The sequence below is a fragment of the Chiloscyllium punctatum genome, chromosome 25 (assembly GCF_047496795.1).
Source record: "Chiloscyllium punctatum isolate Juve2018m chromosome 25, sChiPun1.3, whole genome shotgun sequence".
NCBI classification, from domain to species: Eukaryota; Metazoa; Chordata; class Chondrichthyes; order Orectolobiformes; family Hemiscylliidae; genus Chiloscyllium; species Chiloscyllium punctatum.
The window spans coordinates 35,708,919-35,997,276 of NC_092763.1; the positions used below are offsets into that span (position 1 = coordinate 35,708,919).

General features: G+C 41.5%; 1 protein-coding gene across 10 annotated transcripts; it reads left to right on the plus strand.

Annotated features, from left to right (window-relative positions):
- Positions 1 to 50,717: 50,717 nt before the first annotated feature.
- On the plus strand, positions 50,718 to 236,209 carry klf8 (Kruppel like factor 8). 10 transcript variants are annotated; one of them, XM_072595039.1, is made up of 10 exons: positions 50,720 to 51,024; positions 79,105 to 79,188; positions 81,595 to 81,666; positions 115,305 to 115,406; positions 148,820 to 149,392; positions 178,721 to 179,288; positions 195,258 to 195,396; positions 195,878 to 195,931; positions 220,148 to 220,296; positions 233,770 to 236,209. In XM_072595039.1, the coding sequence occupies exons 6-10, from the start codon at positions 178,748 to 178,750 to the stop codon at positions 233,949 to 233,951; spliced, it is 1,065 nt and encodes a 354-aa protein (XP_072451140.1). In that variant the 5' UTR covers positions 50,720 to 51,024; positions 79,105 to 79,188; positions 81,595 to 81,666; positions 115,305 to 115,406; positions 148,820 to 149,392; positions 178,721 to 178,747; the 3' UTR covers positions 233,952 to 236,209. The 10 variants fall into 10 exon arrangements, with proteins under 10 accessions (XP_072451133.1, XP_072451140.1, XP_072451134.1 ...); XM_072595034.1 differs by lacking the exon at positions 148,820 to 149,392 and having other exon boundaries at positions 50,725 to 51,024; XM_072595035.1 differs by lacking the exons at positions 50,720 to 51,024; positions 148,820 to 149,392 and adding an exon at positions 65,811 to 65,915.
- The last annotated feature ends 52,149 nt before the right edge of the window (positions 236,210 to 288,358 follow it).

Consider the following 288,358-nt stretch of genomic DNA (forward strand, 5'->3'; position numbering starts at 1 on the left):
TGGTGGCACAGTGGTTAGCACTGCTGCCTCACAGTGCCAGAGACCTGGGTTCAATTCCCACCTCAGGCAACTCTCTTTGTGGAGTTTGCACATTCTCCCCGTGTCTGCATGGATTTCCTCCAAGTGCTCTGGTTTCCTCCCACCAAAAATCCAAAAATATGCAGGTTAGGTGAATTGGCCATGCTAAATTGCCCAAGTGTTAGGTGTAGGGGAATGGGTCTGGCTGGGTTGTGCTTCAGTGGGTCAGTGTGGATGTGTTGGGCCGAAGGACCTGTTTCTGCACTATAAGTAATCTAATCTAATACTCACCATGTCTTCCTTTATCAAAACCATCACTCATCTCAAGTTGGCTCCCAGTTCCATCTCGATTAATTTACATTTTCCCCTGCACCATTTCATTTGAATGTTTCCGAATCTCACTCCTTTCACACAACTTTTCAACTCCTGGTCTCTTTGAGATTGAAGATAGAGAAAGATAAAGGAACCCACTCACAACACTTCCACACTACAACAGAGCACTTAATCTCTCATATTTGTAGGCACAGGACTCAAATCACGTTTTTACCATGCAATTACAAACAACAGTCAATCAAATTACTGAATTGGCTGATCTCACCTGCTCTGCAGCAGAGCCCTTGATTTGTTTGTTTAGCCCTGCCAGGAAATCTTTAAGATATTTTAAACTTAAAACAGTAACTTTAATTTGCAGATAAGCCCCTGAATTTATGCAAGTTTAACCTTTAAAATTTAAAATTCTTCCTTTCCTTTGCACCAGTTCAGTCTTTCCACTTTGTATCAGAATATTGCAGAGTCATCTTTGGCTCCATCCTCTATTGACCCTTGGTTAACAGTTAACAAGGGTATCACCCAAAGGAATACATTTAAATTACATACACTTTTACACTTGCTGGTAATGTCAAACTGTTTGGTTGCATCAATTGCTTTCACAAGTGAAATTTGTCTTATCAATAATTTTGATTTTAAAAATTCATAGTGATATGAAGAAGGATTTCCTGAATTCTGGTCATTCCCTCTTTTCACTTACCAACAAGAAGAATTCCACATCCAAAAGTAAGAAATGTTAGATTGATTTTAATAATAGCAATAACTTTTAATTATATGACACAATAAATATAGTAAAACATCTCAAGGTGTTTCATTATCAAATAAGACTTGATGCAGGACCACACAAGAAGATGTTAAGAGAGATGAACAAAACTTTATCAAATAGACAGATTTTAGGAGTGGTTTAAATGAAAAAAAAGTAAGAGAGTCAGAGAGGATGGGGAGAGGGTGATTCCAGGACCTAGGACTTAAGTAGTTGAATGCACAGTCAAAAGTGGTGGAGTGAATAAAATCAGGATGGGCACAAGGCCAGAATTGAAATGGCGTGGATATCTCAGCAAGTTGTGGGGCAGGAGAAGATTACAGAGATAAGGGAGGAAAATGCTACAGAGATATTTAAAAACAAGGAGAAAAATTTCAAAATCAAGATTAGTGTTAATGAACAAAAATATAAGTTATCCCAGTTATACTTGCTAACACACATTTTATATCTCAAAACCTTTTACAGAAAAAAGATAAATCATACTTATCTTCAAGTTCTAAAGAAAAAAGAGTTTTGATTGCATTGATAATTATTATGGAGAGTAACTAAGGAGGTAAAATTAGGTTGAAAATAATTTACGACTTTGTGCATTAGACTAAGGCAATATTTTCTTATTCAGTTTTGTGTAAAATATTATAATTGATTATTAGTTGTAAACTGAAAGATTAATTATTTTATAATAACTTAATGAATAGCAGTTAACAGAGAATCAGATGAGAAAGATTTTACCCAAACTGTCTCCTTTGTTTTTTTCAACCCGCGGTAAAAGGTACAAAATATTTCACGAATACTTTCAGGGATCATTTGTTAGAGACTTACACAAAAACTATGAAATAACTTCAGAACTTTGGGGATATATAGTGAGTCTTTGGTGTGAATCAAAAATTAGCTCTAAGGGGCAAGGCATTAATATTTGTTCAGATGTTTTGTCGGAATTGAAGGATGGTATTTGTGAAATTGCTATAGGGGTCTTCTGTATTTAATTTACATTAAGATGGAGACAGAAACTCAATCCACAGTGGTCAAATCTGTCAAGGGTGGGAGAACAGGAGAATGCAGAGTTAAGCAATATATACCAATGGATTCTATCAGAAGTTTGCAGTCCTGCCACATCCAGTCATGAATAGTGCTGGACAATGAACAACTAATCAGAGGAGGAGATTTCACAAACATCCCCATTCTTAATAATGGCAGGATCCAGCATTACAGAACAAAAGACAATGCCAATGTATTTGTATCCATTTCAGCAAGAGCTTCAAGTGATCATCCATTCTGGCCCCTTCTAGATGTCCCTAGCATCACAAATGATTGGCTTGAACCAATTTGATTCACTCCACGTGATGTCAAGTAATTAATCCATTGAGTATTGTAAAGTTTACAGGTACTGACAATATTTTGGTTGTGATCTTGAAAACTTGTAATCTAGAACTAGCCACAGTCAAGTTGTTACAATACAGCTACAAAAAGCATTTACCTGACAGCGGAGAGCATGGTTCATTTATGTCTGATGTTCAAAAGGGAAAAAGTGAGGACTGCAGATGTTGGAGAGTCAGATTCCTGATGAAGGGCTTACACCTGAAACATCGACTTTCCTGCTCCTCAGATGCTGCCTGATCTGCAATGCTTTTCCAGTGCCACACTTTTTGACTCTGTGTTCAAAAGGTAAAACAAATTTAATTTAGTCAATTACTTCCCCATTAATCTACTTTCAACCATTAACAATGCAGGAAGGATAGATACACCAAGCCTACTCCTCAGTGACAACCTGCTCATTAATGCTCTGTATGAATTCCACCAGGGTCACTCAGCTCCAGAACTCATTATAGCAATGGTTCAAGCATAGAATAAATACCTGAATTTCAGATCTGAGGTAAGAGTGACTGCCTTGTCATCAAAGTTGCATTTGACTGAGTGTGGCAGCAATAAACCTCAGCAAAATTGAAGTAAATAGAAGTTGAAGGCATGCCCTCCATAGTTGGAGTCATAGTTATCTTCTGTCCAACCAGCAGAAGATGGTTGTGATTGCTGTAGGCCATGGGCAAAGAGTCCATGAATTCTCTTTTGTTGGAAGTGAGAGTGGATGAGGCAGGTTAGCTGGGTTCAAGAAGAGAGTTTATAATTGAAAAAAGAAATCAAGGATTGTCTTTGTTTTTCAAAGTTAAAAAATCACACAACACTAGGTTACAGTCCAACAAGTTTATTTGGAAGCATAAGCTTTGTTTTTCAAGCTATTGATCATTGCTGCTAATTGTAATTTGAAATGTTATAGATTTGTCAAAATGCAGCTGCTATTATTCTGTCACTTACATGTTTTGCCTCATGACTTCCAAAATTTCTGTGATGTTTCATTTTTATTTTGTTTCATTCATGGGATGTGGGCATCCCAGGCATGTGTTGCAAATACTGATTATCCTTAAGAAGTAGTTGTGAGTGAACCTTTTTGTTCTTGTATTCCCTGTTGCAGAGCAGGAGCTCTCTAATCCTTATTGCCCAACACCCAGAAATTCCCTATGTTCCATCCGTGCCAACTTATGCCTCCTCATGCTGCCCACCCACACACGCACGCAATCCCACACGCCCTCCATGCCAACCTATGCCTCTCTTCCAATCCCCATAGCCCAAAGTAGCCTCTATCCTACCCCCATAGCCCAATGTAGCCTCTATCCTACCTGTGCTCTTCTACCTACTGTACATTCTTCTTATAATTATGCTATCCCATTCTTCCACTCATCACTAGTACCCCTCGTACCCTCTACAATAACTCATTTCTCCTTTCCATTCCATGATCCTCTATAACCTCTATGCCAACTTAATTTCTATTTATTCAAACCCATGTCTCTACTCACCATCTTTTGCCCCTACCCACCCCAGGCCAATTCACATATATTCACCATGAACAGCCTTCAGGAGGTTACGGCCAGCAGAGTTAAATCCCTTTTGAGCTTTGCCATCACCCACCTAGCACCTTAATCTCTCACAATTTGGCCCTTTACCCCTCAGTCACCTCAAACTCTATTCCCCTGCACACCTGTAACTACCCCTGAAATGGGGGGAGGGGCTTATCGTGGCCTCCAATGTTGATCCTGAATGGAGTGGATGCCCAGCTTGTTCCTTTGATAGACATATTCAGGGCAGACCAGACTTGGATATCTGGCTGTAAGAAAATTGCTGACAGATAACTGGGAAATCTTTCATAGGATCACTGCTGATCAAACCTATTCTGAAGGTAAGCAGAGCATACAGACTGTTGTTAAGCAGCTTTTTTTTGCTTCCACCTGCTACACCCCCATCACACACACCGTTACTGTTGAAAATTCAACCTGTGCAAGCAGTGCTAGGCATTATTTCTGTGGAGTCTTCACGGTGAAAGCTGATGGGTTGTTTGATCTTGTAGCAGCTGGTAATAGTTAGTGAATATATTCAGACCCTCACTCTCTTGGGACTTTAAGGGCAATTCAGTCATTGCCTGTTGCCTGGTTGTGATCAACACAGGTCAAAAATGAAGCAGAGACACCTCTGTTCTCTATGGCTCAGTTACGTTGTGAATCTTTTCAAACATTATTTGACCCTTTTACAGATTTAGGGATTCTACACGACTGAATTGCCACCATCGTATTCACCACAATCCTGCTACATCTTCACCCCCACCCCCACCCCCACCCAGACTTTAATGGAAATCAACTCCTCCGGAAATTCAAAGGTCAGAGCCACTCACTGCCTTTATCTTTTTGATTGTAAGACAAAAGACATCCTGCTGATGGGAGAGTAAAGAAAAGTCTTGTTGTTGGGCAGAGGTCATCTCCTAAACCAGTTCAGCAACATTCTTTCATGTGAGCATTTTGGGCTCATTCACATCTCTGAGGAACAATGGAACCTTCTCTGTCTCCCAGCTTCACAGTTGAGAGCTTTAGTTTCAACAGGACAAACAAACCCATTATTATATCTGAACCTGAATTTTCATTTTTCAAACTAAAATTACAAAATACTTTCAGCAAGCATAAACCTGACTTTTTCGCTTCTTGTCCAGACCCTGCTCTTACACACAACTGAATGTTGTTTTTCCCATCACCAAATCAATGGTGATCAATAATGGTATTTTCAAAAAATCTATTAACCATCACCAGTAAATCACCCTTGTTTTCCAAATGATTAATCCAAATGCAAAGCCCGTTAACAAGTCTGACTCTTACATCTAGTAAGCAAAGTAAAACAGCTGTACTTTATTTATAGCTGTCCAAGCATAAGTATTTTTTTGGATTGTGTTCAATCAGCAACATAAACTTTATACAGTGGTAGGCACTGGATGAAAAGTTTCAGTTGTGGGAGTGGGATTTAAATAGACTTTAAGTTGCACATGTGACGTCATATTGGGTAATCAACAGGGCATATAATTATGGTAGGTCAGGCAGCATTCGAAGAGCAGGAGAATTGACGTTTCGGGCATCAGCCCTTTTCCTCCTCTCTCCACAAGGATTCCTGATGAAGGGCTTATGCCCAAAATGTCGAGCCTCCTGCTCCTCAGATGCTACCTGACCTGCTGTGTTCTTCCAGCACTCTCGACTCTGATCTCCAGCATCTGCAGTCCTCACTTTCTCCGATATAATTATGGTATAAATATAAAGAGAAAGTGCTGAAGAAATTCAGCAGATTTGGTAAATCTGTGGAGAGATAACAAAGTTAACATTTCAAGCTCAATATAATACTGAACTCAAAACATTAACTCCACTTCTGTCTCCATGGATGCTGCTCGACCTGGTGAGTTTCTCCAACATTTTCTCATTCAATTTCAGATTTCCGACATCCATAACATTTTGCTTTCAATTATAGTTGGATTCAGATTTAAGACATCACCGTGGAAAACCAATACTATAAAAGTGTACATCATTCAAAATTAGAATGTGTCAATCAATGACCATGTTGTATTGAAAGGTGACAGCTAAGACAAAAATGACAACTGCTAGATTCAGTTTTAGAGAAGGAAATTCTACCACTTCTCCACTGGCGTCTTTGAAGGTGGGAGGGATATTAAATTAAATAGGTGACCAGACCACTTCCCTCCAATCAACACTGAACTGTGCTCAGTAATATGGTAGACAGGAGTGGGTAAGCTAAGGGCCATATTCCATTGCATGGCTAGGGAAGGTGGAAAAAGGGCAGACTGAGGGGTGTTCTTAAAGAGGTTTATAAAATTATGAGGGGTATGGATAGGGTAAAGAGGCAAGGTCTCTTCCCTGGGGTGGGGGAGTCCAGAACTAGACAGCATAGGTTTAGGATTAGTGGTGCTGGAAGAGCACAGCAGTTCAGGCAGCATCCAAGTAGCTTCGAAATCGACGTTTCGGGCAAAAGCCCTTCATCAGGAATGGGCTTTTGCCCGAAACGTCGATTTCGAAGCTACTTGGATGCTGCCTGAACTGCTGTGCTCTTCCAGCACCACTAATCCAGAATCTGGTTTCCAGCATCTGCAGTCATTGTTTTTACAGCATAGGTTTAGGATGAGAGATGAAAGATTTAAAGGGACCTAAGGGGCAAATTTTTCACGCAGAGCGTGGTACGTCTATGGAATGAGCTGTCAGAGGAAGTGGTGGAGGCTGGTACAATTACAACATTTAAAAGGCATCTGGATGGGTATATGAATAGGAAGGGTTTGGAGGGATATGGGTCAAGTGCTGACAAATAGGACTAGATTAACTTATGGACAAGTTGGACTGAAAGGTCCGCTTCCTGCTGTACATCTCTATGACTCTATGACTGTCAGGTGCAGAGTTTCCCTCCAAGGGCAAAAGTCAACAAGGAAGGCAGAACCACCTTTGCAAGTGATCCCGTATGCCTATTCATTCACTTTGTGTCTTCTCTCCTGGTATCTAAAATCTGACCATCCACAGCCGAGATCCCCCCATTACATCAACACTCCCTGACCAAAGTCCCAGACCTATCTAATTCCAGTTCCTGATTCATCCTTCTCAGGTCTCTGTTGTCATGCCAGCAGTGGCCTGGTGTTGTTGGGACAGGAACTGTTAACCAATTCTTTGGCCGGCAATTCTCAAATGTGGGATTTCCTGTGTTTGATGGGCAGAAAAGACTCTCTCACTTTGTTGCGGCCACCCCAGAGTATCATTACTGCAGAATAAAAACCAAAAGAACTGAGGCTACTGTAAATCAGAAACAAAAATAGAAAGTGCTGGAAAAGCTCAGCAGGTCTGGCTGCATCTGTGGAGGGAAATCAAAGTTAACATTTCAGGTCTGGTGACTCTTCCTCAGAACTCAGGAAGTCACTGTTCTGAGGAAAGGTCACTGAACCTGAAACGTTAATTCTGATTTCTCTTCACAGATACTGCCAGACCTGCTGAGCTTTTCCAGCAATTTCTGTTTTAGTTTATTATGATTGCAGAGCAGACTGTTTTAGACTCAGTAAGCTCAAGGTAGACTATTATGTTGGGGAGAGGGCCGATAACTACAACACTTCACCATTCCTATAAAGTTTACCCCTGACAGTTTCAAATAGTCAGGGAATGAAATAGGTGCTGTTGTTTTAGCTCCATACAAGGTAGAAGACAGGATTCCCTATAAGAAATGAGAAATGTCAAGATAAGATAAAAGGCATCCTGCAGTTTAAAATGTTAATGCTTGCAGTTCTCATTAGGATCAATTTAAATGACAGCCAGAGGACAGTGTGCATGTTGAATGGATGTGAAGTTGAGGGTAAGCATCTCAATTGACCATGACTGGTTACTGGCTTGAGGTTAGTGCATAGAAGGGTGTTCTGGCTGAGAGGCGATGGAACTCTGGGCAGAAAAGATCACAATGTCCTTGCTTAAATTGCAGAAATACTCCTACTTGTCCTGGTCATAGGAGAAGGCTTTATTTTATTTTCAATCTTCTTGACGGGTGTCTTCAGTCTGTAGCTGAAAAATGTGTTGCTGGAAAAGCGCAGCAGGTCAGGCAGCATCCGAGGAGCAAGAGAATCGACATTTCGGGCATAAGCCCTTCTTCAGGAATGAGGAAGGTGTGCCAAGCAGGCTAAATTCAAAGGTAGGGAGGAGGGACTTGGGGGATGGGTGTTGGGAATGCGATAGGTGGAAGGAGGTTAAGGTGAGGGTGATAGGCCGGAGTGGGGGTGGGTGCAGAGAGGTCGGGAAGAAGATTGCAGGTCTGAAGAGCTTCAGGGCAGAGGAGATGACCTGGGGGGTGCAGTGAGAGAGGGACTCACTGAAATCCTTGTAGAGGGAGGAGGAGAGCATCTTCAAGGAAGGCATCCTTGCAAGAGGATCTGCGATAGGTTAAAATCAGGTAGGAGAAAGTGAAGACTGCAGATGCTGGAGATCAGAGCTGAAAAATGTGTTGCTGGAAAAGCGCAGCAGGTCAGGCAGCATCCAAGGAGCAGGAGAATCGACGTTTTGGGCATAAGCCCTTCTTCAGGAATGAGGAAGATGTGCCAAGCAGGCTAAGAGAAAAGGTAGGGAGGACAGTTACAGGGATTTCTACACTCAGGCTAAGTTGTAGTCATAGTCAGGGCTCAGTGACAGTCATGGCATTCATAAATCAGTCAAACATTGATGCATTGGCCAAATGTAGAATGCTCTGTTCAATCACACCTCTGAGATCTGCGAGAATGAATAACATTTTTCCAGTGGTTGAAATACCCAAGTACAGGTCTCATTAATGGCAACCATGCAACAATAATCTGTTAATATCATCAGTGTTGAGTAGAAGAAGAAATGTTATTCTCTAATATAAAGGATGCAACTTAATTCTGCATATTTTGACTGTGTTAACACCAAGAAGCAGCCTGAAATCTTTTCCTCCCAGATAACATGGGATACCTGCACTGTTTAGTAAGATTATTATATTAGAATGTTAGTTGCTAGGAGACCAGGTGTACTAACTTCATCATAACCTTTCTATCATCTCAGGGCATAGAGCTAAAGTAGAGAGAATGGAGCTTACTGAAGTTTAGTTAAAAAGTTGAATAAATCAAAATTCGTAAATCCACTTTCTAACATCTGATTAGGTTGGGAATTCCTTTTACACTCTGGGAATTATAAATTCCTCTTTAATTTAGCCCTCACAAAGTGATTAGGCTTTCACTGAACAAAAGAAAGCAGCAAAAGGAAACCAGCTGAATGCGCTGATTTCCAATTCACACTAATGATTTATTGCTTATAATGTTTATGAAGATAACTTTAAGGCTCACTCCATTATTTTTTAGCTACTTTTTAATAAACATTTGATTAAAGATTCCAAGAAATCATTTTGGATTTGAAATGTTAACTTTGTTTCTTTCTCCAAATGCACTGCCATACCTAATGAGCTTCTCCAGAACTTTCAGATTTCCAGTACCTGCAGTAGTTTGCTTTTATTTTTATTGTATTAAAGCTTAATGGATGTGGGGGTAATGTTGCATGATTATCTATGCCAATATAATGGATGCAGGCAGCATCTGCCTCCTAGTTACAAAGACAGTGTGTAGCCCAGTATGAAATGTATTGCAAGATGCCTGTACACTCAGCAATGAGCTCAGGTTCATGTTAGGCTAGCACCAACGTAAGCCAGCCTGCACTTCTTAAAGTGGGAAGTATGAGAATGGGAGTCTTTCAGTTCATTCAACTGACAGGGAAAATAATTTATCTGGTGAAAATGAAACCCAGGTAATGGAGCTGAAAGCCTTAAGGGCCTAAAGTTCTCGGATACAGTGCTAGAAGCTTTAATGGAGGAAACTGAAACAAGGAGAGAGACAATATCTTGCCTAAGACCAGGAAGAATTCTAGAGCAATCTGACACAGTCGGGAAAAAAAAACAATTTAATGCAAAAAGTTCAACTGACACACAGGTGGCAAATCGTAATTAACGCACCTTCAAATGCCATATTTTACCATGCGCACTATCAACACTGCACATTGCTCAGAACACAACATCCCCTTTACCGAGTAATGGCAACCTTTAATAACCAGAACTCATGCCATTTGTATGCTCTCCCTCCCCATCCTCATAAGCGTAGCATTATTGCAGATTTCAACCTACATCTCACAGCTTAAATATGCTGTTAATATTTAACCATGGCAACCACATCACCAATCACTTTGCACTATACTCACAGACTCATCCACAGGACATAGTGGTGCCCACTCAGAGACTGAAACATGAAGGATGATGAAAGATTAATTCAGCTTTACCCCTATCAAGGAGATGGTGCATAATTGTAATAGTTCGGTGGGGAGGGTGAAGCAGATAGTTGGGAAGGAAGATGAAGTCAATTTGCACGTCCTTGATGGAATGGAAGGTGGAGCTGAAGTAGTCGGCTACAGGGCAGTATGGGGTTGTTGGGTGTGTGTGTCCCAGAGATGTTCCATGAAACACTGCACGTCCCTCCCTTTAACCACACGGCATCAATGTCGAGTTCAATGGTTTCCAAATCTCCCCTCCCCGCGTCTTAACCCAGATCCAACCCTTCAACTTGGCTCTGCCCTCTTGACCTGTCCATCTTCCTTCCCATCTATCTGTTCCACCCTCCCCACTGTCCTATCACAATTACCTCCCACCTGCATTCACCTATTGCTTTCCCAGTTTCCTCTCCCCCAGACCCACCCTAACCCTCCTGTCACCCCCTTACCCCTCCACATTCCTGAGGAAGGGCTTAAGCCCTAAATGTTGACTCTCCTGCTTTTTGGATGCTGCCTGACCTGCTGTGCTTTTCCAGTGCCACACATTTTGACTCTGACTCTCCAGCATTTGCAGTCCTCACGTTCTCTCAGTTGCTGTATTGCGAAATGGGGACAGGCTTCAGAAACCTGAAGCACAAAAGGATTTGGGAGTCTTAGTTCAGGATTCTCTTCAGGTTAATATGCAGGTTCAGTTGTCAGCTAGGAAGGCAAATCTAGTGTTAGCATTAATTTCAACAAGAGGGCTAGAATACAAGAGCAGAGATGTACTGTTGAGTATGTATAATACTCTGATCAGATCACAGTTAGAATATTAGGAGCAGTTTTGGGCCCCCTTAACTAAGGAAAGATGTGCTGCTACTGTAAGGGGTCCAGAGGAGGTTAACAAGAATGATTCAGGGAAGAAGGGCTTGTCAAATGAAGAGCAGTTGAGGACTCGGGGTCTGTTTTTAAAGGAGTTTCGAAAGATGAGGAGGGGATTTTACTGAAGTTTACAGAATATTGAGAGGTATGTGGAGAAGATGTTCCCACTACTAGGACCTGGGGGCCAGCCTCAGAGTAAAAGCACAATCCTTTAGAACTGAGATGAGGAAGAATTTCTTCAATCGGAGGGTGGTGACTTTGTGGAACACATTGCCACAGAAGGATGTATGGAGACCATGTCATTGAGCATATTTAAGGCAGAGATAGATATAGATTCCTGATTAGTAAGGGGATCAAGGGTCACAGGAAGAGAGAGGAGAATTGGGTTGAGAAACATATCAGCCATGATTGAATGGTGGAGCAGCCTCATTGGGCTGAATAACTTGATTCTGTTCCTATATCTTATGGTCATAAGGTCTTACAATCATCTTCAACTGCTGGCAAAATAACTTGCGACCCAATGATGGCACTGTGCGGTACAAGCCTTGATATGTGCTCTACTACAAACTGCAGGGTTCCTCTCAGGCTGTTCAAACAGCAGAAGCATTGTTTAACCATTCTGATGCTCTGCCTCATCTAATTTTGTGGTACCATGGCTTTTGTTTTAAGCATGATGCCTGTGTATGCATGAGTTGTGTACTGTCATGAATTATGTGATCAGTCAATAGTCTTTGTCACCCTGTTATTACCCTCTGCTTTGTCAGGGCAGTTAAAATACAAATGGTACAAAGGTTGCCAGTCTTTAGCCAATTTAATTCACTCCATGTGAGATCAAAAAATGATTGGAAGCTGTGGATACTGCATGGGCTATGGCTTTGACAACATTCTGGCAGTAGTGCTCAAGACTTGTGCTCTAGACCTGCTGAATTAGGCAAAAGTGAGGACAGCAGATGCTGGAAAACAGAGTTTAGACCAGAGTGGTGCTGGAAAAGCACAGCAGGTCAGGCAGCATCCGAGGAGCAAGAAAATTGATGTTTCAAGCGGGCTTCTGCCTGAAACGTCAATTTTCCTGCTCCTCGGATGTTGCCTGACCTGCTGTGCTTTTCCAGCACCACTCTGATCAAAACTCCAGCCACATTGAAGTCCAGACAAGCTGTTCCATACAGCTACAACATTGACATCTCCCGACATTGTAGAAAATTGCCCAGGTATGTCCTGTACACAAAAACTAGAACAAATCTAACCCAGTCAAATACTGCCTAATCAATTTACTCTTCATTATCAGTAAAGTGTTGGAAGGTGTCATCAATATCAAGCAGCATCTGGTCAGTGACACCCAGTTTGGGTTCCTGCAGGACCACTCAGCTCTTGACCTCATTCCAGCCTGGGTTGAAACATGGACAAAAGAGCTGAATTCCAGAGGTGAGGTGAGAGTGGCAGCCCGTGACATCAAGACCATATTTGACTGATTTTTTTTTATTCTTGTGGGATGTGGGTGTGATTGGCTGGGCCAGCATTTATTTCCCATCACTGGACGCCCTGAGAAGGTGGTGGTGAGCTGCCTTCTTGAACCATTGCAGTTCATATGCTGTGTGCTGACCCACAAATACCCTGAAGGAGGGAATTCCAGAATTTAGACTTAGCGATAGTGAAGGAACAGTGATATATTTCTACGTCAGGATGGTAAGTGGCTTGGAGGGGATTTGCAGGTGATTGTATTCCCATGAATCTGCTGCCCCTGCCCTTCTTGGTGGAAGTAGTTGTGAGTTCGGAAGCTGCTATCTAAGGATCTTTGTTGAATTTCAGCAATGCATCTTGTAGATCGTACACACTTAGCGAGGTTTGAGAAGACTTGTAGCTCAGGTTGAGGTTCTGGATGTAGGTTTGCTCGCTGACCTGGAAGGTTCATCTCAAGATGTTTTGTCAACCTATTATGTAACATCTTCAGTGGGCCTCAGGTGAAGCAATGCTGTTAAGTCCTGCTTTGTATTTATATTCTTGGGTTTCCCTGGTTTGATGATGTCATTTCCTGTGTTGAAGTCATGTCCTGTTCGTTTTCTCAGGGTGTGGTAGATGGGATCTAACTCGATGTGTTTGTTGAAAGAGTTCTGATTGGAATGCCATGCTTCTAGGAATTCTCATGTGTGTCTTTGTTTGGCTTGACCTAGGATGGATGTGTTGTCCCAGTTGAAAAGGAAGGACACCACTTCGACAGGGACAACACATCCATCCTAGGACAAGCCAAACAAAGATACGCACAAGAATTCCTAGAAGCATGGCATTCCAACCGGAACAAACACATCGAGTTAGACCCCATCTACCAACCCCTGAGAAAAAGAACAGGAAGTGACTTCACCACAGGAAATGACATCACCAACCCAAAGAAACCCAAACAAATAAATAGAAAGCAGGACTTATCAGCAGTGCTTCGCCTGAGGCCCACTGAAGATGTTACCTAGCAGGCTGATGAAACATCTGGAAATGAACCTTACAGCTCAGCGAGCTAACCTACATCCATAGTATACACTACTGCTTCTGAGTATCAGAGGTGATATGACTGAAGGTGGATGTGGTGCCAGTCAAGTGGGCTGCTTAATTCTGGATTGTATCAAGCTTCTCGAGTGCTGTTGGAGCTGTACTCATCTAGGCAAGCAGGGAGTATTCCATCCCACTCCTGATTTTTACCTTGAAAATGGTGGACAGGCTTTTGGGAGTCAAGAGATGAGTTACTCGCAATTGTATCCCTCGACTTTGACCTATTCTTGTAGCCATTGTTTTTGTATGACTAGTCCAGTTCAGTATCTGGTCAATGCTAACCCTCAGGATGTTGATAGTTGGGGATTCAGTGATGGCAACACCACTGAATGTCAAAGGTGGTGGTTATACCCTCTTTTGGTTTAAGCGGTCACTTCCTGGCATTTGTAGAAACAATCTCTCATAGTAGTGAGGCAATTGTAGTTTGGATAGTTAATTGGGGCCAACAGTTAATCTGATTTAAAGCAGTTCCTCAAACTGCTGAGGTAGACCATAGAAAAACAATAGGCTTCTGTGCAATCAGTACAGAGTGCAACCAGCAGTGAGTAGAATGTGGGAGTTTGATATGTGTGTGGTTAAATGAAGTGGAAAGGAAAGTTTTTTCTTTTTTCTCCTATATTATTTTCCTGAATACTTCCACAGATTGTTTGGACCAGGAGCAGACCAAGGCAGAAGAGCTGGGAGATTATCAGGGATTAACTGAGAGGCATGAAGGATAAATGCAAGTCAGAGAATAAAAGGAGATTAAAGTAAAAGGAATATCTTTAAAATTAAGTAATTAGAAAAGTTAGCAGGTAGGACAAAGTAGGTTCACATTTAAGTCATGGCAGGTGAAGCCAGCTGAGTGAATCTTCTATTTATTTATTTTGTGGGATGTTGGCGTAACTGGCTGGGCCAGCATTTATTCACCGTCCCTAGTTGCCCTTGAGAAAGTGGTGGTGAGCTGTCTTCTTGAACAGCTGCAGTCCATCTGCTGTGGTTTGACCCGCAATGCCACTAGGGAAGGAATTACAGGATTTTGACCCAGCAACAGTGAAGGAATGGCGATATATTTCCAAGTCAGGATGGTGAGTGGCTTGGAGGAGGCCCTGAAGGTGATGATATTCCCATATATCTGCTGCCCATGTCCTTCTAGTTGGAAATGGTTGTGGTCTTGGAAGATGTTGGCTGAGGATCTTTGGTGATTTTCTGCAGTGCATATTTGTAGATAGGACACAGCGCTGCTACTGAACATCAATGGTGTAGAGAGTGGATGCTTGCGGATCTTGTGCCAATCAAGCAGGTTTGTGTGATTTATTTATAAAACCAGTTAAGTCACCTTTGGAGATTGCATACACTTCTGACCACAGAATTACACGAATATGTGATCACACTGGAGACGGTCGAGGGAAGGCTTAGGAATTTCTGCCAGGATTGTAGATCTAACTCTGAGCTCAGAGACTATGACTGATTTTGTAGACACGTGGACAGTGAGTGAAGATTTCATTGTGATTTACAATATGATGAAGGGCTAGGTAGTGTATAATGGAAAACCCTATTTCTCTTAACCATGAGAGCAATAGCCAAGGACCATAGATTTAAAGCAATTGGTAGAAGTGTTGGAGAGGTGTCGAGGGGAAATATTCTTACGTACACTTTGGTAATGATCTGTAATTCACTGCTTGAACATTTAACAGAGACAAAAACAAACAATCCATTTAAAAACTATGATCCTGAAGCATGCAAACACATAGAACTACGGACAAGAGCTGAGGAAGTGGGGTTAGGCTGAATAGAGTTTTTCACTCGGTGCATACACAATGGGTTTAATGGTCAGCCTTCCTTTTGTTTGTACATTAGATTTCATAAGATTGAGCAATGGCCATTAATATCTGATCGTTTTTAAGACACTGATTATGCTACTCCATGAGTGAAGGAGCTTGCTAACAAGTCTGGGCAATATTTAGAACATTCTATTTCAATTGATTAATAGTCAAGGTCTTTACCAGCACTAATCATGTCCTATCTTGCAAATAAGTACAAGTCAACGCACAAAACTTGAATTATTTTTAAACATAAAATCAAAAGCTTTTCTTGTTGTGATTTTTCATTCCATTTTTTCTCAAAAGGGACTTTTGAAAATACATAAATTTACATTTTGGATTGATGTCACAAAATTAGGCTCCATAACACCACTGGTTTGTGGGAGATAACTGCGGAAAGAAAATGGGATGGGGGTTGTTCCCAATGACTGCCAATATAGCCTGCATTGATTGGTATGGAGTGCACAAAAAGACTGTAGAGTGAGCAGATCATGGTGTATTTTTACATGTAACACTGATTTGATCCTTGAACAGTCATTTTGGACTTTGCTTGGACACCCTGTCAGGCAGGCAATGCTCCAGAAGAGAACAGAAGCCAATATCAGGGAATGCGTGCAATATTGGAGGGATACTAAAGGGAGATCAACTCATCACTCATTATATTAGAAGTGTTCGACTTTACATCAGAAAGGTATCCACAATCAAAGTTTGCCACTTCAGGGTGATTGGCCATTAACTTAGAATGTATTTGAACTGCTGGAGCAATCTTTTTGCGAAGAGGACATTAAGGAGGGCATTGTACTGCCAGGTACACTAAGAGCCTGTACTCTGTTTGAAACATAGCTGGATGTATATGTGTATGTTTGTATGCATGCTCTGTGGTCTTTCTTTAAATCTCTTGTGAATGTTTGTTATAAGTGCTATATAAGGAAACATGCATGCAAAAGCACCTCCAGCTGAATGGCCTATTTAAAATTGTGATGAAAATATTATTTTAAAATACGATTATCTGTAAGAACCATTCATTAGATTTGGATAAAACTTCTGAAATTGTTGCCTTCAGGATCCTTAAAAAGAGCTTGGAGATCTAAATGAGTGATATTGTGCATTCTTCTGGCTTGGCACCATTCTGTGCTGCCCTCTGGGCACATATTGCACTTGAATATTTATAATTTTGTCCAAGTGTAATAGAACTATTCATAAGGCACGCAGTGAAGTAAATTGAGAGAGAAATGATGAGCAAAGTCATTTTTCCAGTGTTATCATCTGCTCGAATCGCTGCTTAGACTCATTTATATATCACCAAATGTAATGTCTAACATGAACCAACACAATTGAGCAGCATTTTACAACAATTTTTAAAATTGCAAATAAAAATTCTCCCTTGCCATATGTAGGAGTTGTAATTTGGTGCAGTTTGATTATATTTGTATAGCAGAAAATGTGATGCTGGAAAAGCGCAGCAGGTCAGGCAGCATCCAAGGAGCAGGGGAATCGACGTTTCAGGCATGAGCCCTTCTTCAGGAAGGGGGAAAGTGTGTCCAGCAGGCTAAGATAAAAGGTAGGGAGGAGGGACTTGGGGGAGGGGCATTGGAAATGCGATAGGTGGAAGGAGGTTAATGTGAGGGTGATAGGCCAGAGTGGGGTGGGGGCGGAGAGGTCAGGAAGAAGATTGCAGGTTAGGAAGGCGGTGCTGAGTTCGAGGGATTTGACTGAGACAAGATGGGGGGAGGGGAAATGAGGAAACTGGAGAAATCTGAGTTCATCCCTTGTGGTTCGAGGGTTCCTGGGAGGAAGATGAGGAGCTCTTCCTCCAGCCGTCGTGTTGCAATGTCTGGTGATGGAGGAGTCCAAGGACCTGCATGTCCTTGGTGGAGTGGGAGGGGGAGTTGAAGTGTTGAGCCACAGGGTGGTTGGGTTGGTTGGTCCGGGTGTCCCAGAGGTGTTCTCTGAAACGTTCCGCAAGTAGGCGGCCTGTCTCCCCAATATAGAGGAGGCCACATTGGGTGCAAAGGATGCAGTGAATGATATGTGTGGAGGTGCAGGTGAATTTGTGGCGGATATGGAAGGATCCCTTGGGGCCTTGGAGGGAAGTAAGGGGGGAAGGTGTAGGCGCAAGTTTTGCATTTCTGGCGGTTGCAGGGGAAGGTGCCGGGAGTGGAGGTTGGGTTGGTAGGGAGTGTGGACCTGACGAGGGAGTCACGGAGGGAGTGGTCTTTTCGGAACGCTGATAGGGAAGGGGAGGGAAATATATCCCTGGTGGTGGGGTCCGTTTGGAGGTGGCGGAAATGACGACGGATGATACGATGTATGTGGAGGTTGGTGGGGTGGTAGGTGAGGACCAATGGGGTTCTGTCCTGGTGGCGATTGGAGAGACTGGGCTCCAGGGCAGAGGAGCAGGAAGTGGAGGAGATGCGGTGGAGAGCATCGTCGATCATGTCTGGGGGGAAATTGCGGTCTTTGAAGAAGGAGGCCATCTGGGTTGTACGGTATTGGAACTGGTCCTCCTGGGAGCAGATGCGACGGAGATGAAGGAATTGGGAATATGGGATGGCGTTTTTACAGGGGGCAGGGTGGGAGGAGGTGTAGTCTAGGTAGCTGTGGGAGTCGGTCGGTTTATAGTAAATGTCCATGTTGATTCGGTCGCCTGAGATAGAAATGGAAAGGTCTAGGAAGGGGAGGGAGGAGTCTGAGACGGTCCAGGTAAATTTGAGGTCGGGGTGGAAGGTGTTGGTAAAGTGGATGAATTATTCAACCTCCTCGTGGGAGCACGAGGCAGCGCCGATACAGTCATCGATGTAGCATAAGAAAATGTGGGGGTGGTGCCAGTGTAGCTGTGGAAGATGGACTGTTCCACATATTGTATGAAGAGGCGGGCATAGCTGGGGCCCATGCGGGTGCCCATGAATAGCACCTTGAATGTAACAAGATATCTCATGACAGGAACTTTAGAAATCTAAGAATGATAGTAAGCCATAGAAGACGCAAGAAGCACAGCAGGTCAGGCAGCATCCGAGGAGCAGGAAAATCGACATTTTGGGCAAAAGTCCTTCATCAGGATTAGAGGCAGGGCACCTGCACGGTGGAAAGATAAATGAGAGGGAGGTGGGGGTGTAGAGAAAGTAGCATAGAGTACAATACGTGAATGGGGGTGGGGATGGAGGTGATAGATCAGAGAGGAGGGTGGAGTGGATAGATAGGAAGGAAGATAGGCAGGTAGGACAGGTCATGAGGGCGGTGCTGAGCTGGAAGACTGCAGCTGGGGTGAGGTGGGGGAAGAGGAAATGAGGAAACTGGTGAACTCCACATTGATGCCCTGGGGTTGAAGTGTTCCGAGGCGGAAGATGAGGCGTTCTTCCTCCAGGTGTAGGGTGGTGAGGGAGTGGCAGTGGAGGAGGCCCAGGACCTGCATGTCCTAAGCAGAGTGGGAGGGGGAGTTGAAATGTTGGGCCACAAAGCGATGGGGTTGATTGGTGCGGGTGTCCCGGAGATGTTCCCTAAAGCCTTCTGCTAGGAGGTGATGAGTTTCCCAAATGTAGAGGCGACCGCATCGGGAGCAACAGATACAATAAATCATATTGGTGGATGTGCAGGTGAAACTTTGATAGATGTGGAAGGCTCCTTTGGGGCCTTGGATGGAGGTGAGGGAGGAGGTGTGGGCGCAGGTTTTGCAATTTCTGCCATGGCAGAGGAGGGTGCCAGGAGGGGAGGGTGGGATGTTAGGGGGTGTGGGCCTGACCAGGTAGTCATGGAGGGAATGGTCTTTGCGGAAAGCGGAAATGAGTGGGGAGGGAAATATTTGCCACTGACATTCGAACCGACATATGATTTACCAAGAAACTCACCCACATTCACCATTTATGTCCTAATGAGTAGTTTCCAACTAACATACTTATCTCCTCACTTAAACAAAATATGGGAAATTCTGTCCATTGTTCTCAAAGTATGTATTTTCCCTGGAGAAATTCATTAATTTCTGCACTTTACCAAACATATTCCTATTTCAACTCTTGTAGCAGACAAACTAAGATGCCAGCATGGATTTGAGTGAAAAGGATGAGGGAGTGCTTGCAGTGGGCATTCATGTGTGAGTTAGGAGCAGAATTAGGCCACTCAGCTCATAGAGTCAAAGAGATGTACAGCCAAAGGAAACAGACCCTTCGGTCCAACCTGTCCATGCCAACCAGATATCCCAACCCAATCTAGTCCCACCTGCCAGCACCCGGCCCATATCCCTCCAAACCCTTCCTATTCATATACCCATCCAAATGCCTCTTAAATGTTGCAATTGTACCAGCCTCCACCACATCCTCTGGCAACTCATTCCATATACGTACCACCCTCTGCGTGAAAATATTGCCCCTTAGGTCTCTTTTACATCTTTCCCCTCTCACCCTAAACCTATGCCCTCTAGCTCTGGACACCCCCGTCCCAAGGAAAATACTTTGTCTATTTATCCTATCCATGCCCCTCATGATTTTATAAACTTCACTATGGTCACCCCTCAGCCTCAGATGCTCCGGAGAAAACAGCCCCAGCCTGTTCTGCCTCTCCATGTAGCTCAGATCCTCCAACCCTGGCAACATCTTTGTAAATTTTTCTGAACCCTTTCAAGTTTTACAACATCTTTCCGATAGGAAGGCGACCAGAATTGCACAGAATATTCCAAAGGTGGCCTAACCAATGTCCTGTACAGCCACAACATGACCTCCCAACTCTTGAATTCAATAGTCTGACCAATAAACAAAAGCATACCAAACACCTTCTTCACTCTTCTATCTAACTGCGACTCCACTTTCAAGGAGCTATGAACCTGCACTCCAAGGTCCCATCATTCAGCAACACTCCCTTGACTGAGATTTTTGAAGAAACAGTAAAGAGGATTGATGAGGGCAGAGTGGTACACATGATCTACATGGATTTCGGTGTACAAAGTTAAAAATCACACAAGAAGTCCAACACCAGCATCTCCAAATCATGACTACATGGACTTCATTAAGGTGTTTGACCAACTTTCACATGGTAGACGGGTTAGCAAGGTTAGCAAGAATACTGGGGGAACTAGCCATTTGTATACAAAATTAGCTAGAAGGTAAGAGACAGAGGGTGTTGGTGGAGGTTTGCTTTTTGGACCGGAGGCCTGTAACCAGCAGTGTGCCACAGGGTTCGGTGCTGGGTCCACTGTTTTTGGTAATTTATATAAATTATTTGGGTGTGACTAGAGGAGGTTTAGTTGGTAAGTTTGCATATGACACCAAAATTGGAGGTGTAGTGGACAGTGAAGAAGGTTACCTCAGATTACAACAGGATCTTGACCAGATGGCCAATGGGGCTGAGGAGTGACACATGACATTTAATCTAGATAAATGTGAGATGCTGCGTTTTTGTAAGGCAAATCAGGGCAGGACTTATACAGTTAATTGTAGGCCCCTGGGCAGTAGTGCCAAACAAAGGGACCTGAGAGTGCAGGTTCATAGTTCCTTGAAAGTGGAGTCGCAGATAGACAGGGTAATGAAGGAGGTAAAAACAATGAATGCAGATGCTGGAAACCAAATTCTGGATTAGTGGTGCTGGAAGAGCACAGCAGTTCAGGCAGCATCCAAGTAGCTTCGAAATCGACATTTCGGGCAAAAGCCCTTCATCAGGAATAAAGGCAGTGAGCCTGAAGCTTGGAGAGATAAGCTAGAGGAGGGTGGGGGTGGGGAGAAAGTAGCATAGAGTACAATGGGTGAGTGGGGGAGGGGATGAAGGTGATAGGTCAGGGAGGAGAGGGTGGAGTGGATAGGTGGAAAGGAGATAGGCAGGTAAGACAAGTCCGGACAAGTCATGGGGACAGTGCTGAGCTGGAAGTTTGGAACTAGGGTGAAATGGGGGAAGGGGAAATGAGGAAACTGTTGAAGTCCACATTGATGCCCTGGGGTTGAAGTGTTCCAAGGCGGAAGATGAGGCATTTTTCCTCCAGGCGTCTGGTGGTGAGGGAGCGGCGGTGAAGGAGGCCCAGGAACTCCAAGTCCTCGGCAGAGTGGGAGGGGGAGTTGAAATGTTGGTCCACGGGGCGGTGTGGTTGATTGGTGCGGGTGTCCCGGAGATGTTCCCTAAAATGCTCTGCTAGGAGGTGCCCAGTCTCCCCAATGTAGAGGAGACTGCATCAGGAGCAACGGATACAATAAATGATATTAGTGGATGTGCAGGTAAAACCTTGATGGATGTGGAACGCTCCTTTAGGGCCTTGGTAGAGGTGAGGGAGGAGGTGTGGGCACAGGTTTTACAGTTCCTGCGGTGGCAGGGGAAAGTGCCAGGATGGGAGGGTGGGTTGTAGGGGGGCGTGGACCTGACCAGGTAGTCACGGAGGAAACGTTCTTTGTGGAAGGTGGAAAGGGGTGGGGAGGGAAATATATTCTTGGTGGTGGGGTCTGTTTGGAGGTGGTGGAAACGTTGGCGGATGATTTGGTTTATGCGAAGGTTGGCAGGGTGGAAGGTGAGCACCAGGGGCGTTCTGTCCTTGTTACGGTTGGAGGGGTGGGGCCTGAGGGCGGAGGTGCGGGATGTGGACGAGATGCATTGGAGGGCATCTTTAACCACGTGGGAAGGGAAATTGCGGTCTATAATGATGGAGGCCATCTGGTGTGTTCTGTGGTGGAATTGGTCCTCCTGGGAGCAGATACGGCGGAGGCGGAGGAATCGGGAATACGGGATGGCATTTTTGCAAGAGGTAGGGTGGGAAGAGGTGTAATCCAGGCAGCTGTGGGAGTCAGTGGGTTTGTAAAAAATGTCAGCGTCAAGTCTGTCGTCATTAATGGAGATGGAGAGGTCCAGGAAGGGGAGGGAGGTGTCAGAGATGGTCCAGGCAAATTTAAGATCAGGGTGGAATGTGTTGGTGAAGTTGATGAATTGCTCAACCTCCTCGCGGGAGCACGAGGTGTCGCCAATGCAGTCATCAATTTAGCGGAGGAAGAGGTGGGGAGTGGTGCCGGTGTAATTACCGAAGATCAACTGCTCTAAGTAGACAACAAAGAGACAGGCATAGCTGGGGCCCATACGTGTGCCCATGGCTACCCCTTTGGTCAGGAGGAAGTGGGAGGATTCAAAGGAGAAATTGCTGAGGATGAGGACGAGTTCGGCCAAACGAATGAGAGTGTCCGTGGAAGGGTACTGTTGGGGACGTCTGGAGAGGAAAAAAATGGAGGACTTGGAGGCCCTGGTCATGGCGGATGGAGGTGTAGAGGGATTGGATATCTATGGTGAAGATGAGGCATTGGGGGCCAGGGAAACGGAAGTCTTGGAGGAGGTGGAGGGCGTGGGTGGTGTCTCGAACGTATGTGGGGAGTTCCTGGACTAGGGGGGAAAAGGACAGTGTCAAGGTAGGTGGAGATGAGTTCAGTGGGGCAGGAGCATGCTGAGACAATGGGTTGGCCAGGGTGGTCAGGCTTGTGGATCTTGGGAAGGAGGTAGAACCGGGCAGTGCAGGGTTCCCGGACTATGAGGTTGGAAGCTGTGGGTGGGAGATCTCCTGAGGTGATGAGGTTGTGTATGGTCTGGGAGATGATGGTTTGGTGATGGGGGGGTGGGGTCATGGTTGAGGGGGCAGTAGGAAGAGGTGTCCTCGAGTTGGCATTTGGCTTCAGCAATGTAGAGGTCAGTGCGCCAGACTACCACTGTGCCCCCTTTATCCGCTGGCTTGATGGTGAGGTTGGATTTGGAGCAGAGGGATTGGAGGCTGCATGTTGTGAGGGTGAGAGGTTGGAGTGGGGGAGGAGGGTAGACAGGTTGAGGCGGTTAATGTCCCGGCGGCAGTTGGAAATGAAGAGGTCGAGGGCAGGTAATAGGCCAGCGCGGGGTGTCCAGGTGGATGCAGTGTGTTGGAGGTGGGCGAAGGGGTCCTCGGAAGGTGGGCGGGAATCCTGACTGTGAAAGTAAGCTCAGAGGCGGAGGCGACGGAAGAATTGTTCGACGTCACGGCGTGTATTAAATTCATTGATGCGTGGACGGAGGGGGATGAAGGTGAGTCCTTTGCTGAGGACTGATGCGTGGACGGAGGGGGATGAAGGTGAGTCCTTTGCTGAGGTGTTTGGCATGCTTGCCTTTATTGGTCAGTACATTGAGTATATGAGGTAAAAACAATGACTGCAGATGCTGGAAACCAGATTCTGGATTAGTGATGGTGGAAGAGCACAGCAGACATTGAGTATATGAGTTAGGAGATCATGTTGTGGCTGCGCAGGACATTGGTTATGCTGCTTTTCGAATGCTGCATTCAATTCTAGTCTCCTCACTCTCGGAAAGATGTTGTTAAACTTGAAGGGGTTAACAAAAGGTTTACAAGGATGTTGCCAGGGTTGGAGAGTTTGAGCTATTGGGAAATACTGAATAGGCTGGGGCTGCTTTCCCTGGATTGTCAGAAGCTGAGGGGTGAACTTATAGAAGTTCATAAAATCATGAGGATAGGGTAAATAGACAAGGTATTTTCCCTAGGGAAGAGGAGTCCAAAACGAGAGGGCATAGGCTTAAGGTGAAAGAGGAAAGAATTTAAAAGGGACCGAGGGGGCAACATTTTCATGCATGAATGGAATGAGCTGCCAGAGGAGATGGTGGAGATGGGTACGATTACAACAGTTAAAAAGCATGAATTAGGAAGGGTTTAGAGGGATATGGACCAAATGCTGGCAAAAGAGACCATTTTAGTTTAGAATATCTGGTCAGCCTGGATGAGTTGGACTGAACTGTTTGTTTCTGTGCTGTTCTTTTCTTTGACTCTATGAATAACAGCTAATGGGACCATTAGTGGCTGACAATCAGTTAATTGTGATAGCAACTCATGTGAAGACAAGACCTAGTGTGTTGGGACTGGTATGACATTGGGGAAGGTGATGAAATCCTACAATTATGGAACTCGATATGGAATGCAGGTGGCTGTATAGTTTCCAAGGGGAAAATGAGGTACTGTTCTTTCAGATTGCACTGAACTTTGCTGGAGCAGTGTAGCAAGACCAAGACAGAGACATTGGCCAAGGAACAGGGTAATGCATTGAAATGGCAGGCAGTTGGAAGCTCAGGGTCATTTTTCAGACAAAGCATAGGTGTACTGCAAACCGGTTGCCCAGTCTGCACTTCAACTCCTCAGTGCAGAGGAGACCACATTATGAGCAGTGAATACGGTAGACTAGATTGAGTGAAATGCAGGTAAATTGTTGTTTCACCTGAACAGTGTGTTTAGCCTTTTGGATACTAAGGAAGGACGAAGTAAATAAGAAGGTGTGGAAAACCAGCTAAGAATGTGGTGGAATAACTGAGTTTAGGGGTAGCAAAGGCATTCACGAGGGTTTGCAGATGAGCTGAGACAAAGATGAAGTCAGGTGATGTTACAAAGGTGGAAGTGGTTGTCCTAAGTGGATGTGCACATGTGAGGCTGGAGATTAATTGTTAGATTGCATGTGACACTGAAGTTGTGAATAAACTAGCACAATCGCAAACAATTGCAAGAGAACTGGATTGAATCTGTTGCTAGAGAACAGAGCTTGGAGTAGGCACTGTGATAATGGCTTCAGTCTTTGAGATATTTAATTGGAAGAAATTTCAGCTCATTCACTACTCGATGTTGGGTGAGCAATCTGAGAATTTAGCAACAGTCAAGACGTGAGAAAGTAATGATGATGGAGCTCAGAGTCATCCACTGAGCTTTGAAGTGAGTTACCCAGTGGCAGCATGTAGTTAAGAAACAAAAAACGACCAAAGACAGATCTTTGGGGATGCAGTTGAAAGTGGGTTTGTCTAGTTTACCACCTGTGGGTAGCCTGATTTTCAATAACAAAGATGACTTTAAAAAATGAGAACCAACTATTCACTAATTATGTTGGTTCATAATAATTTTTTCAAAAGTTAATGATAAGATGCCTATTTGTTTCTGTGCAACAAAAAGTCTAATTTTAAAAGGTCCGGAAATAGTTGCAAAACCAAAACCCACCAATGCGATTAATGCAATCTGGAAGGCTGGCAGTCTGGTGAGTAAGTTTGGCTTCCAGCAAGACGGTTTATGAACAAGTGCAAAAGGCTACGGAACTCAATTTGCACTGGATAGAGCTTGTGCTTGAAATTCCATTATCCTTCACATTGTTTTCATTTTTGGACAACTGCACATGAAATTGCTGGCCATTTGTGCCAACTTCAGTATAGAAAATGCCCACTAAAATAAAAGCAAAATAAAGAGGGTGCTGGAGATCTGAAATAAAAATAGCAATTGCTGGAGAAACTCACTGATCTGGTAGCATCTATGGAGAGGGAAACAAAGTTAACACTTTGAGTCTGATATGGCTCTTTTTCAGAACACAGAAATAACCATCAAGTTCCAAATACATTTCTACAGAAATTAAGCTATTGGGAATCAATAGCATCTGTTTATCTATGGAAGGTGATGGACATGCAGTAAATGTAATCAGTTGGCAAAAGGCTCATGTCATATGGTCACTTTCACAGATAGCTGAAGAGACCAATCCCTTTGAGGCAGTTTCTGCCTCAGTGCCACGTGTTTTCTTGGCACCCAACGTTAAGGGGCTGCAGCCACTGGTCATCACAGTGGTGCATGTCAGCCCACAGGTGGTGTTGCCACTCAACTGGTATCTCCCAAGTGTCAGATGAATGGGCCTTCATATCTCGCGTATGAGTATCCTTGAAGCAGAGCTTTTGGCCTTCCTACTACTATTCTAATTGTGGTTACTTTGTCATACAGACATGTCTTAGTATGTGACATTGTTCTAGTCTGTGAACATACCCAAGCTAGCAAAGTTGCCTCTACTTGATGAGTAGTAACATATTGAGGAGCTTTGCTTTTGAGAGGAGTGCCACATTCATGACTTTTTTTCTTCCATGAGATCTCTAGAGTGTGCTGCTAACAACAAAGGTGAAAGTAGTTGAGGTTTCTGTTTTAATAGTATTAAGTTGTCCCCATTTCAGAGTATAAAATAAGGTGCCTTATGAAACAGCATCAGCTTGATGAACTTCAAAGCGTGAAAATGTGTTGCTGGAAAAGCGCAGCAGGTCAGGCAGCATCCAAGGAACAGGAGAATCGACGTTTCGGGCATAAGCCCTTCTTCAAGAATGAGGAAAGTGTGTCCAGCAAGCTAAGATAAAAGGTAGGGAGGAGGGACTTGGGGGAGGGGCATTGGAAATGCGATAGGTGGAAGGAGGTTAAGGTGAGGGTGATAGGCCGGAGTGGGGTGGGGGCGGAGAGGTCAGGAAGAAGATTGCAGGTTAGGAAGACGGTGCTGAGTTCGAGGGATTTGACTGAGACAAGGTGGGGGGGGAGGAAATGAGGAAACTGGAGAAATCTGAATTCATCCCTTGTGGTTGGAGGGTTCCTAGGTGGAAGATGAGGCGCTCTTCCTCCTCTTCCACCTAGGAACTCTCCAACCACAAGGGATGAACTCAGATTTCTCCAGTTTCCTCATTTCCCCTCCCCCCCCACCTTGTCTCAGTCTCAACCCTCGAACTCAGCACCGCCTTCCTAACCTGCAATCTTCTTCCTGACCTCTCCGCCCCACCCCACTCCGGCCTATCACCCTCACCTTAACCTCCTTCCACCTATCGCATTTCCAACGCCCCTCCCCCAAGTCCCTCCTCCCTACCTTTTATCTTAGCCTGCTGAACACACTTTCCTCATTCCTGAAGAAGGGTTCATGCCCGAAACATCAATTCTCCTGTGCCTTGGATGCTGCCTGACCTGCTGCGCTTTTCCAGCAACACATTTTCAGCTCTGATCTCCAGCATCTGCAGTCCTCACTTTCTCCTCGAACTTCAAAGCCTACCTGGTGAACCACACAAACACAGCAGCTTCAATTACTGCATGCTGTGAAGCTAAGACCTAGCCAAGTCGTTGCAAGGAAATATTGTGGAAATAAATGCCAATCACCCTATGTCAAGAAAACCACCTTCTTGTGACAACTGAAATAGTGTTTGATATGATGGATCAAGAGGCTACTTGGTCTTACCATCTCCAAAATTGGATTTCCCAAGTCCTTCCTCATCAATGATGGAGTATTTACTACCTGTCCTTCATTGCATTTGAGGAGGTAATGGTGAGCTGCCTTCTTGATTCACTGAAGGTGACAGAGCAACAGATGTTCCATTGGGTTGAATATAAATATGTGCTGTTCTTCTGTGAGATGGAGATCTCCTCGTCTGCATTGGATGTTTTCCCACATTTCATGTCATGGTTGCATTAGGTGAAGAACACACGTCACTTGAGCTCAAATAAGCTATTGATTGCTGATCAAGCAGTGAGACACTCAGCAATGATGGAATTCTAGCAGGACTACTCAAACACAGAAAGTAGCATCTACTACCACACCTCTGACAGCTTTCTTTTTGTGTTGAAAAGTAGAATCTGTTTTACAGGACAAATGTGATACAAAATCATCAGATTATAAAACAAACAAAGCAGATAGAGGACATTTACTACTCAGTAACTCCGGGAAGATCTTTGCAAAGGTCATGCTGAAAATAGCATCTATTTGCAGATCAGGTGTACCAGGAAGAGTAGTGTCATTTCCATGCTGACAAATCTTCAGTTGACCTAATTCTTTTCTGCAAATCATTTGTGAGAGAATTGTACACAACAGGACAAAACCTTTACAGACATTGCTGCTGTAAATCTAACTAAAGCCTTCAGCCTCCTGCCATCCCCCAGGCCCATGCTCTCAGGTCCCCTCCCCCTCTGCTCCACCCCTGCTGCCCCCTCCCCCAACCCTAATGCAGCCTCCCACAGGTTTTCCAACTCCATTCTCCACAGGGCTCATCAAAGGGGCAGGGCGATTTTCAAACCACGAAAAGGGATCATAGTGGGAAAACATTCGGGAAAAACTCCTTTCAAAATATGAGCAGAAGCTGCTGGAAGCTATTCAGAAATATTCTTCAGTGCAAGGAATGAATAATGTGAGTGTACCCAATGTACACACCGCACGTGCTCAGTCTGCATAATCCAAAGCTCGTTAGAGTTCCTGGCAAAATGTCAAGACCAAGCTTTTGGGAAAAGCAGAGTTCTTCAACTGAAAACATCAATTAAAGCATAAAACACACCAAAAAATATTCAATAACAAAGCTTTTTCATGTTTTGACATATGTAATTTGTTATCATTTCTTTAGGTTTTTAAATTGAATATTTAATACTTAAGCCATCACAGAAAAGAATGGAAGGTAGAAAAACATTCTGAGAATTGAGCAACCTAATGGCAATCACATTTTAGTAAATATTTTCCCATATAATGTGAGCCTACAAACTCAAACTGCAAAGATTTGATACAAAAATAGATTAAAAAGTATGATTCAGAATGTGACAGCAGGAAGTTAAGTTCTAGATCAGCTCTAGCCTGAAGGAACATTTTGCTGTAGTAAGATGCTGCCCTAATTCTTAAAGTAAAACAAAAGGGTCAGGCACATTATTAAGGTTATTCAGAACTGTAACACAAGTATCAACGTATTTAAATGTTTTTTTTAAAAAAAGCAGTGATCCCTTTGGTTGATTCCAGCCTGAACATGAGGACTGCAGATGCTGGAGATCAGAGCTGAAAATGTGTTGCTGGAAAAGCGCAGCAGGTCAGGCAGCATCCAAGGAGCAGAAGAATCGACGTTTCGGGCATAAGCCCTTCTTCATGAATGAGGAGGATGTGCCAAGCAGGATAAGATAAAGGGTAGGGAGGAGGGACTTGGGGGAGGGGAGTTGGGAATGCGATAGGTGGAAGGAGGTTAAGATTAGGGTGATAGGCCGGAGTGGGGGTGGGGGCGGAGAGGTCAGGAAGAAGATTGCAGGTTAGGTGGGGGGAGGGAAATGAGGAAACTGGAGAAATTCTTCAAAGACCGCAATTTCACCCAAGATGTGATCGACGATGCTCTCCACCGCATCTCCTCCACTTCCCGCTCCTCTGCCCTTGATCCCTGCCCCTTCAATCGCCACCAGGGCAGAACCCCACTAGTCCTCACCTACCACCCCACCAACCTCCATATACATTGTATCATCCGTTGTCATTTCCGCCACCTCCAAACGGACCCCACCACTAGGGATATATTTCCCTCCCCTCCCCTATCAGCGTTCTGAAACGACCACTCCCTCCGTGACTCTCTGATCAGGTCCACACCCCCCACCAACCCAACCTCCACTCCCAGCACCTTCCCCTGCAACTGCAAGAAATGCAAAACTTGCGCCCACACCTTCCCCCCTTACTTCCCTCCAAGGCTCCAAGGGATCCTTCCATATCCGCCACAAATTCACCTGCACCTCCACACACATCATTTACTGCATCTGCTGCATCCGATGTGGCCTCCTCTATATTGGGGAGACAGGCCGCCTGTTTGCAGAACGTTTCAGAGAACACCTCTGGGACATCCGGACCAACCAACCCAACCACCCTGTGGCTCAACACTTCAACTCCCCCTCCCACTTCACCAAGGACATGCAGGTCCTTGGACTCCTCCATCGCCAGACCATAGCAACACGACGGCTGGAGGAAGAGTGCCTTGGAACCCTCCAACCACAAGGGATGAACGCAGATCTCTCCAGTTTCCTCATTTCCCCTCCCCCACCTTGTCTCAGTCCCAACCCTCAAACTCAGCACCACCTTCCTAACCTGCAATCTTCTTCCTGACCTCTCTGCCCCCACCCCCACTCCGGCCTATCACCCTCTTCTTAACCTCTTTCCACCTATCGCATTTCCAACGCCTGTCCCCCAAGTCCCTCCTCCCTACCTTTTATCTTAGCCTGCTGGACACACTTTCCTCATTCCTGAAGAAGGGCTCATGCCCGAAATGCCGATTCTCCTGCTCCTTGGATGCTGCCTGACCTGCCGCGTTTTTCCAGCAACACATTTTCAGCTTCCTACCAACAATCAGGGTGAAGCCAAGAAGATAAATCGGGAGGCAGAAAAGTCATATAAGAAAAGTACTGTTTTAATGGGGGAGTTTTAATAAGTAGGTGGATTTGGGAAAATCAGATTAATAGCAGATATCAAGGAGAAGAATTTGTGGAAGGTCTATGAGATTTTTGTTTGGTGCAGCTTGTGGTAGAGCCCATGCAATTCTGGATTTGGTGATGTGTAATGAGGCAACATTGAATAGGAGGTTTAAGGTGAAGAAATCCCAAGGGAGCAGTGGCCATTATATGATAGAATTCACCCTGCAGTTTGAAGGGAGAAGCTGGAATCAAATGTAATGGTATTACTGTTGATAGCAGACTTGAGGAGGGAGCTGGCCAAAGGTAATTGGAAGGGGAGCTGTGCAAATGAGATGGCAACCTTTTGACTAGTGGAGTTCTACCACGGTCAGTATTGGGACCACAACTACTCACATTAACGATCTGGATGAAGACACTGAGGTCATTATTGCTAAGATTGCAGATAGTTGGAGGGACAGGTCGTGTTGGGGAAGTGGGGATGCTGCAGAAGAACTTGGGCAGGCTAGGAGAATGAGCAAAGAAATGGCAGATGGAATACAATATGGGAAAACGAGGTTGTGCACTTTGATGGGAAGGATGAAACCATTTTTACAAATGGGAAAAGACTTTGGAAATCTGAAGCACAAAGGAACTTAGGACTTCTAGTTTAGGATTAAGTTTAACATGCAGATTCAGTTGGCAGTTAGGAAGGCAAATGCAATGTTCTCGTTAATTTCAAAAGGGTGACAGTACAAGAGTAGGTCTGTACTGCTGAAGCTGTATAAGACACTGATCAGACTGCATTTGGAACTTTGTAAGCAGTTTTTGGTCCTGTATCTATGGAAGGATGTGCTGGCATTGGAGGGGTTCCAGAGGAAATTGACAAGAATGATCTCGATAATGAGGAGCTTGTCATATGAGGAGCAGTTGAGGACTCTGGGTGTACTTAATGGAGTTTATAAGAATGAGGAGGGGGATCTCGCTGAAACTTACAGATTACTGAAAGGGCTGGATAGAGTAAATGTGGAGAAAGTGATTCCACTAGTAGGAGAGACTAGGACTCAAGGGCACAGCCTCAGAGTGAAGAGATGACCCTTTAGAAAGGAGGTGAATTTCCTCAGCCAGAGGGTGGTGAGTCTGTGGAACTCATTGATATAGAGGGCTCATTGAGTATATTTAAGACAGAGATACATTGATTCTTGATTAGTAATGGAATCAAGGATTACAGGGAGAAGTATGGAGAATAGGGTTGAGAAACAGATCAGTCATGATTGAATGGCAGAGTAGACTCAATGGACCAAATGGCTAATTCTGCTGCTATATCTTGTGGTCTTATGCTGTGCAATGAGGTGGCCATCTTTTTTCTTCTGGATATACTGTTCCATTTGAATATCTTGGCCTATATTTCAGTGGATTTGCTAGTCTTAGCCAGTAACATGTAATACTGCACAAATCCTAAAGGATTTTTTAAAATACCATCCTTTAGCAGTTCATAGAATCAGAGAATCCCCACAATGTGGAAGCAGGCCATTCAGCTCATCGAGTCTGCACTGACTCTGAAAAACAATCCACCCAGACCCACTCCCCCCAGCCTATTCCTCTAACCTTGCATTTCCCATGCAGGGCATCTATCTAGTACATTCCTGCATGTAATGGGCAGTTTAGCATGGCCAATCCATCTAAATTTAGATCTGTGGAGTGTGGAATAAAACTGGAGCCCCTGCAGAAAACTCATGCAGACATGGGGAGAATGTGCAAACTCTATACAGACAGTCACCCAAAGTCGGAATTGAACCTGAGTCCCTGAGGCAGCAGGGCTAACAACCACGGCCTCCACATTATTCTGCCCAATACATTAAAGCTACTTTGCACTAAAAATAATTATTAAATAAAGCTCCCACAATGAAATAGTTATGCCATATGTCAAAAAGCCCCATAGCAACATATACTAATATGAACATCCTACTGTGCAGTTAACTTATCTGTGAGATATTGTGCAGCCAGGTATGGCCAGGGATAGGCACCTAGTCTTGGGGAAATAGAAGATTATTATCAGTTGGAACTAAGCACAGAACAGAAATCATTTTGACAACCAGAGCATTCTTGTTCTCAAATTCACTGAAAAACAACTGCTTCAAGTTATTTTCATTAAAATATGGCAAGGATTAAGGGCATCCTATTTTCCAGCCCTTTGCTTTATTACCTATCACAAGTCCAATACATCCGTGCAAACAATTACAACTGTCTAAGACAAACTATGGGAGTTTTGAAGAAGGGTCACTTGACCCAAACATTAACTCTGATTTCACTCCACTGAAGCTGCCAGACTTGCTGAGCTTTTACAGCAATTTCTGTTTTTGTTTCTGATTGACAGCACCCGCGGTTTCTTCAGTTTGTATAAAGGACGAGATTGGTTGTGTTGAGCTAGCTGAACTTATCCAAGTAAAAGCGGAGAGATACCATAATTCAAAAGGTTTCAAAGCTTCGTTAAGCAGAAAGAGTCCCTGAATTATGTCATACATGGGTTGAGATGCTCAGTTATAAACAAATGACTCCATAACCACAACATATCTCTCACTATTGGGAATACTGAAATGTTTCCTCTAAAGGATAAAAATAGCACATCACCAGTACATCAGACATGTTATGACACATATCCAGAGCAGGTGGCCCAGAGGTAGGAACACAACCACTGTACCACTACAGCCCTTTTATGTTGTTAGTCAATCTGTTTAGACATGTTACAGCACACTCTGGAGCATGTCAGACTTGAACCCAGACCTGCTGATTCAGAGGAAGGGGCACAACGAGTGCACCACAAGAACTCCTCAAGAAATAGCTGAATGGCTGTGACTCCAATTAAGTGCCTGTTAAGTTGTTTATGGAGCTAATTAAAAGGCCTCTCTGGGCTTGTTTCAGATTTTCAATCAGAAAGCCTTAGAAGGACGCAATAACAGTGCCATAGCATGGAAATGTAATTATATTAATTAATAAATCTGGAGTAAAATGTTAGCCTCAGTAATAATGATCAGGACTCAACTGTTGTAAGTATCTGTACAGTTAATTAATAACTTGCAGAAGGTTAAGTCCACTGTCTTTGTCTGATCTGAACTACATGTGACTCCAGACCAAAAACAATATGGTGGAATTTTAGCTGGCCTTTGAAATGACCTAGAAAGCCATTTAATTGTAGATAGCTAACTACACACAAGCATAGTTAATTGGGGATAGCCCAATTACTAATTGAGGTTAAACGGTGGCCTTGCCAGTGATGCTCATATCCCAAGAAAGAATTTTCAAAACCATACACAGCAGTAATGTTTGAAGTAACAGGCCCCTTGACCATCAACAGCGACAGAAGAGCCTTGGCTCTTAGATGCATTTCAGGAAATAGGGTTATTTGAAGTGACAACCACACCAGGCAAGGCTATGTCCACTGAAAGTCTGAAAGTTGCCTAGAGGAGGATGGCAATTAATGTAACCTGCTCCAACCCAAGTGCTTACACACATTGCAGGAGAGTTGATGTTCCCACAGGTAGTGTCAAGATATTCTTATACAGCCTTCAATCACCTCTGGTGTACAATGTGTCAGCTCACCTCACTGCTGATGAAAAAGGTTGCTGCCACCATTCCCTTTAAGGGTTGGAAATGACAGAGCTCGTGTTGTATAGGAAAATAATTTCTTTGTCTAACTGGAAGATTCACTTGTAGCTACAAGATACAGAACTTAATCTTGCTTCTTTACAAGTCTGAGCTGTGGCAGCTTTTCTGGAGGATTCATTGCCGTGTGGCCTAGTAGCTTTACTTGCCCATCCTTTCCAAACTTGTCTCATTAATTACCTACCCCATCCCTATTGTGCTTCTAAGATCCAATTTCTGCAACATTTTATGATGTATTGTTCCTAGAACAACTCACTTGGCAGTTGATATCCACCAAAACACCACCATCCCTTACACCCACACCATCATTAAAAGCCTATTGTGCAGCCTGGCAACCCAGTCAGTGAGTAGATGCTTTGCAATAATCTTGACTTTTACCCCCCGGCCTGGGAAATTGATCTTGTTTTGCAAACAGGGGCCTGGAGGTCCACCCCCCATCTTTTCCTCCGCTACATCGATGACTATATCAGCGCTGCCTCGTGCTCCCACGAGGAGGTTGAACAGTTCATCCACTTTACCAACACCTTCCGACCCGACCACAAATTTACCTGGACCGTCTCAGACTCTTCCCTCCTCTTCCTAGACCTCTCCATTTCTATCTCGGGCGACCGAATCAACACGGACATTTACTATAAACTGACCGACTTCCACAGCTACCTAGACTACACCTCCTCCCACCCTGCCCCCTGTGAAAGCGCCATCCCATATTCCCAATTCCTTCGTCTCCGCCGCATCTGCTCCCAGGAGGACCAATTCCAATACCGTACAACCCAGATGGCTTCCTTCTTCAAAGACCGCAACTTCCCCCCAGACGTGATCGGCGATGCTCTCCACCGCATCTCCTCCACTTCCCGCTCCTCCGCCCTGGAGCCCCGCCCCCCCAATCACCACCGCGACAGAACCCCACTGGTCCTCATCTACCACCCCACCAACCTCCATATACATTGTATCATCTGTCGCCATTTCCGCCACCTCCAAACGGACCCCACCACTAGGGATATATTTCCCTCCCCTCCCCTATCTGTGTTCCGAAAAGACCACTCCCTCCGTGACTCCCTTGTCAGGTCCACACCCCCCACCAACCCAACCTCCAATCCCGGTACCTTCCCCTGCAACCGCAAGAAATGCAAAACTTGCGCCCACACATGCCCCCTGACTTCCCTCCAAGGCCCCAAGGGATCCTTCCATATCCGTCACAAATTCACCTGCACCTCCACACACGTCATTTGCTGCATCCGCTGCAACCGATGTGGCCTCCTCTATATTGGGGAGACAGGCCGCCTATTTGCGAAACATTTCAGAGAACACCTCTGGGACACCCAGACCAACCAACCAAACCACCCCGTGGCTCAACACTTCAACTCCCCCTCCCCCTCCACCAAGGACATGCAGGTCCTTGGACTCCTCCATCGCCAGACCATAGCAACACGACGGTTGGAGGAAGAGCGCCTCATCTTCCGCCTAGAAACCCTCCAACCACATGGGATGAACTCAGACTTCTCCAGTTTCCTCATTTCCCCTCCCCCCACCTTGTCTCAGTCCCAACCCTTGAACTCAGGACCACCTTCCTAACCTGCAATCTTCTTCCTGACCTCTCCGCCCCCACCCTCACCTTAACCTCCTTCCACCTATTGCATTTCCAACGTCCCTCCCCCAAGTCTCTCCACCCTACCTTTTATCTTAGCCCACTTGGTACACTTTCCTCATTCCTGAAGTAGGGCTCATGCCCGAAACATCGATTCTCCTGCTCCTTGGATGCTGCCTGACCTGCTGCGCTTTTCCAGCAACACATTTTGAGCTCTGATCTCCATCATCAGCAGTCCCCTCTTTCTCCCTGAAGCTGGTGACTAATATGGCAAGCTTCCTTACTTTGTATAAAGGCTAAACTGTATGCAAGACAGCAGCAACAGAAGTCTGGTATTTCTGGCTGAGAGGCACAGTGCAAGAAGGCAATACCAGGCATTGATACTGTGATGGCACCTATGCAGGTGCAATGGGGAAGACCATTGAACTTCTTATTATAGGTATAGTGCTGGGCATTCATTCACACTGCTGAGACTGCACTGATCAGGGTAGCAATCTTGGACTGGGCTGGCAAAGACTGCAGTTTTCACCTTCTCTGCTAGTTCTGAGGGAGAATGAAGTTCCAAGTCAGCACCACTCTATCCAGCAGATCCTCCAGGCCCCTGCCCACAAAGCAAGTTCCCAATTTTCCAAGCTGACAAAAGTCAGCCTGGGTAAGCTCAAAGTGAATTGCAATGTGAACTAGCCAGAGATACAGCCAGGTAAAAACAATGACTGCAGATGCTGGAAACCAGATTCTGGATTAGTGGTGCTGGAAGAGCACAGCAGTTCAGGCAGCATCCAAGGAGCAGTAAAATCAACATTTCAGGCAAAAGCCCTTCATCAGGAATAAAGGCAGAGATCCTGAAGTGTGGAGAGATAAGCTAGAGGAGGGTGGGGGTGGGGAGAAAGTAGCATAGAGTACAATAGGTGAGTACAATATCCTTTCCACATGCTGTACATCCAATCTTTCATCCAAGTCATTTAAATAAATTGTAAACAGCTGAAATCGAACACGGATACTTGTGACATCCTGCCAACATGAAAAAGACCAATTTCTGCTGACTTTTTGCTTCCTCTTTACATCTATCTTCTATCCATACCAATATGCCACAACTATAACATGGGTTTTTATTTTCTCAAATAACCTTTGATGTGGTCTCTTATCAAATGTGTTAGTTCCATTTTATACACTGCACATGTTATTTCTTCAAAAAATGCCATGATAACCCTTTCATAAAACTTGTTGACTCTTCCTTCTACCTTGAACTTCAAAGCATGCTGTATAATAACCTTTAAAATAGATTCTAACATCTTTGCTATTACAGATATTAAGCTAACTGACCTATAGATCCCTATGTTTTTGATTCCCCACCCCCCCCCCCAACTTTTAGAATAAAAGAGTTAAATTCACTATTTTCCATTCTAATGGAACTAGGGAACTTTGGAAAATTAAAAGCAATTATCCACATAAGTTATCTCACTAGCCACTTCTTCTATGATTCTTGGATGATATCTGTCAGGAGCTGGCAACTTGTCAGTCAGCAGTTCCAATGATTTACTCAGTACTACTTCCCTGGTGATTGTAATTTTCTTGAGTTCCTCCTATTTCCTGATTTATAGCTATTCTGGAGGTACTCATTATGTTCTCTATAGTAAAGACTTTTGCAAAATATCGGTTTAATTTATCCATCTTCTCCTTATTTTCTATTATTTAATCCCCAAATTCACTTGTTGGAATGCTGTACAATTCAATGTTTTTGTGACAGGTCTGAAAAGGTCTGCGAAGTGTTAATACGGAGGAGTGTCATATGCTGTACTCCTTCTAATGATGTTATATGGACTACTGGGCAAAACAGCTCGAAGGAGGTTCTCATTAAAGTTCTGTCATAGCAATGTAACCTAGAACTAGTTAATAATGTGCAATAAACTATGGGTGCAATTTTATTTATGAGCAACATGGACTATAATAAGATTTGAGGCAGAATCGGGCGATAAGTGCAAAGAGTCCCATCTCAATGCCAAGATCATCTCACTCCATCTTTTAAGCACTTCAGAAGTGCCATGGTCAAATTCTTGCTAGGCAGCAGTGAGATGCTAATTGACGGGGATTAACATTTGTTAAATACTTTGTGAATGGTACAGTTTCCTAATTAATACTTAGCCTCTCATCTTAAAAATCTCACCAAGTTAGAAGTTAGGAAAACCCAACAAGAAAACCAAAGCTAGCTCCTGGTAAATTCAGCTCAACAATTGTTCCAAACAATGCCCAGCTTACAAACAAGGCACCAACATCTCAAGGCATAATCCATGGACACTAGCCTCTAATAAGTCTCATACTCACAGGGCAGCTCTGAACACCACTTCAATGCCACACTTTGGCTGTAACAACAATTGTCATTGTAATGCTGAAGCAAAGACATTGTGCACTCAGGGAAACACACACAGTTCAGCATCAATGTGGACTTCAACAGTTTCCTCATTTCCCCTTCCCCCACCTCACCCTAGTTCCAAACTTCCAGCTTAGCACTGTCCCCATGACTTGTCCTACCTGCCTAACTTCTTTTCCACCTATCCACTCCACCCTCCCTCCGCCCTGACCTATCACCTTCATCCCTTCCCCCAATTCCAAATTTGCTGATGACATAAAGATAGATCAGAAGATAAATTGCAAAGAGGATATAAGAAAGCTGCAAAGTGATAAAGATAGGTTAAGTGAGTGGGAAAAGATCTGGCAAATGGCGTGTAATGTGGAAAAATGGGAATTCATCCATTTCAGCAGGAGGGTAAAGAAGCAGACAACCTAAATGGCGAGATATTACAGAGCTTTGAAATACAGAGGGATTTAGACATCCCAGTGCTTGATTCACAAAAAGTAATAGAATGTTAATAATGTAATGGTAAAGTTAGTAGAATGTTACCGCTTTTGCAAGAAGGATCAAATGCAAAGATAGGGAAACTGTATCTGGAATATTATGTACAATGCAGATCTCCTTATTTATGCAAGGATGTAAATGTGTTGGAAGCAATTCTGACTGGGTTTACTTGACTAACAACTGGAATGGGCTAATTATCTTTAAGAGAAAAGGTTGCACTAGCTAGGCTTGTATCCACTGAAGCTTAAAAGGGTAAGAGGTGACTTCAGTGAACTATCTAAGATCCTGAGGTTGCCTGGAATGGTGCATGTGGAAAGGATATTTTCTTTTATGGGAGAAACTACACTAGAAGTCAGAGTTTAAAAATAAAAGGTTTGCCCATTTAAAACACAGGAGGAGTTTTTTTTTGCAGAGGACCGTGGGTCTTTGCAACTCACTTCCTTGAAAGATGGTGGAAGCAGGTCTTTGAATATGTTTAAGGCAAAGATAGAAAGATTCATAATAAGTGATGAGGTGAAAGGTTTTCAGGGGTAGGTGGAATTGTGGATCAGCTATGAACAAATGGAATGGCAGAGAAGCTCAATGAGGGTCTGTAGACTGTGAAAGAGCAAAAATGGCCTTTAGTAGAGTGATATGTACTTCTTGTCAGATGTGAGAGTTTAAAGAGAGTTTAAGAGTTACTGCGGATTATATCTGACATAAATGCTGTTGGATGCGAACCTTATTAGATCGAATGGATCACTTGGAGAGACAGTTAGAAGCGATGAGGAATTTGCAACAGCAACAGCATGTGATGGATGGCAGTTACAGGAAGGGGGGAAAGTCACAGGTACAGTCACATAGATGGGTTAACTCCAGGAAAGGTAAGAGCGGCAGGCATCTAGGGCAGGAGTCTTTTGTGGATCTACCCATTTCAAACAGGTATGCTGTTTTGGAAAATGTAGGGGGTGATGGATTCTCAGGGGAACGTAGCACAAACAGCCAAATTTCTGGTATTGAGACTGGCTCTAATGCAACGAGGGGTACGTCGGCTTCCAAGAGATCAATTGTGTTTGGGGATTCTGTAGTCCGAGGTACAGACAGACGTTTCTGTGGCCAGCAGAGAAAAAGCAGAATGGTGTGTTGTTTCCCTGGCGCCAGAATCAAGGATGTCTCAGAGAGGGTGCAGAATGTTCTCACGGGGAAGAGGGGCCAGCAAGAGGTCATTGTCTACACTGGAACCAACGATATAGGAAGGGAAAAGGTTGAAATTCTGAAAGGAGATTACAGAGTTAGGCAGAAATTTAAAAAGGAGGTCCTCAAGGGTAGTAATATCTGTATTACTCCCAGTGCTACGAGCTAGTGAGGGCAGGATTAGGAGGATAGAGCAGATGAATGCATGGCTGAGGAGCTGGTGTATGGGAGAAGGATTCACATTTTTGGATCATTGGAATCTCTTTTGGGGTAGAAGTGACCTGTACAAGGACAGATTGCACCTAATTGGAAGGGGGCTAATATACTGGCAGGGAAATTTGTTAGAGCTGCTCAGGACGATTTAAACAAGTAAAGTGGGGGGGGACCCAGGGAGATAGTGAGGAAAGAGATGAATCTTGGACTGGTACAGTTGAGAACAGAAGCGAGTCAAACAGTCAGGGCAGGCAGGAATAAGGTAGGACTAATAAATTAAACTGCATTTATTTCAATGCAAGGGGCCGAACAGGGAAGGCAGATGAACTCAGGGCATGGTTAGGAGCATGGGACTGGGATATCATAGCAATTAGAGAAACATGGCTCAGGGATGGGCAGGACTGGCAGCTTAATGTTCCAGGATACAAATGCTATAGGAAGGATAGAAAGGGAGGCAAGAGGGAGGAGGGGGTGTGGCGTTTTTGATAAGGGATAGCATTACAGCTGTGCTGAGGGAGGATATTCCCAGAAATACATCCAGGGAAGTTATTTGGGTGGAACATTGGGATTGTATTATAGACCCCCTAATAGTCAGAGGGAAATTGAGAAACAAACTTGTAATGAGAACTCAGCTATCTGTAAGAATAATAGGGTGGTTATGGTGGGGGATTTTAACTTTCCAAATATAGACTGGAACTGCCATAGTGTTAAAGGTTTAGATGGAGAGGAATTTGTTAAGTGCGTACAAGACAATTTTCTGATTCAGTATGTGGATGTACCTACTAGAGAAAAACTTGACCTACTCTTGGGAAATAAGGCAGGGCAGGTGACTGAGGTGTCAGTGGGAAAGCACTGTGGGGCCAGCGACCATAATTCTATTAGTTTTAAAATAGTGATGGAAAAGGATAGACCAGATCTGAAAGTTGGAGTTCTAAATTGGAGAAAGGCCAATTTTGATGGTATTAGGCAAGAACTTTCGAAAACTGATTGGGGACAGATGTTCGCAGGTAAAGGGACAGCTGGAAAATGGGAAGCCTTCAGAAATGAGATAACGAGAATCCAGAAAAAGTATCTTCCTGTCAGGGTGAAAGGGAAAGCTGGTAGGTATAGGGAATGCTGGATGGCTAAAGAAATTGAGGATTTGGTTAAGAAAAAGAAGGAAGCATATGTAAGGTATAGACAAGATAGATCGAGTGAATCCTTAGAAGAGTATAAAGGAAGTAGGAGTATACTTAAGAGGGAAATCAGGTGGGCAAAAAGGGGACATGAGATAGCTTTGGCAAATATAGTTAAGGAGATCCAAAGGGTTTTTACAAATACATTAAGGACAAAAGGGTAACTAGGGAGAGAGTAAGGCCCCTCAAAGATCAGCAAGGCGGCCTTTGTATGGAGCCACAGAAAATGGGGGAGATACTAAATGAGTATTTTGCATCAGCATTTACTGTGGAACAGGATATGGAAGATATAGACTGTAGCGAAATAGATGGTGACATCTTGCAAAATGTCCAGATTACAGAGGAGGAAGTGCTGGATGTCTTGAAACGGGTAAAGGTGGATAAATCCCCAGGACCTGATCAGGTGTACCCGAGAACTCTGTGGGAAGCTAGAGAAGTGATTGCTGGGCCTCTTGCTGAGATAGTCATAGGTGAGGTGCCGGAGGACTGGAGGTTGGAAAACATGTTTAAGAAGGGCGATAAGGCCAAGCCAGGGAACTATAGACCAGTGAGCCTGACCTCAGTGGTAGGCAAGTTGTTGGAGGGAATCCTGAGGGACAGGATGTAAAGGTATTTGGAAAGGCAAGGACTGATGTGGGATAGTCAACATGGCTTTGTGTGTGGGAAATCATGTCTCACAAACTTGACTGACTTTTTTGAGGAAGTAACAAAGAAGATTATGAGAGCAGAGCAGTAGATGTGATCTATATGGACATCAGTTAGACGTTCAACAAGATTCCCCATGGCAGACTGATTAGCAAAGTTAGATCTCATGGAATACAGGGAGAACTAGCCATTTGGATACAGAACTGGCTCAAAGGTAGAAGACAGAGGGTGGTGGTGGAGGGTTGTTTTTCAGACTGGAGGCCTGTGCCACTAGGATCTGTGCTGGGTCCTCTACTTTTTATTATTTGCATAAATGATTTGGATGCGAGTATAAGAAGTACAGTTAGTAAGTTTGCAGATGATACCAAAATTGGAGGCATAGTGGATAGCAAAGAACCTCAGATTACAACAGGATCTTGACCAGATGGGCCAATGGGCCGAGAAGTGGCAGATGGAGTTTAATTCAGATAAATGCGAGGTGCTGCATTTTGGGAAAGCAAAACTTAGCAGGACTTATGCACTTAATGGTAAGGTCCAAGGGAATGTTGCTGAACAAAGAGACCTTGGAGTGCACATTCATAGCTCCTTGAAAGTGGAGTTGCAGGTAGATTGGATAGTGAAGAAGGCGTTTAGTATGCTTTCCTTTATTGGTCAGAGTACTGAGTACAGGAGTTGGGAGGTCATGTTGCAGCTGTACAGGACATTGGTTAGGCCACTGTTGGAATATTGCATGCAATTCTGGTCTCCTTCCTATTGGAAAGATGTTGTGAAACTTGAAAGGGTTCAGAGAAGATTTACAAGAATGTTGCCAGGGTTGGAGGATTTGAGCTATAGGGAGAGGCTGAACAGGCTGGGGCAGGTTTCCCTGGAGCGTTGGAGGATGAGGGGTGACCTTATAGAGGTTTACAAAGTTATGAGGGGCATGGATAGGATAAATAGGCAAAGTCTTTTCCCTGGGGTCAGGGAGTCCAGAACTAGAGGGCATAGGTTTAGGGTGAGAGGGAAAAAGATATAAAAGAGACCTAAGGTACAACTTTTACATGCAGAGGGTGGTACGTGTATGGAAGGAGCTGCCAGAGGATGTGGTGGAGGCTGATACAATTGCAACATTTAAGAGGCATTTGGATGGGTATATGAATAGAAAGGGTTTAGAGCAATATGGGCCGGGCGCTGGCAGGTGGGACTAGATTGGGTTGGGATATCTGGTCGGCATGGACAGGTTGGACCGAAGGATCTGCTTCCATGCTGTACATCTCTATGACTCTGTGAGCTGAGTGGCCTAATTCTGCTCCTAACTCACACATGAATGCCCACTGTAAGCACTCCCTCATCCTTTTCACTCAAATCCATGCTGGTAACTTAGTTTGTCTGCTACAAGAGTTGAAATAGGAATATGTTTGGTAAAGTGCAGAAATTAATGTATTTCTCCAAGGAAAGTAAATACTTTGAGAACAATGGACAGAATTTCTCATATTTTGTTTACTTGAGGAGATAAGTATGTTAGTTGGAGACCACTCATTAGGACATAAAAGGTGAATGTGGGTGTGTTTCTTGGTGAATCATACAGTGGCATGGTGGCACAGTGGTCAGCACTGCTGCCTCACAGTGTCAGAGACCTGGGTTCAGTTCCCGCCTCAGGCAACTGTCTGTGTGGAGTTTGCACATTCTCTCTGGGTCTGTGTGGGTTTCCTCCGGGTGGTCTGGTGTCCTCCCACAGTCTGAAAATGTGCAGGTTAGGTGAATTGGCTATGCAAAATTGCCCGCAGTGTTAGGTGAGTGGGTAAATGTAGGGGAATGGGTCTGGGTGGGTTGCTGTTCAGAGGGTCGGTGTGGACTAGTTGGGCTGAAGGGCCTGTTTCCACACTGTAAGTAATCCAAACCTAATCTATTCTTATATCCAAGAAGCTTCCAGCCAATCACAAGCCTGCAGAACAAGGTCCTAAATTCCACTGATTGAAGAGATCCATCAACAAAAAGTTTAGCACTTTTATGCTCTTCTCATGGGGAGATGGTCACAGGGAGTGACATGGTCATTGTGTTAGGAGGTTGGGTAAGGAAATTGCTTTCTGTTTTGTCCTCCATTCATATCTCTAATAGAATCTCTCAACTTGACAGGTATCTCGCCTCAGTTAGGATACTAGCTACCTTTTCATCGACTAAGGAGTCACGTATTAGGAAGTTGGAATATTGAGGCTCTTGAGTGACCAAGAATTTACAACTTAATGGCCTAAGTTAGTGCTGAATTGAGAAGGTCATCTGTGGACCTTCTTATGCAGAGTTTATTTAGTGAGATGGTGAGAGGTAAGTCAATTTTTGTCCAGGCCAACTCACTAAATTTTATCCCCTTCTCACCTCCTCTGTCATCATCACCAGGTGGGGAAAGACATAGTCAGTCATACCAACTTTACCCAAATTGTTAGACTGCTTGTAAAACGTCAGTTAGTTCTAGGTATCTTTAAAAGTTTTTTTGTGTATTTTCTGCATTTATTTTACTTTTCTGCTCAACGATTCTTTCTGTCTCCAGCCATTATTCTGGAAGAGCTGAAAGCCCAAAATGGGACTTAGCTTCCCCCCTCCATCATCTGATGCCACAGCTGATCTACATTATTGAGACTCACTGGTGAATGTCAGCAGTGTCACTCAACCATGAGATAGTTGAAGCTAATCTTGTCCTCATTTGGGTGCTCCGCTTTCCTCCCACAGTCCAAACATGTACAGGTTAGGTGGACTGGCCATGGAAATATGACATTAAAGAGATGGTGTGGTCGGGGGGTTGGGGGGGTTGGGGGGGGGGGGGTGGGGAGGAGGAGGAGGTGTGTGCCTGCGACTGGGTGGGATGCTCTTTGAAGGATCGGTGCAGATTCAGTGGGCTGAGTGGCCCCTTTATGCACTGTAAGGATCTTAAGTACAAATAAACACAAAATAAGATATATGGCGGCTCCTGAAACATTAACAGGCATAACACTTGGTTGCCAAAGACTGGAATGGTTAATGGGGACCGGAGACAATAAGACTAAGAAAATACACCCAGAAATTCTAATTGTGAAAGTCTGTACCAGGTACACACTGAAACGATTGGAACCATGTATAGATTTCACAAAATATTAAGGGCTCATCCCATCAACAAATGTCTAATTGCATTGCTGAACTATTGTATACTGCAATGTGGATATGTAGGAACATTTGATCCAACATATAAATGCAGGCTACGAAGTATCCTCTTCCACCAAGGTATATAGACATGTGGTGTCATTTTTCATGTATTATCAGGTTTGAGTGGCAGCATAGTCACAATTTTTACCTCATGCTTATATTTTTACAAATGTTAAAGTTTCTGTATTTTTGCACAAACTAAGTAATGTTATATGTACAATTCAAAGAGAAACTTGGAAAAAAAACCTTGCCTCAAACCCAAAGTTCTCTGCATGCTGTGATGTAGTCCCACAGGGTGGGATCAGGAACAGCACTCTGTTTAGGATAGTTACGTAGCAGCTACAGCCATGTGTAGTGAAGGTCAAAGGGGGGGGAAGACCACTGTTAAAATGTAACGCATATATTTGCTGCTGTAAGTTTGTGTTGGAAAATGGTCACCTGAAAACATATCTTCACCAACTCATTAGGAATTGTCTGCTACCCCAGTACAGTATTTTAAAGAAGGTTTAAAATTGTTATTGTTAATTTCAAATGGATTGTGAACTTTGGTATTTTAAAAATATATTCAATGTATTTTAATTTTTTGAGTTACATGTTCTGTAAATATACTGTACGGGGAGTACAGCTTTTTGAAGAGTCTTGAAATGTTTACAGAAATAATGCACTCAGCAAATGTACTTGATGTCATATATGTTGTGCCTGAAGGTGGGTCCTTGGCTCATCATCTCTTACTGCTTAATCTGAGTTGTTTATTTAGCAATTTTTGTCAGTGGGGGTTTGTCATTGCCTTCCTATCTCAGGGGCAGGGTGAGGAAGCAGGTCCCAGATCTACCTCAGCCCAGAAAAACCATGCTGTTGGTGTTTTTCTGAACTACTCGCTAACCAACTAGCAACTGAGCTATGCCGCCCCCATTTACGAAACAACAATTAAGGTTAACGTTGCAACATTTTAAAAGAAACATATTGGTATATAGATTTCTCATTCTGACTATTACATCTCATTGCCATTGATATTAAAACAATCAGCAGGGAAGCAACTAAATGAAGGAGAATACAAGCTTGATGTGATTTTAATTTTTTTTAACTAGAGCAGTCCCTTCCCCCAGTCATTTGCTTTTCCCATGATGCTTCCTACCACTTGCTTTTCTCCAGTCTGATCAAAGAACAAGTGATGCTTTCTATTCAAGCTACAGTGCACCACAGTTGCCTAGCAATGAAAGACTTACCCTATTTGCAGACATAAGCTCAGTTGAATGCCTCCAAAAAATTGCATCACTAAATATATTCCACTATTTTCAGCCAATAACCCAATCTCAAATCTACATGATCTGTGACCCCACCTAATCCTTCTTATACCTGGCCAAAACTGAGGCAACAAGTGATTTAATGGATCTTGCTAGATTCCTTGCTCAGCTCTGTTAAATGCATGAATTGAAATTAAAGTTTCAGGTTATTTAGTAACGTAAACACGGCAGACTCACAATATATGTATAGCAAGTTAGAGTAGTGTACAAAAGTCTCTCAATTCATGGATAATGCCTCACCTAAATTGTTGCCAAAAAAATGGTGCAACTCGTGATGCTTGCCATCATTTACAGGTAAATGGTAAATTTATGTGTAACTTGAGGTAAGCAGCAGATGCACAATAAAATGTGAATTTCCAAAAATATAATTAGAATTGCTGTGCTTTAGCTTCATAAAAATGCATCTCACCATCAGACCTTTTTTAAGGAGGTCACTGTATTTTCTAATAGATTAAACATTAAAATTACCACTGAAATTTTACATCTTGTCATTATTTATACAAATATCCTTTTAACAATGTGATGGGTTAATATCTATCAACTATCCCCTCTGGTACTGAAAATTCATGATTAAACTGTAGAATTTAATTCCTTTTGGTTTTGAATTTTGAGATTTTTAAAATTATAAGTTTAAGACTTTTAAGTTTTGTATGTTTTTCTTAGATCAGTCTTCATTTCTCTCTTTTTATTTCTCTTTCTGTAACTTATTTAAATGGATTTTTCCATCTTCAATTCACTGTCCTCCTCGGTCTGTTCTATATTTACTTTTAACTGCATTTTTTGCCATCACAACTGCATGAAGTGCGCTCACAGCCATACAGTAACTGCACATGTATCATCACTGCCAGTAGCATCCTGGTGCTCAGAAATATATTACAAAACTGTAGAGCCAGAGCAGCATTTAGAAAGAGCCCTCAGTGTCTGACCTGCTCCCTGAATCTCTGAACAAAGTGGCAAGCCGCAGTGGAGGGTGCAACAATGGCTGCAGCCAATAGGATGGTAAGGGGAGCAGTCAGACAGGGAGTCAGTGGAATGGGGAGTGATGCAGTGAGGGTGTGCGGTCTGTGGGATGACAAGAGGAATAATGGAAGGAGTGCCCATCGGGATGGTGAGTGGAGCAGTGACGAGGGAATCCAGTGGTATAGCCAGTGGTGAAGAGAGGGGGCAATTGGTGGGACAGTGGGGGAACATGGTCAGTAGGATAATGAGGGAAGCAGTGATGGGCAGTGACAAACAGGATGATGTGGGAAGAAATCTAGAAGTAAGATTGCAATAATGGGTGCAATACTTCCAGTTTTGGTCCCAGCACAGTGTGGGTGCACAATGATGACATTAACATCACTGATTTCCTGCTCAGGTACATTGGCAGGAGATGGAGTGGTTAGTTTTGTCCACATGTTTAATTGTTCCCAGCTGCCCTTTTACACCACTGTATTGTTTTAGACTCATAACTGTGCATGGCTGGGAACTGAAACATGTTTTTGAGCTGAAGAACAAGCAATCTGATTACTGGTGGATTTTATTTGATGCTCTATTAGAGAAAATGCTGTTGTGTTCACTGTGAACAGGCATCTTAGTTTCTAGAAAACACAAATGCAGCTAAGTCCTGTGCAGTTTTCTGCTGAATGAATGCACTCTTTTTTACCATCTGCCTTGTCCTTTCAGCTTTAACTTTCAGTCCTGGGGAAGAAAATGGATGTTTTCCTCCCCTTCCCCACCCCACAGCAATATTACATTCTCTTCATCCTTGGCAATGGGCGATCTCTATCTTCAAAATTTGTTGGTGACATTGAGCCACTAAGCACAAGCGTCCCTGGAAAAGAAGCTGCAGCTGAACAATATCAGAGTCGTGAGAAGATGTTTGCCTCTATGACGTACATAGCAGTTGCATGACAGTGCTAAAAGGTGGTCTTTTATCCTAATTATTCTAAAGAGGATTGGAGTAAAGTATCTTTCAGTTCACAAAGAGAAATGGCCTTAGAACATTTTTAAAAATGTTTCCTAATCAGGTTGTTTGATAGTCCCACAACATGCCATGTTAGACATAGTTCTGGGTAACAACACAAATAAGACGCCTGAAGGTAGCAGAACACTTGGAAATGAAAGGTCATAACCTGGATGCATATTGAAAACAGATAAAGAAAGGAATTACTAGTACATTCTTCTCAAAACCATTGTGCATACAAGTAAATCCTAAACCTTGCTGTGTAAGCATTTCCAACAGGAAATACAATGTTAAATGACATTGAAATGACACTAACGTGTAATTATTAGCATTTTTGCCAAATGATCCAGGATTTTTCCAATTGTCATTACCATGTACTTTACCAACAAGCTCCTTATGTTTGGTTTGCTTGCGCCTTACTATTTGAAACACCTCTAAATTTTGCTAGATATGGCTTAACAGTATTATTGCTGGTCTATTTATCCAGGGACAAGAGTGTGGTGCTGGAAAAGCACAGCAGTCAGGCAACATCCGAGGAGCAGGAAAATCGGTGTTTCAGGCAAAAGTCCTTCATCAGGAATATTAATCCAGATACCCAGGCATTGTCCTGGGGACCCAGGTTCAAATCCCCACATTGCAGATGGTGAAATTTGAATTCAATAAAAGTTTGGAATGAAGAGTCTAATTATACCATGAATCCATTGTCAATTGTCAGGGGAAAATGGTCTGGTTCACTAAGGTCCTTTAGGGAAGGAAACTGTTATCCTTACCTGGTTGGCCTACATGTGACCCCATACCTATGGCAATGTGGTTGACTCTTAATTGCCTGCTGGGCAATTTAAGATGGGCAATAAATGCTGTCGTAGTGAGCAACGTCTTCATCCTGTGAATGAATTTTGTCGCCAAATTCAAATTATTTGTATAGAAAGCCATAAAGCAATGGACTTGGCAATGTTCCCTGTCACATCCTGTTCATGCTCACTTGTTTCATTCTCAAACACACTGGATTAATCTTGGGGCTTAACCAATTTGCAGTTCACTTCACAAATTTATTGCCCATTTCTTACAATTCTACCCTGAGAACTAATCACATGTGGTACAAATCAAAACTCTTGCTGATATTTAAGTATGACTTACTCATAAAATGTTCTTCCAACCCCCTATAAATCTAATTCTCTTCCAGTAGACCACACTTATAGATGTTTCATCTTCTCTACTTTCAAAATGCTACTTTTTAACCTTCTCATCATGATAACTACTACCTCTCTCTCAGAAACTTTTTGTTTCTAAGAGATTTATTATGTCAATGTCATGGTTATAATCAATTTCACTAGCCACTATTAATCACTTTTGTTTGAGTTCCAACTGACTTCTGGTCCTTAGCTAACTTTAAAGCCAGAAGTCACATGACGCCAGGATATAGTCTAACTATCTGGTGTCATGTGACTTCTGACATTGTCTACCTCAGTCCAACAATGGCATTTCTACATCATAGCTAGTTTTAATTTAATGCCATTTCTCTTTCATTCACTTTCCCACCTCAAGAATTCAAATTCAGTGATGTGAAAACAGTCCATCATTTCTTACTAACTTCCAATTTCGACTTTGTGAATTGAATTTAAAGCTGGATCTCTAGATAATTCATGCAGTAGCATTACCACCACTCCAATATCTCCACAAAATTGCATTTGGTGTAAAGCATTTCTAGATATGGTCCACTTTCCTTCAATGCATTTATCCTCTATCATGTACAAAACTGCCTCCTTGGGGCATGTATTAACATTTCAACCTGTTTTAAACCTATGCAACTTTCTGTTTCACACATTCTCCTTTCTTTGAGGAGTATAATTGTAAACTTCAATATATCATGGTCATTGCACTCTATTCTGCTCTTTCATTTTTAGTTTGTGATTCATTATTGGGCCTTATTCTCAGTACATTAAAATCCTCAACTTTATAAACTAATAGAAGAAAAAGTGGATTCTGTTAGAACGTAGGAGTAGAGCTGAAAGTATAATTTAAAGGGGAATTCATTATTAAAGGAAACAAGATGAATTTGAAGAAAAATAAATTAGCCGAATGTCTAGGGTAATAGGATTAGAGGGTTAAAAATCACAACACCAGGTTATAGTCCAGCAGGTTTAATTGGAAACGTTAGCTTTTGGAGCACCACTCTTTCATCAGGTGGTTGTGAAGGAGCAGTGCTCTGAAAGCTAGTGCTTCCAATTAAACCTGTTGGACTATAGCCTGGTGTTGTATGATTTTTAACTTTGTACACCCCAGTCCAACACCAGTTTCTCCAAATCAGGATTAGAGGGAATAGGTCCATCGTGGGTGTCAGGAATTGAATTGTTGTGACCCTACCAACATTTGTTTTTCAGGATGCATCCCATTTCATAACAGAAAATAACATTTTCTTGGGACCATCGCCCTGGTCTGTTTTTCAGTTCACGCCTAAATTGAAGGGCAAAGGCGGTTCCTGCCTGGTTAGGTTGGTCACTAGATTACACGTTACACTGTAGATTCCGAACGAAAGCAAAGTGATAAGAGCCGGGGATTTTGTTTTTGTTGGTGGTGGTGATGTTCCTCTCGAGGACGTAGTCTTATTTGAATACTGGCAATCAGTTGTGGAAGGGGAAGCTAATCCCTCGGCCTCCCTTATCTGTTTGAGGACTCTCTCCATCCCTAGCTACTGTGCTCAGGCGTTGCCGCACTGCGTGTTCCATGATACAGAACCGACGGGGCGTTGCCGCAAGGGTGGGGTTAGGGCCAGTCTGTTCGTTTCGACAGGCAGGATCGACATTTTTTTTATATATTTGAAGAAGGGAAAGATACACACCCAGTCCCTACGCCATGAGAACAAGCTGCTGTCAGCACCAGGAAGCAGTGTGAGAGAGAGGAGTGGCAGCAGCAGCAACATGCACTCGGAGGTGGAGAAAGTAAGTGGCGGACCCAGCCCGTTTTTTTTCTGTTTGTGTCTGTAATTCCTTCCCCTGCTCAACCTTCGCCGTTCCGGGGCAGGGTGAAGGTGGTACCCGGTGTGGGCCTCTCTTGCTCACATACACACTGAGGTTGGTGAGACTTGGGTTAACTGCTTGCCTTACGTTCAGCCGCCCTCGTCTCCTCCGCACTCACAAAGGAAGCAGGCAGACAGACAGACATGGTTAAAGCACAGCACCCGCCTCCCGAGAGCAGCCCTTCCCCGTAACTAGCATTACGGCTGCATTTAAATGCAGAGCTACAGCACCAGTGTTTTATACCGCTTGTGGGAATGTATTCAGTAACGTCGAGAGCGCTATTAATTGATGATTTTTTTTTGTATCCAGACACTCATTTCATATGATTACTACAATGCTTAGAATGCAATAATCCTTTAGTTTGTATTTGAATACAGGGTGAATGTTAGGATCGAACGAGTTTGTTGCTTTTTAAAAAAGTTTTTCGCACAATTCTTTCCTGTAAATTAAATATTCACATATTTAAATGTTTTCTGTATAATTGATGTACCATAATTTAGCTGGCATAGTTTTATACTTGAGTTTTTCCTTCCTTTTATGTTGACGGTTAGTTTTGCCACCACAATTTATAATTTCATGGCCAAATCTTGTTGTACTGAGTGCGTATACCAGAAAATGAGGTGCCAACTAGGTAAGGCGAGATGCGATCCCACAACAAACCAATTGGATCAAAGCTCTGTAGACATCTTAAATTAAATGCTGGGCAGTGAAACAACTAATGTAAACACCAAGCTTCACGAATATCTCAATCTTCAATGATAGCAGAGCCCAGTGAAAGAGTAGGCATTTGCAACTGCCTTCAGCCAAAAGATCCAGTGAATGATCCACCACTGCTCAGCCTTGAAACCATCACAATTAGAGAAGCAGCCTTCATACAGTTTAATTATCCTGTGTGTGGTGCTGTGTTCAGCTATTTTCTAATACAATATCAATCGAATCTTACCAGTTATCACTATCAGCCTCCTCAAACATCAGCAAAGTGATGGCATCTGTTTCAGCCTAGGCCAAACCCCCTCAATATGTTAAGATAGTTATAGAGATGTGCAGCATGGAAACAGACCCTTCAGTCCAACTCGGCTATGCTGACCAGATATCCTAACCTAATCTCATCCCATTTGCCAGCACTTGGCCCATAGCCCTCTAAACCTTTCTTATTCATATACCCATCCAGATGCCTTTTAAATGCTGCAATTGTACTAACCTTCACCACTTCCTCTGGTAGCTCATTCTATACATGTACCACCCTTTGTGTGAAAAAATTGCCTCTTAGGTCCCTTTTATATCTTTCCTCTCTCACCCTAAACCTATGCCCTCTAGTTCTGGACTCCCCCATCCCAGGGAAAAGACTTTGTCTATTTATCCTATCCATGCCCCTCATGATTTTATAAACCTCTATAAGGTCACCCCTCAGTCTTTGACACCGTGGGGAAAACAGCCCCAGCTGATACAGCGTCTCCCTATAGCTCAAATCCTCTAGCCCTGGCAACATCCTTGTAAACCTTTTCTGAATGCTTTCAAGTTTCACAACATCTTTCTGATAGGAAGGAGACCAGAATTGCATGCAATATTCCAGCAGTGGCCTAACTAATGTCTGTACAGCTGCACCATGACCTTCCAACTCCTCTACTCAATGCTCTGACCAATAAAGGAAAGCATACCAAATACTGCCTTCACTATCCTATCTACTTGCAACTGTTCTTTCAAGGAGCTATGAACCTGCACTCCAAGGTCTCTTTGTTCAGCAACACTCCCTAGGACCTTACCGTTAAGTATATAAGTCCTGTTCTGATTTGCTTTTCCAAAACGCAGCACCTTGCATTTATCTAAATTAAACTCCATCTGCCACTCCTCAGCCCATTGGCCCATCTGATCAAGATCCCGTAGTACTCTGAAGTAACCACCTTCGCAGTCCACTACACCTCCAATTTTTGTGTCATCTGCAAACGTACTAACTATACCTCCTATGTTCACATCTAAATCATTTATATAAATGATGAAAAGTAGTGGACCCAGCATCGATCCTTGTGGCATCTTATTGGTCACAGGCCTCCAGTCTGAAAGCAACTTTCCATCACCACCCTCTGTCTTCTACTTTTTGATCCAGTTCTGTATCCAAATGGCTAGTTCTTCCTGTATTCAATGAGATCTAACCTTGCTAACCAGCCACCCATGGTCTGGACTCTAAATTTTTCTTATTTTAAGGGTAAGTGTACATGTTGCATTTCAGATGCAATTTGACTTGTCAAACTACCAGATTCAAGAAAGCACACTTTATTCACACTATAGTCAAAATACAACAAAAGAAAGAATGAAAATAAAATTGACTTAGTTATAACTTTATTGAAGTCCTTAACAAAATAATCAATAGAGTAGCTGTTCTAATCATCTGTTCCCAGTAACATCCCATAAACACATGCCTGAGGAAAGCAAGTTCAGAAAAACAGATTGATCTTGTATGAAACACCAATCCAGCAGGAAAACATCAAAAGGAAATGCTTGAGAAAGAGATGTACTACAGCTTCCAAGCCCAAATTCAAGACCCCAGCAATAACTACTACTGAAATGAAAAATTCTGGTTCTGTGGGAGTTTGACCACACCCATTCAAGCTGCTTCTATTGTTCCAACTTTAAAATAAAACCAAGACCTCTCAATCTACTTACTCTTATGGCTCTGTCAACTGCTTGGCACCCCTGCCTTAAAACCTCTCTTCAAAGAAAAGTACATAGAGTCATAACCCTTTGGTTCATATTGTCCATGCCAACCAGATATCCTAAACTAATCTAGTCCCATTTGCCTGCACTTAGCCTATATCCCTCTAAACTGTTCCTAATCATTTACCCATCCAGATGCATTTTAAATGTTGTAATTGTACAAACCTCCACCGATTCTCTGGCAGCTCATTCCATACGCTGTGTGAAAAAGTTGTCCCTTAGGTCCCTTTTAAATTTTTCCCCTCACACCCTAAGCCTATGCCCTCTAGTTCTACATTCCTCCACCCCAAGAAAAAAGACCTTGTTTATTTATTTTATCCTTGCCAGTCATGATTTTATAAACCTCTGAGGGTCATCTGTCAGCCTCATGACTTTAGAATCCTGTTGCCTCCTTGGGACCAAGTTCAAAGATATAATTGAACAGCTGCAGGGCATTCTGAAGGGGATGGCAATAAATCAGTGGTCATAGTTCTCATAGGGAACAACAAAAAAGGTAGAAAGAGGGATGAGATCCTGCGACGAGAATTTTGGTAGCTAGTTAGCAGATTAAAAACCAGGAGCTCAAAGGGTTGGAGTCTTCGGCTGACACACAATGCTAGTAAGAATGAGAATAGGCCAGATGGAACAATTGAATGCATGGCTGAACAGTTGGACAGGGACGGCTTTATAATCCTGGGTCACTGGACCCATTTGTGGAGAAGGTGGGACCCATGCATGCCCGACAAGTTGCACCTGCATTGGCATGGGACAGATATCCTGGCAGGAGGGTTTGAAAGATTTTTTTAGGTGAGGTTTTGTTGCATTGGGGGAGTGGTGTAGAAGATTAGTGAATGACACAATTTTGGTCAAACCTTCAAATCTCTTAAGCCATTTTATCGTCACAAAGGATCCATTGAAAGTTCTCTCAAATAATACCTATTCTGCAATAAACTGCTCGCTTGTGTTTGGTTTGGATTTTGACTGCCTAGACATCACAGCAACATTTGTTTGAGGATGGCATCAAGAAGCCTTTGTAAAATTGAAGTTGATGGAAATAGGGGTCTATCTACCCAATGTTTAAAGTCATGCCTAGCATGAATAAAGTTTATTGGGAATGAACCATCTCAGTCCAAAGATCATGGAGTGGGAATTCATCAGGATTGTATTCTAGGTACAAGCATCATCTACTTCTAGATCAATGATCTTGATCCTATCACAAAGGGAAAAGTGAGAGTCTTCACTGATTGAATAGTGTTCAGCTCCACTTACAATCCACCATTTATTGAAGCCCTCTTTATCTGCCTGGAGAAAGACCTGGGCATCGTTCTGACATGAGCTGAAGTGTAGCATCAATGTTATTTGTCACTCAGATACCGGATGGTGACTATCTCTATTTTCCCTTGATATTTATCTATTATAATCATAGGATTCCCTCACCATTAACCCAAGTGTTAACTGGATGTACCAGTACCATGTATTGTGTTAATGGCTGCAAGATCAGGTCAGAGGCTTAGTATTCAGTTAAAATCACATAACACCGGGTTATAGTCCAGCGGACTTATTTGGAAGCACTAGCTTTCAAAGTGCTGCTTCTTTGTCCTGGTGTTCAGTGTGAGTGATGCATCTGAAAACTATTTCTCCATCTGACAGTCACAAATCACTTGCCTGGATATATTCTGTTTTGTTGTGTTAATGTCAAACATTGTTTAATCTCCCAAAGTAAGGCCAAGAGTCCATTTCACGTCCTGTAGTAACTCTACTTGCAGCTTTATCTATACACATATTTATCTTCACGCTATATAAAGCTTATGCTGTCTTCCAGCTGTCATGACTTAACTGCGACCTTTACTTCCTCATCATAATTTTGAATGTTCTGATTCAAGGTCTGTTACCCTACAAGTGCAACAATCCTCAAGAAGCTCAATATCTTCCATGACAAAATTGTCCAATTGATCAGCATCCTATGCTTCCTCATCTGAAATCTCTACCCACCATACTTTCTGTAGTGCATATCATCTACAGGTTCACTGCAACAAGTTGTGATACATTCCAAACCTGTGACTTCTGCAGACTAGGAACACAAGCTCATGAGATATATGGAGACCATCTCCTCCATCACCTGCAAGTTATTTTCCATGGCATTCACCATCTGATTTGTATATGCATCACAACCCCTTCTGCATTTCTAGGTCAAAATCTTGGAGCTCACTTCCCAACAGCACCTTGGCTGTATCTGCAGGGGTTCAGCATTTCAAGAAGGCAGCTTGCCACCAACTCCCCATGGCTGTTTGGAGTCAGCAACAAATAAGTGTTGCTAGTCACAATTGTTATTTTTTTAAAAAAAAATAGGATGTAGAAGATTTAAAGTGGATCTGAATAGTTAGGAAATGGAATTGTAGTAATCATTAAATACAATAACAATTTGCAATTATATTGTCTGTTGTAATGGCTCTGAAAATGTCAGATCACTGTTCTTGAAAGACTAGCCTGGATTAGAAGCTGAAAAATATATAAACGGTGTTGGGGTGATCAACTAGCACTTACATTTGATACCACTTAAAAAATAAGTCCTCATTTTGAGCAGTGGAGAGTTTATTCCTTTATGCTCAGGATGGAAATCTCGCTTTGTAAGTTGGGGGTTACATTTCAATTGGCTTGTTCATTTGTTTTACAGTTCTATAGTAACAATGTTTGAAACTTCCTAATAGATATGTTATTTGGAACAAAAGATTGAAAGACTCATTGGCTACAATTTCCAGGCCTTTTGCATAGCAGTGCCAGTTTCAAGCACAAGAATGAGGACAGTAGGTGTAATTGACATACACTGCATGGATAATCTGTTATTTGTGTTGCTCCCTAAAACATTTGTCCAAACACTGCAAATCATTTAGATCTATGTGAAAGAGCCTACAACTGAAGTTTCTACATTTACTAAATACCAATTGTCGGGTGGCTTGGATTTGGCGATGGAGAAGGCCCAGGACTTGCATGTCCTTGGGTGAGGCGGAGTTGAAGTGGTTGGCCACAGGGCGGGGTGGTAATATTCCCCAGTCCTATCACGCCCCCTTGTTTAAGAAGGATTAGAAAATTGTGGCAATAGTCTCATGTGACTTGCATCCTTACTTCCCTTTGTAACCCAGAAAAGCATGTCACTTTTACACTGTAGACTTCCATCATTTTAGGTGCATCCTATTTATTTTTATCCTGTTGAATATTGCTGCCACACACTCACTTCGCTGTTTCTTTCGGCAGCATCACTTTTCATGAAGGCAGGGGCAAAGTTCACATATTGTAACTCCGCTATGCCTACTGATTCCACAGATTATCTGTTTTGCTTCCCACCCTTTTTATTATTAGCCCTTTACTATTTCTGTTTATAAAAGATTTGGATTCCTTTTTAGTCACTAATTTATGGTTATTTTCTCTTTGCTGTTCTTGTTGCTTCTTCTTAGTTTTCCTCTACTTCAATGCTCTATTTGGTCGTCTTAGAGTCATAGAGAGGTACAGCAGGGAACAGACCCTTCGGTCCAACCCGTCCATGCCAACCAGATATCCCAACCCAATCTAGTCCCACCTGCCAGCACCCGGCCCATATCCCTCCAAACCCTTCCTACTCATATACAAATCCAGATGCCTCTTAAATGTTGCAATTGTACCAGCCTCCTCCACATCCTTTGGCAGCTCATTCCATACACGTACCACTCTCTGCGTGAAAAGGTTGCTCCATAGGTCTCTTTTATATCTTTCCCCTCTCACCCTAAACCTAGGCCCTCTAATTCTGGATTCCCCGATCCCAGGGAAAAGACTTTGTCTATTTATCCTATCCATGCCCATCATAATTTTGTAAACCTCTATAAGGTCACCCCTCCGCATCTGACACTGCAGGGAAGACACTACCAGCCTGTTCAGCCTCTCCCTGTAGCTCAGATCCTCCAACCCTGGCAATATCCTTGTAAATCTTTTCTGAATCCTTTCAAGTTTCACAACATCTTTCCGATAGGAAGGAGACCAGAATTGCACGCAATATTCCAACAGTGACCTGACCAATGTCCTGTACAGCCGCAACATGACCTCCCAACTCCTATACTCAATACTCTGACCAATAAAGGAAAGCATACCAAATGCCTTCTTCACTATCCTATCTACCTGCGACTCCACTTTCAAGGAGCTATGAACCTGCACTCCAAGGTCTCTGTTCAGCAACACTCCCCAGGACCTTACCATTAAGTGTATAAGTCCTGCTAAGATTTGCTTTCCCAAAATGCAGCACCTCACATTTATCTGAATTAAACTCCATCTGCCACTTCTCAGCCCATCGGCCCATCTGGTCAAGATCCTGTTGTAATCTGAGGTAACCCTCTTCACTGTCCACTACACCTCCAATTTTGGTGTCATCTGCAAACTTAATAACTGTACCTCTTATGCTCGCATCCAAATCAATTATGTAAATGACAAAAAGTAGAGGGCCCAGCACCGATCCTTGTGGCACTCCACTGGTCACAGGCCTCTAGTCTGAAAAACAACCCTCCACCACCACCCTCTGTCTTCTACCTTTGAGCCAGTTCTGTATCCAAATGTCTAGTTCTCCCTGTATTCCATGAGATCTAACCTTGCTAATCAGTATCCCGTGGGTAACCTTGTCGAACGCCTTACTGAAGTCCATATAGATCACATCTACTGCACTGCCCTCATCAATCTTCTTTGTTACTTCTTCAAAAAACTCAATCAAGTTTGTGAGACATGATTTCCCACACACCCAGCCATGTTGACTATCCCGAATCAGTCCTTGCCTTTCTAAATACATGTACATCCTGTCCCTCAGGATTCCTTCCAACAACTTGCCCACTACCGAGGTCAGGCTCACTGGTCTATAGTTCCCTGGCTTGTCTTTACCGCCCTTCTTAAACAGTGGCACCACGTTTGCCAACCTCCAGTCTTCTGGCACCTCACCTGTGAATATAGATGATATAAATATCTCAGCAAGAGGCCCAGCAATCGCTTCTCTAGCTTCCCACAGAGTTCTTGGGTACACCTGATCAGGTCCTGGGGATGTATCCACTTTTAACCATTTCAAGACATCCAGCACTTTCTCCTCTGTAATCTGGACATTTTGCAAGATGTCACCATCTATTTCCCAACAGTCTATATCTTCCATATCGTTTTCCACAGTCGTCTTTGCTGTGATCATAAGTCTCCTTTTTCTACTTAATTTTACTTGATATCTTTAAGCAGGGATAAAGACCAAACCCCCAGAAAGCTAATTTAGATGCCCTTCCTTTCTTCACGGGAATATGTCTATTGTGTAGCTAAATTTCTTTATGAATGGCTCCCAATGGTCAGTTACTGTTTTGCCTCCTAATTTCTGATTCCAATTCAGCAGTTCCAGATCCCTTTTCAAATGACTAAAACTAGCTCTCCTTCAGTCAAGAACGTCTGCACTTGATTTCACATTTTTGTTTACATAACTATTCTAAACCTATTGTTGTTATGATCGATGTTTTCATGAGGCAGCACTTTGGAAACATGGTGCCATTTCATGGTGACATTTTCAGAGCCATTACAACAGACAATAAGATCATCAGATCTTGATCTAGCAATCAAAAAAGTTTTAGTGTACATATTTCAGGAATTCCTTCCCCACCTACTCCTTTATGCTGTTACTACCCCTATCCAAATTACCTTAGTTGAAGTCCCTGCTTGCCATGATTTCATAATTCTTGCATCTTTCTGTAATTTGCATGCAACTTTATTCCTCACATATGTTGACCATATATCCAGACTTTTAGACAATAGTTTAGTCACAAAGAACATCCTGTGTGATTGTGACTATCTTTGCTCATCCATCTCAACCTATCTGCTGCCTTTCACATAGTTAGACCACACTGTCTCTCCTAATATGTTTCCAGTTGGCACTGCACTTGTCTGATTTCACTGTTCTTTCTTGTTGCAGTGAGAGAATCACCATCAAAGACCTCTCTTGTCTTAACTGCAGTCTGGTATTCTCCAAGGACCTATCCTTGGTATCCTCTTTGTTCTCATCTACTTGCAGTTCCTCAGTGACATTATTTGAAAACATATATTGGCTAATGATACCAATCTTCCTCTCGCTGCTTCTCTTGATGCATTTTGCCACAAAGTTGTCAGGCTACCTCTTAGATGTCCAGTACTGATATACGAGAAGTTATTTCAGTTAAATGTTGGATAATCTAAAGCTATCATCTTAGACCTTCACTACAAACTGTTTTTGGATAGTTTACTGAATTAAAGACTCTATGCAAATATGAATTGTTCCTGCATCTGAGCCTCATTGGTGTATGTAAGAGCTGTGTGTTCCTAATTGCTATCTGAAAAAGCAAGGTGAAACACTGAAAGGCAGTGAAATTAGTTTTTTAAAAAAAGTGTAAAAACCACAGCAAGTATGTAGTTGCTTCATACCAGTAACCTGGGGATGTAACAAATCTTTTCTTGCATGGAGAATGAAATATTGTAACTTAACTGACAAATGTAGTTAACAAGCACTCCAAATGCTATTTTAAGAATGATTTCAGATTGAAAAATGGTTTTGGTTATTTTCTAACATTAAAATCTGTGCACAGATTTTAGTTATTGCTGTAGTGGAGTAATGCATTGTTTTACATGATAGCTGTACTCATTTTCTTGTTATTGTGATTTGGGAGTTTCCAAAACCATTGTTCCCCAAAGTTTTAAAGGCAAACCTGTTTTAAATAATCAAGTAGTTTCACGTGAATTTCATAGATATCACACATTTTGTAGCCTGGGTTTGAAATATTTAAATAATTAAGACATTTTTACTGAATATAAGTAAGCACTCCTCATTTTATTTTAACATTTATTTGAATTTTAAAAGAGGAAATTCTGGAAATACTCAGGAGCTCAGACAGCATCATTGGAGAGAAAAGAGTTAACACCTCAACTTGATGACTGTTGAAAACTATGTTGAATTTGTTTAAATAGACAACTTGTTTTGTGTTGCCTATTGTTTGAACACTGCAATATCTAATAATGAAGTGTAACAGTTATGACATTTTTGTATTTTAGAGATATCTTTGTTCCATCTGAATAGCTGTATGACAGACACATTAATTATATTTGTGTTTGTGGTGTGGGAGAAGATAAACTATTTTGGTAGAAAACTGACATGGGAATTATTGTACTGATGAGAACAGGTAGTTTTCTTTCACAGGTAGTCCCATCTGCCAATCCAACTACACTGTCTTGCAACAGGAATACATCTGGCTGAAACTTGTAACAAAAGGTGAAATATGCAGTTTTTTCTACAGTCTTCAGGCTTTGACAGAATTGCTCCGACTTAACACTTGGGCATATTTGAAGAATCATTCTTGATTCACTTAAGTGTGATCCCAATGATAAAAGTGTATAATTGTAATAGACGTCTCTACAAATTTATGCTTCTTGATTCAGTGTAGCAGATAACAGCTATTAGTATGTTGCTGATAAAGACATTTGTTAAGTCTAGATACTGCTGGGGTGCATTTATTCTTTGCATCTAAATCACTTTACAGTTTGTTATACCAGTTATATTGTCAACTTTACATTGGCAAAATTGATATGTGAATGTATAATTGGTCATAATACCCCAATTATATTGGTAGTGGATATTCTACATTAGATGTTTATTCTAAAATTGGATTTTAAATCTATATATTATAGGTTTTTATCTGACCTTCTGTGCTTTGTGCAGATAAACGACACTGTAGTAAGTGCAATATCTTGGATTGAGCATCTGCATTAACGTTAATAAGATGTTTTGTGGTAGTGCAACACTGAGTTAAATGACTGAAATCGCTGTAGTGCACAACAAGTGAGCTGCATTTTGTGTTCCACTAAATCTTTCAGAGCACTCCTATGGATAATCAACAAGTTTCCAAGTTTGTTACTCAGTTAATGATGAGCAATGCACTGGATGATCTCAGCTGAGGTCCGTGATCTTGGTATTAATTCTGCATTGGTGACTCTTGGTCTAAGGAATAAGCAAAGTCATCTGGAGTTCCTGATTCTCTAGCCTGGATAATGAGTGATGATAAGATTTGGACTGTTTACAAGAACTTCTCCTTTATTCTCATGATTATTGCTAATGGATGGCACATTCAGCCAGCATAATTTGTTGTGTTTAGGCTGGATGTGGAGAGAAAATAAATTGTCATTTTATTCTTGTTAAATGCTTCCCAGACATTTTCTCGCTGTAACGCCATCTTAAGGCTTGAAAATTGAACCCCTCCCCCACCACCACCACCTCGAAAAATACAAGAGTGGGGTAAGGCAGCTGAGAGAGTGGGAGCCTCTTAGTGCAGGAATACTTTTACTATAACTCAGTTGGACCTTCAAGGGACCCATTGCTGTCTCCAAATTGGGACCCCACAATGCCATTTGTGAGCACACTTGATGTCTCGATGCCCTATTTAGGTGGACCCTGGTCTAACCAACTGTCTATGTGGAAGTCCCTTTTCTGATTTACAGACTATTTGGATTCGCATACTCTCAATTATTGCTGCAAATTCCAGTGGCACAGTGGTTAGCACTGCTGCCTCACAGCGCCAGAGACCTGGGTTAAACTCCCGCCTCAGGGAACTGTCTGTGTGGAGTTTGTACATTCTCCCTGTGTCTGTGTGGGTTTCCTCCAGATGCTCCGGTTTCCTCCCACAGTCCAATAATGTGCAGGTTAGGTGAATCGGCCATGCTAAATTGCCCGTATTGTTAGGTGAAGGGGTAAATGTAGGGAATGGGTCTGGGTGGTTGCTGTTCGGACTTGTTGGGCCGAAGGGCCTGTTTCCACACTAAGTATTCTAATCTAATCTAATTTACTCAATATGAATTCCAATAAGTTACTATCCATTACATGAACACATCACCCTGTTCACTTCAGAATCAAACTAGTTTATGTTCGTGCACTGCCACAGAAGGTTTCATCAACTGATCAGTGATTAAGAGAAATGTTAGCCATGTAGGGCTGCTTGATCAGTTTTTGATGACTCTGACTGGAAAATGAGGTTGTGCGAGGACAGAATCGGGCATGAATGGATCGTCTCCCAATAATAATTAGTATGCTGACAGAATTTGTCAGAGAGTGCATAACAAATGACTATTAAGCTGAGGTAGACACCTCTCTATTGGTTTGTTGTGTTGCTGATACCTTTTGTGAGAAAATTAGAAAAGGCAGAAATTCGATTACCTTTACATTGTGCAGCAATCTATTCTGTTTTTAAGATGCGGAGGTGCTGGTGTTGGACTGGGGTGAACAAAGTCAAAGTCATGTGATAACAAGTTACAGTCCAACAGGTTTACTTGAAATTAAGGTTTCATCACCTGAAGAAGGAGCGGTGCTCTGAAAGCTTGTGATTTCAAATAAACCTGTTGACTATAACCTGGTGTTATGTGACTTCTCACTTTGTTTTTAAGATACATTGATCCAGCTAATACACTGGGGTTGCTCCATTTCTTCGGCCAGCTTTGAAATTTGTGCATGTGACTGTCATTGTCCGTGCTGGAATGCCAAATGGTTAAGTTTGATGTGCTAACTCTGATTTCAGCTGCTTCTGCAATATTATCATGTAGAAGTGGCATTTAGATCCTTAATTGTGCATCTTTAAGGAGAAATAACAATGGCACCTTTGCATTCATTTTCAACTTTAATATTGTGAGAAGACAATTAGTGAAAAGATATGAAATTCTAACTCTGTTTAAGAATTGATTACTAATATAGATATGTTGCAGATAATTCCAACTAATATAGATATTGGCACTTTTTATACCTGTCTGCTAAATAGCAACAATTTAATCAATCAAATGTACATGGAGTGGTGTGCTGCAAGGATTGGTGCTTGGTCCACTGCTTTTTATCATTTTTATATTAATGTTTTCAATGTGAATGTAAGAGGAATGGTTAGTAAGTTTGCAGGCGACACCAAAATTGCAGGTCTAGTGGACATTAAAAAGGTTATCTCCGAGGACAATGGCACTTTGATTATATGGGCCGAGGAGTGCCAGGTGGAGTTTAATTTAGATAAATGTGAGTTGTTGTGTTTTGGTAAGGTAAATCAAGGCAGGACTTATACAGTTAATGGTAAGGCCCTGGGGAGTGTTGCCAAACAAAGAGACACAGGGGTGCAGGATCATAGTTTTTTGAAGATGGAGTCACAGGTAGACAGGATGGTGAAGAAAATATTTGGTACATTTTCCTTTATTAGTCAGTACATTGAGTATAGGATTTGGCATGTCATTTTATAGTTGTACAGTACATTCGTTCGGCCACTGGCACGGTGGCACAGTGGTTAGCACTGCTGCCTCGCAGCGCCGGAGACCCGGGTTCAATTCCTGCCTCAGGCGACTGACTGTGTGGAGTTTGCACGTTCTCCCCGTGTCTGCGTGGGTTTCCTCCGGGTGCTCCGGTTTCCTCCCACAGTCCAAAGATGTGCAGGTCAGGTGAATTGGCCATGCTAAATTGCCCGTAGTGTTAGGTAAGGGGTAGATGTAGGGGTATGGGTGGGTTACGCTTCGGCGGGGCGGTGTGGACTTGTTGGGCCGAAGGGCCTGTTTCCACACTGTAAGTAATCTAAATCTAAATCTAATCTAAATCTTTTGCAAAACTGCATTCAATTCTGGTCTCCCTGCTATAGGAAATGATGTTGTGAAACTTGAAAGCATGCAGAAGAGATGTGCTGGTGTTGGGTTTGAGCTCTCATGAGAGGCTGGTTAGGCTGGGGCTATTTTTCCTGGTATGTTGGTGACTGAGGGGTGACCTTGTAGAGTTTATTAAATCATTCAGGGCATAGGTAGGCTTTTTGGAGGAGAAAGTGAGGACTGGAGTTGCTGGACATCAGAGCTGAAAATGTGTTGCTGGAAAAGCGCAGCAGGTCAGGCAGCATCCAAGGAACAGGAGAATCGATGTTTCGAAGGGCTGATGCCCGAAACATCGATTCTCCTGTTCCTTGGATGCTGCCTGACCTACTGCGCTTTTCCAGCAACACATTTTCGGCATAGGTAGGCTTTTTTCCCAGGGTAGGGGAATCCAAAATTAGAAGGCATAGGTTTAAGGTGAGAGGGGAAAGATTTAAAAAGGGACTTAAGGGGCAACATTTTCACACAAAGGGTGGGCCAAAGGAAGTGGTGAAGGCTGGTACAATTACAACATTTTAAATGACATCTGGATGGGTACACAAATAAGGAGGGTTTAGAGGGATATGGGCCAAGTGAGACTAGATTAATTTTGGATATCTGGTTGAAATGGATGAGTTGGACCAAAAGGTCTGCTTTAGACTGTATAACTCTGACTCTATGCGATAGCAATACCTGAAAAATAAAGTTAGACACGAGGGAAATATAGAATCTTGATTAGTTGTGCAGATCCTAGCATAATTTAGGCAATAGAAGTTGTGTAAGTCCTTTTCCAATGATAATACTGAAAAGGTCCGAGGAAGGATTATTTTTATTTTGGTGGAACAAAGCATTAAGATTTAGTAAACAAAAAAGCTGATTGTGAAAGATAAAATACAGTAAAGAGGATTGTTGCATTTAAAACCTGATGCTGCAGCCTTGAGTATATGCTGTGTGTGCGCGCGCGCGCAAAGGGGTCATCTCCCAAATTTCATATCACTGCAAATTTTAAGCCGTAATGGGATTTAACTTCCCTTTTCCCCGGAACAGTGACCTAGTATTTGTCTAATTGCAGTGCATATATAGGGGATTTTGAACTATTTAGCAGAAACTGGTTTTATGTTGGGACAAATAAACGTGCAAGTGGCTTAAATCTTGGTAGGAAAATTCTAACTTGAGCTTTGGTTTATTTGGTCGGTATGTTTTTGTGCCAAATTTGCAGTCAACCCCAAGTCCCCTCCTTTAAACCATTGCAGATTCTGGGTATCTGCTGTAGTTTGAAGCAGAGGGCGGATGTACTGTATTGTGCAGCCTCGACAGATAAGTCCCACCCACTGACCAGCAGCGCAATTAACTGTCATGTGACTGCTGACGAGGGCTGACAAGTGCAGTGGGCGGAAGAATAGGTTAGGCAGAAAATCAGCAATGTAAGAAGTTTCCTCTTTCTTTTTTTTTAAAACAAAACATTGCAAGACCCTGTATAAAATCAGGTCAGTTGATGCTCCACGCTTGTTTGTGAATAGCGTTGTGCTTTAATACTTTTCTTGACATCAAATGAAGACATATGGGGAAAGAAACTTTTAAGATGCTGAGAATGAGCAGAAGTAACGATTTTGCTAGGCCTGCAAAGCAAGACAACTCCAGGAAATGATGCAGCCTTTACTAAGCTCTAATAGTGTGCTTCTAATGTGTCACATGAACAATATTACTTCTAAGTTTAACTTTATCTCTCTCCATATTCTCTTCCTATTTTTCAATCACAAGCTTTGCAAATATTTTTTGGTCTTAAACGTGTTCTGTTTCTTTTCATGCTGTTGTCTCCGTCTGTCAATGTTTTTTTTGCCATAAGTACTGTTGCTGTACTTGTTGAGTGAATTGGTTTACTCTCGTTTCCGTTGTGAGCAAACTAACTATACAGGAGAGTCAGAGCTCTCCTCCTCCCCCACCACACTGAATCATAACGTTGGACCCTGTTAAATATCTACTGGGCCACCTCCGGTCTCTGACATTTTAGAACTGTGCTTAGTTTCTTGTCATTCTACTCTCATGGCTCTATGTATGTTTAAGGAATTTATGGAGCATATTTTGGGATTGCAGCAATGATATATTAAACCCTGCACAATTTCTAGCTGGACGTTTTGGCTGGCATTAACAGCCCTTGCACACCAGCATTATAATCGGTAATATATCAATTTGACAGAAAGGAGATCAAATGCAAAATGTTGCTTTTCTGGATAAGAATCTGACGCTGCCCATAACTAGTGGACATTTAAAAGATAAATGTACAGATTTGGTCCAGCAGCTGGGTTTTTTTTTTGAAAGAGGAAGTGAGGTACTTGTTGCCTACAATTCCCTAAAATGGGTCTGCAGTTAGTCTCCCCTTTTGAGTTCTCTGCAAATGGAAGTGGACGGAAAAAAGCATTCAAATAATCCTGGGGTGAATTGCCTTTCATCATATTTAGAGAGCTAAATACACCGAATGAAAGAAAGACTCCCTCTGTTCTCAAGATAATTTAAAATTTAAGATAATTTAGAGCTAAGAGCAGCGAGAAGGGGACATGAAAAGTCCTTAGTTGGTAGGATTAGGGAAAACCCAAAGGCTTTCTATAGGTATGTCAGGAATAAAAGGATGACTAGGGTAGGTATCGGTCCAGTCAAGGATAGTGGTGGGAAGTTGTGCGTGGAGGCGGAGGAGATCGGTGAGACACTAAATCAATACTTTTCGTCAGTATTCACTCAGGAACAGGACATTGTTGCCGATGTGAATATTGAGTCACAATTAATTAGAATGGATGGCTTTGAGGTATGTAGGGAAGAGGGGTTGGAAATTCTGGAAAGGATGAAAATAGGTAAGTCCCCTGGGCCTGATGGCATTTATTCTAGGATCCTCTGGGAAGCTAGGGAGGAGGTAGCAGAGCCATTGGCCTTGATTTTTATGTCGTCGTTGTCTACGGGAATAGTGCCAGAAGACTGGAGGATAGCGAATGTGGTCCCCTTGTTCAAGAAGGGGAGCAGGGATAGCCCGAGTAACAATAGGCCAGTGAGTCTAACTTCTGTTGTGGGCAAAGTCTTAGAGAATTGTAAGGGATAGGATTTATGAACATCTGGATAGGAATAATGTGATCAAGGATAGTCAGCATGGTTTTGTGAAGGGCAGGTCGTGCCTCACAAACCTTATTGAATTCTTTGAGAAGGTGACCAAGGAAGTGGACGAGGGTAAAGCAATAGATGTGGTGTATATGGATTTTAGCAAGGCGTTCGATAAGGTACCCCATGGCAGGCTAATGCAAAAACTACGGAGGTATGGCATTGAGGGTGCATTAGAGGTTTGGATTAGGAATTGGCTGGCTGGAAGGAGACAGAGGGTAGTAGTTGATGGTATAGGTTCATCTTGGAGCGCAGTTACTAGCGGTGTTCCACAAGGATCTGTTTTGGGACCATTGCTGTTTGTCATTTTTATAAATGACCTGGAGGAGGGGCTTGAAGGCTGGGTGAGCAAGTTTGCAAGTCGGTGGAGTTGTGGACGGTGAAGAAGGATGTGGCAGGTTACAGCGGGATATAGATAAGTTGCAGAGCTGGGCAGTAAGGTGGCAAATGGAATTCAATGTAGCTAAGTGTGAAGTCATTCACTTTGGTAGGAGTAACAAGAAGATGGATTACTGGGCTAATGGTAGGCTACTTGGTAGTGTGGATGAGCAGAGGGATCTTGGTGTCCATGTACACAGATCTTTGAAAGTTGCCACCCAGGTAAATAGTGCTGTGAAGAAGGCATATGGTGTACTGGGCTTTATTGGTAGAGGAATTGAGTTCTGGAGTCCTGAGGTCATGTTGCAGTTGTATAAGACTGGTGCGGTCTCATCTGGAGTATTGTGTGCAGTTTTGGTCGCCATACTATAGGAAGGATGTGGAGGCATTGGAACGAGTGCAGAGGAGGTTTACCAGGATGTTGCCTGGCATGGTAGGAAGATCGTATGAGGAAAGGCTGAGGCACTTGGGGCTTTTCTCATTGGAGAAAAGAAGGTTTGGGGGGATTTGATAGAGGTGTACAAGATGATTAGGGGTTTAGATAGGATTGACAGTGAGAACCTTTTTCCGCTAATGAAGTCAGCTGTTACTAGGGGGCACAGCTTTAAATTAAGGGGTGGTAGGTATAGGACAGATGTTAGGGGTAGATTTTTTACTCAGCGGGTTATGAGTTCATGGAATGCCCTGCCAGTATCAGTGGTGGACTCTCCCTCTTTATGGTCATTTAAGCGGGCATTGGACAAGCATATGGAGGTTATTGGGCTAGTGTAGGTTCGGTAGGCTTCGGTCGGCGCAACATCGAGGGCCGAAGGGCCTGTACTGCGCTGTATTTTTCTATGTTCTATGTTCTATTAAAACATTTTGTATCAGGTGAATTAGTTTGGCTACTGCATTTTTACTTTAATCAACTTGTCTAAACATGTTATGACACACCTCCAAGGTAGCCGGGACGTGAATCCAGACCTTCTGGCCCAAGTTTGAGCAGACAGTGGTCTAGCAGACAATGGGAAGACTACTTAATTTATCTTTAGTTGTAGTGTGTGGTTGATACATGCTGAGCAGTACAGTCACTCTGTTCTTTGAATAAATGCCAGTTGTGAGTTGGTTTCATGATAAAGATTGTGATGGGGTAATGTTTTACCAAAGATTGGGTATCTCTGAGAATGCAAATTTCCTGTGAATCCAAATTTCGTGTGCCAGTGCCTGGAATAATGTTTGAATCCAAAACCATAGAGTCAAGCAAACACTTGTGTGGGAATGGTTATAGAAAATTGGATTCAGTTTAGAGATCCAATAGGGAGGCAAAGGATGGATTTGTGCTATCAGTGCCATTGGGGTTGTGGATTACATTCACCAGTGGAGTAGAACTTACTTGACGTCCAAGGAGGAGGTCAGGGGAACATAGGGATAAACTGTAAAACTGCACTTGCCTATCCTGTCTGTTCCTGAGATAGGAAACTTTGTTTAATATTCTGACATTTAAGCAGTTGGACTAGGTGAATCGGATGGTCCAAAAGCCTCATCCATTTTATTTCAGCTGAGCATTGACTCTTGGGAACCACCTCAGAATCCATGAGAGAACACCTTAAACTTACCAATGGAGTTAACATAGACGGCCATTTGAGAAAGTGTTCCAAGCCTCACTACTCTTTGCATGTAGAAGTGCTTTCTAACAACTGTCCTGAATGGACTGTCCCAACTTTTTAGACTATGTCCCTGGTTGCAGAATCTTCAGAAACAGTGGAAATCATTTATCATTCTCTACCCTGTCTTTCCCTGTTAATATCCTGACAACTTCGATTAGATCGTCCCTTAATGTTCTAAATTCTGGAGAATAAAGGCCTTATTTGTCCAATCTCTCCTCATAAAGTAACCTCCTCAAGTCCAGGTATCATCCTTATGAACTACATTGAACTCCCTCCAGGGCTAGAAATTTCTTCTGGGGGTGTAATGTGTAGATCTGCTCACAATACTCTGTGGGATCTAACTAAGGCTTTGTGTAAGTGCAGCCTAATGTCTGTATCCTTATGCTCCAGCCCTTTAGATATGAAGACACGCATTCCATGAGATACTTTAATTATTTTCTGCGTTCGTTTATGGCATTTTAAAGAGGTATGCACCTGAACCCCCCCAAATCTCGTCAGACATTCACTTATTTAACTTTGTTGTTTCTTACAAAAAAAACCACCCTGATCTATCCTTTTTTGGTCAAAGTAAATTACCTCATACTTGCTTATGTATCCATTTGTCACGGCTTTTCCCATTTCACCTAATCTATCGATATCCTTTTGTAATTTTATGCTGTCTCCAACACTGTCTGCAGTGCTGCCCAATTTTGTATTGTCAGCAAATATAGACATTTGTCTTGTTATGCCAGTGTTCCAAGGCATTAATGACTCTTGTAAATAATTGAGGCCAAAATTACGCAACATTTTTAGTGTTGTTTACTAGTAGTGGCTGGGTCAGGTTTGAGTATCATGATGTGCTGGATTGCCTATGTGTCAGTGAAGCAGACATAGTAAGGAAAAAGATATTTCATCAAGCTTATTATCTCTGTTTTTTGATTTCAAAATCTGCAGCTTGAAGTGTTACAACTGTGTAAAATTGTTTGTTTTTGCATGCAAGAGGAATGTCAATGTTACAAATCTCAGCAGCTCCTGTGGTGTGCTCAAACTCTAATCGAATGCATGACTAAATGAAAGCAGAGCTTCTATTAGTTGGAATTATTTTTCAGAGCATTCCTTTAGGTTTCATTCAAGTTTGTAAATAAAATGTTTGTACTGCTCCAGCATGCAATGAAAGTACCATTGCCAAGTGTTTTTCATACCACCTCAGTCAGTTTTTATTTTAACAGGACAAAAGGCCATCTACATGAAAATAGCAGTTTGGAATAATCTCCCATATTCCATTTGTCTCCTTTGTTTGCTGTGTGGAGATGCTCTCATGGTGGACACGACACTCTACCAGGCACTTGGTACATGTTGCTGTTGTCTACAACTCTATCATCATTTTCACAATTATGACATGGAATCAAATTCAGCAGGAAAAGATTGCAAATTCATGTATATTATGTGACCATCATCAAGGCATCTGTTTGAACCCTCATCATTCACAAAGACTGTCCATAGTTTCTGTAACTTGAGAATCAGTCACAACCTTGCATTTGGAAAGGCACGGATTGATTAGGGTTAGGTAACGTGGCTTTGTGTGGACTTATTTGAGTTTTTTTGACGAAGTGACAAAGAATATGGATGAAGGCAGAATGATAGCTGTTGTCCATATGTATGTCAGCAAAGCATTCAACAAAGTTCCGCCTAGTAGACAAGTTAGCATGGTTAGATCACAAGTGGATCTATAATCCAAGGGGAGCTGGTTAGTTGAGTAGAAAGTTGGCTTGAATGTAGGAGACAGAATGTGGTGAAGGGAGGGTTGTTTTTTAGACAGTGGCCTTTGACCAGCAGTGTACCATAAGGGTCAGTGCAATGTCTGCTGCTCTTTGTCATGTTATATAAAAGATTTTGATGTGAATATAGGAGCTATGGTTAGTAAGTTTGCAGATGATACCAAGATTGCTGGTGGATAATGAAGAAGGCTACCTCATAGTACAACAGGACCATTGGATGGGCCAATGGGCCAAGGAATAGCAGATGGAGTTTAATTTAGATAATGTGAGGTGTTTCATTTTGGTTAGGCAAACCAGGGCAGGACATGTACACTTAATGGAAGGGCCCTGGGGGGTGTTACCAAATAGAGAGACCTCAAGGTACAAGTGCATAATTCCTTGAAAGTGGAGTCACAGGTAGACAGGATAGTGAAGATGATGTTTGGTCTGCTTGCCTTCTTTGGTCAGTGCATTGAGTATAGGAGTTGGGACATCATGTGGCTATACAAGATATCAGTGAAGTCACTTCTAGAATACTATGTGCAATTCTGGTCTCCCTGCTATAGAAAGAATATTGTTTACCTTGAAAGGGTTTAGAAAAGGTTTACAATAATGTTGCAGGGTTTGGAGGTTTTGAGCTATTGGGAGAGACTGAATAGGCTGGGGCAGTTTTCCTTGCAGTGTTGGAGGCTGAGAGTTGACCTTTTTATAGAGGTTTATAAAATCATGAGGGACATGGATAGAGTAAATAACAAAGGTCTTTTTCCCAGGTCAGGAAGTCCAAATCTAGAGGGCATAGGTTTAAGGTGAGAGGGAAAAGATTTAAAAGGGACCTAACAGGCAACTTTTTCATACAGAAGATGGTGCATATATAGAATGAGTTGCCAGGGAAGTGTTTGAGACTGGTACAATTACAGCATTTATAAGGTATCCGACGGATACTCGAATAAGAAGGGCTTAGACTGATATGGGCCAAATGCTGGCAAGTGGGATTAGATCAGTTTAGGAATCTGGTCAGCATTGATGAATTGGATTGAAGTATCTGTTTCTGTGCTGTCTAACTCAATGATACTATTCCTGGGTGAAAATGGGTTGAACAGTTGGTGCCTCAGAGAGAGGAGATTGAAAAGTAGTTCACAACCTTGCTATACAATGAGTCAAAAAAATTCAATAATTCATGAGAAGTAGGAACCTTAAGGACAATACTTGACACTTGCTGTTAAAAGCCTTTTTTCTCTGCAAGAAGAGCAATATTCATTAAGTGAGCAGTTGAATAACCTTATGCATAACTCACCTGAAACCATCAGGCTGCATTTTGTTTGTGAGCTGATTCAGTTCATTGTCATTGTTAGCTGTTTACTAAAATGTAGATGATTTCTCAGTTGCATCTATCTAAGTTGATCGGCCATTTTTGTTTGAAGGAAACTATCCTACCTTTTTATAATTGATTAGGAATTACATATAATCCTCCGTTATAAATATTGTGCAGTATTGTATGAAAGTTCTGCATCTAAAGAGTCTCTTAAGAAGGGGGAGGCACTGGCATAGTGGTAACGTCACTAAATTATTTAATCTAGCACCAAGTTTGAATCCCATCGTGGTAGATGATGGAAATTGAGCTCAATAAAAATCTGGAATTAATGAATATCATGAAACCACTGTCAATTGCCATGAAAACCCATTTGATTCACCACTGCCCATGAGGGAAGGAAGTCTGCTGACAGCAGTGTGATCAACTCTTACCTGCTCTCTGAAATGGCCTAAGAAGCCGCTCAGTTGCAGCAATTGTGTCAAAGTGTTACAAGAAGTAATTAAGACCGCTGGACATCAACCTAGGCATGAGAAATGTCAATGGCAAATACAGTCCTGTTGATCCTGCAAAGATTTCCTTATTAACATTTCAGGGGCTAGTGCCAAAATTTGGAGAGTTCTCTGACTAGCTACGATGTGCTCATACTTGTGAAATCAGACAGCTTTCCCAGACACTACCATTACCATCCATAGGATATTCCTATCCCACTGGCAGGACAGGCCCAGCAGAAGAATTGCCCTGAGAATCCTCAATTGATCCTGGACCCCATGAAATTTCACAGCATCTGGTTAAACACAGGCAGGAAACCTCCTGTTGATTATAATGTACTGTCTTCTCTCTGCTGCTGAATCAGTGTTCCATATTAAATACCACTTTGGAGAAAGCAATACCAGTTACAGGGTGCTGAATATCCTCGGTGGGGGGTGGGGAGGGGGAGGGGGAGGGGGAGGGGGAGGGTGGGGAAGTGGGGGAAGAAGAGAGAGAAGAGAGAGAATGGTGGATTTCAATATTGACTACCAAGACTGACTCGGCAGCAGTTCTACTAATCAAACTGATTGAATCTTAAAGGATGTAGTTGCTTTACTGGGTCTGTGGCTGGTGGTGAGGGAACCAGCAAAAGGAAAGAACATATTTGACCTTATCCATGCCAATCTGCCTGCTGCATTTGATTGAGGGTGGCAGCGAGGAACCCGAGCAAAACCTGAGTCAATGGCAATCGGGTGGAAACTGTCTGCTGCTTGGAGTCATATGTTGTACAAAAAAAAAGTTGTGCTTATTGGCGGTCAGTTAAAGGATCTCCATTCTCAGACATCTCTGCAGGGGTTCCTCTGTGCACTGTCCTAGGCCCAACCGTCTTCAGCTGCATCCTAAATCACCTTTCCTCCATGCTAAGGTTGGAAGTTGGGATGTTCACTGATGATTGCATAGTATTTAGCACCATTTGTGACCCCTCAGATACGGAAGCAGTTGGTGTTCAAGTGTAATATGGCCTGGTCAATATTCAGGCTTGGGCTGAGAAATCAAAAGTAATATTCATGCAACTTTTAGGCAGTGACTATCTTCAACAGGAGAGGATTTGTCATTCCTTGGCATTTAATGGCAACACCATCTCTGCAACCCCAATATCTTTGGTGTTACCATTGACCAGAAACAGAAAGTGATTAGCTGTGTAAATACAGTGGCTACAAGAGCAGGTCAGAGACTAGAAATCCTGTCGTAAGTAACACCCCTCCTAACTCTCCAAAGCTTGCCCGTGGTCCACAAGGCACAAGTTGGGTGTATGATGGAATATTCCCCATTTGCCTGCATGAGTGCAGCTCCAACCATACTCAAGAAGCTTGATACCATCCCGGACAAAGCAGCCTGCTTGATTGGCACCAGTCCACCACCTTCAACAATCACTCCCTCCACCACCACCAACATTCAGGAGCAGCAGTGTTCAGCTGTAGAAAAATTCACCAAACCACCTTAGACTGCACCCTCTGAATTGGAAGCATGATGGTACCAAATACCTGGGAACATCACCACCTGCAGGTTTCCCTCCAAGACACTTGCCATCCTGACTTGGAACTGTATCACCATCCCTTTAGTGTCACCAGGGCAAAATCCTGGAATTCCCTCCCTAATGCTATTGTGTGTCTCCCTGACGAACATAAACTGCAGTCGGTTCAAGAAAACAGTTTACCATCACCTTTTTCAAGGGCAAATAGGCAAGGGCAATAAATGATGTTCAACTGGCAACACTTGTGTCCCTTTTTGGGGGGGTGGGGGGGGAAAGCAAAAAGCAAACTGGCCCTTAAAGACATGGTTTGTTTCTCTCCGTACAAGATAACTCACCCATTCTTTTGTGAACGTGTGATGTCTCCTCTTGGTTCACAACAACCAATGTTCCCAACAAATAATACTAGCCCTGTTTAATAAGCAGCCATTGTTTCATGGACCTCAAAAGTCTCGCTAGAAACCATTTCAAGATCCACTGTCCTAGATTACCTTTTTAGTATGCTTCCTCAACAATTGTGACCCTCCAGCTTGTAATTTGCGTGGGGTTTTGGATCAATTCATATTGAGCATATGAAGTTTCTTCTTTATTCACAATGGACTGTTTTTCTTATTTTGCACAGCATTTTTCCAGGTATCACATTTGAAGAACTATTAGTGTCCACTGTTTCTTGTCCATATTGCTTTTGTGTTTGAAATCCCACAATCTCCGATAAACCTCATTTGCATTTCACTTGTAATTTATTAAACATGCTTACCCAATGTCACAATTGGTTAATTGTGTGCAATTTATGCTGGGTAACTGGCTCTACCAATGAAGAACCTTCCTTTTAGTGCTCTCTCAATATATCCTGTCTTAATGAGTTGTGTTTTCCAGAAAATGTTCAAGGAGAAAGTGAGGACTGCAGATGCTGGAGATCAGAGCTGAAAATGTGTTGCTGGAAAAGCGCAGCAGGTCAGGCAGCATCCAAGGAGCAGGAGAATTGACGTTTCGGGCATAAGCCCTTCTTCATAAGACCATAAGACATAGGAGTGGAAGTAAGGCCATTCGGCCCATCGAGTCCACTCCGCCATTCGATCATGGCTGATGCGCATTTCAGCTCCACTTGCCCGCATTCTCCCCGTAGCCCTTAATCCCTCTAGACAACAAGAACCTATCAATCTCGGCCTTGAAGACATTTAGCGTCCCGGCTTCCACTGCACTCCGTGGCAATGAATTCCACAGGCCCACCACTCTCTGGCTGAAGAAATGTCTCCGCATTTCTGTTCTGAAATGACCCCCTCTAATTCTAAGGCTGTGTCCACGGGTCCTAGTCTCCTCGCCTAACAGAAACAATTTTCTAGCATCCACCTTTTCAAAGCCATGTATTATTTTGTACGTCTCTATTAGATCTCCCCTTAATCTTCTAAACTCCAACGAATACAATCCCAGTATCCTCAGCCGTTCCTCATATGCTAGACCTGTCATTCCAGGGATCATCCGTGTGAATCTCCGCTGGACACGTTCCAGTGCCAGTATGTCCTTCCTGAGGTGTGGGGACCAAAACTGGACACAGTACTCCAAATGGGGCCTAAGCAGAGCTTTATAAAGTCTTAGTAGTACATCTCTGCTTTTATATTCCAACCCTCTTGAGATAAGAGACAACATTGCATTCGCTTTCTTAATCACAGACTCAACCTGCATGTTTACCTTTAGAGAATCCTCGACTAGCACTCCCAGATCCCTTTGTGCTTTGGCTTTATTAATTTTCTCACCATTTAGAAAGTAGTCCATGCTTTTATTCTTTTTGCCAAAGTGCAAGACCTCGCACTTGCTCACGTTAAATTCCATCAGCCATTTCCTGGACCACTCTCCCAACCTGTCTAGATCCTTCTGTAGCCTCTCCACTTCCTCAGTACTACCTGCCTGTCCACCTAACTTCGTATCATCGGCAAACTTCGCTAGAACGCCCCCGGTTCCCTCATCCAAATCATTAATATATAATGCGAACAGCTGTGGCCCCAGCACCGAACCCTGCGGGACACCGCTCGTCACCGGCTGCCATTCTGAAAAAGAACCTTTTATCCCAACTCTCTACCTTCTGTTAGATAGCCAATCCTCAATCCATCCCAGCAGCTCACCTCGAACACCATGGGCCCTCACCTTGCTCAGCAGCCTCCCGTGTGGCACCTTATCAAAGCCCTTTTGAAAGTCCAGATAGACCACATCCACTGGGTTTCCCTGGTCTAACCTACTTGTTACCTCTTCAAAAAATTCCAACAAGTTTGTCAGGCATGACCTCCCTTTACTAAATCCATGTTGACTTGTTCTAATCAGACTCTGCTCTTCTAAGAATTTAGAAACCTCATCCTTAATGATGGATTCTAGAATTTTACCAACAACCGAGGTTAAGCTGATTGGCCTATAATTTTCCATCTTTTGCCTTGATCCTTTCTTGAACAAGGGGGTTACTACAGCCATCTTCCAATCGTCCGGGACCTTTCCTGACTCCAGTGACTCTTGAAAGATCTCAACCAATGCCTTTGCTATTTCCTCAGCAACCTCTCTCAGAACTCTAGGGTGTATCCCATCGGGGCCAGGAGATTTATCAATTTTAAGACTTTTAACTTTTCTAGCACTATCTCTTTCGTAATGGCAACCATACTTAACTCAGCCCCGTGACACCCTTTAATTTTTGGGATATTACTCAGGAATGAGGAAAGTGTGTCCAGCAGGCTAAGATAAAAGGTAGGGAGGAGGGACTTGGGGGAGGGGCGTTGGAAATGCGATAGGTGGAAGGACGTTAAGGTGATAGGCCGGAGTGGGGTGGGGACGGAGAGGTCAGGAAGAAGATTGAGGTTAGGAAGGCGGTGCTGAGATCGAGGGATTTGACTGAGACCAGGTGGGGGGAGGGGAAATGAGGAAATTGGAGAAATCTGAGTTCATCCCTTGTGGTTGGATGGTTCCTAGGCGGAAGATGAGGCGCTCTTCCTCCAACTGTCGTGTTGCTATGGTCTGGCGATGGAGGAGTCCAAGGACCTGCATGGACTTGGTGGAGTGGGAGGGGGAGTTGAAGTGTTGAGCTATGGGGTGGTTGGGTTGGTTGGTCTGCCCTGCCCCTCCAACAGCCACCAGGACAGAACCCCATTGGTCCTCACCTACCACCCCACCAACCTCCATATACAGCGTATCATCCGCCATCATTTCCGCCACCTCCAAATGGACCTCACCACCAGGGACATATTTCCATTCCCTCCCCTATCAGCGTTCCGAAAAGACCACTCTCTCTGTGACTCCCTCGTAAGGTCCACACCCCCCACCAACCCAACCTCCACTCCCGGCACCTTCCCCCTGCAACCACAAGAAATGCAAAACTTGCACCCACACCTCCCCCCTTACACTTCCCTCCAAGGCCCCAAGGGATACTTGCATATCCATCACAAATTCACCTGCACCTCCACACACATCATCTATTGCATCCGCTGCACCCGATGTGACCTCCTCTATATTGGGGAGACAGGCCGCCTACTTGCGGAACGTTTCAGAGAACACCTCTGGGACACCCGGACCAACCAACCCAACCACCCCGTAGCTCAACACTTCAACTCCCCCTCCCACTCCACCAAGGACATGCAGTTTCTTGGACTCCTCCATCGCCAGATCATAGCAACATGACAGCTGGAGGAAGAGCGCTTCATCTTCCGCCTAGGAACCCTCCAACCACAAGGGATGAACTCAGATATCTCCAGTTTCCTCATTTCCCCTCCCCCCACCTTGTCTCCGTCCCAACCCTCGAACTCAGCACCACCTTCCTAACCTGCAATCTTCTTCCTGACCTCTCCGCCCTCACCCCACTCCAGCCTATCACTCTCACCTTAACCGCCTTCCACCTATCGCATTTCCAACGCCCCTCCCCCAAGTCCCTCCTCCCTACCTTTTATCTTAGCCTGTTGGACACACTTTCCTCATTCCTGAAGAAGGGCTTATGCCCGAAACGTCGATTCTCCTGCTCCTTGGATGCTGCCTGACCTGCTGCGCTTTCCAGCAACACATTTTCAGCTCAGAAAATGTTCAAACCTACTATATAAAAGGATGAAAGCATGAAAAATGCCATTTCTGTGCTGGTCTTAGAGAGAAATTCTACTCACAATGACGTAAATTAGATCATATTGACATTCAGGCTGTCCAGCAACTATTTGAAATGCTCTTGCTCAGAACATTATGGATTTCCACCAATTATCTTGCTTAGATAAACAAGCCAGATATAACAGAAGGTTGCACATTCAATCTGTCTTTATGCAGCATTGGCTGACCTTGCCCAGGGTGCTAAAATTGGTCTTTGAATCGAAGCACACTGGAAGATAAAGCCTGTGAAATTGTACACCAGCATGAACTTACACCTTCAAGGCAGCAGAAAGGTTAAGGGGTGGGGAAATGTTGTTGTGACAGTTTACATATAACTTTAATTGTATCTTTCTAAAGGCCGTGGCACATTCTGGGAAATGGTTCCAGCATTGACGACTGGTATTATATCCAAGTGGCCATTCTTCACATGGGAGTTGCCAGGTAGGCAAGGGATATTGATGAGGTACCTTGAGATTACAACAGGCAAATTGGTGTCCATTTTCAAAACACAATGAACAGAATAGCTGCAGACAGTTATAGATGTCATAGGTTTACAGATTAGTTTAGTATCTGTGATAAAATTGATAATAATTTTCCTGTACAATGAGCAATATTAAAATGACTGCTGCAGAGATCAGACTTGCACTTCTAAAGATCAAGTTGCTGGTGTGATGTGGGGTGCTGGATGCAGATAGGTTACAGTTTTGGAAATGTTTCAATCTCTGCTTTTGAAGCCGGTGCCAAAATAAATTAGGATTGTGAAGGTACCAAAAATTTGAACTAATCTACATTGTTGTTATTTAGCAAATGCAAGTCCCCAGAGCCAAGCAATTGCCGTCTCATTTGCTGAGTGTAAGGTGAATGGTTCACCACTTAGGCAAGGTCTGGCTACACTACAGTCTACGTGCAGCATTAATTCTGTCTCTTCACAAGTCCACAAGCACTTGTACTGAGGCCTCAGCAATGGAGGACATTTGTGCAGGGGCTCAGATGTGATAGTTCAAAGCCTGCTATTTGCCAGTTGGCGTTTGTTACATCAAACATGTTAGTGACTTCCCTATTTCCTATTCCTTGAGCCAGGGAATGTAGATCCTGCTTAGGAACATTGTTCCGTATGTGCTGTTGAGATGAAAGGCAGACAATAAGTGGGTTCAATATATTATTATGCAGTGCTGGTTGTTTAGGGAGTGATGTTTGTCAGTATGGGAGACCTGGAAAGGGTGCACGGGATGATCATTTTTGTATGTAGTAAAGTGTCACCAGAATGACTGTGATGATCTATGCAGTACTTTGCTGTGGAATGTATAGGGCAGGCCTATGATATAATGAGGTCTGGATTGTCGTGGGACCAGTGCAATGGCAAGTGAAAGTGAAAAACTGCAGCTTCTGCAAGTCTAAAATGAAAATAGAAACTCAGGAGGTCTGGCAGCATCAAGGGAAAAATGTACAGAAGCATATACTAAGAAGAGGATCTCAATTATGATCTGGACTAAAGTGTAATAATTGAGCTTAGTACTTCTGGGATGAGAAAGTTGACCTGGTGTCCTGCTCTTGCTGGCAATTCAGTTATTAGCTGAAGTCCTTGCATGTCAGTATTGGGTGAGAATCTGACCAGATTCAGTTTGATGGTCTCGTTTCAAATTTAAATATTTTCTTGCCGTTCACTGTTCATAAGTGGAAGTGGTTAGTGGGCTGAGTGACTAGCTGGTTTCATATATATGTGTAGCTGCATGCTAGATAAAGCAAACCCCTCTGGTAAATGCAGAAGATAAAATTGGTAAGCAATAAATACTTGGAATTAATGATGCTGCCATTTTTTTTGAGGAGGAAAGCAGTAGTTCCTGAAGCTGTTGGACCAGTACTGCTGGTCAATTCAGAGGGCTGGATTTTCTTGGGGAGCTGGAGACACTCTGTGGAGGTATTAAAATGGTGGCAGGGATCCTTTACCCAGCGCATACAGTTTTACAGTGTTACCTGATTCACACCACAGGCCAACACATTGAACTCCTTCTGGCTTGTAGGGATAGGCCATTGTTCACAATCCTTATGGAATGAGGCTGACTTTTAAAGGGTGCCTGGTTCACTGCATCTTGGAGTTGTCATAAACCATGAATAAGAAACACTTTTTTTTCAAATAATTTCTAAAGGCTTTTCCCATTTTTCCCCTCAATGCCATGGCACTCTAGCCACCAACTATGATCCCTCATACTCTCCATGCCAAACACTGGTATATCTGCATTCATTCACACTAAATATTTTAGAGGCAATGAATAATAGGACGTGTTTCAAATAAACTTTTAAAAAGGAAATCAATTTGTTATTTGTAACTCTCTTCTATTAGAGTCAATCAATCAATCCTTAAAGTATTAATTACAGACCTGCGAACACTCGACTTCTTTATCTTTATGTAAATAGACATTGACTCACCAAATTTACTGACTAAATCAGAGCTGTCTAGAAAACCATGTTTTCCCACGAGCTCAGCTGTTTCAACGTTCTTTCTAAAAAAAAAGAAGATTTAAGGGTATGAGGGACATGTAAACATGAGGTGGAGTGGATGGGACATGGGAAAGATGTGAGAGATGGAGTTCCTTGCTCTTTTTATAATTGAGATGTTACCCCAAAGACTGACATGGGCTTTTTCAACAGTTCACCTCAGCCCTTTCGCTATCTCTGAACTCCTTTCGTGACAGTGGGCCTAACTCCTTGTTAGCTAATGTCAGTGTGAGAGGGAAGGTGATTTCTGAAATAACACCATTTAAATGGTACTGGGAAAGAATGGGACTAAAAACACTGGAGGATTTGAGACTAGGTTTAGCATATTAATTGTTTCCTCTTTATTCGCAGTTTTCCACAAATTCAGCATCTATTCTTGAGTTGTATCGTTCACATGGAGAAAATCTGGAGCAAAAAAGTGAGGTAATAAGACTCCTAAGCATAAATAATACTTGTGTATAATGGATGAATATTTTCCTAAAAAGCTAATTAAAGTTTTTACATTAGCAAGTGGCATATTCATGCAGAAAGGAAAAAATAATCAGTCGTAAATTTGAAATCCCACATTTCTACCTGTCTGGGTATTTCTGAAACTAACCATAGTCCAAGATGGTACTGTCCTTTGTGGTTGTATTGAAGCTTATGCTGTGGTTGTATTAAAACATGCAGCCCTCACTTTGTCATAAGTGAACAATCTGTTGTGGCTTTCTGTCTGTGCAGACTGACTCGTTACATCTACACATTTCATTTACTCTCCTCCTCACTCCACAACCAGAGTCTGGTTCTGTGGATATCTGTAAATACCTTGCCGAACTCTACGTACGAGCCTTATTATGACTAGTGCGAAGGGGTCATTGGCTTGCCTTTTTCTTTTGTCAACTGCCTTAGTTGGTCGCATCAAAACTTTTGATATTTTTAGCACCTTTCTCCAATTAAAATGTAGTTAAATAATTGTGCTGGAAGCAGTGAGCAATCACAAGGTTTCTTGAGTTAAAGAGCAAGCTTACCATCTGCCAACATGCATACACCCAATTACTCATCCCTACAAGCTGGAAAGGGCAGTACAGTATGAAAATAAACCAATACACAGCTTGGAGCCTTTGGGTTTCCTTGGGGCCTATGTTTTACTTTGGACTACCAGCAATAGCAGATATTGTAATTGTCTTGTAAGGCCGCAGTTTCCAGATGTTTTCTTTCCAGTCACTGCTCTTGAGTGGGGCACCTTGATGCTGCTTGTAGAGACAAAGAGAGGATGAGTTGTCTCTTACCTGTGTTCAGCTCTGGCAATCTAAAATTCATCTCCTCTACCAAAGGGAGCTCTCCTTGAAATAGCAGATTGTTTGTATGTTCTAAAGAAGTTTGTCTTTCCAGACTTAGTGATTGTAGATGATTTTATGACTAAATGTGAGGATGCTTATGGTATCAATCAAATAGGAGGTGAGGACCTTGTAATATCACTCATGATGGGGGTGGCAGGCTGGGCTGACTGACTGATTTCATTGCTCTTCTTGGCTTAAGATGTTAACCTCAGATTGTCTTTTGTTTAATTGACATTGGTTTCATGAAATGTGGCTATGCTGGGTTAGTCACATGATCCCATAGCCATTTTAAGTCAATGATTTGTTCCCTTTTATGGACTGAAACAATTTTTAAAAGTCCCAGGTATCAAATTGGCCAATGGAGTTAAACATCATTGTGACAGCCCAGGGAGAAGGCAGTTCAACAGGGGTACATCACAGCCCAGAATTGATGTCTAAGGAAGCCACCTCCTAACTTTCATGAGTTCCTGCTGCTTGGGGCATTGAAGTTAATAGTAATGGAGCAACTGCTTTCCTGATTAAGATGAGTTGAGACACAGAATGCGGATTGAACCTGGCATTTTTCTTTCCTTTATGGTGCGGTGTCTTTATTTTGATAGACACCTGAGGATAGAATATTTAATAAAATGTCAGGGTCTTTCCTGTTTAAAATAGATGTGCTTTGAATAATCCAAGTCTAGGCCATGATGTAATAACCAAACAATAATTCCATTTGTATTGAATTCCATTCAGTATCTTGACTAAATGCCTACTGTTCACCTTGAGTCCAGAGAGTGAATATTTCAATGGTTCACAGTTGATCCTAATTATACTTTCTTTCAATATGAACATATGCGCAACCCAGTAGGATAGGCATTTCTCTTTCAGTCCTGTTCTGTTATACCAATATGGGATAGGGTTGAAACTGGAATGTCCGTGATGAAGTAAATTTTGCATCATTTGTTACCATCACTGAGACTGACTAACCAGGAATCAAAGTGAGAACTATTTTTCATTGTTTCTAAATTCCATATGGATGAGTCCTGATTGATGGTGATTGGCACTAGGTGAGTGATGGGCGTCTGTAATGATTTCAGCACTATTTGACAGACTGATGCAGATAATAGGACACATCAGGAAGGTGCATTCTTTGACCTTGACTGTTCTAGAGTGAAATTATTGGAATTTGCATCCTGGTCCCTGATCTTGATGCTTCACATTGATTTCTATGACTACCTGCAACCACTGCCCTCTGTCTGGAGGAGTTGCTCTCCTCCTGTGTCAACAGAACATCTCTCTCCTCCACCACTAGTACATCCAATGCAGCGTGGAAACCTTGGAGGCTACTCTCTGCTATATTGTGCCTTTAGTTGATGGTTCCCAGGTCGCATTGACTTCCTACATATTGCCAACTCCTGTTGTTGCTACAATGCACCTACCTTTTCTGAGGTGCAGGATAACTTTAACTAGTGCTCATCACTGGGTCATATTAGCTTTTCTTGATGCAGCCAGCTAGTCAATGGCATTGAGTTCGTGATGCTAGGATGCCAGTATCTGTAGACGTCAGTTGATTACACGTCATGAGCCCAGGGTTATTTTTGGGGCTATCCAATTTAGAAGCCTGTCTGTTTTTCCGGGAGTTAGCAGAAAAATGAGCAGGCCATTTTCCAAGGGAGAAAGGATTGATATGATGGTTGTAATTAGGGCAGCAATGCACTGAAAATTAGTAAGGCTATTCCCAATTAAGAATGTGTCAGTATTTGGTAGTATTTTTGCAAGTTTATGCAAGTGACAGAAAAATAAATTGGCACATAAAATATCTTATATCAAAACTGAAGAAAGCAATATTTTGTAAGTTTATTAACAGCATATAAATAATCTTGATTTCTTCAGAGGTATTAGCAATGATTTGTGTACAGACCTAACTATAGATGCAAGTGGGACAGATCCAGTTCTACTGCTGTTCCCTCTGTACCACCAATTACCTTCCGAAATCTTCATCTTTTATAGGACTTTGGAGAGAATATTTGATAGTCTTTGTACAGACATTGCTATCTCATTGTGTGAGGTAATAGAACTTCTAACCACTGACTCGCAAATTATAAATCTTGAACTAAAAACTTTGAACTTAGAGCAGTGTGCATTGACTGAAGGATTCTAACCCTGATAGATATTACAGTAAGATTGGAGAATGACTTTGTGTACTTGCAGTTTCTAACTTTTTCTCTGTTATTCTGCATTTTCTTCTCTCAGTACCAGGTTCTTAAAGTCTAGAAACACAAGATGCCCTTGAATAACCTACCCAAATATTCATGTTGCAACCTTCACTGAACATAGAAGCTATTTATGTATTAGTAAGAGACATTACAGATCAGTGTGATATTGATCTCCAACTGGTATCTACTGACCAGTAAGTCAGGTGAGGGCTCTTACAAGACAATTTATGGGGTACAATTCTGGCTATAATTGATTCTTATTATGTCCCTTAACAATCCAAGAAATGCTGTAAATATGTTGCTGGAAAAGCGCAGCAGGTCAGGCAGCATCTAAGGAGCAGGAGAATCGACGTTTCGGGCATGAGCCTTTCTCCAGGAATGAGGAAAGTGTGCCAAGCAGGCTAAGATAAAATATAGGGAGGAGGGACTTGGGGGAGGGGCATTGGAAATGCGATAGGTGGAAGGAGGTTAAGGTGAGGGTGATAGGCCGGAGTGGGGGTGGGCGTGGAGAGGTCAGGAAGAAGATTGCAGGTTAGGAAGGTGGTGCTGAGTTCGAGGGTTGGGACTGAGACAAGATGGGGGGAGGGGAAATGAGGAAACTGGAGAAATCGGAGTTCATCCCTTGTGGTTGGAGGGTTCCTAGGCGGAAGATGAGGCGCTCTTCCTCCAACCGTCGTGTTGCTATGGTCTGGTGATGGAGGAGTCCAAGGACCTACATGTCCTTGGTGGAGTGGGAAGGGGAGTTGAAGTGTTGAGCTACGGGGTAGTTGGGTTGGTTGGTCCTGGTGTCCCAGAGGTGTTCTCTGGAACATTCCGTAAGTAGGCGGCCTGTCTCCCCAATATAGAGGAGGCCACATCGGGTGCAGCGGATGCAGTAAATGATGTGTGTGGAGGTGCAGGTGAATTTGTGGCGGATATGGAAGGATCTCTTGGAGCTTTGGAGGGAAGTAAGGGGGGAGGTGTGGGCTCAATTTTGCATTTTGCAATTTTGCAGGGGAAGGTGCCTGGAGTGGAGGTTGGGTTGGTGGTGGGTGTGGACCAGACGAGGGAGTCACGGAGGGAGTGGTCTTTTCGGAATGCCGATAGGGGAGGGGAGGGAAATATATCCCTGGTGGTGGGGTCTGTTTGGAGGTGGCGGAAGTGACGATGGATGATACGATGTATATGGAGGTTGGTGGGGTGGTAAGTGAGGACCAGTGGGGTTTTGTCCTGGTGGTGATTGGAGGGGTGGGGTTCAAGTGCGGAGGAGCGGGAAGTGGAGGAGATGCCGTGGAGAACCCCACTGGTCCTCACCTACCACCCCACCAACCTCCATATACATCGTATCATCTGTCGTCATTTCGCCACCTCCAAACGGACCCCACCACCAGGGATATATTTCCCTTCCCTTGGACCTGCTGCGCTTTTCCAGCAATACATTTTCAGCTCTGATCTCCAGCATCTGCAGTCTTCACTTAATCCAAGGAATGCTACCAACTTTGATTTCAATTAAACTGAGCTAATTTGCTGTTGTCTGGTTAATGTGTAGCTTTTAACGAAATGTTTTCATATGCATATTCTTTGCAGGTTTATTTTATTTCTTTTGTAAACTTGGAAAGTGTTTTTATAGTTTATTTTGCTGCCTTGGAATAACTTACTGATTAGCTTCTTCAACTCTGTGTACATTTCTCTGAATGAAGAAACTCGTATTGACTAACCTACAATGTTCCAGTGGATGCAGACAATTTGCCCACAGTTTCACTCCCCTTTGCCTCCTACTGGGAGGATTTTTGTAAATTCTGAGTGATTCATTTTGTCTGCTTTTCACAGCAGATATAAAGTAATGAAGACTGGGTAAAGGCCAAAGGTACTTTAAAATTTAATATCCTTTAATGCAGGAGAAAGATTTTCCATCTGTGTTGTTGTTTTTGCATGTTTAGACTGCTTATTTTGCAAAAGTTTGAAGGCAAAGTTTTTATTTTTAGTATAGAATTTTGCATTGTTTTAGTTAACAATTAGGCTGAGTAGTGTTTCCTTTAGCTACCATGAAAAGCATGCCAATAGCAGTAACCTTAATTTCTGTTAGAAGCATCAAAACTACACTGGGATGGTGTGTTCACTCCCTTCCTCCAAAGTGCTGTTGAGCTGTTAGTCCATCCACTGAAACTGGGTTCTTGGTCCACTCATGCACTGTGACTGAAGATCTGTTTTTTTCCTCAACCTTGTGTCTCAACCAGGATGACAAGATTGAGGCTGCAACTTAGTACTAATTCTACATAAACTCTGACGCTTCGTTTGTGGCTTTGGAGAAAGGTGTACAGAGAGACTGGCAGCAAACATCTTGAGACTAACAGGAACCGGGCAGAAGCTGTTCAGTAGTGGAGAAAGGCTATGTGTAATTGGTCACAAGTACTGAATTTACTTGATGTTGCCAAGTCTTTTTTTAGTTACCCTCTGTCCTGACAGACCGCTTTTCTTCAACTCTGGTGTTGTGGTCCTGAGGGCACTAAATAATCCAATGTTGGATGTGTGCATCAGTGTCTTGTGGTGTTTGCTGAAGCAGGTGGTTGGGGTGCTCAGGTTTTCACATGATTCTTTTGTTTGCGTTAGGTGACCATCCGGGACCGTTAGCAATATTTGGGGTGGTTGGCACATTTACGGATGTTACTACTTTAAGTTGGATAGTCTTGGATTGGAGATTTTCACAAATTAGTGGTGATGTTGCATTTTTTTTTCGCAGGGAAATTTTGGGGATATCATTTGTGTTTCCTCTGCCACCTCATTGTTTGACATGATGAAGCTCAGAACTTTGTTTTGAAGGCTTTGTGTCAGGCATGTGGATGAGGTGGCCCACCCAATGCAGCCTGTTAACTACAACCAGTGCCTTGATGCTGGGGTTGTTGGCCTGGGAGAGGACACTGATAGTTGACTGCCTATGTTACCATTGTTCCTGCAAAATCTTGAAGGTTCATCCACTGGTGATAGTTCTCCAAGGCATTGAAGTGTTTGCTGTACATTATCCGTGTCTCTGAAGTATACAGGAGGTGTCCTACAGATCACAAACTTGGTGTTGGGTTTGGTGTGTTTCTCATTAAATACTCTGTACCTCAGAGTGTCAAATGTTATGCTGGCGGGCTGGAGGCAAGATTGAGTTTCATCGTTGATGTCCATCTACTCTTAGGAGGCTCCCAGGACATGAGACAAATGCACAATGGTCGAGAAATTTCAGCCTGGCAGAATCTGCAAAGGAAGTTATACTGGACCTGAAATGTTAACTCTGGGTTTCCTTTACACAGATCCTGTCAGACCTGTTGGGTTTCTTCAACATTGTTTGTTTTGGATTTCTGTCATCTACGATATTTTGCTTATCCCAATGAACGAAAATTGATCCCACCTTGTCCACTGGCTCACATGGAGTAGGCCAGTCAAGCACCTTTGAAGTTCGGATGCTGAGCCTCTCTGACAGGTGTTTGGAGCACTGTCTCTCTCTGCATTAACGCACACGTGATCTGTATATTGCAGCTTGATAACAAAGTTTGAGGTGATCTAGGTTCTTGAATTTGAATAATTTCCTATTTGTACTGTGGAGCATCCCCACTTCAGAGGGAATGTTCATGAAGGTAGGATGAATGATGTGGTAAATAAGTTGGAGAAAAGCATTGGTGCTTAGTTTCCACTAGTCGCCTTATTGATTTCTAGTTGTCAGATAGACTTTTCAACCTTGCAATGAACTGGGTTATGATGAGATGGTGGGGGATAATATGTTTTAGGATATAATTTGAGGAGACTGAAGTTGAGAACCATGCTTCAGTTAAGGTTGATTGAGTCTTAGTTGAGGAAATCCACAAAGTGCTCCACCCTATGAGTGCTGACTGCCTGTTTGCCTTTGATCTATGTCACTGTTTTTAAGTCCCCATGAGATGGATTCTAGTTGATTGGGCTGCATTGAAGAATCCATGCATATCATGGCTGTTGGTGAGTTGTTGAATTTTGTGTGCTCTTTCTGTCCATCATCTGTTTGTGAAGTTATAGTTTTGTTGTTGGACCTTTTGCCTTCATTTGTTGCAGATTTGTTTTCCTTCCCTTGAAGTTTGGTGAAGGCTCCAGGTTAGTTGCACTTGCATTTTAGTAGGTCTGGGATCTCCTAGTTGTTGTTCTCATACCCCTGGTAAGAAACCAGTGTTATCTTTACTGGTGTTGATTATGATGATTTGAAGGGCATTCTGGATATTCTGTGCTTCCTGCTTGGTAACATGGTCAGGTTTACTATGAAGTACTGAGTGAGTCAGTTTTCTTTACAAAATTGTCAAGTATATGAACATTTACTTTCTTGCAGCTGCTTTTATGCTACTTCTGCCTTTTTTTTTAGCCAGGCTGATGGAAGTAGTAGACCAAATGAGGCAATGGTTGTTCCAACAGTTAGCAGCTCCTGTCAAAATGTGAATGATTGAACATCCTGAGGTCCCTCACTTGGATCATGATGTGGTCAAGCAGGTGGCCATATCTGAAGCGAGTGTGTTGTCATGGATTTTAGATTTACCTCTGATGAAATAGCGTCTCGTTTGACCAGACCGTGTTGTCGGCATTACCATTAGTACAAATTTGTATTGAGGCTTGGCATTGGAGTGAGGATGTTGGTTATGGGATGAGAAGGTTTTTCTGGAAAGCATTAAAAGAATTAAGTATGTAGATAAGCACGGCATAGAAGAGGGTTTCACCAGCTGGTAGACTGGGATGTAGTAGAGATGGACGTGGAAGATGGAGGTGGAAGATGTTGGTCTTTGTGATTGAGAGAGAATGTAGTTCCTTTCATAATTAAAGTTAATTTTGAATCCTATGTGTTTTTGTCCATAATACAATTCAACGTGTCTGACAGATTGGGTTGTATCCCTTTATTTCTTCTTTTAGCTACTCCAGCAGCAGCTATGTTTATTTTTCATTGATGTATGCTGAAAGCTTGCATTGATGTTGAGATTTTTATGAAGAGAATTTTAAAAATCAGATAATTTTTTAAAATGCTTGTGGCAAGTTTTGAAAGCTTTTGCAAATTATGACAAATGAAAAGTTGACAAGTGTGTTTCTTAGAGAATGGATTGGCAGAAATTGGCACTCTTAATTGGGCAAGATTTAAAATGTGATCTCTTGACCGAGGTGGTCCATATTAATAAAATTGTTGAGCAGATCAAAATTCTGAAAGATATATTTTCTTTTACACTATTGACTCAATTATAAGATCTTCTGAATCAATTTGAATTGGATATGTCATGGTTTTTCAGAGTCAAGATTAGAGTGGTGCTGGAAAAGCATAGCAGGTCAGGCAGCATCCGAGGAGCAGGAAAAATCGACGTTTCTGGCAAAAACCCTTCGTCAGGAATTCATATTTAACTGACCAAACTGGACTTTTTCATTCTGGACTGTAATTTTTCAACCTAACCTACCTGGCATGCCAAACACTTGTCAAGAGCTGATTAGATTACTTAGTGTGGAAACAGGCCCTTCGGCCCAACAAGTCCACACCGCCCCGCCGAAGCGCAACCCACCCATACCCCTACATCTACCCCTTACCTAACGCTACGGACAATTTAGCATGGCCAATTCACCTGCCCTGCACATCTTTGGACTGTGGGAGGAAACCCACGCAGACACAGGGAGAATGTGCAAACTCCACACAGTCAGTCGCCTGAGGTGGGAATTGAACCCGGGTCTCTGGTGCTGAGAGGCAGCAGTGCTAACCACTGTGCCACTGTGCCGCCCACATCTTGAGTACAACTGCCAGAATTGTGGCACATTGGGTATAGCAGTGGAAAATGTCATACATTTTCACTTCTTTTTATATCCCAACCTTCAGGAATCACCTAAAGTGCTCCTGTGCAGTAGTTTGAGATGTTAATAAAGCAGTCTTGAAATTTGTGCAAGGTTACAAATGGAAGGAAGTGTCTGCAACTTTTGATAATGGGAAGGCTTTGTCAAGAGCTTATGGGACTGAATGTTCTTGAATTTGAGCTTTTGAACCAAAATGTTGTCCATCCTGAATTGGATAATGTGTGCCACCCTCTGTAATACAATGTGTGGGTCCATCTGTTTACATGGTAATTGTGAAACAGTAAGTGCTAAAAGAAGATAAGAGTCTTGAGGTTTGGGTGGGAGTGGTGGAGGTGAAGTTGGTTGCTGGAGACGAGAAATGTTGAAATTAATTGTTTAAAAAAAGTCTTTATTTTATTAGCCCACATTTGACCCATGCTCTCAGCTGTAAGAACACCACACTTGGGCCTTCATTTCTGGAGTAAAGAATGGAAAATCAGTGCGACCACTTATCCTTTGCCTACTGCTGGCAATTACATGTGTGGAATGACAGGATAGATTTAGACACCCTGTGAGATCAAATCCCTTACTAACTAAATTTGTAAACAAAAGATTGACATTTGTGCAAGTTGTTATCCCTTGTGTATCGCTGTTGCAAGTCAGATCTTTCAGAAGAGATAAGGCAAAAATGTTAAAGTATGTTTTGTATTATAAACTAAAAAACTGTCATTTGTTAAATGTATTTACTGTCTAGTAACCAGGATACAATTGTTCAGTGACGTGTACTGACAATTTTACTTTCTTACAAACTATAATCTGATTGTGGTAGTTCAAATTCTAGACCTTGAATCTCATAAACTTGCAATGAGATATTTTGCAAATAGCAAGCTTTCTTGTTGGAAACTTCATAACTTCTATAAGGAATGATTCTATTCAATTGGATTGCCTATGTTATGCACATTTTGGGATAATTCCTAGGACTCAAGTGTGAATGTAGAGATTCAACAGTGTCAGTACCTGGGATTTGTATTGAAAATACATTAGCTGTGAATGTTTAGTGATTCATTTTCCATTTCTGAAAATACTGAGAAATGGCAGCTCCTTGTGTTTCACGTTAGAGAGTGAAATACTTGCTTGGATATCACAGGCTTTTAATGACTTCAGGATGTCCCCTAGTCCTTTACAGTCAGTGAAGTACTTTGGGGTGTGTCTCTGCGGTAGGAATCATGGCAACCGATTTGTACATGTAGGGTCCTGAGAACAGCAATGAGGTTTCTGCTTTGTTTTGGAGATGTTGCTCAAGATTGTGGTGCACATGAGAACAATCTGACTGTTCTTTGACAAGTGCCAAGTGTTCAAAATGTTAGTTTAAAATTCCATCCAAAAGATGCAGCTCTCACAATGCAGCACATCCTCAATTCTTCACAAAATGTCCTGATTTCTTTTGGATTGGAGCTTGAATGCCCAATCATTTCACTGACGTGAGACATTTGCCTCTGAACCAAAGCTGTTCTTGATTACAGTTTTCAAAAATGAATGATATTGGTCAGTTGGGGGCAGCATCAAAAGCAAATATTGTACGGTGTTGGGTCCATTTTCTAGCAAGGATTGGAAATCCAGACAGTTGTACCTTCTCATGCCTGCCAGTTTATCCAAGCTCTGAAGCTCTCTCCTTAAATATCTTTGTGTCTCTAATTCAATTACCGCATTTTAAAATACTTTTTAAAAGAATGACCCCTTTGATCAAGCTTTGTTAACAAGAATCCAGAGAAAGTATATTCCTATCAGGGTGAAAGGGAAGACTGGTAGCTATAGGGAATGCTGGATGACTAAAGAAGTTGAGGGTTTGGTTAAGAAAAAGAAGGAAGCCTTTGTCAGATATAGACAGGATAGATTGAGTGAATCATTAGAAGGCTATAAAGAAAATAGGAGTACACTGAAGAGGGAAATCAGGAGGGCAAAACGGGGACATGGCAAATAGAATTAAGGAGAATCCAAAGGGTTTTTGCAAATATATTAAGAACAAAAGGGTAACTAGGGAGAGAATGGGCCCCTCAAAGATCAGCAAGGCGGCCTTTGTGTGGAGCCACAGAAAATGGGGAAGATACTAAATGAATGTTTTGCATCAGCATTTACTGTGGAAAAGGATTTGGGGGTTATAGACTGGAGGGAAATAGATGGTGACATCTTGCAAAATGTCCAGATTACAGAGAAGGAAGTGCTGGATGTCTGAAACAGTAAAAGGTGGATAAATCCCCAGGACCTGATCAGTTGTACCCGAGAACTTTGTGGGAAGCTAGAGAAGTGATTGCTGGGCCTCTTGCTGAGATATTTGTATCATCGATAGTCACTGGTGAGGTGCCGGAAGACTGGAGGTTGGCAAATGTGGTACCACTATTTAAGAAGGGCAGTAAAAACAGGGAACTACGGACCGGTGAGCCTGACCTGAGTAGTGGGTAAGTTGTTGGAAGGAATCCTGAGGGACAGGATGTACATGTATTTGGAAAGGCAAGGACTGATTCGGGATAGTCAACATGGCTTTGTGTGTGGGAAATCATGTCTCACAAACTTGATTGAGCTTTTTGAAGAAGTAACAAAGAAGATTGAGGAGGGCAGAGCAGTTGATGTGATCTATATGGACTTCAGTAAGGGGTTCAACAAGGTTACCCATGGGAGACTGATTAGCAAGGTTAGATCTCATGGAATACAGGGAGAACTAGACATTTGGATACAGAACTGGCTCAAAGGTAGAAGACAGAGGGTGGTGGTGGAGGGTTGTTTTTCAGGCTGGAGGCCTGTGAACAGTGGAATGCCACAAGGATTGGTGCTGGGTCCTCTACTTTTTGTCATTTACATAAATGATCTGGATGTGAGCATAAGAGGTACAGTTATTAAGTTTGCAGACGACACCAAAATTGGAGGTATACTGGACAGCAAAGAAGGTTACCTCAGATTACAACAGGATCTTACCAGATGGGCCAATGGGCTGAGAAGTGGCAGATGGAGTTTAATTCAGATAAATGCGAGGTGCTGCATTTTGGGAAAGCAAATCTTAGCAGGACTTATACACTTAATGATAAGGTCCTAGGGAGTGTTATTAAACAAAGAGACCTTGAAGTGCATGTTCATAGCTCCTTGAAAGTGGAGTCACAGGTAAATAGAATAGTGAGGAAGGTGTTTGGTATGCTTTCCTTTATTGTTCAGAGTATTGAGTACAGGAGTTGGGAGGTCATGTTGCGGCTGTACAGGACATTGGTTAGGCCACTGTTGGAATATTGCTTGCAATTCTGGTCTCCTTCCTATTGGAAAAATGTTGTGCAACTTGAAAGGGTTCAGAAAAGATTTACAAGGATGTTGCCAGAGTTGGAGGATTTGAGCTACAGGGAGAGGCTGAATAGGCTGGGAATGTTTTCCCTGGAGCGTCGGAGGCTGAGGGGTGACCTTAGACTTTTTTGCAAAAATATGAGGGGCATGGATAGGATAATTAAACGAAGTCTTTTCCCTGGGGTCAGGGAGTCTAGAACTAGAGGGCATAGGTTTATGATGAGAGGGGAAAGATATAAAAGAGGCCTACGGGGCAATTTTTCACGCAGAGGGTGGTACGTGTATGGAATGAGCTGCCAGAGGATGTGGTGGAGGCTGGTACAATTGCAACATTTAAGAGGCATTTGGATGGGTATATGAATAAGAGGGTTTGGAGGGATATGGGCCAGATGCTGGCAGGTGGGACTAGATTGGGTTGGGATATCTGGTTGGCATGGACGGGTTGATCGAAGGGTCTGTTTCGATGCTGTAGATCTCTATGACTCTAATCAAATATATCTGCATGTGGCTAGATTTAACTTTTTTTCATAATGCCCCTGCGAAACATGTGGACAGTTTTAATGACATTCAAAGTGTTACATAAATGCGAGTTGGTGTTGTTCCCCTTGAAATCACAGCTGACTGAGTGCTGTTGTTTAGTTTTGAGGACATTTTGGGTTTAGCTGAGTTGATAAAAAGAATATTTATAAAGTTACAGAATGATGTTTTGTTGGAACCAGTACTTGATGTTGTACAGACTGGGGCTTTATGAAGCTGCAGTGTTTAATGTGGATGATGTCAGTGGTGAAATAGATGAGTTGGTTTTACACATCGCAGTCCCCCCTCACTGTTCTGCCAGCACTGCCCTCTCCAGCCCATAACCCAGGTATATCCACCTGCTGTCACATCTTCTTTTGAAACATTGTCATTGTTTGCATTAAGATGGGATGCTGCTGTTGTCAATGTCACCTGGGTGAACAGAACAACATCTGGTTACAGTAGCACCCTCGTTCGGAATTTGTTCATTATTTTGCAATTCAGTTATGCCGTTGCAGATACTGTTTTGATTTGCCACATACTCAATTAAGGGAGAGTTTAAATTCATGTAGTGGAGACTTTAAATTATATTTTCATCAAGGTATGCCATTTGTAACTATGGGCTGAACCTTACATTTTTTGGCTATGTCCAATTTGAGGTGCATTCTTTGGAGGGTTCCTCACTGTGAGGTCTGGTGAGTTTCTCATCCTAGTTTACCAGACTCTGGTTATTAATTGCCTGCGGTATACCAGGGGGTGTCTTGCATCTGATTTCTGCCCCATTTACCCCACGACCTTTTCTGAAAAAACCTGCCACTCAGCAGAGGTCCTGCAACTCACCAGCATCCCTTGTATCCACACCATCTTTGAAAACCCACAATGTATCTGGACAAACACTGTCAATCTGTAGCTGCCATTCACAGTTGCTGATATATGCCCCAGACATGGCAGGCAGGGGAAATTGGTGCCTCCCTGCATGGGCATGGACCTGAAGGTTCTGCAGGATGGGGAGTTAGTTGCTAAAACACCAGATCTTGCCAGCCTGGTTGCTACACTCTGCTCTCTGGAGAAATGCCCAAGTGGGTCAATGCCATTCTCCATTTTGCCAGTGTTAGTGTCACCACCTTCTCTTTGATACCTCACGCTCACTCAATCTCTGCTTTGTATCCATCTTCCTTCAAGGCCTATGCTCCGCTATGTTCTCTATTGCTTGCAATATTTGTTTATAGGATGTGGTCATTCCTGGCTAGGCCAACATTTATCACCCAATCCTAATTGTCCTTGCGAAGGTGGTAAAGAGCTGCCTCTTTGAATTGTTGCAGACAGTGGGTTGTAGGGATACCCACGGTACATTAGGAAAGGAGTTCCAGGATTTTAACCTAGCAACAGTGATGTATTTCCAAGTCACGATGATGAGTGACTTGGAGGGGTTCTGTGGGTAGAGTTATTCTCCGGTATCTGCTGTCTTCATGGTTGAGGTCACTGGTTTGGAAGGTGCTATCAGAGGAGAATTAGCATTTTATTATCCTCTGGCATCTACAAAAGAATTAATTGGGCAAGGCTAATTGAAGCTCTTTTTTTTCAGTCTGTCTAGTTTTTACATGTACAATGAATAACAAAATATATCTGGTCTGATCCTATAGCCTATCCTTTGTCCAACTGCCATCAGGCATTTTTCATTTTCATAGTCTACATGTCTGGGCTTTGCAATAGTGTGGGTGTGGGTGTGGAATGGGTGGGGTTGATTTTTTAAAAAAAAAATCCTTTTGCAGCAGGAAAACATCTACCACGAAATACAGAAGTAAAATGTTTTTGAAGAATTCATATACTTTCATGAGACCTAAATGTTGTGCTAGGATCATTAAATTGTACTCCTATAACATGGGATCTCTAAGCCATTTTTTAATATAGAGCAAAATTTGCTTTTCACTGTTTTGATTAAAAACATAAGGAAGTTCCTTTTTTTTAAAAATTGGAGAATTCTACAAAAGCAGCCAGCTTGACTGAGCCCAGTGAAACAAGATTGATATGTTTGACTGTGTTCCTTAATCAATTTGAGAACCAGCAGTTCACTTGGCGCTGAGAGTTCAAATTTTATGATTTCAGGATGCAGCCCTTGAGCACAAACCAACACTTTTTAGGACCATTCTGGGAACATGTTGCATGGTTGGAACATAGCAGAGCATAAGCCTTGAAGGAAGATGGATACAAAGCAGAGATTGAGTGAGCGTGAGGTATCAAAGAGAAGATGGTGACACTAACACTGGCAAAATGGAGAATGACATTGACCCACTTGGGCATTTCTCTAGAGAGCAGAGTGTAGCAACCATGCTGGCAAGATCTGGTGTTTTAGCATCTAACACCCCATCCTGCAGAACCTTCAGGTCCATGCCCATGCAGGGAGGCACCAATTTCCCCTGCCTGCCATGTCTGGGGCATATATCAGCAACTGTGAATGGCAGCTACAGATTGACAGTGTTTGTCCAGGTATATTGTGGGATTTCAAAAGATGGTGTGGATACAAGGGATGCTAGTGAGTTGCAGGACGTCTGGTAAGTGGCAGGTTTTTCAGAAAAGGTCGTGGGGTAAATGGGGCAGAAACAGATGTCATTGTTTTGGGAATGGCATTAAACTGTAGGTCCATTAACCTGCTGATAAGGTTTTATTGGAAAGCTTGAAATCTTTAACTCTCCAGGAGCAATCTTTTGCTAAGATCAGAAATTGGATCCTGTGGCCCCATTTGGAAGGTGTGCATAGGACTTCTCCATGATATTCTGCCCAATATTTCTTCCTTGATGAATGTCACTAAAAGGATCATGATATTTGGCCATTATTCCATTGCTGTTTTGAGAGGGTTTGTTGTGTATAAATTGGCTGCCATGTCTCCTACATTACAACAATGACTACACTTCAAAAACACTTAATTAGCTTTGAAGAACTTTGGGATGTTCTAAGAGTTTAATACATTAACTATCTGTAGTCAGTGAGCACTCTGCAGATTAACTAAAGCCCTTATAAATATGAACTGGGTGGAACTGATTGGTTGGTAAGTAGCAGATGTATATCTGTAAAGTGTACCTTTAGAAGTGTTTGAAAAATGGCTCCAGTTCTATCATTTCTCACCTAGCTTTCTGGAATAGCACACTGAGGTTGTGAAAAGTACCACGTAAAGGTAAGTCTTTCTTGAACTTCCAACATAAGTTTGCATTATATATCTGGTATTTTTGTTTTGCTTTCAAATCTGTAGCAGTTGTATTGCCAGTTCAAAGCACTTTGTAAGCTCCTCCAGTGACATGTTTTCAAAACTCATCTCCTGTATACTGTGAGAATATGGTGATTTTTAATACCAAACTTGTGGATAATTATGTTTATTCCACACTTAGTGAAGCAAATAACTGTACAGTACTCAGCTCTGATCAATATATGAAGAGTAACTGAACTTAATGACCTTTGTCCTTCAATTGTAAACTCTCTGTTGTTGATTGTTGGAAAGTTAAAATTCTACACTTTTAAAGCTGTCCTGCTCTTTATGTCAACCACCCCTTCAACCTTACCACATCTCATGTCTTATCACATGATTTTGCTCAGAAGAAGGCCACCTTCCATCACTTGCATCAGATCATCACAGACATTGTCAATTCCATTGTGGAACATTCTTTTTTTTGCCCTCCTTCTTTCAGTCACCATATCATAGAATTATAGAATCCTGAAAGTGTGGAAACAGGCCGTGGGACCCATTGAGTTCCCATCAACCATCTGAAGAGCATCCTCTTTCCGCGCCCCCCCCCCCCCCCCAACCAAAACCCCCAAGCCATGTAACCCTACATGTCTCATGGCTAATCCACATAAACTACACACTCTTGGACACTATGGGCAATTCAGTATGGCCAATCCATCAAAGCTGAACATTTTGGATTGTGGGAATAAACCGGAGCACCCGGAGGAAACCCATGCAGACCTGGGGAAAATGTGCGAACTTACACGGACAGTCACCTGAGGGTGGATTCAAACCTGGGTCTCTGCTGCCGTGAAGTCTCTGCTACACATTTACATTATCTCCAGCAATCCTTCACTGCTCACCTCATTATGTAAATGCTATTTTCTTTCAACACTGCTCTCGTCCTATCTAGTGCTCACTAGCAGTGGAACTCTCACTGCTGCCTGGAGCTTCTAGCATTTGTGTTGCTGCCATATCTAAAGCCCAGCTGTGCTTCAGGTCAAATGCTGCAGGCCAGGAGTTGCGCTTCACTCTGTAATAAATGACAGTGAAATGAACGACAGAAGCTCCTGCGGACACAAAAGTGGCATGGTTGACATTTCATTGAAAATATAAGCTCACATTTGGACATAGATTGCCACTGTACATCATCATCTGTCTCATTGGCGGTCATTGTATTTGCAGCTACAAAATTGAAGTTATGGAGGCTATCAGTCCATAGTATGTTAGAACCCTATGTGTGCTACTCTTTCTCTAACATCCAGCATAGTGTAATGTTTCGTCATTTGTTCACTGTGGAAGCATCGCATGTTGTAAAATCGTTAAACTTTTGATAATTTTAGCTATTATTGAGAACAGGAAAAGCAAAGCACAAACCAACAAACAGCGTAATCAAAGCTGCATTTGATTTGGAGAATAAACTGGGCAGTTGGCTTCTGAAATACACCAAATTTACAATCAATGAATGATAACTTCACCCAAATTTTATCTATTGGAAATGATGTCAATTAAGACCTGTTCAGTTTGTAGCGCCCAATGCTGCTGCATGTGATGCTATTCCTCCAGTTCAATGTCCTTCCCTTCCTCTTCTGCAAGGTGTTGTTGCTCTTCAGCATCCATCACATCTCCTATTTTCTTGGTCCATTTGTGCAACTCACAGCATACAAAGATAATGTGGCGTGCCCGATCTGGATTCTACAGCAAGGCCTTCCAAAACTGATCCCTGCATCAAAACCTCTTCTTAAGCAGACTTCTGGTCTGCTCCAACATTGCCTAGTTGGAGGAATGAGTTGCTGTGTATATATGGTTGGCCTAATTGGGGGAGGCATTCTGGAGGCATCAGGCATGGTTGGAGGGTTTAAGTGTGCTTCCCCACCATCCATCCTTGTGAGGCATCTGGTCCTTAATCATAGCAGCTTCCCCAGTATATGGGGCAGACTTCCAAGATGTGGTACCTGTGATCAGAAATTGTCATCGTCAAGTCAATGGTACTACAGGCTGCTCAGCTGTATTGGAGGGGAGGGAAAGGCGATCTCACTAAAATTTACAATTTTTAGAATGTGACAAAGTAAGTCTAGATAGGACATATCCCTGGCTGATGACTCTCGAGACTCTAATCTCAGAATAAGGGGCAGGTAAGTTAAGGGAAAGATGTTTGGAGGGTGGTGCTTCATTAGAATTCTTGATCCCAGATGGCTGTGCAAGCTTGATCTTTGAACGTGTTCATGACATAAATCAATAGATGTAGTGTAGGAAAATGGCTGATCAGCTATTGTCAAGAATGCAGACACAGGCTTGATGGGCTAAATGGCCTGCTCCTTTTACTATGTTCCTGTGTGTGTGTATGTGTGTGGCTCTCTGTTTTGTTTACCTTTATTATTTTTGACCTGTAAGGAACATTGAGTGCTGACACATTATTTCTAAACTGAGAGCATCACAATTAGGCCAGATTACCCTCACTCACTGTTTTCAGGTGTACTTCCCAGAAGGAGTTGCTGAATGAACAAACTTTGGTCAGGAGTAGGAGTCCTTGGTACAGTTATCTTTTTACTTTCTTTTTCTGAGACCCGGTGGTCTGATTACAGTGGCCACCCCATTGTAGACGCTGATATTAACTACCTCAGCACAGAGTAGCATTGTACTATGAGAATTCATTGGTTTGCATGGGTTCAGTAGATAGGCATCCATTGGAATAGTCTGCTGCTGTTTGCCACATGCAACACACACTGATTCTATGCCCGGTTATACTATAATGATTTTAAAGGTGTTCATCAGGTAATGTCCCCTCTATTAGCTGACATTATGTTGCTGTATTGTGCCATCTCTGATTTCTGGAAAATCAAGAAACAAGGAAAAAAATAGAAACAGAGGCTTTATAATAGGTAAAGTAAAGGGGAATTAATGTAGTTCTTGAAACAAGATGGCAATGTAAAGCTAAAGGTCACAGCTGCTTCTGTGTGTTTGTGTTGGTGTTTTCCTTCATGCCAGACCCTCCTGTTAAACCACACCCTAATCCAGTACAAACGGCTGCAGTCATAGCAACGACCATTACATTCCTGACATTTGGGAGTGGTTAATATTGGTTTGTGATGTATCTTAATTGGGCAAAGGCCACACCCTGTCTAATGGAACTTATTCTGGACTTGAAGTCTACTTTGTATCCGTTAGAGTGATTTTTGTTCCCTGGTTTAGTTCAGAGAATCCACTTTTCAAAAAGAAACTTTTGTAACTCTTCTTACTTTGAAATAGAGAAATGTTCAGTCAGCATGGTTTTTGTAGTGTGCATTCTGTAACACCTAGATGATGAACTACAATGTATATTCCCCTGTTTCTTTTATTTGCTGTACTTCTGCATCATTTATTTAAAAAGTAATCTTCTGCATGGTTACTGCTTATGATAATGCACAATTTGACAGATGTTCAGCAAGGTCTGAGATCAATTGCCAGTGCTGAGTTAGCTAACACCATCAGCAAAATCTAAACAGACTGGACTCTATTTGCTGGAAAAGAGAAGACATGGAGGGTGACCTGATTGGTGATCTTTAAGATTTTGAAGGTGTTTGATGGGTTACACACAGAAGATGTTTTTACTTCATGTGGAAACCAACACCAAAATCTATAAATATAAAATAATCAGTAATGAAGTTGCTTCTGAATTACTTATTAAATCTTAGGGAGAAAGACAAGAATGTGGAAACTGCAACCATGAGGTATAGTGGAGGCCAAAAGCATAAACGTACTTAAGGGCAAGTTAAATAAACACAACAAGGGAAAGAAAGATATAATGGTGGGGTGAGTTGGAATAGAGTGAGAGGAGGCTCGTGTGGAGCATAAAAACTGGCATGGACTTCTTGAGCTGGCTACCCTGTTTCTCTTTCAGAAATGCTTTGCAAGGAGGGTTGATGTTCTGTGAAATTAACAAGGATTCCTTGTTCTTGCTTGTTACACAATGCTTGAAGTGAAACTTCGGATTTTAAACTGAATTTATCTTGGCACTCCTGTCCCCCTCGCCCACCCCACAGTTGATTAACACGCTCGCACTTCCTATCTTGAACTGTACAGAAAGAATGATTACTAAGATGTGGAAGTACACCGCTGTCTAAATCCCTGTACTCAGCAGAGAAAATGCTCATGACATTACAATGCCTCATTCAGGACTGATAACCATCTGGAGAACTAAGGTTTCTAAATAGCCACTCACCCATTTCTTGCCTCAACATGGGTAACAAGGAGAGGCAAGTTTAGGTGGATATCTTGGATATATTTTGAACAGCCAGTGCCTGCCTGATTCAACTTTACTGCAGGTCTGTGAATGAGCACCCAGTGTCTGTGCCTAAAGTGAATGGAAGTTAATTGGGGTCGACCACAGGTTGTTGGACCCCGACTGAAATGTTCACATAGACTGGTGTGATATCTGCAGTCTCTACGCTTGTGTGCATGTGTTGAAGGGGCTGGTCACTGATTCTTGAAGGGGCTGTTTGAAGCTGCCATGGGATTAGTAAGTTAAAAATATTTTGTACAATCAGGAGTAGTTTGTTCTAACTGGCTCCATGGTAACTCGCTCTGTCCGCTGCTATCCTGTTCTCTTATTCCATCTTGCAATGAGCCTAATCTGAATGTTAGTTCCCAGTATGTAATAATCAGAGCTACACCTTGCTGGCTGAATTCAATAAAGCCTTGACTGCAAAAATATGATTCTGATCTCCTGGCCATGACTTTGGACCGCTGCTATAGACGTTTTGTCCATTTCACATATTTTGGACATTGCGTTGATAATCTTCCCCCTTGGTATATACCTGTATTCAGTCTATTATGTGGTAATAGAAGTAAACAAAAGCAAAATATTGCTGATATTGGGAATTTGTAATAAAAGCAAAAAATGCTGAAAATACTGAGTCTGGCATCATCTGTGGAGAGAGAAACAGAATGACTAGTTCAGGTCAAGAAATATTCTTCAAAATTCATAACTTGCACACAGTCATAGACTTGTACAGCATGGAAACGGACCTTTAGCAGTAATTTTTAGTGAGAGTTGTGTTTGTCTATATAACTACTGAAACTGAATGTCTTCTGATATACTGATACTTGTATCTGTTGTACAACTATGAACACAGCCATGGGGATGCCTCTTTTTGGAAAAAAAACACTTGTCCTATTTGATGGACTGACTGAAATTAGGAAACTTGCATGTGCAAAACTAAATGTAACCACTGATCTGGGTTTTAATGTCTCATTTGACTGTGGTGTTAGCAAATTAGCTATGCTGTTAATAAATTATTTTGTATTTATGGTCTGTAAGGCATTTTTCTATCTTTAGCAGCATTAAGCAGGTTTTTTCAAATCATGAACACATCTCTGGTTATAATATCCATTATCCCTCTTTTGAAAGCCACTTGGTTTCCTCTGGTTAGATGTTGATGAAATCTGCTCATCTTATTTTCTAACTCATTTGTTGGTGAGTTTTAGTTACAATGTTCTTAATTTTTGGTTTAAACTAATTAAATATTTGAATAAACATTTGATTTATCTATTTATTCACTAACGCTGTTTGAGTATGCACTGCCAACATTTACTGGGGCAGGTAGCTGCTTCCATCCTTGGTTTCTGACTAGGGCAAGAGGACCCTGTAGATCTAAAGTGTTAGAGGAAAATCACTAGCTTGTAAAATAAGACATTATTACTAAGACTGTTGTCCTCCAGTCTGTCCTCTTCCAGATCTTAACTCGTTCTTTCCCTTTCCCTAGCCAAGTCCTTATCATATAGCCAAGTTGGTTGAAACTTAATACTGTGTTCAGCATTAATCCTTAAAGAAAGCAAAAATACCTATTACAACAAACAACACTGAAAGCTCTGTTTTTAACTCTTGCGGAAACTGTGTAAGCAGGGGCATTGAGCACACCAAGTTTCAATGACATTTAACTAGGTGAGGACTGAGCTATTTTACTTTTTGAAGGCCTCTATCAGGTTGCGTTGGACAAAAAGAGAAACAGGCATTAATGTCAACAACAGTTCTCCTAAGATATGGGTTCAATGTAGAACGAAACTCAATGAGTTCACAGGAACAAGAGTGAGTACAATGCTTCATCTCTCCAACTCTGTTAGCAATGCCCATTGACGTAGCTCTCACTCATTCCTCAATAAGGACATTGCAGACCTTCTCTTTCACATTCCAAACTCATCTATCTTTTCCTTTGCGTTCTTCATGCCACGCAATAACTTCAATTTGACTGACTATTTTGGTTCCTTTCTTTCTCGCATTCAACCCCACCTTGGCTTTACACTCATTACTTTATTTCCACTTTCCACCTTTTCTGGTTCTTAGCCAGGGAGGCGATGGCCTTATGGTATTATCACTGGACTGTTTAATCTGGAGACCTAGATAATGTTCTGGGACATGGATTCAAATCTTGCTAGGACAGATAGTGGAATTTGAACGCAATAATAAAACAAAAGCCGGAATTAGGAGTCTAATGATCACTGTGAATCCATTGCCAATTCTCGGGGAAAAACCCATCTCGTTCACTAATGTCCTTCAGGGAAGGAAATCTGCCATCCTCACCTGGGTCAGGCCTACATGTGACTCCAGACGCACAGCAATGTGGTTGACCCTTAACTGCCCTCTGGGCTATTAGGAATGGGCAACAAATGCTGTCCTACCCATTGATGCCCTCTTCACATGCATGGAGTTTTAAAATAAAGCATGTGCTTGATCTGCACAAGGTTGACTCATCTTTTCACCAGAGGCAAGCTAATCCTTGCCCATGTGGAGTTTTAGTGCTATGGCTGAGATTGTGAAGGAGCCTTCATGTGGTCTCCAGTCTCATCTCTTTCAGCATTGCCACTCTGCAACCTACCCTGGAGTATGTATTCACCCCTGTTGATACTCCAGTTGGTCCTCACTGCAAAAGCTTTTGCAGCTTTGGCTGCTCTGCAAATTCTGGGCACCACTATAGAGAGCTTGGTGGAACAAATAGAGTCTCTAAAGGAGCTGTCACTTCTACAGTATGTCTTCTGTGGGAAATGGTGAGTTCTGATGTCAGTGAAAACAGCAGTGGCACCATGGGGACCGAAGCACATTTGCTTACTTCCTCTTCCAGTACCTACCAGGGCACAAGCAGTTCAGCTGAGTCAGACTGCCCGGCAGGAGGCAGTAGCCAAGCCCTCCAAAGTTAGAGATCACAGATATCTCCAGGATCTCAATATAAGAAGCTGCAGCCTTCCACCAGCTTCTCTCACTTCACTTGGGAAGAACTTCATTATGAATTAGAGTTAGGAAACCTTCTTTGCACAAGAACAATCTGAATTGATCAGGTGGTTGGAAGGCATTTTTTATGCTTTTCATTTAAATTTAATCTTCTCACTCTCAGCATTGCAGTTTGTTTTTGTAGCCTCTTCTGAATCTGCACGACCAAAATATTATAGATGCAGAAATTCTGAATATTTTGAATGCTATTCAATGCAAGGTGATGAAGGATGTAACAATGTCTGTTACACAGGGGCCTCCATCAGATTTTAAGCCAGAGATATGAGGAATTCAGTGGAAGTACTGATCTAGGAGCTGGTCACAGAAGCTTCTCCCATCGCCAACTCTTCTTTGTGACAAAGGCTGCTTTTCCTCCAAATGTAAGATGCTCTGCCACGTAGTCTTGTACAATATGCTGTTGGCAACAAAATTGTATGACATTCTAGCCTTGAAATTGGATTGTGCATCCCCCGTTGGGTTGGAGCTAAAAAAGAAGAGATTAGATGTCTGTTACTTTGAAGGCACTGGAGCGTAGTGGAAATCTGGTCCGCTTTTGCTCAGCACTAGGTGGAAGACAGCACTGACTTATTACCAAAGGTTTTAACTGACAAAGTGGCAAGTACCCTCGTGGCAGTAAATCAACACACATTTTACTTTTTTCTTTTATGATTTAAAAGGAATTTGCCTCATAGTTAGCTGCTTCTTTGATATTTAGGAAACGGTCAAAACAAAATATTCACTTTCTCCAGCTCTTTAATAATTATTTTGAGAAGACCTGAATTAAAAGCAGCCTCATTCGCTGAAGCGGGGTAGGGTGGGTCAAGGCAGATGCAACTCGTGAATGTGGATTTCCTGCATGTTAAGTAATACCTATTGGTAAGCACTGTTTAGTTCATACATAATGTTGTGCTATGATAAACCAGATTGTATGTATGACTTTGCCTGTTTAAATGTGTTTTTAGCCAATTGAAAATATATTATAATCTTGTAATTTTTGTCTGGTTGCTATGGCAAGGATACAAAGAATGGAATGAAAATGGAATTAATTGGGGGCACGGCCAACTTTAATGAGCGAGAGCAAATCTGACTTTGGTTAATTGCACTCAAATATCGGCAGGCTAAAGTCATTGAAATCCTGTTCTTAAGGAAGTAGCAGCCCTGTTGTGGCACAGAGATAGTGTCCCTTCCCCTGCATCAGGAGGCCCAGGTTTAAGTCCCATTTGCTCCAGCAGTGTGTAATAACATCTTTGAGCAGGTTGATTAGAAAAATAGATAGAGGAAGTAGGGGCTATTTTTGTGCAATGGTAGTGTCCCTACCTCTGAGTTAGGGAGGTAGGGTTCAAGTCCCACCTGATCCAGAGGTGTGTAATAACATCTCTGAACAGGTTGCTTTGAAAGAAACTAAAGAGGAAGTAGTACAGTGAGGATACAGTCGCAGAGTGGAAAAGATCTGGTAAACAAATCCCAGAGGTCCCAAGATAATGATAGAGATTGAGCTTATGATGAAGAAAAAAAACTCGTGTATGGCAGTTAGATAATACCAGTGAACACCAGACAAAATACTGAATGTTCAGACGGGAAGGTAAAAAACAGAAGCAAAGAGAGAGTATCTGAAGAGACTGGCAACTAACATAAGCAAAGTCCAAAATTCCTCTGTAGCCATCAAATAGTGAAAGGCCCTACAAGGAGATTTATGTGTGGAAGCAGACAGCAAGACTGAGATATTAAATGAGAACCTTTCTATCTGTCTCTTGCAAGGCAGAAGTTGCTAAGTTTGTGAAAGGATAGTTGCTTCATTAGATGGGCTAGGAAATGATTAAATTGAGGCATTAAAAAGCATTATTGAGTTCTGATGAAGGCTCCGTAGATCTGAAAAAATTGAGTCTGCTTTCTTCGCACAGATGCTGACAGACCTGTTGAGCTTCTCCAACAATTTCTCTTTTTGTTTCAGATTTCTAGCATCTGTAGCTCAGTTTTATCATATGGACTAGTTCTACATAAAGTTGATAGGGCAACAGGACCAGATGAATCCATTCAAGAATCCTGAACAAAGGAGTGATGCAAGTTGTGGAGGCACTGGCCATAATTGTTCAAGATTGTGCCATAGAACTGGTGAATTGCAAATAGTTCTGATTTGTTCAGAAAAGGATGTAAAGGTAAACTTAGTGAGTACTTGCCAGTCAGTTTAACCTTGACGGTGGGAAGGGTTTTGAAATTATAATGTAGGACAAAATTAAGTCATTTGGACAAACATAGGTTAATTAAGGAAGTACAATAGGCACTTGCCGAGATCAACTCACATTTAACTAATATGATTGACTTTGAGGTAACAGAGAGTAAATGTGGTGTTTGTAAACTTCCAAACAGTGCTTGATAAAGTGTTGCACACTGGATTTGTCAGCAAAGTTCAAACAAATGAAATTAAAATGACTGACTGTCTGGATATGAAATTGGCTGAGTGACATGTAACTGGTGAGCAGCTGTTTTTCTATTAGAGAAAGATACAGATTAGGATTACGGTCCCTGGTTTTCCTGATATGTTAATGACCTAGACTTGGGTGTGTAGGGCAAAATTTGTGGATGATGCAATATTTGGGAGTTTTGCAAACTAAAGGGAATAGCAATAAACTTTGAAAGGTCATAGGCTGGTGGAATGGATGGACATGTGACTGGTGAAATTTAACATAGGGAAGTATGAGGTAATTTATTTTGTTTGGAAGAATGAGGAAAGGCAATATAAGAGTACAGCTCTAAAGGGGATTTAGGGACAGAGGAACCTAAAGTGGTGTATGTACAAATCATTGGAAGCAGCAGGGGCAGTTGAGAAAGTAGTTACAAAAGCAAGCAGGATCCTGGACTGGAAAAGGAAGGGCACAGTTGTGAAAGCAACTTTTATAAAACATTGAATAAACCCTAACTAAGGTCCAGTTCTGGAGCACTTGAGGAAGGAGTGGTTACATTTCAGATGTATGCTAGAATGGTCACATGGATGATGAACTGCAGTTGTGCGGAAAGATAGGAGAAGTCTCCTTGGAGAAGAAAAGATTGAGGAGGTTGGATAGAGGTTTTGAAATTCATGAAGGGTCTGCACAGTAGAGAAACGGAAACTGTTCCCTTGGTGGAAGGATCAACATCCAGAGAACCAGTATGAGATGAGTGGCAAAAGATGACTTGAGGAAAACACTTTTAAACAGGAATTGGCTAGAATCTTGAACGCATTTCCCAAGAATTTATTGGAGTTAGGTTCATTTGTGGCTTTCAAAAGGGAATTGGACAATCGCCTGAAAATGGAGTATGCAAAGGTATGGGCAAAAGTCCAGGAGGATGTGTTACTCTTGCAGAGAGCCAGCAAAAACAGGACAGGGAGAACGGCCTCCTGCATGCAATCATTTTCTGATTTGATGGTGGTCTACTGCAATTGATTAGGGTTAGTGTTTCAAAAATAGAATTAATTCTGATGCTACTTTAGTAGCTTAATATTCATAATCCATTGCAGTAGTAGAATGTGAATTAGTAAACACCTTATTCTGAAGTGTAGGGTTATGCTTTGCAGCAAATTAAGTATGTTTTGAAGTGCTAGCGTTGCTATTTAGGCAAACTAGGGAATAAAAGAGGACAAAATTAAAACCGAGGGACATTTGTCTCATTTAAGACATCAAATGTCATGTGGGAAAGCTATATCAATGCATTGCTTTATTTACAGCCCAATGGAGCTTCTTAAATTTCTGTCTGTTTCTCTCTCTTCTGATTAAATTACAAAATATTAGTGGTCAATTTTACCAAATTATATTGCTTTTTTAAATTCTGTTGATCCTTGGGGAATTTCCTAATATTTATGATGATAGTACTAGCTGAATTCACGTACCAGAAATAAAATGAAATGTTTTTTGAATAAAACCTCAATTCTACCTTAATCAAAATTGAGATGCAGTGACTTTCATTAATTGTCCCTTATCCAAGCTCCAATTTCGGATGATAATACCTCTTGTTGGCATCTCTTCTGGGAGGTTAGATGGTGGCTGTCTCTCTCTCTCTCTCAACAGACAATTACTAGAACGCTGACTGTTGTTTACCTTTCCCTTGTCTATTAGTGCTGAAACCAATCACAAGACTTAGTTGCAAATATTGCACTAGTTTGGCTTTGAATCTAGAACCTTCTGGTTGTTATGATGTTGTCCTGTTAAATCATGTCCATGCTTCATGTTCCTTTCAGAAATCTCTTTTTTTTATCTTAAGATTCATACTTATTATAGCTGACTTGTAACAATTATATTGTAAAGCCTGATTTTGTAATATTGGGCTTTCATATGTCAAAATACCTTAACATACATTAACGTAAATTGGACATCCTTTTATTTTGATGTAGCATTGGATTTTTCTGTGAATTTTAATATTAGGTGGGAACATAGATTTGAATGGATAAAGAGTGAGATCTTTGTGTAGTAATATTTGTAAAACAAGTTTGGTGTTGGGTGGAGCGCACATGCCAAAATAAAATAACAATGAAAAACATGTAGCAGGACCTTTCTTGAGAAGGCGTCACACCCTAAATCATGACCTTTTTCTTTCTTTCTTGTATGATGTGGAGACTCCAGTACATTTGCAATGCTGATAGTATATATGTGAACTAGGTTAAAAAATCACACAATACCAGGTTATAGTCCAACAGGTTTAATTGGAAGCACTAGCTTTCGGAGAACTGCTCCTTCATCAGGTAGTTGGAGTGACGCTCTAAAAGCTCGTGTGCTTCCAATTAATTAAACCTGTTGGACTATAACCTGGTGTTGTGTGATTTTTAACTTTTTGTACACCACAGTCCAACGCTGGCATCTCCAAATTATGTGACTAGGAGGGACTTTAACCAACTGAATCAACACCATTAAGTGATGTTAGGGTTGGCTCTAGTCAGCAAACTTCATCCATGATCTGAATGCTTTGTGGTAACTTTGCAAGCCTTCGTGCTTTTACATTTTGCAAATATTGTTGCTTCGGCAGCAGCTGGTGGTACTTAAAAAAATGTTCTCCAAATCAAATGTATATATGAACGATGTATACATTGTGCATATGTTCACATTGGTCTGTGTCAATTTAGTTGACTGGTAGCACTCTCGCTATTTGAGTTGAAAGGTCATGGTTCGGTCCTGCTCCAGAGACCCAGGAAAGTAATCGAGGTGGAGATTAAGGGAGCATTGCACTGCTGGGAGTGCTGTCATTTGGTTGGGGTGCTAAACTTAGGTTCCATCTATCCTGTCCTCTGGACATAGAAGATTCATGACACTTTTCAAAGAAGAGCATGTATCATAACCAGTATGTATCCCTCAAGCAACATAATTAAATAAAATACCTGGTCATTTTTACATGAATGGGATGCGCCCTTCAAAACGCACACTGAATAGCTGCAGTGTTCTTTCAGGATGTTCTTTATCTCCTGAGAGGTGAATCTTTCCTTGAGACAAATTGAAACTCAAATTCTGCATGTACTGTTCATATTTATTATTGCTGTTTTGATGAGGGTGGACATTGCTACCACAGTTGTGAAGGAATGATTTTAGTGCAGCCTCTGAATGAATTACTATGCAGAAAATTGCCCTGAAGTCCACATCTTATGTTATGGGGCCTAATTATTTTGTGGTATTCTTGAATTGAAAATGCTGGCACTTTCTGTAACTGACCATTGTAAATAAAAAAAAAACAAGCAAGCAGTCAACAATTGGTGGAAAGCTGAAGGGTGAAGGTTCAGGTATGAATCTTCTTTTGTCAAAACATGTTGAAGGGGCCACACCCAAAGCGTTAATCTGTTTGTTGCCTCCATCAATGCAGACTGTCCTGAACATTTCTAGTATTTTCTGGTTCAGTTATTTGCCTCTGAATATATAAAACACACTTCACAGCAATAAGTTGCACTTATAATACCTTTAATTTAGTAAAACATCCTGAGGATTATTAAGACTTCAAAAAATGGGTGGTAGTGGGGCAATAATTCTGTTGGTGTTCCCTTGCACATCCATCATAACTTTGAAGTGACATATACGTTCTTGATAAATAGTTAGCTTTTCCATGAGTTTTGGAGCTCTTCAGTTGAAATTATGATGTGCAGGCAGAAGTATGCCAGTGAAAGTCAATATACGTATAACTGTACAGTTGTTAAGATCCTAGATGGTTGGTAATACTGGACAAGGCAGATTCAGATTGAAATCTGGCTTGACAGACCATAATGTTTTTGCAGTTTTGTTACCATGGTATTTGGTCATTGAAATAGGCTGTCAATGTACCTTTAACAAAAGGATATGTTTGTATCACACAAAAGACAATGTTAAAAAGTATCAACAGCAAAAAGAAGAAAAATCGGCCTTTTCCCTGCTTTATCCTTTACAGACATTAAATGCCAGTGAAATATCTCTCCTTTACTCTTTAATTTACTGAACTGACAAAGCAGTAGGCATTTCCTTTTGGCAAATTTCTGCATGTTCACCAAATGCAGCATTCTTTCCATTACTGTTGCTCCTAGGTCACACAGATATAATCTCAATGAACTGTCTGGGGGAAGAAAAAAAGTGCCTTAAAAAATTTTCCAAGCCCAGTCTACATGGACAGCTAAAAGACCTTAGCACATTTTCCCGCTTCATGGCCTGGAGACTGCCAAACTGAAACTAACCTTCTGGTGGTATAGATATCTTTTTACTCTAAACTGGATTTGAAGCATATCTGAATTTTTCTCTCTGGATTGTAAACCTTAGGCTTGTAAGCACTGCAGCATTTATCTCACCCAGTAGTCGTTTCACTTAAGTTACATGCTTGCTTGGAAATGCTATTATGACCTAGTGCTCAAAAGAAGTTTCTAATCCATTTTTTTTTTTTTGAAAAAGACAAGTCACCTTCACGTAACTAAAAACAAAGTACTCATTTACCTCTATTTTAGAACCCAACTTCTCATACCATATTAATATGAATCTTCATCTTGCAGCTAAATGTTTTTCTCAACTCAAATGAACAAAGTATGAAGGTTTCACACACCCACTTTATTGGAAAAGGGACTGTTATTGACAACATTGGATTTGTACAGAGCTTTTGTATAAATCTCTGGCTGGAGTTGAAAGTGTTTTTAAAATTAGTGCACTTTTTAGGCTGGGCACTTTGTTCAGCAGCAAATCTGACAGATTTTGAAAGACATCAGTCTCAAATCTTTTGTGAATATAAATCTACTGTGAGTGCATCCTAAGTATTGCACACGTTTTACTCTGCAGGCGCTCTGAATCTAGTTTTGTCAAAGCTCTGTTCTGAGTATGCCTCCTGGTTTCCAGGCAACAGTCTTGCTGGAGTACTGACCTCTGCAACATTTGTTGACAACCCATTGGCAGCTCTGTGTTCTTATCTGTGCTAGGCCAATGTGGCTGATGCATACAGAGCAGCTGAGATCAATGTCCCTTGGGCATAGTGTAACTTGTGTAAACTATAATAGTCACCTTAGCTGCTAGTACAATGAAGAAATCAAATTTATAACTACTTTTTCCTCCCAGTTTTCTCACTTTTATGAAGGTGCTGCCTTCCGTTGGAATATATTTTACAGACATGAGTTTTCCTCTGGTACCAAGTGGTCATTTCTCATGTAAGTCTAGACAGTGAATGCTGTCAAGTAATTCAGCGCAAAAGGCATGTGTCCAAGCGGAGTCCTCTTTACTTGACATTTAGGTCAGGAATCATTAAACAGTCCTCTGAAGATTTGTGCTCAGTTTACTATTGAGCTAATCGTTTGTCCCTACTTCCTCAAACCCACAAATATTCAGGCCATGGAAATTTTTCTATTGGCAAATAGGGCACATTTTGATGTTGAGAGCCAATTGAGTAGTCTCCTCTTCTCCTGTTTATTTTAAGCTGTTTGAAAGTTGCTATGGTCAGCACTTCATAATATGTGTTGAGTACTCTATCTCACTCTCCAGTCTTGAGACTTGTTCTATGAAAAGGAAACAAGAGGTCAAGCTTTATTTTGTTTGCAGAGTGCCCTTTTGTTTGTCGCCATGCTGCTATGTGGCATGCCAGTTAAGATTTTGGTTAACACAGTGACCAGTGGATAATGTTGGTGTGTTCAACAGTTGTGGCATCATTGGAGGTTAGGGAATAGTGATTCACAGACCAGGAAATTTGTATAATTTGAATACTGAAATGTGGTAATCTTGGATTTGGCTCCACATACTGGGTTTGCTTAGGATATTTACATACAAAGTGATAGAAGGGAGGTTTGAGAAGAACTGTTAGATCACACTAATGAAATTATTTGCTGAGGTCTTTGGACTTAGGTGGGGGAAGAAGGATGAGTTATGACTACATTTAAGCTGTCGTTACCTTCCGATAACTACTTTAAGATGCATGTAACCCTGGCCTGTAGTTTGGAAATTAAGAAGCAATTTGGTAGCGAACCTTAAGAGGGAGCAGTATTTGAATTTTCAGGCAAACATGGCAGCTCCACATTTTGTGCTGGGTTAACTGATCACGACATGAACTCCAGAAAAGTTGCTCATAGTTGACTTGTTGGATAGAGCAGGAGAGAAAATCAGTAAGGAAGAGAAATTGTCAGAGGAGGGAAAGGGGCAAAAAGATGTAAAATTTGTGCTTTGATGGTATGTAGTAGACGTTTGCTATCATGGCTGTGTTTGTTGTATGCCAGACTTCTGGATTGATTCACTGCTTGAATCTTAATTTTTGGCAGTGCTACACACTAACATCAACATGGGAGTCCATTCAATCCATTGTACCTGTGTGGTTCTATGTATGTGGTTTGGACAAATGTGGACATAATGTTACTAGAGTCTGGAGTGATACAAGATGCTAATGTGCCATGAATACATGTGCCACTAAATACATGAATTGACTTACACAAAAATTAAGTTCAGACAATCTGAATTTTTTTTAGATTAGATTCCCTACATGTGGAAACAGGCCCTTCGGCCCAACCAATCCACACCAACCCTCAGACTAACCTACCTAGACCCATTTCCCTCTGACCAATGCACCCAACGCGATGGGCAATTTAGCATGGCCAATTCACCTGACCTGCACATCTTTGTGACTGTGGGAGGAAACCAGAGCACCCGGAGGAAACCCACGCAGACACAGGGAGAATGTGCAAACTCCACACACAGTCGCTCGCAGCTGGAATCGAACCTGGGACCCTGGTGTGATCCAACTTATTCTTGTTTCCTGAGCAGATTGTTTTGAGTTCCTTTCAGCAGTATATTTTTTGGCAGTCTTGGTCAAACTGATGAGAAATTACTTTTAGGCTCAACATTTCATGGCCATGCCTCCAAGTCAATATTTGTTGTGACTTTCAGGAATCAAATCGAGACTTTTGACTGCATAATGTATTAGGTAAAAACAATGACTGCAGATGCTGGAAAGCAAATACTGGATTAGTGGTGCTGGAAGAGCACAGCAGTTCAGGCAGCATCCAACGAGCAGCGAAATCGACGTTTCGGGCAAAAGCCCTTCATCAGGAATACTGGCAGCCTAGGCTAGGAGATGATGACCCTTTGAAGAGAATACATTTTCAAAAGCACAGCAACAGTTAAATTTTCAGAAAGTGTGTTTCAGTCTACCCTCATCTTTATCTTGCAATGTCATCATTATCAACTAATATGATTCAACTGTAAATTTTCAGTATAATTTGTTTGATCCATCTTCCTATGTATGGACTTGCACATACATGCAACATACATGATGGAAGGGGAAAGCTTTATGTATTAAAATGTATTTTGCATTAATGCACAAATGCAACCATTTGTACTGTTAATGTTGTAGCAACACTAAATGGAAGTACATAAATGCGAAGTCAGATGAGTTCTCTGATTTTGTTCTACCAGCAATAAATGCCCTAAGAAGAGGGTGTTAACCAAAATAATCACATCAAACAGTTTTTCACACATCATGCTGTTTGATGTTTAGAACTGGAGACTACATTTCTCCCTTTTGGAGAAGGGGTGGGGTTGTGAGGTGGTGTGGGGGTCATGCCATCTATTCATCCCTCATTGTCTGTGAATAGCATTGCTTGAGGGAATGAGGCCTCTCTTTATTTCCGCTCTGTTGGAGCACCAGTGTTCTGTTTGCACAGGGCAGGGAGGCAGCTCTTCCCAGCAATCTGCGTAACAGCTGGACCTCTTCTGCTCTGCAGTAGTAAATTAGCAGCCTATACTCCACCCTAGAAAAGGGTGGAGCCAGCAAACCTCCAGCAGTCGACACCTTGGGATTCGTGGCTCTTTTTAAAAAATATCAAAATGGGCTGTGTGTCAGTCTGTGTGCTGTGTTCTTAACAGGAAAAGGTATTCTTCCTGATTTTAAAAGAGATCTTTTAACTTGCTAGCTTTGTGTTCTGCTTGGGTTGAGGATGATGTTTGTGGCTGAGAGTTCAGGGAATAGAACTGTTCTGATGGCCTGCTTTTCTTCCCACCCCTCCCCCACTCTCTCCCTCTCTGCAGAGCTCTGTAGGCACTAGGGATGTGGAGTACAGCAGTTTGCTAATGCTTGAAGGAATGCCAGCTATAAGAATCAAAACGGAGCCACCGGAACCTGGGCAAGGGGTAAGTCCAACTCTCCAGACACTTTACTAATTACTTCCAGACCTCAGGAATGTCAGGAACAAAGTACCATAGTCTGAAGGAGGAAGAAATGTTTTTTCTGTACTGGGATTTAAATCTAATTTCTTACAGTTTTAGAAAGCAATGTTTAATGTAATCTTTTACATGGATCTTTATATCACCCTGTTGATAAAAGGCATTCTGTAATATAAATTAAATTTCATCTAACTGCATTATTGACAAGTGCCAACATTATTTTTTGAAGTAAGTTGTTATTGAGCTTGTTTGATTTTTTTCACATATTTGCATTTTGTCTGAAATGTTTATTTCCCTGATTTTTAGTTATTTTCCCCACTTACTCCCACCCATGTCACATTTGTAAGGGCAGGAGAGTGGAAAGAGACTATAAGGATAACCTTCAGTGTCACTTACTGAGGAAGTTGAGAGATTAACCCTTTTGTTGGTCTCATTGGCATATCTCCAGATCCCCATTTGCAAATAGATAGGTTTAGTTTTTTAACCTTCTAGAGTCAGGATCTCTGCCCCAGTCATTTTAACTAAACTTTTCAAAGAATATTAATTTTCAATGCATTTAAGATGAACAAAAGCAAATATATTTTTAAATCCTTTGTTTCCCCTGAAGTTGTCCCTGAACCACCTCATTTTCTTCTCTGTTGGTTTCCATGTTACCAGGAATATCAATGGCACAGAAGGGAAATGTAGTGGATTTTATTTCAAGTGATTGAGATTTGGATTCTCCTAATATTCAAGCCTTCACAATAGAATCATTGAATGGCTATGATATAGAAAGAGGATTATTTGACTTGTCCTCTCTGTCCTGGCTCTAAGCATGAGCTGCTCAGTTAGTCCCACTTGACAACTCTCTTGCTATAGTCCTGAATTTTTTTTCAGGATAGAAATTTCCTGATTTATCCCTGTTGCAATTAAAACTTCTGTATTTTAAAAGCAAACCAGGCAAGTATTTATGTATTTGTATAGTTTTGTTGTCATACTATTGCTTGTCTTTCTCTGAAAAAAAGAAAGCAAGTTTCTCAGTTGATTTCATTTCATGTACCTGCATTTGGTGTTGGTGCCTTTTGGAGGAGATGTAGGAAAAATAATTATTTGGAACTCCTGACATCGCATTCTGTCCAGAGGTACCTGTCGGAAATTGTGGTTGCATGGCCATTGGGCAATTTGAGAGCAAGCTGTTCCTGTAATGCCATCAGGCTGAATAAAATGCCAGTGTTCTGTACCTAGGCTGGCATTGAATAACTGTCACTTGGGTGAGGCAGCAAAGGATTGTCTGGGCTCAAGAAACCAAATTGAAACTCACATCAACCAAAAACGTGTCAGATCTGAATAGCTTGTTTTCATATTTCATGTCTCAATTGATTTATTTCTAGTTTCAGATTAACTGACCCACTCCTTACTGTACCTAAATACAAAAATGACAAATCTGTTAATCTGTATCAGTCCTGTTCTGTTCTTTGCTTTTCTTTTTTACATTGCATCAATCTATCACTAAATGCTTTCATTGCTGCAATATTTACCAGGTTTGATGTCTTGCACATAAAGTTTGGTCTTCACTTTGTATTCACTTGTAGTTTAAAATATTCACAGATGAATAAACTTGCTTTGACTGAATTTGACATGACCATCACGTTAAGTCTCTGCGTTCAAACAATTCAAAGTAATTCTATTCCACAGAGTAAATTTGGAATAAACTCATTTAGGTTCAAAAGTGAACAGATCCTAAGACAAGCAGTTAGACATGAGATAGATAATGGGAGGGATTGAAAGAGACTGTGGTAAGGAAGAGCTAGATGGTTTTGATTGATTGATTTGGCAAATGAACAGATATTAGAAGGTGGCCATGGCTAGTTCTTTGCAGGAGTGGTGGTTGAAAATGGCAGCACAGACTGAAAAAGTGGTTAATAAGGCATCCAGTATTCTGGGCTGAAAATGTGTTGCTCGAAAAGCACAGCAGGCCAGGCAGCATCCAAGGAGCAGGATAATTGACGTTTCGGGCATGAGCCCTTCAGGAATGAGGAAAGTGTGTCCAGCAGGCTAAGATAAAAGGTAGGGAGGAGGGACTAGGGGGAGGGGTATTGGAAATGTGATAGGTGGAAGGAGGTCAAGGTGAGGGTGATAGGCCGGAGTGGGAGTGGGGGCGGAGAGGTCAGGAAGAAGATTGCAGGTTAGGAAGGCGGTGCTGCGTTCGAGGGATTTGACTGAGACAAGGTGGGGGGAGGGGAAATGAGGAAACTGGAGAAATCTGAGTTCATCCCTCGTGGTTGGAGGGTTCCTAGGCGGAAGATGAGGCGCTCTTCCTCCAACCGTCGTGTTGCTATGGTCTGGTGATGGAGGAGTCCAAGGACCTGCATGGACTTGGTGGAGTGGGAGGGGGAGTTGAAGTGTTGAGCCCGGGTGGTTGGGTTGGTTGGTCCGGGTGTCCCAGAGGTGTTCTCTGAAACGTTCTGCAAGTAGGCGGCCTGTCTCCCCAATTCCGGGTGTCCCAGAGGTGAACTCAGGGATGAACTCCTCCGATTTCTCCAGTTTCCTCACTTCCCCTCCCCCCACCTTGTCTCAGTCAAATCCCTCAAACTCAGCACTGCCTTCCTAACCTGCAATCTTCTTGCTGACCTCTCCACCTCCACCCCCACTCTGGCCTATTACCCTTATCATGACCTCCTTCCACCTAACGCATTTCCAATGCCCCTCCCCCCAAGTCCCTCCTTTTATCTTAGCCTGCTGGACACAGTTTCCTCATTTCTGAAGAAGGGCTCATGCCCGAAACGTCGATTCTCCTGCTCCTTGGATGCTGCCTGACCTGCTGCGCTTTTTCCAGCAACACATTTTCAGCTCTGATTTCCAGCATCTGGAGTCCTCCCTTTTTCCATCCAGTATTCTGGGCTTTATATGTGGAGACATAGGATACAAATGCAGAGAGATTAAGCTGAACCACAGGACATTGATTCAGCCTCGTCTGAGATGTTGTATCCAATTCTGGGCACCACATTTTCAGAAGGAGATGTTGAAGAAATTGAAAAGATGCAGATCCCTTCTGGAATTAAATGTGGATTTGGGAAGAGGAACTAGTGGAGAAGATGTTCTGGATGTGACTGGCTGGACAAGTGTAGAACTACATACAGCAGTTCATTCAGCTGAGGCATTGGAGTAATATGTGGTGAGACCATGCCAAACAGACAGAGGTAAACGTTTAGCTAAGAACGTAGACAGAACTGTCCAAAACCACAACTGGAAATTGTTTTTGTAAGCTATGGGTCTTTCCCCTAAGCTTAGAAAAAGTCCAGAAATTTATAACATAAATCTTATGCACAGTATTTACCTTGCTCAGTTGTAAACACCCGAATGTACACAAAAAAGACAATAGCTCCAAAGTTTGCTCTCAAACTGTTTTAAATAAATCACCACAGCTACAGACATACTTAAGTTAATTACTAAGCCCTTCAGATACACAGGAAAAACAAAATCTAAAAATCCAAACTTAAAATAAATGATTATTAATAATCTCACACCCTACATCACAACAGGTAAAATTAACAGGTAAACAGGTAAATGAGCAGTTAGAGAGCTATGTGGAACAGAAAGGAAGTTGACTGAATTAGCTCTGTTAATGCATTGGAAAGAAATATTGTCAAGAACAAAGCATACGTTTGGTAGAATTGCTGTTTCTCAAGAGGCAGTGACGAGTATCTGATGGACTATTGAGGGAATGTCCAGAAAGAACTAGAGGGATAGTATGGACTCATTCAAGGAGTCACGTCACGGAGAAAGTAAAGCTTGGGACTGGAGAGTAGGAAAATTTGGAGACAGTGAAGAGTTAAGATGGAATTTTCTTAGCAGTAGGAGAATTTGCAACCAGATCTTACATTAGAAGCCCCATAACTGAGGGGTAAGACTCTCAATGGGGATATGCGACAAGAATTTGGTTTTCAAACCTCAAGGCAGCAATGGTGGCTGTTGAACTCAGACTGTGTTTTAACAGCTATGAGGCTCCTTTTAAATCTTCACTTTTATTCTGTCTATTCATTGTAATTGTCTGTTTTGAGGCCTGATTTTGGTACAACCACCATCTGTAAAAAGGTGGGTTGTTGCTTCTATCAGAGCGAACATAGCAGTTTTATCCTCCACCATACCCCAGTCACCTTTCTCAAGCCGCATTCAATTATTCTTTAACCCTCTCTCACCCTGCTTTTCCCCCCCTCCCCCCAGTTTGAATTCTAGGGTCATACAAGTTCATTCGTATTAAAGTGGGCTCATATTAGGAGAAGGTTTGGGAAGCAGTCATCTAACAGATGAAGTGAAAGGAGGTGTGACAGCATAACAAGTGGCAGAAGCTGGAGAAGTAAAGCCTGAGGGATAAAGGAGGGGTAAGGGGACACAAAAGAAAATGAGAGATGGAAATAATGGTCTGAAGCTGCAACCCAAATGTCTCATTTCATCAAAGCACAAATTTCAAATGCTTATTTCATTCTGGGAAGCAGTCTTATCCATACCATGCTATTTTAAGCTACAGGACATTGCCTTCAGTTTTCCCACGTGTTTCATTCATGGGGTTGTAAACAAAAATATATAAGCTAAAACTGCAAAATATGCCATTTGGCTGTCCAATCCCTTTCAGCATTCATTCTTTAAAATGAATACATAATCTATTATCAGCAATGATTGGCAAGGAAGAGTTGACCACTTGCTTGTGACCTGAGATCTCCTCTAGTCTTTTAGTAGGAATAATTTATATACAGCAAAACTGTTATAGACTGTTGACTGCTTTATTAATGTCAAGGAGAAAACTAAGTGAGACTAGAATCTCTTCATTTTATTCATTTGACCTAACCAAAACATTTAACTTGGTGAATTGCAAAGTCTTTTGTAGCTGTGATCCAACGATCTGGCTGTTCAAGAAACATCACAATCCTGTCATTGCTTCATGATGGCAACTGTCTTGATCTGACATAAGACATCATCCCAATCCATACTAGGTGAAGCCAGCCTGTGATAGCTTCTATTATTTACTATCTACTTGCCATTGAAACTTATTCTTTGAGGTGAATAACCATAGGTCTTGTGGCACAGTGGTGGTATCCCTCCTATACCAGGATCATGTTCAAATCCTGTCCACCCCAGAGTTGTTGTAACATGGTCCAAACAGGCTGATTTAAAATAACTTGTAAAAGTTTTGATGAAAAACTGTTTAATCTCAGTCACCTCTGTTGACTACCACAAATATCTGTGATCTATAATTTGCAGATGATTATAGTATTCACTCTGCGTGAGATTTAAAAGTCGCTCTTTATCTCTCAATTCAGCATTTAATAGACACCGTCTAGTCTCGTATAACTAGTGCAAAGCTGTCATTATCAACCTGCTAAGCCAAATAGTTCCTGTCCTATATATGTTGAAAAAAGGTTTGGAATATGTTTAGCATTTCTCAAACTTGAGTAGCCACTTCTCTGAAGAGACCACAATTGATAAAGAAATCCAATGATGGAATGATTGTACCCAGTGTAACCTTCTATATATTACTGCAGCAGGAATTTGATAAGGATCTCTGCAAGTCACTGGTCCTAGATGCAGAGCAGTTGTAATCATCTCCCTGTACTACTGAGAGAACTGGACTGTATCTATGACGTCTAAAATGTTGAAGAAATTTCATCATTTTTCAGGTTCGAATGGGGTTTTGAGGAAGAGAGATATACAGTTAAACAAATCTAATGTCCACCTTAAAGCCAGCTGCACAGATGTCAGGCAAAATTCCTACAAGATCAGCTTCAATGGACCGGATACTGTCTGGATGGACGAAAACTGTCTTCTCCTCTTTTCAACCTCTCAAATGGCAAATGTCCCTGGGAAGTAAAAGAAAATGCTTCAGAAATACTACTGTAGTTTTTTTTTTGAAGGGTGGCACCATTGTCGTTTGTAACGTGGACGAGCTTGCTATTAATTCATCTGAACAGTAATAAACTGCCCATAAAGCTGCATCACGGTTTGAGACTCCACAGTCTTGATGATGGCAACTTAATCCTGAAGACCACATTTAAAATGAATGGCTCCTCTTTTATATGATTTGCCTCAGTGACTTCTCGATCAGGAGTTGTTATTAGGATCTGTGCTTTCCTGATTTATATTAATGATCTAGATCTTGGAATGCAGAGGAAATTTAACATTTTGCCAATGATACAAAAGGGAGGATTGTAAACTGAGAGGAGAACAGTGTAAAACTTCAAAAAGGCATTGACAAGTTGGTGGCGTGGGTGTGTATAGATGATAGATGAACTTCAATGTGGAGAACTGTATTGTGAAAGAACATGGAGAGGCTCAGTTGTGCAGGAGCAGAGAGACCTGGTGTATATGTGTATATGTCATTGAAGGTGAAAGGACAAATGAAACAGTTAAAGCATACAGCATTCTGATGTTATTAACAGGGGCAGAGTACAACAACAGGAAAGTTATGTTGAACCTGTAAACGACTCTTGTTAGTCCTCACGTGGAATATTGCTTACAGTTCTAGGTGCCATATTTTAGGAAGGTTGGGAATGCATTGGAGAGAGTGCATCACTTGCTGCCATCACTTCCAGGGAGTGAAACTTCCTTGCCCTCATTACTTTCTGGAAAAAGAGGTTTCTTCCAGTTTGAGAACAGGAGTAGCTAGTCCTACACTTCCCATGCAGTGAAATCAGGGTAGATAGAGAAAGTATCTGTTCCCTTCTAATACTTCAAAAAGACATTGACAAGTTGGTGGAGTGGGTGTATAGATGATCGATGGCGTTCAATGTGGAGAATGGTATTGTGAAAGAACATGGAAACCTCAATGAAATTAGCCCTTATCTTACTATACTGCAGGAGACCTGGCTCTAGTTTCTGTAATTGCTCCTCATAAACTTAGTTGCACTTCCTGAAGGCCAGTATTTTCTTCCTGAAGTAAAGAGCCTGGAACTGCTCAGAGGCCACCAGGTGTGATCAGACTAGGCAGCATAACTGAAGTGTGATTTCCACTTCCTTCTATTTTAGGCTCAAGATAAGAAGTCCAATATTTCATTACTTTTTGATTATTTAGGATATTTCCTCATCAACTGGTTCAGAGATGAACTAGGCCTCCTGGCTCAGTGGTACAGACACTACCATTGTAACATAAGCACCTGAGCTTTTTGATTATTTAGATATTTTCTAATCAAACTGTTCAGAGATATTATTAGATGCCTCTAGAGCATGTGGGACTTGAAAACCAGTCTCTTGGTTAAAAGGCAAGGACACCACAACAGTGTTGCAAGAGCTATGAATTTTTGATCATTTGCTGTGCCTGTAGTAGTGATCTACAGATGAACCCATTAGTCTCTTTGGACTGCTACTTCTTCTGGACTGCTACTGCTACTTTCATTTAGCAAGTGGTCTGTTCTACCCTTTTCTAGATTCAACAAGGTTAACCTCACCCTATCATCTAAGTCAATAAAAACCGTGAATAGGTGAAGCTCCACAAATCCTTGTGGGATACCGCTACTTATATTCCTGCCCCCATTATCTGTCTCCTGCTGCTCAAATTTCTAGCCAGGTCGGTAATTTGCTTTCAATTCCATGAATTTCAAGTTTAAAAGCAATCCATTTCTTATGAGGGACTTCACTAAAAGCTTCTGGATGAGACCTCAGTGGGCATTCCTCTGTTCACTGCTTTAGTCACTAATTTGAAAAATTGCGGTCAGGCTTATCACTTTATAAATCCATGACGACTTTCTTTGATCCGCTGGAAATTCTCCAGGCGTTTAGGTAATCTTCACTTGATTTGAGATTTTGTTGGCGACTTATACTTTTGGACAATTTCCTACAATTGGAGACGTTCTTTCAATGCCTGTACAATCATTTTAAAAACATCTTTTTGGTTACAACTTCTCTTATTAGGGGAATAGGGCTAACCTGTTTATCCTTTCCAGATCCTCTCAGTCCTAATATCATCCTTCTAAATTTTTATTTTGCCCACCCAATGCCTCTTTCCTAAAATGGTGACCAGAACTGCAAACCCATACTTCAAGTGCAGTTTAGCCAAAGTTTGATTCAGATTTTGATCCCATTGAATAGTGGGAACGGGGAAGAGCAGTATTGCCTGCTCCTGCTCTATTTCTTAGTTTCGAAGTAATACGTGACCTCCTTAATTTTCTTATCAAAATATGACACCCCTCACATCTGTTAAAATTAATTTGCTTACAATATGACCATTCTCTGTTTATTATTGCAATGTTAATCTGGCAATCCATTTTTAGATTTGGCCATACCTCTGAATTAGTGGTATTTTCAAATTTAAAAGATGTTTTTGATTTTGATTCCAAAGTTTAAATTATTGAAATAAATTGAGAAAATCCGTGGTCCTAGCATTGGTCATTGTCAGATCAGATGGCTAGGTGGTTGACGATGAGAAAGAAGGTGTTAGATTACAGGAGGACATCAATGGAATGATCTAATGGGCAAATTAATGGCTGATGGAACTTAACCCTGATAAATGTTAGGTGATGCACTTTGGAAGAAGAAACAAGACAAGGGAATACTCGCTGAATGGCAGGAAACTAGGAAGCTCAAAGGAGCAGTGGAATCTTGGTGTGCTTGTCCATAGATCCCTTAGATCCCTCAACATGCCAGGGCAAGTTAGTAGAGTAGTTAAGGCATATGGACCTATTGCCTTTGTCAATTGTAGCATAGATTGCAAGAGCAGAGAGGTTATGTTGGAGGTATACAGGACTTTGATTAGGCCACAGCTGAAGTACTGTGTGCAGTTTTAGTCACCTCATTATAGAAAGGATGTGATTATACTGGTGGAGGTGCAGAGGACATTTACCAGGATGTTGCTTGGAATTGAGCACGCCTGCTAAGAGGAGAGACTAGATAAGTTTGAGTTGTTTTCATTAAATCAGAGAAGGTTGAGGTGGACTTGACAGAGGTATATAAGATTGAGGAGCAGGATGGATATGAAGCAGCTGTTCCCCTTAGTTGAAGGATCACTACCAAAGGCAAATAATTTTAACGTGGAAGTGTGGAAATTTGAGGAAAGATTTTTTTTCTCTGAGAATTGTTGGAATCTACAATATGTTGCTTGGGAGGGTAGTTGATGCAGGAAACCTCAGGACCTTTTTAAAAAAAAGTTCTTTGAGTACTTGAAGGTTGGCCAAGTGATGGAAAGTATAGATTTAGAATAACATTTGTCAATGTAGATTCTGTGACTCTATTTACAACCCCAGTCAATCCAATAGCTACCCTTCACCTCCAGATTCAGCTTTATATCTTTCCCCCTCTTGTTCTTGACTCAATATGTTCAGACCTTGTACATTAGTCCAGGATGTGGTGACATGTCATAGGCTATTGGAAATCTATCAATATTCCATCTGCTACATTACCCTTGTTTTCTCTCTATTACCTCCTTCAAAGAATTCAATATTCTGGGAGACTTTTTAGGTCCATATTGACTTACCTTATTATTTTTTTGTTTCTTCATATTTGTCTATGTCTTCCTGTGGCAAGGATTTCATTATTTTTTCTACCTGTGCTGTTGAGTGGGTTGTTCTGTCCTTCTCTCTTTAATTAAAGATAAATATTAGTTTTTTGTAAATCTAATAGCAATACACATTTTTCTAATGAATTATTCAATGTTTATAATAGTGCCCCTTTGTGAGTTTCCTTTTTTTTCCAAAATGAATAAATGCAATCTAGGTGGACAGACAATTTAATTCCTTTTGTGCATGTTTATATAAATATTTTCCTTTTTTCCATTTTAGTTGGGCCAAGTGCTCGAAGGTGGGACTAGTGCAGGTTGAGAGTAACCTTTCTCATGTATACTCTAATTGGCTCAGAGAGTCCATTAAATGGGGATTGCCTTCCATCAACCCACACAGAGAAACCTGCTGCCAGTTAAATCCCACTTGAGGACCTTAATTGGACTGCTAGTGAGCGGGCTACCTGATGCCATCTCTGCTGGTAGCAAAGTTGCAGTTTGGGCTTGGCCTGACAGGTAACACCGAGCTGCTGGATTTGGTATGTCACTCCAGACTTCAAACCAGCTGGTGGGGAAGCTTATAGTGCAAGCCCTCAACATTCCTCTAGCCAAATCTCGGCAAATCTAGTTCTTTGCAAATGGATTATTGTGTCTAATTTCTCTGTTTTGTTATGATGCATTCAGTGTTTCACCCAAAATGTTGTATTGAAATGCTGCCTTAATGCTGTTAAGTCTGTTGTGTTTTACTGAGCTACAGACAGAAAGTCTCCATGCTCTGTCCCTTACTGCCTCAATCAGAGAGTAAGTAGAGCAGTATAGCTAGGCTGAGGTACCCCTGCATAAAGAGGAGAAAATAAAAAGCATTTTTCTATTCAAGAAACTGAGGGTGCCAGAAATTGAAAATATAAATGCTGGAAATATTCAGATCAGGCAGTACCTGTGGAGAGGGAGCAAAGTTTATGGGCAGAAACCTGAGGTTGGGGTAGTCTTGCAGCTTGCACAGTGGCATCCACGCTCACTCTTAGAAGGAAGGCTTTCCTGTTTGTGAGCCTATTGGCCACTTAATGATGACATTGAGCAGCCTTTCACCTGGCTGGGGACCCTGGGATACAAGATCTTGCCTGGTTGGGGTTGCTGGCCAATCAGGGGATGAAAGAGTAATTTCCAGGGAATACGCAAAGAGTATTGGGTTCAGGTTAGATTCTCTCATGGGGCTGAAGTGTAGGGTGTTGAGGGGGTGGGCAATGGGTGGTGTGGGGTGTCCTTTGAGGTCAGATACAAAGGTAGGAATTGTTGATGTTAGCACTTTCACACCCTTTCCCATGTCCTTTTTTCATACAAGACGTATTGTAGATCGTTATCAGCTGCCCCTTCTAACTAACGTACAGCCTGCACAGTTTCAGGTAGACCACCTGTGTCAGTTGTCCAACCTGGAGCAACAAATAATTGTAGGCCAGGTTTGAAGAGACCCTTAAGTGGAGCTCAGGTGGTTGTTAATTGCCCCAGTTAGGATCGTAAGTGGAGATGACTGTGTATCTTCCTGCCTAGAATATACTTGTGCAGAGGTGGGAAGGTGTCACATGTTGTTCCTAATGACAATGCATTTCCTTTTCAAGACCCCCACAGCCACCTTACTTCCTCCAGGATGGGAAGATTCCATTCATTGTTTTAGCTCAATTACGGAAGAAAGGTCATCCTCTGAAACGTTAATTCTCTTTCTCTCTCCATAGATTCTACCTGTCTGGCTGAACATTTTTAGCATTTTCTGGTTTTGAGCATTTTTATATTCCTTTTATTTAATGACCATCTTTATTAAATGTGTGAACGTTGGATTGGGTCAAGACGAGGCTCGGCAGTGAAAGCCAGAGAATCAAAGTTACCTGTTCATATTTATTGCCTCTGCCACTGAAGATAGGCTTGTGTCTGTTTGTCAGCAAACAATACTTATCAAAAAATACTGATTCAATGATAAGTTGTTGTCATGGAGGAGCTGATTAGTTTTAGACATGGATGTAGTTCCAGATCCTAGAATTTTTTTGGCAAGACTCTATTACCATTGGGAAATAGGGTGGATTGACCCCACCCCTATAAGCATTCCAGAGAGACCATTCCCTCTGCCGCTCCCTCATCAGATCCACCCCCTCCCCCCACACTAGCCCACTCCCAGCACCTTTCCCTGCCACCCCAGGAAGTGCAAAACCTGTGCCCACACCACTCCCCTCCCCTCCATCCAAGGCTGCGAAGGATCCCTCCAAATCAAGCGTGCGTTTACCTGTACCTCCACCAATGTCATCTCTGTATCCGTTGCACCCAATGTGGTCTCCTGTACGTCGGGGAGACAGGACACCTACTTGTGGATTGTTTCAGAACATTTCTGAACTGCACCAACCAAACTCACTGCCCTATGGCTGAACACTTCAACCCCCCCCTCCAATTCTGCCAAGTACATACAGGTCTTGGGCTTCCTCCATCGCCAAGTCCTTATCACCGGACGCCTAGTGGAAGGTTGCCTCATATACCGTCTTTACGCCCTGCAACCACATGGGATCAATGTGGATTTCACCAGTTTCCCTCCCCCCATATTATCCTAGTCCTACGCCTCCAACTTGGCACCGCCCTCCTGACCTATCCATCACCTTTCCCATATATTTGCTCCACCCTCCTCTCTGACCTGTCAGCTTCTCCCTCACCTTCATCTACCCATCGTATTCTCAGCTCCCTTTGCCATTCCCCCCCTCCTCCCCGACCCCATCACTTTCCCATTTATCTTTCAGCCTCCCGTGGCACACAAACCTCATTCCTGATGAAGGGCTTATGCTCAAAACATAGATTCTCCTGCTCCTTGGATGCTGCCTCACCTGCTGTGCTTTTCCAGAACCTCACACTCAACTCTGATCTCCACCAGTTGCAGTCCTTAATTCCTCCCTGGATTAACTTTTTGTTTGATTTATGTTATTGGTTGTTATCTCTATGGTCTCATCTGTAATGGTGGTCCTTGTCACAATTGTCAGAATTTTCAGAGCAGGTTATTGGATATCAAATAGCTTTAAGACTCTTCAGTGATAAAAAGTTTTCATCCTTGTAGGTATTTAACATAAGCCAGGCAGGGGAAAAGCCTTGGGGAAGAGCTGTGTGATTGCAGTAAGTTTGAATTAAGAGTGTGTGGCTGAGGTATGTACTGTCTTCACTTCCTTATATGGACAAGGCATTTGAGGATGGTTACCACCTGCGGAATTGGTCTGTGGGATGAGCCAATGTTCTTTAAGGGTAGAAAGCAGGAAATAGAACAACAAAATAAATCATAGAATTTGCTTCACGGAAAATAGTGATAGGGCTCATTGTTACTGAGTTGAATAGAATTATCCACTTGATTTCATTCCCAAGACTAAAATTTAATCTCAGTGTTTGAATATTCCATTTCCTTGTCTAATATTCACACATTACTTCCCCAGCTAGTGAGTCCGTAACTAGTTTTCCCCAATTTACTATATTGTAACCCTTTTAAAAATTTTTAACATACTACAAATATCCTTGCAGCTTTCATTGATACAAAAGTCTAGTTCTTAGAAGGAAAGTCTAAATAAAGTCTCATAGTAACATCATGGAATGTAGGCATTCAATCCATTGCACTGGTGCAATGGATATTCAAATAACTGTGTCCCTGGTGTCATCTTCATGAATCCATTTGGTTATATTGACTCCTATTTTATAGTAAGGTCCCCAAAAATGGTTGCAATGTCTAATCATTTAAAAAAAGAAAATACTCGGTACTTCACAGTTTCTAAATTAACGTCTATAGAAGTTTACTATTGTCTGTCGTCTTGTACTCTACAACATAAATACTAAATCTTGAATTTCTTTTTAAGTAAAGCTTTTTGTGAAGATATTGTTTTCAAATGTTGCAAAAGTTATGGGACAACCAATTTGAAAATGGAGAGAAGTATGATTTTTAAAAATCAATGCAGTCTTCAGACACTTGAAACACTGTCTAATCAAATAATTCTTTTGACCAGTGAAGTGTTGCTAATATAATGATTGCTGTATATTAGATATAGTGAGCTGTAAACGGTTAACAATTTTCTTCTGTGTATCTTCTCAACAGAAATATAAAATATTCCAAGCACAATATTTAACTATGACATAGGGTGAAATCTGAAGCAAACATACTTACTTTCTTCAGTGATGTGTATACATCTGTACAGAAAAACCTTCTTTATAACAATTGGGTGCTCTTCATTGATCATCATGTTTAGGCTTGTACATGAAGAATGGTCAATTTGAAACCTGCTGACATCTGTAGACCATAATCAGAGGTTGGTTGATGCATTCAGAAGAGTTGGAGCAGAGAAAGCTTTCTGACTTTAGGATCTTCCAGTCAGACTCCACTGTATGAATAACAGTGGATTATGACATCTTGAAATTTTTTTAAATTCACCTTTTTTTATATTCTATATTCTTATTCCTACTTCCACTTTGATAACGGAAGTTGCCTGTGTGAATGTGATACTGCATATCTTTTACTGTTCTGCACTGTAGTGCCTTGCTTCTTTTTTGTTTAGACCTTGGCCTGAACTGCAGAGAAATTTTCAGACTCTGAACAGTTTTGGATCCGTTTGCTTGCTTTTAAAATGTATATGTATTAAAAATCAAATCCAGCTATTAGATAAGGAAAAGTCGAATGCATGAGTGAAAGGGATCTTCAGCGCAATGATTCCTTCAAATAAAAGCTGAATACTTAAGATGCTGGAAATCTAAAATGAAAACAGCAAATGTTGGAGAAATTCAGGTTTAGCAATATCTACGGAGACAGAAACAGGGTTAACATTCCCAGTTCAAGCCTTTGGACCGGAAATGTTAACTGTTTCTCTCTGAAGATGTTGCTGGATCTGTAGAGTATCTTCAAAATTTGTTGTTTTTATTCCCAATTATTCTTTGTTGTGTAATCTTGTTCTACCTGAATTCTACACTTGTTTTTTTTTTGCTGAGTCAATGCCATAGGAGATCAATTCGTATGTTATTAAAGTTCCTCATCCATTCTTTCCACCCATTATCTTCCAGGTAGTAGAGATGTGAGATTTGGTAATGGATAATTCACTAATGTAGCCTTCTGATTACAAAAGCAGTTTCTGGCTTAGGCCATAAATTAATACTGATAACTGATCATTTGACTGTTGAACTAATGTTGAGGGAGATTAGTTGAATTTGTTTTTTCTTGGGTTTGTGAGGGAAGACAAAACATGATGCTACAACATACAAATAAACAGGGAGCATGATTTGCTTCTATGTTAATTTTGTTTTCCAAAGAATGTATCTCGATTTTCTTCTTGAAATAATATTCAAAGTAATAAAATATTAGCAATTTACTCAAAATAGACTAGGATGAAAGCAGTCAACTATGTTGTATTGTGATATGGCTCATAAGTCCTGAGTGCATTATTTCAGTTGGAGTTGATATATTTTGTTCATTTGACATTGTACTTTTGCAGTTTAACTTAAAACAGTTGGGGATCTACTCTCGCCTGGGACTGCAACAGAACTTCAAACAAAGGGGGAGGCTGAGAGTGCTGATCAGTTTTTTTTTGGATTTGACTAGATTTGAAGTAGTGACGTAACTATTATGGTATGGTTTGATGTTGAAGTGAAACCGCCCTTTCTCCTTGCAACCTCCCCTCTGCATCCCCATTCCCCAAGAGATTTTGCTGCATACGTAATCCTGCAGGAAAATGGCTATGACTGAGTTTATCCTTTTGCTCTGCATTGCAGTTGGAGTGTTTGAAAAAGAGGGGCTTAATTACCCTTTAATTTTCACACGGCAATAGAAAGGAGTAATTTATATAATAAATTGGTGAATCATAGCTGCAGCAGCAATTTGCTGTGTCCTATATCCATATATTTCTATATATGCAAGCATATGGCAATGTGATGAATCTTTGGATGCTATTCATGCTGTTTTATTTATGCTATTTGTGTTCTTGTGTCATTTTTGAGAATTTGGGTCTTCTGAGTGATTTCAATTTATAATGTAAAGTCTCTTTCCTGGGATGGGGGAGTCAGAACTAGAGGGCATAGGTTGAGGGTGAGGGGTAAAGATATAAAAGAGACCTAGGGGGCAACTTTTTCACAGAGGGTGGTACATGCATGGAATGAGCTGCCAGAGGATGTGGTGCAGGTTTTTACAATTACAGCATTTAAAAGGCATCTGGATGGGTATATGAATAGGAAGGGTTTGGAGGGATATGGGCCAGGTACTGGCAGGTGGGACTAGATTGGGTTGGGGTATCTGGTCGACATGGACAAATTGGACCGAAGGATTTGCTTCCATACTGTACATCTCTATGAAGCGTGTCAGCTTTTGGAGGATTTAGTCGTGTATCCGTGCAATGTGCAAGATGAGATTGTTTTTGCTCATTGGTTGGCACCATAAAGGTCAACAATGTGCCCATGTAGTGCCAAGGACAGTGCAGAATTTGTCAGGAAACAGATTCAGACTGTCTGAATTTTTATTAGATTCTGTTAGAGAACTCCAGTTATAAAATGGCGGCTTCTGGTTTTGTGTTGTGGTAGAAAATCAGCTTTTGATTGTGATTGCTCTTTGTTTGTTTCCACTAATTGCTGTAGTTTGAAGACTCTGTTAAGGTCAATGTTGGTATGTCCTACAAAATCTACATACCCTGAAATGAGATCAGGGCACTTCACTCCTGATATTCTTATCGGCGTGGTCCCACCATGGGCATAACCTGAATTCCAGAGATGAATCAAGTGTGACTACCCCTAGTGGCAAGGCTGCATTTGACTGAGTGTGGCATCAAAGACCTCATGCAAAACTGGTATCACTGGGGATCAGGGAAACTCTCAACTGGATGGAGTCCTACCTGGCGCACAAGGTGATGATTGTGTTTGTTGAAGGGCAATCATCTCCATCCCAGGACATTCCTGTCGGAGTTCCTCAGATTAATGTCTAAAATGAATCATCTTCAGTTGCTTCGATGGCCCTCTATTCTTCATGATGTCAGAAGTGGGAATGTTTGCTGATTATTGCATGTTGTTCAACATTTGTGACTCCTCAGGTCTTGAAACCGCTCACACTGAAATGCAGCAAGACCTGGACAATAACCAAGATCAGCTTGATAAATGCCAAGTAGTTTTGCCTAGCACCCATGTGGCATCAATGACCATCTCCAAGATTAGGTAACTGTTGCCTTTCGATATTCTGAATCCTTCACTAACAACCTTGTGCAAATTATCATTGACTAAAAACTAAACTGGATCAGCCATATGAATACGGCCTGCTGAAGAATGAGATAGAAGCTAGAAAACCTGAAGCAAGTAACTCACCTCCTGACTTGCCAAAACCTGTCCATCATCTGCAAGGCACAAATAATGTGTGCTGGAAGCCCCAAAGTGCCTTGGTGAGTGCAGTTCCAATAACAAAAAGAAGCTTGACATTTGAGTCATGCAGCAAGGAAACAGACCCTTCAGTCTCAACTAGTCTATGCTGGTCATGTTCCCAAATTGAGCTAGTTCCACTTGCCTGCATTTGGCCCATATCCCTCCACACCCTTCCTGTTCATGCAATTATCCAAATGTCTTTTAAATGTTGTAATTGTACCAGCATCCACCACTTCCTGTGGCAGTTCATTCCACACAAGAACCACACTGTGTTTAAAAAAAAATTTGTTCCTCGTGTCTTTTTTAAAACTTCCTTTTCTCACATTAATATGTCCCCTAGTTTTGAACACCTTCACTCTAGGAAAAAATACCCTTGCTATCCACCTTATCTATCCTCTTCATGATTTTATAAGTCTCTTTGAGGTCACCCCTCAACTTCTTATGTTCCAATTGCAAAAGTCTCAGCCTATCCAGCCTACTTTTATAACTCCAACCCTCCATTTCTGGCAACATCCTGGTAAATCTCTTCTGAACCCTCTCCAGTGTAATGAAAACTTCCCTATAGCCGGGTGTACAGAACTGCACACAGTATTCCAGAAAAGACCTCACCATTGTTCTATACTACCACAATATGATGTCCCAATTCTTGTACTGAAAGATTTGAGCAATGAAGACACGCACCTTCTTAACCACCCTGTCTACCTGTGATGCAAATTTCAAAGAATTACACTCTTGAACCCCTAGGTCTCAGTAACAGCACTACCCAGAGCCCTACCATTAATTGTATAAGTCCTGCCCTTGTTTGTTTTACCAAAATGCAATACCTCACATTTATCCAAATTAAACTCCATTTGCAACTCCTCAACCCATTGACCCAGTTGATCAAGATCTGCTTATAATCTTAGCCTTCGCAGTCCACTATGCTACTAATTTTGGCGTCGTCTGCAAATTTGCTAATCATGCCTCCTATATTCTCATCCAGATTGTTGATATAAATGACAGACAACAGTGCATCTTGTCCTGATCCCTGTGGAATATCGCTGATCACAGGCCTCCACTCCAAACATTAACCCTCTATACTAGCCTCTGTCATCTACTGTCAAGCCAACTTTGTATTCCAATTGGCAACTCCCCCTGAATCTCATGTGATCAAACTTTACTAATTAGTCTACCTTGCAGAACCTTGTCAAAGGCTTTACTAAAATTATGTAAACAAGTTTACCGCTCTGCCCTCATTTTTTTGGTTACTTTCTCAAAAAACACCAATCAAGTTTGTGAAACATGATTTCTCTCTAACAAAACCATGTTGACTATTCCTAAACAGTCCTTGTGTCTCCAAATGCATGGAGATCCTATCTTTCAGAATTGCCTCCGACAACTTACCCACCATTGATGTCAGACTCACAAACGTATCCAGAACAAAACAGGCTGCTTATTTGGCGCCACATTCATTACCTTCGGCATTCACACTGTTCACCATAGGATAACATCATCTGTAAGTTCCCCTCCAAATCACTCATCCAGACTTGGAAATCCATTACCATTCTTTCACTGTCACTGGGTCAAAATCCTAGAACTTCCTTCCTAACAGCATTGGGGTGTCCGTACACTCCAAGGGCTGCAGAGGTTTAAGAAAGCAGCTCACCAACATCATCTCCAGGACAATTAGCGATGGGCAACAAATGCAGTCGAGCAAGTGACACTTACATCTGTTGAATGTGGGGACAAAAAATGGAATTACAGTAATTAGAACCTTCAAGTTTGTCCTCTACCCTGTACAACACCATGACTCATCACATAAATCTTAGGCATTGAGATGTGATTGAGTTTAATGGTAGTGTCCTAATTGTTACCTCAACTAACATCAGCCTGTTTTAGACCAAACCTTGACTTGGGTTGGTCATGTCTATGTGGACCATAAATTCAAAATCAGACAGAATTTGAATTGTTGTGAAACATATTGGAGACTGGTTCCAGATCCTCACTTACTGCCAGTTCACAATCAAACAGAAGTTGGTCTGAACAAAGGATTTCAAAAATGGATGTAAAGTTGATGAATTGAAGGACCAGCTTTTCAGCTGTCACCTCTACTGTTAGATTACTACTAAGCTATTCAATCTAACTGTTTACTTATCTTAATGAATTACCTAGCAATAACGATAGCAAGAAGGAAAATGAAGTATAAGTGAAGGCTCTAGGTTCACCTTTCTGTGTTTATGGCATCCAGTTCAATGAAATATTGGCTTCTTGAGAATTAGGAAATACCTCCTTAAGTGTCTGCTATCTTTGTTTTAATTTTTTAAAAATACTTTCTTCATTCTATACTTGCTGACTGCCTCTCCATATCATTGCAATTGTCTTTATTTAAGTTTAAGACACACTGGTTTCAGACCCACATTCCTAACTTTTAACCTAACATAAAGTTCAAATATATTATGATCATTTGTACCTTAACGAATCATTTACAATTAGGCCATAAATTAAAACTGTCTCCTTGCACATTAACTGGTTTAAAATAGCTTGCCCCCTTATTGACTGCAGAACTAAAATAGTCATATCTCAAAATGTAAAAGTTTGAGAAGTAGTATGAAAAGGCAACTAAATCTGTTTAGAAATAATTTAGCACTGAGGAAGGACATTTTCTTCCAGGAAGTAACATTTTAGGTTTTGCTAGCTGTCTAATTTGAGTGGACCAGATTAAGGCACTTTTTAAAAGCTCAATCACAAGACGTGGGTGTCGCTGGCTAGACCAGCATATATTTTTTATCCCAATTGCTATTGTTGGTACTTTAAGAAATAAACATGGATGTTTATGGCAAGATATATGGGTATTTGTGGAGCGAGTTACCATAATATGAACATGCTAGCAACAGTATTCTGGGATCTAGATAATTCCGTGACTGTTGCAAAAGCTAACTGAGTTAGAGTATCAAGGAAATATCATATTAGAGCTCAGGCAGAGTCTTTTGTGGAGCACGAGGAGTGTAATAATTAGTGGCTTTAGACTGACTTCCTTCTTCAGTTTGTAGGTTGTGTGTGCTTCCAGAAAGTGATTCCAGACTGCTTAAAATGTTGAGTTTGGGTGGGGTCTCGCTGCATCACCCTTCTGGACCATGTCTCAAAGTTGTTTCATCGTCATGTTTATTGTAGGATCAGTCACATTGCAGTACAGTTTACACATTGTCAAGCAATTATGTGCCAAAAGTTTCACTGGCTTGTGTATTGCAGAAGGAATGTATTCCCTACTAAATATGTCTGATATAATTGAATTGTAGAGATTGAGAAGTCTGTTATGGTCTCTTAACCTTGGGCATATTGTCTTGGTCTTTGTGCCTAACCAAGATTGTGAGACAGAGTACGATAACCTGGATCTCTATCATTGAGCTGCTGATAAGTTGAGTTTGAGATTGGAAAGGGTGAGCTTTTCTTTGAGTTGTCACCTTCCTAATATATTTTTCACCAATGTCAACAGGGTGAAACCTAGTTACAGGGCTTCCTAACTTAATTTCAGGAGATCCAACAGTATTACATAGTCTTCAACCTGATCAGTTTTGTTGAGATAGTGATTTGGAAGGCAGTGACTGTCAGGAGTGTTATAGAACCTGAACTGCTGAGTCCATAAGAAAAATTCATAAATACAGCATTTTAAAACAATGCATTTTCGTTTTCAGCTTCCTGTTAGAGCACAATGTTGGCTCAAACTTAGCACTTCAAAAGTAATAACAGAGACCGTGATTCGTGTAATCATTGAGCTTTTAGTCTATTGTAACCAATACATAGGAAAATTAACATCCAAACCATTAAATTTTAATCTTTGATATTTTTATTTCATATCTCAGAATTATCACCAATGACTAAACATGCAGTCTCTCTCCCTTATCTCCAGTGTTGTTTAGGTCCAACGTAACCCAGTTTGGAAAGAGCAGTGCCTATGGCAGAATTGTTTGGAGGCATTAGAAGTCTTGTTTGCTGGCTGAAGAGCTGGCAAGTGACCTGCCATGCTTTCTCCAGCAAGGGCCTCTGGTATCCTGCCTCTTGAATACTTTCGATGCCACTCACAAGCCTTCCCTGGGATGGAAATTCCATGCACTCAGGCCTTCTGGCCAATCAACAGCTGGCAGTACTCTGCTGACCAGGGAGGCAGTGCCTACTGTTGCTCCAACAAAACTCCACAGAGGGCCAGAACAGTACGGTGGCCTAGGTCAGAATGGAAAGGGTTCCATAAGCTGCAGTTTGTAGGGAGGGCTGTTGTTTTTGAGAGCAAGGGCATGGCTCCCAGCCACAGATCAGTACAGACGTGGCGCATACTCCATGTTCATTTGTGTAGGAAAGGCACCAGTGATAGTCCAGGAAATTGTAGTTCAGTGACCCTTACATCATTGATAGGAAAATTATTGGAAAAGATACTTAGGGATAGGATTTACTCACATTTGGGAAAGAGTAAACTTATGAGGGACAGTCAGCGTGGCTTTGTGTGGGGGAAGTTTTGTCTCAAATTTGATTGAGTTTTTTGAGGAAGTGACAATATGAATTGGTTAGGGTAGCGCAATGGATTTAGTCGAAATAGACTTTACTAAATCGTTTGACAGGGTCCCTCATGTAGACTGGTCTAGATACATTGGATCCACAGTGAGTTGACTAAGTTGGATTTAAACTTGGCTTGGTTATGGAAGACAGAGGGTATTTGTAGAGAAGTGTTTTCCTGACTGGAGTTCTGTGACCAAAAGGATCAGTGGTAGGACCTCTGTTTGTTGGATGAAAGTGTAGATGTTCTGAATAGTACATTTGAGAGTGATATGAAAGTTGGTGAAGTTGTGGACAGAAAGGAAGGTTGTCAAAAGATATAGATCAGTTGGAAAATTGAGAGAAATGGCATTTAATCAGCATGTCTGGAGTGATCCATTTTAGGAATTGAATACAAGAGGAAAGTCTATTGGAATTGGTAGGAACCTTGGGAGCATTGATATACAGAAGGATCTTAGGGGACTAGTCCATAGTTAGAACTTAGAGCCCCCTACAATGTGGAAACTGGCCCTCCAGCCCAACAAGTCCACACCGACCTTCTGAAGAGTAACCCACCCAGAAACATTCCCCTACCCTATTATCCTATATTTACCCCTGTATAATGACCTAACCTACACATCTCTCAACACTATGGGCAATTTAGCTTGGCCAATTCACCTAACCTGCACATTTTTGGCTTGTGGGAAAAAATCAGGCATTCTGAAGAAACTTGTGATAGGGTTAGGGTTAGTGTTACAGTTAAGGCAGCATATAATATGCTTGCTTTCATCAGTTGGGACATTAAATATAAAAGTTGGTGAGTCATGTTGCAACTGTATAAAACTTTAGTTAGGCCATATTGAGAGTATTGTGTAACATTCTGGTGGCCACACTATAGGAAGAATGTAAAGGCTTTGGAGGGGGTGCAAAAACAGTTTACCAGTATGTTGCCTGGTTTAGAGTATGAGGAGAAGTTGGACAAATTTGGATTGTTTTTGCTACAGTGTTGGAAGCTAAGGGTGACCTGATGTAATATTTTGTTTCTGATGTTTGGATAGTTGGGGATGGGGTGGAATGGATTAATGTGACAGGCAAGGTTTCAATAAGATGTGCAAGGAAAGTATTTTACACAGAGGGAGGTAGATGCCTGGAACATGCTACCAGAGGAGGTGTTACAAGTAGATAGCAACGTTTAAGAGGTATTTAGACAGATAAATGAACAGGGAATAGAGGGATACAGACCATGTGCATACAGATGGGATTGGTTTAGAATGGCATCATGGTCGATACAGACATAGTGGGCTGAAGGGCTTGTTCCTGAACTGTACTGTTCAGTGTCCTTATGTCAAGTCTTTATTATGTTTAAGTGGATATATTAAAATTTCTATCTGGCTAGCATTATAGGTTATGTATTGAAGATTTGGTGATGGTCCTTCAGTCTTGTGTAGTTAGTGATAGATTTTTGGTATTCCAGCACATGCAACAGAAAAAAGCATTCAGCTTTAACATGGTATAATCTCCTGCCAGTTGAAAAGGTGACATTGGCCAACCCCAACACAGCTGTCAAAAACATTGCTGGTGACAATTTGTATGCTACTATATAAACTGGTTTGAATAACCGTCCCCATCAATGGTCAGAATATTTGCCAGCAGTCTGACTGAGGAATGGTATATGGAACAAAAGGTGGCAATCTCAAGCACTCGCCAACCCTCAGGCATTTTAAAAAAAAGCTTTTCTTTTTGATTACATTTTAATGCTGTTTGCAATCTGCTTTCATATGGCTATATCCTGATTAGGGGTTAGGCAGTCTGCCTTCAACTTTTTATGCTTAAAAAAAACATTGAACATTTCTTGAAAATATAAGCTCTATTCTCTCAAAAACTAACTGGGTATGTTCAGTAACTTGGCCAACAGCTGAAAGGGCCAGGTAGGTTCAAGATTTAGCTCATAGTAATCCATTTTTCTACCTCTGCTGGAACCAGCTAGTATGCATGGTTGTTCTTTCACTTTTTTTTAATGGGATTTCTTTATCAGATTATAATGCCAATCCTTTAACTTTTTTTTAAGACACTGTCGTAATGCTACAGCTTTTCCTTTTATTCCTCCTTTGTATCCAAGGATTGTACCTGGGTACTTGTACCTAAGATTGCACCATTAGAAGGCAGCCATTGTAAAAAAACTTTCACTGTGTTCCTGTATTTCTATACTGGAGTACACATGGCAGGATATTATAATTCTATTGCCCCGCAGACAATATGGTTTAATAAATTGGTCTGTTTTGGGATGAAGTCAAATATCCCAAGTACTATGTCCACACTTGACAAGTGGCAATTAAGGTTAAAATCTCACCTGAAGCAAAGTAGTTTTAGATCAGTGTTGATCTTAGATGAGGTCTGGAAGAACTTACTAGCTCTGGCAGCAGTTATGAAGAGAGAAACAGAGATAATGTTTCAGGTGGATGACCTTTCATCAGTGTCATGGAGGTATACAGCATAGAAACAGGACCTTCGGCCCAACCAGTCCATGCCCACCAGGTTTTGTAAACTGAACTAGTCCCATTTTCCTTCATTTAACCAATATCCCTATTAACCTTTCCGACCATTCTCTGCAGCAAGCATTCTTGCACTTGAGAGGTCAGAGGTCACGATGACTGATCACCACCTACAATCAGTGGCATGAGACCTGCTGAATTTTATGTTTTCATTTTGGATTTCTTGCATCTGCCTTTGAACTAGGATTCTAAGGTCAGATGGATATCTAACAACACCAATAGAACAGAGGTCAACCTTAGTCTGTATAAACAGGATAATCGGAGTGAATAGACAACTTAATGGTTTATTTCAGAAAGAAAAGAACAGAAGAGCAGTTGAAAGGAGATCTCAGTAACTGGTGATAGAAGCAAGTGCTAGGTCCCAATGAAAAATGAAAATGATGCACTGAACAGTAAACAAAAAAATCATATCTCAGAAGAACCCATGTTTGGAATTAAATATTCACAGAGGAAACACAAACGAAAGTTTGAGAAGAAACTAAGCAGGTGTGTATGACTGGTCAACTGAATTAGAATTAAGATAGGTTGTGTTAGTAGGTCAAAAGCTCGAAGTGGTAAACAGTACGTAATACTGAACTTCGAGGTCCAGTGTTCAATTGCTATTCTGTGCTGTGGTAACAAGTGGTCTAAAAAATTCAGCTTGCTTTTGTTCCCTTGGGCTAGGGAGGAGAAAATTGGACAAGATTCCTGCTCTTTCAGCGACAGCCACACCTTTTAAGGAAATACGGCTATGGTGTGGGGCAGAGCTAGATAGGATCCTAATGCATCCAGTGATCAAGTCGTTTGGACAGATTTAGGATGCTCAGGTGAATTGCCAGTTTGGATGAGAGACCAGAATGTTAGTGATGCCTGTTTAACTGCTTCATAGTGTGAATTGCCAACTTCAGTGAAAGAGAAATTATTTTACTTAAAATCCACTTTCACTCTTTTTTTTTAAACACTTCTCCCGGCAACCCTTGCCAAAACCGAATGGGCAGGGAATTAAAATTCCCCATCTTACTGATCCCTGTGGACCTCTATCCACCTGCTGTTTTTAGTGAGTGAGCAGGCAGCAAGATCTTGTTTTCAATATGCAAATTAGGCTGCAGTGACATATTTGGATAATTGGAAGCAAAAAGAATTTAAAACCAACATCTGCAATGAATGGGTGGGGTGGAAGTAGAAAGATGCATAGAAAAGTGTTTGAAAGAGGCATAGGCAAGCTTAAAGATTTTAGAGAAGCAAGATAGAAAAGAACAAATGGATATTAAAATGCAATCTGAATTGACATAACTACAAATTGAAATCATTTTATTTTATTGCAATAGTTAGAATAAAAAAATGTTCAGAACCTTGGAAGTGGAGAGCATTAATAAGCAAAGTGGAAGGATTGTGTAAGTGAATTTCACAAGGAAAACCAGACCAGCTAAGATCAGGCATATTAGCCTGTGAGGGAGCAGGGTGTGGTTGTACGAACAAGCCTCGTGGTTGAGACATATTTGGAACTGAATTCTTCTGAGAGTAAATGCACTTGATAAGACATTGAACAGGAGCACTCGAGGTAAGTCAGAGCGATAGCAAATGTTTAGAAGTAAAAAGCAACAAAACCAAAGTGATTTTGAAGGGAAAAGAGTTTTAAATAGAGGAAATGATTTACAGCTGAATGAAAAAGTAGATCTCCATTTAATTCTAAATTGTTGAGTAAATACAAACACAAGTAACAGTAACTGGGCCCTGTAAATGAACTAGATATGGATTGGGCAGTTATTGCTATTTTGCTTTCAAAGTAAATTAGTGACCAGAAGTCTATTGATGAAATGTTTAATTTTCTTAACAAAGCTCCAGCTTTCACTGTTGTCACCAGTTAACAGGCTCCCACTCTTGCACCTGGGAGTGCTGAGAGGTGAGAATGTCTACCTTCTGTCTTTTCAGTTTCCTTCTGTTTCAAAGTAGTTTTGAGAAAATTATAGGATTTGAGTGCTCACTGCAAATGCTGGAAATCCTAAATATAAAATAAATGCTGGAAGTAGATAACAGTTTGGATTCTGACATAGGGTTGCAGTGAAACTTTGCCCAGTATTTCTTGCAGATACTAGTCAGCCTGTTGTTCATTGCAAGTAGGTCTTTCTTCTTAATTTCTGGGTGTTCTTATCCATACTTACTATTTGTATGTATGGTAAACTTAGCATATTTTAAAAAGTCACAATTCGGTTCTTCACTAAACAATATTGACAATATCTCTATCATTACTCCAGTGGTTTGAATGTTATATGACTCTTCATATCAGTCTCTAGTCAAGTTTATTTCAGTGGCTGCACTGCAATTTTAATGAACTTCTGTCACTGTCTCCACACAGATCAGTTGTACAGGGTGGAAACTTAGTTTCTACTTGTGCATCCTTCCCTGTCTCCAAAGAAAAGCCATTGCAGTGAGACAACAGGCACAAGGTGCAGCTTTCAAACAACTGTGCATATACAACATATATGAGCATAAACAGTTGTCTGTGCTACTTAATCTGACCTACAATGCAAAGGGGATTTATTCCACAGCACCAGAAGTCCTGCTCTTTTCTAGCACTGATTGAAGTAAAATTTGTAATTTGCACTTTCAATATATAAAAATTATTAAATCTTAACAGGAAAACATTTCACATTTTTCCCTCCACTGTGTTTGTTGTTTTATTGTGCTGGTGGGGAGAGTGCAAAATGAAAAAATTTCTAAAGAAGATGCAATGTAAGGGTTAATATAATTTCAAATAGAATGTAAAATAATCTTGGTTGAGCTGGGGTGACTGTGAGCTTTGTGTGCAGTAAGCTTCTCTTGTGCTTTGCTTTAGATGCATGTTGGCATTGGATAGAGCATCTCTGTTTCACTGCTGGATTATGATGCAGCTTGCTGCTGGGGTGGTGTTATGGGAGTGGGAGAGAGAAGTGGGGAAAGAGAGAAGCATCTAGTTTACAATAAGAGGAAAGAGTGGCACATTACTGTATACATTTAGTTTATGCATGGCATTCAGACAGGAACCATTTTGTAAAGTGATTATTGAAAGTTATTGAGTTGGGTTTTGGTACTAATTGAAGGGAAATTCCTTGGCATTGATGGTATTTACCAGACATGAAACTTTAAATTATAACCTATTTACTCTGTAATGATTATATAATGAGTTCATAATTGTAAGAATATAGCAGTCGGAAAGACCATTCGGCCTGCTGAAACTGCTCCACCATTCATTATGACCACGGCTGATCTGTCTTCAATTCTTCTTCCCCACCGATTTCTGGGGAGATAAAGAAATCTGTCTGTCTCAAGCTCATACATCATCAATGATGGTGCATTCACAACCTTCTTGGCTGAAGAATTCCAAAGATTCACAACTCCTTATCTAATTGAGGTATACAAGATGCTAAAAGGAGATTGACAAAGTAGATGTAGAACAGATGTTTCCCTTTGTGGGGCAATATAGAATGAGAGGTCATAGTTTTAGATGTAGCAGATTTAAAACAGACAAGGAGGAATGACTTCTCACAAAGGGTCATGAATCTATGGAATTCGCTACCCCCAGAGTACTGGGACATAGACTTGCTTTGAATTAATAATGGATTAAAGGGTTTTGGGGAGCAGTCAGGAAGTGAAGTTGAAATCGAGAGGAGATCAGCCATGACTGTATTAAATGATGGAGCAGGCTCAAGGGGCAGAATTGAATACTCCTACTCATGCCTCATCTCAGTGCTAAATAATGGACCACTTATTCTGAAAGTGTGCTCTCTTCTAGATTCCCCACCCAGAGGGAACAGTATCTTACCCTATTGACCTCTTCTTCATTTGTCTTTGATGTTTTAGTGAGATTACCTCCCCTTCTTCTAAGTTCGAGAGAATATAATACTCAGCCTCTCATCACAGGACAGCCTGTTATTCCCAGGGACCAATCTTGTGAATTTTTGCTGGATTGGCTCCAACAAAAGTGTATCCTTCCTTAATTACGGAGACCAAAATTGCACACTATTACAGTTGTGGTCTTGCCACAACTGAATAAATTACATTGAAACCTTTTTATTTTTATACTCTCCTACCTTTCCAACATGCTAATTGCTTATTCTGCTTGAATGTTTTTGATTTTCCTAGTAAGAGTTAGATATATTTCTTAGGGCTAAAGGGATCAAATGGGATAAGGAGAAAATGGGAACAGGGTACTGACTTGAATAATCAGCTGTAATCCTATTGATAAAACAACCTTGAGGGGCTGAATGGTGTACGTACAAATCCCATTTTTTAAATGCTTCTGAGTTTGCATGAGTATACCCAAGTTTTGCCAAACATAAACTTTCATAGAATCCCTACAATGCAGAAAAGGGCCATTTGGCCCAACAAGTCCACACCCACCCTCCGAAGAGTAACTCACCTAGACCCATTCCCCTAACTTATTACTCTACATTTAACCCTGATTAATGAACCTAACCTACACATCCCTGAACACTATGGGCAATTTAGCATGGCCAATTCACCACATCTTTGGATTGTGGGAGGAAACCAGGGAACTGGGAAAAAACCCATGCAGACTTAAGGAGAATGTGCAAACTCCACATAGGCAGTTGCACAAGGCTGGAATCAAACTTGGGTCCTGGTGCTGTAAGGCAGCAGTGCTAACCACTGAGCCACTATGTCGCCCTCACAGTAGCGAAACAGCTCTGTCATAAATGACTACCTAAGTGACTGGCCAAGGTAAACTATCCATGTATTTCCCACCCTCCTTGACTCTAGTATGGTTGATTGTACGATCTTCCAACATCTTTTTACACATACGTTTTTTTAAAAAGCTACTGTATAATTGTTGCAACCAAAGTGAATAAACTCTTACTTGGCTCATATTATACACAATCTATCACCTTGTCACCTACTGACTAATCTATCCGTATTTCTTTGAAACCTCTTAGTGTCCTCCTCTCAGCTTGTATTCCTACCCAGCTTTGTATTGTCACCCACCTGAAAAATAAAATTCCCTAGCCTGGATTCATGAGATGTGAAGACCCAGCTGAACTTCCAAAATGGTAGGTGGGACCCAGATGTGTCAGCGCTAACCTCATTTGTAACACATAATTTCCAACAGTAGGGAAAGGCTGGTGTGTGTGATTCACACAGGAACAAGGCTTGAACTCAGCAAGGATACTCGAGTTAGTGCTAAGTTGAAACAGGTCTCCTTTTGGTTGTTGCAAGAGTCTTAACCTGCATTGTTAGAGTCTCAAATTTATGGAGTTGGTGTAAATAATCTTGAAGGTGATAAGGTCCAAGTAACTATCATGATGTGAAATTACTTAAGTCCTCCAATGTTTCTTAAAGTTAAAAATAAAACTAACTATAGGTGTCACTAAGGGTTTTTAAATCTATTCTGTTCTGGCAATTATAGTAGTTGCTTGTTAACTTTGCATTAAAGACTCTCTTTCTTAATATTTGCCTGATATCCAAAAGATAGTTATCTCAGTAGAACATTATTGAATTTGTGGTTTGATTGTTAACTGAAAGAGGTTATTAAAGGTTTAGCATGTTTAAGTTTCCCATAACTTGCATGGAATTAGAAAAACAAGATATTGGGAGAAAGTGTTAAACTATTGGGCATGGTGGGCAATTATACAAAATTTCAATTGACCTATTTTAAAGAATTTCCTGTTATGAATGTACCACTGGCAAAAATGCTTGTAGTACCCTTTGAGGATGAGAGGGCCTAAAGTGCCATAATGCAACTGGGACAAGGTCTCCCCATCCCAGCTCTCAACAATAGCCCCTCTAAGCAAAGATTGCATCATTTGGGTACTTTTCTAATAAGGTTGGTATGACTTGAGTGGTTTGGGATATGAAAATTCAGACTTTTATTCTCTGATTCAAAATTGTTTCCTTTGATTATAAATAGCTGAGGTCCTAGCACCGAGCCTTATGATATTCTTCAAGTCACAGCTTGCCAATTTGAAAATATCCCATATATCCTTGATTTTTGTTTCCAGTCTATTTACCTTTCTTTACCCATGCAAATATTCCACTCAAATGAGTGCTTAATATGTTAACCTTTTGTGTGACATCTTATTGAAAGCCTTTCAGAATATATAACAAATATATAACATCTACTAGTTCCCCTTTATCTACCCTTCCAGTTGTAAAGTCAAAATTTGTAAGAAATTCATCAAAATAGGATTTCCCTTTTCTTAAAAACCAAGCTGACTTGTTCTAATCCTATTATGCTTTTCTAAATGTAGTCTTAAGACTTCCTTACACCAATGAATGATGTCAGACTAACTGGCCTTTAGTTCCATTTTCTCTCCTTTCCTTTCTCAGTTAGCACTACTAAATTTCCAAACTACCAAACTGCTGGGGCTGTTCTAGAAGTAGTATAACTAGTTAAGCTATAAATGAACACCGTACTTATATTTGCTCAGTACTGATTTAAATTACAACCTGTATTTAGAGAGGAAATGTAAAAGCTCATCAGCAGTCTAAGTGTTCAACTAATTAATGCTGAAAAACACTCGCCAATGAATAGGGCTTGTTTTTTAAAAAAAAGTCTGAAAAGCGTATCTACCCTGTGAAATCTCGTGCAATTCTAATAAATGCATACATGTGAATTTCAATATTAATTTTCAAAGAAGGCTTCTTCAGGGCACTTTCAAATTGTGAACCATTTCTTTTTAGCTTGTCATCATGCCCTCCCCTTCCTGTCCCACTTACTGTCCTGTCGAGTCTGGCAGGAGACACACCATTGTTCTGGCATTCTCGCATTCTGGATCACTTAATGTAAGCTACTAGCATCTTTTCTTTCATCAGCACCCTGCACCCACTACCCCCACCACCACACCCCCGAACTATAGCGTAAATGCTATCCCTCCATACTTCACTTCAACTCTTATAAAGAGTCATCTAGACTTGAAACGTTAGCTTGCGCTCTCTCTCTCTCCATGGACCTACTGTGATCTCCAGCATTTGTTGTTTTCAGTTAACTTTTAAAGTGCTGTTTAGCCACATTAAACCAGCTGGGTTACTTTTCAGTGATAGGATACTTTATTAGTATTTTTTTGTTTATTATTTTCCACTGTTACAGTGTGATAGGTTGATGCTTGAGAATGAGTTGAGTTAAAATCTGCTTGTTTTGGTATTCTCTAGCTTAGATGAAGTTTCTCAAAGGAGCTGGTGATCTTTTTGCTAATGTGAATTGTTGTGAAGAGGAATACATTACAGCAAAGGGTGGCCAATGTATCCCATGGAAGATGTGTGAATTTCCAACATTTTGCATGGTGGAACTGTCCACTCCTTGGCTGCTATCAACCCTGTACTTTTTTAAAAAAGAAGTTATTTTTAAATATAGTTCCATTTGAATTATAGCACCATCTCTTTTATCCTAATTCTTCATAAAAACTTGGGTGGTTTGATAAGTACAGGTTTTTCTTTTCTTCCTAGTATCGAGGTGGGAATTTGGAGACGTTTCAGGTTCTGTGTTATAGGCAATAGGTGTAGGAGTAGGCCATTCTGCCCTTCAAGCCTGCACCACCATTCATTATGGTCATGGCTGATCATCCTCAATCAGTATCCTGTTCCTGCCTTATCTCCATAACCCTTGATTCCATTATCCTTGAGAGCTCTATCCAACTCTTTCTTAAACAAATCCAGAGACTGGGCCTCCCTGCCTTCTGGGCAGAGCATTCCACACAGCCACCACTCTCTGGGTGAAGAAGTTTCTCTCATCTCTGTCCTAAATGGACGACCCCTTATTTTTAAGCTGTGTCCTCTGGTTCGGCACTCACCCATCAGCGGAAACATGTTTCCTGCCTCCAGAGTGTCCAATCCTTTAATATTTACAGGAGGAAAGATGACCTTTTTCAGAATAAATTGATCTGTGCCACTCATTCCAGGGTTATTGCTAAACCTCACCCATCTTCACAACTGACTTGGCCTATTCTCTAGATCATACCAATATGTTGCACATGACCTGAGTCTTGTTTATATTTTCAGTTGACAATTGTGTAAGATAAAGAATGATGTGAAGTTGCCCTTGTTTCAATTTCTTCCTTTCTTGTCAGAAATTGTTTCAATTTTGATTCCTGTAAAGCATCATGGTGGACCCCTTCACTTTAACTGTTAATTCAAAAGGAAGTACTCAGCAATCCCAATAACTAATGGGTAAAAAGGCACAAGAAATAGGACTGCCGATCTTGCAAGGTTACTCTGAAATGTGAAGAAAAATCTGGCGAGTGCACAAGATATCCAGGGAAAAGGTTGGGTGTGAAAGAAAAAAAATTCTCAAAACATTTGTGTTTTAAAATACTGGAGTTGGAGCTCGGTGGGGGGGGGGGTGGGGGGGCGGAAGGATTCATGACCAAGTGGCGTGACTGGAGGCAGCATGTCATGTGATGGAACCTCCAATAACACAATCCGATCAAATTTGGCAAACCAAATGCGAAATGGTACTGAGGCACGGAGAAAAAAAAATTGCAGTATGTTAACCATTACAACTATTAGGCTAAATCATCTCAGCCTGGGCAGTGGTAAAAGGCTCCTTGAACTACAGAGGGGAAAAATAGGATTGCTGCTGTTGGTTGATTTGTGCTGGATAGTGAATTTGTTTTAGAGTTTGGTTGACAATAGATTCCAGGTTGTCAGTTACATTGTTGCACTTGACTATTCATCAACTAGACCAGGCTGCAAATAACTGATCTTTGCTGATGCAACAAAAGAACACCATCAAAAATCAGACAAGAGGAAGAGAGACCGAAATATTACCTTACCCATGTTTCGTTTTTCAAATGAGAAGATAAATCAAATGAAACTACATATCAGTGGCTCTTCTCCTTGATTTATAGTTAGCGATGAAACTTTGAGTTCAGACTTTTCTGCCAGAACTGCTTTTAAAAGCTGCAGATTGTAATGTAAGTATGTGGATTTATCAAGCATCCTGTCCCCTCCTTGAGATGTTCCAAAGTGCTTTAGAGGCAGTGAATTGCTTTTAGATTGCTGCCCCTGTTATATAGGCTGGTAGAAAATAAACTTAACACACAAGGCTCCGCAAACTGAAAAGCAGAGCAATGACTAGTATAATCTCTTTTGGTGATAATGATTGAGGGATAAAAGTTGGTCAGAGCACACCAAACTGTTTAGTATTTTTCAATCGCCCATGTGGCAGACTTCAGTAGAAATGAACAGTGGACTTTGAAATAAAATTTGGCAGTGTCACAGAGGTGAATGCCTCCAATCCTAGATTCAAACTGACTTGAACTGCGATGGTCAACTGAACAGCCTTTTTGCAAAATAGGAAATAAGCACGTGTTCATTAGAGTTCTAGAGTCTCTGAGGTGTGGAAACAAATCCACACCAACCCTCCGAAAGTATCCCACCCAGACCCATTGCCCCATCTTATTACTTACCTTTCCCCTGACTAATGCACCTAACCTACACATCCCTGAACACTATTGATAATTTAGCTTGGCTAATTCATCTAACCTCTGCATACCTTTGGACTGTAGGAGGAAACTGGAGCACCTGGAGGAAACCCACGCATATACTGGGAGAATGTGCAAACTCCACACAGACAGTCTGCCTGATGCTGGAATTGAACCTGGATCTCTGGCGCTGTGAGGCAGCAGTGCTAACCACTGAGTCACCGTGGTTCTCCGATGCCTCCCCCCTTTTTAGATCACCTCTCCATGACCTGTTGTTGACCTCCACTGACTACATCCATCTCTTTATCCCTTACATTGTGACTGTTCGGCCTTCTGCATCGTGCAACCGTAAACCACCTGGATGAAAAGAATATAAAAGCGTGTGCTGGGGAAACCTCTGAATAGTCCTCCAGGTTCAAGAGGCTGTCCATTGTCTTTAATGCCCACCATTGAGTCACTAATTGGACAATTTGCCAAAGATCTTAATTGAATGGCTGTCTGTTAGTTCCTATACTGTGTATGCTTCTGACGACATCTGGCAACTGGGTCCCAGTGCCTGAGAGTAAAATCTCACCCTAGGTGTGCGAAGTTACCAATGCTGCAAGAATGGAAAAGGATTATGAGAATGACAAAAATCTTGCAAATTGAAGTGCATTGGTAAACTCTTTGCTTTTCAGTACTCTTATTTTTGTTAAAGTTTCATAGTATAATAGAATGGTACATTGAAAAATTTCTGAAAAGTGCCATAAGATTAATGTCCTGCTCCAATATTTCTTTTTATCTGCCAGTTTTTTTTTTAGTCACTGAAACATCTGTGTCTAGTATGTTAAGAATTGAACATACATATACTTCACAATAACATGCTTAAGTTAGTCACTGAAGTATATCTTCTACTTTTTACTTGATACTTTCATTAAGTTTTTGAATGTTTAATCTTAATTTTTTTTCTAAAGTTTACCATTCAAATTTAAATTGCATAGCCTGACCATCACACACTGTTCAGTAAGCTTATGGAGCAATTGCAGTTTCTGCACAAAGGTTTTTCAGAACAGTTCAATGAAACCTTGAAAGTTGTACTCTAAAATCAAAAATAATACTAAAGTTGTCCTTGAGTGAATGAAAGTGATGTTGCTGATTACTTACCAGTTACAGTACAGTAGTCACGGTTTTGTGTTGTTTAAACTTACATTTGAGACTAATGTTTCTCCTTACAAACATCATCTGCAAGTGTGAGCGTGGTTCAGTAGATTTCCAATTTATCCAAACCCAGAATTGGAACCTCTGCTCTGATCTTACTGATGGGGCCATTGACATGCCCCTGTTCCTGATTGTCATTGATAATCTGCCTGAGGTACGCTCAGGCACTTTTGGAGCAAACAAAAATCTTAACAAAAAAACCTGATCCTCCTTTGGTTCTTGCAGACCAAGTTAATTGATTTCCTTAACCCTGTGAAAATGAGAGGTTTTTCTGAATGCTTATTATTTGGCCAACAAGAACTTTGTTGACCTCTCCAGGGTGCATAACAACAGTTCAAAAGTCCTGGCTTTAGAATGCTTTGGGAGGTTCTGTGGTCATTTAAAGCGCAAAATGTATGTAAGAATTTATTTTCCTTTTATAATGGATAGAGGTTTTTAGGGAAATGGAGGTCTTGCCCCACATGCTGTCTGTGATGAGAAAAGGTGGGTGACATGGAATATCTGCCCAGAACCACTTGCTAAAATTTGAAAGGGATACAATCAAAATTCCAGGTTGCTGTCTGCTTCCCATCTTCCCAACAGTTTCTTCAAAAGATAGCTGCAATACTTGGATGTTTGTTAATGAATTTTATTCTTTATGATGCAGGATCTGTAGCAGGGCGTGAAGAAGCACACTGCAAAATGATCAGCTGTGTGTTTCAGTTTCCACCCTTTTCTTTTTGTAGGTGAAAATTGTAACTGGGTTTGGCAGGGTCAACTGGATGTGATTTAGGAACAGGGTGTGGGCTCTTCCTCTCTGTGAGGTCATATTCCAACACAGCCCCACCTGAGATCATTTTAATGCTGTACAGATTAGGGACGGAATCTGGAATTTTCCTCATTTATTTTGCATTGCACTACATGTGCATTTGCTTTGCTAGCTTTTGAGGGCCCCTGTATCAACCAGCCTGTTTAATTGTTAGAACATAATATCACAGCAGATATCTTGCTGAGTTTTCACCTGCCTAAAATCATGAGGTAAGCCGATAAAATATTCTATTTTCTTGTTTTTATTTAATGTGTACTTTGTAAAGGGTGGAGATGATATTTTAATGAGATACGTACTGATGTGTCTGTTTTGTAATAATTGCTCAAAGCTTTTCAGTGGTGCAGGCTGAGCTCGTCTCACGTGGAATCCATATCCATTTAAATAGGGTGGTGTTACAGGGAGAGGTTGCACAAATTATATCTGGTTTCTATAGTGATGAAAGGACTTTCACACCCTCATTTTCTGCAGAAGCACAGCACAGCACAGTTTAAGGGCAGGAAATGTGCCACAGTGGATATCTCCCCACAGGATTCTTTTACCAACGAAAACAGAAGGAATGGTATCACTTTAGAACTAGCAGCAAAGATGCTGTTGCTCAGGATCTAAACTTAAATCTTACATTTAAGCTTTATAATTTTCGTATACCAAAGCTGAGAAACAACATATGAACTACATGTAAGAATAAAGGCATTCTGCATATTGCCTCTAAATAGCTGCAGTAAAATGGAAGTCAGAAGTCCGGTAAAGGTTTGGTCAAACTAAATCTTGTGAACTGCGCTTATTTTGGATGCTAACTAACAAACAGATATTCAAGTCTGGAGGGACAGTAAAGAGGAATCATGAGACTGAATTGCATTAGTTTTGAGGAATGACTGCAGAGGTTAGAAAGGATGTGACAGGGTATATCGAAGTGCCAGTTGGCTTTTTTTTATGTAGGTGTGTTTAGGTCAGGGAGGAAGTGATTCATCCTGTCATGTTGTTACTTGTTACTATTGTTTTATGTTGTGTCATGCCTCATAGTCAGTTTGTCACTATGCCTTTAAGAGATTCCTTCATGATATCAACACTGCATCATAGCATGTGACCTGAGGCTTTAAAGATCTTAATCCATCTCATCCTCAATGACTTGAAGCATGGCACTCTACTGGAAGAATGCTCTTCTTTAATGTAATACAGATCATTGTGTTATAATGCACATTTTGTCAATGCAAATTTGCTGTAACACGATTAACAAATTGGGGCTGCTGTTTCTTCAACGCAAACTTTTAAAATGTGTGTTGGCTGTAACACTATTACATTGCCAGCATTTCAAGCACTGTTTCTAAAGCTCAATTTTTTTTATAACACTGAGTTGCACAAAAACAGAACTATTGTGTTACAGAAGAACTGACTATAGTTTAAGAGTCAAGAATATATGTGCGGGAGGAAGTAATGTTTGTATATAATGGTTGCAATGAATGTCTGTTGTATTCTTCAATGCCATGATAACCACACTCATTTCCATATGCTACAGAAGATTACAAGCATTACTGCACCCGGTAAAATACCCTGTTGGATGCAAATCCTCACCATTTTACATAATTGTCTTGTTCCATAGTTGCATAATGTCAGTGAATTGAAAAGATTGTGCTATGTATGTTTGTAACGACAGACTTTCTGTGGCTGTCTTATGCTAAAGGAAAAATGGCAGCAACAGACGCTACATGCAGTTAATGTTCTTTGTGGTACTGAAACATAATGATCGATCACTTTAAAGTTCTTTGAGATAAAAGCAGTTTAATAAAGAAAAGTCTTCTGCCCATCATTTAAGTAATTGACGAGGAATGGATTGCAGATGGATTGCTAAACTGAATTCAAAGCAGGGATTGGGCGTTGAGAGTAGCACTGTCAGAAAATTGGAAGTCATCTGTCACAGGATCAATGCCTGGTGCCAGTGCTGAACATAACTCCCATTCTCAGGTGATGGGGTGGGGTGGGAGCAGGAGAATGGTATTGAGTTAGAGGATCAGCCATGATCGTCTTAAATGGCTGCGTATGCTGGATGGGCTATCCGTATTTCTGTTTTGGGGTCCTTTTTTGAAGAGTTTTGACTTTGGACTCAAAAACAAAATTTCTAAATTTGTAGATGACACTAAATGAGTGTATTGGGGCAGACATTCTATACTGAGGAGGACTAAACTCATTACAGAAGGACATTTAATAATCTTACTGAGATAGCAAGTAATAAGCAAATAAAGTTCAGCACCAATAACTGAGGTGGTACATTTTGGTGGGAAAATGGAGGAAGTAATTTATTACTTAAAAGATGCAAATCTAGGAGAAGAGGAACAAAGGATCTCAGAATATAAGACTACCAGTCACTGAAAAATGCACCACAGGTTGTCAAGACCATAAAAATGCAAATCGGCTATTAGACTTCATTTAAAGAGTGAGAATTGAATAGCAAAGAAACTGCGAAACCTGGATTGAATTAGATCACGCTGAGAGTATCGTGTGCAATTCGAGCTGCCATGTTACTGAAAAAAAATGTAGAAGTGAAGGAGGTTCAGAGGAGATTTACATGAATGATACAAGAATTCTGTGAGCACACGCATCAAAAAAAATAACAGGTTGAGTCTAGTTTCTCTTGCAAAAGGAAAGCTGAGGTGTCACGTAATAGAGGTCTTTAAAATTGTAGAAGGTTTGGATAGACTGGAGAAAGTGAATGGAGATGAAAAGTAGGTGATATCACTAACCTATGACAGAGTCATAACATTACTCTTACTCCTAGGGTTTAACATCTTTCTTCAGGAATTTCACAGAAATATTGTAGCAGTACATCTAGATTACTTAGTGTGGAAACAGGCCCTTCGGCCCAACACATCCACACCGACCCGCCGAAGTGCAACCCACCCATTCCCCTATATTTATCCCTTTACCTAACACTACGGGCAATTTAGCGTGGCCAATTCACCTAACCTGCACATTTTTGGACTGTGGGAGGAAACCGGAGCACCCGGAGGAAACCCACACAGACACACGGAGACTGTGCAAACTCCACACAGACAGTCGCCGGAGTTGGGAATTGAACCCGAGTCTCTGGCGCTGTGAGGCAGCAGTGCTAACCACTGTACCACCGCGCCGCCCAACTGTAGTTGACGTTGACCTATTTTCTGTAAGTTCTATCTTATCTCAACCAAAAAGCTTTTCTATAAAGTGAAGAATTTCCACTTGATTTAGACATTACTACTTTCTCCCCTCTTTTTAAAGGCTGGGGTATAATTGATAACACTTCTCCAGTAATTGGCCCAAGGTGGTCTGTGCGTGGCACAGTGGCATAGTGGTTAGTACTGCTGCCTCACAGCGCCAGAGACCCGGGTTCAATTCCTGCCTCAGGCGGTTCTTTTTGTGTGGAGTTTGCACATTCTCCCTGTGTCTACGTGGGTTTCCTTCGGGTGTTCTGGTTTAGATTAGATTAGATTACATTACAGTGTGGAAACAGGCCCTTCGGCCCAACAAGTTCACACCGACCCGCCGAAACGCAACCCACCCATACCCCTACATTTACCCCTTACGTAATACTACGGGCAATTTAGCATGGCCAATTCACCTGACCTGCACATCTTTGGACTGTGGGAGGAAACTGGAGCACCCGGAGGAAACCCACGCAGACACAGGGAGAACGTGCAAACTCCACACAGTCAGTTGCCTGAGATGGGAATTGAACCCGGGTCTCAGGCGCTGTGAGGCAGCAGTGCTAACCACTGTGCCACCGTGTCGCCCACCGTTTCCTCCTACAATCCAAAAATGTGCTGGTTAGGTGAATTGGCCATGCCAAATTGCATGTAGTGTTAGGTGAAGGGGTAAATGCAGGGGAATGGGTCTGGGTGGGTTGCGCTTCGGCGGATCGGTGTGGACTTGTTGGGCCGAAGGGCCTGCTTCCACACTAAGTAATCTAATCTAATCATGTGAACCAAGAATACCAAATTATACAAAACAGTGAAAACTTTCTATGTGCTATTCTATTTACTGAAGGATCAATTTGGTGAGTGCCCCTCTAAAATGGAGAAAGGCCAATTTTGATGGTATTAGGGAAGAACTTTCAAAATCTGACTGGGAGTAGATGTTCACGGTAAAGGGACGACTGGAAAATGGGAAGCCTTCAGAAATGAGATAAAGAGAGTCCAGAGACAGTATATTCTTGTTAGGATTAAAGGAAAGGCTGGTACGTATAGACAATGCTGGATGACTAAAGAAATTGAGGGTTTAGTTAAGAAAAAGAAGGAAGCATATGTCAGGTATTCCCAGGATAGATCGACTATAAAGGCTGTAGGACTACACTTAAGAGGGAAGTCAGGACGGCAAAAAGGGGACATGACATAGCTTTGGCAAATAGAGTTAAGGAGAATCCAAAGGGTTTTTATAAATACACTAATACAAAAGGGTAACTAGGGAGAGAATAGGGCCCCTCAAAGATCAGCAAGGCGGCCTTTGTGTGGAGCTGCAGGAGATGGGGGAGATACTAAACAAGTATTTTACATTAGTGTTTACTTGGAAAAGGACAAGGAAGATGTACTATGTAAGGAAATAGATTGTGACATCTTGAAAAATGTCCATATTACACAGGAGGAAGTGCTCCATGTCTTGAAATGCATAAAAGTGGATTAATCTCCAGGATCTGATCAGGTGTACCCCAGGACTCTGTGGGAAGTTAGGAAAGTGATTGCTGGAACTCTTGCTGAGATATTTGTATTATCAATAGTCACAGGTGAGGTGTTGGAAAATTGGAGGTTGGCTAACATAGTGCCACTATTTAAGAAAGATGGTAAGGACAAGTCAGTGAACTATAGACCAGTGAGCCATAGATTGGTGGTGGGCAAGTTGTTGGAGGGAATCCTGAGGGACAGGATGTACATGTATTTGGAAAGGCAAGGACTAAGTAGGGATAGTCAACATGGCTTTATGTGTGAGAAATCATGTCTCACAAACTTAATTGATTTTTTTTTTGAAGAAGTAACAAAGAGGATTGATGAGGGCAGAGTGGTGGTGTGATCTATATGAAGGCATTCGACAAGATTCCCCATGGGAGACTGGTTAGCAAGGTTAGATCTCCTGAAATACAGGGAGAACTAGCCATTTGGATACAGAACTGGCTTGAAGGTAGAAGACAGAGGGTGGTGGTGGATGGTTGCTTTTCAGACTGGAGGCCTGTGACCAGTGAGATGCCACAAGGATCGGTGCTGGGTCCACTACTTTTCATCATTTATGTAAATGATTTGGATGTGAGCATAAGAGGTAGTTAGTAAGTTTGCAGATGACACCAAAATTGGAGGTGTTGTGGACAGTAAAGAAGATTACCTCAGCTTACAATGGGATCTTGACCAGATGGGCCAATGGGCTGCGAAGTGGCAAGTTTAATTTAAATAAATGTGAGGTGTTGCATTTTGCGAAAGCAAGTTTTAGCAGGACTTATACACTTTATGGTAAGGTCTGAGGGAGTGTGGCTGAACGAAGAAACCTTGGAGTGTAGGTTCATAGTTCCTTAAAAGTGGAGTCGCAGGTAGATAATATAGTGAAGAAGGCGTTTGGTACACTTTCCTTTATTGTTCAGAGTGTTAAATACAGGAGTTGGGAGATCACCGGAAGAATGTTGTGAAACTTGAAAGGGTTCAGAAATGATTTACAAGGATATTGCCAGGGGTTGGAGGATTTGAGCTATAGGGATAGGTTGCAATAGGCTAGGGCTGTTTTCCAGGGTAAAAACAATGACTGCAGGTGCTGGAAACCAGATTCTGGATTAGTGGTGCTGGAAGAGCACAGCAGTTCAGGCAGCATCCAAGTAGCTTCGAAATCGACGTTTCGGGCAAAAGCCCTTCATCAGGAATAAAGGCAGTGAGCCTGAAGCGTGGAGAGATAAGCTAGAGGAGGGTGGAGGTGGGGAGAGAGTAGCATAGAGTACAATGGGTGAGGGGGGGAGGGGATGAAGGTGATAGTTCAAGGAGGAGAGGGTGGAGTGGATAGGTGGAAAAGAAGATAGGCAAGTAGGACAAGTCCGGACAAGTTATGGGGACAGTTACTGAGCTGGAAGTTTAGAGGTGGGGGAAGGGGAAATAAGGAAGCTGTTGAAGTCCTCATTGATGCCCTGGGGTTGAAGTGTTCCGAGGCGGAAGATGAGGCGTTCTTCCTCCAGGCGTCTGGTGGTGAGGGAGCGGCGGTGAAGGAGGCCCAGGACCTCCATGTCCTCGGCAGAGTGGGAGGGGGAGTTGAAATGTTGGGCCACGGGGCGGTGTGGTTGATTGGTGCGGGTGTCCCGGAGATGTTCCCTAAAGTGCTCTTCTAGGAGGCGCCCAGTCTCCCCAATGTAGAGGAGACTGCATCAGGAGCAATGGATACAATAAATGATATTAGTGGATGTGCAAGTAAAACTTTGGATGTGGAAGGCTCCTTTAGGGCCTTGGATAGAGGTGAGGGAGGAGGTGTGGGTGCAGGTTTACCAGTTCCTGCGGTGGCAGGGGAAAGTGCCAGGATTGGAGGGTGGGTTGTTTGGGGGCGTGGGCCTGACCAGGTAGTCGCGGAGGGAACGGTCTTTGCGGAAGGCGGAAAGGGGTGGGGAGGGAAATATATCCCTGGTAGTGGGGTCTCCCTCCCACTCTGCTGAGGACATGGAGGTCCTGGGCCTCCTTCAGCGCCATTCCCTCACCACCAGACGCCTGGAGGAAGAACGCCTTATCTTCCGCCTTGGAACACTTCAACCCCAAGGCATCAATGTGGACTTCAACAGTTTCCTCATTTCCCCTTCCCCCACCTCTAAACTTCCAGCTCAGTAACTGTCCCCATAACTTGTCCGGACTTGTCCTACCTGCCTATCTTCTTTTCCACCTATCCACTCCACCCTCTCCTCCTTGACCTATCACCTTCATCCCCTCCCTCACTCACCCATTGTACTCTATGCTACTCTCTCCCCACCCCCACCCTCCTCTAGCTTATCTCTCCACGCTTCAGGCTCACTGCCTTTATTCCTGATGAAGGGCTTTTGCCCGAAATGTCGATTTCGATGCTACTTGGATGCTGCCTGAACTGCTGTGCTCTTCCAGAACCACTAATCCAGAATAGGGCTGTTTTCCCTGGAGCGTCGGAGGCTGAGGGGTGACCTTATAGAGGTTTATAAAATCATGAGGGTCATGGATAGGATAAATAGACAAAGTCTTTTCCCTGAGGTGAGAGTCCAGCACTCGAGGGCATAGGTTTAGGGTGAGAGGGGAAAGATATGAAAGAGACCTAATGGGCAACTTTTCCATGCAGTGGGAGGTGTGTGTAAGACATGGGCTGCCAGAGGAAGTGGTTGGGGCTAGTACAATTGCAACACTTAAGAGGCATCTGGGTATATGAATAGGAAGGATTTTGAGGGATATGGGCTGGGTGCTGGCAGGTGGCACTAGATTGGCTTGGGACGTTTGGTCGGCATGGATGAGTTGGACTGCAGGGTCTGTTTCTGTGCTGTACATCTCTATGACTCTATTAGCATTGTATTTTTCTTAATTCCTCTATGTTTTCCAAAATTGTATTTTTGGATGTCTCTATTTTCATAAATACTGCATTTTGCTGGTAAAATTATATTGTAAATGTACTGGTTGTAGTTGATCTACTTTTACATGGTGCAGGAAGTACGTGTTAATTTTTCACTATCGTAGTGAGCTCAAATGCTTATTCAGCTATACTGCGGATAACTGCGAGAATGTTACTTAAGTTTGTGTTACGGGGAGGTCTGTATATGAGGGCTGAGAACTGGGAGTCGGTCTGACCCATTAAGTCTCTATTGGTACTGTGCATAGGTTGTATTAAAGGGTTTAGCTGAGTCAAGGACAGTGATCAAACCAATGCAAATCTGTTAAAAAGGCTGCGCAACAAATTGCACTCCATGTCTATCAAATTATCCCACTAAACACACTTCGAACACTATAGGATTTGGACAAGACTGAAGTTGGGGGTTATATCTAGACATTAGAAGTTACATCAGAATTGAATTTGACCCACATTAAAATGAAAGCCTCATTAAGGAAGAGAAAGAAAACCGAAAAGGCTGGAAATACTCAATGAACAGGCAGGGTCAATTAAGAGAGAAACAGTAGTTAAAGATGGTTCCTTAAATAGTTTGGTTGAAATACTATTTCTTCATTAGTTAGGCATCCATTATTCAAAGAAACATTTTCTTCCGAACTGAATTTGTAAATGTGTTTAATATATGATTCTGTTGTCGCAAAATGTAGGCAAACCTTCTGTGCTTTATTTGGTCTCGTCTTTTGTGTGCTTAATTTAACTGTGTGGAATGCTGTGTTGGCATTTTAGATGCTGCAGCTTTTTTTTTTCACAATGTCACTTGCATTGGCTTAATTATTTGTAACTAGCCTGTTCAGACATATTGTTCCCAACTCCATGGTAGATGGGAGTTGAAGCCAGACTTCTGGCTCAGTGGCAGGGGCAATATCACTACTCCACGAACACTTAAAAATTTATTTTTAATCAAATGCATTTCTGAATGACATCGATTGGGACAGGTAATCGCAGTTGTTTAAAATCACCTAAACCTAAAATGCATCTCCATACTTCTGACTGGAGGTTTTCTAGCTTTTACTCATAGCTATTGCAAGTTTGGTCAGAGAAAAGTCTTTAAATGATGAAGCTTTGTAAGATGGCACAATTTTGAACGTGATGCCTATAGACAGCGAAGCACTTCTCACAGTTGTTTTCATTCAAAACAGCATTGAACTTCCTCCTTCTAGCTATGTACACCAAAAGTTATGAATCTCTTGTACACACTCTAAGCTCCCAGCATGTTGGCAGTTCCTTGCTGTTAAGAGCATTTTGAAAGAAAATGGACCACAATTTTTTTTTATCTGAATACAGATCAAAACTGCCATTGAAGGAGGTCTTGGAGAAAGTTGTTCAAAAGCAAAGTACAACACATGCTGGAAACCTGAAGTTAAAAACATGAAGTATTGGTATTATATTTGTGGAGAGGAATTACCATTTCAGAATCAGTGGTACTCAACTCTCATGCTTATGTCTCAGTTATAGTAAAATACAAATCCAAAGTGAATTAACCAATTTCGTAATAAAGATCTGTATTTCACTTCCACCTTGGATAGTAAACCCACTCCTTAACCCCTCTCGGGAAATTTGCAATGGGTGACTGAATGCTTGTTTGTTTCCCATAGAGTGGGGACTGTAGCCTAAGGGTGGGATTCAGCATTCTGCAGGAAAAACATTGCACATCATTTTAAACTGGGCTTTTGTTAATCTTTGCTCTTCTCACTTGGCTTCTGATTTTCGTTGTGCCCTTTATTTTTCTCTTTACAGAAATTCAGGTCATTCTTGTTAATTGCTGTACTATTTAAAAGAGCTTTTACTTTTTCATGCAACTCATTGCAAAATAACTTTTTCATTTAGGGAAGCTTAGCTTGCAAAACTACTATGTTTTATTGTATGCCATATATCCAGGTCATTTGCATTTGAAAAAAAATTATTTGAGCACATCCTTAACCAATGATGCCCATTGATGTTTGTTGTCACATATGTTGACGTGGTAAAATGGCCCAAACTTGCTGTACTGTGAGCTGTAAGGAACTTGAGAGCAGCTGTATAGGGTGGAGAGCCACATAACTGGCCTAGTTTTAATGTGGCTTGATGTACAATGAGGCAGACGTCTTCATTTCTTGAGGTGCCAAAAGATCACTTGTGATATATATTTTTGCTGCAATAACAGCTGGCCAGTTATTTAAGTCAGCTACATCAGATGATTTCAAATGAAGCTGTAGTTGAAAGGCTGGAGATTTTGTTGTTTTTGTTCTGATGTTGGCTTTCAAAATCATGTTTTGATCTATTTCTCCTTCCCTGTAGCTTCTCTTTCTCCCTGATCCCACTTTGTATAAATCTTAACTTGTCATTTCATTTCTAAGTAGCTGCCGATTTCCCCTCCTAGCCGAACAAAATGGCAGCCAGGATGTTGAAGTCCTTGCACTTTAAGCAACGAAGATAGACTATTCAAATCCTAGCTTACTTTAGAACTATATTCCTTCTTAATACGTGAGGTGACATAAATGGTTGCTATTTTGGATCCGTTCAGCAGATGTACTATTCCACCGGACAAATGTTCATATTCCTGACTATTTGCTTAATCTGGTATACGGTCAAGCAGTCTGCAATAAACTCTTGTTCATGCGTGAAAGGCCTAAAATAATCTGATTTTGTTTCTGCTGTCAGTTATGCGTTGTTTTTGCTCTCTTTGCCCTTTTTCCTTTCATCTTCCTACTGGTGCTTTCCATCTTTACTGGGTCCTCCTGAATTGCACAGTTGTGTAACTGATAAAGTAGCAGGGACAATCTGGTCCAAGTCAATAACTGCAACCATGTACATTTTATATAGCAACATTAAAGCACCGCAAGGAGCTTTGAAAATAAATTTGAAACAGAACCACATAATTAGGACAAATGAGCCAAAGCTCTCTGAAAGAGCTAGGTTTTGAGGAACATCTTAGAGAAAGAAGCAGCAAGCATTAGAGAGAAAATTCCAGAAATTGGACATTGAAACCATGGCTGTCAAATATGGAGCATTGGAAATAGAATATCACAACAAGCCAGAGTTGAGGTGCAGAGATCTCCTGAGTTGTAGGTCTAGAAGAAGCTACAGAAAGGTTGGCAGTAGATTGACTTGGTGAATATTCTCATTTTTAGTGTCCACATGAAGGACTGAAATGTTGCCATGTGGAAAATCTAGGGTCTCACTGCCCTGGAACTTCACTGACCTCTAGCTAGCCAATGGAATGAAATGGGAATATTCAGAGTAGCATTGGATTAAGTGGATAAAAATTCTGAGCATTCAGGCAACCACATTTTTGCCCCCTGATTTCCAGGATTTGCAAGGTGGGCGATGGCCTACAAACCTACTCCAGGAGGCAGGTTAGATATGTTAATGAGGCTGAAAGCCTCTGATTTAATGTGCTCTGCAAGTTAATGGATCAATTGGAATTCCTGTGGCTTGGGAAATCTGAAATATCCCTGTGGATTACAAGACGCTGCAGTGTTCCTCCTCCCCCATAATCACCCCACATGCAAGGGGATGGCACAGTGGTCAGTGCTGTTCCCTCCCAGTGCCAGATACCTGGGTTTGATTCCATCCTCGCGCGAATGTGTGGAGTTTGCGCACACTCCCCGTGCCTGCGTGGGTTTCCTCTAGGTGCCCTGGTTTCCTCCCATAGTCCAGAGATGTGGAGGTTAGGTAGACAGGCCATTCTAAGTTGTCCACAGTGTGCATCGATGTGCAGGTTAGGTGGGTTAGCCATGGGAAATGTACAAATGCATGGGGTGTGGGGTTGGTCTGTTTGTCTGTTGGTCTGATGCTCTGCAGAGAATGAGTCAGTGTAGACTTGATGGGGCAAATTGCCTCCATCCACACTGTAGCGAGTCGATGCAGATGCATACGCAGCCTCTTTGATTCGTCCTCATCCTCGTCCTCCTCCCAATGGGACTGGGTGGGGTGGATTGCTGGATGGCAGACAGTTGCTTGTAATCAGCAATTGGATCAACCTAGCTCTGTGCCGCCTTCTGGCCAATTGAAACCAAACCAGTCAGGAACTTTTAAACTTCCAGGTTTTCTGTGTCGTCCTGAATTGCGGCTCCCGGTGAATCAGTAACTAACATTACCCCAATTTGATTCTAGGAACCTGAGAAACCTTTGAACTCGAGCCATAACTGAAAAAGAGTATCCTTGATCACCTACTGTTCAGATAATTTCTTTAGGAATTTTAAAATTCGCATTCATCAGCAACTGCCTTGTCCTCCCAATCGCTTGGTTTGTCTAGCACTAAAGCAGATGGATCCGTATCCATTTATTGTTTGTGCAAAGAAAAGCTTTTGCATGTTCACTTCCACGTGCTGGGATGACTATCTAGGCAATGCCATGGTTCAGGATTAGAGGGAAAAGATGATTTTGTGCATTTGTTTGTTTCACAAGTTGTTAATGATCCCCTCTGTCACGAATACTTAACTTCTTTCAATAGGGCAGTGCAGATATAAAAGGGAATTCAGTTTAGGTGTTAAGAAACTTCAGTCTGTTTGTCTTCTAGAAGATGTTTTAAATATTAACTCTGTTTAAATTTGTTTAGTCCCAGCTGCTGATTGAAATCATTTAATATGAGATAAGGTTATCTGTTAAGGCTAAGGATAAGCCAAAGAGATTCTACAAGTATGTTAAGTGCAAGATAGTAACGAGTGAGAGAATAGAGCTCCTTCAAGATGAACAAGGTTGTCTATGTGTGGAAACACATGAGCTGGGAGAGATACCAAATGAATATTTGTATCAGTTTTTACTGTGAAAACAGATGGTAGAGGCTAGGCAACTCAGGGAATTAAATATTGATGTCTTCAAAACAGTCCACATTACAGAAGAGGAGGTGCTGGAGCTCTTAAAAAAAGGTAAATAAATCTCTGGGTGCTGATCAAATGTATCCCAGGACATTGTGGGAGGTTAGGGAAGAAATTGCAGGGCCCCTTGCTGAGATATTTGTATCATCGGTAGTCACAGGCGAGGTGCTGGACAACTGGAGGTTAGCCAATGTTATGCCTTCTTTTAAAAAAAGACTGTAAGGGGAAGTCTAGGTACTCTAGACTGGTGGCATCAGTGATGGGTAAGTTGTTGGAGGGGATTCTGAGAGGTCGGATTTACATGCATTTGGAGAGGCAAGGACTAATTAGAGTAGCCAGCATGGGTTTGTGCATGGGAAATTGTGTCTCTCAAACTTGATTGAAACATTTTGAGGACATAACCAAATAGAATGAGGGCAGAATGTGGACATCTGCATGGATTTTAGTAAAGCCTTTGTCAAGGTTCTGCATGGTAGACTGATAAGTAAAGTTAATCACATTGGCTCGATGGTAGGAGACAGAGGGTCGTGGTGGAGGGTTGTTTTGGGCTGGAGGCCTGTGATCAGCAGTATTCTGCAGGGATTGGTGCTGGGCCCACTGTTGTTTATCATTTACATAACCAATTTGAATGAGAATATAGGAGGTATGGTTAGTAAGTTTGTGAATGATACCCAAGTTGGTGGTATAGTTGACAGTGAAGAAGGTTTTCTAAGATTACAAAGAGATCTTGATAGTTTGGGCCAATTGGCTGAGGAATAGTAGATGAAGTTTAATTTGGATAAGTGTGAGGCATCCCAGTTTGGTTAAATGAACAAAGGCAGGACTTACACAGTTGTTGGGGGTAGGGTCTTGTGTAGATCTGTTGAATGGAGAAACCAAGAGATTCAGGTACATAGTTCTTTGAAAGTTCCGTCACAGGCAAACAGATTGGTTAAGAAGGTGTTTAGCACTCTAGCCTTCATTGGTCAGTGCATTGAATATAGAAGTTAGAGTCCTAGAGATGTACAGCACAGAAACAGACCCTTCGGTCCAACTTGTCCATGCCGACCAGATATCCTTACCTAATCTAGTCATGTTTGTCAGTATTTGGCCCATATCCCTCTACATCCTTCCTATTCATATACCCATCCAGATGGGTTTTAAATGCTGTAATTGTACCAGCCTCCACCACTTCCTCTGGCAGCTCATTCGATACATACATCACCCTCTGTGTGAAAACGTTGGCTCTTAAGTCCCTTTTATATCTTTTCCCCTCTCACTCTAAACCTATGCCCTTTAGTTCTGGACTACCCCACCCCAGGGAAAAGACCTTGTCTGTTGACCCTATCCATGCCCCTCATGATTTTATATACCCCTGTTAGGTCACCCTTCAGCTTCTGATGCTCCAGGAAAACAGCACCGGACTATTCAGCCTCTCCCTGTAGCTCAAATCCTCCAACCCTGGCAACATGCTTGTAAATCTTTTCTGAACCCTTTCAAGTTTCACAACATCCTTCCAGTAGGAAAGAGACCAGAATTGCACGCAAAATTCCAACAGTGGCCTAACCAATATCCTGTGCAGCTGCAACATGACCTCCCAGCTCCTATAATCAATGCTCTGACCGACAAAAGAAAGTATACCAAACACCGCCATCACTATCCTAACTACTTGCAACTCTACTTTCAAGGAACTGAACCTGCACTCCAAGGTCTCTTTGTTCTCATGCTGCTGTTGTGCAGGACATTGGTGAGACCACTTTTGGAGTACTATATTGTTCTGGTGGCCCTGCTATAGGAAGGATGTTATTAAATTGGAGGGGGTTGAGAAAAGATTTACCAGGATGTTGCCAGGACAGGAGGGTTTGTGTTAAGGAGAGGCTGGATAGGCTGGGTAACTTTTCACTGAAGTGTAGGAGATTGAGGGCTGACCTTAGAGAGGTTTATAAAATCATGAAGGATATAGATAAGGTGAATAGCAAAGGTCTTTTCCCAGTTGAAAACTGGAGGGCATATTCTTTAAGGTCAGAGGAAAAAAATTTAAGAGACCAGAGGGGCAGCTTTTTCACACATAATGTTGATTATGTGAAATGAACTGCCATAAGAAGTGATAGATGCAGGTACAATTATAACATTTAAAAGACATTTGGACAGGTATGTGACTAGGAAAGTTTTAGAGGGATAGGAGCCAAATGCTGGCAAGTGAGAAACTTGGTTGGCATGGAGGAGTAGGGCTGAAAATGTGTTGCTGGAAAAGTGCAGCAGGTCAGGCAGCATCCAAGGAACAGGAGAATCGACGTTTTGGGCATAAGCCCTTATGCACGAAACGTCGATTCTCCTGTTCCTTGGATGCTGCCTGACCTGCGCTTTTCCAGCAACACATTTTCAGCTCTGATCGCCAGCATCTGCAGTCCTCACTTTCTCCTCGATGGAGGAGTAGGACCAAAGGGTCTGTTTCTATGCTTTGACCCTAAGATTCTATTTCAAAACTATGTAGACCTTGCTGCAAAATCACTTTGTTTTGAGATATACTTTAATTGGGTCTTTTCATCTTGCATTAATTGAAACTCCTGGAAAACAAATTAAGTTGAGAATGGCATGGAAGAAATGTAAGTGGTCATTTGAAAAGTGCAATCCTGCTTAATGCCACAAGCATGGTTACTGAATGTTGGGTGTTATTTGCTATAAAATGGTTTTCAGATAGTTGAAAAATGTTATTCAGTAGGTGGATAAAGGTGGTGGTAATACCCCTCCTTTGGCGAAGAATTCCCTCAGAATTTCTCTTGAATGTGTTGGTTTGTACTGTAGGATGTCTGTTTGGGCATCTTGCACCCTTCTGAGTATCTGTGCAAACCAGATGAATGTGGGTAGGCTTCCATTGGTGAGTATCACAGCTGAGTCCTTTCCCGTCCAACATAACACTGTCCAGGAGAGTTATGCTGAATAGCAATTGGCAGTAGACATCCTAGCTAATTTATGTTCTGGGTTGAGTTGTATGCTACCAAGCACAATATAAAGATGCAGACTAAGACTGTATTCTGCACATAGTTGCTGAGGAAAATTACATCTTTATAGAACACTAGTTAGGCTTCTACTGAATTATTGAGGAGAGTCTTGCTACCAAGATTGGTGTAGAAGAGATTTGCAAGAATGGCTCTAATAATAATGGATTTGTTAAATGGGGATACTGAAGAAGTTTGGGTTATTCTCTGTAGAGCATATAGAGTTAAGAGAAACTTTGGTAGATGCAGTCAGATATAGAGGAAATATTTTACAGTTGCATGGTAGCCATGCTATGCAGATGACCCTGATTAATGTTAATTGGCAAAATAACCAGGGTGGGGGGGAGAATGAAAACAGGACATACAGGAGAAACTCAGCAGGTTTGGTAGCATCTGCGGAGGGTGAAACAGAGTTAATGTTTTGGTTCCACATGGCCTTTTCGGGACAGTAGAGTCCAAAGAAATCATATTGGACTAGAAACATTCACTCTGCTTTCTCTGCACAGATGCCGCCAGACCTGCTGAGTTTCTCTAGCATTTTCTGTTTTTGTTTCAAATGTCTATGCATCCACAATATTTTGTTTTTATTTGAAGCAAAATAAGGTTTTGTTTTAACACAATGACTTGTGGAAATAATTCCTGAAAGAATTGTGGAAGCAGATTCAGGAGTTAACAATCAAAAAGGGAATTAAATAAATCTTTTTGAAAGCAGATCAGGTTGATGGAGAAGGAATGGATGAATAAAATTGTTTGGGTAGCTCTTTCCAAGAACCAGTATAGCCATGATGGACTGAATAGCTGCCTTCTGTTCTATGACTTCACATGTATCCCCACACGTGGTTTGGCTGATCTGAGGATCCACCCATGGACAAGTTTGTAATGCCACACCCCACCAATCTATGCTGGGAAATGTGCATGTGCAGCTTGTAATGTGGCTTACTGGCATTGGGTGACTCCAGAGCAGGTCAGAGGTCGCACTTCCTCCCTGTTATTTACAGTGGAGCTGTTCCAGGCCACTCCCATAAATCTGTCTGAGGGAGCAGTCATGATAGACAGGTCTCTATACTGTCAACAAAATAAATGGTTTTGTTTTTAAAACGCCAAATTACAATTACTACAGTTTCCTTCAAGAAGATCATTGAACACAAAGCAATTCCTTAAGATTTTATTTTAAAGACAATCTTCAGGACTCTAAATATAATAAGGATTCTGTGGTAATGCACTTGAGATTTATAAATATTTTGCATAACTAATTTTAATCAAACCTGAAACAATGAATCGATTTTAATTTACTAATTAATTCAATATATTTAAAATGAATTGAAATAAATATGCTATTTATTTTATATTAAATTATTTTAAATACATCTTCTGATAAATTAAACCTACCCATTGAATTTGTTAGTGTGCATAGCTTCTGTTTGTTGAATTTAAATGAGAAACATTCTTTTATTCCAGTTCATAGTCCAGTATGATGGACAAGAGTATCAGAGATACTCTGCGAATCTGTCCCTTCAACCTCCAATTTAAGGCCCCTATCCATTTTGTTTTGTCTGGAACATAAGTTGCTTCAGACTCTTGCAAGGTTTGAAATTTAAGTGACTTTACGTTTTATAAATGGTAGAGGCACGTGCTGCTATCCTGTGTGATGACATTTTGTGTGATAGCTGACTCTCCTATAAGATCATTCTGCAATTGGCTGAATGTATTGATCTGGGATTCAGACATTGAAGTGTCAGATGTTTTTAGCAGGTTGATGTTAGGAGGGAATGTTTTATTGAACTCTCTTGGCAGCAGATGTTCCTGTGCGTGTGTATTTGTTTTGAATGATTTGGACTGATTTAATCTCTCCAATTTGAATTGTGACATTTGATGTTAAGATTATTTTCTAGATCCATACCTTCTTTATTTTTGCAATACCTGTGTAAAAGCATACACTGTACTGTTTTGCGGTTCCCTTTCCATGTCCTATTCTTGTTACCATGACAACTGCTGGTTCAAATCAACTGCTGGTTCAATGTGAAATAAGAAAATGTTCCATGGGGTTGGGCACTAAATCTGACCTGTTGATTATAGATAGGATTGTGTGTCTGTGGAAATCGGCACAACAAGTAGCTATGTATTGGGGTGGGAAGGAGAGTATAACCAGGTGTGTTTTTGGTGGGGGAGGAAATATTGAACATAGTGTAAGAAGGCTGTGTTGGAAAGGGAAAGTCCAGCAATGTAGTACAGATTATGACTGGAGCAGATTATGGCTGATGTGGCAGGACTGTGTGGGGAGGATTTACAGCATGTGTATCCATATCAGAACAACATAATGATTCACCAGTAGTACAACAGGGACCCACAAATGTGCATGCAGGAGAGAACCTATTTATTTTGGAAAGCAATTTACCTTTTAAGTAACAATTTATCTTCTGTCTTTTTAATGTCTATCTTTGCTATGTTGAAACTAGTTCCATTCCTGGTGATTAGGAGGAGTTTTTGTTTGAATGAGAAAAGCTGGGGAGACTGCTCCTGAAGTTGGAGACTTTTTTTTGTCCAGCTGTCATCATTGTAGCCCTAGTGCTCACTGGATGTATTGATGAGTTGTGGTGTTACTTTTGGGTTTCTAATTGCTACTACTCTTGCTGGTCATTGCAGTACTACTGGGCTTCTTTGATAGCTTGGTGAATGTTCACCAGCTGTAATAACTCTTTCCACAATGCTACTCATACACTGGGAGCTTCCACTGCTGCTGATATTTGCAGCTTTTGATCAATGGGTAATTTACACAGCAGACGAATCGCATGTATCTGTAAATAGGTCATGCTAGAACTCAGCAAAGATATTATTTTACATTTTTGCACACTTGATCTATTCCATAGTAAGTGAACAGTTTCTATATTTAAACACTTTGCGAAAGGTACTTATGCAAGGATGCTAAATCCGCTGAAGGCTGACACAGACAGCTTCCTGGTACCAGGTTCAAATGAAGGGTACATATGGGGAGGATATCATTACTGAGAATGTTTACCCTTTAGTGGGCAGATGGTTAGCACTGTTGCCTCACAGCGCCAGAGATCCGGGTTCAATTCCCGCCTCAGGCGACTGACTGTGTGGAGTTTGCACGTTCTCCCCGTGTCTGCGTGGGTTTTCTCCGGGTGCGCCGGTTTCCTCCCACAGTCCAAAGATGTGCAGGTCAGGTGAATTGGCCATGCTAAATTGCCCGTAGTGTTCGGTAAGGGGTAAATGTAGGGGTATGGGTGGGTTGCGCTTGGCGGGGCTGTGTGGACTTGTTGGGCCGAAGGGCCTGTTTCCACACTGAGTAATCTAATCTAATCAAATTACTGGTGAGCCTGTGAGAGCCCTGTCTTCCTGTCTTATTTCCTCCTTGGAAAGGCCAGTCCCGGGCAATGTCTGTTCCTCCTGGGATCACAGACCTTGGGACTGGAAGTTCCCAGAAGACCATCAGTTTTTCATTATTTGGCAACAGCATGGCTAAGTGGTGGATCTAGCTGATAGTGCTCCCACCCAAGGTCTATGATCATGAAGGGAGGTAGGCCCACAGGTGAGAGTTGGTGGGGTGAGGAGTTAGCAGCAAGGCCAGGAGGGGTAGCTTGATTGGGTTCCCCCTCCCCAAAGTCAGTGCTGTCAATTGAGCACTGAGTTCTTGAACAAAAGTGCAATTGGGATGGTGACAGGCTCCCCATCTGCCACTCTCCTGTCCATTTAATTGCTCTCTGCTACCAAGCATGCCATGGAAGGCATTAAAGTCATCTTATTGTCTACCTTTTCAATGGCAGGAGTATCTCAATGATTACCAGGGGTGGAAGTCCAATTAATGTCGCTTTGTTAACCCAAGGACACTGGATAGAGTGTAATTCAATCCTGCCAGCCTAATTGATATTGCTAACCTAGTACAAGTTGGCAGGAAACTTGGCATCTTCTTGGGTCACTTGGATTTGTAATACACCAGATTGGGGTGTGATTTTTTTGAGAGTATTATATTTAATAGCAGACTGCATTCTCAGAATGCATTTTAACCAATGTGCAAATGCAGCTAATTGTACTCTTATTTCATTAACATAATGAGTGCTGTCCGTTTTCTGCAGTTAGCATTCTGTGATCAAATTAAATCTAAACCTAGTATGGCTGTACTTCCTATTTTGCTGACTTACGCATTTAATAGATTATTTTCTGAATTGATTGGGAATAATTCTCAGTCTTGCACTTAAGTATTCTTGTCATAGAATGACCATTGAAGAAGTTCAGTTTGAAGCTAATGAAAATGAGCCTTTGGTGATGGAAGTTCCTTCAATCATTGAGCCCATTCATTGAAATCTGCTTCATGGAAATGAAATTCAGGTTGATTCTTAGAGTTCTGCTGCGTAAACTGGAGATGGGGCATTAACATTTGATAGCAGTAATGAATTAGGTAAAAACAATGACTGCAAATGCTGGAAACCAGATTCTGGATTAGTGGTGCTGGAAGAGCACAGCAGTTCAGGCAGCATCCAAGTCACTTCGAAATCGATGTTTCGGCCATTCCTGATGAAGGGCTTTTGCCCGAAATGTCGATTTCGAAGCTACTTGGATGCTGCCTGAACTGCTGTGCTCTTCCAGCACCACTAATCCAGAATCCAGCAGTAATGAATTGGCAATCAGTATATTGTCACAAAGGCCCTGATTTTCTTGTGATTGGTTTACTGTTTATTATAAATACAGTAGTTGTGTACACAAATCTACATATTGAAAATTATATGTATTGACTTTTATGATGGAATTAGGTATTGTAATTCACTAATTTTGCAATTGATTTACCTGCCTGTCAGAGGCATTTTACATTTTTCAATTTACAAATTAATAATTGTTTTATTGATTCTAATGTATCTTAAAATTGACAGAGCTGACATTTTACAATTGTCTCCAAACAGTTAGGCTGCATGTTAGTTGTAAGATGATTTTAAGCTTTCTTCTTTAAGTTCCTGCTACTTTTGTACAATATGGAAATACATAATAAATGGTCTCTTAATTATGCCATGTAATAATCTGTACCAAATATAAAATCATTTTCAAACTTTAACTTCACTCCAGACGTAGGAGGTAATGCACCTTTTTAAAAAAAAATTTGTTTAACTTGACACCAAAGTCCAGATTTTCAAGGTTGCACGTCATCTCTGGAAGTATTTAAAAGTGGCAGGTGGGACTTGATTCTGGAACTTGATTCCCAGATCCATTGATCCCACAGGATAAGGGTTTGGCTGGTGATCTCCATACAGCACCTCTTAGCCTGGCTGCGTGTGTAGGCATTTTATATACTTCCAGTTTTCATGGCTTTGTGGCAGATTCTGGATGTGTTGTAGATAACGATCCCTCGGAATAATGAGCCAAAAGTAGGATATGAGAGCCTATTGGAAGATAAGTTAAAATGGTTTTACCAAGCTCTGCATTATGCACTATGTAAAGAGAAATGAATCCTATAATAACAATAGCCAATCTTGAATTTGAGGAAAAAAGATAACCAATTCAGAAATTTGGTTTGAAAAACATGTCCGTTCTCACGATTCATTGAATTGTCAACCATACATAGTATCAAAAGAAACCCATAGCCCTCAGTCTTGTCCAAACCAACATGCAAGCATTGACAAAACAAGAGCAAAGGATAAAATAATTCATTATAACCTCAGATTTCAGTCCATCAAAGCAAACAATCCATTTCCAATCCATTTGACAAAGGGTCAGTTAGACTCGAAATGTCAGCTCTTTTCTCTCCTTACAGATGCTGCCAGACTTGCTGAGATTTTCCAGCATTTTCTCTTTTTGGTTTCAGATTTCAGCATCCGCAGTAATTTGCTTTTAATCCATTTCTATTTGTCAAACCGGAACCCCTATTGAGTTAATCCACTTGGAAACTTTGGAGCTCACACAAGCACTGTCATGGACCAGTTTGGAGAAATCAGTATCAGGCCTCCAGCCTCAAAACCAATTTGCTGTGTTCCAGGATTTGCTATGAGTGCCTAATAATCAATTCATCTTGTGTATCTTCTCCTTTAATCACTGACTCTGCACTAAATTGTTTGGTTTTGGGGATTATGGGTATAAATTGGCTTATTAATCAACATCCCAGTGGCTGGGGTAGTCTGACCAGTATGCTTCCTGTTGTGACAAGTGGGATGACAACCATTCTTAGATATTTTGACTCCACCTGTTCTCACATGTTATGACACACCTCTGAAGCAGTTGGGACCTCTGGCCCAGAGATAGAGACACTACCACTCCAGAAGGGCCCTTATGTCCTGACCTATAAATAACTCTATCTGATTGATCCTTTCAAAGGATTAAGAACGGCAGGCTTCTGTTGAAGGCATATTTCTGAAGGTGTGTTTCATTCCTACAGAAATCCAAGACTGGCTAACGTAATTAGTTTTCTGGTTCTGTACGTACTGGCAGAATGGACAGGAAGGCCAATGGAAAGGCTATTGCAGGCTGAGAGTATGGAGTAGGTGTTCAGGGATGATGGCTAGTGGATCTGACAGCTAGAAAGTCCTAGAGAACCAAGACATTATTTCTAATTAGAATCCCCCTGATGAAAATTGCTTTGTACAGAACCTTTTTATAAGAAGATGGCCCTGCCAAACTAAGACATTGCCCATCTTGGTAGTTAAAATCTTGTCTGAAATTATCTCTGGAAGTTCTGGCCTTGGCTCTCTGGTTGTATTTTTATTTCTGAGGCCAGCCTTGCCCTAGAAACTTGAAAATATCTAATCTGAGGTGGCATTTCAGTGTAAATCTGAGGGAGTACTGCGGTGTGTGGTGTCCTGCTTTTGGGATGAGATGTTGAACAGAAATGCCGGACTAGACTTTCCCAGCCCCATGGGAGTGGGGCAGGGAAGAAGGAGAGTGTAGGAATGCTTGGAAAATAAGGAGCCCTATAAGATGGTGCAGGCTGCAGAGCCAGTAATTACAGAAGTCGCCTCCTGGTAGATTGTTGAAACAGTCTACTGGCAAGTGCAGGCTTGGGCAGTCTAGCCCCCTGCATGCCTCTCAGCAGCCCTACCTGAGTGGCTCGGCAGGCAGAAATTCCCATGGTACTGTTTGCAGAAGTGCAGGGAATTCAGTGTGTCCCTTCTCACCTTTCATCACTGAACAACCTTTGGTGAAGTAGGCTATCTGGTTATTGTTGTCGGTGTAAATTGTCCGCTACATTTGCTTACCTTCCATAAAAGCATTTCAATTTTTGTGAAGCACTTTGCATCACTGAGCATGTGAAAGGTGCTATATAAACATGGCTCTTAAAATAAACAGTGACTACTAAAAGTAAAGATTAACACAACTATAAATGGTGTGAGAAATGTGTCACTTTACCCCCTACTAACCACAACAGTGTTGTCACTTTGATTCATTCAAAAGGCAGATTCGACTGTCCATCTGCCTGTACTTTTAATACCACTTGAGGGCTGAATGGGTTAAAATGTCATCTTGTTTAATTTTAACAAAACAGAAGCTGCCATTGTAGTACTTGTGTACCACTGGCCTTGACTACTTCAGTGTTCTTGCCTACTGATTCATGCTGAATCAGATGTAAACAAAAATTGCATCCTACATTATGTGTGATGTCAAACAGCATTATTTTGATGAATAATGTTAAATCATACAGTTCCTTTAATCCTTTTTTGCTTTAGAAATCGGACACATTATAACATCCCTGCAGGTCCATTCTGCTGCATGCGTGAGTTTTCAGCAATTTTATCTAACAGTCTGGATAGAATCTCTGTTGATACTATGAATGTCAGAGGATCACTGGGAAATTGTAGTTTGAGCCTTTGATATCTTTAATAAATTGCTGACAATACAACTCCTTCTGGAACACCCCTACAGATCGATATTACAGAATTATTTTTTCCTCTTATGAAGTTCAATACTTTTATTAACTATTTCTGAATCTGTTATGACTGCAGACTACTTTTGGATAATGAATGATGGATGTTGTGCTTAGTGAGAGTAAGTGACCCATTACTAAAGGCAGTTAGATTTGTGTTGAATTTTATGCTATGCCAGTGTAACACTCTGCAATTAAAGATTATTTTCCATTTCCTTTTTGTAGGCATTCTTATGGTCAATCAATGAAGTCAGAGTGGTCTTTCAGGGCATTGTCATCAAAGTGTAAATAGTTATGCTCTAAAATATTTTAACTTAACAATAGTTTATCTTGTCTATTAAAACAAGAGAGAAAAAAAAATGTGAACAAAGTATGTTATTGTTTCTTAATCATTCAGTGCTAAATGTCTGTATTGCTTGGTAAATAATAAAGAAGGTGGTCCTATTTACTGTCTGGTCTCCCTTTCTGGAATAGTGTAGGACTCTATAAAGTGAAAGCATTATGGTCTAGTTTCTTTGCAGCTGCAATTAAAATAAATAGTCTATAACTAACATGGCCTACAATAATCAGTGAAATTCTCCTCCCTCTAGAAGTGTGGGAAGGTGGCAGGAAGGGCAAGTAATCAGGTAGGTTGGCACTCAAGGTATATTGACTGCCTTCACCACCTCCCCATTTAAGTTCAGGAAGGGAGTGTCCTTGTTTGACCTTCCCAGTCACCCACCAATCACAGCTCCTTACGTGTACAATTAATGACTATTATCAAGGCCTCATCACAACACCAGTCTATTAACTTCCCTCCTTGCAGGTGAGAAAAGTGGCTGCCTTTCCAACTGGGAAAACAGCCTGCCTGCTGGAATTTGGGGCTGGAAACCTCCTTGTGCCCTAATCTGAAGAAATTAGGGACGTGTGCCTTTCTTTGCCTCTGACTTCTCTGGGTCTGGTATCCTCTCCCTGCAAACCCCACTACAAAACCCAACCCATCCCCGCCAAAAATCAGTTTCCTTTTCCCTGACACAAGTCCTTGTGTCAGCTGTTCAAACTTCTCCACACCGCAGATGTAATAGTGGATGCTGGCCTCTAATTACTTGGCAGCTTCATGTGGGACTGGATTGGTTGAGTAGTCCCTGGTCAACAGTTAAATACCTGGTTGGCACTTGATGCAATGGACTTAGCCTTAAAGACACCCTGCTCTATATTTAGGTTGAAAAATTAAAAAATCCAGCAAACTGAATTGATGGATTATTGTTTGATGTTTTAAAAAAACGAACAACATTCCTACCTTCATTTACTGTCCAGTGATATGTGTGCCTTGATTGATGAGGACAAGGTCGAGCTTGGCTTTTAGACCTCTGCCATCATCCTTCTACCATTCACTGTCAAAAGCTATTGAATAATGACCACTCATTTGAGGCATAAGACAATGTAAGATATCTGTTGTACACGTACATTGTTGACTTAATTTCACCAGGAGAGGAGGAGTGCAAATGTTCTTCTCTAAATATTGGAGAGAGATTGTTTTAAGTGATAAAAATGTGAAGAGCTGGAGAAACTCAGCAAGTCTGCCAGCATCTGTGGAGAAAGAGCAGAGTTAATGTTTCAAGTTTAGTGACCTTTCTTCAAAACTGTTTTTGCTTTAGTTTTGGATTTCCAGCATTCATAGTTCTTTATTGTTTTAAGTAGCGCTATTTTTACAGAACAAAAGGTATCTTCTGTTTTTGGCGAAAGGGAGATGCTATAGAGATGGTCCAATAGAATCCAGTTGGTAAGCTGTCACTGCACAGGAGTGCAGAACTGTCCAAGAAAATATCCTCAGTACCATCTAGACTTGAAACAAAGCTGTTAGAGTGCACACAGTGATCTGGGGAAGTCTGAGTACATCAGTACCCTACCTCAATCTTCATTGAAGAAAGAAACAGCAGAAGATTGAGGATATAAGTTAGGAAGCTATGTATGTTGCAGTTATACAGACATTGGTGAGGCTGCACTTGGAGTATTGTATTCAGTTTTGGTCACCTTTATTATAAGAAGGATGTTATTAAACTGGAAAGACTGCAGAGGAAATTTACAAGGCTGTTGCAGCACTCAATGGTCTGGATTATAGGGAGAGGTTGGACAAGCTAGGACTTTTTTTCTTCAGAGCATAGGAGACTGAGGGGGGACCTTATAGAGATATATAAGATCATGAGAGGTGTAGTTAGGGTGAATGCACTAAGTCTTTTTCCCAGAGTTGGAGAATTGAGAACTAGAGAGCATTAGTTTAAGGTTAGAGGGGAAAAATAAAAGGGAACCTGAGGGGCAATATTTTTTACACAGGGTGGTAGGCATATGGAATGAGCTGCCAGCGGGTACATTAACAACATTCAAAAGCCATTTAGACAAACACATGGAAAGGAAAGTATTAGAAGGATATAGGCCAAATGCAGGGAAATGGGGTTAGTGTGGACGGACATTTTGGTCAGCATGGACCAGTTTGTGCCAAAAGGCCTGTCTCTGTGCTGTAGGATCCTATGAGAAGGAGGATATTCATGAATCCATGAATTGAACGCTTGCAAAGTATTCAACTTTGTGCTGTGCGCATATTCTTACAGCCAAACTGCAAACTCTTCCATACATTCTGATGCTTGATTGAAAATGATTTTAACACTTAAGATGAATTGATGGTGCCATTATTTCAGGGTTTCTAATTACAGGCCAGCTCTTAATCCATAGTTCCACAGTTACCTGTACCTCCAATGAACCACTTCTTCGACGTAGGAAGAAAAAAACGAATGGGAATAAATGGGTTGTTGTATTTTTCGTCAATGGTACAGGTTAGCAGGCTGTGACCAATGGGGGAAATCACTTGGGGCCCAACTTACAGAAAGCCAGGTGGGAATGTAATTTGTAAGGATGCAAGAAGCTTCGAGGGGATTTGTAACAAGCTGGGTGAGTGGAAAGAATATAGAATATAAATGGGTAAGTGTGAGGTGAATTGCTTTGGTAGGAAGAACTGAGGTGCAGACTATTTTGTAAATAATGAGAGATTTGAAACAGTTGACTTTCAAAGGGACATGTACATCCTTCTTCATATGTCAATGAAAGCTGGCATGTACTGTCGATGCAACAACAGATTAGGAAGGCAAATAGTATGTTAACCATAATTAAAAGAGGATTTAAGGTAAAGGATGTCTTGCTTTGAAGTCTAAAACTTTGAGATTGCACCTGAAATATTGTGTATACGTTTAGACCCTTTACCTAAGGATATTCTTCGCACAGAGGGAGTGCAGCAAAGTTCACCAGGCTAATTCCCAGAATGGTGGGACTAATCTATGAGGAGAAATTGAGGATAATGGATTAAAATTCTCCTGGAATTTAGAAGAATGTAAACTGATCTCATTAAAATATAATTTTTAAAGTACCATGTACAGTGGATGTCAAAAGGATATATCTCTGGCTCAGTGTTTAGAATCAGGGTTGCAGTCCCATGAGAGAGTGCAAGCCATTTATCACTGAGATCAGGAGGATTTTCTTCAATCAGAACGTAGTGTCTTTGGAAGCCTTAACCTAAGGGCTGCGCAAATTCACTCATTGAGTAGTTTTAAAACCGAGTTTGAAAGATTGCTCTGTATAAACAAGATCAAGAAATGAAGGATATGTGGCAAAAAATGGCATTAAGATAGATGGTCAGCCGTGTTCTATAAAAGCAAAGCAGGCTGAAAGGGCTGAATGGTCTGCTCCTTCTTTGTTCCCAAATATGATTGAATGAGTTTTACCTGTTATTCATGCTCTCTGGAAAAAACTTGGAGTCACAATACCCCTTTTGAGTGGATTTCAGTTATTAATGTGCAATGACTGATGTTGTATGTGGTTCTCATTATTCTAGTTAACTGATCCCTATGGTGCAAGTTGTTTTTGCCTTTGTATTACTTATTTCCAAAATATTTTTTTAAAGAATTGATGTTGGCCATATATCTTTGTGTGAATACCAGATAGTCTACAAGGTGCTCTAAGTGGCTAGCCTGAGCTTCTACAGTAACTTTAAATAGAATTTTAATCCAGTTGAGCAACGACTCACCCACCATTCTGTGGCTCTTGTGCTTGGAATGAGGAGTTGTCTTTCGTACCGAAAAAAGATAGACTTGTATTTCCATATCACATTTCACAAATTCTGATCATCACAAAACACCTTGCAGCCAATGAAATACTGTGCACGTGTAGTTACTGTCGTAATATAGGGACTTCCATTGAACTAGTGGCCATATTTACATTGCTAAAATAACTTGCGGATCTGCAATGTTAAGAGATTGCCTCACTTCCATTGTGGGATGCTTGTAGCTGAGAGTTTACATGTAACACACTATTTACAGCACGGCCTAGTTGAGAACTGAATAAACTTCCCTCATATCAAGGCAGCTTTGGGAAGCCCTAGGTCTGAAATCGGGCAACTATTTTGTAGTTGGCTAGAAATAAATGATACCAACTTAATTACACGATTTATATCTAACAATAAATTGTTTCAAGGCAAAGATATTCTTGTCTACTCAGCAACATAGTAATTTGAGCATTTCAATCATTTCCTTTCTGTTCCTTGTAGCTATGATGCTAGACTATTAACATGTTTGGCCCAATTGTTTAGAGTCTCTTCTATGTTTGAACATAATATTACAGATCAATCATTTATGCACACTTAATGTGTCTGATTTATACTGTAATAGGAGAGTTTCACATTTTAAATTTTTTAATGAAATCTCTTCTCTTTAACAGTCATTTCAAGCATCAGAATACGTGCGAATGGAAGCAGTCCCCATGTTGATAAATAATGTGAAAATGGAATCTTCTACATTGCTTAGTGATCTAAAAACAGATGCACCAGTGTTACTAAGCAACATTAAAATGGAACCACCAGAGGAATTACTTTCAAATGATGATAACCAGCCACAGACGGAACCTGTTGACTTGTCCTTAAATAAATCTAGGACCTCACCTGTAGCACCATTGGTTTCATCTTCACTTCCAACCATAACAACAATCTCTTCATGCTCTTCTTCGAACTTTTCATCTGGTGGACCAGTCAATGTTACTTCAGCCATCCCAGCAGTATTATCACCAGGCTCTATCTTGGCCTCGTCTCAGGGGGTTGGAGGACAACAGATTCTGCATGTTATACACACTGTGCCATCAATCAATTTACCCAGCAAAATGGGAAACCTTCAGCACATACCCGTGGTTGTCCAGTCATTGCCTGTGGTCTACACAACTGTGCAGCCAGATGGTGTAACGTCATCAATCACTGTTCCTCTGATAGGAGATGATGGGAAAAGTGAAGGGGCAGGTAAGAAATGCAATGTGAAGGTTTCTGCAGCAAAATTATGCTCCATATCTTCTCTTTGATCAAATAAATGTAGCAATTGATTTTCTTTTTCCACATGTAGGTATTTGATCTTGCTGTGATAGGAAATTCAGGTACAACTGCACTGGAAACTGGAACTTGAATTTGCTGCATACATTTAAGAGATTTTGGAAAATAATTAATTTAGTCTATGGGGCAGTCATTCCAGTTGTGGAAATGATTGACTTGCAATTGTGTTACTTTATTGTAGAATGCTCAGGGCAAAAAACAGTAGAACTGTTGGTCATTATTTTTATTGCAGCAACTATTAGTTAAAGCAAAGATGTTGACTAGTTTACACTTTTGATTGGGTATTCTGTGTAGTATGCTGTGCCTCTCATTTAAACCTGACATCCAACTAAACCTTTTTGATGCACTTTGTGTTATGTCTCCTGGTCAGTATGTCAGTATACCTTTAAGAGGCCTGCTCATGATATCATCATTGCATGATAGCATGAGACTTGAGAATACAAAGGCTCTTGTGATGCAGTGGTAGTATACCTAGCTTTGAGCCAGGAGGCCCAGGTTCAAATCCCACCTGTTCCAGAGATGGGTGATGTCTCCAAACAGGTTGATTAGAAAATAGTTTTTTTTAAACAAAGGTTTCATACTCCATCTTACCCCAGATCACTTGAAGCATGACACTTTTCTGGAAATATGCTCCTATATTGTAACATAATGCTACAATATTACCTCAAACACTGTGTAACTGAAAAATGTAATATTTGTACATGATAGTTGTAATAAATGTCCCTTGTCCAGTTTATGTTGTGGCATTAAGTATAAATATCGTCCTACCAGATAAAATGGCTAGATAAGAAACTCACTAATGAGTGGTAAGAGGCCTATTTGGAGCCATTTGCATGTATTAGCATGTCATTATTACCTAATCTTGCTTCGTTAATTATAATTTCCTATTTTTGCACCTGCTGAATAGAAACTAAATATGACAATTCAGTGTGGTTAGCTGATGAGTCCAATTGCCTACTTTGTCCACTAGGCCTCCACCTTGGATAGTAGTCATCACATGCTGCCTTTTTTTTTGGTAGTAACCTCTCACAATCCCTAACCATGGACATTAACACTGAGCATATGTCAGCCTCGTCACACCATGGTACATCGCCAACCCACTTACAGTAGAATCATGCAACTCACTGCAGCAGTTCAAGCCCACAAGCACCTATCATTACCATGGTCCTTCTGAGCCACTTCAAACTGCAACAAGCACCTACCTCTTATTTGGATCAGGTCGCATTTCAGGATTTCTCACTTGCTGTCTTAGTACATAATCACTTTGAGTCTGCTTGGATGTTCACAGCATCTCTGCTCTCCATGTCTTGCTTTTTGTGCCAGAGCTTAAAAGATCCCAGTACTTCTGCCTTACCTTGTTGTTTAACAAAGACACAAGGCCAGGCAGCTTGTCATGGTTGTCAGCAGTGATCAGTCAAGGGGGCGGACATGTTGCTGTACAGGACTGTGTTACATTGGTCTCGCACCTCCAGCATTTTCCAGCAGTTTACACAGCAAACACACAGCATATGCTTGAACCAAATTACCATGTCTCAAAGTCTCTGGGGAGTAGTCCTCCATCAAATCAAGGGTGAGGCCTTTGGTCAGAGGCCCTTGGTACAGTAATTCATTATCCAATGTCAGTCTAGAGGCTTGGACACTATCAGTCGGCTGCTTGGGGTGGTCAGAGCCCTTCAGCCTTTCTTCTGTACTTTGTGTGCAGAGTGGGCTACAGTAGGTCCTGCATATCCAGTGTAACCAGTCACGGATTCCTAGTGATTCCATCAGGGATCTACATACCAGTATCAGTCAGGAGTGCCCATTAATGTTACTCAGGGGGAGGGCCATGGTTAGTCCTCAGTCCTGGAGTTAGCTCAATGAATGTCAAGGGAAGCCAACAGGGGCCACTATTGTGGTAAGGAAGTTGGCAAGGTAAGATATGGAGATTGGAGGCATCATGCTGGGATGCTGAGGAGACATCAGTTGTGAAGGGGAAACAGAGCAAATCAGGATGGGGGCAATAATAGTGTATTGGAAGACATGGGTTACTGTAGAAAGTGGGGGCTGTGGTGTTTTTGACCATCATAATGACCCTGACTTCAGTGGGGATGGGGGGGTGCACCATGGTTGGCATAATTAAGCTGAAGTGTACATTGGACATTGTGAGGAAAAGTAGAACTTCCTTAGACAGGTATCTAACATGGTTTGAGGCTAAGGATAGGTAACCTATGTAGCTTGGTTGCTAAACACCTGTGGGGCATTTATGAATGTGCACTTTGCATGCAATGAAATGTCATTGAGCCCTGAGAAGCATTTCATTTGGATTTCTCTCCTAGTATATGCATAATGAAAGGTGACTGAGGGCTGGCAGAGCCTGACCTGGTACATGGCTAGGATTGATGTTGGTGCCAGAAATTCTGGGAAGTGCTGGTAATGGTGTCTACGTCTGGCTTTGGCTAAAGGGAAGATGGGACAAGCAGAGTACTGTAGATGCATAGTGAATGACTAATAAACCGGTTTTAGAGAAACGTATGAGAAATCTCATTAGAGTTCAGGAAGAGAAACCCTCAAACTTGCCAGCATTAGCATTTGGCCAATTTCTGATAAACATTTCACACAAGATGATTGTATGGACTAAACCCTACTTTCAGATAACAATGTGTTTAATTTGACTAAGTTTTTCTTAAGGTGATAATAGGTACAACAGCAGTTGATAGAGGTGTCGTTATAATTTGTAGTTTGTCAGTTACTATGAAAGTTAATGTTTTAAGAAAATTTAAACTTTGGGCAGAAATAACTGTGCGGTATATTGTGCTGATGGATACCCCAGACTTCCTCTGCTCACTTCCTCAAATCCACAGGCTTAAACTTCCTCTAAGGCTCTCTCCTACACTAACTCTGAACGTAACTCTTCCTTTTGTTTCTCTCTCCGTAAAGGTGTATAAGGAAGGAAAACTTGGCTCTTCTCACTAAACACCTGACCACCCAACCTTCCTTCCTTAGCTGATGTTTTCATCATCCTTTCTCCTTCAGTCCTTTTAAGTCTGTAACTGTCACTGCTTTCTACAGACAAACACTTGATTCCTCTATCTTCACAAATTCCTATTCTGTCTAAAGCTCTGTTTCCTCTTCAAAATCTTGAATATGTTGCTGCCTCTTAAATCTCAGCTAATCTTTTTCCTAAAGCTCTGTGTTTGAATCCCTCTAACTAGATGTCCATCCCCTGCTTAGTACTGAAAAAGTTCATATCCAAGTCACAAAAATCATCATATGTAACTGTGACAAAGATAAACTACTCTTCAGGTCTGGCAGCATCTGTGGAGAGAAAGCAGAGTCAATGTTTTAAGTCCAGTAACCCTTCATCTAGCTAGAGATTGTAGCTAGACAAAGGTGGTATATAGGCTGAAGGTTGGTGAGTGGTATGGAAGGAGGGAGAGGGGAAGGAGTAAACGATAGGTGGAGATGTAGCTCTGGCAGAATGAACAGCAATTGAGCAGATAAAGGAGTGCATAATGGTATGGTAGAGGGAAAATAAAGATTCTAATGCCGACTGTTAATGGGTGAAAATGTGATGAAAATAGCCCATATCATGACAAGGCCAGGTGTCTGGGGCTGAGTAAAGGATATGGTTGGAGGTGTTCAGGCTCACATCCATCAGAGTTTTACCTGCACATCCACTAATATCATTTATTGTATTCGTTGCTCCCGATGCGGTCTCCTCTACATTGGGGAGACTGGGCGCCTCCTAGCAGAGCGCTTTAGGGAACATCTCCGGGACGCCTGCACGAATCAACCACACCACCCCGTGGCCCAACATTTCAACTCCCCCTCCACTCTGCTGAGGACATGGAGGTCCTGGGCCTCCTTCACCGCCGCTCCCTCACCACCAGACGCCTGGAGGAAGAACGCCTCATCTTCCCCGTCGGAACACTTCAACCCCAGGGCATCAATGTGGACTTCAACAGTTTCCTCATTTCCCCTTCCCCCACCTCACCCTAGTTCTAAACTTCCAACTCAGTAACTGTCCCCATGACTTGTCCGGACTTGTCCTAACTGCCTATCTTCTTTTCCACCTATCCACTCCACCCTCTCCTCCTTGAACTATCACCTTCATCCCCTCCCCCCCTCACCCATTGTACTCTATGCTACTCTCTCCCCACCCCCACCCTCCTCTAGCTTCTCTCCACACTTCAGGCTCGCTGCCTTTATTCCTATGAAGGGCTTTTGCCCGAAACGTCGATTTTGAAGCTACTTGGATGCTGCCTGAACAGCTGTGCTCTTCCAGCACCACTAATCCAGAATCTGGTTTCCAGCATCTGCAGTCATTGTTTTTACCTCTGCTCTTGCCTCAGCCCATCTGTTTTTCAAATCTTCATCTATGGCTTTGTCATCTCTGAACACAGCTATTCCAGTGCTTCCTGGTGAGTCTGTCAGATTTCCATCTCTGAACACGCTCATTCAAAACTCTAAGCTAGGCTAACTTGCTATTAGTCTGTCCAAATCCTGATCACTTCATTATCCTCGTGCTTGGTGACCTGCATTTACTCCTAATCAGGCAATACCTCTTTTGAAAAATTCTTGTTAATGTGTGGTTTTGTATTTGTTAGACTGTGTAGGCCGCACCACAGTTAATCGGGTTCTTCTGACTCAGTTTGTCTTGAAACTTCTTTACAAAACTAATGATTTATACAGCTCCCAAACCTCTGACTTAAGATGAAGTTTGGGTTTTGTGCTTACTGATGGTGTATGTTACACCCTGGTGATGGAAACAATTAGTTTCAATCTTTTATTATGTCTCAAAATGAATGTCATGTGGATGAAAAGTTTATCTTGATTGTGGAGGTTGATGGAATTGACATGCTTCACGCAGTTTGATTAGTTGATCAATGTCCTTATTTATTCCAGTCCAACATGTGGATTCTGCACCAATGTAACATATGTGTATATGGTGTAATTATGTTGTAAACTTGCAGAATTATGACTTGTTTATGGATGAAGATGACATTCTGGGAAAGTCCTTGTTTGTCTCAGAATGACCAGAGTGAATGTACTCTGTAGAGTTTGAGTGAAAGGAGATCTAAATGAGATGTATAAAATGTGAAAGGTGATTGACAAAGTAGACAGAGGATGTTTCTTCATATGGGGCAAGCTACAATGAGCAGTTGTGCTTTTAGAAAAAGGAGTAGCAGGTGTAAAACAAATGAGGAGAAGCTACTTCTCTCAATGGATCATAAAGTCATAACCTCAGAGTGTGGTGGATGCTGGGATATCATGTAAATTTAAGGAGGATGTAGACAAATCTTTAATTAGTAATGGGTTGAAGGATTATGGAGAGCTGGCAGGAAAGTGGATATGAGACCGAGCTGAGATCAGCCACGACCGTATCAAATGGCAGAACAGGCTCCTAGAATTGCCTACTCTAGCTCCTAGTTCTTATGTTCTTGTCGTCTGCGATCTGTTAGGTGCATTCAAGTCAGCTGTTGCTGATAATTTACTTGAGTTGCTGTGGCTGGTCGTCACCTTCTGAATCTATTTTGTTTGGCCTCAAATGTTAAAATTATCCTCTAGTTCAGATTCAATAGATTTAATGGAATTTATTTTTTTCTTAGTCAGCTGAAAGAATCAGAGATGGTCATTTAGGAACATTGCTTGTATTGTTCTTCTAAATAGTACCCTTTGGATTTTCACAAATAGGTGTGGTGGTCATGGAGGTGCACCAGTAAGAGGTTTTCAGATAATTTCGAACAGCTTGTGGTCTCAGTGATGAAATGCTTGCTGAATGTGGGTGTATGAAACTTGTATTCTGAAAAGTAGAACAAGAGTTTCTCTTTATATGTTTGTATAATGAGCCTGAACTGTCCGAAGGACAATAGGCTTGTGATTGTTTAGTAGACATGCTCTGAAGCCTTTCTGGAATGCATCTTTTTGAATGTAATGAATTGGGAAGATTAACAATATTGAAGTACACATTTACTGCGTGGTGGGGCATGTGATGAGAGATTTAAAAATGTGCTGGTGATCTTTCTGCCTTACATAGTGTGTGTTTTTGCAGAGGATTGAGAACATATAGATCTAAACAGTTTAAAGAAATGGAGACAACTTTGTTAGCCACCTTTTGTCTTGTAGTATAAGTGTACCTCCTATAAGTATTCTATTTTGGTAAGATAAAATCTTTTTAAGAGTAGATTTAAAGAAATTGATTTGATTCATATTGATTTGCCACTGCTATATCATTGAAAAGAAGCCATGTTTGTTTGCTGATGCCATGAACTGATGGTGCTTTATGTCATGTTAATGTTTTAATCTTCTAAGAACTGTGATGCCATCAGTGAAACCAAAACAACCTATTAGATTCTCATTGATACAGTCAATATATTGTTGGAATATGTCCTAGCTGATGGATAATCCACACAGTAATCTGAGGAAACTGTATCTATCAAAAAGTAGTCGTTCCTACAATTTCAGGAAAGGTGCACAGGCCAATATCCATTCTTCGCAGTATGCATGGGAAAGTACTTGTCATCTTGATCGTGGGATAAAGTTTGTCCAGCATAGGAATTTTTTTCGTGCTGTCTTCAATCATCTTGGATCTAAGCATTCATGTATAGTGCTGTTATTCTTCAAAATAATAATGAAGCAGCACCAATTGAAATGACGTTTGACTTCCTGAGTGCTGCTGCTTTGGATCATGGAATACAATTTCATTTTGACCAATTCTTGAACGTGAATGTTGCACTTTAAAAGGAGAGTCAATGCTGAGATGGTCATCATTTTTCAGATATAAACTGCATTTTTCATTAAAATTGTATTCAAACTGATCAGGATTAACATTAGTCAGGTGATGGATAGACTCTCTTTTGTGACCTGGTGTGTTTGCTAACTCATGGATTGAAATAATAAATAGATTCATGCTGCTAGAATGTAGAAGATTAATCTGTTTCTATTATACAAATTTGTTTCACATCTGTTTCAAGAATCTAGCAGTTATGACAAATAACAGCTATGTATGGGATTTCTTTTTAATTTGTTTGTGGGAAGTGGGCTTTGCTGGCTAGCCCAACATTTATAGCCCATCTCCAAGCCTTGGAACTGAATGGCTTGCTGGGCCATTTCAGAGACACAAGAGTCAACCACATTACTGTGGATTTGGAGTCATATGTTGGCCAGGCCAGATAGGAACAACAGATTTCCTTCCCTAAACATTATTAAACCAGATGGGTTTTTATAATGATCAATGATTACATCACTGCCTTTAGCTAACTTTTCAATTCCAGGTTTTCATTGAAATTAAATTTCGCCATCTGGCACAGTTTGTTTCAAACCCATGTCCCCAGAACTCTGGTACCTTGAATCCCTCATTCATTGTCCAGTGATATTGCCACTGCCTTACAATTATATCGGACTCTTTGGAAGCAGCTTATTTTGTATGGACTTCGCCATGCAGTGCCAATCCTGTGTACATCTGTAAGATGCATAAAGGGATGATATTTGCAATTGCGTCAGCCTCGATCTTGGCATAACAACCTTGTGGTTCATTCCTTTCAGGGTATATCACTTAGATCAGGGTAAAGGCTTCAATTATTCTAATAACATTTATACAGTATGTCAATTGATCACATGTACTGTCTGAATAAGGATGCAGTTACTAGTTTAGCTTTGAAATGTTGTGCCATGGATAGAACGTTTGAAGCTTCTTTGTCTTTGTTCCTTGCTTGACGCCTCTTCACACTCTACTGTGGAGCATTGTGTTCTAGCTTCAGTTTCTGTGAATGATTGATTGGATTTCTTCTATATTTTTAGCCTCTGACATATTCAAGTTATGTTCTTTGATACTGTACACTGACTTGGGTGAGACTGTCATCCTCATTGATGGCTACAGTAGTTGTTCCAAAGTTAAGCACTTGTTGAAGCTACTGGCCAGTAACTTTTCTTCCATATTCCATCTTTTGTTTAGCACAGCATTGATTCTTCTTTTGTGTTTGTGTAGAAATGTCTTCCAAAAAGATTTGATGGGTGTTGAAGCATGACTACTTCCATCAGCTAAATTAGCTTCAGCAGAATCACATTCTGCACCTTTGCATCAACATCTGCCTATGAATTAATTGATTGCCTCAGACAGTAAGCTGTTCTTCTGAAGAGTGGTATCAGTGATATTTGTGGTTCTCAGCAGATGTAATGGAGAATTTTATTCCCCTCAACCCGAGAGTGCCCAATGCAAGAAAGGAGTTCAGCTGCCTGGCATTCTTTGTCAGCTGACCACTGATCTACAAATTTGTTTCCTTGAAATAACTCAAATAACTGACAGTGATTGGCATTCCATCAACATGCTTTTGTGCTTCCTTTCCATCTGTTTGCTCTTTAAAATGCCAATGTAAGAATCTGTTGTGGTACAGTGCTTTTCTAAGTTTTTGTTTGTTCTCTTTTCTAAAATATATGCTGCTGCCCCTTTACAAATTTCAGGTTTGCATTAGCACGATTTTGCCTACAGATGGCATCTATGTTTAAAAAAAAAAGTGGGGGTGATGCAGGTTTTTTTGAAGTTTTTGTGCTCATTTTGGGAAAAGCGAATCATAGACTTGAATGCCATCTGGACGCAGGTAAGCCATTTTAATGTAATTTTCTTTCTCCCATGAATGATTTACATAGGCCAGGGTGATCCTTTTAGCACTTTTAATAACTGTTTTGTTTAAATTGGATCTTATGCTTTTATTTTTTGAGAGAGAGAGCTGAAGAGGTGGAGAACTCCCCTTGTCTCTATGTGCTTCAGTATAAGTTTGTAGTCTTATTTATCAGCTGTGAACTTGGACAGATTGGATGTCTGTTAGGAAAAAAAGACTTTTCACAACTTCCAGAATGTTATGACTTTTTTTGTTTAGCTTTCACTTCCGCCTGTTGGCACTAACTAGTTGCCATGACTTACTACCAATATAGAGTCATAGAGTCACAGAGCTGTACAGCATGGAAACAGACCCTTCAGTCCACCCCGTCCATGCCAACCAGATAACCCAACCCAATCTCGTCCCACCTGCCAGCACCCGGCCCATATCCCTCCAAACCCTTCCTATTCATATACCCATCCAAATGTCTCTTAAATGTTGCAATTATACCAACCTCCACCACATCCTCTGGCAGCTCATTCCATACATGTACCACCTCTGCTTGAAAACGTTGCCCCTTGGGTCTCTTTTATATCTTTCCCCTCTCACCCTAAACCTATGCCCTCTAGTTCTGGACTCCCCGACACCAGGGAAAGGACTTTGTCTATTTATCCTATCCATGCCCCTCATAATTTTATAGACTTCACTAAGGTCACCCCTCAGCCTCCGACGCTCCAGGGAAAACAGCCCCAGCCTGTTCTGCCTGTCCCTGTAGCTCAAATCCTCCAACCCTGGCAACATCCTTGTAAATCTTTTCTGAACCATTTCAAGTTTCACAACATCTTTCTGATAGGAAGGAGACCAGAATTGCATGCAATATTCCAACAGTGGCCTAACCACTACAGCCGCAACATGACCTCCCAACTCCTGTACTCAATATACCCATTTTAAACGGGTATGCTGTTTTGGAAAATCTAGGGGGTGATTGATTCTCAGGGGAACATAGCACAAACAGCCAAGTTTCTGGTATTGAGACTGGCTCTAATGCCACGAGTGGTACATTGGCTTCCAAGAGATCGATTGTGTTCGGGGATTCTGTAGTCAGAGGTACAAACAGACATTTCTGTGGCCAGCAGAGAAAAATCTGAATGGTGTGTTGTTTCCCTGGTGCCAGGATCAAGGATGCCTCAGAGAGGGTGCAGAATGTTCTCACGGGGGAGAGGGGCCAGCAGGAGGTCATTGTCCACATTGGAACTAACAACATTCGAAGGAAAAGATTGAGACTCTGAAGGGAGATTACAGAGAGTTAAGTAGAGAGTTAAAAAGGAGGTCCTCAAGGGTAGTAATATTTGGATTACTACCAGTGCTATGAGCTAGTGAGGGCAGGAATAGAAGGATAGAGCAGATGAATGCATGGCTGAGGAGCTGGTGTATGGGAGAAGGATTCACGCTTTTGGATCATTGGAATCTCTTTTGGGGTAGAAGTGACCTGTACAAAAAGGTCCTAAATTGCACCTAAATTGGAAGGAGACTAATATACTGGTAGGGAAATTTGCTAGAACTGCTTGGGAGGATTTAAGCTAAGTTGGGGGGTGGGACCCAGGGAAATAGTGAGGAAAGCAAACGATTTAAGACAGGTACAGATGAGAACAGAAGTGAGTCAGAGGCTGGGACAAAGTAGGACTAATAAATTAAACTGCATTTATTTCAATGCAAGGGGCCTAACAGGGAAGGCAGATGAACTTGGGGCATGGTTAGGAACATGGGAGTGGGATATCATAGCAATTATGGAAACATGGCTCAGGGATGGGCAGGACTAGCAGCTGAATTTTCCGGGATACAAATGCTGCAGGAAGGATAGAAAGGGAGGCAAAAGAGTAGGTGGAATGGCACTTTTGATAAGGGATAGCATTACAACTGTGCTGAGGGAGGATATTCCCGGAAATACATCCAGGGAAGTTATTTGGGTGGAACTGAGAAATAAGAAAGGGATGATCACCTTATTGGGATTGTATTATAGACCCCCCAGTAGTCAGAGGGAAATTGAGAACCAAACTTGTAAGGAGATCTCAGCTATCAGTAAGAATAAAAGGGTAGTTATGGTCGGGGATTTTTACTTTCCAAGCATCGACTGGGACTGCCATAGTGTTAAAGGTTTAGATGGAGAGGAATTTCTTAAATTCTTACAAGACAATTTTCTGATTCAGTATGTGGATGTACCTACTAGAGAAGGTGCAAAACTTGACCTACTTTTGGGAAATAAGGCAGGGCAGCTGACTGAGGTGTCAGTGGGGGAGCACTTTGGGGTCAGCAACCATAATTCTATTTGTTTTAAAATAGTGATGGAAAAGGGTAGACCAGATCTAAAAGTTGAAGTTCTAAATTGGAGAAAGGCCAATTTTGACCGTATTAGGCAAGAACTTTCAAAAGCTGATTGGAGGCAGATCTTTGCAGATAAAGGGACGCTGGAAAATGGGAATCCTTCAGAAATGAGATAACAAGAATCCAGAGAAAGTATATTCCTGTCAGAGTGAAAGGGAATGCTGGTAGCTATAGGGAATGCTGGATGACTAAAGAAATTGAGGGTTTGGTTAAGAAAAAGAAGGAAGCATATGTCAGGTCCAGACAGGATAGAATCCTTAGAAGAGTCTAAAGAAAGTAGGCGTATACTTAAGAGGGAAATCAGGAGTGCAAAAAGGGGACATGAGATAGCTTTGGCAAATAGAATTAAGGAGAATCCAAAGGAGTTTTACAAATATATTAAGGACAAAAGGGTAACTAGGGAGAGAACAGGGCCCCTCTAAGATCAGCAAGGCCGCCTTTGTGTGGAACCACAGAAAATGGGGGAGATACTAAATGAATATTTTGCATAATATTTACTGTGGAAAAGGATATGGAAGATATAGACTGTAGGGAAATAGATGGTGACCTCTTGCAAAATGTCCAGATTACAGAGGAGGAAGTTCTGGATGCCTTGAAACAGTTAAAGGTGGATAAATCCCCAGGACCTGATCAGGTGTACCCAAGAACTCTGTGGGAAGCTAGAGAAGTGATTGCTGGGCCTCTTGCTGAGATATTTATATCATCGATAGTACAGGTGAGGTGCCGGAAGATCTGGAAGTTGGCAAACGTGGTGCCACTGTTTAAGAAGGGTGGCAAGGACAAACCAGGGAGCTATAGACCAGTGAGCCTGACCTTGGTGGTGGGCAAGTTGTTGGAGGGAATCCTGAGGGACAGGATGTACATGTATTTGGAAAGGCAAGGACTGATTCAGGATAGTCAACATGGCTTTGTTCGTGGGAAATAATGTCTCACAAACTTGATTGAGTTTTTTGATGAAGTAACAAAGAAGATTGATTAGGGCAGAGCAGTAGATTGATCTGTATGGACTTCAGTAAGGCATTCAACAAGGTTCCCCATGGGAGACTGATTGATTCGCAAGGTTAGATCTCATGGAATACAGGGAGAACTAGCCATTTGGATACAGAACTGGCTTGAAGGTAGAAGACAGAGGGTGGTGGTGGAGGGTTGTTTTTCAGATTGGAGGCCTGTGAGCAGTTGAGTGCCACAAGGATCAGTGCTGGGTCCTCTACTTTTTGTCCTTTACATAAATGATTTGGATGCAAGCATAAGAGGTACAGTTAGTAAGTTTGCAGATGACACCAAAATTGGAGGTGTAGTGGACAGTGAAGAAGGTTCTCAGATTACAACAGGATTTTGACCAGATGGGCCAATGGGCTGAGAGTGGCAGATGGAGTTTAATTCAGATAAATGCGAGGTGCTGCATTTTGGGAAAGCAAATCTTAGCAGGACTTATACACTGAATGGTAAGGTCCTAGGAAGTGTTGCTGAACAAAGAGACCTTGGAGTGCAGGTTCATAGCTCCTTGAAAGTGGAAAGGCAGGTAGATAGGATAGTGAAGAAGGCGTTGGGTATGCTTTCCTTTATTGGTCAGAGTATAAATATGATTGAGTTTGTGATTTTCTAGATGTTAGTCCTCAACATGTACCACAGATATTGGGTTGTCCTTCAGTTAGATATTTTGACAATGATTTAGGACACTAACTATTTGCAGGGTTCCCTGTGCTGCATATGCTGAGTGTATGTTACGTACACTTCCAACAAAGAATCCATAATGCAGAGAGAGAGAAAAACAGTAGGCAAGATAGGTGCTTTTATACTGGAACATAACGTCATTTAACTATCTTAAGCATATATGTCTATCAAGTTTGTAATAATTGCCATAATGTAGCATTTGTCTTTGGTTTGATGTTCCTTTTTGGTTTTGCCTTCCTACTGTTGCAAATATGCCCAGTTCCACAACCCTCTGAGATACCTATGCTGCACCAATTCTGGTCCCCTCAGCATCTCCAATTTTAATCTTTGGTGCTTGGGTCTTTAAGCTACTTGGGCCCTAAGCTCTGGAATTTGTTCCATATTTGCTCTTTCTCACTGTTGTTCTTTAAGATACTGTCTCAAATCTAACTGTTAACTAAGCTTTTGGTCATTTGTCTCTGTATTTCTTAGGACTCCATGTCAAATTTTGGTTGGTAAACACACCTTTAGAAATGTCAGGATTTTAAAATTTTATTTAACGTGCTGTATGAACCCAGGTTGTTGTGAGTAACAGTTATCAGTGCTGTGATGTATTGCTTCAATTGTAATGTTGCAGTAGATGTTACTTCAGATAAATAAGTAGGCATTTCAAAAGGTTTTGCTTTTGTTCTTAGCCTGATAAACTGGCAGAGATGTGGCAGTCCCTCATAAGGGGAAATGAAAACAGTCGTTGCCTGATTGCACTGTCACTGCCTTTCAACACTATTTCCTCTTTGATTATTTGAGGAATAGACTACCGTATAAAGATATTTTATCTTCATTCTTTACAAGATATTTATCCAAAATGACACCATTTGAGGCTAGTTTTCAGGGTGATTGTGTCCTGTACGTGTATTGATTTAGATGTTTGAAGTTACGTGGACATGGTACTGGTTTATATATGACAATTTATGGATAAAAGACTGTTTCACAATTACTACACCTCCTAAGTGTTATATTCCTTCTCTAATCTTTGTTGCCTGATGCTTGAGCCTGCAGGCTTGGACATTGAGCATGTTTTTCAAAAATAAAAATGATCTGTGTAAGAGAGGGTTAATGTCAAGCTGCATTTTCCTCATGTGGAGAGTGAAGCCTCAGTGTGGTGAATGAACTGACTTCCCTTCCTGAGTTTTCACATTTGTCGTACACCAGCTACACTAGAGCACCTTGAAACAACGTACATCATTGCAGTAACTAACAGCTAAACCCTGTCAGAAGCACTGACTTGAAGCCAGCGCGATGTGACGGGCTGAATTACATTGCACCATGTCATCAATGATAATCTGATTTCTGTTACTCAGCAGCATACTGCTCTTTGGCAAATACATAGTCGGCAGAATAACTTTACATAGAATTGAAACCATTACACAATTCACTAGTGAAAACCTTGTTAAATCTCTTTTTTAAAAAATTTTTAATTGTTTTGTTTGCACTGGTATTTGTGTCTCAAGCTGTGGTGGATAATTGGAAGAATCCCAGAGAAAATTCACCTCCAACTGCCTTAGCACTTGTTGAGTAGGTACAGAGCACATTTTGTAGAATATTTGCGAAAGCAAATTTACAGAGGACTTACCTGCATGGTTAACTGCACAGGGAAGAGACTGAGATGTGTAACCAAATTGGATAGCTCTGACAGAGGTAGAATGGGAATATTTTTTCACTCTTCTATGAAATTCTAAAATGACTTTTAAAAAATGTATTTATTAATCAGAAAGTCCACATGATTTATCTGATGGTTGTGCCATCATGGAGATTAGAATTCCAGCAACTTCTTTCACTTCCTGCTCAGGAACAGTTTAATTAATTGTACGACTCAGCATCTGAAATTGTTCCTATCCTGCTCTGTGCAGCAGTACACTATCTTAGCAGCATTCAAGGATACAAGATTCATCATAGTCTTATGGATTTCCATTGTACTCTATTTACCAGATAAATATTACTTTGTACAAAAACACCAAAAGAACTGCAGATGCTGGAAATCAGAAATTGATGGAAAAACTCAGCAAGTTTGGCAGCATCTGTGGAGAGAAATCACCTTACCATTTCCGGTCCAGTGACTCCTCTTTAGAATCCAAGAGTACATCGTATAGTGTCCACACTTTAAATGCCTTGATCACAGTATCAAAACCAATGGGAATCACTGTGTCAGCTTCAGAGCTGGAACTGTAAAGTGTAATTGTAGTGTCCTTACTATTCGTTTACCGGTAGAAAATTAGGTATAAAACTCAGAATTTGCAAACCTGTATGGATTCGTATCACATCACATGGTACATTTTCTCAATTCGAGAAGAAGGGAGTTTTGACAGTGCTATTGAAGAGGGGAGGAGATTCAGCTCACAGAGTTGAGACTATCTATTGAGTGACCAGATTCAGTGACCATCTGTACTTTTTACACCATCATGTTCTGTGAGTGCTCCTCCTTGTCAGTAGGCTCTTTGGTGTTAAAAATAAAGAGACAGTATTTATAAATACTAAGGCCCAGCTGAATACAAAAGGATTTCAAGAAGTGTCTTCTATTGTAAAAGTAAAAAATGATTGCCTGAAGCAGAATTTATTAAAATTTAGTTTTTAGTTTAAAGGGATATGGGCTGTTTGGAGGATGGTTCATCAGTAAACCTTGGTTGATGTAAACTATTATGTTCCTGCTACAGCTCTGAATTTTATCTAACTATATGTCTGTCTCTGTCAGTTTTCTATTTGTGGTGTGCCCACTACCTGCCAGATGCTGCATTTCAGGTATTGCACTTTTATAAAGAATCAGACATTGATATTTTCCTATTGGACTTTCTGCCTTTGGGAAATTTCAATCCCCAGAGAAATAATTGACCTGTCACTGGATCTCAAAGTTCAGATGTCTCTTCACTTGAGCAGCAGAATAATATTTTTCATAATGCTTCTATCTCTGAAATAGCATTCCTAAGAAAGTTGGAAGCTATATGGGCATTCTTACTATGCTGCAGACCAAGAGTGAAAATAGCAGGAGAAAGGAGGAGATCTTTCAGGAAGTAGGGCTTAACTACTTTTGTTTTGGAGATTTTAGGAAGAAAGCAACACTAAAAAAAATGCTAAACTCCACAAGTTTGCGTTCCTAGGAAATGTATTCATGTAGTTGTCAAATGGATCATGCTATCAGTTTTCAATGAATCATACAGCCAATTTGTTTACAGTCTGTACAGTTACACTCTGTTTCATTGTGCTTTTTGTTTTGCAGTGCGAATTGATCAGAGTCCTATGTCCCCTACGGAGACTAAAACTGATAGCGAGGAAGACGATGACTCCCCTAATATATCCTTCGATAGTATTCATGAAAGCAGCTCTGCCATTCTCAATTTATCGGGGTCGATGAGAGAGTAAGTAATGTCACTGTCTGTTGCTGCCTATTAATTAGCTGTTGTAATTATTACATAATCCTAACTGCCGGGATTGCATTGGCCTTTGTGGTTAATACTGGCCATGGGCTTACCTCTAGTTATCTGATGTGTGACGTGTTGAATTTGTATTTCCACATTATCGAGCCTATGCCTTGAATTAATATTTTGGGCACTATGCTGTGTTTGTACCTGAAATTTCTGAGAGGGGACAGGTTCTTTCACCAGGTCAAATCCAGTGCCTCATTGTGAGACCAAAACAACACAATAAATATAAAATACATTGTAAATGCAACTTGCTTCTTTTTATAAGGCGCAACATTTTGAGAACATAATGTAATCATGTGCTGTTTTTGAGTTCCTTGGTGGCAGATTGTCTACACTGTGTCGTGTGCACTTCAGGTTGAAAGCCATGATAGTGGTTTGAGTGACTGAGCAGAGCTCCTTGCTTTCCTTTCCCCAGGGAGGACTCGGTGTGGCCTATTGACCCGAGCCAGCTGCTGGACGATCCATTTGGGTGAGTGTTTTAGGCAAGCAGCAAAGGAGAGAAACGAGAGAGCAGCTATTTTATTGTAGCTTTCTGCTTGCATTTATATCGGTCATGGAAGGGGTAACCCATGTCGACAATGTTTCTCAAAATTTCTGGTACCCCTGTGACTTCCTTGTTGCTGGGATCTTGGTTCACAGTTGATGTCGTGTACAAAGCAGAGGCCAGGAACTTGCTCGTTGTAAGGAGGACTGTCGAAGGCCAGGTCCACTGTTTCCTATCTCAAACGTGAAGTAATCCATGAAGCTAATGGCAATGCTAAGGAACTGTGGACATGGGAAACATAGAAAACAGGTGTAGGAGTAGGCCATGTGGCCCTTTGAGTCTGCACCATCATTCAATATTGAATTCAGAAAAGGGAAGAAAATAATAAAAATGGAAAAAGTCATGATGGAGATCAGAAAGATTGGAAATATAATCCTGCATCAGGCAATGAGTTAGCTGACTGAAAGCAGGGCATCTGATGGAAAACTACTTTTGGCTGCAGGATCCCTTGATATGGGGGAAGGGAAAAAAGCAGACTCATATATTATAAAGTAACTCCTGCTGTAAGTCTCTGTGCAGATGTCAGTGAGAAATGCTGATCTCCAATGACTCTGTAGTCGGGTAAATAAACTGCGGAGGCTTCATGAATATTTCAGAGGAGCTTGGAGAGCAGCTGCCTCTGAAGGTGCTATACCTGTGCAAAGAGACAGCACGTCCAGATGAGGGGGGAAGAAAATAGGGGTAAAAAATTTTGAGAAAGCAATGTAGAATAATTTAAAACTACTGTTATAGACATGTGATCTAACAGACTCCATTAACTTCACACTACAAAACTGTTTACTTGTCTGAATTGTTATTTAAATATATAAATTATAACTTTAGACTGATGTTGCCTAGATGCTGAGCTACACCTTTAATGACCTGTGTATTGGTGCTAGCAGTAGTTACATTGCTGAGAGATTGTCAGGACAGCTTTACTGATCGTATTACTGATATTGTAGGACTTTTATAAAATATCCCTCCCAGTTCTTAGCCAAGAAACAGCACAACAATTGTTCCACTGCTTAGATCAACCATCTGCACACAGTAGAGGGATCAAATCACAAACCAATGAACTAATGCCTTTACCCCGTGAGGTGTACAGTTTGCCACCTTTTATGGTCTTCTCTTGACTATTTAATCTTCAAATTAACATGCAGAAGACTTCGATTGGATGAACTCCTGGTCAACTCATTTTGAGTTCCTGGGACAATAAGAAAATAAGTAAATAAAGTTGAGGTTTTATGAATGTGTATGCTAAACTGGAATCTGCTCCATTCCAACCAGGCACCCACGTGGCTATTAATATCAAGGCTATAGGAATGGTTGAACATTACACTGCAGAATAGAGGCTGGAGTCCTACTATTAAGAAGTAGAATTAAGATGTACCTGCAAGATCCTAGTGCTTGAGGTTATTGCAGGTAATGCAAAATGCACAGGATGATGGGAACATACTTGAAAATAAAAGAACATAATAAAGAACAACAAGGGCAGCAGACTCATGGGAATGCCACCACTTATCGGTTCCGTCCCCATCACCAACAATCCATTCTCCTGAATGTTCCTAACATGTTCTGTGGCTGCGCCAAGACCCCACAGATTGCATTATGAAAAAAGAACTGAGGATGTTGAAAATCCGAACCAAAAGTTCAAATTGCTGGTGAAACTCAGCAGGTTTGGAGACATCTGGGAGGAGAAAGCAAAGTTAACATTTCGAATCCATTGACTCTCCATCAGAATTAAAGGATTGCCCCAAGAATTGCAGTTGTTCAAGAAGGTAACACCTTATGAAGGGTATTTAGGGATGGACATTAGCCACTGTTTTTGTCAGTGCTGTCCACAATTTCCTAAATAATTAAAAGAAAGATTTGAAATCTCCAGCCAAAGTACTAGTACAGATTAGATTAGATTACTTACAGTGTGGAAACAGGCCCTTCGGCCCAACAAGTCCACACCGACCCGCAACCCACCCAGACGCATTCCCCTATATTTACCCCTTCATCTAACACTACAGGCAATTTAGCGTGGCCAATTCACCTAACCTGCACATTTTTGGACTGTGGGAGGAAACCCACGGATACATGGGGAGAATGTGCAAACTCCACACAGGGAGTCGCCTGAGGCGGGAATTGAACCCGGGTCTCTGGCGCTGTGAAGCAGCAGTGCTAACCACTGTGCCACCATGCCGCCCACAGGCTTTCTTATTGGCCATGGACTGATGCAGAATCACAACGTCTGAATCTGAGCACATTATTTAAAAAGTACTAAATATAGAATACTGCATCTCAAATGGCTGTTGTCTTGGCAACACATGAACGTAGCATTACTACAGTGTGATTATTAAGCCTCTGTTTGAACAAAATCCATTTTATTAATGAAAGAGGCCCTCTTCAAGCAAAATTGTTGGCCTTCATTAATGTTGCAGTTTAATTGTTTGACCCCTTTAGTTTGTAAGAAACATATTTTTCTATATCTTCTCCACTGTCATTTTTCCTCTCCCTTCCCTTCACCATCACTAATCAGCTTCCCTTCTGTTGCTGCCTTTGAAGGTGCTGATTCACACTAGGATCGAGTTCAATGAATGATAGTAGCCCTCTAACTTCAACAAATAAAAGTTCTTCATTCTTGTGATAGTCTGGTCAGACCTGGAAGGAGTGTAGAAACACAGGAGGTGATCCTATTATCCATGTGACTTTTCAGTGAGAGAAGATCACGAGACATCAGTGGAGTTACATTTAATCAACCAGTTCAGACATGCTATGACACCTGTCTGAGGCAGGGACTTGACCCCTCTAACCCGGAGGTAAGGAAATTATCACTGCTCCATAAGGACCTGAGACATCAGTATACAGAAACGTCTGATTGGAGACTGCACATTGGCTTGCAATGTAAATTAGGCAACACACTGCTCTGCATTATGTTGTCATCATCTTGAGAAGAAAGACAACCCTGCAATAGACAATAGGTGCAGGAGTAGGCCATTCAGCCCTTCGAGCCTGCACCGCCATTCAATATGTTCATGGCTGATCATTCCTAATCCATATCCTCTTCCTGCCTTATCTCCATAATCCTTGATTCCACTATCTTTGAGAGCTCTATCCAATTCTTTCTTAAATGAATCCAGAGACTGGGCCTCCACTGCCCTCTGGGGCAGAGCATTCCACACAGCCACCACTCTCTGGGTGAAGAAGTTTCTCCTCATCTCTGTCCTAAATGGTCTACCCCGTATTTTTAAGCTGTGTCCTCTGGTTCGGCACTCACCCATCAGCGGAAACATGTTTCCTGCTACCAGAGTGTCCAATCCTTTAATAATCTTATATGTCTCAACCAGATCCCCTTTCAGTCTTCTAAACTCAAGGCTATACAAGTCCAGTCGCTCCAGTCTTTCAGTGTAAGGTAATCCCACCATTCCAGGAATTGACTTCATGAACCTACACTGCACTCCATCAATAGCCAGAATGTCTTTCCTCAAATTTGGAGACGAGAACTGCACACAGTACTCCAGGTGTGGTCTCACCAGAGCCCTGTACAGCTGCAGAAGCACCTCTTTGCTTCTATACTCAATCCCTCTTGTTATGAAGGCCAGCATGCTATTAGCCTTCTTCACTACCTGCTGTACCTGCATGCTTACCTTCACTGACCGGTGTACAAGAACACCCAGATCTCTCTGTACTGCCCCTTTACCTAAATTGATTCCATTGAGGTAGTAATCTGTCTTCCTGTTCTTGCCACCAAAGTGGATAACCATGCATTTATCCACATTAAACTGCATCTGACCACTCACCGAACTTGTCCAGGTCACCCTGTAATCTCCTAACATCCTCATCACATTTCACCCTGCCACCCAGCTTTGTTTCATCAGCAAATTTGCTTATGTTATTGCTGATACCATCTTCTATATCATTTACATATATTGTAAAAAGCTGCGGTCCCAGCACGGATCCCTGCGGTACCCCACTGGTCACTGCCTGCCATTCTGAAATGGAGCCGTTTATCACAAATCTTTGTTTCTTTTCAGCCAACCAATTTTCAATCCAATCTTGTACTTTGCCCCCAATTCCATGCGCCCTAATTTTACTCACTAACCTCCTCTGTGGGACTTTATCAAAAGCTTTCTGAAAGTCCAGGTACACCACATCTACTGGATCTCCCTCGTCCATCTTTAGAGTTACATCCTCAAAAAATTCAAGAAGATTAGTCAAGCATGATTTCCCCTTCATAAATCCATGCTGACTCCGAGCTATCCTGTTACTACTATCCAGATGTGTCGTGATTTCATCCTTTATAATAGACTCCAGCATCTTTCCCACCACAGAGGTCAGACTAACTGCTCCATAATTTCCTGCTTTCTCTCTCCCACTTTTCTTAAAAAGTGGTATAACATTAGCCACCCTCCAATTCTCAGGAACCGACCCCGAATCTATCAAACTCTGGAAAATAGTCACCAACACATCCACGATTTCCCGAGCCACCTCCTTCAGTACCCTGGGATGTAGACCATCAGGCCCCAGAGACTTATCAACCTTCAGACCTAACAGTCTCTCCAACACCAAATCCTGGCAAATATAAATTCCCGTAAGTTCAAGTCCTTCAGCCACTGTTACCTCAGGGAGATTGCTTGTGTCTTCCCCAGTGAACACAGATCTGAAGTACCCATTTAATTCTTCTGCCATTTCTTTGTTTCCCATAATATATTCCCCTGTTTCTGTCTTCAAGGGCCCAATTTTTTGCCTTGAACATACCTAAAAAAGCTTTTACTATCTTCCTTTATATTATTGGCCAGTTTACCTTTGTACCTCATTTTTCCTCTGCGTATTTCCTTCTTCGTAATCCTCTGTTGCTCTTTAAAAGCTTCCCAGTCCTCAGTTTTCCCACTTATCTTTGCTACGTTGTACTTTTTCTCTTTTAACTTTGTTTCTTAACTTCCCTCGTCAGCCACGGCCACCCATGCCTCCTCCTGGGATCTTTCTTCCTTTTTAGGAATGAACTGATCTTGCAACTTCTGCATTATACACAAATATCCGCCATTGTTCCTCCACTGTCATCCCTGCTAAGGTGTTGCACCATTGAACTTTGGCCAGCTCCTCCCTCATAGCTCCATAGTTCCCTTTATTAAACAGAGGTACTGTCACTTCCGACTGTACCCTCTCCCTCTCAAATTGCAGATTGAAGCTTAATGTATTATGGTCACTACTTCCCAATGGCTCCTTCACTTCGAGGTCTCTGACCAATTCTGGTTCGTTACACAATACCAGATCCAGAATTGCCTTCTCCCTGGTTGGGTCCAGCACCAGCTGCTCTTAAGAATCCATCTCTGAGGCACTCCACAAAGTTTCTTTCTTGAGGTCCAATACTATCCTGATTTTCCCAGTCTACCTGCATGTTAAAATCCCCCATAACAACTGTAGTAACATCTTTGCGACAGGCCAATTTCAGCTCCTGATTCAACTTACATCCGACATCCAGATTACTGTTTGGGGGCCTGTAGATGACTCCCAAGAGGGTCTTTTTACCCTTAGTATTTCGTAGCTCTATCCACACTGACTCTACATCCCCTGACTCTAGGTACCCCCGCGCAAGGGACCGAATATCCTCCCTTACCAACAAGGCCCACCCCACCCCCTCTGCCCATCAGTCTATCCTTACAATAGCACATGTAGCCTTGAATATTCATTTCCCAGGCCCTGTCCACTTGAAGCCATGTCTCAGTTATCCCCACAATATCGTATCTGCCAATTTCCAAAAGAGCCTCAAGCTTATCCATCTTATGTCTAATGCTTCATGCATTCATGTATAGTATTTTTAATTTGTTACTGCTCTCACCCTTCCCATCAACCCCTATTTCACTCAATCTTCCAGCATGATCCCTTTCCGAGTTTTCTGTCTCATTGATACAGCTGTCTTTCTTGACTTCTCTTGTTCTAACTTTCCCTTTAATTTCCTTTTTAAACATCCAGTTTGGCCCCTCCCCCCCCGCTACTTAGTTTAAACGTAGCTGTGTTGCAGTAGAAAACCTGCCTGCCAGAATGCTGCTCCCTAACCTATTAAGGTGCAAACCATCTCTCTTGTAGAATTTATGCTTACCACAAAATATACCCCAGTGATCCAAAAACTTAAATCCTTGCTTCCTGCACCAGTTCCCCAACCACACGTTCAAGTCCATTATCTCCCTGTTTCTGGCCACACCTGCCCGAGGAACTGGAAGCAAACTGGAGATAACCACCGTGGACGTCCTGCTTTTCAGCCGCCTTCCTAATTTTCCGAAGTCCCGCTGTAGTATGTTCCTCTTCTTCCTGACATCATTTGTGCCGACATGTACCACCACCTCTGGCTCTTCACCCTCGTCCTTGAGGATTTCCTGCACCCTGTCCGCGATGTCTTTCACCCTGGCACCAGGAAGGCAACACACCATCCTTAAATCCTGTCTGCTGCCACAGAAACCCCGGTCAGTTCCTCTCACGATGGAGTCCCCTATTACCACGGCTCTATGTTTGAGTGATGTCGAGTGGGTCAAAACGACATGACTCACTCTCACTAGTAGCCTTACAGATGAGGAAGGATGCCACTTCGACTGGGACAATACATCCAGTCCTAGGACAAGCCAAACAGAGATCTGCACGAGAATGCCTAGAAGCATGGCATTCCAACCAGAACTCTATCAACAAACACATTTACTTGGATCCTATTTACCACCCCTGAGAAAAAGAACAGGAAATGACATCACCATAGGAAGTTATGTCACCACAGGAAATGACATCACAAACCCTAGGAAACTCGAACATATAAATAGAAAGTGGACTACACCACCATTGCTTCATTTGGAGGCTTGCTGAAGATGTTACCTAGTATGGTGATAAAATGTCTGAAAACGAACCTCCCAGCTCAGCGAGCAAACCTACATCCAGAACCTCAACCATGAGCTACAAATCTTCTCAAACCTCGTTAGGGTCTTTGGATGTGTCCAATAATAGTAATTGCACATTTCTGTACTTTTCCAACCAAATTGTACAGTGCAGTTGCCCAGAACTAACCTGAGAAGAAAGGCTACAATACAAAATATATCAGAAAATGAAAATCTCCTGGAATGAAACGGAACTGAAATAATCTCTCAAAAAAAAACAGGATGAGGGAAAATGAAAGGAATTACTACCAAGAACAATGAGAATATAGGAAACATTCAGTTTGGAAAATAGGGTAAAGAGCATGTCATTTAACTCCTTGTGCATGTTCTATCCTTCAGTTAAAGATTGACAGTACCTCAACTCTATTTACCAGCCTTCTCTCAGTATTCCTTTGACATCCTTGCCTCAGAGACATTCATCATTATTTTGAAAGTTTTGAGTAACCTAGCTTCAGTAACATTTTTGTGAGAAGGAGCATTTCAACTTTCCAATGATCTTTGTGTGAAGAAGGCCTTCCTGACATCATCCATCTTGCTCTGAGGTAAAGTTGCTCACCAACCGCATCTGGAGCGATACCAAAGATGAAAACAGATAAGGCAGTGATGCATGCTACCTTTATTCTGTGGTCCTGAGGAGTTAAAACTGTGATGTTGAAGTTTGTATATGTGTTGCATATTTCACAAACAACCTGGCAGAGAGGTGGACACCTCAGCATTTCAGTGACATCACCCACCCACTGGGGTAATGATCATGTGCTGTTTACTCACTAGGATCTGTTGTTTAGTTTCTGTAGTGAGTCTGCACTCGAGCGATGCTTTTTGTGTCCCAGTGCACAGTGCTTCCTTGCCACGCCTTGTCCCTGTGCAGCAGGCTTCAATTATGTCTCAGTGCACCACACCCCCTTGTCACACCAGGTCTCTCAGCACTAAGCTTGCTCAGTAAGCCACATCACACTACAGCCCCAGTCTCTGTATCCAACCTCCAACACGCACATGCTTTTTTCTCTCTTTCTCCCTCTCTCTTTCTTTCTCAACCCATTGAATGAGAAACATACATCTGTTAAATATCATGTAGACTGGGTTCCATAGTTTGATCAAGGAACAAAAAAAAATCAATAAAAGCACAATTGAAAGGGCTCATCAGAGTTTTATCATTAGCTTAGGGCAATCTCTTGAACTACGCCTCAATTTCCAGGCACCAATTTACATTTATCTATTTCTATTTTAGCATTAATTAATAATTCTTCATGTCAGTTAGTAAGCCAACTTCTGTTTTAATGATTTCACTACCTGTAGTGGAACTGCAGGTGGAACTATGTTTGATATTGTAGCAGTGAGCAGATGTGATAATTTTTGCAGTTTTCCTTATGTTGTTTGTAACATTATGGAAAAATTCAAATAAACAAGGTTTGATCTCAAAAACTAGAACAGGTTTTGGGTTTTCAACTGTGCACACCCAGTAGGAAAGGGGAAGGGCTAATGTTAGCTTACCCCTCCCTACTGAAATGGCTTTCCTGGGTAAACATGTTACGCAAATGTCTGTCTGTGTGCAGCTTAGGCTGTATGCAGTGCAACAGCAGGAAGCAGACTGCTGGCCAAGTTACTTCATAAGGAGGTTAAGTCTGTTTGGCGACTTGTACAAGACAAGAGCTAATTTAATTGCATCTTACCAAGTAGGAAGAAAATTGCCAATGGTGCCCTCTGCTGGTAGTTTTGCTTTAATACTCGACAAATAATAATTTATACATGTTATAAAATCCTATGATACTTGTCTCAAGGACTTTTCTTTTAAGGTATGATATTTCAATCATATGTTTAGCCTGGTACAGGTACACTCCTGTTCCAAGTCTACGTGTGTATATATGTGAGAGAGAGGGACTCTTTAATTTTAATTCTCTGTCTTTCATACCAGTCCATTTATCTATTTTGCATCAGTCAATTCAAGTGTCTGAGAATCTAAGAAGAACTCCTGTAAAAGGAGAAAAGAGAAAATGAGAATAAGCACATACTCTTATTGTTCTGGAGTAGCTGCAGTCTCTCATGAGGCTGCATGTTCTGTTCATTGATTATAAATGACCATAGTTTTATCTGATCGTTCAGTTTGAGAAACTTGCCTTGGGCTGGAATTTTGAACTGAAACCAATGTTTTTGGCTTGAAGTTTTGTATTGCCACAACAATGGAAGAAAAATCGATCATTTTGTTTTGGTCCTGACGAACCTTGTTGGATCTATATTTATCCCATCATCATAGAAGTAATCGTGTATTCTTAAGCTATTGCATGTGGGGTCAGAATTTTTGCCAAAGGCACCTGTCATATGAAGATTTTATATCAGGCTGATGAGTAATTTCTTTATGATGACATTATAAGTGTGGCTCCCCTCTCAATGCCAGCTGAAACGAAGCTCTTGCAAAGTTGGACTGTGGTAGGTTGTAGCATTAGTGTAACATCCTGCTGTTTCACTAGATTGGCCTCGAAAGATGGGATAGAATAACATAATACTAATTAAAGTGTCCCTTATGGCTGTCTTTGTTCAGAGTCAGAAAGTCCTGCACAAGCACACCAACTTTGGAATCTCAAGTGGTTTTGCAAATGTTTGGGAATGAAACGTCTCTCTTTGGGGAAGGAAAGGGCCATCATTACCAGAACTCTTCAAAGAGCTTTTTAAAAATATTCTTTCATGAGATGTGGGTGTTGCTAGCTAGGTCAGCAGTTATTACTCATTCCTAATTGCCTAGAAGACAGTTGAGATCCAACCACATCACTGGTCTGGAGTCACATGTAGGCCAGACCAGGTTAGGAAGGAAATTTTCTCCCCTGAGTGATGTTAGTGAATCAGATGGGTTTTTCCGATAATCAATTCACGGTCATCTTTTTAATTCAAAATATTTATTGAGTTCAAATTCCAGCATCTGCCATGGCAGCATTTGAGCCAGGGTCCCCAAAACATTATGTGGAATAATGATCTGATGGTAACACTGTTGGGCCATCACCTCGCCTCTTGCTTGGAGTACTTTCATTTAATTAGGTTGGAGCAAAATTTTGAACCTGTAGAGGAAAAAAATGATTTAACACCAAGCTTTTTTTTTACAAGTACATCTGGTGGCTCCATTCATTTGACCTCACCCAGGGCAGGTGCTCTGTCCTTATGTGTGAGGGTAGGTCGGTCAGCTTTTTCCTCCTCTTCTCCTCTTCTCTTCCCGTGGGTGTTTTATTTGGAGATGTTCACGCAATACAGTTATTTAGAGTCATAGAGATGTACAGCATGGAAACAGACCCTTCGGTCCATGCCGACCAGATATCCCAACCCGACCTAGTCCCACCTACCAGCACCCGGCCCATATCCCTCCAAACCCTTCCTATTCATATACCCATCCAAATGCTTCTTAAACGTTGCAATTGTACCAGCCTCCACCGCATCCTCTGGCAGCTCATTCCATACACGTACCACCCTCTGCGTGAAACAGTTGCCCCGTAGGTCTTTTTTATATCTTTCCCCTCTCACCCTAAACCTATGCCCTCTAGTTCTGGACTCCCTGACCCAAGGAAAAGACTTTGTCTATTTATCCTATCCATGCCCCTCATAATTTTGTAAACCTCTATAAGGTCACCCCTCAGCCTCTGTTCCCGAGAAAACAGCCCCAGCCTGTTCAGCCTCTCCCTGTAGCTCTGATCCTCCAACCCTGGCAACATTCTTGTAAATCTTTTCTGAATCCTTTCAAGTTTCGCAGCATCTTTCCGATAGGAAGGAGACCAGAATTGCACGCAATATTCCAACCAATGTCCTGTACAGCTGCAACATGACCTCCCAATTCCTGTACTCAATACTCTGACCAATAAAGGAAAGCATACCAAACGCCGCCTTCACTATCCTATCTACCTGCGACTCCACTTTCAAGGAGCTATGAACCTGCACTCCAAGGTCTCTTTGTTCAGCAACACTCCCTAGGACCTTAGCATTAAGTGTTTTCAAGTCCTGCTAAGATTTGCTTTCCCAAAATGCAGCACCTCGCATTTATCTGAATTAAACTCCATCTGCCACTTCTCAGCCCATTGGCCCATCTGGTCCAGATCCTGTTGTAATCTGAGGTAACCCTCTTTGCTGTCCACAACACCTCCAATTTTGGTGTCATCTGCAAACTTACTAACTGTACCTCTTATGCTCGCATCCAAATCATTTATGTAAATGACAAAAAATAGAGGGCCCTCTATGGAAGCAATTCCTAGCACATCTTTCTATCTCAATTTCTGCATTTTGCTGCCTGAATGCTGAAAAGCCACTGCTTAGAGAGCTGGACAGTGTTCAAGGTTTTAAGTTGGTGAGTAGGTAAGAGATCAGTGGATTTTAAGATTTTAATCCCCTAAAACCTGATCAGTAGCTGAACTAGGCCTGGAGAGATAAGTATTCGATTCAGTTTGAGATATCTAGTTGATCTATTTGGTATAGCAATGGACAATAGTTGAGTGATTATTTCTGAATTTGAAACTTGATTAGTTGAACACCACGAAGATAGCAAGGCAGATTACATGTTGCAGATATTAATGCCGACCCCACTGTGATCCATAGCAGCCATTTCAACACAAGTGTCCCTCCTTCAGAAATCTATTGTTCTGAAGAAGGGATACTGAACTTGAAACTTTAATTTTGCTTTCTCTCCGAAGAGCTCCATACCTAAGTTTCTCCAGTGATTTATTTTTATTTCTTGCAATTGGAGGGAGTGAGAGCTACACCTTTGGGATTACCTTCACTTGAATAGTGCTGGGATTGGTGTACAGGAAAACCCTGTAACTGGGGTTGTAAGGAGGGCTTTAAATAAAACAGTGAGGTGATGGTAAATGCTCATGTGAGGGATATTTGGAACGTTTAACAAGAAAAGCAAGGCAATGCAGCAGTGTAGTGACCTGGGTGTTGACAACCAGAGTGAGGAAGGGAGGGACAAAGCATACAAATATAAGAGTGCATCAGCAAATAAGGTCAGAGTTGGAAAAAACAAGTAAAAATGTAGAATTAAAGGCCAGCATTCAGAACAAGCTGGATGAATTGGATGACACACAGAAATGAATGAGTATTCTACAGTAGCCTTCACAGGAATGTGGTACCAAAATGATCATGGTGGGACCTGAATATTCAAAGGCATTTGATGTTTCAGAAAAACTAGAGGAAGAGAAAAAGTATGGGTTGGATTTGTTAATAAGGGATGAGTACAGTAGAAAGAAGTGATTTTGGCTCAGAGGAATGAAACATTTAGTCTTTTTAAGTGGAGATCAGAAATCGTGAAGGAAAGAAGTCACCAGTAGGAATAGGCCTCCTGACCGGAAGTACACTGTAGATCACTATAAGTGGAATAAATGGTTTATCTGCAGTTTGGAAATCCGTAACTACTGGCTGCAGGGATCAGTTCTGAGACCTCCAGTTATTTATGAGCCATATTATTAAATTAGATGAAGGAGCGAATTATATGTAGCTAAATTTGCTGCTGATACCAAAACAAAAGAAAGTGAGTGTAAAGAGGATACACAGTATTAGTGTATAGATTATGACAGGTCAAAACAAAATGGCTGATTGAGTATAATGGTGTGAGGTTGTCCACTTTGGCATGAAGATTTGTAAAGTAGGATATTATTTAAATGGAGAGATGCTGCAGTATAGAAGGATCTGGATATCCTTATGCATGTTGCACAGAATGTTGGCATTCAGATACAATAGGCAATTAAGGAGAAAAATGGAATATTGAATTTTATGCAAGGGAAGTGTAGTAAACTATAGGGATATCTTGCTTTAGCTGTACACGCTATTGGTGAGATTGAACCTGCAGTTCCATGTGCACATTTTTGTTTGGCCTTCCTACTTAAGGAGGGGGACACATTAGGAGCAGTTCAAAGAAGGTTGATTGACTGATTCCTGAAGTGAAGGGATTCTCTTCTGAGGAAAGACTAAGCAGTTTCCAGGTTTGGAGTTTTGAAGATTAAGAGGTGATCTTATTGAAACTGAACATTCTGAAGGGGCACAACAAGACTGATGTTTCCTTTCACGGGAGAAATCTAATAGTAGAGGGGTCTTCTTTTTTATATTTAAAAAAAGGTGTTCCCCATTGATAATGTAAATAAAGAGATTTATTTTGAGAGATTGTCAGCATATGAAATTCTCTGCCCCCAGCAAGCAGTGGAAACTTGATCATTTAATGTTTAAAGTTTGAGTGAGACATGTTCAATTGATGAGCTAGTTGAGGGTTATGCAGGAGAGGCGGGAAAGTGGTATTAAGGCCAAATCAGCAGTTGAATGGTGGAACCAAGTTCATGGGTTAAGTGGGCTTTACTTCTGTTTCTTATGGTCCTCTTTGTGTCGAAGATAGAAAACGCTGTTGACTAAAAGTCTGAAATTGCTTGGTTTTGTAACTGCTTTCAAAACCCTGAATTTCAACCTGGCTATTGTGGACTCCTTTGCTCAACTCACAGTCTGTTTTAACTCCTGGGTTTTGGAGACCAAAGCTGGCTCACAAGGAATTCTCAAAGCAGTTTTAAAACTGAAACACACCTTGATCTCTTCTGCTACCTCCTGTTGGGTTATATAGATAGCACTGTGCAGTCTCTCCCATGCTGTCAAATTAAATCAATGGCAGTGATGTCCACAGACTGTGAGACTTCCACATCTTAATTCTGCCCACAGGTGGAAACACCCTTACTACCTGAACCCTGAGGTCAAGAATGTAGTAACTTTCACGCAGCCCCTTTTCAAAATTTATTGGTTTTGATCTTGCTGAGCAGATTGCTTTTAAAGTCAGAGCGTAGTTATCAATCACAGTTGCCAACAAGAAATGGATTATTTTGGAATCCTTGTAGAATAGTTCACTTTTGACATTTAAATTAGACATAGTTAAGGTCAAATGGGACAACATTTGTACAGGTGGGTGAGCTGACTGTGTGCTACAGCAGCAACTAGTGATGAAGAAATGAAATGTATCATTCCAGGTGGATGTACTTGTATACATGCCTGTATGGAGGAGTGACTATGACTCTCCAAAATGGTATGGAAATGCTTACAATTATTCCAATACTTCTAATGCATTAGTCGAGAATACTTTCCCATTACAGGTGGATCAACTTAAGAAGATTCTGAACTTCTGATCATGCTAGTTATCTACAGAACTGAGAAGGCATCTGAGTACAATGCAAGTGCAATCTAAAAGGATTATAGAAGTATGAACAAGATTGAAGTTGCTGTTTTAGCTTGAAAGCTCTAGTTTGTATATTTAACTTTTACACATGCATCCTGATCTGGATATAGGTTTGCTCGCTAAGCTGGAAGGTTCGTTTTCAGACATTTCATCACCATACTGGTAACGTCTTCAGTGAGCCTCTGGATGAAGTGCTGGTGGCATGGCCCGCTTTCTATTTATGACTTACCACCCATTTCACCTTCAACAACAAAACCTACAGACAAACCAATGATACACCCATGGGATCTCCGATATCAGGTTACTTAGCAGTGGCAATAATGTAGGGACTCGAACAAACAGCTCTGCCAACCATTCAGTCCAAACTTTGGGTCCGCTACGTGGATGACACCCTAGTCATCATAAACATAACAACTTAAAGAAAATCTTCAAGACCATCAATAATACTCTTACTGGCATAAAATTCACTAAAGAGGAGGAAAACAACAATAAACTGCCATTCCTAGATGTCACAGTAGAGTGAACAGCCAATGGGGAACTTCAAACCAGCATCTACAGGAAAACAGCACATACTGAACAAATATTGAACTACAGAAGCAATCATTCCAACACCCACAAAAAAACCTACATTAGAACATTATTTCAACGAGGCACCACACACTGCAACACAGAGGAACTAGGCAGATCAGAGGAAAATCACCAATACAGTGTATTCAAAAAGAACAGGTACCCAATGAACACAGTCCACCAATTTCTCAGCAACAAACCCAAACATGCAGAAAAAACACATCCAGAAATCCTAGCCACTTTCCCCTACATCAAAGACATCTCGAAAATGACTGCCAGACTACTCAGATCCTTTGGCATCATGGTAGCCCACAAACCCACCAATACACTAAAACAGAAGCTAATGAACTTGAAAGACCCTATGCAGACAAAAAGAAAAACTAATGTAATTTACAAAATACCTTGTAAGAACTGTAACAAACACTACATTGGACAAACAGGCAGAAAACTAGCCACCAGGATACATGAACATCAACTAGCCACCAAAAGACATGACCCACTCTCACTCGTATCCTTACATATAGATGAGGAAGGACACCACTTCGACTGGGACAAGCCAAACACAGATACGCATGAGAATTCCTTGAAGCATGGCATTCCAACTAGAATGCTATCAACAAACACATTGACTTGGATCCCATTTACCACTCCCTGAGAAAAAGAACAAGGAATGACATCACCACAGGAAATGGCATCACCAACCCAAGGAAACCTAAACACGCAAATAGAAAGCGGGCCATGCCACCTGCGTTTCTTCCAGAGGCTCATTGGTGACGAAATGTCTGAAAACGAACCTTCCAGCTCAGCGATCAAACCTACATCCAGAACCTCAACCTGAACTACAGATCTTCTCAAAACTCGCTAATATCCTGATCTATTTATGAAAGCTGCAATCAAAATCTGCGACTTGGCAGGTCAGATATTTGATATGTCACCGCTCTCTCACGGTTTATCTTTTTTTCTGTTCCTGAAGCAACTAACTAATCCTGTGGTCTGGATTTTGGAGGAAGGTTGCCTATGTTAGCTTGCACAAGGCCTTTGTTTTGAGAGAGAGCGAGAGAGAGAACCTGCTGTGTGCACTTGTAGATCAAAATATGCTCCACTACTCTGGTTTGATGTCTATCCACATGATTAACTGGTCACTGTAGCTGAACTCTGCATTTTCTCTGAAAGAGCTTTGCATTTAGCTTTTGGGGTTAAATAGCAGGAATTTTGGTCAGAGGCTCAAACTACCTGTCTTTACTAATTGCAAAAGGAAATCATTAAAACAAATATTTTAATTTTAACCTAAGCTATCCAATGAGAAACCAATTGGATCAGTTTGGCCGACTGCTTTGTATCCTGGTCTAATGGCTGGTAAGTCGAAAAAGATAGAGTTAGGAGTTCACAAGCCGAGTAAAATGCCAAGAATGGAAAATTAATAAGAAAGATAGAAATGAGAATTGGGAACACAGTGGATTCAGGCTCCTGACCAATTGGCTGCACGTCTAATATAAACTTAGGCAAGGGAGGGAAGATGAAAATTTGGAAGATAGACTAAGATGGGCTATTTTGCTTCCCAGCATATCATATTTATAACTGATTACAGGAATTGGATTTGGTTAAAATCTGGTAATTGTAAACATGTTGACCATTCATTCTGGATGTTTTCAGGCAACATCATTCTTGTGATAATGTGTTAAGTCCCTCCCAAAGTCAAGTTTCTTCCTGCTGATTGCCCGCTTTATAGACTCTAGCCACGTGTTCGTGGGAGAATCGAGAATTTTTGCACATGGTGCTCACCACCACCAGAATGTAGGGATTTGGCCACAGTATTGGAAGAAAGTCTGACTACAGTGGTCTTACTGGTGGTGTGGCTGCGGTGGGCAAAGGAGAAGTGGCAAAGATTAAGGGAAGCCCTTTGTGGAGGGGGTTAGGTGGTGAGTTGTGGGTATTGGAATAAGTGTTTGTTCCTGTCCCTTTGGACGAACTTTTTGGAAGAAGCTGCAGCCATGATGAATTGTCAAGCAAACTAGAACAAAATGCGGTATTTGATTTTTCTCTTACTAAATTTAGAACCAGAGGGGAGAAACTGGAAACATCCATTTTGGATGTTGGGAAGCGGGTTGGGAGTTAAATGGGAAAGTAAGATTGATGTTTATTGGATAAGAGAGGAGAGAGATGAGGAGCAAGGAGTTTGGGAACCTGGATGTTAATGATCTTCTGCAAATTAAATCTCACTTTGCTTTCAATCATAAAATTAGATGCTTGTCTTTTTTAAAGGATGCACTCTACTTGTTTAATGTTAACCTAAGCTTTGAATGCAAAGGCTGTAAAATTTCCAAGACTTTGAGAAATGCTCCTAGTTTTGAGAAGCAACGGTTTGAAGAAAAACTTCAAAGTTAAATCTAGTGCCTAAAACTGCAATGAAAATGATCTAAAATTTAACGAGATTAAATTTGATTTAAATCCCCCGTTTGTTAATTGGGTGTAGTTTTAGAAAGTAATTTTTTTTACCCCTCCCAGAAACTGCAATAGATCATTTGCAGCTACAGCTAGAAATATCTTTTAAAAGCTTAAAGGAAAAATAATTAATTCCCCAGAGCAGCAGTTTTATCGTAGTTTTTAATGTAATGGAATCCTTTCCATCCGTGCTCTCAATGCTCAGTACAAATTCCAAGGTTCTGGTAATTACACCAATTAAAATATCAAACGACTGAATGTATTGTCTCATTCTCTTGTAGAAAATCAACCTTGTTCCTTCAAATCTCCCCTTTTCATTAATGAATTACATGCAGGTTAACTGACAAAACTGATGTCATACACATTGCAAACACAGTAGGTGTAACGCTTGTCCTTTGACCTCCTCCCTCCTCACTGTCAAAGGTCCCAACTCCACCTTGTCAGGAGAATAAGTAATCTATTGTGCTTCTTTCAATCTACTGCATTTGCTGCTCACACTGTGGTTTCATTTACATTGGTGAGACAAAACACAGACTGGGTGACTACATTGTGGAGCACTTCCATTCTGTAAGAATGATCCTAACCTTCCAGCTGCTTGCTATTTTAATACACAATCATGCCCTCATGGTAATGTTTCTGTCAAAAGCCTGCTCCCAGAAACTGCAATGCAATTTGGAAGAACTGCAATTAATTTTCTACTTAGGCACTTCATAGCTTTCAGGACTCAACATTTGAGTTCAACAACTTCAGACCATGGTCGCTGTCCTCCATTTTGATTATACTCCTTTCCTTTCTTTCCCTTCCCTAGTGTCTTCTTTGTATTGGTTTGCTATCAGTAGAGCTGACTTTTTTTTTGCTATTTACACCTACCATTAGCATCTGTCCTGCATCTAAATCTCCAGTGCGTTAACATCCTCTGTCTTTTGCTGCAGGTACGTTTACATTCTGTTTTGCCTAATCCTCCTCCCCCTTTGCCAACAGCATAGAAACCTTTCTTCCAGCCCCCCCCTTCAGTTCCAAAGTAATGTCATTTTTGGACTTGAAACATTGGCTCAGTTACCTTCTCTCGAGATGATCCCAGATCTATGTTTTCTCCAGCAAATTCTATTTTTATTAATCTCCAGCATCTGAATTACTTTGCTTTTACACCCATTTCCTATTCACTGTTCTCATATATCATAACTTTTTTAAAGGTCTGTTTGGGATTGTCTCTTTTCCTAGTTCTTTTTTTGCCAGCTTTTCTAGATTTTTCTAGGTTTACTTCTTGTTATAAGTATACTTACCGAACAATCAAGCAATAAAGTGGTATACTTGCTGGGAAGCTGATTGAGTTGGAAAAAACCTACTGCTCCCTCGACCATGACCCCACCCCCCATCACCAAACCATCATCTCCCAGACCATACAGAACCTCATCACCTCAGGAGATCTCCCACCCACAGCTTCCAACCTCATAGTCCGGGAACCCCGCACTGCCCGGTTCTACCTCCTTCCCAAGATCCACAAGCCTGACCACCCTGGCCGACCCATTGTCTCAGCATGCTCCTGCCCCACTGAACTCATCTCTACCTACCTCGACACTGTCCTATCCCCCCTAGTCCAGGAACTCCCCACATACGTTCGAGACACTACCCACGCCCTCCAACTCCTCCAAGACTTCCGTTTCCCTGGTCCCCAACGCCTTATCTTCACCATGGATATCCAATCCCTCTACACCTCCATTCGCCATGACCAGGGCCTCCAAGCCCTCCGTTTTTTCCTCTCCAAACGTCCCCAACAGTACCCTTCCACTGACACACTCATTCGTTTGGCCGAACTGGTCCTCACCCTTAACAATTTCTCCTTTGAATCCTCCCACTTCCTCCAGACCAAAGGCGTAGCCATGGGCACACGTATGGGCCCCAGCTATGCCTGTCTCTTTGTTGGCTATGTAGAACAGTTGATCTTCCGTAATTACACCGGCACCACTCCCCACCTCTTCCACCGCTACATTGATGACTGCATTGGCGCCACCTCGTGCTCCCGCGAGGAGGTTGAGCAATTCATCAACTTCACCAACACATTCCACCCTGACCTTAAATTTACCTGGACTATCTCTGACACCTCGCCCCCTTCCTGGACCTCTCCATCTCCATTAGTGACGACCGACTTGACACTGACATTTTTTACAAACCCACCGACTCCCATAGCTACCTGGATTACACCTCTTCCCACCCTACCTCTTGCAAAAATGCCATCCCATATTCCCAATTTCTCCGCCTCCGCCATATCTGCTCCCAGGAGGACCAGTTCCACCATAGGACACACCAGATGGCCTCCTTCTTTAGAGACTGCAATTTCCCTTCCCATTTGGTTAAAGATGCCCTCCAACGCATCTCATCCACATCCCGCACCTCCGCCCTCAGACCCCACCCCTCCAACCGTAACAAGGACAGAACGCCCCTGGTGCTCACCTTCCACCCTACAAACCTTCGCATCAACCAAATCATCCACCGACATTTCCGCCACCTCCAAAAAGACCCCACCACCAGGGATATATTTCCCTCCCCACCCCTTTCCGCCTTCCGCAAAGACCGTTCCCTCCGTGACTACCTGGTCAGGTCCACACCCCCCTACGACCCACCCTCCCATTCTGGCACTTTCCCCTACCACCGCAGGAACTGTAAAACCTGCGCCCACACCTCCTCCCTCACCTCTATCCAAGGCCCTAAAGGAGCCTTCCACATCCATCAGAGTTTCACCTGCACATCCACCAATACCATTTATTGTATCCGTTGCTCCCGATGTGGTCTCCTCTACATTGGGGGACTGGGCGCCTCCTAGCAGAGCGCTTTAGGGAAATTCTCCGAGACACCCGCACCAATCAACCAAACCGCCCCGTGGCCCAACATTTCAACTCCCCCTCCCACTCTGCTGAGGACATGGAGGTCCTGGGCCTCCTTCACCGCCGCTCCCTCACCACCAGACGCCTGGAGGAAGAATGCCTCATCTTCCGCCTCGGAACACTTCAACCCCAGGGCATCAATGTGGACTTCAACAGCTTCCTCATTTCCCCTTCCCCCACCTCATCCTAGTTTCAAACTTCCAGCTCAGTTACTGTCTCCTTGACTTGTCCGACCTGCCTATCTTCTTTTCCACCTATCCACTCCACCCTCTCCTCCTTGACCTATCACCTTCATCTCCTCCCCCACTCACCTATTGTACTCTATGCTACTCTCTCCCCACCCCCACCCTCCTCTAGCTTATCTCTCCATGCTTCAGGCTCACTGCCTTTATTCCTGATGAAGGGCTTTTGCCCGAAACGTTGATTTCGCTGCTCGTTGGATGCTGCCTGAACTGCTGTGCTCTTCCAGCACCACTAATCCAGTATTTGATTTTCAGCATCTGCAGTCATTGTTTTTACCTACCTGAGTTGGAAAAAGGGTCTATTAACTCTAAATAGTCTTGAGGTGCAGGAGAAATTGAATATCAAAAGAGAAAAAGAAAACTGCACTGATTAAAACCATGATCTTCAGAAGTTTTTAATTTACCTAGGTTGTTAACATTGATATTTATTTTTATATAATTTTTTTGTAACCATTTTGCTAACTCTGTAACTGCAAGGTGTCTTACTGTTGTGTTGCTGTTGGTGGCAATATCAGTCTATGGATAGTCAGATCTGTTCCAGCATTGCCACTCTGAGGAATGTGTGCACAACTGCAGCCATGTAATAACCAAGCGGAATCCAAACCAAAGCAAACTTTCTGCTTTTTCTTCAGAAACCGAAGCGATCCTTCAGGTAGCTGTCAGTGAGTGAAGGAAATCGATCACATTTCCGATTTCATTTAATGAACCAGCTCAAATGAGATTTTGAAGAGCTTTCCATATGACATAATGAAGGCATTCTCTTGAGGATTCTGGGTAAATCCAAGATGGAGTGTGGGAAAAATTTCTAGCTGTAATAGGCTGCTTCTTTCTTGAGGTATTTTAGATGTTGGAGGGGATTTCCTCAAATTCCAGGAGCAGCAATTACTGTTTTATGTGCTGTTGCATTGTTTTGGAACTTTGGAGGGAAAAAAAGTCAAAACAGTAGAACTTTTAAAAGGGAGAGGGACAGACAAAGCAACGCATGGTCAGGTCAGGTCAGTGCAGTGGTGGGGGGAGGAGGAGAAAGAGAGAGAGAGAGAGAGAGAGAGAGAAACCACGCTGCTAACTGACACAGTACTGTAACCTGCACAGTTACTGCCTTTGCTGTTGAATTCTTGTATCGCTGGACATCAGAGTGTGTCTAGGACAATTAACAGTGAAATTCACAACTCCTCTTGGAGGTACCTGTTTGGGAGAGGTCACAGCACAGAAGCAGATAAGTGGATAGTTATAGCCTTGCTGTAAATCTATAATAGTAAGTAGTATGGGTTCTTTCTTGATTATATGTTTTATTTGAGATATTTGTCATGATTAAACTTCAAAATATATGCCATAAGTATTAAGTTAGCCTGGAGCAGTGTTTTGTAGAGGAATAAGACAGGACTATTTTCTGGGTCTGTAGGTTGGAACAAGCAAAAGTGGCCTTTAGTAGAGTGACATGCTATTCTTGTTGGATGTGGGAGTTTAGGGAGAGTTTACATGTTACTGAGGATTATATCTGCCGTTGGTTGTGAATCCAGTCAAATCAAATGGAATGATTGGAAAGACAGAGGCGATGAATTTACAAAAGGGGGTGTGATGGATGGCAGTTATATGAAGGGAGAACAGTCACAGTTACAGTCACATAGATGGGTTGACTCAGGAAAGGTAAGATAGATAGGCAGGTGGTGCAGGAGTCTTCTGTGGCCAGCGGCGAAAAATCAGAATGGTGTGTTGTTTCCCTGGTGCCAGGATCAAAGATATCTGAGGGTGCAGAATACTCTCGAGGAGAGGGCCCAGCAGGAGGCCATTGTACACATTGGAATCAATGACATAGGAAGGGCAAAGGATGAGATTCTGAAGGGAGAATATAGAGAGTTAGACCAGAATTTAAAAAGGAGATCCTCGAGAGCAATAATATCTGGATTACTCCCGGTGCTATGAGCGAGTGAGGGTAGGAATAGGAGGATAAAGCAGATGAATGCGTGGCTGAGGAGCTGGTGTATGAGAGGTTGATATTTTTGGATCATTGGAATCTCTTCTGGTAGAAATGACCTGTGCAAGAAGGACCAATTGCACCTAAATTGGAAGGGGGCTGATATACTGGCAGGGAGATTTGCTAGAGCTGCTCAGGAAGATTTAAACTAGTAAGGTGGGACAATCAATCTGAGACTGATACAGTTGAGAAAAGAAGCAAGTCAAACAGTCAGGACAGGCAGGGACCAAGCAGAGAACAAGGCAGGATTGATAAATTAAACTACATTTATTTCAATGCAAGAGGCCTAACACAGAAGGCAGGCGAACTCAGGGCATAGTTAGGAACATGGGACTGCGATATCATAGCAATTACAGAAACATGGCTCAGAGATGGACAGGACTGGCAGCTTAATGTTCCAGGATACAAATGCTACAGGAAGGACAGAAAGGGAGGCAAGAGAAGAGGGAGTGGCCTTTTTTTATCAGGGAAAGCATTACACCTGTCCTGATGGAGGATATTCCCGGAAATATACATCCAGGGAAGTTATTTGGGTAGAACTGAGAAATAAGAAAAAGATGATCACCTTATTGCAGTTATATTATAAACCCCCTAATAGTCAGCAGGAAATTGAGAAACAAATTTGTAGGGAGATCTCAGTTACCTGTAACAGAGAGGATTGATGAGGGCAGAGTGGTGGCGTGATCTATATGAAGGCATTCGACAAGGTTCCCCATGGGAGACTGGTTAGCAAGGTTAGATCTCCTGGAATACAGGGAGAACTAGCCATTTGGATACAGAACTGGCTCAAAGGTAGAAGACAGAGGGTGGTGGTGGAGGGTTGTTTTTCAGACTTGAGGCCTGGGATGGGATGCCATAATGGTCAGTGCTGGGTCCACTACTTTTCACCATTTATATAAATGATTTGGATGTGAACATAAGAGGTACGGTTAGTAAGTTTGCAGATGACTCCAAAATTGGAGGTGTAGTGAACAGTGAAGGGGGTTACCTCAGATTACAACAGGATCTTGATCCAATGGAGTGGCAGATGGAGTTTAATTTAGATAAATGTGAGGTGCTGCATTTTGGGAAATCAAATCTTAACAGGACTTATCCACTTTACCATTAAGTCCTTGGGAATTTTGCTGAACAAAGAGACCTTGGAGTACAAGTTCATAGCTCCTTGAAAGTAGAGTCACAAGTAGATAGGATAGCAAAGAAGGTATTTGGTATGCTTCCCTTTATTGGTCAGAGTACGGAGTACAGGAGTTGGGAGGTCATGTTGTGGCAGTACACAACATTGGTTAGGCCACTGTTGGAATATTGCGTGCAATTCTGGTCTCCTTCCTCTTGGAAAAATGTTGCGAAACCTGAAAGGATTCAGAAGCGATTACAAGGATGTTGCCAGGGTTGGAGGATTTGAGCTATAGGGAGAGGCTGCATACACTGGGGCCGTTTTCCTTGAAGTGTCGGAGGCTGAGGGGTGACCTTAGTGAAGTTTATAAAATCATGAGGGGCATGTATAGGTTAAATAGACAAATTCTATTCCCTGGGGTGGGGGAGTCCAGAATTAGAGGAGACAGGTTTAGGGTAAGAGGGGAAAGATATAAAAGAGACCTAAGGGGCAACTTTTTCACGCGGAGGGTGGTAAGTGGAATGAGCTGGCAGATGATGTGGTGGAGGCTGGTACAGTTGCAACATTTAAAAGGTATCTGGAATAGGAAAGGTTTGGAGGGATATGGGCCGGATGCTGGCAAAGTGGGACGAGATTGGGTTGGGATATCTGGTTGGTGTGGACGAGTTGGAGCGAAGGGTGTTTCCGTGCTGTACATCTCGATGACTCTTGGTCCTCTGAAAAGCCAACTTGAATTAGCAAGAAATAAAAAAAATGCCACTATAAGTACTGGATATGTTTTTGAAATAGAAGATTTTAAAATAGTTTTTTAAAAAATCAGCACATTTTTACACTCCTAACATGACATCCTTTGCTCCTTCTCAGTGCACAGAACATTCATGGAATACGGCGGCTGCCGAGATCAGAGTCACCTGATCCCAAGAGGAGGCGTGTCCACCAGTGCGACTTTGAGGGCTGTAACAAAGTCTATACAAAGAGTTCTCACTTAAAGGCCCACCGAAGGATCCATACAGGTAGATGCAGCTCCCAAAGTGCCGAATCCAGGCTATTTTATTCAAATCGGTTTGATTGTTCGAATTAATGACTTTGTTGTTGTTTGGCAAAGACCAGACTTTTGAAATGTCTTAGACAAAAGTAAGTACTGCAGATGCTGGAGATTAGAGTGTGGTGCTGGAAAAGCACAGCAGATCAGGCAGCATCCGAGGAGCAGGAAAATCAGCATTTTGGGCAAAAGGTTTCCTGATGGAAGGCTTTTGCCCAAAATGTCAATTTTCCTGTTCCTCAGATGCTGCCTGACCTGCTGTGCTTTTCAGCATCCCACGTTTGAAATATCTTGTCAGTCTGGATGTTTAACCAAGTGACATAGAAGTAATGTATCTGGAGGAATATCATTGTTGGGAAGGTACTGCACTTTACGTGGATATTTGTGTGCTGCTTATTCACCACTGTAAATCATTTTCTTGTCCTTTTGAGTATGTTGACCACAGCAAGACCCTGGCCGAGAGGAGGTGGGAAAATTGCCATCTATGGTAAGCCGCTGCAGTGCCTGGGTGTGAACCAGTTCATTGGGTCTGAGCTGAATCAGAAAACCACTGCATAAGACTATAAGAAATAGAAACAGATGTAGGTCATTTGGCCCCTTGAGCCTGTTGCGCCATTCAATTGGGTCATGGCTGAGCTGACATTCCTCATGTCCACTTTCCTACCTTCCACCTTATTACTCATTGTATCAAGCCTAAGTGTTAGTCCAGTTAGTTCAGTATGATGTCTACAATGTTTCTTATTAAAACTGCATTTTTTTTTTACACTTCAAAAGATTGTTCTGCATTCTGATTCAGTCCAAGGTGATAACCTTGGACTGAATCACCTCTTTATAAACTCTTCTTCTGCTTTTGGCTTCCATGTTGTCTGTCTGCAGTCAACTGGAAGATGATTTATCTCCTGATGAAAGACTGCTGCCAAGATAATTTAATGCTCAAAGGGTGGGAATTGAACCAAAGTCTTGCTAACTGAGAGTTGAGAGTGCTACTTGCTGAGTATTTCCTGTGTTTTCACAACACATGTAGAAACACTGCCTGTACATAGTCATTCCAGTTGCATTGTTCTTTTGAGGATCAGACCAGTGAGACCTGGTCCTTAAGCTCCTTGTATGATGCCAAGTGGAATGTCTTTCATCTTTTATTATCACTGACAGATCGTCATGCTCAGTAGCTTTTGCTTCATCCATTGGTAAGCTCACTGTCTCACAAACTAACATCTGCTTTGTCAGGATATTTGCTAATTAAAGTGGGTTTCCAGTCAAGGTCCAGATTGGAGTTGGGTAGGGCTGTGATTTGGAGCACCAGCCAGTGTGGGTCAATTTCCCATCTTATTCTGACATGCAGCCATTTTGAAAAATGACAGATCATTTGACTGTCCATCAACAAGAAGTTGGCAGCCATTTATCTGCAAATTTGTTTAATTAAGACAACTACTACGGTCATGTCCTGACATTAACTGGGTATTTTACTCCCTGGTGCAGGCTGCACACTTAACCTAGACCAATATTAGCCCTCTGTGATGGGCTCTGGGCAGGAGGAAGTGGTGGATGCAGTGATTGTTCACAAGTCAAGCAATGATGGCATAATTAATATGGTGCACTTCCTTGTGTCACCTCTGTCATAGTCCAACTATATGAAATTATCAACAATCAAAAATGCTGTACAAGTTCTACCTTTACTAGTACTTTCATCACAGTTCACCACCTGCTTTCAATCACACACACAGGTTCATTAAGCGATAACTCTGTCCCCCTCCACAGAAGTTGTCTGACTTGCTGAGCCTTTCCAATATGACCTGCTTTCATTCCATTGACATGCCATCTGTCTTGTTGGAGGCATTGAAAGTATATCGAGTAATATAATAGTTTTAAAACAAAATTCAAATGTATTTTCGGGAGTGTTTTTTTGAATATTTCAGTTTTCCATTCATAAAGTAATTTTCAGTGACAGAATAATGTGCAAATATTGGACCTTATTGCTATCCACTGAACTGTGAGGGATAGGAGCCAAACGCAGGCAAGTGGGACTAATTTAGTTCAGAAGTGTGATGTGGATTAGTTGGGTCAAAAGATCTGTAAGCGCCTCATCTTCCGCCTGGGAACCCTCCAATCACAAGGGATGAACTCAGATTTCTCCAGTTTCCTCATTCCCCCCCCACCTTGTCTCAGTCAAATCCCTCGAACTCAGCACCGCCTTCCTAACCTGCAATCTTCTTCCTGACCTCTCCGCCCCCACCCCACTCCAGCCTATCACCCTCATCTTGACCTCCCTCCACCTATCGCATTCCCAACGCCCCTCCCCGAAGTCCCCCCTCCCTACCTTTTATCTTAGCCTGCTGGACACACTTTCCTCATTCCTGAAGAACGTCGATTCTCCTGTTCCTTGGATGCTGCCTGACCTGCTGCGCTTTTCCAGCAACACATTTTCAGCTCAAAAGATCTGTTTCCATGCTGTATGACTATTCAAATCTGCACTTGCCTAAATATATCTGTACGGCAATTATGTGCCAAAGAATAGTGAATTTAGTCCTGAAAAATTAACACTCTGCACAGATGCTGCTAGACTTGCTGAGTTTTTCCCGCATTTTTCTATTTTTATTTGATGCTCTGGTGCGTGAAGGAGGTTACATCGATATGCTCAGCTACTCTCCACCACAATGTCTCCTTTAAACCCTGCAGCCCAGTACCAAGAAGCTACTTGTGTTTCAATTGTGCTTCTACTAGTGGGTCCTGGGTTGGGCAGAAGGTGCTAGTCAGCAGTTCAGGGGGAGCATCACCTTGTCTGTCTGCTCACAGAAATCCCAGTACATTAGCCTCATTTACATAGGGAGGAGTGGACAACAGAACACTGCTCTTTTACCCAGTGCCGTAGCTAGTTTTAGTTGCTCAACCATTGTCACAAAAACAGATTATGTAATCACCACATTCCTGAACAGGTTGATTAGAAAATATTGAAACTGCAAGTCTTTAAATAAAAGTATTGATGCGTCTGCTTTCAGCCAGTCTCTCTGGACCGTTGTGCTACAGGCAAAAGATAATGTAGATACAGCTAATAATGACTTGGGTCTCTCCACCTGGCTTGGTGGTCTTTCAGGGATATGTAGCTCTCGGCCTGGCCTCAGTATGGACTTCCATTCTTGGGGTGATTCCTCAAAGTGCGGTCTGACTGTGGCGAAGCACTTAAGGAAGACTGTGTAATGTTTGAACTTTTGGCTTTATTTCTTTATTTTCTACTTAAAACTAAAAGTCTGCAATGTGTAACTTTTAACATTATTTCTTATGTTTTACGCTATACTATAATTACTGTAATGTTTAAATATTAACTTTGTTTGTTCTTTCTAACTTATTCTTGAGATTCTGTACTTAGGCACTAAGTACCTGTACTCCTGTACTTGGGTAAACGTGACAATAAAATCAAAATTAAGTCAAATAATTAAGATCAAGGCTCCTCCCTCTATTTCTAAGAGATTGTGTACCAAATTTTGGACCCCTTTCCATGTGAAAGTATCATGTAGAAGCTGATTTTGATTGAAATCACTGTGTTACTTCAACTACCTCAGTCAGTGTAGGAAGATGATGTTTACCCCAATCAGTAGATACCAACAAGTGATACCTTCTGCAAGTTTCAACTTGATCTAATTTCGTGTCTGGGTTGCCAGGAGTCTGGGTTTGACTCCATCGCTTGCCAATTTTCTTTTCTGTAAGATGCAAATTAGGTGAAATATTCAAGCTGTTCCTTTTCTTGAATTATGCAGAATTGTTGTGCGTTGTCAGCAGAAAAATCTCAGCTTCACTGTGAACTCTGAGGAGTGCCATTGGACTGTTGAAGTTGGATGGTTGGAGAGAGTGAGAAATTATTACAGCTAAGACAGGCAATAGCTGTCCCCTTGAGAATGAAAGTACACTAACGCAAGGGAATTTGCAAAAGAAACAAATGTGGTGAGAAAATACTTTTTCACACAATATTCAGAGTTGTGAAGAAAGGCATGAGAGTTGCATTTTAAGTCATTATGTCTATTCAGAGAGCCAGTGCAGACATGATGGATTGAATGGCCTTCATCTGCATTGCAACAACTCTGTGATTAAGATACAAGCTTGGACAAAAGAGCTGACCTTGGCATCAAGCCAGCATTTGACCAGATATAATAACAAGGAGTCCTAACAGCACTAAAGTCAATGCAGAATCAAGGGGGGATATCTTCATGGTTAGAATCATAAGCAGCGCAGAGGAAGATAGTTGTGGTTGTTGGAGACTAATCACTTCAGTCTCAGAACATCAGCAAATAAGTTGGTTAGGGTAGATATTTTTAATCAATTTGTTTAAACATGTTATGCCGTGCTGCTGGAATAGATGGGACTTGAACCTGGACCTTCTGGTTCAAAGTTGGGACGCTAGTACTGCACCACAAGAGCCCTTTCCTCAGGTTAGCATCATAGGGCAAGCCATCTTCAACTGCTTCCCCCCATCAAAAAGTCAGAAGTGAGGATGTTTATTGATGATTGTGCAATGTTCAGCAGCATTTGCAGCAACTCAGATGTTGAAGCAGTCTGTGTCAATATGCAGTAAGACTTGAATAAAATACAGGATTGGGCTGAAATGTTTAATATTTGTTCTACAAATGCCTTGCAATGACCATCTCCAATAGGAGACAACCACTCACCTTGACATACAATGGCATTACAATTGCTGAATTCCCCACTGTCAATGTCCTAGGGAGTTGCCATTGAACAGAAAGCAATCTGGACCACAATCAGGTTGGAGATGAGGTATTCTGTGGGGTGTGATTAACCTGCACCTACACGGAGTCCATCGCGGAAAGGCACTAGTCGGGAGTGTAATAGAATACTTTGCGTTTATCTGAGTGAAGCTGCAAAACTTTTCAGTCATTGACACCATCCAGGACAAAATGGCCTGACGTGTCAGTACCCCATTTACCATTACCAGCCTAAAGTACAGTGGTTGCAGAGTGTATGATATACAGAATACACGGCAACAATTTGCCAAGATTCCTTCAACAGCATCTTCCAAACCCTAGAAGACCTCGACTACCTGGACAGACAATGGGTAGCAGATGCCTATAAGTGCACCAGCTGCAAGTTCCATTCCAAGCCACATACCATCTTGCAGTGTAACTGAGTCACTGTTCCTTCACATTCAGGTGATTAACATCCTGGAGCTCCCTTCCTAACCACCACGTGGTGGTCTTGCACCAGACGGTATGCAGTGATGCAAGTTAAACGCTCACCACCATCAACACCTCACGGGTGGGAAGAGCTGACCTAGCCACACATCCCCACATCCTCAGGAATAATAATTATGAAAAAGTAAAATACTAATTAAAAACAAAATTGCTGGAAACTCTGAACAGAGCAACTAATGTTTGAAGTGAAGCTAGCCTAAAGTTTTATTTTTCCAGCCTTGCAACCCTTTGATTCTAACAAAGGAAATAAGGTCTGAACCATTAACCTACCTCACTTTCCACAGATGTTTTCTAAATTTGTTTCAGTACGTCCACCTTGACATTGAATCAATTAATGTTGAACTTATTTATCATAGACCTCCCCATCATTGGCTTCAATGCATATGTGACTTTTCCATCAGTGCTTCCATCCTCACCCTCATCCCCACTTTCCATAGCCATCTCCATCCCACTGATGTCCTTGCCCTTCTTCAGACTTGGCAGCCCCAACATTTTAGGAGAAAGTGAGGACTGCAGATGCTGGAGATCAGAGCTGAAAATGTGTTGCTGGAAAAGCGCAGCAAGTCAGGCAGCATCCAAGGAACAGGAGAATCAACGTTTCGGGCATGAGCCCTTCTTCAGGAATGAGGAGAGTGTGCCAAGCAGGCTAAGATAAAAGGTAGGGAGGAGGGACTTGGGGAGGGGGGGGTGGGGGGGGGGCACTGGAAATGGATAGGTGGAAAGAGGTTAAGGTGAGGGTGATAGGCCGGAGCGGGGGTGGGGGCGGAGAGGTCAGGAAGAAGATTGCAGATTAGGAAGGTGGTGCTGACTTCGAGGGTTGGGACTGAGACAAGGTGGGGGGAGGGGCAATGAGGAAACTGGAGAAATCTGAGTTCATCCCTTGTGGTTGGTTGTGGCTTCCGCCTAGTTTCCTCATTTTGTCTCCCTCACCTTGTCTCAGTCCCAACCTTTGAACTCAGCACCACCTTCCTAACCTGCAATCTTCTTCCTGACCTCTCCGGCCTATCACCCTCACCTTATCACCCTTATCTTAACCTTCTTCCACCTAATCACATTTCCAATGCTCCTCCTCCCCCCCCCCCCCCCCCCCAAGTCCCTCCTTTTATCTTAGCCTGCTTGGCACACTCTCCTCATTCCTGAAGAAAGGCTCATGCCCGAAACGTTGATTCTCCTGCTCCTTGGATGCTGCCTGACCTGCTGCGCATCCCCAACATTTTCCACTCTGTTCTTAACTTAGTTCCTGTTTTCTTCTGTTAGCAGCTTGTTCCATTCCAAACCTGCACTGAAGTCCTGTCAGAAATTGGTTGGTGCAAGTTGTCCTAGAATTTCAGTGGCTACCTGCACCAATCAACCTCTGCCACTAGATGGAGTATGGTTAATTTAAAAGTGCTTTAGTGTAGGTGAGTATAGTCTCAAATATTTAACTATTTTGAATGTTGCATTCTTTTTATACAGATGTATCTTATTTTGAAAGCTAATTCAACTAGGCATTCACTGTGCTGCAAATCCTTAGTGCAGTATTTTAAATTGTATATTGTATTTTCTCAATGGGTTAGGTTCCTTTGAACTAACTCTGCCTTTAACATTGATTCTGTGGGAACATACGATGCACTGAAAGTTATGATTTTCAGCAAGACAGCCAGAATTGGAAATGACTACTCCCAAACCTGGTCTTGCCTTCAGTTGATACATTAAGGCTTAACAAGGCTGATTAGCACAGAGACACTGGGAACAGTTGTTAAAATCATTAGTTTTGTGGAGGGCTTGGCCCTAGACTTCCCAAGTCTTTCTATTAATTAATAAGAGTGGATTAAACTATCCTGGATTCACTTCTTGTCCATAGCACTGTAAAAAGTGCTATTAATTTGCACAGGTTTCTAGCATATTAGTGACTGGAAACAGAATGAGGGGAAGGGCTGGCTCTGGAGAAGAAGGTGGTGCATAGAAATGGCTTGGGTTTATTGGAGCACCAGAATGTAGCCTGAAAGCTCAAGTGGTTATTGGGATTAAACACTGCAGATGGCTATATTAACTGACCTGGAGTGCTCTCTTTGAATCAGCATAATTCCTTCTGTGACTCACTGTTGTTTTGAAGAAGAGTACCAGACTAGCTAACCAATCATTGCTGCCACAATTAATCCTGGCACCACCAGGCCGATGAGAGCAAACCATTTGAAATTTATCTGGTGTGAATGACCAATGCTTTCAATCTGTGAGCCCATTAAATTTTCTTGATGTGTTTATTAGAGAACACATTCCAGGCAGCTGTGCATAGGATCATCGCCGCTAAATGTATAAGCCACAAAGATTTGATGCCAATTCGCTATTCAATGAAAAGTGCAGGCAACTGATGACAAAGGAGTTTTGACTATGAAGACCCTCCTAGTGGAGATGGTTGTTGCAGCTTGTCATCCAGTTTCTCTCAAACAGCAATCACTTGGCAGGCAATCCCTGTGGAACTGTACTTCGGCAGTCAGGGCAGTTAGGTGGGCGGCACGGTGGCACAGTGGTTAGCACTGCTGCCTCACAGCGCCTGAGACCCGGGTTCAATTCCTGCCTCAGGCGACTGACTGTGTGGAGTTTGCACGTTCTCCCTGTGTCTGCGTGGGTTTCCTCCGGGTGCTCCGGTTTCCTCTCACAGTCCAAAGATGTGCAGGTCAGGTGAATTGGCCATGCTAAATTGCCCGTAGTGTTAGGTAAGAGGTATTAGGTAGGTATATGGGTGGGTTGTGCTTCGGCGGGTCGGTGTGGACTTGTTGGGCCGAAGGGCCTGTTTCCACATTGTAATGTAATCTAATCTTTAAAAAAAACTGTCCAAAGGACTAAAATCAAATGACAGACAAAATCAGAAATTGCTGGAAAGGCTCAGAAGAACTCTGAAGAAGGGCCACTGGATCTGAAACATTAACTCAACTTTCTCTCTCCAAATTCTGTTTCTGATTTCCAGCATCTGCAGTTTTTAAGTTTTAGTTTTAATATCAAATTACAGTGAAATGTATTGGCATAGGTTTGATTCTTTGCATGCTAGAGTTTAGTTGAAAGTGTTGCCAATGGTAGATGGAAAGGAATGATCATGTGAGATCTGTTTTTTGTACTGTATCATGCTTTGCTGGCTGGCTCATTAATGTACGCTTCAAGTTTCAACTCCTATCAATGTAGACCAGTTACTACCTTCGTTTGAAACTCCATGTTCATTTTGGTGGCTTCATTACAGATTTGTGCATTGTATAATCACCAAAGAAATATACAAAAAAAAAGTGGGGATTTTAGGATCGTTGCAATGCAGTTGCTTCTAAAGTTGGTACATAGTACTTTGAATAAATGGAAGTCAGAGCTTCATGCCCAAACCTGGTCAAAGTAAAGATGGAGTTCACATCTCCTATTATAAATGTAATATTAGTTTCTCTAAGATCAAAGTTAAACTAATTCACCACTTTGAGTAATGGCATATTAATATTCTGTTTTCAATAATGTGTTTTCTGTACATCAACTTCAACAAATGTTATATTGCTAGAAGATCAAAAGAGTTAAAGCTGACAGTAAGGAGCAAAAACTGTACTTAGAGCCAGCATTAAATGGATTTTTCGAAACTGATGTGAACTTAATGGCGTGCTGTCAGTTCACTTATTCGAATATGAGCACGACTTTACATTTAGAAGATTAGTATTCTGCATTAGTTCAAGGTCGCTGAGAGGATGTTACATTTGTTCTGGATAGTTACGTCCATGTGCTACTTACTGATTGTCTTTCTTTGTTGGAATATTTGGAATCCAAATTGTGAGAAAATCCTGCCTTCGTTTTCTTCAGAGCATGTAGAGTAAATGTTTTGTTTAACAGACTCTTCTGAGATTTAAGTGTGCGCTGATTTGTATCGAGTTTAAATGTATTGTGGTGACAGTGGCTCAGTGCAGGGAAGTGTATCCAAAGCTGGTATATAGAGTCATATGGCACAGAAACAAACCCTTCAGTCCAACCAGTCTATGCCGAATATATTCCCAAACTAAACTAGTCCCTCCTCCCTGCTTCTGGCCCATATCCCTCCAAACCTTACCAATCATGTATCTATCCAAATGTTTTTAAATGTTGTAACTGTGCTCACGTCCACCACTTCCTCAGGAAGTTCATTCCACATGCGAACCACCCTCTGTCTAAAGAATATGCCTCTGGTCTTTTTTAAATCTCTCTCCTTTCACCATAGAAAAGTGTTCCCTAGCCTTGAAATCCTCCATCCTCGGGAAAAGACAACTACCATTAACTCTATCTGTACCCCTCATTATTTTATAAACTTGTAATAGCCGGCTCTCAACCTCCTGCACGCCAGTGAAAAAGTCCCAGCCTATCCAGCCTTTCTTTATACATCAAACCTTCCATACCCGGCAACTTCCTGGTAAATTTCTTCTGAACCCTCCCCAGCTTGATAATACCCTTCCTATAACTGGGTGACCAGAACTGGACACAGTATTCCAGAAGAGGCCTCACCAATGTCCTGTACAACCTCCCTTCCCAACTCCTATACTCAAAGGACTGAGAAATGAAGGCAAGCATGCCAAAGTCCTTTTTAACCACCCTGTAAATGTGTGATGCAAACTGCAAAGAAACAGGTAGCTGCACCCCTAGGTCCCTGGGAAGCACAATATATGGGATTGATCTTAAGGGATTGTCCTTGATATGAACTGGACGAATCCCCTCCTCACCAAAGTGTGGAGCCAGCTCTCTCCTTTTCCATCCTTGCATCAACTCCTCCCACCTTCAGTTGGCCAGCGCATAATGGCCCTGGAGATGGGTTGAGATCTATGGTTGCCAGTTAACTGGGCAGTCTAACAAGTGTCTTGCTCATTCTCCATTATGGAATCTGGTTGGGATAGAGGGTTTTTTAAAACAAAATTGTCTAATCATTTTGTTCAGAGATGTTATTACACACCTCTGGGGCAGGTGGGACTTGAATCCTGGTCTCCTGACCCAAAGATAGGGGCACTATCACTGCCCCAAGACCCTGGGGTTTATTAGCTCAGAAAACAGCAGGCTGTCCAGCTGCATTGTTTCCCGTGTCCCTGCTGAAAACACAGCCATCGAGTGAGCTGCAAAACACCTCCTGCTGATCACGTTGCAATGTTAGTAAAAAGCTGCAAATTATTTCAACTCTGGCAGAGACCGAAATAAATATATTTAAACCCTGATTAAATGGGTTTTCACGGCTAGGTTTGGTTACGTTCGCAACTGATGAGCAAATGTTCAGTTCCAGCAGGATTCTTTCAAAAAAAAGTCAGAATCCTACAAATTTCATATTACTTTTCCCCACTGCCTAAATTAATCTGAAGTCATTGAAGCAAACCGCAATCCTTACCATTACCCTGACTGAGATCAACAGACTCAAAGATTTTCCCAGAATCCTCTGGTCCCTGTGTCTCAATGCTACACCACACTCTTCTTACACCCACCCAGCCATCAAGTGAACAGCCATGACCTTGACAGTCACATTATGCTGTAAAACTCTGTTCCAATAAAAATAATTTTTGGATATTAAATGGATCAAGTGAATGTCAGTCGGATAAAACTGACAGACAATGATTGTAGATTGGTTTTGGAGTATGGTGACAGAGTTGCACATTCTTTATAAAAGCCTTTATTTGTGTTCTGTTTAAGATCTTACAAAGGTGCAGAGCTGGCAGTTGGGGTTTGTGGTAGGTAGTAATCTGAGTCAGACTTTCAGATCAAGCAGTTTGATTGTTTAAGCTGGTCATTTAAAATTAATCTAGATTAAACAACTTTTTTTTAAAAAAAAGCTGTGTTTAGACAATTCATTGGGAACATATTTTACAGAAATGAAACTGAACTAGTAAAGTACTTGATCACCATGAGGCGTTTGCTGGTACCCCTCTTTCCTGCAACCCATTCATGTCAGATTCATTTGATGATCATCGTATGAGCTGAAAAATGTGTTGCTGGAAAAGCGCAGCAGGTCAGACAGCATCCAAGGAGCAGGAGAATCGACGTTTCGGGCATGAGCCCTTCGGGAATCCTGAAGAAGGGCTCATGCCCGAAACGTCGATTCTTCTGCTCCTTGGATGCTGTCTGACCTGCTGTGCTTTTCCAGCAACGCATTTTTCAACTCTGATCTCCAGCATCTGCAGTCCTCACTTTCTCCTAGATGATCATTGTATGAGTTCAGTTTTGTTCCCATAAATGTATGTTAGACCAGCTTGAACTCCTTATAAGAAGCTTATAAAGTTTGTTAGTGATGTTTAATTTTAAAGCAAAACCTGAATAAATCTGTCATGAAGCAGTGAAGAGTTTAGATAGTAGAACATTTTTGTAATGTTTCCTGTGCAGGTCTGAGAACAGCAGGAAAAGCTGAAATTCAAATTCTTTTGTTATGCCCAGACAAAGATTCACTATGCAAAGGTACTCTGTTCTGTGGAATAGTTTGCATGTTTTCACAAAGCAGCATTGATATGCCAGTGAAAGGTACTGAGATTTGCATAATAGTAAGCCAGGTTCCACCTACACAGTTTGTCCCTAATTTGGTTTTGTTGATTTTTCTGCGGGCAGGGTGAAAACCATGAGGGACATTAGATCATCTCTGTTGAAGCAGGGTTCCTATTCATTGCTTTTTAAAACCGTCACAACTCTATAATTGAGTCATGTTGTTTCTTGACTGACTGAGTAAAGTTGCTGTTTACTGCACTCCTGTCTTATTTAGAATAGCAAGTACAGTAGTCACCAATAGACCTGGGGCCTTAGTTTCTGCATTCAATCCTTTCAGTGATAAGGTTTTCCTTCATGATTAAGTAATTGAAAAGATTTCCACTTTTAAAGTTGTGCAGCCCAATTAATCATTCTGTGATCTCCTTTGAACAGGTTTATGCTGTAGACTGCTCTTGATTGTTTATTCTTTAATTCCATTCCTAAAGAAGATCACAAAATTAAAATAAAAACATAACTCTTGATACTTTACTAAATTGCTGATATTCAAATGTGTGTCACATTTGCATTCCTTTATTCTTGCATTATTGTTCCTTTTGTTCTTGAAGTGTTTCACCACTTCCAAGCCAGTTCATGTCCGTCATGCCACCCACATACTCCCAGCTAAGCAGATTGTGTTCTTTTTAACAATTTTATTTCCTCTCCACGTTTGAAAAGCAGGGGATTGAAAACTTCAGATCATGACATTAATCAAACCTTATTTACACCACTGTCGCATTTACATCCAGTCTACTCTCACAAGTGGGTTAAAGCCTTTGCAACAGTCAAAATGGAGTCTGTTTGAACATGACACTAAGTTCAATTGGTTCTGCAGAATTCAGGTTTCCTGCTTTTGTCAATTATACCGCACCCATTCCTTCACTGACGAAAATAAGAGTAAGAATTTCCTTTTCTGGTCCCCTCCATTATTTTAACCACTCAGGGAATCTTTCCAGCTGTACAAAAATCTAATGCGAAACTGATTTTTCCATCGTTGTTCCACGTGCTTGAGCCTCGACCGTCCTAGCTTTTGTGGTTGTGTTTCACAACACACACTTAGTTGCCGGTCAGCTGAGCGGGTAAATCCAATACACTTTTAGCAAGGAAGCATTTAACATGAAGCTTTGTATAATAGTATTTAATGAGTTCTGGAACAAAGTTGTGATCTGTAATTAAAAAGACACATTTACTTTTATGTAGGACACTAAATATCAAAAAGTAGAACTCAATTGACCATTGAATCAACAAGTTTGCACTTGGGTATATGTCTTTTCTTTCATTGTCATTTTTAAAGAATACAAAACAAGACCTGCAATAAATGTCAATCCAAAACTATCTATTTCTTTTCGTTTGAACTTTGTGAAATCTATCCTTTTTGCCTTTCTTAATTCCTTAAGAAAGTGAACAGAAAGTACTCCAATCTAAAGAAAAATAATCCAACATTACAGTGGCTGGCACTGATATATCTTGGAAAATTGTGACGTACATACACTTATACTGCAGAGTCCATGAGAAAGCTGAGACTCATGTAAAGACTTTACTGGAAGGCTTCTAGTTGTACAGATTTTGTATAAAATTTATAAACATTGATTACATACAAAAGGAAATAGAATAGGTAATTGGTACCGTTCAATTTTAACAACACCATTAGACATACACTTTTTTTGTCCTTTTTATGAGAACAATTTCTCTGTTCCTGTGAAATGCGTGAAAGGTGCTGTATAATCTTGGAGTACTGTTTGTGAAAATTTTGCAGCATTTAACATTTTATTCTGCTTTTCTAGGAGAGAAACCCTACAGATGCACTTGGGAGGGCTGTACATGGAAGTTTGCACGTTCTGACGAGCTGACGAGGCATTTTCGCAAGCACACGGGCGTTAAGCCTTTCAAATGCACGGACTGTGACCGGAGTTTTTCCCGCTCAGACCATCTTGCACTGCACCGCAGAAGACACTTGATGATGTGAAAGGTACTTAAAGGTCAGCTTCACATCAGAGCCCTGGCTCTGCCTCCATCCCGTTATTCAGCATTGCTGAATTCTGACAGTACCTGCTGTGAGATGGCACCTGTGGATGCCAATTCAGAGAGAAAGAGAGAGCCCGCCCGCCCGCCCTCAAAAGACTGTGGAACTGTTCAAACCAGCTTTCCTTTTGATGTTAAGTACTGACTGCATTTATGTAATTTAAGCTAGGCCTGTCATTTTTGTCATGATTTTTTCTTCTTGATTATGTTAACACAGGGCAGAAAAAAAGCAGGCAGTCCATTACTTGCAGCCAAAATAATGTTTAAGGGCATTTAAATCTTCATTGGCTTGTGAATGACCTTAAGGCTAAGGAAAAGCAACACTGAGGTTGGTGTTAATTATTGGTGGTGAATTCTTCAAAGAACAGAAGATTGACTTTCTAGGTTGTGTCACTGTATTTTTCATTTAATGTGAGCAATTCATACAGTGGTAAGTCTTGACATTTTGTCCAATTTTAACAGTTATCCTATTTTAATGTGTGCTTTATTAATTTGGTGGTATTTAGCTAAGATGCATAAATATTGCTGACAAAGATATGGTTGCTTTTCCCATGTTTCGGCTCTGTGCACCCCATGAAATTGTTGAGTAGATACAAATGTCAAAAGAAAAGGGCCTTCTATTCTCCGGGGTATACAGCAATGTTGCAAAACAGGTTTTCTTTTCATCCTGCCTCCAGTCTCTACTGAAACAGATAGAACTGGTTATTCGATTTGATTCACTGTAAACAGTCCCTCTTTTATTCAGGCTTGTGGGAGGTTTTTGATAAAGCAGCATTCTCTTTCCACTAATGAATGTGATCAGCACAGTGATGTTAATTGTGGTTAAGGAGACTGGCGCTCGTGTTTTTTCACTGCTGCAATTCCAGCAGTATTTCAGTTTCTGCAGCAACATAAAAGCTGGATCTGAGGCCCACGCAGCCTTTTGCTTCCACAAGTACTGACTGAGATGTCTTGGCAGCATTATCTGTGATGTGCCAGTGGTCTTAGTTGCTTACTGTGAATATCTCTGCCTGTTACAACATGATACAATTCTGGAGTCAAATGATATAAATAAAGAGCATATGAACATAGAACTCGGTCATTGAAAGCTAACTTTGAATGTGTATTAATAGACACAATTAATAAATTATTAGTAATTTTCACACTCATTTTCATTCAGTTTAATGAACTGTGAAGCCAGATGTAAAGTTTTAGATCTCTTTCTAAGCACCTTGTGCTTCTGCTTTATTGCGTATAAAAAGAGGCAGGTTAGGGTGCAGACCTTTAGCATTGAATGACTTGCTGCTGGGATGAGTGAAAGCTGCAGCAGTCTGCGTTTGCAAACATATGCCCCATCTGCCTTTCGCGTGCTGTTTTTACTGCCCTGTGAGGTATTGTTTTGATTGTGTAATCTATTTATCTTGCGTGGTAGTTTGTAGGTTTAAAAAAAATCAGCCAGACCAGCGAATCACATTTTAATCTGAGTATATGGGAATATTTCTCGAATGCTCTTCAAGCTTTTGTTGGTGTAAGAGTGATCTCTAGATTTCATTAATAAATGACTAATGCTGATCAACAATCACCATGCACACATTTAATTTTACTTGCCGCTGTTTAACCTGAGTGTACTGCCTTGGAGCAGAGACTTAAATAAGTTATTACAGTTCATTTAGGGGAATTGTAATGACATTACAGGAGTAATGGGTGAGCAACTGTACCCCACAAACTCAGCAATTGTTTTGAACCATTTCAAAAGAGAAATCTCATTCTCGCTCTACCCCTTTTAAAACTCATTTTGTTTTTTTTATGCCTGTTGTTTTTGATGTCTCTAATGGAGTGGTGTTGATCTCGGGTGGGGAGAGAGATTACTGGCTGGGAGTAGAGATCAACCCCAGGATGTGGGTAATCCACACAGAGTAAAACTGGCAGCATCCGAAGATGATGAATATTGTTATTCAATCTTTGTTCATTTCCATTGTTTTTGCCGTACAGTTCCCCCAGTGATGCTGCCAGTTGCTGTTTAAACACAATATCATGGTCATTTTGAAAAGAGGAATCAGCCTTTGTGTAAATGGTGCTAACAGTGAGATTACCTCTTAATGTAAAGAGAAAACTGAAGATGGACATTGTACCTCCGTTCTCATTCGTAGGGAGCTGGAAGTCCATAAATTAAAAGAACAGACTTGTAAAAGTGTAATTTCTGTAATAAATGTTGCAACTTTCCACCTCTTTGGATTCAATCTTTTATAATTGCAGATACAATTAGTTACAGATATGATGTTTTTTTGGAGCTTTATAGTAAAGGGTACTGTACTGCACTACAAAAGACAGCACTTCCCAGTATAGACTGTCACATGGTGTAACGGAGCTCCATGGTATCTTTGAAAACACCATCACATCTGCAGCCTCTGTCACATAATTGTATGTGGTTTTCTCACTGTTGCAATGATATGGGATTTGACTAGTTGTAGTGTGCTAGCTCACTAAACAAGTCAATTCGAAGAACGCATTAATTCTTTCCTTCCAACTATTCTGGGAAGGAAATGTGAACAGGTCGGAAATAATCAGCTTGAATAAATTATAGGAAAGCTAAAATTCCTTACAAAGCGATGAAGTGAAGTTGTTAGAATTTGAGATCTCAGGCATTTTCTTGAATGAATTCAAAAACATCCAATCTTTAAGATGCCGTCTGTAGTGAGGCATGATAGCCTTAGGAAATGAAAAGTTTTTAATTCTCTGATTCTAAATATTATTCTTCTGTTCATGTAAACAGACCAATTTAAATAGAGCTCTGTTGTTATGCATCTTAATCCACAAAAGTGAGTTTTCTCAGCATTTAAAAATTTATCTGCAATGTTCTCACTACACCAATGCAAATTTGTTTCGTGGTACTGGTGAAATATACGAAGAATTTTATTCTTGTAGAATTTACTGAACTGAAAAGCTGCAGTTTGACCTGTAGCCTTAATGCAATAAATTGGCAGAAGTGTTAATAGTTATTACTGAAATGAAGTAGCTTGCCTTAGCTGTTTGGTTAATGTTGTTTCTCTATTACTAAAGTCAGTTAAATGAGTTCGAAAATGGGATGAGAATAGTTAGGTGGTGTTTTTGACTGGCTTAGATTCAATGGGCTGAAGAGCCTTTTTCTGTGATGTAGATCTTTATTAATCTAAATTTAAAAAGTAGAGGAAAAACCTCCTTATCTCACCTGAACCAAAAGCTTGGAGATGGGAGGTAAAACCAGATCGTGACTCCATATTCACAAGCACCAATATCCTGATTACATTGTTCTTGTACTTGTTTTAGTATTGATGGTCTCATTGTCTCCAACTTCCCTGATATAATGGAAGCCTGTCACTCAAAACTCCTCTTTCACTTTTAATTCACTGTATGCAATGTTGATAAAAATGTTTGAGTAATATTTTTTCGGATTGTATTGAATTTTTTTGAGGGGCATTTTTAACTTCAGTCTGGCTGGTGGGTTGTTAAAATGGAGCGGGTTAAACCCCAGGCTGTCACAGTTTTTAAAAAGCATGATTTTTTAGGTCAATGAAGAGCTGGCTGCCCCCAGCATCTTCTATGATTTGGACCCTTAATACCGCAGTCTGAACGTTGAAGAGAGTAGATCAGCAGCAGCAGTCCCTTCACAACTATAAAGCAAGTCTAAAGATCAAACAGACTTTTCAAGTTAACTTAGAACTTGCCTTGGAATCAAAATGAAAAGAATGATGGAAATCGGCAAAAGAGCCAGTTTTGGAACTTTTTCTATTCTATGCTTTCAGCCAGTTTTCAGTGTTTCTTGTAGCCTCCTAAACCAGGCCTGAGCTACCTTGATATTAACATTTGATATCTGACCAGATTCCTAGCATACTCCACTGACTATTTATAATCAGTGACTTATACCAAGTTATGAATCTATGTTTTTTGAAGGAATTGAAGAGCCTTGGGCAACCAAGTGTTTTCCTGTAGCTCCACAGATTGCAAATGGCACCCGCTACTCTCAGCTGTTATCACCATGACTACAATCCTTTTGCTCCTCACAGCACCCTCCCCTCCAATAAACCATTACCAATGTTCAGTTATTCAAATCTTCAGGTATCCAAAGTAATTTGGTCATAGAAAACCAATTTAATTAGAACTAAAAGAAAGCTTCTTCAACCTTTCAAAAAATACTTAGCATTGCAAAAAGACTAGAAGTTGTGCTCATCAGAACTAGCACACAAGAAACCTACTTGAACAAAGAAGCAGTGTTTCATACAATATGAGTGAGCTGATCGGTTGGGCCATCATTACCGTGGACATGCAGCAAGAAGAGTTGACTGTCAATCTTAATCCTCAGAACAGGCAAAGAGATTTTGATTGGTCAGTGTGTTATCATGGAGATGCAGCAGAGATTGACTGTCTTCATGACCCCTTTTGTCTTTTAGAAAATGTGTAATGTATCTATAAATTCCTGTTCCCTCCAAAAAAAAAGGTCGTCAATATTTTAAATATGTAGGTTTTAACACACAAAATGCATTATAACTTAAATAAGTACATTGGGGCAATAGAACAGAATGCAGAATATAGTGTACAGCTACAGAGAAAGTGCAGAGAAAGATCAACTCTAATATGAAAAGTCTGTTCAAAAGCCTGATAGCAGTGTGAAGAAGCTGTTCTTGAGACGAGGTTTACAAAGTTGCCAATAAGTTGATCTTTTAGTGTGCGTGACTGTAGGACTCGATGTGTATATTGACCAGTGAACGAAGGCTTTCTTTGGTAGTATTGGTAGTTCTTGTATAATGCGATGGTTGCTTTCTTGGGCAACCGCACATTATAGAAAAATTGGGCTTTAGAAACAGCACTTAGTGTTGCCGATGTAATCGCGTTACAGGCGCACACGTTTTTTCCTAATTTGTCAATCGTGTTACCCTGAAGTTGTCTTAATTAAATGCACTTTACAGCAGAATGACTTGTAGTTAAGAACCTGTCTGATTTCTCAACTGATACATCAAGGAAACGGAGAACATTAGTTTACTCCATTTCAGTGGGAAATTTGAGCTCAGGATGGAGTTTTGTTTTAAAACATAAAACCAATTCAAAGTCACCCTGAGGGATGGAATGCTTTATTTTTCTAATCGACCTGTTTAGATATTATTACACACCTCTGAATGCTTGTGGGACTTGGATCCTGACCACCCGATGCACAACCACTGTGTTACAAGAACACACTTCACAAAAAAAATAGTTATATGGTTTCCATTAGACAAACTTTTTAAACTTGGATATTTATTGCTTATTAACAGTCCAGCTTACCTTGTTCATTTTTCAAACTGAACTCAAATTCCACCATCTGCCATTTTAGGACTGTTGACAGGTCATTGACCTGGGAGTCTGAATTTTGAGTCCAGTGACATTACCACTATGCCATAACCTCCCCATGGAATTTATTAAAGCTATGTGTCAAATTCTTTGCAACTGTGAATTGAAATATTGCAAACGTGTTATTTACATACTGGAGATTTGTAAGGGCGAAGAGATTAGTGATCTTTCCTTCGAAGATGCATTTCCCATGGTAACCAACAAAGATAGTAACAAACCTGGACCAAGGAGGAATCCCATGGTGATGCCATTTATTTGGGTCTCCATGATGTCATTGATACTGAACGAAAAAAGTTTCAACAGTACATTAATTGAGCTGGGAGGTTCCACAGTAACTTTTGTTGAGGGCAATAATGATGAACTTCAGTGCAAACGTTTCCTTTTGTTTTCATACAAATAATGTATTAATTTTTAAAATTGATTAACATCTCACTGTTTCTTTAGCATTCCACAGGAGATAATTGAAAACTGACGTGGACTGAATAATACCCAGCTGTATAATAATGAACAAGAAGCTGGAGAAGAGAAACCAAGGGGTTGAAATTATGCAAAGATTGTGTAGAAATAAAAGTGAGTTTTATTAGCTCTGTCGTGTTCTGTGGCCATTGTTTTGCACTTCTGCAGCACAATGAGCAATATTTGCCAGGTGATATCACTTGGTACAGTTTATTCTCTGCAACCCTGATGAGCATTGATAATTACAATAGCTACATTTTTCAGTACAATTTTTAAATTTGTTCAACAGGTTAAAGTCCCAAGTCTTCCCCAATTTTGTATGCAAATTAATGTCAATGTTAACATTGCATTTAGCAGTATTAGACAATAAAAATACTCCAGTGGTCGTGAAACATTTTGAACAATCTGAGCTCATAATGGTGCTATAGAAATGCAAGTCATTTATTTCTTTACATTACTCGATTAATTTAAAGCAAAAATGTTCGCCAAACAGTCATGCCATATCGGCTCATAATTTTGTGGAAATGGCAAGGTTCCCATGTTATCTAAAATGGCTGTCACGTTCCTCATCCAAGGAGGTGGGAGTGAAGAGTGGGACATGTTTGACACAAATGCAGTTAACAATATGTTTAAAGCTGGAACTGCCTTCACCCTAAGTAAGTTTCACAATCTGTGTTTCTGAAACGCAACTTATGAGCTTTACAAATTTAAGGAAAAAAAGCCTAAATATACCTCCGTTCTTTGGTAGCCTTTTGGGATTGGCTGCACTTTCTGCCACCCTGAAGTATGTGCACTTGCAGGGATATCCCTCAAATATATTTTAACAGAGTGATAAATATCTGATAAGAATCTTAATCAAAGTGTAATTTGGGTCAAAAATTAATTTTTAAAGTATAACTTCTTAAAGGCTTTAAACCTTGGCTTAAAAGTGTACACATACATGGTTTGGAAATAATTGGCTGCTCAATCGGCAGTCATCACTGGAAAGTTAATATCAGCAAATATATCATTTTGATTGATTAATAGTAAATTTATATGTAAAAGGTTGATAAGGTGTGTGGAATTATCAAATTGTCTTTTGAGATCCCTGTTCTTTGAAACTAAACATGCTGCCATGTATCTCCATGGGTGGAAAAAGGTGCCTTTAGTTTCTGAAGCTGTTTGTTGACATCTGCCTGAGGGCTATCCATGTTCATGCTACCTGACTGCTTCTATAACCTATATTCGCAATGAACGCTCTAAGTTCCATATGTGATTAACTAGAAATGAAGGGGTTAACTGTCTTATGATGTGGGGCTATAATTACAAATGTTTGTTAGTATACAACTTGAACATTACTAAAACGAAACAGGAAGTTGAAGTTTTTCGACTTGCCCCAATCAGAACCTGGATACAAAAAACAGACTTGAACAGGGATGCCGCTTTATACAGCATGAGAGGAGGCTGCAACGTTCAACTAGCCTGGTCTAGGAAATGTGTATCCACCATTAGATTTTGCTATTGGAAATCTTTCATTGTATAATTTGAATGAGAGTACGAAGAGTTACACAAATCAATTTAACATCAGCTGAGTTTTTCGTGTGATATATTTACATATGCTAGAAACTACATACATAAGTACATAGATGTAGGCAAAAGGAATTGGGCATGTATTACTACTTTGCTTCTTTAAAAAAAAGGGACAGCCAATCTTTGCATCCCCTTTGCAATGCCCCAACCAATTCAAATTTATCTGCCTACTCTGAGAAAATAAGGTTGATGGTTGACAGGTGAAAGTGTTTGAAAAATAGTTAAACATACCAGTGAGGTTTTTAAAAATATTGTGAAGTCTCTGGTGCGGAAGGGTATTTCATTTTACCTTATGCTCCCGATATGGGCATGGAACGAATTGGCATGGAGAATGTAAGAGCACAATGTAGATAGAGGGCATGGAATTTTAAGGGATCATGGGGCTTGTGGATCTTGGGATGGCATGAATTGCAGCCAGGTTAGCAGATGAACCACTGGAGATTGTGCAGAAGGGCATGGATTAGTATGGAGGGTGGGAGGGGGTATGGGTAGTTGAACGGGGAGAGCTTTTTAATTTTCATCACTGGGACCATGTTAATATTGTTAGGATTCCAGCTAATGATGTTATTGCACAAAGTAGATCTCGAACTGAAACCTGGCTTGATACATCAGTGTTTATTTTTGCTTTCAATAGGGTGGTCTTTCACAGAAATATTAGCAAGCAATGTTGCAGTTTTGGTTTTAACAATCAACCAGAAGTTTACTTGCAAAAGAAATGAAGGTGAAATAGAATAAACCAATTATTTATTTTTTGGCAAAATGTAAAAAAGATTGAAACAAATGGTAATAAACATCAGATGTTTGAATTCCTTTTAATTGCCATTTGTTTGAACCTTCTGCAACTTGATTTAGTTAATGGACTTTTCTAAATGTGAGTCAAGATGAGCTAAGTTTGCACTTCAAAATTATTGAAGAATTGAGCATTTGGTGAACTTGCATGATGGAGCAGTTCATTTAAAGCCTTTGAGTATGTTTGTAGTCTCACTAAATATATGCAATAGTGGTAAGTTGGTTAAGATTTTGTTTTGAAAAAGTATTTACTGTCTGTAGGTTTATAATGTACCACTTTTCAAATTCGAAGTTATTTATCCAGAACTAAAGGGAAATCCAGTTAGGACTAACAATAACGCATCCAACTGCAACAGTGTGAGAATATCTTGTACTACAGTAATTTTAATGAGTTCTGCCTTTTTCTCCATGCTAGGCTTGCTTGATACTTGATTGAATTGATTAGGGGAGAAAAAGCTGTGAATTTTAATGTAATTTTGTGCAGAAGTACAACTATCATATCTCAATAGACAGGTGATGTGTTCCCTTTTAAAATGTTCAATAAAGATGCTGTTTACATAAACGTCAAAACTGAGAGACTGAAAATGTGCAAATTAGTGTTTTCTTTCCTCATTTGCATTTAAGTTTTTTTAAAAAGTGAATGATTTGAAATATAAAAGTGTTTTGCATTTTTTATGCAACAACAGCAAGGTCACAAATTCCAGATTGTGATTCTGTAATACCAGGTGCTGAAGATTGAGGGCATTATTGCACAGAGCAATAATTTGCAGACTGGAGCCTGATGATTGCAATCATTACATGTTTTTTTAATGTATAGTTTTTGAGGTAAATATTATAAAGATTTTTTACTTGCATCAGCAAACCACCTAGACAGGATAATATCATTGGGCAGTTATCCTGAGGGTGTTGGCATTGGGCAGACCTTGTTTTAAGATGTGCTGACATTACTCTGAGGAAGCATTTACACAACGTCAAAAATATTTGTTCATGAAATGCTGATAAGGCCTCATTTATTGCCCAACACTGGAGATGATAATGGTACTCCTTGATCCGCTGCAATTATCGAATACTTAATGGCATAGAAGGAGGCTCTTCAGTTCATCCTTAAGGTAAGGATGCTCTCATGTTAATGGTCAAAATTTTGACCAAATAAGGAAGAATTAATGATTGCATGTCTCTTTAGGATAATAGCACTCTAATAAGAGATCAGCAACTTACTGATGACACATTGAATGAACTAAATTGGTTAACCCTATTTTTCTCTTCACAGATGCTGCCATATTGACTGAATGTTTCCAGCTTTTTATCTTGTTTCGGATTTTCAGCATCAGAATATTTTGCTTTAGTAGTAGGTTTGTTTCCCTTGTGGCAGATGGAGAGAATACAAACCAGCTCATTCCCAAACACTGGCAGCTTTTGGCCAGCACAGATAGGGCGGATCCCACTGAGCTGCTTTGTGTGACCGCCATTTGAGGTTTCTCACCCAGAGTATACTTGCTGACCACCTCCCAGGGTAATTTGATGTCAATTGGAAACTTTTCAAGTTTCCACATGGCTGCCTTTTAGTGATTTTGTGATTTGTGAGTTTGTGCGACATATAGTGAGCAATGATCTGAATGGGGTAGCCATTATCCCACACGATGGCTCTGATGCAACTGTGTGAAGGAAGTTCCTAGGTTTGCTGTACTGAAACCTTTGCATTTAATCTGGTCGTGTCGCAACTTTAAATTATCTCACCCTTAACCATGAAAAACAATCTGCTTCTGTCTATAAAATAAACAAAATGTTGAAAACAGTCTACAGGTCAGGCAGCATCTGTGGAGGTAAGCAGAGATAATTTTTCAGGTTGATGACTTCTTCCAATCTCACCTGTCTAACCTATCCCACCTTTTTGTAACTTTAAATAGTGGTCGCATTATTCTGTAAGCTTGGTTCTTCAAACAAGAAAACACAATCTTTAAATCTGTCTCTTTTTGTATTTTCTTAAACTTGATAATGTTCTATTATCTCAATATTCTTGGAACAGTATGATGCCCAATGGTGCTCATCTACTGGAATTGACATCTTTGATAGATTTTATATGCATTCATTCCTGCCTTTTTAAATATTCCAGGCCTCTAGTGTTTATGCTGAGCACCAATTGGATACAAAGTTGGCTTGACTGTATGTGACAGAAGGTGCTGGTGGGGCTTTGTTTTTTAGACTGGAGGTCTGTGATTAGCGGTGTACAACAGGGATCAGTGCTGGGTTTACTTTTGTTTGTCATTTATATATAAATGAGTTGGATGAAAGTATAGAAGACATAATTAGTAAGTTTGCGAATCACACCAAAATTGGATGTATGGTGGACTTTGAAGGTTATCTAAGATGACAAGAGGATCTTGATCTATTGGGTCAATGGGCTGAGGAGTGGCAGATGGAGTTTACTTTGGATAAAGACAAGGTATTGCATTTTGGTAAAACAAGGGCAGGATTTACGCAATTAATGGTAGGTAGTGGGTAGTGTTGTAGAACAGAGAGACCCAGGGGTTCAGGTACATAATTCTTTGCAATTTGCATCACAGGTCGACAGGTCGGAAAGAAGGTGTTTAGAGCGTTTGCCTTCATTGCGCAGACCTTTGATTATAAGAGTTGGGATGTCATGTTGAGTTTGTTGGTGAGGCCTCTTCTGGAGTACTGTGTGCAGTTCTGGTCACCCTGTTATAGGAAGTGGTGGAAATAGGTACATTTACAAGATTTAAAAGACATTTGAATAAGTACTTGAATAGGAAAGGTTTGGATGGATATGGGCCAAATGCAGGCATGGGGGACTAGTTTAGTTGTGGAACATGGTTGGCCTAGACTAATTATACCAAAGGGTCTGTTTCCATGCTGTATGACTCTATGTGCCCTATTTTAGCATTGCGTTTACACTGTGACCAAATGGTTTAGCCTCTATTTATGAAATTTCAATGCCAAAGGGTTTGCTTTCCTGCTGTGAAATGTGGCTAAGGAGGAGCTTCCTTTTGCTACAGCCATCTATGATATGATCAGGACCTATAATATTTGCTGGGTCCTCTGTACTCTAATGTCTCAACAGCACATGGAATGAACTGAGTTTGTTTAACACTGCTATCTATAATATTTCTGACTGTAGGAGAGGGACAAGCAGGATCATCCATTTCTGTCTCATCTAATGCTATAGGCCCTGTAAGGGTTGAATACAGAGATCCTCACTAACTCTCCGCCCCGTTGTTAGTTAGTTAGTTATATATCCCCAGTATAGTTGACTGACCAGGATAAAGCTATGAACGTTTTACGTGATCTATGTTTTGTGGGATTTTTTTTAGCTGTCATTATTCCGTGTTTAGAAGAAAAACCTAGAATTGTAGCTTCACTAATAAGGTCTGGCTGGTGCAGCAACTGGCATACCCTTCCACACTTGGAGACCATTCTTGATTTAATAGAGCTAGGGACATTTTGGATTGTGTTTTTACAAGTTGTGCTTGTATACAATCTGCTGCTACTGATGATCCGGGGATCTTTAATATACCGCTCCATTTTACCTGCTAAATTTGTTCTTTGTCTATCCCATTCGGTCGAGGATTAGTGTCACAAAACACAATGGAGGGATCATCCCGGTGAAGATTAGACTAAGTTTTCAGAAGAATGGTCATTTCCACCAATGAGAACAGATTCCACAGGACTATGCAACTATGTCCTTGCCCCTGATGTGTCCTGAAGTTTGAAGAACAGTTTCACCAGGAATGACAATGGAAGGTTGAGGGTTTTTGTTTTATCGAATCTGGGACAGCTTTCCCATTTTCTAATATGCTGAGCAGGTTGAACTTGTCTTAATAAATGGGTCATTGCCATTAGTTTTATGCTTTTTTTTTTCTTGCTCGTTATAGGATTTGGGTGGCTCTGTCTAGGTAACATTTATTGCCTTCTCTAACTATGTAATATTTCTAAAGCCATTTATGCAGAAGGAGGAGAGAGGACAAATTCATCTGTGATTGTCATCAACTGCCATCTCCTTTGTCTTTTCATAAATCCAAATGTTAAAATCCATTCTGACAGCTGGCAATGGATGACACAGTGGCTAACACTGCTGCAGCTGTATTAAATTGTCCATACTGTCCAGGAATGTGTTGGTTAGGTGGATTAACCATGGGAAATGCAGGACTAAGGGATAGAGTAGTGGGGTGGGGGGCGCGAAGGGAGGTGAGACTGGGTGGGATGCTCTTCAGAGAGTCAGTGTGGACTTGAGGTCTGAATCCAAATAGCCTGTTTCAATACTGTCGGGATTCTTTGAAAAGCAGGCTTGTTGTAGGAGTTAGTTGATTATCTGCTTTCCCTGACCAATGAATGGCCTCTGAGTCCACTAAGTGTCTCCAACTCATCAGTTGTATGCTAATGAGACCAAACCAGCTGCTTCTGTGTTGTTCACCCTCTTTCCCGATTATTGCAGCAGACTCAGGATGTATTCTTTGAAATGCAATATTTTAAATCAGAAAAATAAAATCTGGTTTTAATATCCAGAGCATTCTGCAGTTGTCTTGTGCAATAATCCAATCCAACCTGTATTGGTGTGCAAGGGCAGGACAGATAGTGAGTTGACCGGAAAGAGTAAGTAGCAAGCTCGGACAGCAGGACAGCTCAGTAGTAAAGGAGGATTTTGGACCAATTAGGTGCCAAGGTCTCTTCTAGGTAAGAGGAAGGCTGTCCTCACCACCATCCTATCCACCAGAACCTCCAGGTACCTGTCTACCAAGGAGGATGCCAGCTTCCCCCTCTTGACCACCTCCTTTCACAAAGTCACAAATGGCTTGGAATGGTTGCTCCTAGCTTGCAATGTTTGAACTGGTATGATGCTGAGTTTTAAATGTGGCGTCCATGCTTTCTACACTGTAAGGTCCTGGTAGCAATAAACACTTGTGCCTCTGTCCACACAGTTCAACAAGAAGGGCCCTGTGGAGGCCGGAGGCATACCTAATGAAGTGAGCAATGGTAGGTCGTGTGAGAAATGCTGCCAAGACTCACAGGAAAAAACTATCCATGTCGCTCCCAAAATCGACACTGAGCTAAAACATGGGAAGTGTAATCTGAGATACTGGTGTGCTGCCATGTTCAGGAAACACACATTTTGACATCGCTTGAAGTCTTCTCAACATATCCATTTTTCCAATGGTCAAACATTCATCTTGGTGAAATGAAAGCATGAAAGACTAGAAGTACTCAGCAGGACTGGCAGCATCTGTAAAAAGAGGAACAGAGTTAATATTTCTGGCACCTTTCAGAAGGCTGATCTTCATGAGATGGAAAAGGCATGGAAATGCTGGGTCCTGACTGTAATTGCCATACGCAGGGTTACAAAGTTCAAGTTCAAACACCACCAGCCTTGGAGGTGTGTCACAGCATGTCTGAGCTGGTTAATTAAATTAACCAATGGTTTAGATTCTAGACTACTTAGTATTTTGCATCATTATTTTAGCTCCCACCAGCTTCCCAGAGGTACCCACTGGCTACAAACCTAGCTCGATCAAACCCAGAAATGAGAGGCAACATGTTGGGTTCCTGAAAGTGTCAGCTTGAGCACCACATCTTGCACCTAAAAGGGCAACTGCCAAACCTAGAATCCCTGTGAATGTCAAGAAGTAAGAGAAAGCAAAAGAAAATGTTTGTCAATCAACTGGTCGTTCAGTAGCTCCAAAAGGGTAGGCAACTCTAGAAAATGCAATGACAAAATTGAACTGACAATTAGGAGAGCAAAAAAAGAGATTGAAAGGTAAATATTGAATAAATGAAGGAAAACCCAAAAATGTTTTCCAAACAGATGAAGAGTAAGTGGATGACTAAGGAATGAATAAGGTCTATTTCAGGTCAAACATGCAACCCCGTGTAGAAGAAAATATGTGGGCATGGGTTCTTGATGAAAACTTGTGATTGTCTTCATAAAAGGTTGGGCGGGGGGAGCAATGCAGACAATGTAATGAAGGTGAACGTTTTGGCTAGGTAAACCTTCTGACAGGGGAAATATTAAGGATTATTGTAACTTTGGAAGTAGATGAACCACATTTCAAGTTAGATATTACTTTTTTTTCCCAGAAGGTTACAAAGTGAAAAATGAGATGTTGTTCCTCCAGTTTGCATTGATCTTCATTGGGACACTGAACATAAATGTTAGGAAGAGACCAAGTTGTTTTATTGAAATGACAAGCAACTGGATAGTTGGGATCATCCTGTGTACAGAGTGAAGTTGTTTTAAAATATGGTCACCCAACGTGAGTTTGATCTTGCTAAAGTAAAGGAGACTTTATTGCATACCATAAATACAACAGATTTGATTGAAAAGTTTGTGTTGCACAGTGAGGAGGGAAGAGCTGGGACCGCAAGTGATCTGCATTCTACGACTGCATGGGCAGGTGCCATGGTGGGTAACAGAATATTAGGAGTAAAGGAAAGTGATCTAGGGTAATCTACCACATCATGATAATGAGCCTCCAAAGAAAAGCCCCCATCTGTTTAAAATGGATGACCCCTTGTATTTAAATAGTGACTCCTAGTTCTTGATTCTCCTGTGATAAAGTATCTTCTTCACATCTTTTATGTTCCAATTCATTCACCTCTGACTCTTTTTAAAAAAAAAACCCAGAATATATAAGCCTCAGATGTTCAGCTTTTTCTCATAAGGCAACCCACCTATTCCAGTGCGCACTCTATGAACTGCTTATGTATTTACATCCTTTATTGAATAAGGAGACCAATACTGTACATGGTATCCCAGATAAGGTCTTACCAGTATCCTGTGGAACTAAAGCATATCCTTCCTGCTTTTGTATTCCATTCTCCTCACAAAACATTACAATCTTACATTAGCTTTTCAAATTATTTGCCGTACCTAATACTAACCTTAGTATTTCAAGAAAGAGGACACTCAGACCCTTCCCCATCTCTGAGCTCTGCAATCTCTCACAATTTAGATAACACAGTTCTTGTTTATTCTTCCTGCCAAAAACCGACAGTTTTGCATTTTCCCACATTATACTCCAAAAATCTTTGCTAAATCTTTACACATTCACTAAGTATCTATATTTTACTGTAGCCTCTGTAATTTACTTTGCCACCTTCCTTTGTATCCTTAGCAAAGTTGGCAGCCTTGCCTCCTCTCCCTTCAATCAAGTCATTTATATAAATTGTAAATAGTTGAGGTCTCAGCTGTCTTCATTATAGTTAAATAGCCTTTGACAACAGTTCCTAATATTATGTTTGGTTTTGTCGTCAGTGATTCAACAATAATAATAATCAAAGATTTGTTACCAACATAACAAAGGAAATTTCAGTGAAATGCAAAAGCTTTTGCCATCCAAGAAAGAGCTGACTTTAACACAGAGTTGGCAGTTAAACATATAATATCATAAATCTAGCTGTTTTAGTAGTTTTGTCTTCAAGTTTGCAATAACAAATGAACGTATGGATTATTTTCCCATCTTCCAATTTTACTGTTGTTTTTCAAGAAATGGGCCTTTTTGATCACATAAAAGCCTGTGAATCCTTTGTTGGACTATTAAATGTAGTTGGGTCTAAAACTCATTGTGGGATAAGCAAAATGTTGAGCCTATGAACTAGTGGGAACAGCTGTGCTTCAGACTGGAGTGCACGTCAACCTGCCAGGACTTGATTCTTCTGCATCTTGCTCTCCATTATCAGGGATTCGGAATTGCATGTCAGATGAAGTATATTTATTACATTCCTCAGTATAATGTGATGAAAGACTTACCCTATAAAATATCCAATTTAAGGAATTTGAAAGTTTTTCTGCAGCTCTACTGCCATCTTACAGCAGTTACCTTTTTCAGTATTACCTTTTACAGAATGCAACTGCCTAGGAAAATATTAAAACACCCTTGGAGTCCAAAGTGTTGCAGTATCCAGCTGGTCATTTCTTGCTGCCCTTGCCTGCATGATGATTGAGTCATACAGCATGGAAACAAGCCCTTCGGCCCAACTCATTCATGCCGACTAGGTTCCCTAAACTGAACCAGTCCCACTTATCAGGATTTGACCCCTATCTGTTTGAGCCTGTCCAAAAGTCTTTTAAATATTGTAATTTTGTCAGCCTCCACCACTTCATCTTGCAGCTTGTTCTATACACGCTCCACCCTTTGTGAAAACATTGCCCCTCAGGTCCTTTTCCAACCTTTCCCCTTTCACCTTAAACCTATGCCCTCTAGTTTTGGACTTCCTCTACCCTGCAAAAAACAACCCTAGTTATTTAACTTATCCAAGCCCCTCATGACTTTGTCAACCTCAATAAGGTTACTCCTTAGTCTCCGACGCCCAGTGAAAGAAGTCCCAGCCTATCCAGCATTTCTAATAATCCAAGCCTTCTAGTCTCCATAATATCCTTGTAAATTTTTTGCACCTTTTCTAGTTTAATAATATCCTTCCTATAGCAGGACAACCAGAATTGTAAAAAGTACTCGAAATGTGGCCTCGTCCTATATAGCTATAGTATGACATCCCAACTCATACTCTCGGTGCTTTGACAGGTGAAGACAGGTGTTGCAAACACCTCCTTCACCATCCTGTCTACCTGTGGCGCCACTTTCAAGGAACTATGTTTGATGTGATTTATTTATTGTCACATATTTTGTTACAAAGTACAGTGAAAAGTGTTCTATAGTGTCGCCACTTTCCAGCACTATCTTAAGACTCGGTAAAATAAAACAAAACATAGAATATAAAGGCATTAAAAGGGAAGAAATAAAGAATAAGTGCCCAACTTTGCCATTGTCCTTGTTAAGTGGGCCGGGGGCCTGGTGACCAGACACAAGTCCCCTTTGCCATGCCACCATTGGAACAAAAGTTGCCCACTCTTCAGTGCCATCTTGCCTCACCAATGTGGATGCTACCGATGCCACTTCAGACTCCCCTCATCGATGTGGCCATTGCTGATCCCATCGGGTCTTGTCTTTCATCACATTATACTGAGGAATGTAATAAATATACTTCATCTGACATGTAATTCAGAGTCCCTGATAATGGAGAGCAAGATGCAGAAGAATCAAGTCTTGGCAGGTTCAAACTCACCTAGGCCGGCACCTCCATGAATCCATGCTGGACACTGTTGAGAACCAAAACTTACCTCTGCCGCAGCAGCCATGAGCCAGTGCTAGGACTGCCTTGCCGATGCAAAAGTCAAACCTGCTGTCAACTGTTGTTGGACCTACTTGAGTCTCCAGGGCACTAACATTAACTGTTCTCAGCTAATACCACTGTAAATTACAGTTTTGGGCTAAGTAGAATTTCCATCTGGTTAAAAATACATTGAACATTATTGTCAGTAATTTTAAAGTAGATGAATAACTCTAGGCTTCTTGGGTTTATTCTTTACAAAGCCTTGGGTCTGGATGTTCAGAGGAATGTGACCCAACAAGTACAGAATCATTCTATTTAACTTTAAAGAAACATTAAGTATATTAGAACTTACTGGAGTTTGAGAGATGGTATTCTTAGTTTTGATGTTGTCATTCTTCACAAAATGTAAGGTCATTAGGAATTCTCTAGGGAAACACTTTCTATGTCCAAAATGACTATATTTACTACTTGAGGGCTTTGTGCCACCATTCCTAGTATTTTACTGTCTCTGATGTGGTGATGGGGATCTTCTGCTTTACTTGCATGGCTGTTGTCAGGTAAAAGGGCCCTCTTTTTTGGGGAATGATCACACAAGGCCTCTAGGAAGCATACCTCCAGGACAGGACTTTAACCACCCCTGGCCTCTTGAACCTGGCCCCCTCATCATGCTTAGAAGGCTGGCCCAGGACTTATGTGGACTCCTAACCATAGTAGTTATGTCCATCACTGGCAACACTGGAAACAGAACTGCCAGCCATCTTATCAGACTGGCAGGTGGAATAAAATGGGATTCCTCCTGAGATGGGGCAACATCTCCCTTTTAAGTAAGTAATGCTATTCTTATTGTTAAATTGCCAAGAAGCAACCTTTGAGATTGTGGAAGGACCAGATTTTGCCTTAGGTATGGGTGTTGAACCTCAGTATCTCATAACGTTTAGTGCCAGATATCAGGTAAATCTTTAAGATCGAACCATCAATATATGCAATTAATATATTATTAATGTATAAATACAACTTATGGATATATTTTTAGAACATTAATATATAGCATCTGATATCAATGTGTAATCAAGTTTATTGACAAAAATATACAAAAAAAACTCTGTTTACATTCTAACTTTACTATTCATTTAAAAACCCTCCCTTGAAAAGGGTGACCATCTTAGCTGTAATTATCCTCAAAGTTTGGAAATCAGGTTGTCATATCCAGAATTGTGTGCATATACCAGTGTTGTCCTTTCGTTTTTGGCAATGGTCCTACACAATTTACTAACAGTCTATTGAATGGAGGATACCTTCCATGTGGACTGCAGTGGTTCAGGAAGAAAACTGAACTCACCTGTTCAAGGGCCAATGGAAATGGGCAATAAATAATTACTTTACCCTTGAGAATAAGCTGAGGATATATTATATGCTGATAAGGATTTTTAAATATGCTTTATTCAGAGAGTTGTTAACACTTTTTATCAATGCCTTTGACAGTCCAGTATTCATTATCTTTGCATGTCTGAGCTTATTTGAATTGGCTACTGAATCAGTGGCTATGGAAATGGGTGTTTGGAATACTACACTGTACAAAATGTTAATTCTTTGTGTATTTGGAACAGGCTTTATCTAATATTGCATCAGAGGATAGTAACATCTGAAACAGCAATAGACAAACAATAAAATGGTGGACTGGAGAGGATTGTGGCTGTAAATGCTGCTGGTTTTCTTTTGAGGTTTTTTTCTCACTGCTGGAGCTGATTTCCTTGCTCTCTTGGATCAGCAATTACTGTTTTGTAAGTTTTTGCACTGTTCTTGGAATTTCTTTTGAAGAAAATCAAAAATGAAGAATGGATTACCAGAGGAGGTGGTGGATGCAAGTACGATTACAACATTTAAAAGATGCCTAGATTGCTCTATGAATAGGAAGAGTTTGGAGGGATATGGGCCAAATGCTGGCAAAGGGGTCAAGATCAGTTTAGGATGTCTGGTCAGCACAGGCAGGTTGGACTGAAGGATCTGTTTCCATGCTATATAACTCTCTGACTTCCAATTAGCAGATCTGGAAGCAGCTAACGAGAGAGAATTAAAGCTCCCGTTGCAGGTTAATTGTCCAGTTTCTGTTCTCATGAACTTTCCTTGAAGTGATAACTCTCCACCGATGCTGCCTGACTTGCAGATATTTCCAACATTTTATCTGTTAATGGTTGATTGACTTTGTTGATTCACTCCAACTGGCACATTTACAGTTTTGTTCTTAGAAAGAACAAAGATGTAGTGTGTAAATAATTCAGGATACTGAAGTATAAATATGACAACTCCCAGTGACTAAGCACTTGGCACTGGATCCACGAATTTCGTTTTACTTTTTAGGTTCTCAATTGATTACATATTACATCTCCTTATTGCTCCAAATGAATTTTTATGCTACATTTACTGGATAGTACCACAATCAATTGCAATTTTGAAGTGGTTAGCATGTCACAAGGTGAATGAGATGACCCTGTTACTTCAGAAAGCTCTAAGCTATTCCCAAAGAGGTGGACTTTTCTCATTATTCCGGAGTCAATCAGGACATTGTTGGAAGCAGTCTTTATTTGTTCTGATTTATTTGAAGGTAGAGTACAATAATTCTGTAAAGGAAATGTTAATTTAAACTCCTCTTTGGCCATTATATTGAGCATTGTGGCCAGAATTAAAAGCTTTACCATAAGCCCTGCCGAAACCCCCAACTAATAGGAGACTTTTAGATATAAACTTTTTAAAAAGCACTCCCTGGCTTTCATATACAAACTGTCTCTATGACAGTAGGCTGTGTTGCGCACACATCTCCAATCTAACAGAGGCAGAACACTTTGTTAAAATCACTCTGCACAGCTTGGTTGGAAGCCTGATTTTAATTTTAATACCTGCTGCACTGTGTTTTTCCAGGGCGTTGGTAACCTGCCGATGATATGGTGATGAGATAGTACTTTTAGTTCTCCTTTAAAGCATATCCTATAAGGAGTGCTCAACCTTTCACCCCAGAATGAATTATTTTCTTACAATTATAGTTGACAATTCTTCTCCTTCACTACACATGAGTCTTGGTGTCTCTATCATTCTCCATTCCTTCTGATGACTTCCACCACCCATGCTGGGAGCTGTACAAGTTTGTCCTCCGTTGTAGCCTCCTGTATTGCTTGCTTTCCAATCACACTCAGCCCAATGACAGCCAGGCAACTGGAGAGGCAAATAACAATGAGGCCCTGTTACCAAGAGTGGTGTCGCCTCCTATTGCTGGCCTCTCTTTATTTCCCCTCCCTAACTACACTTCCAGTAAATATTGAGGCTAAATCGTCAACCTGTGACTACAAAAATTCACAAGCGATATTTTTGAGAGGTTCTTGGCTGAGTGGCAGATTGTTTGGTTTGTGGAGCTGTTTTCAAATCCTATGTACAATGGCCATTTTATTAATAAGTCCTCCAAGTATCTAGTTATGAGCTCATAAGACAACAGTTTTGCATGTGCAATGTTTTCACTGAATTGATTGTTAAATGCAATGAGTACCTGATGGTTAAGGTCCCACGAATATGGTAAGCTAGGAGGTACATCGTGCCAGGAGACAAATTAGAATAACATTTAATTTCTAGTGGAACACTCTACTTTCCATACAAAAAAACTTGCGCAAGCATTATCTTTTATACTGAGTTATCCAAGTTACCCAGTGTGTTGATACCTAACATATTTCTCACAGCTGTTTGTCAGTCTCTGCGGTCTGTGCACATGGTTTGCACATACAAATTGTGCCAGTCTCTTAACTGTATACATAGTCACTCGTTGCCCATCTGGGTGATGTTCCTTTTCCAGGGAGTGTTGTACTTGATATCAAAGTAACTGTTCTATTTTCATTGTTGAGGTGCTGTGGACCTGTGGGACTAATGACTCTTATTTCTTTTTACAATATGCTATCTTGAGTTGTAAATTAATCTCTGTATGCCAATACACATTTGTGAGCATGAGTGTCCTTGCTGCTTTCAGGTCATCCTTTCATCAATACTCTCGCAACACTTGGAAAGTTGTCTGTGATTGTTTAGTTTGCTTGATTTTAGCAAGATATTTCTCTGTTTATTTCAACATCTCTGTTGAGTGGTTGTTTCAGTATACACAGGCTGCTGCTTCACCTTGGATCTGGAAGATTTCACACTCTGACATAGCATCCTTTACTTTCTTCATGAGACAGCATGCCAGTGATCTATCTATTTCCCTTACTTGTACATCACACCTAGATAATAGCTCTAGTAACTATAATATCTTTTTTTTTTGTAAACGCTTTAGAGCAGATAGTGTGGATAAAATGCTTTGAAGTAGCTTGTGGTCAAACATGACTGCCAATTCCAAGATAAAAATATTCACAAGCAAAGACAGTGGCCAGTCACTCATTGTTGATCTGAGTGTAGCATCAGTTACTTGCATGGATGCACTGGATGCAATTATAGATTGTGTCCTTGCAGGATTCGTGTTGTTCCAAATCTTAGCTCCTTACAGGGTAACTTGTTCATTTACATCAGAGCATACCAGCACTGGGATTGCTATTGGAAGTTTCTTGAATTTAATTAATGTTGCTTTTTATAGAACATTACGGTGCAGTACAGGCCCTTCAGCCCTCGATGTTGCGCTGACCTGTGAAACTAATCTGAAATCCATCTAAATTACCCCATTCCATTATCAATCATATGTTTATCTAATGACTATTCAAATGCCCTTAAAGTTGGAGTGTCTACTATTGTTGCAGGCAGGGCATTCCAGGCCCCTATTACTCTGAGTAAAGAAACTATCTCTCACCTCTGTCCTATTTCTGTCACCCCTCAATTTAAAGCTATGTCCCCTCATACTAGCCACCATCATCTGAGGAAAAAGGCTCTCACTGTCCACCCGATCCAACCCTCTGATTATCTTATGTCTCAATTAAATCACTTCTCAACTTTCTTCTCTCTAACAAAATCAGCCTCAACTCCCTCATTCTTTCCTCATAAGACTTTCACTCCATACCAGGCTATATCCTAGTAAATCTCCTCTGAACCCAATCCAAAGCGTCCACATCCTTCCTATAATGCAGTGACCAGAACCGTACGCAATACTCCAAGTGCACCCACACCAGAGTATTGTTCAGCAGAAACATGACCTCATGGTTCTCAAACTCACTCCGTCTACCAATAGTAGCTAGCACACCATATGCCTGGATGTACGTTTGCTCGTTGAGCTGGAAGGTTTATTTCCAGATGTTTCGTCACTCTACTAGGTAACATCTTAAGTGGGGTTCAGAAGAAGCACGGCTGATAAGTCCTGCTTTCTATTTTTGTTTGGGTTTCTTTGGGTTAGTGATGTCATTTCCTGTGGTGAAGTCACTTACTGTTCTTTTTCTCAGGGGGTGGTAAATGGGGTCTAACTCTATGTATTTGTTGGGTTGCACCCTCATCCAGGTCATTTATAAAGATGACAAACCGCAGTGGCCCTGAAACACTCTTTTTATGGTACAGCTTCTTCTATTCTGTATGCATTCTTAAACAAACAGATCATCTACTAGAACTTCTGAAACAATCATGGAAAATCTTTTGTTTGTAGCCATGGAAATGCCAAATGGCATGTGCAACCAGCTGTATCTCCCAAGGCATCAATAACATATTTAGAAAGTCATTGTTTTTATCCATCTTGCCAGTAACCATCCTTAGTATCTAGAATTAATGTACGTAAGGACATAACAAATAAGGGCAGGAGTAGGCCATCTGGCTGATTTGAGCCAGCTCCACCATTCAGTAAGGTCACGGCTAATCTTTCCATGGACTGAGCTCCACTTACCCGTCTGCTCACCACAGCCCTTAATTCCTTTACTGTTCAAAAATCTACATATCTTTACCATAAATGACGATTTCTGCCTTTGGAAATTGTGACAAAATTCCTTCAATGGTGGGCATGGGGTAGTGAGAGAATTTCAGAGCTTTAGTTGTATTGTTTTTGATTAATATTCTTAGCTGTCCAAGTTATTTCAATGCTACTACACTGTCAATCAATTCTGTAGTTGTCTCTTTCTTGACTACTCCCTTCTTTTCCGGCTCTTCTATCTTGCCTTTCAAGCTGACTTTGAGGGCAGCTAAAACTTTCTTAAGCAGTTGCTGAATTGCCTTTTGCATTCTCATCAATGTTGAAATGATATATGCCAGGGGACCATCCTATACCCATAAACATATTGCTGTACTACTCTTGGATCTGATTAAAACAAAAACTGCAGATGCTGGAATCTAAAGTAGACTGAAAGGAGGCTGGAAAAACACAGCAAGCCAGGCAGTATCAGAGGTGCAGAAGTCGACGTTTCAAGTGTAACCCTTCTTCAGGACTCTACGATCTGGCCTGTGGTCAAATAGTTCAGTCACTGCAGGTCATTTCAAATCTCTTTTGGCATGTTGAGGTTAATAATTGATTTGCTTTGGCTAGGATGAGTGGCATTTGCTTATCATCTATAATCTGGAACTCTAGATCTTTGTTCTTGTCTTTGCATTGGGCTCTAAGTAAGCTGAGTGTGGTGTCATCATATAACCTTAACTGTAATTCTGAGGGCTTCATTTGGAGTGCCATTTTGAACCACTTCATGCAGGTCATGGTACACTTTAACTTGATGTCTTCCTTCTGTAGTCATTTCTTCCAACTACCATAAACCATTTATCACCTATTGAACTGACTGAACCAATTTGTTGAATGATCTAGAGAGATTCCCTTCAAATCCTCTCTATTCCTTCTATCTCTTGCCCTGAATTTAAAACTCTTGATACAGTATTGGATTTCTTAATTGAGGGAATATCTTGTACTTTTCCTATTCACACTGTTTAAATCTTTCATAATTTCTGTATTTCAGAATTAGATCTCCTCTGTTCCAAAGAGCAAAACATATTCCTAGCCTATCCAATCTTTCCTCATAACTATTATTCTCTGATCCAGTCAAAATTCTCAGAAACCTCTTTTCCACCCTCTCTAATGTAATCAGACCTTTCATATAGTGCAGTGAGCTGGCTGCATGCTATACTGCCCTGTGGCTGAACTAGTTTTTTATATACACAATTCCCACATAACTTCCTAGCTTTTCTATTCTGTATCTTGGCTAATAAAGTATCCCATAAACCTCCTTGATCACTTTTAGCCACCTTCAGTGATCTGAGGACTCAAACTCCAAAATCCTTCTGTTTCTCATGATTTGGAGGTGCCAGTGTTGGATTGGGTGCAGAAAATGTGTTGCTGGAAAAGCGCAGCAGGTCAGGCAGCATCCAAGGAGCAGGAGAATCAACGTTTCGGGCATGAGCCCTTCTTCAGGAATGGATTGGGTGCACAAAGTTAAAAATCAACACACCAGGTTTTAGTCCAACAGGTTATTTGGAAGCACTAGCTTTCAGAGCGCCGCACCTTCATCAGCCCAACTTGCCTTGTTTGCCTTCTCCAAATGCCATGTCACATTTCTCCAGATTGAATTCCATTCGATACCTGACTGGACCATTAATAACTCGCTGCTAGCTATAGTTTTCTTCTTCACTATCAACCATGTGATTTTTTTTTTCTTTTGTAAGTAAACTTCTTAATCATGCATCCTTCTATTCAAGTCCAGATTATGGATATAGAGATCTCACACTGAACCCTATGAAACCCCCTCAGGAAGTCGTCTTTCAGTCACAAAAGTTGAAACTTACCCCGGGTTTCCTGCCTCTGAGCTAATTTTGGGTCCAACTTGTCAATTTGACTTGGACCTCTGAGCAGTCTGCTAAGTAGAATAATGTTAAAATTCAGATAAACATTTTATAATCCCTGTAGGGACTGATGTTTGAAAAGAGACTGAATTTGTGATAACTGGAGCAAAATGATCATGCAACAAAATTTTATCTTTTTAAGATTTTTAAGCATCAAACTAAAATCATTGACTCAACATTTTTTAGACAACTAGTAAGATAAACTATAAAAAGATATCACCATTAAATTTTGAATATGACTGACAATATTGTGCCTACTTATGGATTTCACCACACTCAGCAGAACTTAAGGAAGCAATGGCCAAGTGATATTGTTATTAGACTATCGACCTAGAGACCCGGGCAATGTTCTGGGTACCTGGGTTCAAATCCCACCATGGTTGATGGTAGAATTTGAATTCATTAAAAAAAAATCTGGAATTAAGAGGCTAATTATGGGCATGAATCCATTGTCAATTGTTGGGGGAAAACACATCTGGTTTACTCATGTCTTTTAGGTAAGGAAACTGTTGTCCTTACCTGATCTGGTCTACATGTGACTCCAGACTCTGGACAATAAATAATTGGTGCAGTGATGCCCACATTCAATAATTGAATTAAATAAAAAAAGCTGTGGTCCTTACAAAAAACAATCCAAGCCACTCCCAGCTTTTAAAAGCCTTGTTTCTCCCCATCTTGCATTCCAAAATAGAGGTAGATAATGTTTTGTTCAGCAAAAGTATTAAGGATATGGACCAAAGGCAGTTATATGGAGTTAGACCATAAATTAACCATGTTGTCATTGAATGATGGAACAGGCTGTAGAAGCCGAATGGCCGCCTTCTGTTTCCATGTTCCTATTTTGCTCAATCATCACAACCAGTGTCCATCAAAAATACTTTCAGCTTTCAACTATTTGAGAAACAATTTGGAGCCATGAAATTCACTGCAATGATACTATTTTCTTTCTGGCCAGGCCAGCATGAATCTTCTGAAGTCTTTAAATCTTCACAGCTCTTGCCTTTTGAACCAGTGAATAGGCTCACACGAGTGGTTTGACTGGTGGCTGTCAGGAAACTTCCTGTACTTTCTGTCATTCACAACATTTGCTGTCCTTCTGTTTGTTTTTCTGCCTATCTGTGTGTGTGTGTATGTGTGTGTGTCTCTGTCTGTCTGTCTGTCCAGGACACACTGTTACCCCTCTCTGTCTTGCATTTCTGAGTCAGTAATTCTATAATGCAGGTCAGCTGTATTTACCTTTGTGTTCGGATGTTAAACCCAGCACCTGATTTTCAATAAAACTTGATCTGGCCCATGTTCCCCATGGTAACCAAGTCATATTTGCTTGTTGCTATTGCAGAACTAAAGGAGACAGTTTAAAACACAAATATCTTTAAACTCTCATTTCTAACAACTGTTTTGGATGCACTACCCTCTTCAACCCTCTTCTGTACCTCTTGAAAAATTCAACGACGTGACACAGGCATGATCACCCCCTTAAATCAATTTTATTCTGTCCCTTCTAATTTTGTCCTGAATTAGATAAAGAATAAAACAAGTGCTTGTGGGAGGTATTGGGTCGAAAATACAATCAAGAACCAAAAAGGAGGTTAAAAAACAAATAAAAGAAGAATTATGGAAAAAATGACTGACAGCTAAGATAAAGGAGAATCCCAAAGTCTTCTACAGGCACTTAAATAATAAAAGGGCTCTTACAAATAAGACGAGGGCCAAATAGGGATTTCCAAATGAGAGTATGGGAAGGTGGATGGCTGGGGTATTAAATAAATATTTTGCATCTGTCTTTCCCAGAGAAACCCTAAACCTAACTCAGGCAATAAAGGAAACTCAGTCACTAGGAGGATTCAGAATTCATAAGGATATTGGATAAGCGGTTGGTACTTAAAATTGACAGAACACTAGAACAGATATGATGCATCCAAGAACATTTAAGGAACTAAGATTGGAAATTGCAGAAGCACTGATCCTTGTCTTTTAATGTTTGGGAGTGGTAGTGAGTTTTGAGACCATTTGTAACTCAGGTTGAGGTCTTGGATATAGGTTTGCTTGCTGAGCTGGAAGGTTCATTTCCAGACGTTTCGTCACCGTACTAGGTAACATCTTCAGTGGGCCTCTGCCAGAGGTCCACTGAAGATGTTACCTAGTGGGGTGACGAAATGTCCAGAAATGAACCTTCCAGCTCAGAGAGCAAATTTACATCCAGATTTGGGAGTGGTGCCATAGGACTGAAGAGTCACAAATGTTACAATTTTGCTTGTACAGATAGACAACCCTTTATCCGAAATCTGAAAAACACTGAAGTCTGAAGGTTTTTTTGTGATGTTTTTTTCTTATTAACAAGGTTGTTTGGCGAACAAACAGTTAACTCAAGTCGAAACCCACTCGATGCATGTCACTCAGATACGACCTGGGGGGGGTTGCGGACCAGCACTGGCAGGCCTTAATTCTATCTCAAGACCCATTTTACTCAGTGAGTTTGCTCCTCCAATAAGATTTTTAAAAGTTTCACCATCACATTGTCACTTATTCTGAATTTTGAAAAATTTTGAATTCTGAAAACCAGCTGGTCCCGAGCATTTTGGATAAAGGATTGTGCACTTGTACAAGGATGTAAGGATAAACCCAGCTGTTATAGACCAGTCATTTAACATCTGTGGAGAAACCTCTGCAAACAATGGCTCAGATAGTCTGATGGTCAGAGCATCTTTGGAACAGTACAGTCTGGAGTTGTACTTTGGGACCATGCAGAATCCTGGATGTAGCTGACACCATGAGTGTTGCCTGGGGCAATTGAGTTTTCCATACGTAACTCCCCTGCATTGAGAACCCTCTGAAAGTGCCCAGTAAAGATGGGACATTATAGAGGGTTCAATTTCAGTTAAGCTAATTGTTCACCAGGAAAAGTTAAAATTCAGAAACCTACACTATCTCCTGCAAACAATTATAAACTACCCCCGACTCACCACTGACAATCCCACCCCTGCCAAGTGACTCACAGTGTGTGACTTCACAAGTGAGTGGTTTGGGTTTGGAATGTGTTATCTGGGATCATGGTAGAATCAGGTATAATTAGGAGCTCAAGAAGGCACTGAGTGATTACTTAAATAGAATTAACATGCAGTGGTATGGAGAAAGTGCCATTCTCCCACTCTAAGTCATGATGCTCATTCAGAACATAGGTGCAGTCATGATGGGCTGAATGTCCTCCTTCCACAGCGACACTGATTTTCCTGATGAAATTAGGATGACTGGTCTTTAATTACTCAATTTATCCCTTTCTCCCTTACTTAAACAATTGTACAAGTATGCTGTCCTCCAGCTCCAGTCCTCTGGCACAATGCCTACTGCTAGAGAAAATTGGAAAGTTATTATTTAACTTATTTTTGTGTGCGTCAGCTTTATGTTAAGCCAATAAGCTTGTGGATTAGCTTTTCTGAAATATGCCATTTTCTTTTGAGAGCATAATTGCAGTGTGTTCTTCTGCAAATTGTAACATGTCTGAAAAATTACAAGTAAAGAGAGATGTACAGCACAGATTGTGATTGCAATGATACAAGTTAGTGCGGGAATTGAACCCATGCTGTTGGCATCACTTTGCATTGTAAACCAGCAATTCAGCCATCCTAGCTAAGCTTCTATCTTCTCAACTTCATCATCTGAGGTATGGTGACACTTTTTTAAATTAACCAATTTTTCAAAATAACCTGTTCAGAGATGTTACTACACAAGTGGGTGAGCCTTGAACCTAGGCCTCCTTTTTCAGGAGTAGGGTCATTACCACTGCACCAAGAGGGCTCCTTAGGTTAAACCACCAGCAGTCGTCCCTTTCTAATGAGAGAGCAACATTCAGGCCCTCTGGTACTATGGCAGCTTTACCTTTATAAGTTAGTGTACACAGAAGGTTGGCATTGCTTTGGCTGTTCTTTTTTTTCAGTCACGTAGATGAATCAGATGAAGAAACTAATTGCCAATGTGGATCTGAGTTGATGGAAACCTTGAATTAGTCAGGGCTCAGGAGAAGCAAAACATCTCCATTTCCTCCTCTTGATTGCTAACTAATCAATCCTGCTGAAGAGTCCATGTGTGATCTAACAGAACTGTTTTATCTCGAGCTGTCCAAGTGAATGGCTTGTTAAAACTGTGTGCTTCCTTGCTTAAGCACCTCAGACGTTACCATCCAAAGTGGTTTAATGCTGAGTTCCTGGATGCCATCTAAAGCAGGTGACATTCTTCTTTAGGTAACGATGATATGATTGCGCATTGACTCAACTTTAACTCAAACTATCTGAGGAAGTGGTTGAAGATTCTTCTCCAGGCTGTAAATATTTTGTAACTCCCAAGAAGTTGAACAGACCAAAACAGGAAAATGTTCCTACTTCCCTCGCTGGGGCCAGGAGGAGCATCATGTTCTGAAAGATGCTACCAGTTCCTCCAGCATTCTGTTTTTATGTCTGATGTCCAGCATCCACTGTATTTTGATTTTATTTATGTGCATTTCCAGTGCTACCAAAAACATCCTAAGTCTCCACTGCCTTGGATTCTCCCCCTTCCCCTCTTTTCTTCCAATGGAATTTCAAGACTAAGGGGCACACCATGGGAGACTGGTTAGCCAGGTTAGATCTCACGGAATAAAGGGAGAACTAGCCATTTGGATACAGAACTGGCTCAAAGGTAGAAGACAGAAGGTGGTGGTGGAGGGTTGTTTTTCAGACTGGAGGCCTGTGACCAGTGGAGTGCTGCAAAGATTGGTGCTGGGTCTTCTCCTTTTTGTCATTCACATAAATGATTTGGATACGGGTATAAGAGGTACAGTTAGTAAGTTTGCAAATGCCACCAAAATTGGAGGTATACTGGAACAGCAAAGAAGGTTACCTCAGATTACAACAGGATCTGGACCAGATGGGCCAATTGGCTGAGAAGTGGCAGATTGAGTTTAATTCCGATAAATGCGAGGAGCTGCATTTTGGGAAAGCAAATCTTAGCAGGACTTATACACTTAATGGTAAGGTCCTAGGGAGTGTTGCTGAACAAAGAGACCTTGGAGTGCAGGTTCATAGCTCCTTGAAAGTGGAGTCGCAGGTAGATAGGATAGTGAAGAAGGCGTTTGGTATGCTTTCTTTTAGTGGTCAGAGTATTGAGTACAGGAATTGAAATGTCATGTGTGGCTGTACAGGACATTCGTTAGGCCACTGTTGGAACATTGTGTGCAATTCTGGTCTCCTTCCTTTCAGAAAGATGTTGTGAAACTTGAAAGGGTTCAGAAAAGGTTTACAAGGATGTTGCCAGGGTTGGAGGATTTGAACTATAGGGAGAGGCTGAACAGGCTGGGGCTGTTTTCCCTGGAGTGTCAGAGGCTGAGGGGTGACCTTATAGAGGTTTACAAAATTATAAATAGACCAAGTCTTTCCCCCGGAGTTGGGGAGTCCAGAACTAGAGGGCATAGGTTTAGGGTGAGAGGGGAAAGATATAAAAGAGACCTAAGGGGCAACTTTTTCACGCAGAGGGTGGTACGTGTATGGAATGAGCTGCCAGAGGAAGTGGTGGAGGCTGGTACAATTGCAACATTTAAAAGGCATCTGGATGGGTATATGAATAGGAAGGATTTGGAGGGATATGGGCCGGGTGCTGGCAGGTGGGATTAGATTGGGTTGGGATATCTGGTCGGCGTGGACGGGTTGGACCGAAGGTCTGTTTCCATGCTGTACATCTCTGACTCTATTTTATTGTCACGTGTACTCTCGTACAGGAGTTCAGTAAAAAATGGTATAATGCTGCCACACATGGTGCCATCTTAGATACCAAGGTACTTAAGTACATTAACTACTTTGTACCTAAGTTGTTAGAGAATGAAAGTTAAAAAGTTAAGCATCATTTTTCTACTATTCTATGAAGTAAAGAAATAGGTAATGCAGTTTACAATAACATTTTGTAGTTTAAACTAGGAAAGTCAAGGGATAAGTTAAAAGTTGATGAGTCTTTGATGAGCCCACTTATCTCACTCTGCTGTCTGTTCTTGTTGTCGCCACCATAGATATGGTTGGTGCTGCTGAAGCTGCTGGCTCCCCTGGTGACCTGAGACATGCCTAGGTAGGATCGACTCACGCTCAGCTGAAACACTCTCATGAGCTGTGGGGAAACCAGGCTGAGATCTGTCACGAGCCTCTGATACCAGGCAGGGACCTGCGACGAACCACCGCGAGACCAGGCCAAAACTTGCCAAGAAACCAAAGGGGGAAAAGAACAAAAACAAAGAGAAGGAACAGAAGGAGCGGAGGAGCTCCATTTGGAGAGTCCTCCTCTGCTGCTATCTTGACCAGCGAGAGGAGAGAAATTTAAAAAGAGACATGAGGGACAAATTTTTTTACACCGAGCGTGGTTCGTGTGTGGAAGGATCTTTCTGAGAAAATGGTCAATGTGGGCCAAATTACAACATTTAAAAGAGACTTGGATAAGTACATGAATGGAAAAGGCTTGGAGGGATATGGGCCAGGAGCAGACAGGTGGGGAAAGTTTTTAGTTTGGGATTATGTTCAGCATGGACTTGTTGGACCAAAAGTCCCATTTCCATGCTGTATGACTCTGAGATCCTCCCAGAACTCAGCATAAATTAATGGGACCTGAGCAACAGGTGAATTTCCAATTTACCCTTCCATAACACACTCCTTTCCCTTCAACCTCAACTCCCCTCCAACTAAAATCAGCCCAGAGTTCAAATTGAGGGCTTGCAAGTGAATACCAGGCTTAAATTGTTCCTGGCTAAATATAATTACTATCAAACAACATGGCAACACTTATTGTTGAACTTGCAAATAAAATACAATCACTTAGATGAGGTGATTGTGGGATGCAGGTGGCTGTTTAACTGCCTGAGTCAGCACTTTTAAAAGTTCAGAAAAACCAATACTGTGCTGTTTGCTCCCACGAGAGAGTTACAAACCTCTATACTTGGTTGAAGTTTAAAGGCTACTGAAAATATTGGACCCTGCACTTTTGTCAAATTATCAGTTGATTAGTCATGCTCAGGATATTGACTTCACAGGCTATGCATTGATTAATTCTAATTAAGTAATCCATAATAGCCACCACATTGCAACTTGAGATGAGCTGTACTGGACCTGTGCAACTTGTGTTTACAGTCACTGAAGACTGGGCCCACTAATTGACAGGTTGTGTTCTGGTTGCTTGATCACTCCCTCCTTTTAAGTATTTTGCTTCCTAACAAAAAGAAACAGAATTCCTGACTTATCACTACAAGCTCTTTGCATTGCTAAAACTGGAATAATCTATTCTTTTGTGTTGTTTCACAGAAACTCTCAACTCACATTAACTTTTCCCTAGTCTGCTTGTGAGGCTGGGTTTAAAGTTCCGTGAAGGCTGAGATTTTCCAGTTTGAAGTTGAAGTATGGCATTGAGTACATTGGATGGTATCATATCGACCATGGGGACAGTTATTTCACATGGTGTATGTCTCCATTCATTATTTGTGCATATTGTTTGAATTTCTTGGGGAATCATGTGATGAGTAAGCTGGATGTTCTCACTACTGGTGAGACCTTCTGGGCTGAAGATTTTGGCACCATATTTAAAGACAGCCAGACACCACTTCTGATGCAATGATTTCCTCTGTACAGTCTTTGAATATGTACCCGGTCTTTAATAAAGTGCCCTTTTAGAAACTCCGTGTACTATGTACATACAATAGTGTGACTTTTCCCACTGTACCCAGACCCATATACCAACCCTGCCATTGGACCTGATCTCCGTCCCCTCCCAACCCCACCCAGAACCTGACCACCTCACCCCCTCAGGACCAAACAACCCAACTTTGCTGCCAGATTCCACTGTCCTGGTCCATGTCTGACAGCCACCAGCCCCGAATCATCGCCAGATTCATTATTTCACATTTATGCTGACCTATTCTAAACATTCCATCACTTATCTGGATCACTTGGCACTTGTGCCCTTGGCATTTTACCTACCTGACATGCTGCCTACCTGGTCTTTACCCACCTAGCACCCAACTTCACACTTGCTTTGAGTGATTACTCTTTGACAGCAGCTGTGATGATGGGTCTTTACATAATCTGGTAACTGAGTGCTGAGAGTGAGACAGGCGGCTGGGTTGCCTGCTGCTTGACTGTTCCACAATGTCGGAGTCCTGTCAGAATGGAAGCACAACTCCAAATTTTTGAAACCCTGAACAGCATCTCCTGCCAGAAATGTGAACCTCTTTGCTTTTGCAAAAGAAGGAGCAGGGAGGCAATCTGCATGAGACAGCTACTGCTGGATAAATCCATCCCAGTGTGTTTTACTGTTCTAACTAAACTAACCCACAGAGTTAAGCAATCCATCATGAATGATCGAATGGTAATCATTATCATTAGTATGATAGTGGCTGCTCTGAGAATTCCAGTGAGGCCTCCTTACAAGTCCCAAGCCCCTCAATTCATTGATGCCAATGGTCAGGGTCTCTCTCTTCCTGGCTAACTGCTCCAGGAGGCCATTCTGACAGACGTGTCTGGCTTGGGCAGAGATAAGGGTCAGTGCCTGAACTGAGGTCCCACATCAAAAGTGTGGAAAATAAGATGGAGAAATGTCAATCACTTACATCTGCAAGGGTGAGTGACACCATCTCGCGCTCCCGCTCTCTTGCACTGTCACTCTCTCTCTCTCTCTCTCCCCCTCCCTCCCCTTCTTTCTCTCTCTTTCCACTCACCGAGTCTGAATGTCTCACCACCTCAAATGGTTATGCACAATTGTTGGCTGCTCCTTGCACCCATTCCTACTGTGCACAATCCTTTTCTTTGCTTCATTGCAGAAAACATTTGTTCCAGTTACTGGGGGCTGGGGATCAAGATCCTCTTCCACCTTGAGGAAGAAGCCATTGAGTTGACTTGGAAAGATCGGGACAGTTCCTGTGGTGACAAGGGGACATCACTGGACCAGCAGTCCAATATTGCGCTTTGCTCTTCTCTGTGCTCAAAGGAATATTGTTCTGTATAAAATGTTCTGCTTTCTATGAAATGTTCTGCATTTATCATCTATATGGTATTATTTGTTTATCTTCTGCAGGCATTGGCATTTCCCAGGAGATCATGAAGGAGGCCACAATATGAACCCCTCTCTGTCAGCATTACCTTTGAAGAGGAAAACTGTGAACCCTTGGAGGATGCAGGAGCATAGCACTCCTGCACTCTTTTCCAGCCTTGAGACTGTCTCTTCAATTATACTCTTTGCTCGGGTAGACCAGGAGCATGACCTGGTGAGCAATTCACTGATACATGCCCAAGAGGGAGAAGCCCCAAGGATTGTTAGAGACATGGCACCTGCTCAGCCCCATGCAGAAGCTGTGCCTCAGTACCACAGAGATGGGTAGGGCTACATCAGGAAGGTGTGCCAGATGCCCTCTGTAAGATGGAATGAAAAATGAAGGAGTCCTTTGATGTTCGCACTACTGTGGTTGCCTCAGCACTTGGCTGTCTCCGTGGAGCAGGTGGCAGCCTCCTTGGAAACCCAGGCCCAGCAGAGTGCTCAGTTCCTGGTCGATATGTGGTTAGACCGGCAATCCATTATTTTAGCTGTGGGTGCGTAGCAACAATAATAAGGTGACTGCAGAACGAAGCATCTCAACGTCACTCCAGGTACCCTATCTTCTCCAACAGGCACCCACGATGGGGAGGATGACAGGCATCCCAGCAGCTTCCTCTCAGAAGTATCCTGATCATCCACTACCCTCCCCGCTAGTGGCCCCATTGCCTCCAATGACTGAGGCCGAGGAGCTCAAGCTCATATGTGTGTAGGTTGGGGCCTTCTAGATTGGGCTTATAACTGGACATGGTGCAAGGGAGAGGAAACCAAATCCTTCTGAGCGCTCATTGGCAGCACAGTTGCTCAATCACCAATGAGGACTTTTGTAGATACTTGCACTGCCCTAATATCTGTTGTAGTTTTATTATACCAACAGGATTGAAGAGCATACTCTATAAAGTGAAAGATGTGGAGCATATTCAATCAGCAAAAGGGTGTCCTGTGTTTCAATTGCCTTGGTAACTCCCTCAGAATCAGGAAATGGACATTGCCTCATCTATCAGGGATACCCCACATCTATAATCTGGGGATTGCAGTCAATGAGCTTCAGGTGAATATCATGGACATTGAGGGTAATGATAACTGCTCGGGTAGGAACTGGGTTGGGATGCGCAATTGTTAGATTGCGCATGCATACTCTGGGAGCCGTACAGAACCTGTCATGTTGCAACTGGCTCAAGGAGGGAAAGGCCTTCCCCATAGCTGCAATTGTCAAAACACCTAAACCTGTTAGGTGAGCAATGGGTAAATCATGAGATAATCTAGAATAAGTGTGGAACTGAATGGAGGGAACAGATACATACTTTATAGCCCACCGTAGTAGAAGCATTGTCAGTGAGAAGACTCCAGCATTGCAAGGGTATAGATTTTGCATCACTGAAAGTGAATAATAAGCAGTCTCAGGAGGTATTACAACTTAGTGATTATCACCAGAGAATGGACTTTCCAATGTTGACTTGTATATCATTCCCACAAGGAGTATTTTACAGTCAGCAGCCAAGAGCACAAAGTCATGGAAGTGCTTCAGTGCTAGCATTAGTCCAGGGTACGCTTTGCATGTCCACTTCAGCATTTACAGAAATTAGGATGTCAGAGCCTCCGTTTGAAAGGAAATGTCCAAATTCTATCACATCACCACCCCATTTTCCTTTCCCCATCAGCTCCAAACCCTTGCCTCCCTCACATCATTCCCTTCCACCCTTGCTGTCCTGCTACCTGACCATGCCAGTAAACTGTCTCTTGAGATGGTGGCTTTGGTCTGTTGCACTCACCTGTTTGGATGCTTCAGGGACATATCGTGTGTTAGTCAACATGGAATTGCCAGCTGCACTTCCAGAAATTCCAGTGAAAGTGAAGGGAAGGAGCTTAGTGACAGTCTCGGTATAGGCAATGCTGTACACTGACCTCATCTGGAGGCAGAGCACTAAATTCACCAGGGCCACGGGTTGGTTCATCCAGTCGAGTTTCTGAAACATCAGTATCTCAACTGGGCAGAAGTTAATTGGGAAGGGCAAATGAATTCTGGTGAGAAGGATAATTAATGAGATGCAAATTCTTGAATCTAGGCTTCTCCACACCTGATGACAACAAAGTGACCTTGCCATCTAAAGAGGAGAATGAATAGCAAAGTTTAATTTGATGGTGAGAATCTGATTTTAGTTTAAAGTCATGATGCGCATCATTTTTATTGACATCGCAGGAAGGGGAAAATTCTGCTCTTTTTTTTTAGGCAGCATTTTGTGATTTTAAATAATGAAGCTGATTAGCATTCAGTGTGTGTATTGTATAATTATCTGAGTAATTTAAAGGTTGTATTGGCTATCTTTCAATATTTGGGCCTCTATCAAATAGATAAAGATTAAGCATAGGACATGTTCATGCATGGAACGGTTTTATTTAATTACTTACTTACAAGTGCAAAGTAAACCACTTTAGGTTGGAGTATGCAGTATTGCTTCATAAAGTATAATACAAAAGCTTTTGCCTCTAGATTATGAAGGATGAAAAATTCCTACCTGGCTTTATCATAGAATTTTACTCTTTTTCACTTTTAAAAAGCTGGAAATGAATAATTTTGTCGGATTACATTCATTCTTCCAGGGATTTGGAACAAAATGCTGTTCTCATTGGTATCTCTGCACCTTCACATTGTGTAATGCAGAAAGAAATGTAGGAAAATTGCCAGATGGTAAGTAACCAATGTTACCCAATTTACCTGTTTAATGATACAACCCTAAAAATGTTTGGCAAACATAGAAATTTGGGAATGGGTATTCCCAGCCCGTGAACAGCATGTGCAACAATGACTCAGGTGGGGAAATACGGTGAGATTAGAAAAATGAGATTCTTGATACAGAGATTAAAAAGTCTAATGTTGCAAACAAGTTTTAAACAGTGAGACTAGAATCTCACTAGTAAGCAGCGAAAGGCCCATTTGCATGCAATAACATGTCTCCAGTACCTAATTGTGCACAATTGATATGCAGTTTTCTATGCTCTCTCACCCCAGGTAGAAATTAGATGGTGGAAAATTCTCCAACTGGGTACCTGGCAGCTTTAGCTTGCTGCTTGCTCCTCCAGGCCTCCGTCTTGGACTGCAGTTTGTAACATCACAGGTTGTGTAACAATTCCTTTCACAATACTTCATGTTGAAACCCTCCTTTTTCCACTTGAGCAGAAAATCAAAAATATGGAAAATAAAAGGATATAGTCTTTTCATCTCTTAAGGGTGCAAGCATGTAAATGCTATTTCTGAACAAATGTTTCATCACAAGATATATGACTTGCAAATGACAAACACATTACTTCTATCTGTTCATCCTTCCTCCCCCAACAACTTTATATTATCTTTCAGGATTTCTTAATCCTTTACCATCATTTTACTCTCAATCACATTATTGTTTCTAGAAATGTGAACAATCTTTACATTAAATGGTTGAAAAAACACACTTCATTTAAGTAGTCTTACATTTCAAGTTTTAATCTTTTTAGTTAATGCTAATGGTTATGGTCACGATGTATTAATGTCACAGTGTCAGACATAGCCTACAATGATTTGAAAAGCCAATGATAATTCCGAGGTATGTTCTACTGTGGTAATGTATTTCCTATGAGACTGATGTAATTTCTTAGACAAGTGTTACATTGGCTTCTCTATTCATGACTTATTATTTTGCAACAAGATTACACCAACCCCCATGTTATTATCATCAATCATCTGAAGCATTTTGAAAGGACTGTCAATTAAAAAAAATTTTAAAGTTGCTCTCTTGCTGCAGCAGCTTGGCTACGTATGTGGCACGTTCTGGAAAGTTATTGGGGCCCACAACCTTTGCAGTAGCATTTGATTGCAGCTATTTCTTAATAACATGTGGAGTGAGTCCAATTGGCTGAAGGTGCACAACTGTGATCTGTTCAGATTAGATTCCCTACAGTGGCCCAACAAGTCTTCACCGACCCTCTGAAGAGTAACCCACCCAGACCCATTCCGCTATGGGGAGACATGGGGAGAATGTGCAAACTCCACATCGACAGTCACCCAAGGTGGGAATCGAACCTGGGTCCCTAGTGCTGTGAGGCAGCAGTGCTAACCACTGAGTCACCATGCTGCCCTAAGAGGATTGTTGTTGGGAACCTCTGGAGGTGACCATATGGATACATCACTCGTGCTTCTGGTGAAGATTGTTGCAAGTGCTTCAGCCTTATCTTTTTATATTCTCCCATTGGATATTGATATCGCTCACTGACCAGCATTTATTGCCCATTCCTAGTTGCACTTAAGTTGGTGGTGAGCTGCCTCCCTGAACCACTTCAATCCACATGCTGTGGGTAAACCAATCAATGCTGTCAGGGGCAGAATTCTAGGATTTTGACCCAGCAACAGTGAAGGAATGGTAATATATTTCCAAGTCAGGACAGTGAGTGACTTGGAGGAGAACTTGCAGGTGGTATTGTTCCTGTGTATCTGCTGGTCTTGTCCTTCTAGCTGAAAGTAGTCATCAGTTTGGAAGATGCTGTGTAAGAATGCCAATCAAGCTTGATGGTGTCACTCCAACTTGAATTGTCTATCTATATCTGGCTGTAACCTTTGAAAAATGTCTACACTATCCACAGCTCCACCAATCTTTGTATCATCTGCAAACTCACGAACACACACTCTACATTTTGATCCAAGTCACTTATAAATATCACAAACAGCAGAGGTCCAAATATGGATCTATGTGGAACAATATTCGCCACAGACCTCTAGTCAGAAAGTTCCCTTTCCACCACTAAACTCTGTCTTCTATGGCCAAGCCAATTCTGAATCCACATTGTCAAGTCACCATGGATCCCATGCATCTTAATCTTCTGGATGAGCCAACCATGAGGGATGGTGTTGAAATTCTTACTAAAATCGATGTAAACAACATTCACTGTTCTACTGTCATCAATCACCTTTGTCACCTCCTCAAGAACTCCAGTCAAGTTAGTAAGGCATGATCTGCCCTGCACAAAGCCATGCTGATCGCCCCTAATTCGGCTAAGCATTTTCCAAACGCGTGTAAATCCTATACATGTGAATTCTCTCCAATAGCTTCCCAACCACTGATGTGAGACTCACCTGTCATAGTTTCTGGGACTATCCCTATTTCCCTTCTTTCCCTGGGGACTTATCCACCTTATGGCTCTTCAAGAGACATGATACCACTTCTTCTTTGATCTCAAAATGCCCGAGCATGTTAACATGCTCCACACATTGATCATTGCCTCGCATTTGTGTGGTGCAAATGTTACTTGCCACTTGTCAGCTCAAGCTTGGATGTTGTCCAGATCTGGTTGCATTTGAACATAGATTGCATCAGCATCTGAATGGCGAATCATGCTGAACATTGTGTAATCACCGGTGAACGTCTCCACTTCTGACCTTCTGATGGAGGGAAGGTCATTGATGAAGCAGCTGAAGATGGTTAGGCCAAGAACACTAACCTGAGGAACTCCTGCTGAGATGACTGACCTCCAACAACCACCATTATCTTCCTATGTGTCAGGTATCACTCCAACCAGCAGAGATTTTGCCCGCTGATTCCCATTAACTCCAGTTTTGCAGGGCTTCTTGATGCTACAGTCGGTTGAATGTAGCCTGGAACCTAACGCCGCTGATCAGGTGCTGCTGGATAGCACTGTTGATGACACCTTCCATCACTTTACTGATGATTAAGCGTCGACTGAAGGGCAATAATTGACCGGGTTGGATTTGTCCTGCTTTTTATGTACAGGACATACTTAGACAATTTTCCACATTGTTGGGTAGTTCCCAATGTTGTAACTGGACTGGAACAGTTTGGCAATGGGAGTGGCAAGTTCTGGAGCATAAGCCTTTAGTGCTATTGCCAGAATATTGTTAGGGCCCATAGCCTTTGCAGTAGTCAGTGTCTCCAACTATTTCTTGATGTCATGTGGAGTGAATTTAGTTGACTAAAGGCTGGCATCTGTGATGCTGGGGACCACTGGAGGAAGTAAAGGTGGATCATCCAATTGACACTTCTGGTTGAACATTTGTTATGAAATTTTCAGTCTTATCTTTGACACTGTGTTGCCCACTTTTGTCATTGAGGTTGGGGATATTTATGGAGCCACCTCCTCCAGTGAGATGTTTAATGTTCCACCATCATTCAAGACTGGATACAGGACTACAGAGCTTACATCTGATTGATTGGTTGAGTGGGGGAATATGTCTGGATATGAGGTTACAGATTGTGCTGGAGTACAGTCCATGTGGTAATAAGAGAAAGTGCTGACCCACCCTCAACACCTGGCACCTTCCCTTGCTGCCGAAAAAGGTGTAAAATGTGCACCCATACCTCTACCCTCACCTTCATCCAAGGCCTCAAAGGACCTTTTAAAAACAAGCATAGATTTTCCTGCACATCTACCCACCTTATCTACTGTCCCCGTTGCTGTCTGAGGTCTCCTGTACATCAGGGAGACCGAATGCCAACTCTCTCAATGTCTCTGGGACACGCACAACAAACAACTCCATCGCCCTGTGGCTGACCACTTCAACTTCCCCTCCCAGTTCCCCAAGGACATGCAAGTCCTGGGCTGCCTCCACTGCCAAATCCAAGCCACCTGACAACATCTTCCACCTCGGGACCTAACAACCACATGGCATCAACATTGAATTCACTAAATTCCAAATCTCCTCTCCCCTCCCCCCACTTCTTCCCAGATCCAACCCTCCAACTCGGCCTCTTGACCTGTCCATCTTCCTTCCCACCTATCCGTTCCATCCTCCCCACCGACCCATCACAATTACCTCTCGCCTGCACCGACCTATCACATTCCCAGCTACCTTCCCCCAGCCCCAGCCCCACCCCCACCCCCAATCAGCCCCCTTCCCTCTTCACATCCCTGATGAAGGGCTTATGCCTGAAATGTCAATTGTCCTGCTCCTTGGATGCTGCCTGACCTGCTGTGCTTTTCCAGCGCCACACTCTTTATCAGTGCAGCTGTCTGGCTTATTTCCTTTGATGAGGATGCTAATCTGAGACCTTTACTATCTGATTGGATGAACGTTACTGATCCTTTGGCATTGGTCAAAGAAGAACAGCAAGTTCTCTGGATCCAAGCCAACATTTCTCCCTCGAGCAGAACAAAACTAAAAACACAAAAATGATCATTCATCTTATTGTTTTCTGTGGTTTTCTTGCTGTGCACAAAATACATTTGTTTTAACTTTGAAAAATGAATGCAATCAACTGTTGGACTGCATACACAACAGTTGAGTGGATTAATGAAAACAAAGACAGTACCACAATCTTATTGATTGTAGCAATGGTTACTGGTACACAGAGAAAACTGGAGAAGGAATAACGAGATCATTTTCATACATACTTTGAATCATACAGGGATAGGAGGGCATTGACCCCATATGGCCACACCAGCTTTTTGTCAGAGCACACCAAAACAAATCCCTCAGTCCTGTTCTTTCCCAAGGCCATGTGTATTCCTTTGCTTTAAATGCCTAACCAATTTTTCATGAAATTGCAATTACCACATCCTGTGACAAAGCATTCTGTGCTCTAACAAATCCCTGAGTGCTGAAATATCTCTGAATCTACCTTTTCACTCACACAGTGATGGTTTTCCATCAATTACCTCTCATCACTAGTCTTTCTCCATCTACCTGAACAAACCCTCAGTAACTTTATTTTGTAAACTACTTGTTAATTGAGTGTGAGTGATATTGACAAAGCTGCAGTTTAATATTTAACATGTCAAGTAGCCCAAAGGAGGTAGTGGGCCTTCACCTTGAGCCACAATAGTGTTTGGCCTGATTGTGCTGGGAAAGGATATGGGTAGTGTCATAGAAGGTAATTAAAGGGCTAAGGTTGGACACTGCATGAAGCTCCACCCAATCTGATAATGTCATACTGTTTTGTGGGGAAAACAGGAATTTAGCTTGAGAACCTAATGGAGACAGATGCGTCCCTTCTGGCTCCATTTGACTAGATACATATGGTTGGAATTTTTCCAGCCCCTAAATGATGGGGCCATTGATGGGTCAGTTCATAAAAGGTGGCGTAATTGGCAGAAATGAGATTCTCCACGTTAAGAAACTCTTGTCTAATTTTGCAACCAGGTTTTGAATGGACAAGATGAGAATCTCATTAGTGAGCAGTGAGAGGCCTGTTTACATGTATTTGTGTGCCATCAGTACCTAATTTCATTTCATTGGCATGCATTTTTCTTTTGTTTCACTTGCCAGAGTAAAAATATGCACCAACAATATTCCCAACATGAGAGTCAGTCAGCACAGGTCCTAGTGATCCCAGCTCTCAGGTTGCTTATCTGGACTTCTATCTTGGACATTATATCACTGACATCTCGGGGCATACTCTGTGGGCACTGACCACTCTCGCCCCCATGCATGGAGGTTGCATTGGACATGAACCAGCCTCTCCACTACCTCCTGGCTCATCTTCACCTTAATTAGATTAGATTAGATTAGATTACTTACAGTGTGGAAACAGGCCCTTCGGCCCAACAAGTCCACACCGCCCCGCCGAAGCGTAACCCACCCATACCCCTACATCTACCCCTTACCTAACACTACGGGCAATTTAGCATGGCCAATTCACCTGACCTGCACATCTTTGGAGTGTGGGAGGAAACCGGAGCACCCGGAGGAAACCCACGCAGACACTGGGAGAACGTGCAAACTCCACACAGTCAGTCGCCTGAGATGGGAATTGAACCCGGGTCTCTGGCGCTGTGAGGCAGCAGTGCTAACCACTGCGCCACCGTGCCGCCCACAAATACAGTTCTCCACTTTAACTCTGTCCTTGGAGCACATGGACAGCTTTCATTGTAATGCTGCTGCAAGAGTACTTTTGCACCCAGGGACAGGTCCTCCAGTTCCTGGATTGGAGCAGGCTGTATCTAATATTTAACATGATATCAGTTAACAGAACGTAAGAACAATGGCAATTGGAAAACTTATGACATCCACCCAGACATACTCATGGGCACACACACTCATCTAGTCACTTTGTTGCAGTCAGAATGGAAATATTTTTTTTTAAAAAGTAGGCGGCACGGTGGCTCAGTGGTTATCACTGCTGCCTCAAAGCGCCAGAGACCCGGGTTCAATTCCCGCCTCAGGCAATTGCCTGTGTGGAGTTTGCACATACTCCCAGTGACTGCGTGGTTTTCCTCCGGGTGCTCCGGTTTCCTCCCACAGTCCAAAAATGTGCAGGTTAGGTGAATTGGCCATGCTAAATTGCCCATAGTATTAGGTGAATGGGGTATATGTAGGGGAATGGGTCTGGATGGGTTGCGCTTTGGCGGGTCGGTGTGGACTTGTTGGGCCGAAGGGCCTGTTTCCACACTGTAAGTAATCTAATCTAATCTCTGGGTTTCTCATTGCTGTCTTGGCACTCACTCACTTTGCATCTATTTGGATGATCATAGCATCCCTGCCTTGCCTTGCATTTTTGTGCATCGACCATTCATTCAGAACCTACAATCTGACAGCAATTCTGCCTTGTTTTGCCTGCCTAAGCCAGGCAGTGTGTCATGGATGTCAGCAGAGATCAGTCAAGGGTGGGGACATGTTGCTGACTACACAATGCTAGGTTGGTATAACACCAGCAACGTTCAATGGCAAGTGCCTTACAAATGCTTCAACCAAATGGCTATGTCTCAAAGTCTAAGGGGTGAAGTCTGCAGTCAGATCAAGAGAGACAGTTTTTAGTCAGGGGGCCCTGACTCAGTAAGTGAAGGGCAATGTCCAATATTGGTGCAGGGGTGGACCTGGTCAGCCATTTAGAGTACTCAGGGTCTGTACACTACAGTCTGGGCAGTGGGCTATATTCAATTCCACAGATTCTGTGCAACCTGCTCAGAGATTTTTGGGGAAAGAAATAGTTAAACAAAAAAAAAAGAATAGAAATGAACATAGTGGTTATTCTAAAGCTCCATCTTGAGGCATACAAGACAAGTTGGACCAGTACGTACCATTCTCAAGTGTTAGTGGGTTTTCCTTTTGGGCAGAGTTTGGTCATGGCCCTAGTCACTTATCAACTGAAACTGTAAATCCAAGTGAGCCAGGGGGTGGGTCATGGTCAATCCTGGGGGTCAAAACAATGAATGTCGAGGGGATATATCAAGAGCTACTATTGTGATTGGGAAGTTGAGGAAATCAATTTTAGGGATTGGAAGCAGCATGATAGGATGCAGAGGTAGCAATAATTGTAAAGGAGGGAGAAGAGTTGTTGTGGTGAAGTGGTAGTGTCTCTACCTCTGAACCAAGTTTTAAGCTCACCTGCTTCGGAGTTGTCATAACATCTCAGAACAGGTTAATTTGACAATTTCTATAGAGGTGAGATTGGGAAGTATCCAGATACAGTAATCTCTCAGGGCAGTAACACTGAACTGGACTTACCACATGAACACAAACAGATCAGAGGCTAGAAATACTACAGCAAGTAACTCAGCTCCTGACACCTCAGACCTGTCCACCATCTACAATTTACAAGTCAGGAATGTGATGGAATACTCCTCACTTGCTTGGATATATTTAGGTAGTATTGGCATCATCCTTCATCAAAAACACTTAAGAAGCTTGACACTATCCAGGACAAAGCGGCCTGCGTGATTGGCACTGTATCCACAAGTATCTACTCCCTCAATCACTGATGTTCAGTAGCAGCAATGTGTACTATCTACAAGATGTACTGCAGAAATTCACCAATGATCCTCAGACAGCACCTTCTACACCCATGACCATTTCCATCTAGCAAGACTAGGGCACCAGATACATGGGAACACCACCACCTTTAAGTTAACCTTCAAGCCACTCACCATATGTTACCGTTCCTTCACTGTCATTAGGTTAAAATCCTAGAACTCCCTCCCTAATGGCATTGTGGGACTGCAACGGTTCAAGAAGGCAGCCCACCACCACAACCTTAAGGGCAACTAGGGACAAGCAATAAATGCTGGCCAGCCAGAAATGCCCACATCCCACAAATGATCTTTTTAAAAGTGTGTACACTCTGTACCCTTTTTCATTATGTTAGGGAATATCAGAGTGGAACCCACAAGAGCAGGAAAACTGATTTTAAGAGGTGCGTTAATTAGCAAGGATGTGAAATTTAAATTTTACAATTGAAGGTTAAGATGCAGCAAAAGAGTCAGTGGAAGACTTGAGGTGTGTCAAAAATTATAACGGCCTGCGGCTGGTTCATTCTGTGAATGCATTTGCATGTAGGTGAAACCGTTTTCAATAAAGGTAAAGTCAATGATGGACAAGACTTTCATGGCACCTGGAGGTGAGCAGGAAAATGGACTCTTGCAAAGAAGCTCAGAACTGGATCGGGTTAGTCAGTAGTGAGGGTGCTTGGAGAGCGATCTAGGGGCATAGAGGAGTGAAATGGAGTTCTGGCTGTAGCATGGGGGTGTGCTGGAGACAGTCAGCCAGTCAGGGTGAGGAAATGAGACTGAAGGATGATGCCAATATTACCTAAATATATGTGCTCATCACAGGGAGCTGGCCAATAGAGTCATTTAGAAGTTTAATATTTCAATTGACCCAAACTATGATTGCTGTCATACTTTACAATCCATAGAAGAGAGAGCTAGCTGATCTTTTAAGTTTGGCGAAGCCCCCTTAGAGAGACAATTGCAAGTCTGGACATGAAAATTAATTTTCAGGAAATGGTGAATACAAAAACACCACATCTTCTGCACTACAGATAATCTTCCTAATTTGGCAGAGACATTTCTAATCAATCTGTTCAGGGACGTTATTGCACACCTCTGCAGCAGGTGGGACTTGAGCCCAGGCCTCCTGGATCAGAGGAAGGGATACTACCACTGTATCACATCAGCCCTTCACTAATTTGGCCATGACCAATGATGCATGCTGACCATGGGGCATGCTTGTGCGTTTAGCTCTTTGAGTAAGGTAGAGGAAATGGCAGAGTGGGGGTGTAGGGGAGACGAACAGAAGTGTCAACTTTTGCCAATGATTTGACCCGTGAGAATTTTATTCCAATATCATTAGTCAAAATTTGCAAAGAAAACACATTCTATCATTATAATTGGGGTGGCATAGTGGCTCAGTGGTTAGCATCGCTGGCTTACAGCGCCAGGTTCATTTCCAGCCTTTGGTGGAGTTTGCACATTATCCTCATATTGGGTTTCTGCCAGCTGTTCCAGTTTCCTCTCACAGTCCAAAGATATGCCGGTTGGATAGATTGGCCAATGCTAAATTGCCCCATAATGTCCAGGGATTTGCAGATTGGGTAGATTAGCCACAGGAAATGCAGGGTTACGAGGATAGGATTGGGTTGGTTGGGTTGCTCTTTGAAGGGCCTCCGGGAAGATTGCCCGTTTTGATGTCAGAATCTGAATTCCCCAGACCCAGATATCTGCAAACTCTTCTGTCTGAAATTCTTCATTTTGACCAATATAAGCTGATCCTAGCAGGTGCTGAACCTGATAAAACCAGGTATAACTTACCCAGAAGGTCCTTGCTGGTAAAACCAGGAATCATACATTCACAGTACCACTGTTTAACAAGCTGTATGCAGCTTGGGCCCTGAAAACTCATCAGTTCTTGGAGAAACTCAGATGAAACCTTTGAGAGAAATAGCTTCCATTTGAGTTTTCTCATTGGGAAGTTTAGACAGTCAAAAATGGCAAGAAAATTCATCCCCATTAACTTATACTGTTTACTGTTGATTTATATAAGTGAAACAGATAAATCACAGTGCATCAAAACCTGCCAGTGCATATTCAATCCTCTACTAATCCTCCTCATAACTGGCTGAATATATACAACTTTTTCTATTTTTACTTTGTCTAACATCTTTGCTGTTCCTCATTTCCTATTATAACTTCATCTGTCTCCGATTCTAAGCGGGCCAATACAAATGTATATAATTTGTTTTCATGTCTATTGAATCTCATATTTACTTTTCACTTTCTTTATCAATTTTTGGTGCTTCTTTGATAAAATGTAAAATCCTCTCAGTCCTCAGGCTGACCCTTTTACTCTCAACATAAATAGCCTCTACCTTTGATTTAATACAGTCTTTAAACTCCTCTTGTCAGCTACAATTGGGCTGCTTTATGTTTGAGGCTTTTGTATCTTAAAGAAAGTGCGAATGGGCAATTTAGCTGCATTTGTTTTGAACTTTTTCATAGATTAATGCTGCTACACATAGCTGTGCTGCCATTTAAATCTCTGATCTGTCAATGTTGAGTTTGATATTGGGCATGATTCTGACAGATTACCAACAGTGATATCTTTCTGTGACTGAGGATTGTTGGATTTATGGACTAATGCATAATTCATTCCTAATAGTGAAACAGCATAGCAATAAGCAAAATTGTTCATTAATGTTGTGATTATTTTTGGTGAATTTCTTTTGTACATATAGGGTGGAATCTTATAGTGCCCACATTAGGCGACCTTTGGGTGGAGCTGCAGAAAATGGGGGAGATACGAAACGAGTATTTTGCATCAGTATTTACTGTGGAAAAGGATATCAAAGATATAGACTGTAGCGAAATCGATGGTGACATCTTGCAAAATGTCCAGATTACAGAGGAGGAAGTGCTGGATGTCTTGAAATGCATAAAAGGGGATAAATCCCCAGGACCTGATCAGGTGTACCATGGAACTCTGTGGGAAGCTAGAGAAGTGATTGCTGGGCCTCTTGCTGAGATATTTGCATCATCAATAGACACAGGTTAGGTGCCGGAAGACTGGAGGTTGGCTAATGTGATGCCACTGTTTAAGAAGGGTGGTAAGGACAAGCCAGGGAACTATAGATCAGTAAGCCTGACCTCAGTGGGGGGAAAGGTGTTGGAGGAAATCCTGAGGGACAGGATGTACGTGTATTTGGAAAGGCAAGGACTGATTAGGGATAGTCAACATGGTTTTGTGCATGGGAAATCATGTCTCACAAACTTGATTGAGTTTTTTGTAGAAGTAACAAAGAAGATTTATGAGGGTAGAGCAGTAAATGTGATCTATATGGACTTCAGTAAGGTGTTCAACAAAGTTCGAACATAGGAGACTGGTTAGCAAGGTTAGATCTCATGGAATACAGGGAGAACTAGCCATTTGGGATACAGAACTGGCTCAAAGGTAGAAGACAGAGGGTGTGATGGAGGGTTGTTTTTCAGACTGGAGGCCTGTAACCAGTGGAGTGCCACAAGGATCAGGGCTGGGTCCTCTACTTTTTGTCATTTACATAATTGATTTGGATGCGAGCATAACAGGTACAGTTAGTACGTTTGCAGATGACACCAAAATTGGAAGTGTAGTGAACATGAAGAGGGTTACCTCAGATTACAACAGGATCTTGATCAGATGGGCCAATGGACTGAGAGTGGCAGCTGGAGTTTAATTCAGATAAATATGAGGTGCTACATTTTGGGAAAGCAAATCTTAGCAGGACTTATACACCTTAATGGTAAGGTCCTAGGGAGTGTTGCTGAACAAAGAGACCTTGGAGTGCAGGTTCATAACTCCTTGAAAGTGGAGTCACAGGTAGATAGGATAGCGAAGAAGGTGTTTGGTATGCTTTCCTCTATTGGTCAGAGTATTGAGTACAGAAGTTGGGAGGTCATGTTGCAGCTGTACAGGACATTGGTTAGACCATTGTTGTAATATTGTGTGCAATTCTGGTCTCCTTCCTTTTGGAAAGATGTTGTGAAACTTGAAAGGGTTCAGAAAAGATTTACAAGGATGTTGCCAGGGTTGGAGGATTTGAGCTATAGGGAGACGCTGAACAGGCTGTGGCTGTTTTCCCTGGAGCGTCGGAGGCTGAGGGGTGACCGTAGAGGTTTACAAAATTATGAGGGGCATGAATAGGGAATAGACAAAGTCTTTTCCCTGGGGTTGGGGAGTGCAGAACTAGAGGGCGTAGGTTTAGGGTGAGAGGGAAAAGATACAAAAGAGACCTAAGGGGCAACTTTTTTCAAGCAGAGGGTGGTACATGTATGGAATGAGCTACCAGAGGAAGTTGTGGAGGCTGGTACAATTGCAACCTTTAAGAAGCATTTGGATGTGTATATAAATAGGAAGGGTTTGGAGGGATATTGGCCGGGTGCTGGCAGGCGGGACTAGATTGGGTTGGACTATATGGTCGGCATGGACGGGTTGGACCGAAGGGTCTGTTCCATGCTGTACATGTCTATGACTCAATGACTATGGGTATGATGGCATTGGCAAAATATGTGACAGAATCGGACAAGAATTCCAGTAAGGCCTATCTCGACATCAGGAGCAACTCTTTGCACCTTCCGTATATATCTATGAATCATGGAGGAAAATCTTTTGCTAAACAATAGTAAGCAGCCTATTAAAGAAGATGATTGCTCATTAACCACCTTACTAACAGCACCTCACACCTCATTAATATGTAGCTTCCTCGCTTACCAAATGTGCCAAACAAGAATCTTGAGATTAAAGTCAGAGCGATACCTGATGACTTCAGCTTGGTGCTTATCTCCATGTTTGACACCCGGAACCAATGACTCAGGGCGTGCTCCAAGTGTACTAGGCACGTTTTAAAAAATTCATTCACAGGATATTCAAAGCCACAGGCCACTGGTCAGACCAGTATTAATTGCCCAGAGGTTAGTTGGATGTTAACCACATTGTTGTGGGTCTGGAGACACATGTAGGCCAGACCAGGTAAGGATAGCAGTTTCCTTCTTTAAAGAACATTAGTGAACCAGATGGATTTTTCTCAAAATCCACAGACATTAGCTTCCAACATGTGCCTATGTCTAAGAATCCCCTAGTGCACCTCCAGTCCACAGTTACCTTCTGCACTTCAAAAAACTACCTCAGGCTGCACCGGCAAATTTTTAATTCACCCATGGGATGTGAATGTCACTGACTGTCCATCATTTATTGCTCAATCCAGTTTGCCCTTGAGAAGGTGCTGGTGAGTTCTCGTCTTGAACCATTGGGTCCATGAGCGGTGGGTTGACCCACAATGCCCTGAGGGAGGGAATTCTAGGAATTTGACCTAGTGACAGTCAAGGAACGGTTATATATTTCCAAGTCAGAATGGTGAGTGGCTTGGACGGGAACTTGCAGGTGGTGGTGTTCCAATATATCTGCTGCCCTTGTCCTTCAAGATGGAACTGGCTATGGGTTTGATACTGCCTAAGGATTTTTGGGGAATTTTTGTAATGCATCTTGTAGCTAGTACACACTACTGCTACACAGCAGTGGAGTAACTGAATGACTGTGGATGGTGGTGCCAATCAAGTGGGCAGCTTTGTCCTGGATAGTGTCAAGCTTCCTGACTGGGTACAGCTCCAGTAACAATCAGGCAAGTGGGGAATATTCCATCACATTTCTTACTTTTGTGGAGAATTCAGTGACGGTAACACCTTTGAATGTCAAGGGCCAGTGGTTAGATGGTTATTACCTGGCATTTATATGGTGCAAATGTTATCTGCCAATTTTCCGCCCAATATTGTCAAGGTCTTGCTACATTTGAACATGGGCTGTTTCAGTATCTAGGAGTCTTGAATAGTGTTGAATATTGCACAGTCATTGGCGAATGTGCCCTCTTCTGACCTTATGTTGGAGGGAAGTTCATTGATGAAGCAGATGAAAGTGGTTTGACCGAGGATACTACTCTGAGGAACTCCTACAGAGATGACTGACCTCCAACAATCATAACCATCTATTTTTGTGCCAAGTATGACTCCAACCAGCAGAGAGCTTTCCTCCAATTGCCATTGACTCCAGTTTTGTCAGGGCTCTATGATGCCACATACATTCAAATGGCAGGGACTATCATTCTAAGGCTGCTGCAAGGTCACAGTACACTCAGGGGCATTCACCTAGCATGTGGACTGGACCAGGCTGAAGCTCCAGGGTTTAAGCTGCTCCCAATGTGCCCCATCACTCTGAGCCTAAATGGACACAACATCCCTGCCTACCGTTGCTTTGCCTTTATGCACTTTGCCCCCTCAGTCAGAGGCAACAGACTATTGTTGTGATACCTTGCTATTTCGAAAAAACACCAAGTCAGGAAGGTTTTCATGGATGTCAGCCATACTCAGTCAGTTCAGAAGTGACCGTCTTTGGTTGAGGAGAGTCCCAACATCGTAAGTAAAGTGCAAACTCTGATACCTTTCTAGGGACTTGGACATGGTCAGTGAGCTTTTCAGAGTGATCGGAGTCAGATTATCTCCACAGAAAGAATGTGGAGCCAAATCCTGGGCAGTGGGTCTTGACTCTTTCTGTCCTATTGTAGACTGCTTTCATCATGGAATGAGAGAGAAGCAGGTATTAAGGGAGTGGCACAGATGTTCCTGTTGTTGGTGCATGTGTGAGCCAGACCCCTCATTCAGACCTTTATAAGATTCCACCCAATATATTCAAACAATTTACCCCCAAAAATAATCACAATATTAATTTAAAACATTGCCTACCATTATGTTGCTTCATGGTCAAGAATGAGTTCTTCAAATGAGTAGACAGTGTGGAGGGCATTCAGGGTGAGTGGTGTTGGAGGTTTGGGTGAGTGAGGGAAGGAGTTACAGGCAATAGTGGGATGGTAAAGCAGATGAGCTTTGGTGGGAGGTGAGTACAGTATCAGAGCTCATGACTGTGAGACATCTGAAAGAAGATGGTGAACCTTATGCTGATGGAGTGGAGAAGGTCATTAACCTTCTTCTCCAGTGCTGTGCATTTGTTCACTCAGAGACATCTTCTACTGGTCCTGGGGGAAAAAAGGCATCCCGCCTCTGCACCAGCCTGTCCAGAATCATGCCCGAAAAACGGAGTGCTATATTTCCTTTGTCTGCCACGTCTATGGAAAATATCAGGACAACGCCAGACTGACAGCGATTGGCTGTGTGCGTAATGGCCTTTTAAAGATGGCAGCAGTACCACAGATGCCCATTAGTTCTGGAATATTCTGGCAGTGACAAGCTGGTCTCGGAAGAGCAGCTGATAAGATGATTTTCGAATCAAAAGAGTGACACATAGAAGCGTGGTAGGTAGTTGATGAGGTCAGTTTTGGTAAGATTTGATGAGAGATGTTGCTTGGCATTGTGGTGGAAAATCCCTCCAAAAAAATACTCAACACTGAACCAAAGATAACATGCAATTCAACCCTACATCTCACTTCATGAAGGTAAATAAATTTCCTTGGGGTTTTAAGTACTTTGTTAGTGAGCAAATTTGGGTGAAAACCAAATAGCCAAGGTAAGAACAGATGGTAGTTTGGGAACTGTATTTAAAAATGACTTGTTTTCATTATTGTATGAATTATCATAAGATGATTGATAAGATTATTTGTACGTTCATGTCAAAAAGAAAAAAATATAGGAACCAGCAGGTCAGCTAACATCTGTGGCAAGCATGGATTAGTTTATAGTTTGGGTGTGGACTCTTCAGAATGAACAAATATGACGTAGATCAGTGTGTTATAATGGAAAAGCATATATTTACAAAATTGGTCATTATTAAAATTAATTTTGGTTTTGAATTTCCATGAACATTCACAAGAATTCAATCCCTTTACATTTTTCCATATCTGAAAATAGAGTAGTGGCGATGTAAATTTCATAATTCATCAAATATTTGTCTATTCTACCTGAAGGAGAACATAGTGAGAGGATCAATGTCATGGTGACATTTTGTTTAACTATAAGTGGAGCCTCCTGTTTTTTATGTTTGAGATTTATTACCCAGATGTAGTTATGGAGATAATGGTTAACTTTAGCAGTGAGCTCAGCTGTCACTTTAATGAATAGATGTTTTCACAGAGACTACTTTGTACAATAATTGTCCCATTCATAAACATTTACATCAGCATAGCAGCATTCTGATAGTGCTATTTTAGCTTGTATTGCGTGCGAAGAAATACATTTAGAAACCATTTGGAGTTATAAGAAAGGCACTTTTTCAAATAACCTTTCTGTCACCTGTTTTTGTATGATTGAACTTTGAGAACATTTAAAATGTTGAGTTTACTGAAGTAATGGTGATATCGTACTTAGTCACGTATAAATCTTGTAATCAACAATGGTGCATTTGTAAAGCTTCCATTTCTAAATAGATTGCTTTCTCTTGAATTTATAAAATCTCACCTTTATCAGATCCTACTCAAATTCTGCAAATTAAAATTCAAGTTCTTATTTCACTAAAATCATCAGAGGGCCAAGGAATTGCAACATTTTGCTGTTCAAACCAGGTCCGTCACCTAGCAATTATAGAAAGAACTTCCATTTTTAATATGTAATACTTTTCACAACCATAATATATCTCAAAGTATCCTGCAATCAACCCCAGTCACTACTGTAATGTGGCTCCCATACATTGCATTGATAGCAACACCCAATTAATCTGTTTCTGATTGTTGTTGAGGGGGCACATGGGGTGAAGCACCTTTTAAATGAATAATATTATTGTGGGGAGTGGATTTGATAAGGTATACATCTAAACAACTGCAATAGGATGCAGGGCGTCTTTTTAATTGCTCAAAGATAGGACTACACTTTTTTGATAGTGAAGCACTCCTGGATGTAAGTTTGCTCGCTGAGCTGGAAGGTTCGTTTTCAGATGTTTCATCACTATACTAGGTAACATCTTCAATGAGCCTCTGGTGAAGCACTGGTGTTATGTCCCATGTTCTATTTGTGTGTTTAGGTTTCCTTAGGGTGTTGATGTCATTTCCTAAACTTTTTCTCAGAGGGTGTTAGATGGGGTCTAAATCGATATGTTTGTTGATAGAGTTCTGGTTGGAATGCCATGCTGCTAGGAATTCTCATGTGTGTCTCTGTTTGGCATATTTTAGGATGGATGTTTTGTTCCAGTCAAAGCGGTGTCCTTCCTCATCTGTTTGTAAGGATACTAGCGATAGTGGATCATGTCTTTTTGTGGCTAGTTGATGTTCATGTGTTCTGTTGACTATTTTCTGCCTGTTTGTCCAATCTAGTATTTGTTTCAGTTCTTGCAAAGTATTTTGTAAACTATGCTTGTTATCTGTATAGGGTCTTTCAAGTTCATTAGCTGCTGTTTTAATGTGTTGGTGGGTTTTTGGGCTACAATGATGTCAAGAGGTCTGAGTAGTCTGGCAGTCATTTCTGAGATGTCTTTGATGTAGGGGAGAATGGTTAGTGTTTCTGGACGTGTTTTGTCTGCCTGTTTGGGGTTGTTGCTGAGAAATCAGTGGACTGTGTTCATTCCTGATGAAG

Excerpts from the sequence above, each read along its gene's own strand:
- klf8 (XM_072595032.1), top strand. The coding sequence starts at position 51,004 with ATGCACTCGGAGGTGGAGAAA. Across the intron at positions 51,025-81,594 it reads TGCACTCGGAGGTGGAGAAA|TTTTCCACAAATTCAGCATC; the intron begins GTAAGTGGCGGA and ends CTTTATTCGCAG. Across the intron at positions 81,667-115,304 it reads ATCTGGAGCAAAAAAGTGAG|AGCTCTGTAGGCACTAGGGA; the intron begins GTAATAAGACTC and ends CCCTCTCTGCAG.